This window comes from Gigantopelta aegis, chromosome 10 (genome assembly GCF_016097555.1).
Source record: "Gigantopelta aegis isolate Gae_Host chromosome 10, Gae_host_genome, whole genome shotgun sequence".
Classification (NCBI taxonomy): Eukaryota; Metazoa; Mollusca; class Gastropoda; order Neomphalida; family Peltospiridae; genus Gigantopelta; species Gigantopelta aegis.
The window spans coordinates 26,590,210-26,878,567 of record NC_054708.1 but is presented as its reverse complement, the minus strand read 5'-3'; the positions used below and the strand labels follow the sequence as shown (position 1 = coordinate 26,878,567).

The 288,358-nt window shown below is 37.7% G+C and overlaps 11 protein-coding genes across 22 annotated transcripts in view; 4 read left to right on the top strand and 7 right to left on the bottom strand.

The window, feature by feature from the left end:
• Window positions 1-4,846: 4,846 nt before the first annotated feature.
• On the top strand, window positions 4,847-15,553 carry LOC121384758. The gene is made up of 2 exons (XM_041515302.1): window positions 4,847-4,968; window positions 12,524-15,553. Exon 2 carries the CDS (start codon window positions 12,540-12,542, stop codon window positions 13,587-13,589), a length of 1,050 nt encoding a protein of 349 aa, XP_041371236.1. The 5' UTR covers window positions 4,847-4,968; window positions 12,524-12,539; the 3' UTR covers window positions 13,590-15,553.
• Window positions 15,554-19,559: 4,006 nt separating this feature from the next.
• LOC121383565 (neuronal acetylcholine receptor subunit beta-4-like) lies at window positions 19,560-25,179 on the bottom strand. The gene is made up of 6 exons (XM_041513653.1): window positions 25,141-25,179; window positions 23,892-24,001; window positions 22,953-23,148; window positions 22,055-22,379; window positions 20,760-20,948; window positions 19,560-20,152 (listed from the first exon to the last, which is right to left on the bottom strand). Exons 1-6 carry the CDS (start codon window positions 25,177-25,179, stop codon window positions 19,560-19,562), a joined length of 1,452 nt encoding a protein of 483 aa, XP_041369587.1.
• A 17,494-nt stretch (window positions 25,180-42,673) lies between these two features.
• Window positions 42,674-76,241, top strand: LOC121384063 (MFS-type efflux pump MSMEG_3705-like). 9 transcript variants are annotated; one of them, XM_041514281.1, is made up of 10 exons: window positions 42,674-42,765; window positions 56,974-57,086; window positions 59,285-59,507; window positions 60,041-60,307; window positions 61,624-61,786; window positions 63,019-63,256; window positions 64,395-64,591; window positions 66,566-66,650; window positions 74,084-74,269; window positions 74,684-76,241. In XM_041514281.1, the coding sequence occupies exons 2-10, from the start codon at window positions 57,077-57,079 to the stop codon at window positions 74,830-74,832; spliced, it is 1,518 nt and encodes a 505-aa protein (XP_041370215.1). In that variant the 5' UTR covers window positions 42,674-42,765; window positions 56,974-57,076; the 3' UTR covers window positions 74,833-76,241. The 9 variants fall into 9 exon arrangements, with proteins under 9 accessions (XP_041370215.1, XP_041370210.1, XP_041370212.1 ...); XM_041514276.1 differs by lacking the exon at window positions 42,674-42,765 and adding an exon at window positions 48,155-48,181; XM_041514278.1 differs by lacking the exon at window positions 42,674-42,765 and adding an exon at window positions 48,202-48,455.
• Window positions 76,242-93,460: 17,219 nt separating this feature from the next.
• LOC121383940 (phosphatidylserine lipase ABHD16A-like) lies at window positions 93,461-121,275 on the bottom strand. Its single transcript, XM_041514047.1, has 20 exons — window positions 121,202-121,275; window positions 120,701-120,757; window positions 118,062-118,128; window positions 116,224-116,310; window positions 115,845-115,930; window positions 113,926-113,999; window positions 112,909-112,992; window positions 110,685-110,758; window positions 108,462-108,502; window positions 106,583-106,684; window positions 105,333-105,446; window positions 103,157-103,321; window positions 101,907-101,970; window positions 101,547-101,610; window positions 99,981-100,037; window positions 99,481-99,555; window positions 98,631-98,704; window positions 98,405-98,503; window positions 97,868-97,914; window positions 93,461-94,893 (listed from the first exon to the last, which is right to left on the bottom strand). Exons 1-20 carry the CDS (start codon window positions 121,268-121,270, stop codon window positions 94,792-94,794), a joined length of 1,602 nt encoding a protein of 533 aa, XP_041369981.1. The 5' UTR covers window positions 121,271-121,275; the 3' UTR covers window positions 93,461-94,791.
• Window positions 121,276-132,421: 11,146 nt separating this feature from the next.
• On the bottom strand, window positions 132,422-158,759 carry LOC121384680 (tetraspanin-18-like). Of its 3 annotated transcripts, none has more exons than XM_041515167.1 (7): window positions 158,546-158,759; window positions 145,785-146,018; window positions 144,572-144,646; window positions 143,409-143,519; window positions 140,496-140,726; window positions 134,711-134,794; window positions 132,422-132,894 (listed from the first exon to the last, which is right to left on the bottom strand). In XM_041515167.1, exons 1-7 carry the CDS (start codon window positions 158,597-158,599, stop codon window positions 132,829-132,831), a joined length of 855 nt encoding a protein of 284 aa, XP_041371101.1. In that variant the 5' UTR covers window positions 158,600-158,759; the 3' UTR covers window positions 132,422-132,828. The 3 variants fall into 3 exon arrangements, with proteins under 3 accessions (XP_041371101.1, XP_041371103.1, XP_041371102.1); XM_041515169.1 differs by having other exon boundaries at window positions 145,785-145,936; XM_041515168.1 differs by lacking the exons at window positions 132,422-132,894; window positions 134,711-134,794 and adding an exon at window positions 136,309-136,514 and having other exon boundaries at window positions 158,546-158,756.
• A 4,823-nt stretch (window positions 158,760-163,582) lies between these two features.
• Window positions 163,583-186,898, bottom strand: LOC121384260 (tetraspanin-18-like). The gene is made up of 7 exons (XM_041514574.1): window positions 186,745-186,898; window positions 179,702-179,932; window positions 178,376-178,450; window positions 173,188-173,298; window positions 172,178-172,399; window positions 171,256-171,339; window positions 163,583-164,859 (listed from the first exon to the last, which is right to left on the bottom strand). The coding sequence occupies exons 1-7, from the start codon at window positions 186,796-186,798 to the stop codon at window positions 164,806-164,808; spliced, it is 831 nt and encodes a 276-aa protein (XP_041370508.1). The 5' UTR covers window positions 186,799-186,898; the 3' UTR covers window positions 163,583-164,805.
• Window positions 186,899-190,226: 3,328 nt separating this feature from the next.
• LOC121383564 (tetraspanin-18-like) lies at window positions 190,227-201,903 on the bottom strand. The gene is made up of 7 exons (XM_041513652.1): window positions 201,856-201,903; window positions 197,742-197,972; window positions 195,180-195,254; window positions 193,758-193,868; window positions 193,378-193,599; window positions 191,774-191,857; window positions 190,227-190,942 (listed from the first exon to the last, which is right to left on the bottom strand). The coding sequence occupies exons 1-7, from the start codon at window positions 201,901-201,903 to the stop codon at window positions 190,880-190,882; spliced, it is 834 nt and encodes a 277-aa protein (XP_041369586.1). The 3' UTR covers window positions 190,227-190,879.
• Window positions 201,904-206,284: 4,381 nt separating this feature from the next.
• Window positions 206,285-220,313, bottom strand: LOC121383944 (queuine tRNA-ribosyltransferase catalytic subunit 1-like). The gene is made up of 9 exons (XM_041514052.1): window positions 220,074-220,313; window positions 218,139-218,207; window positions 215,148-215,286; window positions 214,041-214,119; window positions 212,703-212,818; window positions 212,124-212,262; window positions 211,130-211,205; window positions 209,269-209,463; window positions 206,285-206,491 (listed from the first exon to the last, which is right to left on the bottom strand). Exons 1-9 carry the CDS (start codon window positions 220,296-220,298, stop codon window positions 206,315-206,317), a joined length of 1,215 nt encoding a protein of 404 aa, XP_041369986.1. The 5' UTR covers window positions 220,299-220,313; the 3' UTR covers window positions 206,285-206,314.
• A 217-nt stretch (window positions 220,314-220,530) lies between these two features.
• Window positions 220,531-235,237, top strand: LOC121383945 (dolichyldiphosphatase 1-like). Its single transcript, XM_041514053.1, has 8 exons — window positions 220,531-220,731; window positions 222,563-222,663; window positions 225,150-225,234; window positions 226,898-226,991; window positions 229,228-229,320; window positions 229,935-230,063; window positions 232,370-232,459; window positions 233,878-235,237. Exons 1-8 carry the CDS (start codon window positions 220,638-220,640, stop codon window positions 233,915-233,917), a joined length of 726 nt encoding a protein of 241 aa, XP_041369987.1. The 5' UTR covers window positions 220,531-220,637; the 3' UTR covers window positions 233,918-235,237.
• A 14,016-nt stretch (window positions 235,238-249,253) lies between these two features.
• Window positions 249,254-277,552, bottom strand: LOC121384058 (carnitine O-acetyltransferase-like). The gene is made up of 14 exons (XM_041514257.1): window positions 277,122-277,552; window positions 275,579-275,764; window positions 274,313-274,393; window positions 273,083-273,201; window positions 271,572-271,625; window positions 271,037-271,205; window positions 262,042-262,213; window positions 258,925-259,103; window positions 258,412-258,512; window positions 256,934-257,053; window positions 255,553-255,675; window positions 254,394-254,592; window positions 253,030-253,167; window positions 249,254-250,442 (listed from the first exon to the last, which is right to left on the bottom strand). Exons 1-14 carry the CDS (start codon window positions 277,152-277,154, stop codon window positions 250,227-250,229), a joined length of 1,890 nt encoding a protein of 629 aa, XP_041370191.1. The 5' UTR covers window positions 277,155-277,552; the 3' UTR covers window positions 249,254-250,226.
• Window positions 277,553-277,714: 162 nt separating this feature from the next.
• The window catches only part of LOC121384148 (serine/threonine-protein phosphatase 2A activator-like), a 30,228-nt gene continuing 19,584 nt past the window's right edge, over window positions 277,715-288,358 (top strand). The window contains exons 1-3 of one of the 2 annotated variants that reach the window (XM_041514400.1): window positions 277,715-277,870; window positions 284,772-284,902; window positions 287,863-287,949. In XM_041514400.1, coding sequence (XP_041370334.1) covers window positions 277,852-277,870; window positions 284,772-284,902; window positions 287,863-287,949 — 237 coding nt within the window. In that variant the 5' untranslated portion in view covers window positions 277,715-277,851. Of the gene's footprint in view, window positions 277,871-278,056; window positions 278,133-284,771; window positions 284,903-287,862; window positions 287,950-288,358 lie in introns of those variants that run through there. The other variant, XM_041514399.1, reaches the window with a different exon arrangement.

The following is a 288,358-nucleotide window of genomic DNA, read 5'->3' as shown; positions in this document are numbered from 1 at the left end:
TACTCAAGAGGAATCACCGTACTCAGGTTAATGCTTGGATATGTAGCAGTCTTCAAAATAGGGTCTCCACGAGTACTCGAGTACACGGGCACGGGTCGAGTCTAGCAAAGACTCGAGTCCATTCACAGGACTCGAGTACCCGTACAAGTGAGACAATGTAGAGCAACTAGTTCAGCAGTAACTAATCAACATACAAGTTACACGATAATTATATGACTATTTGCTAGTTTCTTTTTTAATCTGGCCGTCCGTTCGTCCGTCACAATACTGAACGTATCAACGGGTTTCTAAATGCAATACAATGGCATGATTTGGCATTCATGTTCAGTGCTGAAATTAAGCTATATAATGCTATTTTACGTTATATTACTTTGTCTCATTATCATCTTGTGTAAGTGTCGGGTACTCGGGTCCGGGTCGAGTTTGACCCTCGAGTATTCGAGTCCAATATACTGGACTCGTGGAGGCCCTACTTCAAAACTATTTTAATTAAATACATTAAATACAAGGCCGTAGGAAGTGGTAAGGCCGGACAAACTTCGGCTTAACCAATCCTTAGCCTGCTTTTTAGTTTAGATGAAAAACAATTAGCATGGTGTCGTTAATCCTGCTTGAAATAAAATACAGCTAAGCATAGTCATCGAAACACAAAGTTCTGCTTCAAAATATCCAAAAATGCAAAATATGGGTGAGGGGCAGTGTCTCATATCGTCAATGCATCGTGCTGTTAAAATAGGCCATACAAATAATGTTTGGCTTGCTACAGGCCTGAAATACATTTCCACTGGCGTAGGAAGCGGAGCTTGGGTGGGGGCATGCAGCAGCGATGGTTTTTATAAATGTATTTATATTTATATATGTGTGTCCCCCACCCCCAATTTGGTACCTTCCTACGCCCGTGATTTCTTAAAATAACATAAATTACTGCGATGAATGTTGCGTTTGTTTTGGGTTGGGTTTTTTTTTTGGGGGGGGGGGGGGGGGGGGGGGGGGGGGGTGAGGGAGGTTTCTAGGTGGGTTTTTTTTCATTTTGTTTGTTTGTTTGGTCATTTGTTTGTTTTGTTTAATTAACCAGCTTAAGTTGAGAAAATGTATAATTTGGTTTTTCTTATTATTTATTGGAACATTTTCAAATTTTGAAAATGACTACTTCGATAAAAGGAGAGCACAATTATTAATAAATGTTGGTATGGGCAGGAGGTGTGGTTTCCATTCCCGTCCTCAGAACGTTTTCCAACTAAGCCTTTCATCATTGAAAAACGATGTACCTAATGTGCGTTCGTTGCTGTTGTGAATTAGCGATAATATCATTAATAACCCCCTCCACCTCCACCCCCCTAGCGAGAAAACAACATTAGGCTATATGCGAAAGAGATCGAATTCATTCAAATATGTTCAGAACATTATGCATTTCCGGTGATCAATGAAACAAAAGTAAAGAACATGTAAAAGCTTTTGTAACAATTCATTTCATTGGTCACGTATGCAATTAATAATCGAATTATTTCAAATGATTCCACGAACACAAGTCATTATTTCCAGCAGTATTCATTATGAAAAGCATTGTGTTTGTGCGACTCATAAACTTCAACTCGAGCACTTAATGGCTGTTGATATAATATTTAAAGTAGATTTGTGATTATTTATTGCAAATGAAGTGACAAAAGACAACCTTGAATCAATATACGACCCTGACCTTTTAACGTTTTTATATCCGCAGAGATAATGTCGAATAATAATCAAAAACAAAGACGAGGAAATTAAATGAGCGCCGAAGGCGCGAGTTATTCTGGAGGTCCGGGGCCACAATACAAGTTATTTGCCCGTTACCGTAACTCTGGCCGTTAATCTCGATCCGTTTCTCGTACAACTTTTACTTCAGTCGAGACGAAAGTTAAAAAACACCCAAAAACAACAACACCCCCCCCCCCTCAACGGGCCAAATTATTGGGGGGGGAACGGAAATTCTATGTACATTAAAGTGTTGTATTCGATAAAAATTCGTGTTCGTTAGATCATTTTATCGTACAACCGTAGTCCTTAAGAAAAAACCGCTACATTTCAGGACAACCCTTTCTTTTTATATGCACTTTCCCACAAGAAAACAGCACATTTCGTCCATGGTGGCTACTACCGTGACGTTAAATCTGCCTGTCTGGATGAAAAAAAAAGGGTGGAAAAATGAAATGCCCCAACGGGATTCGACCCTTCGAGCAAACCCAGACGTCTGTTTTCATGGGGAAAGATTTGACGGTTATAAAATAGAGCGCGTTTTAAACATTCAATGATTTTTTTTTCCTTCAAACAGTGCAACACAACTAGGCAACTGTAGTGGTATGGACATTATTGGGGTGGGGGTGGGGGTGGGGGCATATAAAAGAGCCCTTGGTCCGGGGCCACAATACAAAGGGTTCCTCTTATGCCCGTTACTGTAACTCTGGATATCCAATAGCGATCCGTTGTTCTCGCTACAACTAGTGGTGTTCAGTCGAGACGTAAAAAGTTATAAAAAACCCCAAAACAACAAACCCCCCTTTGTGTAGTTAACAAAAAAAAGCAGTAACAAATTCCCAGGATTGGCCGGGCAATGTGTAGTTTCATGTAATTAAACAGTGTATTCGATAAATAATTCGTGTTCGTTAGATCATTTTACGAGTACAACTCGTAGGCTGTGATTCTTAAGGGGCGTAGCCGCTACATTTTTCTTTATTAACAACAAGGGATCTTTCGAATATGCACTTTCCCACAGATTTTGGTTTTGCACATACCGCGAAATCTTTCATATACATATCGTGAGGTATGGTTGGGAGTTTTGAAAAAAAGAAAAAAAGAATGAATCCCCCAACGGGATTCGGGGGTCGACCTAAGGGGGGGGGGGGGGGGTGTTATCCAGTAAATAAACACACTTTTCATGTACAGCTTTATGCAGAGTACACTAAAGGTTAAAACCAGAAAACAATACCCCTAAAAATGGAACTGCTATTTACAAGTAAAAGTAGCTGCAACTCTGATTGGTGGGGCGGGCTATTTCTCGTTCCAGCCAGTGCACCACGACTGGTATATCAAAGACCGTGGTATGTACTACCCTGTCTGTGGGATGGTGCATATAAAAGATCCCTTGCTGCTAATCGAAAAGAGTAGCCCATGAAGTAGCGACAGCGGGTTTCCTCTCTCAATATCTGTGTGGTCCTTAACCATATGTCTGACACCATATAACCGTAAATAAAATGTGTTGAGTGCATCGTTGAATAAAACATTTCCTTCCTTCCTCCTTGAACTAAACTCAAAGTGATGGAGAGCGAGAGTGATAGCTCCCCTTCAGCGGCGAGGTCAGTGGTATGGTATTTGACCCACGCTCCTTATTTCTCCATTTTCCTACATGTAAATTAAAGGGACATACCATAGTTTTTAAACACTAACGCATATTTGTTTTTACTATTATAACCGTTTTTGATAACTTAAATCATACTTTACTTAGATTTTATTGTTTAGATTATCAATTTCCCTACATTCGAAGTGTTTTTGGTCATCCTGGTGTTTAAAATATCACAAAATACATTTCTCATATTTTTAATAACGCACGTGCGTCTGAGAAGTAATAATTATGGAATCGAGTTTCAGTCTATTTCTAGAGGGTATTTCACCATTTCAAAGTCACAGACTCATGTTTCACTCAGTTGTAACTTTATACAAATGTGTTACAGGTTTGTAGATTAACTAAACTTAGTGTGCATTTTCACGGGTTAAAACTAGGGTATGTCCCTTCATTGTAAGGTGCCACACTCATTTTATTGGCGTACCGCCTGGGTGTGATGATACGGTGCTTATTTCAGTTTTATTAGTAAATGTTAACATCATCGGCAGTGGAGATTGATTTAGTCTAATGGAATCTCTCAACAGACAACCAAGAACATTCATCTGTTTGGTGAAACTCTAGCACAGTGATTATTTTTTCATCGTTTTAGATAAAGTGGTATACTTGACATCTGTGGTGGCAGTGCTGATGACGGGTGCCACCGGTGGGGCAGGATATGTTCACCTTTCGATAACACCTGGTATCATCACTGTTCTGACAGTGATTCATGAGTGCATGTGAACACATCGGTACCTAATCTAATATGCTCTGCCCGGTGCTAGTTTTGATTTAGTAAACTAGTGTGGGAATGGCAGTCCTCTGAGACTATGTAAAAGGGATGAAATCTCCACTAAAGGATCTCCTTGGGAGTGGCTGTCCTCCTACTAACGAGGCACTGTATAGAGATTCATGGAATTAAGATATTAAAATACTGTTTTGCCAAACGCCCATTTGACTCTGCATTGTGCGGAGATACGACCCTGATCATGTATTACGGTTTTGTCGTTCAGTTATATGTAATTTTGTTTTGTTTAACAACACCACTAGAGCACATTGATTTATTAATCATCTAATTCATCGGTTATTGGATGAGAGGAAATCCGCTAATTTTCGATTTGTAGCAAGAAATATTTTATATGCACCATCCCACAGACAGGATAGCACATACAACAGTCTTTGATATACCAGTCGTGGTGCACTGGCTGGAACGAGAAATAGCTCAATGGGCCCACCGGCGGGGATCGATCCCATACCGACCGCGCATCAGCCGAGCACTTTACCTATGGGTTACGCCCCGCCCCTTGTCGTTCAGATTCTCAGCAAGAAACCCAAAATTTCAACCAAACGTATCATGCAATATAAGTGGAACATGAACCTTTAATCAAATACAAATCTATAATCCATAATCGCTTATGTTGAGCACTTGTTACCAATATGAGAAACTCGTCGATTCGAGAGACACACGTTCTGATGTGACTGTAAATAGACGGGGGTGGAAGGACAGAGCCAATCACGCAACCATCGACTGTCTATAAATGACCTCTTGTTGTCATTCCGACTTCGTGACAGATCATAGCATAGCCGGTTTTACATTCTGTGAGTAGACCGATAAGGTAGGTTACTTTTATAAGACTTAATTAATGGCTAAGCTTATGATATACCCGATACTTTACTCAATTTATTTCTTTATTCATTCATTTATTTCTTTATTCATCTTCAATGTCTATCGGTATGATCGATAACCTTTATAAGAATTAAAGTAAAGTTTGTTTTATTTAACGACGCCACTAGAACACATTCATTTTTTGTCTTATCATCGGCTATTGGACGTCAAACATATGGTCATTCTGACACTGTTTTTTTTAGAGGAAACCCGCTGTCGCCACATATGCTACTCTTTTACGACAGGCAGCAAGGGATCTTTTATTTGCGCTTCCCACAGGCAGGATAGCACAAACCATAGCCTTTGTTGAACTAGTTATGGGTCACTAGTCGGTGCAAGTGGTTTACCCATTGAGCTTTGCGGAGCACTCACCCAGGGTTTAGAGTCGGTATCTGGATTAAAAATCCAATGCCTCGACTGGGATCCGAACCCAGTACCTACCAGCGTGTAGACCGATGGCCTAACCACAACGCCACCGAGGCCGGTTATATAATGACTAAGCTTATGATATACTCGATACTTTACCCTATTTATTTATTTATTTACCCATTCATTCATTCATTCATTCATTCATTCATTCATTTCTTTATTCATTCATTCATCCATTCATTTCTTTATTGATGACTCACTAATAATCACTAATCACTCACTACTAGAATCAAAAGTAAATTAAATATTTTAGCGATTAGTTTGAAAGGAAAGCACAATATTATCTTTTCTCTCGGAAAATACCGATCACAGACTACCAGAATCAAAAGTAAATTAGGTATTGAACGAGCCGATCAGTTTGTTTTTTAAAAAATAAAATAAAACAACATTTGCGAAACAAATCAAATACATGTGGGTTTATTATCTTTTCCAAATAGTGTCATATGAATTTTAAAAATATATCAACATTATAAATCCTTATTGCATCTCGATTCGCGTACACCAAACATATACACTCATTTGCTACTGTAGTTGTGTTAAAATTATTATTAATTTAGATCTTTTTTAAGGCAGAAAAGATACTTATGCAAAGTTCATTAAAATTATTTCTGTATGAATCCACTGTTGTAGAAGTATCCAAAATGAACCCCAATGATAATTCTCTGAGACCAGTATATGTATAATGTATAATGTATATGTATATGTATATATATGTGTATATGTATGTGTATATGTATGTGTATGTGTATATGTATGTGTATGTGTATATGTATATGTATATGTATATGTATAATGTATAATGTATATGTATAATGTATATGTATAATGTATAATGTATATGTATATGTGTATGTGTATGTGTATGTGTATGTGTATGTGTAATGTGTAATGTATATGTATAATGTATAATGTATAATGTGTATGTGTATGTGTATGTGTATGTATAATGTATAATGTGTATGTGTATGTGTATGTGTATGTGTAATGTGTAATGTGTAATGTGTATGTATATGTGTAATGTGTAATGTGTAATGTGTAATGTGTATGTGTATGTGTATGTATAATGTGTAATGTGTATTGTGTAATGTGTATGTGTATGTATATGTAAATGTATAATGTATAATGTGTATGTGTATGTGTATGTGTATGTGTATGTATATGTATATGTATATGTATATGTAAATGTGTAATGTGTAATGTGTATGTATATGTATATGTATATGTATATGTATATGTATATGTATATGTATATGTATATGTGTAATGTGTAATGTGTATGTGTATGTGTATGTGTATGTGTATGTGTATGTATATGTGTAATGTGTAATGTGTAATGTGTATGTGTATGTGTATGTGTATGTATATGTATATGAACGTTTGTATTGTCCAGTCCTGTCTGCGGATAAAATTCATATAAAATATATTTTGATGGTGTTCAGAAGTCCAAGTCTATAAAGTGGGTGCGGGTTTCTACCATAAAACTGTAGACCATCAGTCATATTTGGTCATTCTTCAACTACATGCCGACTTTAATGTATAAATTTGGGATTATTTCAAATTGAACAAAACGAATAATATTGTCACTGAATAATAACAACAGGTATTTAACAAGATAGAACATTAGCGGCGAACCATGGTTAGAATTATGTAAGTGAATTAACAAAGAATGCTCGTTGCAGAGTGTAACGCACGTCGTATTTAGTGTTGCTGTTCGGTTACATTAGCCTTGGAAATATCAATGATATCAATGAAATCATTCGTTAAAATTTCTACCCCCAGAGTATACTATCGTTGTCTTATGATTGTACTGAGTACTTGATTAAGCGAATGTCTGATAATGTTAGAAATAAGCTTGTGCATTCATGATAAAACATTAAAATGTATATTCTGTTTGCAGTTAGTGAATATCTGTGAAAAACATATCGCCAACACCGTAACAGATTTTTATCGTTGACCTTAAGGACAGTACAATCTACATATGTCTGGGGTTTTTTAATCCCTCTGAATTTCAGCAAACTAAACTGAAGAGTAATGTAGGGCCAAATGAAAAAAAATGTGTCCTCGAGCACTTGCAGAATGATGACATGGTGCAGAAATAATTCATAATTCAAAATCATCATGCCTATATCATAATAGTGCATCTGATAAAAATACTATATATACATAATAAAAGTCCAAATTAATTGGCTGAGCCGGTAACTTTTAAAAGCACTATCATGAGTTTGCTATCATTGTAAAACGTTTCTAATTAATAAAATGTTATAAGAACCAAAATTACATACTAAATACAGATTCTTGTTTAGAATATCAGTGTCTGTATATCCAATAGGTTTGTGGTCGTCCTGCTGTTTGTAAGTAGCCCAAACTAGATTTCGACTCCCTAAAGTTTGAACGTGCGAAAAAAATTGTATATATATATATATATATATATATATATATATATATATATATATATATATATATATTAGGAAATGAAGTTTGAACTGGTATAAACACTAGAACGATCAGGACCACATTTGATATACAGCCACTGATTGTTATGCATAAATATATATTTAATATACAATTATTTTCATTAAAAAGTCTCTGTTAATCGGCAACATGTAAACAATGGCAGCACACGCTCAGGATAGTCCCTTTAAACGTGGACCTTCAATAGCTGTAATAATGGGGAAGGGGAGTAAGGTGGTCCTAATATGGAGGATGTTTTTTCACCCAACCAAACCAAAATATCACAGAGGAGAGGGGATGCGTAAGTATTCCAGGCACGATTCAAGATACATCATTGAGCATGATTAAAATGATCACATCGTCCTTAATGAAAAATAACGACTGTGGAGTATTTGACAAACATTCACAAGTCCATCGAAATTGTCAACTCACAATGATACAACAGATCAGGAGGTCTTTGATGCCCAACAATATAAATGTTTTAACTATATTACCAAGAATTCATATTCATCTTAAACCTAGATCTACTTCAGTAATCAAAACAACAAAACTATTCTTACAAACAAAAATACATTTCGGTGCACGAAAAAGTCAAAAAGTCCCATATCAGGCGCGTGTCCCCTCTCTGCTCCACACGAATTTTCTTTTTTTCCAATATATTTTCCATGAAAGCACGTCTCGACACCCCCCCTCCCCCCCCCCCCCCAAAAAAAAAAAACACCTAAAAAAAAAAAAAAACAAAAAAAACAAACCTTACTTGGTTTAGTACAGATCCCACTGCACGCGCGCTTGAATATGAAGTATTATAAGTGTATTTTCATTATAACAAACAAGGTGTTTGGAACAAAGGAACGAAGAGTTAAGTGAAATAGTGTAATAAATTTCAGATCGCCGCATTATAAGCGGAAGAGCAATAAACGAACCTGTGTCAAAGGAGGAAGTGCAAATTTACTGAATGCACCATGAACGTTAGTTACGGTATCGAAACGAAAAGTATCGACTGTGTAGAAGAATTTTTTTTAAATTTACGACGCACTCAAAACAGTTTTATTCTTTCTTTCTTTTAAATTATGTTCGTGCTTATATGCAATTAAGGTTCAAGCACGCTGTCTTGGGCACACACCTCAGCTATCTGGACTGTCTGTCCAGGACAGCGGTTTTAGTTGTTAGTTGTTGTTGTTGTTGTTGTTGTTTTGGGTTTTTTTAAAATTATTTATTGTCCCAGGAAAAACAATTTGGCAATGTCAGGGATGGGGCCCTGAAACATTACCTTACACACATGTATAGACATAACTGCACAAAATAAAAAAAAGAGAAAAAATGATACCAAAGCAACAACACACCCACACAAACTAACTCTCTCATGTACACAGATACACACACACGCACACACACACACACACACACACACACACACACACACACACACACACACACACACATACAGAAGATTGATATAGAAAAAGAACAACAGTTGTTAGTTGTTAGTGTGTGAACCGGCCTCGGTGGCGTCGTGGTTAGGTCATCGGTCTACAGGCTGATAGGTACTGGGTTCGGATCCCAGTCGAGGCATGGGATTTTTAATCCAGATACCGACTCCAAACCCTGAGTGAGTGCTCCGCAGGGCTCAATGGGTAGGTGTAAACCACTTGCACTGACCAGTGATCCATAACTGGTTTAACAAAGGCCATGGTTTGTGCTATTCTGCCTGTGAGAAGCGCAAATAAAAGATCCCCTGCTGCTAATCGGAAAGAGTAGCTCATGAAGTGGCGACAGCGGGTTTCCTCTCAAAATCTGAAAGAAAGACATGTTTTATTTAACGACGCACTCAGCACATTTTATTTACGGTTATATGGTGGCAGATATATGATTAAGGACCACAGATATTGAGAGAGGAAACCCGCTGTCGCCACTTCATGGCGGTTATATGGCGACGGACGTATAAGTACCGCACAGATTATTTGATAATAAGAGAGTAAACCCATTGTCGCCACTCCATGGGCTAATCTTTTCCATTTGCAAGGGATCGTTCATATGACATATTCCCCATCGCACAGACAGAATAGTACATACCACGGCCTTTATTACACCAGCTGTTCAACACTGGCTGGAACGAGAAACAGCCCACAATCAACAAGTGGGCCCACCGACGGAGATGGATTGTAAATCGACCGAGCATCAGGCGACTGTTATACCACTGGCCTGCATCTCGCCCCTGACTATGGAGAAAACATATCAAAGTCAGCGCTACGGGTTAGGTCACGGCCAAAAAAAAAAAAAAAAAAAAAAAAAAAAAAAAGATCTGCCGTGCGAAAAATAGTCTCCACGGCATTTTCCACAGCAGTTTTCCTGTCAATGTGTAAGAGAGTAGTTTACTTTGTCCATATTCCACAAAATAAATAATTAACTAACAAAAGTGACATGAAAAATTGGAAATTTCCATGACAAAATAAATGACTCGGAAAATTTAAAACACTGCAGCAATTTCCACGGCATCGCTGATTGCCGTAATCAATTGTTAAGATGGTTAGGTATAAACGGATCTGGCCCCGTGCTTATATAACTTTTAGAGTCCAGACTCAATCTCAAATGACGTCACAGACATGCCATTAATATTTTTTTGTATGACGTTGTCATGACATTACTGTCTCAGACTCTATTAGTCTCGAGTCTAGACTCTAAAAGTTTTACAAGCTCCAGGTCAGGACTCGCTGGGTCGACTACTTGCCAATCAGAGTCGCTTGTGAAATATGAATCTACCTTAAAGACTGATTTCCTTTAAAAAATCTATAGCAAGTCGGCGCCCGATTCAGACTAATGACGATCGATGCAGACTAAAGAACATATTTAATAGAACGATCACAGACAGCTGAGCTAGGGCCTCCACGAGTTCAAAATATTGGACTCGAGTACTCAAGGGTCAAACTCGACCCGGACCCGAGTACGCGACTTAATTTAGAAACCGGTGGATTACGTTCAGTATTGTGACGGACGGACGGCCAGTTTAAAAAGAGAAACTAGTTCATGATCATATAATTATTGTGTAACTTGTATCACTGGTTAGTTACTGCTGAAATTAATGCTCTACATTGTCTTACTTGTACGGGTACTCGAGTCCTGTGAGCGGACTCAAGTCTTGCTAGACTCGACCCGTGCCGAGTACTCGAATACATGTTAAAATGCGTGTCGATTCGTTTGTAACCCTACATAGCTGTTTGTCGGTACCGGTAATGGTAATAATAATATGAACAAACGTAATCCAGATTCGGACACTTTTGTTTAATTTGGGCAAAACTCGGCCTGCCCCCCCCCCCCCCCCCCCCCCCCCCCCCAAAAAAAAAAAAAAAAAAAAGAGAGCCCGTACGCCTATGTTCACCTATAAACCTACGCCTATGAGCTCGTGTTCGCATAACAATGTTTTTTTGATCTGCGTCAAACTGCGTGGTCGACGACGTGTTACAGACTGTTCGGAAAACAAGCTTTATATTAGCCAGTGAATGGTAAAAAAACACCTAAACCTATTGTTGTTAAAATGAGTTTGGGGATTAGTTTTCACGTTCACACATTGTATTTTTTAAAGGTCTTGGCACTATGTTTAGATTTGCATCTTGATGTCAATATTTCCTTGTTTTATATAAGAAATGTTGTTAGTAGTGTAGTCCGAGTACTCCGACTATAAGAGACCTAGACCGACATTTGTAAGGGCTCAATATCTGTCCAAATGTCCGTCTAGCCCATAACAATCAGAGTACTCGTGCTATTAGTAGTGCTGCAACCATAACTCGGTATACTCAATAACAACCGCGGTACTGGTGTGCATATCGCGATTTTTAACACGTTATTGTTCACGTTATTTTATCAGTAATGGGCCAATTATGTCTTTGAATAATCCACAAAACTTTTTAAGGAATTTAAAAAAATAGGCCCATATTCGTAAATAAGACCCCTTTCAGATTTAGGGGCAAGACGTAGCCCAGTGGTAAAGCGCTCGCTTGATGCGCGGTCAGTTTGGGATCGATCCCCGTCAGTGGGCCCATTGGGCTATTTCTCGCTCCAGCCAGTGCACAACGAGTGGTACATCAAAGACCGTGGTATGTGCTATCCTATCTATGGGATGGTGCATATAAAAGATCCCTTGCTGCTAATCGAAAAGAGTAGCCCATGAAGTGGCGACAGCGGGTTTCCTCCTTCAATATCTGTGTGGTCCGTAACCATATGTCTGACGCCATATAACCGTAAATAAAATGTGTTGAGTGCGTCGTTAAATAAAACATTTCCTTCTTTTCTTTCAAATTTATCTTTGAAAGTAATCAAATTAGGAGTCCAATATCGGACAATGTAGTGATTCAAAAACATCTTTGTCAGTTTTTCAGTTTACCTTTGAAGGTATGCAAGCTGGCATCGGACCAATATGGGAGGGACACTATAGTGATTTAAAATCATCTTTGTCAGTTTTTCAATTTACCTTTGTTCGCTGGCATCGGACCAATATGGGAGGGACACTGTGATTTAAAATCATCTTTGTCAGTTTTTCAGTTTACATTTGAAGGTATGCAAGCTGGCGTCGGACCAATATGGGAGGGACACTATGGTGATTTAAAATCATCTTTGTTCATATTTTTCAGATTTGTCTTTGAAGGTATGCAAGCGCTTACACTTGTAGGGTGCAGCTTGCTATCAGTGATATGCGCTGTACTCGGAAAGAGGGGCGTGGTCACAACACCAACTACTGTTATGACGTCCACGGCCTGTGGTAAGGACGATGACGTACTCCAGACGTGCTTTGTCTGTGAACAGCTTCCGTTTGGCCTGGGTCTGCCGCCAGACGACTGTTGCACGGACGTCACTGCCTTTGAAATTTGTAAAAACTGCATCGCCGATCCTACGAAATGTCTCACTGACTACCTGGCTCTCGTTAATGGCGATGATCCGTTTGAAAACGATGACCTGAACGAATCTCTGGATACGGTTAAAAAACGATTTGGAAGGCTATTCCTGGGTCCGAAACCAGTGTCGCGACCCACCGTGTACGAAATACCAGTAACGGAGAAACGGTCCGTCGTTTTGGACCTGCCATATGGCGCAAATGGAAACATTTACAAACGCTGGGGAACTCTTAACATGGGTAGCAGATACGGATCCAGTAATCTAGGAACATTATGGAAGCACTACAACTCGCCTCATATCCGCAAGCGAAACGCTGTGCTAGGTGGCCACTACGAGCAAAACGTGTATGACACACATGCATCAACATATCCAGATAATTCATTGGACAAAAGATACGGCACGTTGAATCTTGGAAAGCGATACGGTACTTTAAATCTTGGAAAACGATACGGCACGTTAAATCTTGGAAAACGATACGGCACGTTAAATCTTGGAAAGCGATACGGCACGTTACATCTTGGAAAGCGAGATGGCACTTCAGATCTTAGAAAGAGGTATGGTACCCTCCATCTTGGTAAAAGAGACAGTCTCCCGAACGAAGAGAAGCGGTATGGAATGTTGTACCTAGGAAAGAAATGGGGTACCCTTGGATTGAAGAAGAAATGGGGTACGCTAGGGTTGAAGAAGAAATGGGGTACACTGGGCTTGGGAAATACCCATCACTACGTTCCTACCAAGAGAGATACAGCATCGTCAGGATCGCTCGACCATGTAGATAAGCGATATGGACGACTCTTTCTCTAGTCGTGAGACAACTTTCTTTGTCCGTGAGATGATCTATTTCTGTGGCTGTGAGATAACTTTGTTCAAAAAGAAGACCTTTTTTTTTAGACGTGAAACAACTTTCTCTAGCCGTGGATTAAATTTTATTTGTCGATCCACAATTCCATAAGTTGACTTCATCTAGCGTGAGATGACCTTCTCTAGTTGTGAGGTGACAATTGTTCTACTCTATAAATTTAGTATGAAAAACAAATATATATATATATATATAGCTGTGAAAATACTTTATTGTGAAACATATCTTGCTCTAGCTAAAAGACAGCACGGTTTACTTTAGAGCATTTGGTGGTGGTTTCTTCTCGTTACAAGCTAAACTAAATTGCTTTTACATGGTGATTTCAAAATCACTCATGTTGGTGTTTTTTTGTTGTTTTTTCTGCAAGTAACGAAAAGTCGTTTAAACTGTGTGTTGATGTCAACCATGAATGAAACGGGTTTTAACTAAGGACTTTTCCAAAAATGATCGCAATGGGGTCAGAGGAGGGTGTTTGTTGGAGGAAATTGTTTGTAAACCCATCACCCACAAAATAAATTTGTGTGTTGATTGTAACCATGACTGAAACGGGTTTTAACTAAGGGCTTTTCCAAAATTGACCACAATGGGGTCGGGGGAGGGTGTTTGTTCGAGGAAATCTTTTGTAAACTCAACACCCACAAAATAAGTTTGTGTGTTGATTGTAACCATGACAGAAACGGGTTTTAACTAAGGACTCTTCCAGAGTTGATCACAATAAGCGGAAGGGGGTTCGGGGCTGGAGGCAATTTGTTTGTAAATCCAACACCCACAAAACATAATTTTATTTTTAAACATGTATGCACCGAGAAAACAAACTGCATACGCCCCGCCAGGTATAAAATAATAATTATACCCCTCACCTCCGTCATGGAACAGCCCTAAATGTATTTGTATATTTATCTGGATTTATTTTTTCAAAGGTTAATTAACTTAACTTGGATATTGGATACAGATAAATTATTATTATTTATGTTCAAGTAGACGTTAAAGTGTTTCGAGTTTTAACCAAGTTGCTGCGATGTAGTTTTATTGATCAACGAGAACCTATGTCTTGACTTTATTTATAATCATTCAAAGACTAGAAAGTTAAAAGTTTGTTTTGTTTAACGACACTACTAGAGCACATTAATGTATTAATAATCGGCTATTGGATGTTAGACATTTGGTAATTTTGACACAATCTTAGAGGAAACCGGCTACATTTTTCCATTAGTAGACAGGATAGCACATACCACGGCCCTTAATATATCAGTCGTGTCAGACTACAATTTAACTACTCCAGATTTAATTTAAAAGCGGGACTTTCACATCGCCATCATATATATAACTGTTTACTAATTCAAGCATATCGTCAACTATTTTAAGTACATGGTACGATAAATCGAAAAATAACCCGTTTCCAATGCTGCGATATGGATAAAAAGAGGTGTTTTTTTATATGTGAACTAGATTGGATATAAAAACCAAAGATAAAAAGTTAATGGATGCATCAGATCACATGAAGAAGAACTTTTAAATACGCGTACTTAAATATTAAAAATATTCTTTAAACTGCAACTATAAGTATGTACACGCTCACACGTACCTGATGATTCTGTTCTTAAAAAATGCGTTGTGGTTTGATTTGCGTTATACTCAGTCACTGGCTGTTTGCGGACATTAGACTTGTAATATGTTATACATAATACTGTGTATCAAAACAATCGTTTTAGTAAAAATCGTTTGTTAATAGAAAATGAGTGTGATGCGATGTTGTTCATTATAACACGGGTTTCTTTAAATGGAGTTGTCATTAATATTGTGGTTACACTGGTTGTATTAAATCTGTTTTGTCGGGTAGTCTGCAACCTAAAATGTTATTGGTGTCGTATCTCGATATTTACACAGATTAAAATACGAGTGACTTCGACGCTTTTGTTTTGTGATTAATATTGTGAATTTCCAGGCCTATTTCTAACCTGAAGGGGCATTCACACACACACACACACACACACACACACACACACACACACACACACACACACGCACGCACACACACACACACACTTTCTAAAAGGGTGGTGTGCGTGTGTGTGTGTGTGAGGTGGGGGGGGGTCCTGCGTTTTCGTGATGGAGTCGTCCCTGGTGGCAGAGAGCGAGTTTAACTGTCCGCATGTCCGTCTAACTCTCAATCGGCACACTATTCGGGATAATCACATACACATGTATATATTTATTGCAGGCCAGTAGCCAGGATTTTGAGAGGGGGGTCGTTTTGGCTTATGGTGAGGCACGAAGTGCCTCACACGAAGGCGCAAAACGCCCGAGTTGCTTAGGGGGATCCGGGGGCATATTGTAAAAAAAAGTCACCGGTAAGGGGGGGGGGGGGGGGGCATTGGCTACGGGCCTTGGCCCGTTCCACGAAGCGATCTTAGCCCTAAGATTACCTTAAGCGCATAGCTACCCTATGCACTTAAGTTGATCTTAGGGCTAAGATCGCTTCGTGGAACGGGGCCAAGTATTGCAGTCTTTGAACTTAATATTATAATATACAAGTCGTGGAGTACTTGTTAATAGACAGCTGTATTTGTTACCATTTGTTTGTTTATGGTATGTGTATGTGTGTGTTTTTAACCAATTGAAAAATAATGTGATTCGATAAAATACTGATGGAAAGAAATAATGGACCACACCAACACTAACAGGAATGTGAGAGTGCAAACAAAGGCTCATCCATATAAGTGTCAGGAGAAGATAACTGTGTTACTGACATTCAATTCTACATTATATCTTTGTACTTTATACAGACGATAATAGTGACTGACATTTATTTTAAAATGTCAAATATTCTCTCTTTTTTTCCTGAGTATATATCTATCGTCCCTGACACATTTTGTGCAGACAATATTTAACACACTAATGCAAGGGAGATAACTAATAATTACAAAGCTTTTAATTTAACACTCTTCTGTAATTTGAGTTTCCTCCCACTCGTATAGCCAGCCTAAGACACAAATTAGTTCACTACGAACTGTAATTTGGTTTTTCTTTAGAATTCTGCAAAATAACGGATCCGCAGCTTAATGCGAATAGAAGACCGGTAAAATTCGCTAAGAATATGTTGGGTTTTTTCTTTCTCTTTGTATCTAAAAATGTGTTCATGTTAAAACAGCCGTGCACACAGACAGTATAATTAATCCGATCTTAGCTAGACGGCTATTTCTGTAACAAAACGAATTAACATTCTTTATAAAATCTAAAGTACTGTATGGTACATTCTTCTGAGACTGCTAAAGGTCATTCATATTTAATGATTATACACTGAAACCAGAGGCGGTTCTAGGTGGGACCCAGGGACCCGCCCCCCCCACCCCTAAATTTTGCGACAATAATAATTTTATTGTATATTAATGTTCATTTTTAACGATCCCCTCCAAACCTCCCCCGAAGTTCGATTGGCATTCCCTCATGTCACTGGGGCCCCCATAAATGGATTTTCTGGATCCGCCACTGGAAACAAAATGAAAATGTAGAAAATGTTCCAACAGAACAAAAAAATATATATTACGCTCAGGCACATTGGAATATGAGGAACACTTACACTCAAATAAACATTAATTTATTGTTAATTAATTCTATATCAGTTAAATTGTGTCATACAACAATTTATTTAGCAGAATTGTTTTTTGACAGCTGTACACATTGACATATAATATTGTGTATTTTAATACATAAGTATTGCATGTGCTTAAGCAGAATGATTCAACAAAATGAATAAATAAATGAACATAGAAACATAGAAACAGATACTAAAAATAATCTATTATAGAAAAATTGGTCATGACTATTTAATTTATAAATATAAATATAAATGACACGTGATTCTGAAAACGTCACGCATCTTTACATTAGATAAATACCCAATCCCCTCCTTCGTAACATTTTGTAATGCATTTCACACACACACACACACACACACACACACACACACACACACACACACACACACACACACACACACACACACCGCCCCCGCCCCCAAGCGTTATATAATTCAAATTGTTGAAAGACTCTTCGAATATCCTAGCAAATCTTTCTACCTTATAAAAATCAGCATAATTATGTTACTATGTTACTATTAATGGACGGTACTAACAAATCTCCAAGTCTTGTAAAAATGTATGTGGTCTTGTAAAATAACCAATGTGATTTTACTGAACAACACTAACATATGTTATAAACATATTATTAAACTACATAATTTTGCAATTGTTGCACATTACTAACAAATGTTGTTATCTTATAAAAAAAACATCTACGTGGTGTTGCTATTTTTGAACGGCAATTGAATAATTCTGCTACCCGATGAACACCAAAGTCATGTTGCCAAGTAACGAATATTGATGCTAGTGATATTTACAAATCCACGTCATGCTGTAATATGTGGGGGTTTTTCGTGGTATTACCACTATTGGACGGTACCAAGAAATCTTGTAATGCACGGGATGCTGCTATTGCTTGACTAATTAATCTTGCCATCTTGAAAACCCATCTACGCCATGTTCCTGTTATTGAATGGTACTGACCTTTCTTGCTAACTTGTAAAATTCCACGTTATATAATTAGACTACATATGAATCTTCATACCTTGAAAACATCTACATTGATGTTACCAGACAACGAATCTCGCTACGTTATAAAATATACGTGATGTTACTATTGCTAGACGAAGCTTGATACCTTGGAAAAATATACATGATGTTACTATTGCTAGACGACGAATCTTGATACCTTGGAAAAATATACGTGATGTTACTATTGCTAGACAACGGATCTCAATATTTGTAAACATCTATGACATTACTATTGCTAGACGACGAATCTTGCTACCCCAAAACAATATGTGATATTTATATTGCAAGACAACAAATCTTGATATCTTGTAAGCATTACGTGACGTTACTTTTACTAAAAAAATAAATCTTGATACCTTATGAAAATATACGTGATGTTACTATTACGAAACAACAGAAATCGCTACTTTGTACAATTATACGTGATGTTACTACTGCTAGACAGCAAATCTCAATACCTTGTAAATATATATGTGATGTTACTTTTCCCAGAAAATAAATATTGATACTCTGTAAAAAACAATACACATGATGTTCCTATAACTAGAAAACACATCTTAATACCGTGTGAATATATATGTGATGTTACTTTTTCTAGAAAATAAATATTGATACCCTGTAAAAAAAATACACGTGATGTTCCTATAACCAGAAAACACATCTTAATACCGTGTGAATATATATATGTGATGTTACTTTTCCTAGAAAATAAATATTGATACCTTGTAAAAAATACAAGTGATGTTACTACTGCAAAACAAAATTTTTTTATACCTTGAAGATATAAAATATGTGATGCTATTTTTGTCAGACAGCAAATTAGGTACCTTGGGAAAATCTAAGTGATGTTGCTATTGCTAGACAACGAATATGGCTACCTTGTAAAACTATACGTTATGTTATTATTGGTAGACAACGAATATCGCTACCCCATAAAAATGTGATGTTACTTTAGCAATAATTGCTAGGCGACATATTTCAATACCTTAAACAAAATCTACGTGATGTTACTATTGCTAGACAACGAATCTCAATACCTTGTAAAAATGTACGTGCTGTTACCATTGTTAGACAACGAATATTGATACCGTGTACAAGTATACGTGATGTTACTATTGCTATCCAATGAATTTCACAGCCTTATGAAAATCTACGTAATGTTGCTATTGGTCGACGGTACTAATAATGCTACCTAATGATGCACGCGATTTTGCTACTGTTGAACGGTACTGGCACATCTTGCTACCGTGTGAAAATGCACGTATTTTTGGACAGTCCTTACAAATCTTGCTACAATGTCCGTTATTGTTGCACAGTAGGTTCTGGTCGTGACGAGTGTTCCCAAATGATGACCCCCACTACTAGTATCGCAGCCAGCAGAAAAAACGTGGCCACAAACATGAGCACCAAGTTAACTAGACTGGCCATCTCAGACGCAGAACGCTTTCTGGTAGAGTTTGCGACATGTTCATTCTTGTTTGCAGCAGTAGCAGCAGCAGCAGATAGAGGCGTGGTATTTTTATTCAAAACATTTGTCGTCAGGTCTGAATTGGTTTCATTCAAGACCATATTAGATTCCGACCTGGATTCAAAAATGACATTGCCGGATTCATTTCCGCTTCCGTGTTCAATCAACTTGCCCAGAACACTAAGCGAATGTCGATGGTCACGTGTGATGTTCACCTGCCAATCGGGTTTCTTCGTCAAAGGCTGGCAGTTGTTCCACACGGTGGAGACAGGTTCGCCGCCAGGGCCGCTGTTGGTGTCGTCTGCCTGGTGTGGAGATGTGCGGTCAGGAAACATGCGTTTACCCCAGCGGTAGTAGAAGAAGAGAACAGTAGCATTGCCCAGCACAGTCATCAGACTGATAGCCAGAAGAGTAGTCACGTACACAACTGCAAGATAAAAGCACCCTTAAACTGTCAAGTTTACAAAACAGAAGAATAATAATCAGGCCTATATGAACAATATCTGGATGGGGCACAATCTGACTATCCAGAGACAGGGCTTGGGATAGACATGCTCGAAACCTTAGTGGTATATGACCATGTTAAAATTATCCGCTCCGCTGTATGAAAAATGTCTGGATGAGGCACAATCTCTAATGGATGGGGCACAATCTGTAAGGAGGTGGGTACGTGCCCGATGTTTCGTCCTCGAGTTGGGGGCAACAATTTGACCACTTCCCATATGTTCCTATCGCATTCATATTTAAGTTTGAAAGTAATGAGAAAACATTCGCCAAAACACACCCTGTGTTTCCGAAAAGTCACTGTTTCCGGATTTAGTGAATTTCGTGCAGTCATGAAAAATGAAAAACAGCATAATTTGAATTTGTTAAAAATGCTCGTGCATGATTGTTGCATAAATACCGGTGTGGGACAAAGCAAGGAAGCAGTATCAAAAAGAACATCAGAGAGATGCCGAGACTTACCCAAGCAGAACGCAACAGAGCTATCGGTATGGCCGATATGGGGCCTCTCAACGGCAGATTGCAAGAACCTTCAACTGCAGTCAAGCCGCCATCAGCAACTTGTTGAGCCGTTATCAGCAGACAGGCCAGGCACAAGACCGTGCAAGACCGGGAAGACCAAGGGTCACAACGCCAGCTGAAGACCGCTACATCCGGACAATCCACCTGCGGAACCGATTCGATTGCAGCATAACAATACACGACCTCATACAGCCAGACTTGTTCAGAATTATCTCAACAACGTTAACGTCAACGTATTGCCTTGGCCATCATGTTCTCCAGACATGAATTCCATAGAGCATCTCTGGGATCATCTTGATCTACAGTTCAGACAACGCGTACCTCCCCCAGCAAATCGACAGCAGCTTGAACAGGTTTTACTGCTGACGTCATCCGGCGACTGACGACATCCACGAGGAGACGTGTTTTGACGTGTATTGATGCAAGGGGTGGTCACACATGCTACTGAGGACATGTCTTGTCCCATGATTTGACTTTAGAAGCACCCTTTGAAGGGACTGATTGTGTAATTTTTAATTTTGACCCCATGTCTCTTTCGCTCGGCCTTATAGCAAATGCACTATCGATATGGCAATGCTTTTTTTTTGTAAAGACATTGAAAAATTATTCCTTTCAGTAAAACCGGCCTCGGTGGCGTCGTGGTAGGCCATCGGTCTACAGGCTGGTAGGTACTGGGTTCGGATCCCAGTCGAGGCATGGGATTTTTAATCCAGATACCGACTCCAAACCCTGAGTGAGTGCTCCGCAAGGCTCAATGGGTAGGTGTAAACCACTTGCACCGACCAGTGATCCATAACTGGTTCAACAAAGGCCATGGTTTGTGCTATCCTGCCTGTGGGAAGCGCAAATAAAAGATCCCTTGCTGCTAATCGGAAGAGTAGCCCATGTAGTGGCGACAGCGGGTTTCCTCTCAAAATCTGTGTGGTCCTTAACCATATGTCTGACGCCATATAACCGTAAATGAAATGTGTTGAGTGCGTCGTTAAATACAACATTTTTTTCTTTTTTTCTTTCCTTTCAGTAAAATAATCATCATATAGAACACAACTGTCTTGGTTTTTCTTTATGGACCTACTGAACAAGGTGATAAGTTTCTTTTGCCTGTTAGTGTATATAGATGCCATGGGGAAATATTGCTAAAAGGATCCGCTAGGTTCATATTCGACCCCTTTCCCCGCCTCCAGGTATAGACAAGACTACTCCCCTGCTACTAGAAGAATATTTTTAATAAATACACATACACATGGGACTCCTTTTTATAAAAAATTAATGACGCCACAAGAATCGTATCTTAACATCTCACCCAACAAGGAAATGTTCTCGGAGGTTTTTGGCATCAGCTCGTCGACCACGCCCATATACACAGTGAACGACAGTAACGTCGTCATTGAGATGGTCATGCGTTCGCCAGACTCCATGGGAACGAGGTAGCTGACGATGCAGAGAAGCGAGAGCAGGACCACTGGCAGGACCAGAGCGAATACGTAGAAGAGGACGCGTCGTTTCAAAACGAGGCTGAATTTCAAGATGTCTACCGACCACTCCTTGAAGTGAACAATGGATGAACCTTTGATGTCGAACTCGCCGTTTTTAATACACCAGTCTAGACTTGGTATTTTCTGGGGTGTCTAAAAAGAGAAAGAGAAATAATTAAGTAATGACTATAAATAATGATGATATAATAAAATAATAAATAATATTTGGAATAATTGTCTAGAGGGATTGAGAAAAATTCAGTGTTAAACTTAGGAACTGTTTTTAGATGATTTTCAATATGGATTCAACACGGCCTATGGTACGTCAATCCACAACCATATTGATTTGGAAAATAAATAAGCAATGCATTCTACCCACGATATTAGTTGTAATCTATATAAAAATGCGTGGAGATTCGTTTGCAACCCTATAATAGCTGTTTGGCAATAATGGCAATATGAATAAACGTTGTAATCTAGATTCTGGCACTTTTGTTGTTTAATTTGGGCAAAAATCGTCCTGTCCCCTTACAAAAATGGGAACCCGTACGTCTATGCACAAAGCGACCTTAGCGCTGAGATTACCCGAAGCGCCTAACGACCTTATGCACTTAAGATGATCTTAACTAAGATCGCTTCGTCGAACGGGGCCCTGATCGACTAAAATTACCAAATGTATTGGTACAGATAAGATGTGTGATAAAGGGAATAGCAGCTGTATACAACCGTTAGTGCTAGCTGCTTCCGGTCCAGTTCCCAGCTAAGAAGTTCTATCTGGCACATCTGTGTACCAAACGGGAAGTACGTGATATCCACCGGACACCGGGTTTCAAGGATAAAGTCCGGGTCCCAAAAAATTCGGCCGTCTGCCATGATCTTCACGAGGAATTCCGTGGAGCCAAATTTCCGTCTGCCATCCACACTGGAATATACATAACAGTAACATCACATCCTCCTATAAATGTTTGTTTTTTGTGTGTTTTTTGGGGGGGGGTTGTAAATAATTTCGGTTTGGTTTGACGTAAGAAAAAAAGTAAAAGTGTTTTGGAAATAAAAAACTCCCAATATCGACAATAGGTTGTGGCAATTAAAAAAATATTCGGTTTAGAAATAAATAAAACTAATACAAACCACAGTAGTTTGGTTTTATGCACTGGTATAGTCTTGCTATAATGAGATAACTGATTTGTATTTTCTTGTCGGTCCCTTTGTAGTGAAATTAATAAATAGAGTTATCTCGTATGAAGACTACACCAGTCCATAAACTAAAATGGCGTCCATAACGCCGAAAGCGTAATTTTCTTACTATGACATTGGTATATATTAGTTTTATTTATTTATGAAGCAAATATTTTTTAAATTGCACATAAAAATTGAATTTTTTTTTTTATAATTTCCAAAACACGTTTACTTTTCTTCTTACGTTAAATCAAACCGAAATTATTTACAATTTGGGTTTTTTTTTAGGATGAAACGGTGTTGTAATTACAGTAGAGGTTACAAAAGTTATCCTTTCATCCAATGGAAATACATTTATTTTTTATTGTACAAAAAAAAAAAGGACTTTCGAGGGCAAAATGAAATTAAAAAACAAAAATGTCATCGTACAATACATACTATAAGATTATAAAGATAGACGGGCAAGATAAGATGACTAACGCTTACATATTATAGGGCAGGAGATCGGGTTTCCAGATAAACGTCTCTGGAACGGTCAGCATATCAACCCCACCGTAATCCTCGGGCTCCCACGTCAGGAACTCGTCCGTCCATCTCTACCAAATACAAAAACTAATAACTAAGGAGATCTAAAAACAAAATCTAATATATGAACATTTAGACACACTTGAAAGAGAGAGAGAGAGAGAGAGAGAGAGAGAGAGAGAGAGAGAGAGAGAGAGAGAGAGAGAGAGAGAGAGAGAGAGAGAGAGAGAGAATGAGAGTGAATGAGAGATGAGACAGAGAATGAGAGAGAGTGAATGGGAGAGAGAATGAGAAAGAATGAGAGAGAGAGAGAGAGAGAGAGAGAGAGAGAGAGAGAGAGAGAGAGAGAGAGAGAGAGAGAGAGAGAGAGAGAGAGAGAGAGTGAGAGAATGAGAGATGAGACAGAATGAGAGTGAATGAGAGATGAGACAGAGAATGAGAGAGTGAATGGGAGAGAGAATGAGAAAGAATGAGAGAGAGAGAGAGAGAGAGAGAGAGAGAGAGAGAGAGAGAGAGAGAGAGAGAGAGAGAGAGAGAGAGAGAGAGTGAGTGAATGAGAGATGAGACAGAATGAGAGAAAGAATGAGAGAATGAGATAATGAGAGAGAGAGAGAGAGAGAGAGAGAGAGAGAGAGAGAGAGAGAGAGAGAGAGAGAGAATGAGAGAGAGAATTAAAATAAAACTGCTTCCATTACACAAGTTACTTCTACCGATAAAGGCAGCAAGGGATTTATTTACTGATTTATTGCACATTTCCAAAGGCAAGATAGTAGATATCACGGCCTTTTGTCCATGGGCCAGACAAGAATTTGGTACCACCAGAGGGACTAAGGCTCATAGGTTTTTGTCGATAGGTCTATGCATGTAGATAATAACATGAGGTGATAGCCTTCCGTATCGAGTAGCTTTCTGTCACTTTCACCCTGAAAACTGAATAGTGTGTGGGAAAAACTCCGAAGCAAATTTTGGGGGTAGGGGAAACTTAATTTGGAATAACGTTCCTTAAAATCACCCTATCATAGTAATTCACCACTCAAAATGTTTGTTTTGAAGTCCTCTAGCGATTACATATCATAATATGCAAATGAACCCCAAAAGTAGGTCATCAGAGGTCAAAAGGTCACCGATTTGGGTCGAGCTCAAAATTTCAGCTTTGCCTCGTCATCTATTGGGACATTTGCCAAAATCAGGCCTAGAAATGGCTGCAAACTGTGTCAGAAGGAATTTCCAACCATGTAAAGGCATCCATGTTCAGCCATCTAGAAAAATACTGAAACGGAAACAAACGAGTAAAGGTCAGTTTTTATGTACCAGTCGGCGGGTATTGGTTGGAATGGAAAAAAGTACCGAGAACATTGAAGGACCTATATTTCAGGCGAGCGCTCTACCACCGAATTACGTCCCGATGTGACTTCTCAAGACATTAACAGCTGTATATAAGCTACGACGGTTTCCTGTACGCGCATTCAAATTTTTTCAACGATGAAGACGGACGTTAGTCCTTGTTCTCTCGACCTCCCCCCCCCCCCCACCTGGGGGAACTGATGAAAACATATGGAATGTTATTGGAGTATCGAGTCTCGTACACCGGGTCACGGGCAACCGTGACCTTGGTGTACGGAGACCGGATCCAGAAGAAGGGAAGATGGAGGAAGAGAAGACGTGCGCCAGCGGCGGCGCAGGGGGAGTCAAAACCGGCGGCTAAACCGCCGGCAGCGACTCCGTCTGCTGGACCGCCGAACGCCGCTCAACTGAAGAGGAAGACGAAGATGGAAGTGGTCTCGGCCCCAGTCATCAACGTCCCCTCAACAGGACCCGAGGAAACTGACGTGCCGGACTCGCTCTGCAGTTCATCGTACGTCAGACCCGCTCCGCCTGCATTTACTTCTGGGTTTCCGGACCTATCGCCGATTAAACCGGTGACATCCGCTGAGACCCAGGCCCGGAAGACGGCTGTTGTTAAGAGGAAGGCTACCACTCCCCCGAGTGCCACCCCAGCCAAGCCAAGTCGCCCTACTAAACCACCGAAGCCAGAGAAACCAACAGAGGGACCATGGTCACTTAAGGCCGGCAAACTCCACCCGCGGTTCCAACAGCTGATGAAAACCAACATAGAGGACGTGCGCCAACTCATTAGTGAGCCGAAGCACAACGCTTACCATCCGCTACCTACCGAGCCCGATGAAGGGGAATTTGCTGTCCATCGAGTCCAGGTTGATGTGGATATCAACGCAGTTTGCGTCACCGTTCGCCGGAAGGGAAGATATAATCAAGCGCTGCTACTTAAGGAGATGGACAACCCGTCACTACATCGTGTCCTCAAAATCCTAGCGGGGAGTGATTACAGTTACATCACAAAGATGGTAGCAGCCTCTCCCTACCGGCATGATCTTCCGCATCTGGACGCCACCGACTTCATCGGCTCGCCGTAGCCCTCAACCTCCTAACAACCTTTACCTCCGTGAGTACCAACCTCTTTTATTGGGCTAGTTAGACTTTAAACATTTCGAAAGCAGTTCAAAATTCTTTTGTTTATTTTTTTTTATAAGTAGTCTAACGCATTTTACTTTGGCGCCCGTTCAATTGCTCAAAATCACCTTAAAAACCTTTTGGCTGAGCAGTCTTAACTACTTTGGGTTAAATTTTAGAGTCCGGACATGTTTTGGATGCAGTTACTCTTTGTAGACTTAGGTAAAATACAGGCTTCACCGAGGAATCGAAATTCAGCCAATCAGAGCACGGCTCCCACTCGGTGTACTTCAAGTTTGCGAAGTGTCTGCTATTTGGTCCGCGCTCGTGTTGACCTTACTAAATGGCTTTTTTCCAAATTCCGCCCACCTCAAACTTACCCCCCCCCCCCTCCTGCTCCGGAGTTAGTCACTGGCGAAGTCAGAGGCTAAATCCGTGGTGGGCGTGCCTGAACCTTCGTGGATAGGGGCACGTAAAATGAGTTGCCCGTTGCTCGTACGGTTTCATTTGAGTGGTTACGGTCGTGGTGAGGATTTACTTCCTGTTGCTCTGACCGATAACACGGTAAGTCGCTTCATGTGTATTTTATGACTTATTTCTGGTATTAATCATATTCTTTCAATAATCATAATCTTTATATATATGTTAATATATAGTCCTACCGTTAAGCCGTACAGAGTTATGTGGCATTATGTTTCCCCCACCCTTAAATATCGGAAATTCCGACATATCACGAAAACCATGCCATTATATATTTTATATCGGAACCAGTTAACTAAATTTGTTCTTTTCCTCTTATGTACACCTAGAAGCATAAAAAAACTGTTAAAAAGATTCGATAAACCACATTTTATAGAAATAAGAGAAAGATTTGACGAAAAAATGGCCCAGATTTTAGGGTTCGATGAAAAAAATTATGACCTTTTGACCTCTGCTGACCTTATTAAACGATTTCATTTTTTGAACGTTGTATGAATGGATAGCAGAGACCTATAGCATTAAAGGGACATACCCTAGTTTTTAAACACTACAGCATATCTTTTTTCACTATTAAGAGCCGTTTATGATCACTGAAATCAAACATTACTTATATTTTATTCTTTAGATTATCCATTTCCGTATCTACGATTGAAATCGAAGTGTTTCTGGTCATCCTATTGTTTCTAATGTCACAAAATGCATTTATCATATTTTTAGAAACGCACGTGCGTCAGAGAAGTAGCGGTTATTGATTCGAGTTCTAGTCTATTTTTTAAGGAAGATATTTTTCGGTTTCATCGTCACAGTCTCTTCTTTCACTTTGTTGTAACTTTATCCAACTGTGTTACAGGTTTGTAGATTAACTAAACTTAGTGTCTATTTTTACGAGTTGAAACTAGGGCCTGTGCCTTTAATACGAGTGGTCAAATGGTACTATATCGTGTATACTGACTGCACTACATACTGCACTACATACATTTTAGTTATCCATACCCATGATTCTTACAGGGTACAAATATATTGAACAGGGTGTTTTTTTTAACCCACGACCCCCGATCCCCAGCATCCGCACCTGGATCATTCTGCCAAAATTAATATAAGATATATGGAAGATTAGACGGGTCATATTATGTTGTTTTATGAAGTTAAGGAGAAGTATTAAAGTTTGAATAATCTCGGTTGTAAAACTTCTAATGGATGCAGGCAGTTAAAAAATAAAAGGCATTGTATCTCACGTGGTTTTGTGCCACTACACCCACCCAGTATGTAATAAATGATAACTGGTTTCTATTTACTATTTGTACCACTGAATGAATATAACCGACATTTATATTTGACAAAAACGAACATACTATGTAAGTTATACATATTCATACCTTCAGTTATTAAACGTGTAAAATAAGACATTATTTAATGCAATCCCCTAACTAGCGGGGGGAGGGTGAGGGAGCAGTTGCCCCCCCCCCCCCCCCCCCCCGAGAAAAATCCGGAAAAAATTATAGAAACTTAAAGAAAAAAAATTTCTTAACCGTTTAAGGAGTTTTAGACTATTAACTACTCAGTTGCCCCCCTCCCCAAACAAAAACTCCTAGCTACGGCCCTGTAATGGCGCACCACCATAACACCGTCTCAAAGAGCCGGTCATTAACTATTAAAATGATCGAAAATATATTCATTTGCCATTTTTATTATATACTAAGTTTTCGCTAACATCCGATCGAAAACATCACGCCAGGATAATAGTATGATCTAAAAGTCAGTACAAAATGAATAAGAAAAGAAGGAAGAACTATTTTATCTAAATATGCACTCGACACATTTTCATTTACGGTTACATAAGGTTAAGGACCGCAAAGATAATTAAAGATAAGTTTCCGATGAGGAAATCTGCTGCCGCTTATATGATTAGCAGTATCCTGGGTTATGGATACTGTAGTGTCATACATTGTATTTATTTCATTAGACGCAGAGACTGTACTATGTGTATATAAGTAATGCTATACCTCGATTTTTAATTACCGTATCTGTATTTTAAAGAATAACTCACTGTGTTTAGCCATCCGCTTGATTTCAGTATTTGTGTCTTCATATCCTAAATAAATAATAAATAAAATAAAATGCTTTAACATGCATGAACAAATATATCTACATAATTATATTTAAAAGGCAATATTTTTTTTTTTAAATATGGTAAAAATACAAAGTTTGTAGGTAAAAAAGAAATTAGGAATCTTAACAATTTTGCGATATAAGAAGTAGAAATAGTCTTATATAGTCTTTGTATGGTTGCGATAGAAAAAAAAGAATATAAAAGGGCCCGCGGACTATTTAAATGATGGAAATTTGATGGCCCAACGGCCTGAACCTGTATTTGGATATATACTCCCTGATAAAACTTTGAATTTCACATGTTCAAACACGGAATTTTCAGCCTTTTGAGAACAATAACGGGAAGATGTGTGTGTGTGTGTGTGTGTGTGTGTGTGTGTGTGGGGTGGTGTGGGGGCGTGGTGTGGTGTGGTGTGGTGTGGTGTGCGTGTGTGTACGTGTGCGTGCGTGTATGCGCGTGTGTATGTGTGTGTGGTGTGTGTGTGTATGTGTGTGTGTGTGTGTGTGTGCGTGCGTGTGTGTGTGTGTGTGTGTGTGTGTGTGTGTGTGTGTGCATGGCCACCGCGCCTTCTATTCCGCGGCCCTACCAAATATAGTGTTACTATTCCATTTCGTTGCAACAGAAATAGAAATAAGCAATCTTTATATATAGCTGCGATAGAAGAAGAAGTAGAAATAATAATATATTGAAAAATCTTCATGTGGGATTACCAGTTGGTGGATGAGGATAAAAGACATGCTAATTTCCATGATGGTCGCTTCACTCTGGTTCATTTTCGGACGGACGTGTATGCTGTAGTTCGTGAACAGATCCTTATGAAGACGTCCAACATCGTCTGCAGAATAGGCCGCTGAAATAAATTCATATTTTGAGCCTGGGTTTTTTCTGTTTCTTGTTCTAGTAAGGGGGCAGGACGTAGCCCAGTGGTAAAGCGCTCGCTTGATGCGCTGTCGGTCTAGAATCGACTCCCGTCGGTGGGCCCATTGGGCTATTTCTTGTTCCAGCCAGTGCACCACGACTGGTTTATCAAAGGCCGTGGCATGTGCTATCCCGTCTGTGGCATGGTGCATATAAAATATATTTTGATACTAATGGGAAAAAAAAATGTAGCGGGTGTCCTCTTTGAGACTATGTCAAATTACCAAATGTTTGACATCCAATAGTCGATGATTAATAAATAAATTTGCTCTAGTGGTGTCGTTAAACAAAACAAACAAACAGACTTGTTCTATTATGTATTTCCGTAAGGATTCCTTTCAAAGGCACTCATACTAGTCATTACGCCGTGCAAAATATGTTAAGGCTCCTATAGACCGGATGCGGTGCGTGCGTGTGGTCCGACTATTTGCGTCTGCTGTGTCTGCTGCTTCCGGTGTGGCCATATACACCATATACTATTATTTCATTGCGGCTGGCTGCATGCGTTTTGTAGGGGCGGGACGTAACCTGGCCTCAGATTACAGTTATCTTCCCATTTGGTTGTCGAAAATCCGGAAATTTGTCCGCGCAAGTAGTCTACTGTTTGACTGTGATTATTTCATGGCAGACAGCAATGAAGTGGCAACTATTTGACTGAAGTAACAGGGGAGAGCATGTAGTTTATAAACATGTGTAACTTGTTGACATTAAAGACTTGTTTGTGGTAATTTCGGCCCATGCACCAGTAGTGCTTTTTGTGTAAAATGGGAGTTCTCCGGCCTGGTTTAGAGGGTGTGTTTGTTTAAATCAATATGCTGGGAGAAAGAGCTGGACAACAGGGTTGTCCTTTTCAGGGTATGTGTCCCCCAGGCAGGCAAAGGTACATACAAAAATCCACCGGCCTGCTGATATTAAAAATGTTATAGCCACAAAGGCAATACAGAAACATATAGCGAAATTAATTGTGGTCTGAGGCCACCTAGTGGTAAAGCGCTCGCTTGATGCGCGGTCGGTCTAGGATCGATCCCTATCGGTGGGCCCATTGGGCTATTTCTCTTTCCAGCCAGTGCACCACGACTGGTATATCAAAGGCCGTGGTATGTGCTATCCTGTCTGTGGGATGGTGCATATAAAAGATCCCTTGCTACTAATGGAACGATGTAGTGGGGTTCCTCTGTATGACTGTCAAAATGACCATATGTTTGACATGTAATAGCCGATGATTAATAAATAAATGTGCTCTAGTGGTGTCGTTAAAACAAAAAGAAACTTTAAGCATGCGTTTTGCAGGCGCACGCATCGCAAGCGTCCAGTCTAGACGCTCTCGTTGAAACTAATGTATTTCGATTTGTTTAATCGGACGCACGCACGCATCCAGTCTATACGAGGGTTAGATTTTATTGTCAACACATTGCTTACAATCCCTTTGTGTTGTAGTAGCACCAAATGTATTTTATGCCAAATAGAAAAAGTACACAAGTGAATGACTTTAATGAAAAATAAAACTTTAACTGTATGTTTAACGACACAACTAGAGCACACTGACTGTTAATTATCGGCTATTGAATGTGAAACATTTGGTAAGTTTAGCACGTAATCTTGATAAGAAACCCGCTACATTTTTTCCCCATTAGCAGCAACATGGTCAAGGGATCTGTTACCAGCACTTTTTCACAGACAGGACAGCACAAACCACGGTATTTGATATGCCAGTCTTGTTGCACTAATTAAAACGAGAAAAAAGCCCAATATGTTCATAGATAATAAGAAGTTGTACTGATATCACCACCATCATCACCATTGTCCTTTGTACAACGTTTTCAGTTACAGAAATGAATGAAAATGTCTATATCACTCGATGTATTCAAGTACGTCCATCGTGGGCACACAGACTATTTTTGTTCCCACCATCTGTGCAAGAAAGAAATAAAGAACTGTTTTATTTAACGACGCACTCAATGCCACCAAACACCAATGGGCCCACCAACGGGGATCGATCCTACACCGACCGCGCATCGAGCGAGCGCTGTACCACTGGGCTACGTCCCGCCCGCACATCTGTGCAAGACAGAAATTGTTGGGTGAGAAGTCAGCAAGCTCATAAATGTCATGAGATTAGTATTGCTGAAACCAAACTAAAAATCTAAGATCCGGATTGTCTATTCTTTGAAAAAGATTTGAGGCACAGTAACTGATTGGTTCAGTAAAAGTAAAAGGTAGTTAGAATTCAAAACTTTAAAAGCATTTTCACGTTTTGCATCAAATAAGTATCCTAGTTATTGATTTTTCAAAGAACAAACCAGTTTTTATATATATAACCATTGTGTGTGTGTATATATATATATATATATATATATATATATATATATATATATATATATATATATATATTGTCACGGGGATCCTATAATACCCGTAACTGAATGAAACACGATTGTCCAAATATCTCTCCTAACTGTATATCTATTAGATCTCTCTGTAACAGGCAGTTATACCCTCTGGCTCGTCTAGGTATGATCAGAGATTAGATCTTATATAAGTATATATTATTATAGCACGTTTAGTTCACTAGAAAACACAACAAAAACACAATACACTTTGGAATCTGTATTAACCTACGCTGACAAATGTACTGCCGCAGTAGTTAATTAACAACAACAAATAACAACAACCCAGAACTGATCACTTAATTAGTTAATCTCTAGGTGTCTAGTTTACACAATATGCTAACTTCACCGTGACACCACACCCACACGTGTGATAATTGAGAAACGCTTCCAGGAGAACTTAATTAATAAAGGAATTACAACTCTATTCCTAACTGGTTAATTTTTAATTAACCCTTACTACTCGTTCAGTAACCTTGTAATACATACTTAATACCGGTACCTATCACAATAAAGACAATAACCTACAGTTTACCTAGGTCCTCTAGGATGACTGGTTAAGCTTTTTATATATATAGAACAGTGAGCCTACAGTATTACTGCATCAGATGACCGGCAGCAACGTCTAAATAATATTGGTATAATACAGTATTAAAATATTTAAAGTCACATCAATCACATCAAGGTTATACACAGAGCAGAAAATATATAATTACCAAGTCCAAACGGACAGCGATCCCTGGAAGCCTTCCTATGTTTCTCCCCGATATCTCTAAAACCCTAGCTATTTATCATAAAACCGAATATCGCCTGGGGTACATCGCGGCCCTCCCCCTATCAAGTGATATTTTCACAGCGACCATGGCGGGAATTTTCTCTTAGATGGCCATACTCAATGACGCCTAGTCGCCAAAATCACGGATGTAAAAACCGCACCCGCGGAGGTATTACGTAACTACTGGCCAACTGGGCTTAAGTGCATATTGGAAATGCACACGGCCTTCTAAAACAATTAATATCGCCACAGGCGAAAACAAAATTAAGAGCATGTGCCGTCACACACCCCCCCACCTCAAAAAGGATATTTCCTCTACTCTAGGAATAGGGAAATATACTACATTAAAATAAAACGTGGGTTAACCGACGCATCGGGGCATTTATAACACATGTAATAATAAGGTGACTACCAGTAATCACACTGAGTCTTTGGTATACAAATAAAATATATATAAAAACAAAACAGAAATCAAGAATGTCTTTGCCAATAAATGGAACCCTCTTTATTTCTTTTACGAACTATGTATATATGTTAAAGCACTGCTTTTTTAACCAATATACTACACTATAAGGGACAACCCCCTTCAAATTAGATAGATAAGCTAGAATAACTCCCCATCTGACCTTGTATTTCATTATAATCCAAGGCTGGGGGGGGGGGGGGGGGGGGGGGGGGGGGGTGGCTCTGAAAAGACGTTGGTTGCATTATACTCGATAGGATGCTAGGACAATAGGAACAACCTAAACACCATAATAGGGAATACATACAAAACAACATGCTCTGCAACAGTACACAGGGTGCATTGCCTAATCATAACAATGCACCCGCACCCAGTTAATGGCCCAGCACGTACTCTAATAAGGAGCTGAACAAAAGAATATCAACTTCGAGTACAAAAATTGCACTGCACCCATGGAATGGCTGAACAAAAGAATATCAGCCTACCCTACCCAAACCCCAAAAAGCTGCTGGTGTGTACTTGGTGATTTGGAGATGGAGGAATAACAACGGCTGCAAGACCGACACAACGATCTGGACCCCCTGAAACGGCCGCCTACCTACCGGTGTTACCACATTGCACGAGTCTCCCCTGGGTTGTCATGCCACGACCAGAAGCAGTCAGGCCCTTTCTCAGGGCCCGATGGGCAACCTAGGGAGACACCACAGCAACACCTAGGTCTAATTAACGAGCCACTCTCGATATACTAAAGTCAAAACTTATACTAGCTCTACTACCCTTTACAGTTTAGACTGACCATTCAAAATTCGCGTCAAAATTCCTTCAAATCAAAACTGCGCACCTTTTCTCTTTGGCATATTAACTGCTCCATTCAAAATTCCATAGCACCACCACCCACCCCCGCCTGCTACCGATCCCGGTCGGACTGCTGGTGCTCCCTTGCACCTGCCAGTGCAGGCGGTCCCCCCCCCCCCCCCCCCCCAACTTTCTGTCTTGGACGAAAGAGCTTGCTCCGCAAGCACTTGCGCCCACGACAGGCGTGCGCTACAATAGCTTGCTCTGAATGTGCACGTTAAACCCTATGACATGACATGACAAGAATGTCAACACATTATCATAACGTTCAACTTCGGGACAGGGCATCATCGATTACATTAGAAGTGCCCTCGATATGTTCAATGGTAATTGGGAATTCCTGCAGAAGAAGACTCCACCTCAAAACTCTCTGGTTGGTGGCTTTCATTCTGTGAATGAAAGTAAGCGGATTATGATCAGTAAAGACCACCACTTGATGCACTGCCGATTTCACGTAGATCTGAAAATGCTTCAGAGCTTGTACCATGGCCAAGGCTTCCTTCTCTATAGTGGAATAGTTCACCTGGTGTTTGTCAAACTTTTTGGAGAAGAAACTTACAGGATGGTCCAGTCCATTTTCGTCTTCCTGGAACAGCACAGCTCCAGCTCCCACGTCACTGGCACCCACAGCCAGCTTGAAAGGCATTCGGTAGTCTGGTGCTGCCATCACGGGAGACGAGGAGAGCATCTGCTTGAGACGGTTGAATGACTTCTCGTATTCATCTGACCACTGGAACTTCGTTTCCTTCTTTTTCAGTGTCGCACGTTTTCCGGGTTTTCTCCGATAGGCATGCTGTCGAATCGGTGTAGCGTTGGGTTCCCAGCGCACATCCTGGCTTAAGGTATTGGTAACCGTTGGAAGGTCCTGACAAATGGAAACATTGTCTTGTTTCAACGTAGTCAACTTTGCTCGCTGGGGGCTTTAATCTGCTAGAATCTGGCTGTTGGTTAATTTGATCTCTGCAGTCTTGACATCATCACAGGAAATTGAGTGACTCTCAATTTGGACCGGTAACTCTGGAACTATCGGCAGTCTGTCAAAATAACCTTTTAGCAAATTGATGTGACAATACCTACTTTTCCTAACCCTATCAGGAGTGTTTATCACATACCCTGTCTCATTAACCCGTTTGCGCACAACATAGGGCCCGAAATACCTGTTCTGCCCAGAACCCCGTTTAATTGGAAGGTACAGCAGCACCTTATCCCCTGGTTTAAATTCCCGACTCCTAGTCCTCCTATCAAACACTGATTTTATTTTGCTCTGAGCATGGCTCAGTTGCTTCCTAGCCTTCCTATCTCTAACTCTCTTATTCATTAATACTCCCTTGTCCATATCATAACCTGACATCTGATCCTCCATCTCACCCTCTGTTAACAATGTAGTGCGAGCTGCCAACAAACTTGGATCAGCCCCCTGCTCTAGGATTAACTCTTGTCTATTACAAGGTAAGTCCCCTCTATCAAACACAACTGGTTCAATTCCCCTATGCGGGAGATCAACAGGTTCCACCACATTTGGTTCGTCAGTTGACTTGTCTACCATTTTACTCATAACCTCACCCACTCCGATTTCATGGCTCACACACGTATCAGACAAATCACAAATATCCTCTGGTTCTCGTGTTACCCTTCTGGCCATAGCCCTAGTCTTTACACACGCAGGATATCTAATCTCATCAACCTCACTCTCTTCTATTGGTAAAGTGCTGTCTTTAATTAACAATTGGTCACATTTCGGCTGACAACACTGACTACAAATAACTTTGGGTCTCGTGCTACCCTTCTGGCCATAGCCCTAGTCTTTACCCGCAGGATATCAATCTCATCAACCTCCTCTTCTATTGTTAAAGTGCTGTCTTTAATTAACAATTGGTCAATTTCGGCTGACAACACTGACTACACCCACCCTCCTATGTAACGACAGGCAAGTCCTTCACAACACCCATAACGACTGGTCCCGTCACAAACTTCGAACACAAGAAAACTTTATGTAACCGGACAACCATTTTTTCTCCAGTAACCGAGGTTAAAGCCAAACTACGTCCTGTATCTGAATTCTCATTACCAGCTAAACACTTGCGTTATCAGCGACTGACTACAGCCGGTATCTCGATAGATTGATATTGCTTTAGGACTCTATTCTTGTTTCACATCACAAACCATACCAGTGGACACATATGGGTTTACCTTCTCTGCCATGGGACTAACCATTAACTCTCTCGCTAACGGAGCTGACCTCACTAACCCGACCACTTGCGAATTATCGCGTTTCCTTTTAAAACAGTCCCCGACAAGATGGTTATCCGTTTTACAGTAACTGCAATGTGGACGAAAAGTTCGTGCATTGGCTGATAATGCAGGCTTATCCTTACTTTGCCCACCAGGTGCATTCCTTGCCTGACTAGCTAACCAACTAGATGACTCTCCCCGATAGTTACTTTCCCGGGAAAAACCTGGCTGAAATTTCTTCTTATCACCCTGTTGTATAGAGCTACCCTGTACTGCCTGAGCTTTGTGTATTAACACGTAGTCATCTGCCACTATGCCTGCCTCCTCTATCTTTTTGACATCACGATCTTCTAAATGAATACGTAAGCTAACTGGTAATCCATTTTTAATGTCCTGTAAGATCAACAACTCCCGTAACTCGGTATATGACTCTACCTGATGAGACACCACCCATTTATCAAACATCCCTGCCTTCTTAGCCACAAACTCACTATAACACTGACCCTGCGTTTTTCTCAACTCGCTATACCGTAAACGATAATCCTCAGGTCGTAATTCATAAGCCCTCAACACTGCAGCCTTAACTAGGTCGTACTGACTTGCTCGCTCATCACTCATTGAATTATAAGCTACACTAGCCTTCCCCTTAAACTTAGACACGGCTAACAATGTCCACTTAGACTGCGGCCAATTTAGCTGCTTAGCGGCCCGTTCAAAAAGTTGGAAGAACATATCTACCTCCTGGTCATCAAATACAGGCACTGATCTATAAGCCTCCGACATGTTAAACCCATTTCCGGCCTCCCGTCTAACTTCTTCAGTGTTCAACTTTAACTCATGTTCCACTTTTAATTTTTCTAACTGAAATTCTCTATCCCTCTCTTCTCTCTCTCTCTCTCTCTCTCTCTCTCTCTCTCTCTCTCTCTCTCTCTCTCTCTCTCTCTCTCTCTCTCTCCATCTCTCTATCTTCCCTATCTCTATCTTCTCTATCTCTATCTCTATCTTCTTTTTCTCTGTCCCTCTCTTCTCTTTCTCTCTCTCTCTCTATCCCTCTCTTCTCTTTCTCTATCTCTGTCTCTATCTAATGCACGTTCTTCTCTTTCGTACTCAAGCTTTTTAAAAGCTAACTGTTGTTCCATACTCAAGTCACTTATCTCTATCTCTGGAACAATCTCACTTTCTTCCATAACAGGCCTATCACCAAAAACTTCCTGGATAATAATTGTCTTTATATCACCTAAGGTTTTAGCTGATGTTAAATCAATTTCTCGCTCACCCGCGATTTCAACTAACTCGGCCTTACGTGCTCGCTTAATCTCCACTACACTGAGCGTAGGCCTATCCAGCAAATTCTTATCCATGTTTAGATATGACGCACTTATTATTAATTAAATTTCTAGTGAACAACGTTGCTACTTATAGTTATTTGTAAAAATAATTTATAAAGCCCCCATTTACAAACAATACTTTTTTTAAATATGCGTGTCCCGTTTCAGATCCGGGACGAGCGCCCCAATTTTCACTCCTGTCACGGGGATCCTATAATACCCGTAACTGAATGAAAGACGATTGTCCAAATATCTCTCCTAACTGTATATCTATTTGATCTCTCTGTAACAGGCAGTTATACCCGCTGGCTCGTCTAGGTATGATCAGAGATAAGATCTTATATAAGTATATATTATTATAGCACGTTTAGTTCACTAGAAAACACAACAAAAACACAATACACTTTGGAATCTGTATTAACCTACGCTGACAAATGTACTGCCGCAGTAGTTAATTAACAACAACAAATAATAACAACCCAGAACTGATCACTTAATTAGTTAATCTCTAGGTGTCTAGTTTACACAATATGCTAACTTCACCGTGACACCACACCCACACGTGTGATAATTGAGAAACGCTTCCAGGAGAACTTAATTAATAAAGGAATTACAACTCTATTCCTAACTGGTTAATTTTTAATTAACCCTTACTACTCGTTCAGTAACCTTGTAATACAGACTTAATACCGGTACCTATCACAATAAAGACAATAACCTACAGTTTACCTAGGTCCTGTAGGATGACTGGTTAAGCTTTTTATATATATAGAACAGTGAGCCTAGAGTATTACTGCGTCAGATGACCGGAAGCACCGTCTAAATAATATTGGTATAATACAGTATTAAAATATTTAAAGTCACATCAATCACATTAAGGTTATACACAGAGCAGAAAATATATAATTACCAAGTCCAAACGGACAGCGATCCCTGGAAGCCTTCCTATGTTTCTCCCCGATATCTCTAAAACCCTAGCTATTTATCATAAAACTGAATATCGCCTGGGGGTACATCGCGGCCCTCCCCCTATCAAGTGATATTTCCACAGCGACCATGGCGGAAATTTTCTCTTAGATGGCCAGACTCATTGACGCCTAGTCGCCAAAATCACGGTTGTAAAAACCGCACTCGCGGAGGTATTACGTAACTACTGGCCAACTGGGCTTAAGTGGATATTGGAACTGCACACGGCCCTCTAAAACAATTAATATCGCCACAGGCGAAAACAAAATTAAGAGCATGTTCCTTCACATATATATATATATATATATATATATATATATATATATATATATATATATATATATATATATATATATATATATACACATGTATACACACACACACACACACACACACACACACACACACACACACACACACACACACACATACAAATACTACTTTCTTACCGCAAGATGAAAGAAAGAAGATAAAATACACCCACAAAATTCGGAAGAGGCCAAGTTGTCTCATGGCGACAGTTAAAATATCCTGTGGAGCTAAGAGATGAAATAATATAAATTGTCGCTTTAAACAACCATTTCTATTTAATATTTATCGTATTTACATTAATAGGTTCTGACAATATTGAGAGAGAAAACACGTCAAATGGACGGGTTAGCAAGAAGATAGGATCTAGAGCACGCACAGTGCTATAACAAGTCTATTATAGGCGGTCTAGACCTAATATCGAATAATGCACGTGATTATATATAAAGAAATGCGTCGTATCGAATTAATCTGAAAAATTGGAATTGTGATCGTGCGTAAATATATTTCTGTGGTGAATTATTCTACTGCTAGCTATGCAGCAAAATACTGGTTTATTCCGATAGTTGAATGTTGTGGGAAAATAGCCATGACGTCAAACAACTCATGGACCACGAGTTAGCCAGATGATTACGACGATATTCACCAACCTCCAAATTTGGCTCTGTTTGAATTAGGGATGGAATCAATGTAGCTCTCAATGCTATACTAGGGATATTTGCATGACACGGCTTGCTGCTGTTGTATATAAAGAATAATACATGAGTGGCCGTTAGATACCATTTATCCCACAACTGGTTGTTTTAAAATGTATCTAACGACCGAAAGCGAGTTTGATACGTTATTTAAACAACGAGTTGTGGCAGAAATGTTATCTAACGGACACGAATGTATTATTCTATTTCTTACATATCCTCAAAAAACAGGTTTTAAGCAAATTTTAACATCTTTATCGATTAAAAGATATTTACAATCCTTTGCACTTGTAACTGCCTTACGCGTCACAGACACATGATTGACAGGTTAACTGTACGTCACAGTATAATCGATTTCCACCGTGCTGTTTTTTTATTGGACGTATGACATTGGTGACCTGGATATCACCTAGGAGCAGCCAGTCGTGTCTTCAAATTGTTAACACACGTACGTGTGTAAACAACTATGTGTTATAAAAAGTAACACATAGTGTGTTCTCGACAACGGATGTGTAAGAAATGACAATACAGGGTACGCACATGACTCGCTCCATCGAGTGATACTAACTAAACACACCCATAAACTCTAACCAGGACCCGAACATCCGTGCTTTAAACCATGTCTCGAGCAAGAAAACATATTTACCAAAGACCACGTGCTTAACCTGTAGTTGGATTTAAGAACAATAATCGTTAACCCACAATCATCATCATGTTGTTATCATCATCATCATCATCATGTTGTTATCATCATCATCATGTTGTTATCATCATCATCATCATGTCCTTCCATTAAGTTTGGTTATTTGGAAGGAAGAAAATGATTTATTTAACGACGCACTTCACACATTTTATTTACGGTTATATGACATCGGACATATGGTTAAGGACCACACAGATATTGAGAGAGGAAACTCGCTGTCGCCACTTCATGGCCTACTCGTTTTGATTAGCAGCAAGGGATCTTTTATATGCACCATCCCACAGACAGGATAGTACATACCACGGCCTTTGTTACATCAGTTGTGGAGCACTGGCTGGAATGAGAAATAGCCCAATGGGTATGACGGATGAAACCCGCTAACGCCACATAGGCTATTTTTACCGGCAAAGCAGCAAGGGGTCTTTTATTAGCACGTTCCAATTCGCAGGATAGTACATACCACGGTCTTTGATGTACAAGTAGTGAGACACCAATTGGAACTAGTAAAACCTCGAGTTTAGTAAGGACACTCGACCATGTGACCTATAACACCTCAAGCGAGTGTTCTGCTACTGAGCTACGCCTGTTTAACGACGCCACTAGAGACCGTTGATTAATTACTTTTTTTTATATACATTTCCTACAGAGAGGACAGTACATACCAGGGCCCTTGATATACCAGTTGTGGGGTACTGGTTGAGACTGACAATGGATCCACCGAGGCCGTTCGGTCCTCCAACCCAAGCACCTCGGGCGAGCGCTCTGCCGACTGAGCAAAACCCTACCCTACATCGCGCTCCTGATCTATAATTTGAATTATGTCGAAGCAACAGGTTGCGTTTATTACTAGTTAACCCTTTAAAGGGACATTCCTGAGTTTGCTGCAATGTTTAAGATGTTATCGACTAACAGAAACTTTTTAACGATTGTAATTAAATATTAAATGTATTTTTCTGCATAAAATATTAATGGCTGTCTATTAAACATGTTTCTGATCGTTCTAATATTTGTACTGGGATAAATTTCGTTTTATTTCCGAAAACATATTTTTTTCGTACGTACGAAATTATTTGAAGACGAAATCCAGTTTGGGCTTCTTACAAATATTAAGACGACCAAAAATACATTAAATATACAGACACTGATATACTAAACAAGAAAATATATTTAATATGTAAGTTTACTCGAAGAAATATTTTATTAGTCGAAAACATCTTACAATGCAGCAAACTCGGGAATGTCCCTTTAAACCATTTTTTTGAGCAAAGAAATTAATTTGCAAAGACCACGTGGTTGAGCTGTAATTTGATGTAAGAATATCAAAGTTTATATCATCCTTATCACACTGACGTAACCAGGGGCGGCGGAGGGGGAGGGTGTGTGCACGGTGGCCCCCCCAATAAAACACCTTTCCCCGACCACATTTTATGTTTGCCTATCCCTCCAAAACACTATTCATAGACACGCATAGTGTTGGTGCTCTTCCCAAAATGTAAAATCCTGGCTACGCCAGTATCACATCATCGTTATCACATTGTTTTGTTGTCTCCACCATCATCATCACCACCAAAATCATCATAATTATCATCATCATCAGTATCATCATCATCATCATCATCATCATCATCAAAAAGCGCGACGTAGCCCAGTGGTAAAAAGCGTTCGCCCGATGCGCGGTTGGTCTAGAATGGTGGACCCACTGGGCTATTTCTCGTTCTAGTCCGTGCACCACAACCAATATATCAAAGGCCGTGGTATGTGCTATCCTGTCAGTGGGATGGTGCATATAACAAGATCCCTTGCTACTAATGCACAAATGTAGAGAGTTTTCTCTCTAAGACTATATCAAAATTACCAAATGTTTGACACACAATAGCCGATGATTAATAAATCAATGTGCTCTAGTGGTGTCGTTAAAAAACAAAACAACTAACAATGGCATCGTCAGGCGGACAAGGGTTAATCGATACCGGTAACTGATATACACTGTACTATATACGTTTGATCGACATACAGTAGACACTGCCGTGGAATGTTTTGTGAAAATGTGCGATGATTTAGAGAATGGCACCCCCAGAAGATTGAAAAGGAAAGGAATGTTTACTTAAAGACAGCCCAGCACATTTCGACCAGTAACAATTAAAGGTGAGTAGATCCTTAATTCAAGCCAACAGATTCGAAAAGGGAAGGAAAATGTTTGTTTTGTTTAACGACACCACTAGAGTACATTGATGTATTAATCATCAGCTATTGGATGTCAAACATTTGGTAATTTTGAAATATAGTCTTAGAGAGGAAACCCGCTACATTTTTCCATTAGTAACAAGGGATCTTTTATATGCACCATTCCACAGGCAGGATAGCACATACCACGGCCTTTGATTTACCAGTCGTGATGCACTGGAATGGAAGGAATTATTAGTTAGACACTTCAGCTCACTTTTATTACGGTGTTTAACATATGGTAATTGGGACACCTTGTCTACACGTAGCCCAGTGGTAAGGCACTCGCTCTATACGCGGTCGGTGTGGGATCGAAAAACAAACGCACTGAATAGTATTTGACAAAATAGACCGTGTCAATACTCGCGCGAACTACAGATCTGACAGCAGACGACATCGGAAAACAACCTCTATATTTTGACAGCAGCGCCAGACTCGCTTGACCAAAATCCAACTTAAATGAGGTCAGGTCAGGTCATAGGTTTTAACGTGCATATTCAGAACAAACTGTTGTAGCACACGCCTGTCATGGGCGCAGGTGTCGATTTTAGCCGGCTCCTCCGTCCAGGACAGGAAAAGGTTTGGGGTGGGTGGCAGAGGGGGTCGCTTAGCTTAAACTTATTTTGGGCCTTTTAAGTAGATGGGGTCACACAAATACGTCCCTGTCTCTTGTTTACATAGTGACAGGTCCGTAGCCCCAGCCCCCCCAAAGCAATTCGGACGATTCGCGCCCTCGTGTGAAGCACTTCATGCCTCACTATAAGCCTAAACGACCCCCCCCCCCCCCCCCCACTCAAAAATCCCGGCTACGGGCTTGAGTGAGAGGAGAGAAACTCGCTTCCGCCATATGTTAGCTAGTCCCTTGCCGTTTAGCAGCAAGGAATATTATTTAAAAACTACCAGAATTAATTTAAAGTAAATGTCAGAATATAGATCTACAATATTATGGCATACATCAGCACATTATGCATCCACACGATAAAACAGATAAAACACGATCCGTGAGAATTCGAGTTATTGCACGGCACTGCTCTGTTTGCATTACGAAGCCCATCGATCCAGTCAGTTATGATAAAAACTGTACCTAGCTGTAGCTTTTAGTTAAAGTTGCAATCTCGTCATACTCATAGCTGTAGCTTTAAGTTAAAGCTGTAATCGCGTCATACTCATAACTGTAGTTTTAAGTTAAAGCTGCAATCTCGCCATACTCATAGTTGTAGCTTTAAGTTAAAGTTGCAATCGCGTCATAGCTGTAGCTTTAAGTTAAAGCGGCAATCTCGTCTAAAACAAAATACAAACACAACTACAGTTTTAAAAAACCTGTGTGTTTTCATTGTCAACGTATACATGCTCAAATAATGCTTTCATATGATAAAAAAAAACCGTTTGCTCTGCTTAACAACACCACTAGAGCACATTGATTTATTAATCATCGGCTATTAGATGTCAAACATTTGGTAATTTTGACATAGTCTTAGAGAGGAAACCCGCTACATTTTTCCATTAGTGGCAAGGGATCTTTTATATGCATCATCCCACAAACAGGATACTACATACCACGACCTTTGATATACCAGCCGTGGTGCACTGGCATCATTTTATAAAAGACATGTATTTTTCAATGATATCATAATCTAATTTATTCATGATATACCAGTCGTGGTATACTGTCTGGAACGAGAAATAGCCTAATGTGTCCATTGATGGGAATCGATCCCTGACCGACCGCGCATTAAGCGAGCGTTTCACCACTGAGTTACGTCACACATCCTCTCCCTGGTAGGGGGGTGGGGGTGGGGTGTTGTTTAACTGACTTGCAAAGAACATATTTCCTAGGGGCGTGACTTAGCCCAGTGGTAAAGCGCTCGTTTGGTGCGCAGTTGGTGTGGGCTATTTCTTGTTCCAGCCAGTGCACCACGACTGGTATATCAAAGGTCGTAGTATGTGCTATCTTGTCTGTGGGATGGTGCATATAAATGATCACTTTGCTACTAATGGAAAAAAGGTAGTAGGTTTCCTCTATAAGACTATATGTCAAAATTAACAAATGTTTGATATCCAGTAGCCGATGATCAATAAATATATTTGATGTAGTGGTGTCATTAAACAAAATATTTGTTTTCCCTCCCAGTAGTATACCAGAAATCTAATTCACATTTCATTTCAATATATTTTCGAGCTTATATCCAATTGAGGTTCAAGTACGCTGTCCTGGACAAATACCTCAGCTATCTGTACTGTCTGTCCAGGACGGTGGGTTAGTTGTTCGTGGTTATCTAATTCACAGAGCTCCCTTAAGCTCTCTTAAACAAAATCGCAGCATCATTGCAAGTCTTTCATGCACTGCACTGCGAGATCACAAAGCTGCGAGAATTTAGTTAAGATGGGACCCAGCTGCCAAAAATCCAAATAGGGGATATAAGCTGAGAGTTCGTTTTGTATAGGAACTTGGGTAGCAAACGCGTGTAAGAGAGGTGGTGCAAACGCTGTCCGCTGGGCGAACTTTATAAGTCCAGTAGACATAGGTAACTATATTTTACTGCTCTGTAGTAACTGAAAGGTATTTTGTTGTGGCATTCAAGTATTATGATTATGTTTATTCTTGTTTTGCTTAGTGGGGGAAGGACAGCTGGTAATCTAAGTCAGACCGACTAAAGTAAACTGTAAGCGTCGCTTACCCAAACAATATATAGAGAGAGGTTTATAATTCTCTCTATAGGTGGTAATCCTAGTATCATGACCTGGTAAATTATAGGCCCTCTGAATATTGGATGTAGGGAAGACTGAAGATAATAATTAATTATCTCAATAGGTAGTAATCCTAGTATCATGACCTGGTAAATGGTAGGTCCTCTGAATATTAGGTGTAGGGAAGACTGAAGATAATAATTAATTATATCTATAGGTGGTAATCCTAGTATCATGATCTGGTAAATTATAGGTCCTCTGAATACTGGATGTAGGGAAGACTGAAGATAATAATTAATTATATCTATAGGTGGTAATCCTAGTATCATGATCTGGTAAATTATAGGTCCTCTGAATACTGGATGTAGGGAAGACTGAAGATAATAATTAATTATATCTATAGGTGGTAATCCTAGTATCATGATCTGGTAAATTATAGGTCCTCTGAATACTGGATGTAGGGAAGACTGAAGATAATAATTAATTATCTCTATAGGTAGTAATCCTAGTACCATGACCTGGTAAATTGTAGGTCCTCTGAATATTAGATGTAGGGAAGACTGAAGATAATAATTAATTATCTCTATATGTGGTAATCCTAGTATCATGACCTGGTAAATTATAGGTCCTCTGAATACTGGATGTAGGGAAGACTGAAGATAATAATTAATTATATCTATAGGTGGTAATCCTAGTATCATGACATGGTAAATGGTAGGTCCTCTGAATATTGGATGTAGAGAAGACTGAGTATAATGATTCATTATTCTACGGTTGGGTGATGTTTCAACTGTGAGGGGTAGCTATATCCCAAATTGTCAAGTGATTAAGTTTACGTGTGGTGCTCAGCCTAGAGGTGGTATGACACTGGTTTTAACAAGCCATTAAGTGCTGTAACACTTACCTAGTATTATATAATACATATTTGAAACTAAACTGGTGTTGTTGTCTTTCTAGTGAATTTAACGTTGGTTAATAGTAAATATAAATATATATACGATCCTGTTCCCTGAATACCCCTAGAGCCAGCCACTCGGGTAGAAACCTACCCGATACAGGGAGATCTATTTGTATAGGTTGGGATATTTGGAGAAATACTATTACACCCACTGCGTGTTTCTGATTCTGTTACCGGGGAACTAAGTGGTGGGAGCAGTTGCCGGTAACGGCGTTAGAACCTCCGTGACAGTGACCATTCACTCTTCTGCCCAGTCAGAGATAGTATTCATGGCATCCTGTATCCTGATGTTTGCGGTGTTGATTTGTTCAGAGGATGTCCATATTGCCAGATCATCTGCATGGATGGCTTTTGATATGTATACTGAGAGGTGGTCTACAGTGTCATCTATGAAGATGATAAAGAGTGTTGGCGAGATGACCCCTCCCTGCGGGACTCCCTCTCTGAGTTTCACTAGATTGCGTGTGTGTCTTTCTAGTTTTACTCTGGCCGTTCTCTGAAATAGGTAGCTTTTTATCCAGCCATACATTCTTCCACAAATCTTTTTTTTGAGAAGCTTTAAAAGCAGGCCATCCTTTCATACCTCGTCAAAAGCCTTGGTAAGGTCAACAAATACAGCTAGAGTTTTCTTCTTTCCCTGGTATCCATTTTCGATCTCTTGGGTCAGGTAAGCTATTTGGTCCTCTGTGCTACGATTTTTTCTAAAACCGTATTGTGTCTGGTTGATAAGCTCATTTGTTTCAAAATGGAACTGAAGTCGCTTATTTACCATCCTTTCCATAGTCTTTCCAAGGCAGCTAAGGAGGCTAATGGGTCTGTAGCTGGTTTTAGAGTGCCTGTTTTTCCCCCTTCTTTAGAGTAGTACATACCACGGCCTTTGATATACCAGTCGTGGTGCATTGGCTGGAATGAGAAATAGCCCAGTGGGCCCACCGACAGGGATCGATCCCACACCGACCGCTGCATCGAGCGAGCACTGTAGCACTGAACTACGTCCCGCCCCCTTCTGTGCCAGAATGATATAGCGATGTTTGAAATCTGCATACAATTAGCAACAACCGTGGTATGTACTATTCTTTCTGTGGGATGGTGCATATAAAAGATCCCTTATTACTAATGAAAAAAAGCAAACATGTAGCGGTTTTCCTCTCTAAGACTATGTAAAAATTACCAAATGTTTGACATCCAATAGCCGATGCTTAATAAAATTAATAAATGTGCTCCAGTGGTCATTAAACAAAATAAATTTTAACTTTGTTAATTCTATCTCTCAAAAATATCGATGATTAATAAATCAATGTGCTCTAGTGGTGTCGTTAACAAAAGGCAAGCACACACGTTCACCTGCACACGCTACTGTATAAACACCGTTATCTGGATCTGGAGAGGGGGTTCGATAATGAACCTTGCGGACCTTTAATTTGTCCCTGGATACAATTATGAATAGCCTGCACTGTAAAAAGAAAAAGAAAGAATGGATTAACATCAGCTTAAATTTGATGTACTGACCCCCCCCCCCCCTCCCCAAAGCCTTCGACCCTGGTTAAAATAGTATGGTATTATGGATTTGAGGTCGAAATCTTCGCACTTTATGCTAGGGCGACTCAGGAAGTGGAAGTGGGCGGAATGAATGCTTTTGTTGTTTTGGTTGGAAACTATATAAAAGTTGGATTGAGGTGAAAATTACCACCAGTGCGTAGTTAGTGAACGAACTTGTTATCTGATCAGTTTTGGTGTGAAATGTTAACATGGGGTAGGGTGGAGGTGAGGTCGTAGTCGTCACAAAGCTATGGTCTGAACTAGTGGCGGAATGGTGGAAGAGGGTGGGGGTAAAAATGCGAAAAAGTGACCTCTTTCTAGCTGTTATCTCGTCACAGTGTTGAGTCAATGTCACGTAGTATGTGTAAATCTGGAACTGGCCCTGGCCTGTGGCTCTAATTATTTTACACCGCCGTCCCCCACCCCGGTAATTTAGGCTTGGTACGGTCCTGTATTAGTTACAACAGTTATTTTGTAGTGTATCTCCAGCATCTGCTTCAAAATTATTAAATTACCGTACTGTTAGATTCCATGTGTAATTTTACCACTCATTCACGATGCAGGCTACGCTTAGCTTAGCCCGAGTACTCTGACTGTAAGAGCTAGACGGACATTTGGACATTAAATACGCTCTCAAATGTCCGTCTAGTTCTCTTACAGTCAGAGTACTCGGGCTACGCTTAGCTGACCACGATTAGTAAAGCTATATTAGTATTACTGGAACGAACTACACACGCATGACACATTGTCACGAGTTCAGTTTTGCTTTGTCATAAGGAATCATTTCTTGCTTCGACAGTTCTTGCATTGATCAACAGGTTGTTTTCTCAGCATGCACATTGATTTTATCTGAAGCCTAGAGTGAACAGTTTATAAAGTTGTTTTAAAATTGTTTTACCATTTAAAATTAGTGTTTACTAACATAGATGCACTTGACAACTTGGTAGGCATTGGTATGTACTTTGTTGATAATTATTATAATTTTCAGTCCTGCATATATAATTAATTATAATATAGTTGTTGCTGACATTTATTATTATTATTTTTTTTTCCATTTAATTTCAACATATTTTCCTGCTTATATCTAATTAAGGTTCAAGCACACAGTCCTGGGCACACAGCTATCTGGGCTGTCTGTTCAGGACAGTGGGTTAGTTGTTAGTGGTTAGTGAGAGAGAAGAGGTGTAGTGATCTTAACCCTACCCACTGAGTCATTTAACTGTGCTGTGGGTGGGAGCCGGTACTGGGACACCACCAGGCTGGGGTTTTTTGGGTTTTTTGTTTGTTTTTTTAGTTATGTCCTCCTAGAAAGCATATGTGAAATAGAGGGGAGATGATGATGTTTACACATTTTTAAAGGTTTTTATAGGATAAAAATATTGTGGGCCTCAAGTTTGCACTGGGGGCACAGCTCTCACCCCTCCTGGTTCCTATGCACCTGAAAGTTAATAATGCTAAGAAGGCAGAGATTTACTGGGTAGGTACCATATTGTTTTTGTCAAATAATTAATTAAATAATTTTGACTTAAATATTTAAAGTAGTATCAAATTCAACAGTGCCATCAAAGTATATTATATATTAATGTTATCCCCACCCACCCTAGATACGATAACGTAGCGCTGATATGATCAAGGTCTCGAGAGACGTAGACGGAAGTTTCCGTTACAATACCGTATCTACACCCACCCTACCCTTAAAAATGTAGAACTGCACCTTATACGGTATTTGAGTGGGATTGATAAACAAGACTCCACGTGGGCCATTTTAGAATTACATGCCCTAATGCAAAATATGGGCATCTCAATACCAGCCCCCTCCCACCTGCCTGTAATGTTTTTGTTATGCTATGGCCAATCATCCCTGTCTACAATTAGGCAAGGCTCTTGTCACACCCCCTCCTATTGCTAGTAAATTTTATGGCTACTGTTTATTTTTTTTATAAATCCGAGAACTGCACAACCCCCAGCTCCCCCACTTCACAAAATACAAAGACAAACTTTGTTACAAAAGGAGGTTCGTTCTCACTCTCTGCCCCCCCCCCCCCCCCTCCACTCACCCCTCTGGTAATGTGCAAGGGTGGCACAGTGTAAAAAATAGTGGTACGACTCAAGGTTGGCAGACTCTTTTATTTCAAATTCTCCTGTGAAGGACATTTTCACAGATACAACAAATATAATCATTAAAAAAAAGAAGTGATATGGATATGCCATACCTCTTTAAAATGTGGTATGGCCATGACTTACCTTTTTGAAAAGTGCATCTGCGCCACCCATTTTTGGTGCTAACAACCCTTATATCTTGTCAAATAAAAATCTACAGTAGTTCTGCAATGTCATGTATATGTAGTTTATCTCTACGTCAACATCGTTCATCAGTCTCTTATCATTATTGTGTACAGAATGTCAGTTGTTTTTGTGTTTGCTGAAGTATAATCTCTGTTGGTAAACAGAACGTTTCATATCTAAAGTTGTATATCTCCCATGACTCGAAGCTAAGGCTAAAAACAAAATATAGTCACCTCTAGTCAGATAAAAGTTCTAGGGAAGGACTTTCCTTTGGTACTGTCACTAACCCTAAGCCTAACCTTAGTTCATCAAAATAAACGTCTCTGGCACAATATTTATTATTGTGATGTTTATTGCTGAGCCGTAACGGAGGTCCAATAAATGTCAAAATGTAAAAAAACGGACCATTGATGTTTACCTTGGTGAACTAACTCTAACCCTAACTCTATTTATTATAAGTATTTATATAATGTTCTTTATATGTGACAGTGCCAAAGGAAAGTCCTGCCATGGGTATATACAATGTATAATGTTTTTTTTATATTTTCCTCATCTGCCTTTTCACATTTTCCATATATAGCTAAGGGGCTCTATATTATTTCAACGTTTAACTGCAACTGTTTTAAAAACAATCCCTGTAACTCACTCAGAGTTCAACAGAACCTCTTTTTAGAGAGATGGTATGTCATATTATTATTATTTAAGGCTTGATATAGAAAGTAACATATATAGCCTGCTGTTATTTTTTTAAAATAGCAGGCTAAAAAATATATATCCTGCGAAGAAAATATATGGCCTATTGAAAATAAGACAGCATATGATATGGGGAGGCGTTGGGATGTATTGTGTGAACAGTTAAAACCTCTGAGATGTATTTTAGAGCATGATGAAATTAATATAGAACAGAATCATGAATAAAATAGAAGATGAGATCATTGAAAAATACATGTCTTTTTTAAAATGATGCCATTGCATAAGCTATATATTAATATTAATATATTAATATAAAAGATCCCTTGCTACTAATGGAAAAATGTAGCAGGTTTCCTTTCAAAAACTGTCAGAATTACCAAATGTTTGACATTCAATAGCTGATGATTAAAAAAAAGAAATCAATGTGCTCTAGTGGTGTCGTTAAACAAAACAAACTTTTTAAAATGACCTGCAGTTGTTTTGATAGTTTTAGTAGGTGAATTTCTGTTTCATCTACCAGGTATAAAAAACAGACGGCTTTTCACTTTTCGCTATTTCGAGCCCTGCCAACTCACATGAGGCTAGATAGAATTTTGATTTTGTCTGTTATTCCATAGTCCATAGGCATAGCTGCATTGTGTTTACCAAGATAAGTAACTAGGTTAGTAAGTCCGATTAAAGGCCAATCTTATGTTGTCCAGTATGTAAAATCGCCTAGTCATTTCAGGCAGCTAGTCCGTCAATTCGGGTGCAAGGGTTTTATTTAAAGTCATGTCTAGGTGAGTTTTACTGGATGTCAGGTTATCATTTTAACAGAATTGCAGACTTTTATTTTAATCAAATTGTAGATTTGATTTTAATATAATAATTGTAATTTTACTATAAATATGTATGTAATTAGACATATATCTGTATGTTTAAGATTATCAAATTAATTAATAAAATTGTAGTTTTACTATGGTATGTATGTACACATATTCATATATATACATGTACCGGTATATGTTTTAGATAATAATTTTTATGAAATTGTAAATTAGAATTTTTATACAATCTGAATCTAAGTTTATATGTAGATATAATTTGAATAGAAATGTTAGCATTTAAAAAAATATATCAAAAATTGAAGATTATTATTTTAATAAAATATTGTTGGGTCAGGGTTAGGGTTACTAAACTCATACCCTTACTACTACTTCTTAGTATTTTAATAAAATATTGTTGGGTCAGGGTTAGGGTTACTAAACTCATTCCCTTACTACTACTTCTTAGTATTTTAATAAAATATTGTTGGGTCAGGGTTAGGGTTACTAAACTCATTCCCTTACTACTACTTCTTAGTATTTTAATAAAATATTGTTGGGTCAGGGTTAGGGTTACTAAACTCATTCCCTTACTACTACTTCTTAGTATTTTAATAAAATATTGTTGGGTCAGGGTTAGGGTTACTAAACTCATTCCCTTACTACTACTTCTTAGTATTTTTAATAAAATATTGTTGGGTCAGGGTTAGGGTTACTAAACTCATACCCTTACTACTACTTCTTAGTATTTTAATAAAATATTGTTGGGTCAGGGTTAGGGTTACTAAACTCATTCCCTTACTACTACTTCTTAGTATTTTAATAAAATATTGTTGGGTCAGGGTTAGGGTTACTAAACTCATTCCCTTACTACTACTTCTTAGTATTTCTGTTTCTGATGAGTATTTTATAGTGTTTATTTTACTGATAACATGTGCATTATTCAATTACCAGCTTAATAAAATTGTTACTTCACTACACATGATAATATGAAGTTCATGTATGTTTTATTATTTCATATCATGATACCATTTTCAGGGATGAAAATTAGCCACCTTTCAGCAGAATTCTCCCTTTTTGGCGTGCAAAAAGAAAAGAAAAGAATAATAAAGGAGAATGTCCTCAGCTGAAAAATATTTCAGCCTTTTATGACATGGGCAGCTTTTGTCTCTGCATTTTAGTAAATAGTTGCTACATGTATATTTCAAATTACCATTTTAATAAAAATTATAGGTTTACCACAATTCATATTTATGACCTTGTGGTTTTACTATGAAAAACTAAACTAAAAAGTTAAAACCCATTTTTTTTTAAATTCTGACATGCCCAAACTTTAAGACATCAGTGATGAAGTTTGTTTGTTTTTTGTTTATCGATGCCACTAGAGTACATTGATTTTTATCTTATCATTGGCTATTGGACGTCAAACATATGGTCATTCTGACACTGTTTTAAGAGGAAACCCGCTGTCGCCATATAGGCTACTCTTTTATGACAGGCAGCAAGGGATCTTTTATTTGCACTTTCCACAGGCAGGATAGCACAAACCATGGCCTTTGTTGAACCAGTTATGGATCACTGATCAGTGCAAGTGGTTTACACCTACCCACTGAGCCTTGCGGAGCACTCACTCAGAGTTTGGAGTCGGTATCTGGATTAAAAATCCCATGCCTCGACTGGGATCCGAACCCAGTACCTACCAGCCTGTAGACCGATGGCCTAACCACGATGGCATCGAGGCTGGTCAGTGATGATGTAACGGGGCTTAAACTAGGGCTTGAAATAGGCTACAGGACGTTTTTCAACAGACAATAATCTCATATCTGCTATTTAACTCATGATTCTACAGTAAAACCTCTCAAAACCGGACCCTCTGTAAACCAGAATTCCCTCAAAATCAGACATTTTTCCTGGTCCCTTTTTAAATATCTGTGCACAAGAGAACCTCTCTAAACTGGATACATTAAAAAACCCGGACGTTGTGCTTGGTCCCGAGGGTGTCCGATTTAGAGGGGTTTCACTGTATTTTATTTTAATTCTATAACTCTCTAAAATACACCTCGAATGTCCTGATTTTAATTCTATAACTCTCTAAAATACATCTCGAATGTCATGATTTTAATTCTATAACTCTCTAAAATACACCTCGAATGTCCTGATTTTAATTCTATAACTCTCTAAAATACACCTTGAATGTCCTGATTTTAATTCTATAACTCTCTAAAATACACCTCGAATGTCCTGATTTTAATTCTATAACTCTCTAAAATACATCTCGAATGTCCTGATTTTCACATGCTATCCCAAACCCTCCCATTACCATGTCCTGTTTTATTTCCAACAGGCCATATTTTTTCTTAGTAGGACATATTTCTTTTGGCCTGCTGTTAACAACAACAACAACAACAACAACAAGGCCTTATTTTAATTTATATTTAATTTTTCATTTCAACTTATTTTTGTACTTATATCCAGTTACGGTTCAAGCATGCTCTTCTAGGCACATATCTCAGTTATCTGGGCTGTCTGTCCAGTTGTTAGTGAGAGAGAAGAAGGAGTAGTGGTCTTACACCTACCCATTGAGTCGTTAAAACTAGCTCTGGGTGGGAGCCTGTACCGGGCTGTGAACCGTGTACCTACCAGGCTTCTGTCTGATAGCTTAACCACGACACCACCGAGGCCGGTTACTATTTCAACAAGTTCTACTGTAGGTGAAGCAATGATTATAATATCATACTAGCACCTGTAGCCAGCAATGGATGCTACACTATATACATGTATATAGATATGGACAGACAAAATACAGACTGGCACATTAATATTGATGGTCATTGTTATTTTCTGTGACAAAGAATGTTGCTAGCTCATGGTCTTTTAAATTAATTACTCCTTGAATATATCACATGTTTAAAGGGACTGTACATCCTGAGTTTGCAGCCATTGTTAAGATGTTTATGATTAACAGTCATTTTAGCAACTAAAATTATATACATTGTATTAAATACATTTTCTTGTTTAGAATACTTGTATATGTCCAGTGTATTTGCAGTCTTGTGCTAATGTTTGTAGAAGTCATTTTTCATTTTGCTTCATGATATACTCTTCAAAAGAAGAAACGCAAAACCACATTGTCGTAACATTTGGAGAATTGATTTAATTATTGAATGGTGAGTCCGATAATTACCAAATGTTGCAGGATTGTTCACAATTCACTCTAGTCCATTGTGAGTAAGTGATAGGACACACCACCAAGGTCAAGGTCATCTGGAGTCAATACCGGGTGTGGCCTCCGCATGTGTTGACAACTGCCTGGCACCGCCTGCCCATTGAAGCAACCAGAGTACGGATGACGTCCCGGGGGATGGTGGCCCACTCGGCCTGCAAGGCTGCTGCCAGCTCGGGCAGGGTCTGGGGCTGTGGTTGTCGCTGTCGGAGACGTCGGTCCAACTCGTCCCATAGATGCTCAATTGGGTTCAAATCCAGTGATATCGATGGCCAAGGAAGGACATTAATGTTGTTGTTCTGTAGGAAAGCCGTTGTGAGACGTGCTGTGTGAGGCCTGGCGTTGTCATGTTGGAACACTGCGTTGGCGTTGGCCATAACTGGAACGATGTGTTGCCCGGAGGATCTGGTCAATGTAGCCCTGTGCATTCAGGTTGCCCTGCACGTGGACCAGGTCAGTTCTGCCAGTGTGTGAGATGGCTGCCCACACCATGACACTACCCCCGCCGAATCTGTCCACTTCCTGCACGCAGTTTGCCGCATAACGTTCACCACGACGCCTATACACGCGACATCTTCCGTCATGACGTCGGAGCAGAAATCGGGACTCGTCACTGAACCACACCTGTCTCCATCACAGTTGAGGCCATTGTCGATGAATCTGGCACCACTGCAGTCGGAGTCGACGGTGTTGTGGTGTTAAGATGACACCTCGAACTGGATGTCTGGCACGAATTCCTACCTCACGTAGGCGGTTCCGTACGGTCTGGTCGGATATCCTGCGCAAACCTGGTATTGCTGCGGCTGTGGAGGTGGCAGTAGTCAATCGTTCCCAAAGGTGGCGTACCCGGATGTAGCGGTCCTGTCCGGGGGTAGTGACCCGTGGTCGACCGGATCTAGGGAGGTTACGTGTTGATCCATGTTGCTGGTAACGGTCCCACAGATGGTGCTTGGGGACACATGGAATGCCCTGGCAACGGCCGTTCTGGATTCGCCTGCGTCTAGTCGGCCGATGGCATTGTTTCTCTGCGGTTCACTGAGACGTGGCATGTCCTGGATTGTCAACTGTCGGCCAGATACAGAGGCCAGGCAAGCGAACACCCTGCACTTTTATACTGTCGGTGTTCATGTTGCATGTGCAGACAACGCACGTGCAGTGGTGACATGGTTTGCACGTTGCTGCGTTTTTGCGAATATTCACATTTTGGAACTTTATTGTACAGTAGCTGCGTTTTATCGAATGTAACCGTGGGAATGTGTTTGGGACATGCAATGACCTTATATTCACAAAGCATGAACCGGTAGGAAACATAAAATCGGAGTTATAACCCAATTGTACCCTTTTGCGTTTCTTTTTTTGAAGAGTATATATACAGGTATATATACCTGTACATGTACAATGTATATAAATTTATTTTCGTATGTACCAAATTATTCAGGGGAGGATTATGCTTTAGGTAAGGGGGGTTTCTGAAACAATATGTAAATGTTTATAATTTGAAACAGTCATGTTTCCAGTAACATTGGGGGTTAGGGGTAGGTAGGCAGGCTTTTTTTTCAATTGTTGTGCATGAATGAGGGGACGAGAGGGTACACACATGTGGACATCAGTTTAGATCTACATGATTGGGTGGGGTTTTTTTTATGTCGGGAGGGTGTTTTCGTGCAACTGGGAAACCCCCCCCCCCCCCCATAATCCGCCCCTGTTATTGGAAGGTAAAATCTGGTTTGGGCTGCTACAAACATCAGGATGACAACAAACACGGTGTTTATACATACAGTGTTTTTTTTAAACAAGAAAATATTTTTTATTTGTAGATTTAATCATCAAAAAGGCTCTGAATGTAATGCCCATGTTGCCATGATAGTCAACTCTGAATAGTTCCTACAGTTACATTCGCAAGACTAAATTAATTTTTAAAAATGTAATGTTTTGAACAGAAACGCCCCAGTTGTTTTGGTTGAGGTGAAGAATTTCGAGAAGGAAAATGCTGACATTGACAAGACAAATAAACCACCAGAAGTAGCAACAGACGACACAAAGATGGCTGACGGTAAATTCTGTTCAACTACTTTTATACATAGATTAATGTAGTTCAACAATGCTAGGTTGAAGGCAAGTTATAGGCCTGTTAACATGTTATTAGTCTCCTAACACTCGTTAGACACCCAATAGCCGATATGTATTTTTGTGCTGGGGTGTCGTTAAACAACCATCAACCTAACACTCCATCTGGTGGGGACTATAGGTTTCATGCAGTGCAGTTAATACAGTACAGTGTGGCCCATTGTGATCTGAACAGTGCATGCTAGTTTCTACTGGTCCAACTGGTTTCCTATCTGTCCGTCTGTCCATCTGTCTCACATACAAATTTTGAGACTTTTTTTGCAATGCCTCAAGATACTGAACTGACATTTTGTGTATAGCATTATCATGTACTACTACAGATCAAGGTTGAATTTCATGGTGAATTATACCTTTTTGACAGAGTTATGACCCTTGAACTTAGGAAATACAAAAATTAGTTTTCCCCAAGTTGTTTTTGCAATGCCTCAAGATTGAGAGATGGAATTTTGTATATATGAAGAGTTCAGGTGCAAAACGCGATATATCCATTTTTAATTTTCAGTAAAAATGGGGTTTTTAATTGGCGTATATCACATTTTGATAAACAAAAACGGGATTTACCCACTACAATTTCATACGGATCAATCACGTTTTGCAGCAAAACAGCGGGCCTACGATTAGCCCTTACTGACATACAATAATGGCTTTAACTAAAAACTAGATACAAAATGGTTTATATCGCGTTTTGCGCCTGAACTCTTCATATATAGCTTTATCATGTATAGTTACAGAGTTGTAGTCGTTGGCGACATACATGTTTATTACTTTAACTGTACTCTCAGAATGTTAGTTGTTTTTTGTTTTGTTTTGTATTTATAATTAAAAATAACTTATAATGATGTGATTTTAAAACATGTCTTCATGATTTGCTGCCTGTGTTGTGGTAAGATAGATTTTCTTTACCATGGATGGTAAAAATTTGCATTGAAACCATGGATATTTTTCTTTTGCATTATTATTAACCCAATGACAGAGAGTTGTGTACATTTAGTTTTTAATAACCTAATGAATATACTTGACAAAAAGTGTATTTGTTTTATTTTTCAGTATTAAAACTTTAATTTGATATTCCACTTCCTTGGTTATCTCCCTTGGGAAATTTGTAGATGAACTGTTTTGACCACACCAGAGACATGTTAAGGAGGACGAGAGACTGATATTGCATATTGCAGGCCACAAACTTAAGAATTTGTCTGCCACAGCAATTTGTAAAAGAATTGCAGTTGGTGAAATGGCCCACCGACGGCAATTTTGATCCTGCTTATGGCAGTTTTTAAAAAAAGTGACATTTGCAGCAAATAAACATGACTGAAAGGTTATTTTGCTGTATGTAAACATATTTCAAATATGCAAATGTTAAATATTGACAGATAATGTACACCAGGTGTATACATTTTTCAGTTGTCAGTGATGCTCTCTACCTACGGCAATTTATATCTCAACATCAGTGCTGTCATTAAGTTCAAGCCCCCGCAATTTGATAGGAGTCAATGGTACCAGTCAAATTATACATGAGTTCTCAACATCCTAAAACTGGCCACAGGATACTTAAAAGGACATTCCTGAATTTGCTGCAATTTTTAAGTTTTTATCGACTAACAGAGACTTTAACGATTGTAATTGAATATCAAATATATTTTTCTGCATAAAATATTAGTGGCTGTATATTAAACGTGTTTCTGATTGTTCTAATATTATTTACAAAATCCAGTTTAGGCTTCTTACAAATATTAAGATGACCAGAAACACAATGAATATACAGACACTGATATTCCAAACAAGAAAATATTTTTAATATGTAAGTTAAATCGTAGAAATATTTTATTAGTTGGAAACATCTTATAATGTGACAAACTCGGGAATGTCCCTTTAACTATAAGCATGTGTATTATCATATATGTATAATACAGTGAAACCTGCCAAAAGCGGATCACGCTGGGGACCTAATATTTATCAGATTTAGACAGGATCTTTTGTTTAAAGGGTCGCATTTTAGCATTTTGAAAATTCAGGACCATGAAACTTGGCCGGTTTTGACAGGATTTCCTGTTTTATTCAGGGTCCGGTGTAGACAGGTTTCACTGTACTAACTTAAAAGTGATTATCTCCCCTGTTAATTTTCAGAAGGCCGTGGTTTCATGCGGGACCTGAAGCCGTACAACATGTACGTGCTGTTTCTGCTGTTGATCACCTACCTGCTGAACCAGCTCGACCGCTACATGCTGGCCATCACGTCCAAGTCCATGGCTCAGGACGTCCATTTCGGCGACCAGGCATGCATGGTCAACACATCCTTCACGGCACCCGAAACCAAAGACATCAAGTGCAATGGGACAACTGTGGCACGGTGACTGATCCAATATATCGAGTTTTTTTCCCCTCCCATTCAGCCCTCTACATTATCTTTTCATCTAGGAGCCAGATGGCACCTATTGGTATTTTTTTTATATAGATAGTATGAAATATTTCAGTCGCCAAATGAAAAAAAATGGCTGCGTATACGACCAAATCGGTCACAATGTACTTGTAGAGGCCTGCTCCAATTGGTGCTTTCCCTAGCTTGTTTTAGCATGGTGTGGCACCATACCTCAATAGTCTAGCACCATCTTGCCTGAATCAGTGCCATGCTGCCCTGAGATTAAACAAGCCTTTTTCAATAATCAATTCTAAAATTTACCTTATAAAACACTTAGAAATGTATTATTAATTTATAAAATATGCCTGTTATATAATAAAAGACACATTGCTGCTAATGGAAAATGAAGCAGTTTTCCTCTTAGACTATAATATGTCATAATTATCAAATGTTTGACATTAGTAGTTGATGATTAACAAATCAATGTGCTCTAGTGGTGTAATTTTGTTTATCTTGTGTTACAGCTGTGATGCTATCAGCAATGTGAACGGCAGCCATGTTTGTAAGTTTGACTACAACGGCCAGGGTTGGGACTACCAAATCCTGGCGGGGCCCGTCTTCATCCTCATCTACACCTTCATGGGCATCCTCATCGGCTTCGCGGCCGACATCTACAACCGCAAGGTCTTGCTCGCCATCTGTCTCATTTTCTGGTCGGCCATGACACTTCTCACAGGATTTGTCACCCACTACTGGCAGCTAGTCATACTCCGATTTGGACTGGGTATGGGGTGAGTGCAGTAGTCGGTTTTATAATCATACATGTAGTTAGTTCATCAAGATTAACCTCTATTCCATGCACTCGAGGTTAATCTTGATGAACTAACATGTAGTATATTTGAGAGTCACTTAATCAGGACTTCTAGATTATGCTAGCCCCACTCCCATGGCTAGTGATATTCAATGTTGGGCTAGTAAATAACTACTATTGCCATGCCCGACGGCTAATGAATTTGTTAGGGTCAAATATTGCAGTTAAGTCCATTTTGTAAATACGCTCCAGCCAGTGCACCATGACTGGTACATCAAAGGCCGTGGTATGTGCTATCCTGTCTATGGGATGGTGCATATAAAAGATCCCTTGCTGCCAATCGAAAAGAGTAGCCCATGAAGTGGCGACAGCAGGTTTCCTCCTTCAATATCTGTGTGGTACTTAACCATATGTCTGACACCATATAACCATAAATAAAATGTGTTGAGTGCGTCATTAAATAAAACCTTTTGTAAATATGAATATCCTGACCCCAATGTTAATGTTTTTATGCTCTATCTCCCTCTTTAGGTGACATATCTGATTATTACTATTATTTAGTAAAATTGTATTAACTTAAAGTAAAGTTGATCTAGTGAATTTTTAATCGTGGCTAATACATTTTTTAAAATCACTGATCCCATAGCAAGTAGATTTTATAAAAATTCTAGAAGCCTTGCTTAATATAGATATCCCTGTTTGGCTTTTTCTCATTCCAGCTAGTACACCACAACTGATATATCAAAGGCCATGGTACGTGTTATCCTGCCTATGGGATGGTGCATATTAAAGATCTCTTGCTACTTCAACGTTGTATGATATCATATGATTGCCGCACTACAACATTTTCAGAGCGTTAATCAAACGAGTTCTGTGATATAAACAGAAATCGATTATGAGTAATAAATGGGTATATTAAACTCACTGCCATTTCGTATCATGTTTATGTCACTCGTGAAATAATTTTCATTGTCACTCGCTAACGCTTGTGACAGTTGAAAGTTATTTCACTCGGGACATAAACATGATACCAAATGGAAGCTCGTTTAATATCCTATAGTTATATACACATGTATTGTCAGACTAGCTCTGGGTGTGTAGAACATTTCAGCAAATTTATTCATTAAACTCTAAAAATTGCAGAAAACCCACCATCATTTTCAAGAAAATATCAATCATTACATGAAATTCTTTTGCCAAATTCAAATAAAATTCGCCAGTTGTGTTTAAAATTCGCAGTTGGTGAATGTGGCGAGTGCCAGAGCTAGTCCTGATTGTAATTGTTAATGTTTCCAGGGAAGCTGGTTGCACCCCGTTTGCAGCATCGATAATCACTGATTACTTTTCGGCGTCGCTGCGAGGGGCAGCTATGGGAGTCTACAACTGGGGGATCTACTTCGGCTACAGCATGTCGTACGCAGTCGGAAACTTCATCACGCTGGCTAACATCAATGACCAGGTGTGTTCACTTACAAATTACAATGACAACTGGTCGAGGATACGATTTTTCAGATTTTTATTCAATTTTAGCCTGTTTTGTTTTTCTTTGTTAAAACAGTTTTCACAGTTTTGATTGAATTTTATCTTTAAAAAAATGCTTAAAAATTAACTTGATTTGAGTATGGTAGAGAGGTTTTTTTAGATTTTTGTCGATCCTTTCAGTGTTTGTTTTTAAATTGGTGTTGCATTGCTGTAGGGTTGGTAAAGGAAAGAATTTGAAATGTTCTCGTTTACATACATATATCTGTAAATAGCTTATTTCATGGTACTTTGTGTTCATATGAAGATCATTTTATATTACTGCAGTCACACATCATATTCAGACAGCATAGACATGAATGCATATATAGCAGTCATTTCATATAAATTGCTTTACATAATCCAGTGTCTGCAGGTTCGTAGGAAAGATATCTGGAATGGAGAGGCACAAATATCTGGTGAAGGGCCACAGTCTCTAGTGGCGGGGTGAGGTAGGGGTGGCACAAGTCACATTTTAATTTTTATTTGTATAGAGCAAGACAAAACACATTATTTTGCCCTCAAGGGGAAGGGATGGTGTGGTATAGGAGGCTCCACTGTTTCTTATTAGCCTGGGACCTAATTCACTAAACTCTCGCAACTTTGCGATATCGCAGTGTAATGCAAGAAGACTTCAAAGAGGATGCTTTGTTGTTTAGCAGAGCCTAAGAGAGCTTTGTGAATTAGGCCCCTGGTCAGCTCTGTCATTTCAGTTTACATTTAATAGGGCCATAACAAAGTTGAAAGGTGTATGGTTTCTCTGGGATTAGAGCAGTATGGAGGAAAGGTGTTTTGGAAATAACTAAAATGTTTAACTAAATTAGTCCAGTTTCATGTATATGTGCAAGCATGGTGGTTGTGCAGTTTTACGTGCACATGTGTAATTAATTGAGTATAGTGTGTAAATGTCTCTTGTTTGTGTAGGGATGGCGATGGGCATTCTTCATATCCGGTATTCCGGGTCTGGTGGTTGTACAGTGTTAACTGACTGTCTCTTGTTTGTGTAGGGATGGCGATGGGCATTCTTCATATCCGGGATCCCCGGTCTGGTGGTTGTACAGTGTTAACTGATTGTCTCTTGTTTGTGTAGAGATGGCAATGGGCATTCTTCATATCTGGGATCCTGGGTCTGGTGGTTGTACAGTGTTAACTGATTGTCTCTTGTTTGTGTAGGGATGGCGATGGGCATTCTTCATATCTGGTATCCCGGGTTTGGTGGTTGGCATTGTGATCCTCCTCACGATGAAGGAACCGGAGCGGACCCGGTATCGTCCGGTCGTGCAGGCCAGTCAGACGGACGAAGAGGAGTCAAAGAGGAATGACACGTGTAACCGACTGAAGATGGCACTGAAAGCTTTTCTCAGACCGTCTCTCATCATACTGTGCATTGCTGGCTCATTCAGAAATTCAGGTGATCATATATACCATCTCTGCTAAGTAATTATCTTATTATCAAAGGGGGGGGGGGAACGTAGCCCAGTGGTAAAGTGTTCGCTTGATGCACGGTCGATCTAGGATCGATCCCCGTTGGTGGACCCATTGGGCTATTTCTCGTTACAGCCAGTGCTCCACAACTGGTGTAACAAAGACCGTGGTATGTACTATCCTGTCTGTGGGATGTTGCATATAAAAGATCCCTTGCTGCTAATCGAAAAGAGTAACCCATGAAGTGGCAACAGCGGGTTTCCGCTCTCAATATCTTTGTGGTCCTTGACCATATGTCACCAGCCTCGGTGGCATCGTGGTTAGGCCATCGGTCTACAGGCTGGTAGGTACTGAGTTTGGATCCCAGTCAAGGCATGGGATTTTTAATCCAGATACTGACTCTAAACCCTGAGTGAGTGCTCCGCAAGGCTCAGTGGGTAGGTGTAAACCACTTACACCGACCAGTGATCCATAACTGGTTCAACAAAGGCCATGTTTTGTGCTATCCTGCCTGTGGGAAGCGCAAATAAAAGATCCCTTGCTGCTAATTGGAAAGAGTAACCTATGTAGTGGCGACAGCAGGTTTCCTCTCAAAATCTGTGTGGTCCTTAACCATATGTCTGACGCCATATAACCGTAAATAAAATGTGTTGAGTGCTTCGTTAAATAAAACATTTCTTTCTTTTAACCATATGTCTGACACCATATAACTGTAAATAAAATGTCTTGAGTGCATCGTTAAATAAAAACATTTCCTTCTATTATTAGAGAAGGGGTAGGATGTAGCGAAGTGGTAAATCGCTTACTTACCCCTAGGAGATATCCCACTCCATTTTGTGGTGGGGGAAATGTTCAGGGAAGGGTGGCATATTTCCTAGGATATTTACCCACCTGGGGGGGGGAGATTTTCAAGGGGGTAAATTTCCTGTTACACCGGGTTGCTATAAACCAGGGGCCTAATTCACAAAGGTCTCTTAGACTCTGTTAGACAACAAAGCATCTTCTTTGCAAGTCGTTTAGCATTGCACTGCGAGATCGCAAAGTTGTGAGAGTTTAATGAATTAGGCCCCATTCGTGAATAACGGAACTGAATTTTTGTAATAACAAATTGCACTGTTTTTCAGCTGGTTATGTGTGGGCGTACAACACACAGTTGTACTTCAACGCCATCAACCAGACGAAGGAGCAGGTGGGCATGTACATGTCGTGGATTCCTCTCGTCGGTGGCAGCATCGGCGTCGTGCTGGGTGGTTTCATCTCTGATGTAGTCGTCTACAAGCGAGGCCTGCACTTCAGGGTCATCATTCTAGTGGCCAGTCAGGTTGGTGGTGACGAGTGGAATTCACTGTGTGATATCGGAATTTATCCTATAACTTATCCATAATATTAATCCATGTAATAAACCCATTTGATATTTACCATTATTTTGTGCTACTCGCGATGACATCATATTACCGGTGAACTTTGATTAACTAAATATTGAATTAAAATGCTATTTTAGAAGTGTTATAGGATAAACAGAATTCGCTGCTCTTGTTTTTTAATATGTAAAATATCAACCTCTAGTTAATCGGTATTTTTCTCAGCAGAGCCTCAACAAATACTGATTGTAAACTGATGGCGAGTGTGTTCTGTATTGTGATTGATTAATTACTTTCTTTTTCCGGGATGAAATGAAAATAACACTCTGAAAGCTAATGACGTCATTAGAAAGTTACATCATTAGCAATTGTAACAGGCCAAGTTGATGGTTCAAGGGTCTACAGTTCTGTTCTGTAGAAGAACGATTCAGTTTACAGTGGACATAAACACATGTTTTTTCAGATTTGCGGGTGTTATTGTCTATTTGACGCCTGCAAATGTTTAATTTTTAACCTCAGGCTAACTCCTTCGGTCAAAAATCACATTTGTGGAATCAAATATACAGTAACACCCGCAATTTAAAAACTCCATATGGTTATCTGCTAATTAATATAGACATGATATTTTACATATTAAAAAAAAATCATGATGAATCCTCTATAAAACTAGCTCTTTGACATTATATTTAATAATTTAATAATATTATTTAATATGCTCTATAATTAATAATAAAATAATCATATATTGTGGTCAGATTAAACGAAAATGTATGTTTGAGATAATTTTGGACAAGGGGTGGTGTCATCTGCAGATACATGTACTTTTAGGAGCATCTGGGAAATTTTAAATCAGGTTTTTGTACAATTAAAAACTGAGGTGGCTGAAAGTTGAAGAATCATTTAAATACTACTGTGATTCTACCTATAATCATTAAAGAAAGATTTCAAAAGGCATTCTAGGATATTTTATATTATTTTGTTTTAAATAAGATCTATTGCCTAAACCAGACTACATGTATATTAAAGAGACAAACCCTAGTTTTTAAACTCTATGGCATATTGTTCACTATTAGAGCTGTTTTTGATCATTGAAATCAGACGTTGCTTAGGGGTCATTCACAATTGTCAACATTAACATAAGTGTACAAACCGTACCCTGGGGGGAAGGGGGTTAACAGCCGCTGTACGCTTTTTAGAAATACAAATACATGTCGATTTATAACTTTCCGAGAAATCTATTTTCCCCCTAATTGTCGTTATTATAAACAGCACCTATTCAGCACCCATTTTAAACACCGATACCTCACAGCAAAAGAAAGGAAGACCCAAGAAAATCACTTGAACATGGCTTCTAGATTATGATAGGCCCACTCCAGTGGCTAGTGACATTCTAATATAACTGCCAATAAAAGATGGACCAAAAAATTCAACATTTTATTTTGTACACTTATGGGGGGTCGGGGGGGGGGGGGGGGGGTCATGAAAAAGTGTACTCTATGTACACTTATGATAATGTTGATAATTGTGAATGGCCCCTTACATTTTATTGTTTAGGTTATTAATATCCATACATCCAGAGTGTTTTTGATCATCCTAGTATTTCTAATATCACAAAGTGCATTTTTCTTATTTAAAAAAATACAAGTACCTCTGATTAAGTCACTGTTATGGAGACAAGCTGTGGTCTATTTTTAGAAGATATTTTTCCATTTCAACGTCACAGACTCTTGTATCACTTTATTGTAGCTGTATCCAAATGTGTTACAGGTTTGTGGATTAACCACACTTGTTTGGTTCATGGGGTTGAAACTAGGGTCTGCGAATTTAAGCTGCTGCCCAAAATAATGACACAGAGAATGGTGATGTGATGTCTACAGCCTTTTTAACAACCATGATTGTCAAATAAAATATAGCTACATTCCTTTCATCTTCAGATACTGGCCGCTCCCTTTGCAGCTGGAACTTTGTTTCTGGATCCACCGTATGCATTTCTGAGTCAGATTCCAACCTACATAATCGGTAAGATTTAGAGTTAAAACTTAAAAGTTTGTTTTGTTTGACGACACCACTAGAGCACATTGATTAATTAATCATTTGCTATTGGATGTCAAACATCTTGGTCATTTTGACTCATAGTCTTAAGAGGAAACCTGCTACATTTTTCCAATAGTAGTGAAGGATTTCTTATATGCACTTTTTCGCAGACAGTACAGCACATGTACCAGACTTTGATTTACCATTGTTAAAGTACTCATCTGATGCACAGTCGGTGTGGGATCGACCCCCGTCAGTGGCCAATTGAGCTGTTTCTCGTTCCAGTCAGTGCATGTCAAAATTACCAAATGTTTGACATCCAATAGCCAATGATTACTAAATAATGTGCTCTAGAAGTGTCGATAAACAAAAGAAACTTTAATTTTCTTTAACATTACAAACCAAATATCAAATGTGTTACAACTACTAGCCACTGATTAAACTGATGTAATGGGGTGTAATTAAAAAGAACATTCCTTTACTTTGAAAGTTGTCAGTTGGTATTATATTAAACATATATAAGTATAGTTCTATGTATTATCTTAACGGTTACCTGTATACTGAACTAGTAAGATGATTTTTAAATACATATCAGGGGTGATACGGGCTGTCATTACATTTACCATTAGTCTTATTACTGGTGAGTTTTTATTTATACATGTTTTTAGTTGGTATTAAAATAACCATCAGTATAATCTTGTGTATTATCCATGGTTATCTGTGAATAATATTGATCCGATTAATTTTTATTTCAGAGGAGATGTGGGTTGGCATTGCGTTAACGAATAACAATGTCCTGTGTTATCCAGTCATTACCTTGTAGGGGGAGATGTGGGTTGGCATTGCGTTAACCAATAACAATGTCCTGTGTTATCCAGTTATTACATTGTAGGGGGAGATGTGGGTTGGCATTGCGTTAACCAATAACAATGTCCTGTGTTATCCAGTCATTACATTGTAGGGGGAGATGTGGGTTGGCATTGCGTTAACCAATAACAATGTCCTGTGTTATCCAGTCATTACATTGTAGGGGGAGATGTAGGTTGGCATTGCGTTAACCAATAACAATGTCCTGTGTTATCCAGTTATTACATTGTAGGGGGAGATGTGGGTTGGCATTGCGTTAACCAATAACAATGTCCTGTGTTATCCAGTCATTACATTGTAGGGGGAGATGTGGGTTGGCATTGCGTTAACCAATAACAATGTCCTGTGTTATCCAGTCATTACCTTGTAGGGGGAGATGTGGGTTGGCATTGCGTTAACCAATAACAATGTCCTGTGTTATCCAGTCATTACATTGTAGGGGGAGATGTGGGTTGGCATTGCGTTAACCAATAACAATGTCCTGTGTTATCCAGTCATTACATTGTAGGGGGAGATGTGGGTTGGCATTGCGTTAACCAATAACAATGTCCTGTGTTATCCAGTCATTACATTGTAGGGGGAGATGTGGGTTGGCATTGCGTTAACCAATAACAATGTCCTGTGTTATCCAGTCATTACATTGTAGGGGGAGATGTGGGTTGGCATTGCGTTAACCAATAACAATGTCCTGTGTTATCCAGTCATTACATTGTAGGGGGAGATGTGGGTTGGCATTGCGTTAACCAATAACAATGTCCTGTGTTATCCAGTCATTACATTGTAGGGGGAGATGTGGGTTGGCATTGCGTTAACCAATAACAATGTCCTGTGTTATCCAGTCATTACATTGTAGGGGGAGATGTGGGTTGGCATTGCGTTAACCAATAACAATGTCCTGTGTTATCCAGTCATTACATTGTAGGGGGAGATGTGGGTTGGCATTGCGTTAACCAATAACAATGTCCTGTGTTATCCAGTCATTACATTGTAGGGGGAGATGTGGGTTGGCATTGCGTTAACCAATAACAATGTCCTGTGTTATCCAGTCATTACATTGTAGGGGGAGATGTGGGTTGGCATTGCGTTAACCAATAACAATGTCCTGTGTTATCCAGTCATTACATTGTAGGGGGAGATGTGGGTTGGCATTGCGTTAACCAATAACAATGTCCTGTGTTATCCAGTCATTACCTTGTAGGGGGAGATGTGGGTTGGCATTGCGTTAACCAATAACAATGTCCTGTGTTATCCAGTCATTACATTGTAGGGGGAGATGTGGGTTGGCATTGCGTTAACCAATAACAATGTCCTGTGTTATCCAGTCATTACCATTGCGTTAACCAATAACAATGTCCTGTGTTATCCAGTCATTACATTGTAGGGGGAGATGTGGGTTGGCATTGCGTTAACCAATAACAATGTCCTGTGTTATCCAGTCATTACATTGTAGGGGGAGATGTGGGTTGGCATTGCGTTAACCAATAACAATGTCCTGTGTTATCCAGTCATTACATTGTAGGGGGAGATGTGGGTTGGCATTGCGTTAACCAATAACAATGTCCTGTGTTATCCAGTCATTACATTGTAGGGGGAGATGTGGGTTGGCATTGCGTTAACCAATAACAATGTCCTGTGTTATCCAGTCATTACATTGTAGGGGGAGATGTGGGTTGGCATTGCGTTAACCAATAACAATGTCCTGTGTTATCCAGTCATTACATTGTAGGGGGAGATGTGGGTTGGCATTGCGTTAACCAATAACAATGTCCTGTGTTATCCAGTCATTACATTGTAGGGGGAGATGTGGGTTGGCATTGCGTTAACCAATAACAATGTCCTGTGTTATCCAGTCATTACATTGTAGGGGGAGATGTGGGTTGGCATTGCGTTAACCAATAACAATGTCCTGTGTTATCCAGTCATTACATTGTAGGGGGAGATGTGGGTTGGCATTGCGTTAACCAATAACAATGTCCTGTGTTATCCAGTTATTACATTGTAGGGGGAGATGTGGGTTGGCATTGCGTTAACCAATAACAATGTCCTGTGTTATCCAGTCATTACATTGTAGGGGGAGATGTGGGTTGGCATTGCGTTAACCAATAACAATGTCCTGTGTTATCCAGTCATTACCTTGTAGGGGGAGATGTGGGTTGGCATTGCGTTAACCAATAACAATGTCCTGTGTTATCCAGTCATTACATTGTAGGGGGAGATGTGGGTTGGCATTGCGTTAACCAATAACAATGTCCTGTGTTATCCAGTCATTACATTGTAGGGGGAGATGTGGGTTGGCATTGCGTTAACCAATAACAATGTCCTGTGTTATCCAGTCATTACAGTGTAGGGGGAGATGTGGGTTGGCATTGCGTTAACCAATAACAATGTCCTGTGTTATCCAGTGATTACAGTGTAGGGGGAGATGTGGGTTGGCATTGCGTTAACCAATAACAATGTCCTGTGTTATCCAGTCATTACCTTGTAGGGGGAGATGTGGGTTGGCATTGCGTTAACCAATAACAATGTCCTGTGTTATCCAGTCATTACCTTGTAGGGGGAGATGTGGGTTGGCATTGCGTTAACCAATAACAATGTCCTGTGTTATCCAGTCATTACCTTGTAGGGGGAGATGTGGGTTGGCATTGCGTTAACCAATAACAATGTCCTGTGTTATCCAGTCATTACCTTGTAGGGGGAGATGTGGGTTGGCATTGCGTTAACCAATAACAATGTCCTGTGTTATCCAGTCATTACCTTGTAGGGGGAGATGGGGGAGATGTGGGTTGGCATTGCGTTAACCAATAACAATGTCCTGTGTTATCCAGTCATTACCTTGTAGGGGGAGATGTGGGTTGGCATTGCGTTAACCAATAACAATGTCCTGTGTTATCCAGTCATTACCTTGTAGGGGGAGATGTGGGTTGGCATTGCGTTAACCAATAACAATGTCCTGTGTTATCCAGTCATTACCTTGTAGGGGGAGATGTGGGTTGGCATTGCGTTAACCAATAACAATGTCCTGTGTTATCCAGTCATTACCTTGTAGGGGGAGATGTGGGTTGGCATTGCGTTAACCAATAACAATGTCCTGTGTTATCCAGTCATTACCTTGTAGGGGGAGATGTGGGTTGGCATTGCGTTAACCAATAACAATGTCCTGTGTTATCCAGTCATTACCTTGTAGGGGGAGATGTGGGTTGGCATTGCGTTAACCAATAACAATGTCCTGTGTTATCCAGTCATTACCTTGTAGGGGGAGATGTGGGTTGGCATTGCGTTAACCAATAACAATGTCCTGTGTTATCCAGTCATTACCTTGTAGGGGGAGATGTGGGTTGGCATTGCGTTAACCAATAACAATGTCCTGTGTTATCCAGTCATTACATTGTAGGGGGAGATGTGGGTTGGCATTGCGTTAACCAATAACAATGTCCTGTGTTATCCAGTCATTACATTGTAGGGGGAGATGTGGGTTGGCATTGCGTTAACCAATAACAATGTCCTGTGTTATCCAGTCATTACATTGTAGGGGGAGATGTGGGTTGGCATTGCGTTAACCAATAACAATGTCCTGTGTTATCCAGTCATTACATTGTAGGGGGAGATGTGGGTTGGCATTGCGTTAACCAATAACAATGTCCTGTGTTATCCAGTCATTACATTGTAGGGGGAGATGTGGGTTGGCATTGCGTTAACCAATAACAATGTCCTGTGTTATCCAGTCATTACATTGTAGGGGGAGATGTGGGTTGGCATTGCGTTAACCAATAACAATGTCCTGTGTTATCCAGTCATTACATTGTAGGGGGAGATGTGGGTTGGCATTGCGTTAACCAATAACAATGTCCTGTGTTATCCAGTCATTACCTTGTAGGGGGAGATGTGGGTTGGCATTGCGTTAACCAATAACAATGTCCTGTGTTATCCAGTCATTACCTTGTAGGGGGAGATGTGGGTTGGCATTGCGTTAACCAATAACAATGTCCTGTGTTATCCAGTCATTACCTTGTAGGGGGAGATGTGGGTTGGCATTGCGTTAACCAATAACAATGTCCTGTGTTATCCAGTCATTACCTTGTAGGGGGAGATGTGGGTTGGCATTGCGTTAACCAATAACAATGTCCTGTGTTATCCAGTCATTACCTTGTAGGGGGAGATGTGGGTTGGCATTGCGTTAACCAATAACAATGTCCTGTGTTATCCAGTCATTACCTTGTAGGGGGAGATGTGGGTTGGCATTGCGTTAACCAATAACAATGTCCTGTGTTATCCAGTGATTACCTTGTAGGGGGAGATGTGGGTTGGCATTGCGTTAACCAATAACAATGTCCTGTGTTATCCAGTGATTACCTTGTAGGGGGAGATGTGGGTTGGCATTGCGTTAACCAATAACAATGTCCTGTGTTATCCAGTGATTACCTTGTAGGGGGAGATGTGGGTTGGCATTGCGTTAACCAATAACAATGTCCTGTATTATCCATTTGTTACCTTGTAGGGGGAGATGTGGGTTGGCATTGCGTTAACCAATAACCATGTCCTGTATTATCCTGTTATTACCTTGTAGGGGGATATGTGGTTTGGAGTCAAGTTAACCATTAGTATAGTCCTGTGTTTTATCCATGGTTAAAGGCATATTGTCACAGACCACTGACCTATTACATGGCCTAACAAAGTATTACTTAAAAATATATATATATTGGATCTGTCCCTAAATGTACTTTTATCAACCATCTACGTAACCACCATACTCCACTTATATTTTGTAAAAATAATTGAATTATGGCAATGGTCCCTAATTCAAAAACTAACATTGCTGAGGGAGTTGACATGGATTTCACTCCATCATGGTGTAGTTAAAGTGATGCAATAGCTAGATTTGGTCTGTAAAAATTAATGTAATTTATATTTATTATTCATTTTTAGAGAAATAAGGTCCTTAAATCCATGACAGTATGCCTTTAAGTGTAAGTGATACTGAGAAGGGGAGTTTTATTTCAGGGGAGATGCGAGTTGGGGTTATATTAATCATTAGCATTCTTCTGTGTATTATCCATGGTTACGTGTAAATGGTAGTGATAAGCAAGTTTTTTATTTCAGGGGAGATGTAGGTTGGCATCACATTAACCATTAGTATAGTCCTGGGGTGGGGTTTTTCACAATGCATCAGAATATTGTGCTGAAATTTTATGTATAGCTTTATCATGTACTGTTACAGATCAAGTTTGACTTTCAAAATGACTTACCCATTTTTGACAGTTATGGTCCTTGACCTTAGGCGATACCAAAACTTTGTTTTCCAGACAAGCCTGGGATGTTACTAGTAACATGATTTTTTTTTCAACTATTAGTACCATCGATGTCCCAAACTGCGTTCACCTAACGACAAAAACACGAATACGATATTTACGGAAATACTATTCTACATTTTTCAGCTACAATACGTGAAACAAAATAAATTGCAATCAAGAAACGTAAAAAATCAACAATGTGGACGTAAAACAAATCCATTCTAATAAATAAAAGTGAAACACCCTCCGTTAAACAGGAAAGGATGCGAAGTTTCTAACTGCGTTCAGGCGCATGCATTTGCAAAAAGTATCGTACTGCGCATGTGCGGTTAGTCATTTTCCATTTTTAAGGCAACTACATGAAAAAATATATGTTACTTAATTATGCACAGTTGCCGAACACTTAATTTATTAATTTTTTAAAAGGAAAAATTCAATTTATCAAGTGTTGTGGTTCCGGTCCGCGTTTTATCAACACACATCGCTCACACTTGATGTCAATACTGATAGGCATTACGTTCATACCTGCGAATAGTTTGTAAAATATATTTTTTTTAATGAATTGATTCTAAATTAACACAATTTATATACTCAAAATTATTTACAACTGTTATGAATGGATTATGAATACTATTCACTACAATAGAGACACAAAAATGTAGCATACCTTTTGCAGATCGAATATAATAATTGAAAACAAATTCTAATAACAGGGGTCTTAAAAATTATTTGGCCTTGTTGATCTGGCACGTGTGAGGTCATGTGACATGCACCGAATGTTAATTCATCTTTCTCCATTTTAAGTCAATTTCTACGAGTCATGTGGACCCGATATCGGTAATTTTAAGGAATAAACAAAAACGACTTAATAAAATTAATGGTTTTAGGGGTTTGTAAAGTTTTGTATTTAGATACTTACTTTTCTCAACTTTATTGTTTATAAAAATGTTCCTGAACTGTGAAGAAAAACCTCATAAATGAACGACATGCCGACGACAACAAATCGGATGTCGATTGCGCGAACCGTGCATGAGAAAACAAAGTGAACGGAATTTAAAGCATAACACAGTTAGGGACGTTGACGATATATATGTACATGTAGTTCTGTGGTTACCTGTAAGTGATACTGATAAGGCAAGTTTTTGTTTTAGGGGAGATGTGGGTTGGTTTCACATTAACTATTATTAGTTTAGTCCGGTTATTATTCATGGTTACCTGTAAAAGATACATATAAATGATACTGATATGTTTTTTTTATTTCAGGGGAGATGTGGGTTGGTGTCACGTTAACTGTGCTGGTTGAGCTCGTCCCGTCCAATATCCGCACCTCCGCGGTCGCTGTCTACCTGTTTATCATCAGCAACGTTGGTGGAGCCATGCCGTTGCTTGTGCCACCCATCCAACAGGCTCTGGAGAACAATGGATATAACAAAACAGATGCCTTGAGAGGTCAGAGTTCACAACTTTTAAAAAATCTTTTTGTTTAGGAGCCAGTGTTTTTGTTAAAATGAAATTAATTATTAATTAATGTTTTGTATCAGAAATGTTATTTAAAGGAAAGGAAAAGAAAAGAGTTTGTCTCGACATTTTAAAATTATACTGAGCACCAACTAAAAGAAATATGAAACACGAAATATGTTCGTAGTAGCTCCAAATGCATTTTCTGCTGAACAGAAAAGGTATATACCATGTCAGCTACACTCAATATGTACTTTGATATTTTAAAATTAAACCCAGCACCAAAAGAAATATGAAATATATTTATATTAGCTCCAAATGTATTTTCTGCTGAACAGAAAAGGTACCTGTCCATGTATGTACCCAGGGAACTACGGTCAATATGTACTTGGTGTTTGTTTTCAGGTGCCTTGTACGTCCTGTATCCTGGACTCTACGTGCTGGGATCAGTGTTATTCTTGCTCACCATGTTCGTGCTCAAGCGAGACCAGAAGAAAGTGCTGGCATACACTGACATTAGTTCGGAAACCGGCAATGAAAATAAGGTTGATTAGTGATATTTGGCTGTCTACAGCATCTTGTAGGGGACAGTAATGTTTTGGTAGGACAAAGTAGATTATAAAATCTATCATTCTCTCTTTGATATATATTCTGGGAAAGCAGGGGTGAATCCAGGAAATATATGGAGGGGGAGTGGGGGACTAACAGGAAACAGGCACATGAACCAACTTGTCAAAAGGACATCCCATTGAAACAAAAAATTAAAAGAAGAAAAAAAGGAGATCTTGAATATTTTTAGGATTGGTCTCCCCCTCGTTGGATCTGTTTCTGGAAAGAATGAAGGGATGTGCTGAAATTTCCATGAGCGAATGTAAACATTTCAGTGCCATTTTTGTGTTCGATGGAAGACTTCACTGGTACTTTTGTCTTCCATGGAATATTTCCATGGGATTTTTATAGACTTCTCCATGAACAAAATTGAGGGGAGTGATCAATTGTTCTCCTAATTTAGATTATTGGAAGCCATTTAAGATATTGTCAGTACTAGAGTCCAATATGTTGGGACTCGTGGATTTTTGTTCTGTATGAATGTCGCATAGACTAGCAGTGCCCAAAGATGTGACACCAGAATGTAGCCATTTTTCAGATATATAAAAGATTTCTTTGAAAATTATTAAAATGTGCTCAATTTAAGGAATATTTTATTAGCCAAAGACTAATTGTTGTGGCCACTTTGTATAAAAATTAGCAGGGTGAGCTCTGCATTTTCAAAGATCACATTTTACTGGCATTTATATCTTCCTTGGAAATTGTACTTTTTTACAATGGTAGATTGTTTTAAAAAACTCTGCTGGTGTATTTTCCTTCCATGGAACCTTTCAGCAGCATTATATATGGTTTTCCATGGAATATATTAGTAGTATTTTTGAGTTGCATGGACGACGTCACTGATAGTTTTGTTCTATTTCATGGTACATTGTATTGTATTCAGACTGTGATACAAAATAAGGAAAAGTTAAATTTTTATTTCGATATGTTTAGTACTGAAAAATATTATACATGTACTTGAGATAATTTTGTGTGTACCTATAGAGGATAATAAACAAGTTACCAGTTATTATCAAATTTATGTCCCGAGTGAAATAATTTGCAGTTGTCACGAGCTAAAGCGTAGCTCGTACAATTGAAAATTATTTCACTCGAGACATAAATTTGATAATAACTGGTACCGAGTTTGTTATTCTATTTATTATCTGAGAAATTTTGTCTCTAAAAGCTTTTATTTTCAACACACATGCACGTACATGTATAGAAACTATATAAACTACTTTACATACTGTTCTGAGTATTGCTATAACTTTGTTATTTAATCACGTTCATAGATAATTTTCAAAAACAAAAGTTCTCTTTATTCTGGTACAAAAATCTATAATGAATTGCATTAAAATGACATTTTGTTATAAATTTAACACCAAAAACAGACAGCCGTAAATGCAAACTCTTTAAACTACATGACGTCATTGTGTGTTTGCCAAATCGTGATGACATCATATTTAGTACCGACAAGGTCATAATTGGTTTACAAGTGTCAAATCATCCAATAGTATTGTTCGTTGGACCAATGCATGTGAGAAATTATGATTTTTATTTTCCGCGTTATGAGTGGCTGCTGGGATAATAAATATATTTATGATTTATTAGATATTGTAAAAGAACAGCAGTCATGATGACGGTATGCATTTATTCTGTTTCTCTTCTTCTTTTTTCTCTATTTATAAATCTTTTTTTTTTCAAAGCAAAAAACTCATCCATTTTTATGTGTCTTTTTGTGAATTATACTATTTAACTTTTAAAAGCTCATTACAGACCCTTTTACTTTTAGAAAATATTATAAACCATTCCATTTCTATTCATTTTGTATGAATCATTCTCTTTAAAAAAAAAAAATTATGACTGGTTTGGTTTATCAGTGCTTTCTTTCAACCAATTCCATTGTTTTAACTGATCCAGAATTCTCTCTTATTCTTGTGAGTGTATTTACATGTACTTTTCATAGTATTTATATAATCTCATGACCTACAGGTGGTATGTTATTTTAATTTGAAATTGCTTGCATTGTACATACCGTAGGTACAATGCAAGCAATTTCAATTTAAAATATTGACTTTTCTTCTTATCTCAGGATGGCGTATGTCCTATTTTCTTAAAGGCGCACACCCTAGTTTGAATCCATGAAAATGGACACTAAGTTTTGGTTAATCTACAAACCTGTAACATGTGTGGATAAAGATATAATAGCATAAGACAAGAATCTGTGACGTTGAAACTGGGGAAATGCCCTTAACTGGTACTTCTTAGATGAACATGCATTTTTAAAGGAGTCAGAAATGTATTTCATGGTAGTAGAAACACCAGGATGACCAAAAACACTACTGATTTATGAAAATAGATAAACTAAACAATAAAATGTAAATAATGTTTGACATCAGTTATTAAAATTGGATCTGTTGGTGAAAAATATGCTGTAGTGTTTAAACACTAAGATCTGTCACTTTAACCTAATCATATATCTAAAGCACACTTTCCATTTACATAATTCTGTCTGTGTTTTATCGTGTGCGTTTCCTTGGGTGGAAATGTGCTTTTCCATATCTGTGTTTTCGCAAGCGGATTACTATACAAAATTTTATGTTGTCGGAGTGCACGTAAAACTGTACATCAATCAACTTTGTTTTTCAGCACACTGAATACCTACACGCGGTATAGCGATATGGAAAAGGTCCTATATCATATCCATAAACTTGTGCGTGAAATTGCATAAATGGAAAGTGGGCCTAATTATGTTTACCTATATTTTCATTGTGTTAAATTTTTAACTTTATATTTACATGTGAAAATATGGTGAAATTGTGAAATTTTCTGTTTATAATAGTGGCACCAAGATGCACATTTTGTAATGTTTGTATTAACAGTTGTTTTTAGATCAAATGTAGACCGTCGAAAACAGATATTCTGCCACAGAAGATATAAGTTGAATATAGTACCATGACACAGAGATAAAAATAAACAATGCACTGGCGTAGGAAGTGGGGGACAGGGAGACGAGTTCCCCCACTTTGTAGCAGCAGTTATGGTTTTTATATATTTACATGTGTGTGTGCGCGCTCCCCACTTTTGGCACCTTCCTACACCCATCCAATGTGTCTACTAACCCAATATACTCGCTAACACAAAATATGGATCTGTTAGGTTATGACACACATATTTATAATTTCCTTTAGTTTATTATTACATCCCTTCACACACACAAATATTTATCTATATCACTATTCTTGTTGTACTGATAACTTGTATGTATGGTTATATTTATATTTGAATAAAACAATAGATCATATGCATGTGGTGGTGTTTTTGACTAGGATATTATCTCTATTTTTTTTACCGGCTTCGGTGTCGTCGTGGTTAGCCATCAGTCTACAGGCTGGTAGGTACTGGGTTCGGATCCCAGTCGAGGCATGGGATTTTTAATCCAGATACCGACTCCAAACCCTGAGTGAGTGCTCCGCAAGGCTCAATGGGTAGGTGTAAACCGTAAATAAAATGTGTTGAGTGCGTCGTTAAATAAAACATTTCTTTCTTTCTATTTTTTTTCTTATTTTTTTTTTAAAGACAAAAGCTCATTTCCTTACTTATTTTCTAGATTTTTCCATTAGTAGCAAGTGGTCTTTTATATGCATTTTCTCCACAGACAGGATAGGACAAACCACGGCCTCTGATATACCAATTGTGGAGCACTGGCTGGAACGAGAAATAGACCTAGATCGACATGTGCATGAGGCGAGTGCTTTACCACTGGGCTATGTCCCTCTCCCCCCCCTCTCCCCCCCCCCCACTGTTTTCCAAGAGTTACTAAAGTCCTTTTTTTAATGGAAGAAGAAAAATGCAGCCAATCATTACTATTTTGTTCTTTATCATTTGATGTTCCATCTAGTAGTTATTACCAAACAAAACATAAAACATAAAAACAAATAAAAATCCATTCATATGGGTCAAATTATGTCATATTGACAGGGACAATGAATCTAGCCTTGTGCTTATTTCTACTTATTTTCATGCTTAGATGTATATTCAATTGAGGTTCAGGCACGCTATATTGCACACAAACCTCAACTATATGGGTTGTCTGTCCAGGATAGTGGTTAGTGAGAGAGAGGTCGGTATAGTGGTCTTACACCTACCCACCAAGTCATTAAACTCTCTCTGTGCGGGAGCCGGTACTAGGATGCAAACCAAGTACCTACCAGCCTTAAGTCCGATGGCCACTATACTCAAGTTAAGTTTTTGTTTAATGACACCACTAGAGCACACTGATTTATTAATCATAGACTATTGGAAGAAGGAAATGTTTGTTAACGATGCACTCAACATATTTTATTTATGGTTATAGAGCACACACATATTGAGAGAGGAAACCCGCTGTCGCCACTTCATTGGCTACTCTTTTCAATTAGCAGCTAGGGATCTTTTATTTGCACCATCCCACAGACAGGATAACACATACCATGGCCTTTGATATGCCAGTCATGGTGTACTGGCTGGAACGAGAAATGGCCCAATGGGCCCACTGATGGGGATCGATCCCAGACCGACCGTGCATCAAGCGAGCGCTGTACCACTGAGCTACGTCCCACCCTCGACTATTGGATGTCAAAGTCTTAGAGAGGAAACCTGCTAATGTGTACGATTCCATTAGAGGAGTCTAGACTCTTAGGTTTAAAAGCATGGGACCAGCTTGGTGACAGGTTGATGGTTGCTATGGCTTCCAGCCAATCGGACGAGTTTATTATGACTCGCTATATACCCCAATGGGCCTGTATGCACGAGTGGATAAAACTAAAACGCAGATGGCGGCTAAACGTGGATTGCTATTCACATTTAAATTTACTCTTTTGGTATGCATAAACGTAAATAACATATTTCTCACCCTGAAAAAGCTGTCAGTTGTTGTACAACTGATAATATCATTTCTGCTGTTGAGTTCTACAATGTATCAAACCATGGCAAATGACCATCAACACCAACCCTTACCGAAATGACTTATATTTTTCACTTATAAGTGAAGTATAAGTCGTTAATACTTTTCAAGTATAAGTGACTTATAAGTAAACGATTAGGATTTTGTATGCAAATGAGGTATCACTTATACAAAGTATATGTGACCTATAAGTGAAGTGTTAACCATATATATAAGTGAAGTGTAAGTCATTCGCTTATATTTAACAGAAGTGTTAGATATATATAAGTGACTTATAAGTGAAGTACCAGGTATAAGTGAAGTATAAGTGATTCACTGATATTTAACACAAACTGCTGTATAAGTAAAGTATAGGTGAAGTATAAGTGATTCACTGATATTTACAAACATTGCTGTATAGTGAAGTATAAGTGATTCACTGATATTTAAAAAAAAATGCTGTATAAGTGAAATATAAGTGAAGTATAAGTGATTCACTGATATTTTACAAAAAAACCCACTATAAGTGAAGTATAAGTCATTCACTGATATTTAACAGAAACTGTTGTATAAGTAAAGTATAGGTGAAGTATAAGTGATTCACTGATATTTTACAAACATTGCTGTATAAGTGAAGTATAAGTGAAGTATAAGTGATTCACTGATATTTACAAACATTGCTGTATAAGTGAAGTATAAGCGATTCACTGATATTTACAAACATTGCTGTATAAGTGAAGTATAAGTGAAATATAAGTGAATATCAACGGCTGTGGTATGTTCTGTCCTGTCTGAGGTAAGATCATATAAAAGATGACTTGCTGCTTTTGAAACATGTAGAGAGCTTCCTCTGAATACTATGGGTCAAAATTAATTATCAATTTAATTTTTTACATCCAGTAGCCAGTGATGAACTAATCAGTGCTCTGGTGACATCATTAAACAAATGAAATTAGGCAGCAATCTGTCCCTGGAGGCCAAATTTCAATAATCTTAGGTAATTTCTGTATTAATGCGACTGACCCTATCTCCACCCACAGAAATGGACACCAATTTTGGTCAAGCTACCAACTGGTAACAAATGTTTTGTCAAGAAAAAGAAAAAGAAAAGAAAAAAGAAGAGTGAAACAACAGGTTCAAAATCCATGAATACCATGGGAATTCTCATGACCCATTTAATTCAAATAATTGTTTTAAAAAGTTATTGTTCTTATGTCACCAGTACAGTATGACAGCACTTCCACACCCTATCTGTAAACTGTCAGCAAGACATAAAAATTGAAGCACAATAGTCTTTAACAAAGTAGTGTTTCATTCTTCCCGAAGTGACCCACTAATACATGTATATCTGAACAGTATATGCAAAGAAATATTTTATAAATAATATAAATGAATATTTATTTTTAAATGTTAGATTGGATTCTCTCACATCCCTTTTTTCAGTTATGTCTTGTTCAGTGCCATCTTGATATATGTCATCCAACATTCAGATGGGATTCTGCAAAAGAAAAACATATTTCATATAGTCTGAATAGATCTGCTATGTAATTAGCAATTGTTTAATGTAAACATTTAGTTCTTTCTATTAGTTTTTAAAGACTAAGTTAGAGAATCACAGCCTACCAAGTTTCAGATGTGGGGAATCAAAACTTCAGGAAAAAACTAATTTTCAGTTAAATTTTCAATTTTACTTCTAAAAATAATAGTTTAAAAAAATATTCAATCAAATCTCTAGAATAAACGTTAATTTTTGTATTAAAACAGACTTTGAAATATTCAATGTTGAACTTTAATTTTAATTAAGAAGAAACCAGAAAATAAAATACATACATGAATATACATATATTTTTAAACTCTTAAGTTCTGGAAAGTACTAGAAAGAATCATGCAAATAAGTAATAACTGTTTATAAATTTCTCTGATTCAACTGATTATGTTTCCATAAGTTTCATGTATTTGTATGTACATGGTGAGGATATTAAAGCTGAATCGATGATCAACTTTAATAAAACATCAGTCAGACTGATTTGTTCAGTACATGAACCATTACAACATGTATGCATCTGGTGATATATTATAACTGGTGAATAAATGAAAACATCCATTTTAATTTTGCATTTTGTAAAAAATATGATGACCCTAGGTTTTTCTTTTGGTGTTCTTTGTAGCATCTTTATTTTTCTGAACAATAGGTATTCTGACTTTAGAACAGTTTAATGTAAATGATATTAACATGCAATGATTGGGCTTATAAAAATTAATATGTGTATTAAGCAAACATAAAAGCTAACAAATATGTTTCATGTTACTGTTTAAAATGTCAGTCATTACAACTGCCCCCATTTCCCTTGGGCTTTTAATTAGAACTGTGTGAAGTAAATTAATTACTCCCAGTCTGCTAGAATTAGAGATACACATCCTTTTGATAAGACAGGTACAAAGTGATCAGGTGACAACTCCCATTATGATTCTCCTATAGACATTTTATTGCCCCAATTAGTGGAGCTCTGTAATCCCTTTGTAAGGTGATATCTAAAGACTTCCAGTGTTTGTGAATTGCAGAAGTTGATGAACATTACATAAATTATTTTAGTTCATTTAATCAAAATACATATATATATATATGATACTTTTCAAGTTGGTTTTATCACATAAACTGTTTTAATGTACAATGGCACAGATGTTCCTCCATTGCTCCTATAGTCACAATGATTAAAATTATATTTATTAAAAATTATAACTTATTAATACTTCCAAGCTATTAATTGATCATATGGATTTAAAAACTTTAAAATTTGCCTTGACATAAAAAAATCAAAAAAAATCATGTTTGTTGGTAACAGAGGGAAACCACAAGTATATTTTAATTAATTACTACTAATTACTTATAATATTTAAATGTAAACAACAACACCAAACCTTTATGTGACAAAATAACTATAATCAGCACTATAGTTTGAACTATAGTTGTATTCACTAAATGAAATGTCTATGCACATGCATTAACATAAATGAAGAGAATTTATCAGACAAAGGAATGCCGCCATTTTGTCTATTTGAAAATCCAACAATGATTGTAATGCATGGTTTTTAAATGAAAAACATGAAGTGTTAAAATTAAAAAATAGGTGCTACATGTAGTCATATACTTACCAAATTAGTTTTCCTGTATGATAGACTTGTTCCACGGACATGAGGTATAGTCTTAACAAAACACATGTGCACAAAGAAAATGTCCAGGTGCCGCCATTTTGTGTTTTTTCTGTAGTTTCCTCCTACTGACTGGAGACCCACACAGTGGTATCTGAATTAAGTCCTTTTGAAGTTGCACCATGGCAAGGCTATTAATCTCAGGATTTTGCACCTCTCATAATAATCCCTTGTTCTATCTGAATTCCTGATGTCATTGTTGTTGTCTTTGTTTTTCTTTCTTTTTTTAAAGTTAATTAACTTTTTTTTATATGTAAATACAAATTACTATTAATAGATAAAATAAATCCATACTGTAATAAACATTGAAATGGAGCTCACCTCCACACACACACCCCCACACCCCACCCCCTCTACACCCCTCTGCCCTACAGCTATAATTTTACAGATATTTATTGTGAAAGGTGGGTCTATTTAAGTGAGGAGGTAGCATGGGATAATTATAATCATATAGCATCATGTGTATTAATATTAATATTAATAATTTTTAAAATGATTATTGGAAATACTATCAAATTCTGTTACATGTATGTTTGGTTGTTTAGCCACTGTTCCCAATGAATTTGATAAATCCTGTGAGAAGTTATGAATTTTTAAAAAATAACCATGAAAATGTTTTGGACTTAGTTTTTTCCCCGTTCATTTGGAACACATCATTTCCTTTGCAAAAGGACTATCTCCAAACTAATAGTTTACTTATATTTCACTTATAGAAACAAACAAAAAATGTCTTAATTCCAGTTCACTTATACCACTGATAAACCACTTATAGGTGAACTATATGTGGAGTATCAGTGATGTATCAGTTAACCATTCTTTTCACTTATACTTATACACACTGATACTTCACTTATACCAATATATGGGTAACTTATAGGCCACTTATAAGTGGCGTATAAGTGAAGTATATTCCACTTATAAGTTTGTATAAGTTATTTCCGTAAGGGAATACAAATATTTTGAAATTATCAGTAGAAAACCGTGTAAACATTACATTCATGAAATGTACAATGATTGACAATTGAAAAAAAAAGTGTGTTTTGTTTAATGACACCACAAGAGCACATTAATTTATCAAAATCATTGGCTACTGGATGTCAAACATTTGGTAATTTTGACAGTCTTAAAGAGGAAACCTGCTACATTTTTTTCCATTAATAGCAAGGGATCTTTTATATGCACCATCACAAAGACAAGATAACACATACCACTGTCTTTAATATAACGTTCATGGTGCACTAGCTGGAAGGAGAAATAGTCCAGGGTTGACAGATGTTAAAAGAATACATTTTTAAAAAGTTAGATATATTGAAGAATGTGTACAACTGTTTTCAAGAGAATGTTACCAGCCCTGCATCAAACATCACGAGGAATGAACTCACATTAGTAGCAGTGTTGATGAAATCGGCTGGATGAAAAAACATATTGGTCGGAACACTACATGTACCTCCAAATCTCTGTCTTATCCCATCACAACAAGTTCCAACAATCTAATGTCTTACAAACAACATAAACACACATTCTGTAAAATGTTAATTTATATTATGATCAAATTAAGTATCCACAGAGCACAAACATGAAAAATAATAAAAGTTTTTAAGTGAAATAAACACACACACATTTGTAATCATTAAACAGTTGGGTTCAGCCAAACCCAGCACCAATTCCACTCGCACCACTGTTGTGAAAACTACACAAACCAAATGTGATCATAACCATTAACTATTTAATAGACAAGTTTTACAAAAACATATTGGAACTATTTACAGGCAACACTGCATGTACTATATATACACTTTATCCTATGACAGTTAAATAGTCTTTTTACAAGATAAACCATTTCTGGAAGCTCATACAAAAATGTATTTACAAAGAAACAAATATGGTAATTAACATTCTAAAACTAAATATCATATTTGGCTTTAAAACGAGCAGTATTTATCCTATGAAATGTGATTATATTACTACGTCAATCACCAATATTCAAATGTCTTTAGAACACCACATCACCATTTGTTGTGTCGTTACTTTTTGTAGCAGCTTAATATACTCTGGCTTAGGAAATAGTTCCTTATTAAAATGATTGTATAAAATTCTGAAATGCCTTTTAAAATGTTTCTTCAGTGATAATTACAAGTAGGTTGATCGCTATTGTATTTAAATAACCCATTGGTGGGAAGTTACTTGCTATTTTTAGGACCAGCTGATAACAACTGTGCAAGATGTATACTGCCACCCGTATAACAGCACAGTAAGGCAGTGCTCTGGCATATGGGTAGTTAACAGAATTTGGTGGTCAACCTATTTAGATGTTTTGCATGGTAGTTGTCAAGGGAGAGTACTACCTAAAACTAGCAGTCACCTGGTTTTCTCCATAGTGTTGTATTTTTCACAGAATATATTGTGACACAGAAATTGTATTGAACTGCATGGAGTAATTAATGGGGTGATGTGCAACCTTAAAGTCTTATGTATCTAATTTTAAATGGATCCAGGGTTGACACAGTAGTAAATACTTCAATATTACCAAAAGTTATTTCACAGACTATATTCTGACACAAATTGTATATAATTGTATGGTGTAATTAATGGTGGTGTGCCACCTTCTCCAATTTAGAATGGATCCAAACAGAGTTGACACTGTAAGTACTACAATATTACAAATAATTGTTACTTATACTAGATGTGACTGTAACATATATACTCAACAACGAAAGTTTAGCAAATATCTATTATGACGTCTAAATTTGCCATTGTTGAATAAACTTAAAAGAAAACCAGGTCCTCCTGTTGTGTTCAGGCAAAGGTTGATGAGTTTATGTTAAACATTTCAGATGTGAATACTAATTAATAAAAATAGGTTAATTCATAAATGTTATGCCATTTCTTTTAACATTTACTAAACTTTTGTTGTTGAGTATATTTGTCAAAATGTTTTTATTGTTGTCAGAACCCATGTTCTCTCATATTACAAACTAAACATGAATTAAAGCAATATACATGCACACACGGTTCATATTCGGTTATAGTCTGTTTTTAAATAATCACAACATCGAAGCGTTCATTAGTGGCTAAATAAACACACCCAGACTGGGATAATAAATCAAACTCGTTACTATGAATTACCAAGTTTAAGTCCTAAGTTTTCTTTGTCATGATCTAAAGCTTCTGACAAAGAAAATTTATTTTATTATCTTGGCACTTAAATTTGTTAATGCATAGCGGTTTGTTTAAATTCCTCTATATAATTCATCACACATCCACAGGTTTTCTGCTGGATAATTTGAGGGTATGTCATAAAGATAAAACAGTCTACAAGTGCCTTATCTTTGTGAATCTGGGTTTGAAAGATTTTGGAATCTGACCCTGAATTCATACACTTTGACACAATTTAAACAGCAGTTCCTTTACTATCTAAATCTAATACAAATTTTACAATGTCACACAGGCTATATATCCATTAATTGCCAAGATTTTAGGTTACATCATTTCACCCTCAGTAGTCTCTTGTAAAGACCCTGATCCAAATATTTCAAAGAACTGAGACATGAATTTTCCTGCCAGCACAGTACGTTGATGGTTAGTAAGAGAGAAGTCAGTGTCTTGGCCGTAAACATACACAATGAGTAGTTAAACACACTCCTCTAGGTGGGAGCTGGTATCAGATGGTGAACCCAGTACCTACCAGCCTCAAGTCTGATCACTACACTACACCACTGAGGCCAGAAATATCAACTGTTGCTCTCGCATGTTAATTATTAACAACAATTCAAATCTGCTTAGCAATGGTCAATAAAGCAATATAGCTACCATATATGGGGAATTTTTCATGCCAGTACCGGCTCCAACCCAGAATGAGTGCACCGCTAGGCCACATACACTGAGTTTCACCCACTTCACGGGTGCGATTATGGGTGTGTCTTCCGAGTGTATGACTCCACATGGGGGACGTTTACCGGGCATGCACTGCAGGTTCCGTGTACCCTGGGCTCGGGTAATACCGAGATAAGTCAACTGACAGCAAGCGTGGAGCACGGACCTGTCAAGTAGTCCAATACCGAAATGGAAATGCTGCGGCTTTACCATTCATCTCATCATTATCCATGTTTGTAATTTCCCAAAAAAAATTATTAAATTTTTTTTTAAAAATATCGCTACTGTAATCTCTGATCAGTGTAAGTATAGAACAGTAACCTTTGTTTACAAAGATGTGACAATTGCAACAAGCAGAAAAACAAGGTAAAATAAAATACTATCAATATTACATAGTAATAACACAAAAACCATCTCAAACCGAAATTATTTCATTCATATAAGTCTTTTATTTTTAGATCCCACGTTGAAAATAAATATCTTTATATATAGAGAATATTAACAGAGTTCCGAAATGGGACCATTCATATTACAAGTGTGTTTTCAACTGTACATCACAAGTAAAAGCAAGTGATGTATGACCAAAAACACAGAAGTAATATCAATGGTTTCTTTCGGGAACGCGTATACCGGTAATATTCAGTTTAATACATCACATATCAATAAACAAAAAATTGAACAGATTTACTTCCAAATTTAATAAATAAGACATGGGAATGCACAGACCTTTGATGACACTGCTTACTGAAATGACATCATTTAGCTTATGACATCATTTAGCTTATGACATCATGTGGTGGTCACCTGATTTGGATATTTATCAATGAAACTTCACATTCCTACACTAGGCACAGTGGAGCAGGGGACTTGTGAAAAGGTTTCAAAGCACTGAAAATACGAGTTTCATACTTTCAATGTGAAAACTAAACTGTATTGCATTTTACACATACATGTATCAAGAATTTGAAACCTAAAGAGAAAATAGTTTGTGTGGATGGTAAAGTGGTTTGATTAATGTTCATTATTTAACCTAAGTTACTGTATTGAAAAATTTAGTTTTCAGTAGTAGTAGTACTATCAGGTGGGGGGGGGGGGGTTGGGGGGGGGGGGGGGGGGGGGGGGGGGGGGGGGGAATTGGTGAACTGTAAAAGAGGAAATCTAGAGGGATCCCGGAAATTCTTGAAATCCTAGATTAAAATCTGTGCCATCTGACACATTTTGGAGGAAAGGACGATTAAAATGCGAGGAAACGCAATGTTCCATTAGAGGAAAACAACTGATCCGAGGAGAATTCCCACCCCTGTGCTATAGATTTTTGAGTGTATTATTTTTGACATTTTTGTCTGTTTTGTTTTCTTAATTTCAATAATTTGTAATTGCCATTGGGCTCTAAAAGCTGTAGCAAATGCATACCACAAATTCCTCTTTTTCAATAAACACAAGTTTTTATCTGTAACTCAAATTACAAATATAAAACAAACTGATATTACAGTTCTCATGATTTTGATATGAACAATAACGGTTACACAACACAAAGATTATTATGTTCAGACTCTGAAGCCACACATAAAACTGTTAGTGGAAATGTCACGCGCCACGCCCGACGTCGAGTATCACAATGTACACGCTGGTTCATTCACTGGGATCCATCCATTGTCAGATTCCAAGGTTTCTTAAAGAACTGCGGAGGAAGCGGGGTGCAGTGTGTGGAATCAAAGTCTTCCATGTAGCGCGAGGCCTGTAAGAAAAATACCAAAAAACACCACCGTAAATCATAAATTTAATGTAAGGAAGTTATTAAAGTTAAAAAGTTTGTTTTGTTTAATGACACCACTAGAGCACATTGATATATTAAAGGGACATTCCTGAGTTTGTTGCAGTGTTTTAAGATGTTATCGACTAATAAAATATTTCTACGATTAAACTTACATATTAAATATATTTTCTTGTTTAGACTATTAGTGGCTGTATATTAAACATGTTTCTAAATGTTCTAATATTTATACTAGTTTAATTTTCATTTTATTTCCTAAAATATATTTTTTCGTACGTACGAAATTATTTGAAGACAAAATCCAGTTTGGGCATCTTACAAATATTAAGATGACCAGAAACACATTGAATATACAGACATTGATATTCTAAACAAGAAAATATATTTAATATGTAAGTTTAATTGTAGAAATATTTTATTAGTCGGAAACATCTTACAATGCAGCAAACTCAGGAATGTCCCTTTAATCACTGGCTACTGGAATGTCTTGAAAACATTTGGTAATTTTGACAGTCTTAGAGGAAACCTGCTACATTTTTCCATTAGTAGCAAGGGATCTTTTACATGCACCATCCCACAGACAGAACAGCACATACCACGGCATTTGATATACCAATTGTGGTAGTGCACTGGTTGGATCAAGAAATATCCCAATAGACCCACTGACAGGTATTGATCCAAGATCAACCATGTATCAGACAAGCGTTTTAACACTGGCCACACAAGTTATTAATGCAAAACAAATGTGACCAATGTATCAGTATGATAATTACTTGATGCATTGTATGTAAACGCCATTGAAAACACATAATCCAATTATCAGTTATGATTGTTACTGCATGTGTGAGGTTGCTACAGTTGCTACAGAACACACAACCCAATTTTCAGTTGTTATCGTTACTGCTTGTGTGAGGTTGCTATAGAACACACAACCCAATTTTCAGTTGTTATCTTTACTGCTTGTGTGAGGTTGCTACAGAACACACAACCCAATTTTCAGTTGTTATCGTTACTGCTTGTGTGAGGTTGCTATAGAACACACAACCCAATTTTCAGTTGTTATCTTTACTGCTTGTGTGAGGTTGCTACAGAACACACAACCCAATTTTCAGTTATCGTTACTGCATGTGTGAGGTTGCTATAGAACACAGACCCAATTTTCAGTTGCTGTCTTTACTGCATGTGCGAGATTGCTATAAAACACACAACCCAATTTTCAGTTGTTGTCGTTACTGCATGTGTGAGATTGCTATAAAACACCCGACCCAATTTCAGTTGTTATCGTTACTGCATGTGTGAGATTACTATAAAACACACAACCCAATTTTCAGTTGTTATCGTTATTGCATGTGTGAGATTGCTATAAAACACACAACCCAATTTTCAGTTATGATTGTTACTGCATGTGTGAGGTTGCTATAAAACACACAACCCAATTTTCAGTTGTTATCGTTACTGCATGTGTGAGGTTGCTACAAAACACACAACCCTAAACCTTGTATACAATATGTTGGTAATATATTGCCTACCAGAATATATCCAGTTAAATAAAGTCAGTTGAATGTTTAATTTTTTCTTCTCATATCCTGTTTGCAACTACTAATCTAACTGGTGTGTTTTCAGTGGAGTTTGGTTCTATTTTAAACACTATACAACCACAAAGAATTAAAAATAAAACAAAAACACAACCGACATCTAAAGTTAAAAGTTTGTTTTGTTTAATGACACCTCTAGAGCACATTGATGTTTTAAATTATCGGCTATTGGATGTCAAACATTTGATAATTTTAACATATAGTCTCAGAGAGAAAACCTGCTACATTTTTCCATTGTAGCAAGGGATCTTTTATATGCACCATCACAAACACAAGATAACACATACCACTGTCTTTAATATAACGTTCATGGTGCACTAGCTGGAACAAGAAATAGTCCAGGGTTGACAGATGCTAAAAGAATAAATTTTGTAAAAGTCTGAAATATTGAAGATGTGTGAAACCATTTCAAAGAGAATGTTACCAGTCCTGCATCAAAAATCACGAGGAATGGAACTCACATTAGTAGCAGTGTAGATGAAATCGGCTAGATGAAAGAAGATATTGGTCGGAACACTACCTCCAAGTCCCTGTCTTATCCCATCACAACAAGTTCCAACAATCTACTGTCTTACAAACAACATAAACACACATTCTGTAAAAAGTTAATTTATATTATGATTAAATTAAGTATCCACAGAGCACAAACATGAAAAATAATAAAAGTTTTTAAGTGAAATAAACACACACACATTTATAATCATTAAACAGTTGGGTTCAGCCAAACCCAGCACCAATTCCACTCGCACCACTGTTGTGAAAACTACACAAACCAAATGTGATCATAACCATTAACTATTTAATAGACAAGTTTTACAAAAACATATTGGAACTATTTACAGGCAACACTGCATGTACTATATACACTTTATCCTATGACAGTTAAATAGTCTTTTTACAAGATAAACCATCTCTGGAAGCTCATACAAAAATGTATTTACAAAGAAACAAATATGGTAATTAACATTCTAAAACTAAATATCATATTTGGCTTTAAAACGAGCAGTATTTATCCTATGAAATGTGATTATATTACTACGTCAATCACCAATATTCAAATGTCGTTTAGAACACCACATCACCATTTGTTGTGTCGTTACTTTTTGTAGCAGCTTAATATACTCTGGCTTAGGAAATAGTTCCTTATTAAAATGATTGTATAAAATTCTGAAATGCCTTTTAAAATGTTTCTTCAGTGATAATTACAAGTAGGTTGATCGCTATTGTATTTAAATAACCCATTGGTGGGAAGTTACTTGCTATTTTTAGGACCAGCTGATAACAACTGTGCAAGATGTATACTGCCACCCGTATAACAGCACAGTAAGGCAGTGCTCTGGCATATGGGTAGTTAACAGAATTTGGTGGTCAACCTATTTAGATGTTTTGCATGGTAGTTGTCAAGGGAGAGTACTACCTAAAACTAGCAGTCACCTGGTTTTCTCCATAGTGTTGTATTTTTCACAGAATATATTGTGACACAGAAATTGTATTGAACTGCATGGAGTAATTAATGGGGTGATGTGCAACCTTAAAGTGTTATGTATCTAATTTTAAATGGATCCAGGGTTGACACAGTAGTAAATACTTCAATATTACCAAACGTTATTTCACAGACTATATTCAGACACAAAATGTATTTAATTGTATGGTGTAATTAATGGTGGTGTGCCACCTTCTCCAATTTAGAATGGATCCAAACAGAGTTGACACTGTAAGTACTACAATATTACAAATAATTGTTACTTATACTAGATGTGACTGTAACATATATACTCAACAACGAAAGTTTAGCAAATATCTATTATGACGTCTAAATTTGCCATTGTTGAATAAACTTAAAAGAAAACCAGGTCCTCCTGTTGTGTTCAGGCAAAGGTTGATGAGTTTATGTTAAACATTTCAGATGTGAATACTAATTAATAAAAATAGGTTAATTCATAAATGTTATGCCATTTCTTTTAACATTTACTAAACTTTTGTTGTTGAGTATATTTGTCAAAATGTTTTTATTGTTGTCAGAACCCATGTTCTCTCATATTACAAACTAAACATGAATTAAAGCAATATACATGCACACACGGTTCATATTCGGTTATAGTCTGTTTTTAAATAATCACAACATCGAAGCGTGCATTAGTGGCTAAATAAACACACCCAGACTGGGATAATAAATCAAACTCGTTACTATGAATTATCAAGTTTAAGTCCTAAGTTTTCTTTGTCATGATCTAAAGCTTCTGACAAAGAAAATTTATTTTATCTTGGCACTTAAATTTGTTAATGCATAGCGGTTTGTTTAAATTCCTCTATATAATTCATCACACATCCACAGGTTTTCTGCTGGATAATTTGAGGGTATGTCATAAAGATAAAACAGTCTACAAGTGCCTTATCTTTGTGAATCTGGGTTTGAAATGTTTTGGAATCTGACCCTGAATTCATACACTTTGACACAATTTAAACAGCAGTTCCTTTACTATCTAAATCTAATACAAATTTTACAATGTCACACAGGCTATATATCCATTAATTGCCAAGATTTTAGGTTACATCATTTCAACCTCAGTAGTCTCTTGTAAAGACCCTGATCCAAATATTTCAAAGAACTGAGACAAGAATTTTCCTGCCAGCACAGTACGTTGATGGTTAGTAAGAGAGAAGTCAGTGTCTTGGCCGTAAACATACACAATGAGTAGTTAAACACACTCCTCTAGGTGGGAGCTGGTATCAGATGGTGAACCCAGTACCTACCAGCCTCAAGTCTGATCACTACACCACTACACCACTGAGGCCAGAAATATCAACTGTTGCTCTCGCATGTTAATTATTAACAACAATTCAAATCTGCTTAGCAATTCTCAATAAAGCAATATGGCTACCATATATGGGAATTTTTCATGCCAGTACCGGCTCCAACCCAGAATGAGTGCACCGCTAGGCCACATACACTGAGTTTCACCCACTTCACGGGTGCGATTATGGGTGTGTCTTCCGAGTGTATGACTCCACATGGGGGACGTTTACCTGGCATGCACTGCAGGTTCCGTGTACCCTGGGCTCGGGTGATACCGAGATAAGTCAACTGACATCAAGTGTGGAGCACGGACCTGTCAAGTAGTCCAATACCGAAATGGAAATGCTGCGGCTTTACCATTCATCTCATCATTATCCATGTTTGTAATTTCCGCAAAACAATAAAAAAAAAAAAAAAATTAAATATCGCTACTGTAATCTCTGATCAGTGTAAGTATAGAACAGTAACCTTTGTTTACAAAGATTTGACAATTACAACAAGCAAAAAACAAGGTAAAATAAAATACTATCAATATTACATAGTAATAACACAAAAACCATCTCAAACCGAAATTATTTCATTCATATAAGTCTTTTATTTTGAGATCCCACGTTGAAAATAAATATCTTTATATATAGAGAATATTAACAGAGTTCCGATATGGGACCATTCATATTACAAGTGTGTTTTCAACTGTACATCACAAGTAAAAGCGAGTGATGTATGACCAAAAACACAGAAGTAATATCAATGGTTTCTTTCAGGAATGCGTATACCGGTAATATTCAGTTTAATACATCACATATCAATAAACAAAAATTGAACAGATTTACTTCCAAATTTAATAAATAAGACATGGGAATGCACAGACCTTTGATGACACTGTTTACTGAAATGACATCATTTAGCTTATGACATCATTTAGCTTATGACATCATGTGGTGGTCACCTGATTTGGATATTTATCAATGAAACTTTACATTCCTACACTAGGCACAGTGGAGCAGTGGACTTGTGAAAAGGTTTCAAAGCACTGAAAATACGAGTTTCATACTTTCAATGTGAAAACTAAACTATTTCATTTTACACATACATGTATAAAGAATTTGAAACCTGAAGAGAAAATAGTTGTGTGGATGGTAAAGTGGTTTGATTAATGTTCATTATTTAACCTAAGTTATTGTATTGAAAAATTTAGTTTTCAGTAGTAGTAGTACTATCAGGTGGGGGGGTTGGGTGGGTGGGAATTGGTGAACTGTAAAAGAGGAAATCTAGAGGGATCCCGGAAATTCTTGAAATCCTAGATTAAAATCTGTGCCATCTGACACATTTTGGAGGAAAGGACGATTAAAATGCGAGGAAACACAATGTTCCATTAGAGGAAAACAACTGATCTGAGGAGAATTCCCAGTCCTGTGCTATAGATTTTTGAGTATATTATTTTTGACATTTTTGTCTGTTTTGTTTTCTTAATTTCAATAATTTGTAATTGCCATTGGGCTCTAAAAGCTGTAGCAAATGCATACCACAAATTCTTCTTTTTCAATAAACACAAGTTTTTATCTGTAACTCAAATTACAAATATAAAACAAACTGATATTACAGTTCTCATGATTTTGATATGAACAATAACGGTTACACAACACAAAGATTATTATGTTCAGACTCTGAAGCCACACATAAAACTGTTAGTGGAAATGTCACGCGCCACGCCCGACGTCGAGTATCACAATGTACATGCTGGTTCATTCACTGGGATCCATCCATTGTCAGATTCCAAGGTTTCTTAAAGAACTGCGGAGGAAGCGGGGTGCAGTGTGTGGAATCAAAGTCTTCCATGTAGCGCGAGGCCTGTAAGAAAAATACAAAAAAACACCACCGTAAATCATAAATTTAATGTAAGGAAGTTAGTAAAGTTAAAAAGTTTGTTTTGTTTAATGACACCACTAGAGCACATTGATATATTAAAGGGACATTCCTGAGTTTGTTGCAGTGTTTTAAGATGTTATCGACTAATAAAATATTTCTACAATTAAACTTACATATTAAATATATTTTCTTGTTTAGAATATTAGTGGCTGTATATTAAACATGTTTCTAAATGTTCTAATATTTATACTAGTTTAATTTTCATTTTATTTCCTAAAATATATTTTTTCGTACGTACGAAATTATTTGAAGACAAAATCCAGTTTGGGCATCTTACAAATATTAAGATGACCAGAAACACATTGAATATACAGACATTGATATTCTAAACAAGAAAATATATTTGATATGTAAGTTTAATCGTAGAAATATTTTATTAGTCGGAAACATCTTACAATGCAGAAAACTCAGGAATGTGCCTTTAATCACTGGCTATTGGAATGTCTTGAAAACATTTGGTAATTTTGACATAGTCTTAGAGGAAACCTGCTACATTTTTCCATTAGTAGCAAGGGATCTTTTACATGCACCATCCCACAGACAGAACAGCACATACCACGGCATTTGATATACCAATTGTGGTAGTGCACTGGTTGGATCAAGAAATATCCCAATAGACCCACTGACAGGTATTGATCCAAGATCAACCATGTATCAGACAAGCGTTTTAACACTGGCTACACAAGTTATTAATGCAAAAAAATGTGACCAATGTATCAGTATGATAATTACTTGATGCATTGTATGTAAACGCCATTGAAAACACATAATCCAATTATCAGTTATGATTGTTACTGCTTGTGTGAGGTTGCTACAGTTGCTACAGAACACACAACCCAATTTTCAGTTGTTATCGTTACTGCTTGTGTGAGGTTGGTATAGAACACACAATCCAATTTTCAGTTGTTATCTTTACTGCTTGTGTGAGGTTGCTATAGAACACAGAACCCAATTTTCAGTTGTTATCGTTACTGCATGTGTGAGGTTGCTATAGAACACACAACCCAATTTTCAGTTGTTGTCTTTACTGCACGTGCGAGATTGCTATAAAACACACAACCCAATTTTCAGTTTTGTTATCGTTATTGCATGTGTGAGATTGCTATAAAACACACAACCCAATTTCAGTTGTTATCTTTACTGCATGTGTGAGATTACTATAAAACACACAACCCAATTTTCAGTTGTTATTGTTATTGCATGTGTGAGATTGCTATAAAACACACAACCCAATTTTCAGTTGTTATCGTTATTACATGTGTGAGATTGCTATAAAACACACAACCCAATTTTCAGTTATGATTGTTACTGCATGTGTGAGGTTGCTATAAAACACACAACCCAATTTTCAGTTGTTATCGTTATTACATGTGTGAGATTGCTATAAAACACACAACCCAATTTTCAGTTATGATTGTTACTGCATGTGTGAGGTTGCTATAAAACACACAACCCAATTTTCAGATGTTCTCTTTACTGCATGTGTGAGATTGCTATAAAACACACAACCCAATTTTCAGTTGTTATCGTTACTGCATGTGTGAGGTTGCTATAAAACACACAACCCAATTTTCAGTTGTTATCGTTACTGCATGTGTGAGATTGCTATAAAACACACAACCCAATTTCAGTTGTTATCGTTATTGCATGTGTGAGGTTGCTATAAAACACACAACCCAATTTTCAGTTATGATTGTTACTGCATGTGTGAGGTTGCTATAAAACACATAACCCAATTTTCAGTTGTTATCGTTATTACATGTGTGAGATTGGTATAAAACACACAACCCAATTTTCAGTTATGATTGTTACTGCATGTGTGAGGTTGCTATAAAACACACAACCCTAAACCGTGTATACAATTTGTTGGTAATTTATTGCGTACCAGAATACATCCAGTTACATAGTCAGTTGAATGTTTTATTTTTTTCTTCTCATATCCTGTTTGCAACTACTAATCTAACTGGTGTGTTTTCAGTGGAGTTTGGTTCTGTTTTAAACACTATACAAGCACAAAGAATTAAAAATAAAACAAAAACACAACCGACATCTAAAGTTAAAAGTTTGTTTTGTTTAATGATACCTCTAGAGCACACTGATGTTTTAAATTATCTGCTATTGGATGTCAAACATTTGATAATTTTAACATATAGTCTCAGAGAGAAAACCTGCTACATTTTTCCATTGTAGTAAGGGATCTTTTATATGCACCATCCCACAGACAGGATAGCACATACCATGACCTTTGATATACCAGTCATTGTGCATTGGCTGGAATGGCAAAGAGCCAAATAGGTCCACTGACGGGGACTGATCCCAGAACTCTTGCACTTATGGTGCGAGTGTTGTCACTGGGCTACATTTCGATTCCTGGTTGAAGTGTGGTGCAGTGTATTAGTAATAATCCCTCGACTTGTTTTTAATAGTCGACTATTGGATGTCAAACATTTGATAATTTTAACATATAGTCTCTAAAGAAAGAAAGAAAGAAATGTTTTATTTAACGATGCACTCAACACATTTTATTTACGGTTATATGGCGTCAGACATATGGTTAAGGACTACACAAATTTTGAGAGGAAGCCCGCTGTCGCCACTACATGGGCTACTCTTTCCGATTAGCAGCAAGGGATCTTTTATTTGCGCTTCCCACAGTCAGGATAGCACAAACCATGGCCTTTGTTGAACCAGTTATGGATCACTGGTCGGTGCAAGTGGTTTACACCTACCCATTGAGCCTTGCGGAGCACTCAGTCAGTGTTTGGAGTCGGTATCTGGATCCGAACCCAGTACCTACCAGCCTGTAGATCGATGGCCTAACCACGACGCCACCGAGGCCGGTAGTCTCTAAAGAGAAAACCTGCTTACATGAACATTTTACCAACAAACAACTCACCAAATACAAAATCATTTTGTTCTTTTCAACCTGACTCCAGTCATCTCCTGAAATAATAATCATGATGATAATCAGAATAACAACAACAACAACAAAAACAACAAAAATTGTCACAATCAAACCAAGCATTCTGAGAGTTCTGCTAAAGAATTACGTGTCCCCTACCAGGCCCCACACATTTTCAGGTCTTCTAAGTTCAAGGGCCATTAACTCTGTCAAAAATGGGTAAATCACAATGATAAGTATATGTGGGACAGACCGACAGACCGACAGACCAACACAAAAACAGTAATGAACCCTATAGTCTCCTCTGGTTGGATTAGATGGGGACTAACAATGATAAATGATAAATTATAATACCACTAATGATGATGATGAAAAAGATAATAAAAAACAGATACTAATAATGATGATGATAACAACAATAACAAGAATAACAAATAGCAAACATGATTTTATAAACATTTATGACAAATAAACTGATCAAAAGTGCGAAACAAACGGGTCAACCATGACGTTAGGTACAACACATCTTACCTATTAACATTGGAAACCTCGGCGAATCTTGTTCACTATATGACTTCAAAGCTGCTAAGCAGAAATCAGCATCCACATTGTACTGGTCAAGTAGTTTTCCTGAAAACAAGAATCATGCACAATTAAATGTCTTACCTTTGATTAAACTGATTCCACGAATAAAGAAATAATTTACACAACAATGATCACTGGGTATATAACGAAAAACGTCTGACTATCAACTTACTTTGTTGTGGAGGTTCTCGTTCCAGCCACTGCTCCAAAACTGACATTGTTGATGAATCCGCAATGTGAGGATATCTAAAAAAAAAATAAACAATTATAATTTACGATTTTTGCAATATTTATGCTGCCCTATGTACCCATTTTTCCTGAGTATTTCTTTATGACATTTTCCCACAGTATTTTGATTTTTTCTGTTTCATGATTAAAATAAGGCTAATTCAGGGTCCAACATGGAACAAATCTTGTTTTAGCCGATTTTCAGGTATGTTGAGCGACTCTTTAAAAAGTATCAATTTAAGGAAGGAAATGGTTTATTTAACGACGCACTCAACACATTTTATTTACGGTTGTACGGCGTCAGACATATGGTTAAGGACCACACAGATGTTGAGAGAGGAAACCCACTGTCGCCACTTCATGGGCTACTCTTTTCGATTAGCAGCAAAGGATCTTTTACATGCACCATCCCACAGACAGGGTAGTACATATCACGGCCTTTGATATACCAGTCGTGGTGCACTGGCTGGAACGAGAAATAACCCAATGGGCCCACCGACGGGGATCGATCCCAGACTGACTATGTGCTTTACCATTGGCTACATCCTGCCCCACCACTTTGTATAAAAACAAGCATTCTGGGTCCAACACATTTTCATATCTCTGTCAAAATGGGTAAATCACCAGGAAAGTCAAACCTGATCTGTAACAATACATGATAAAGCTATATATAAAATCGTGCGGGACAAATGGTTCGGACAGACAAACAGAAGAACGGAGACAAAACCTACAGTCACCTCCGGTTGGACTGGTAGAGGACTAATTAGAATTTCTCCATCAGTAATTAATCTTACCTGTGTTGAAGAACTTTCTTCAAAAGGAAATTCCCTCTGTTGCTATGCACCGCAGGAGGAACACCTGGTGCAGATCTAAAATATTAAACAAAAAGGTAATATACTATGCTATGAAAATGACACTGAATAAATACACTGCATTGTCTTAAAAAGTAGGAGTTTACTGTGAGTTTCTAAGGTGGGATAAAATTAAGAATTCCTTAAAAAAGAAAATCTAAAAAAATCTAGGGACTTCTATTTCTGTATAATGCCACTGTGAAATTTAAAACAAAATCCAGACTATCATGTTTCATATAAATGCTTTAATATATTCATTATTAAGAATGCATTGCTATCTGTTAAATGCAAAATTCATAATATAATAAATAAAACAGTTACCTGTGAAAAGAAAAATGTATAAGGTAATAAATACAAAGAACACAGCCAACTATACAAAAAACATTCTCAAAACACCTCTTTATATAAACCGGACACCAAGCTGTTAAAAACTAAATTCTTACTCTGTGGTAATAATTTCATCCTTGGATCGTCGTATCAACAACAAAGGACCATCATACCTGCAGGGTAAAACAGTTTCTTGATGAATTTGAAATATTTTAAACAAAATATAATTAGTGTCATTTAAATACAGTGTAACCTATGAATTCTGATTAAAATAACAAATATGTTGCACAATTATTTTCAAAAGGGCAACAAATTTTTCAAAAGTTTCATTTCAAAAGGGCAACAATTTTTTTTTTAAATTCATTCACATGGTTTGCAGTCAGAGCAACAGCCTTTTCTTAACTGTTATAAAACTCCATAAAGGCCACACCGGCCTCGGTGGCGTCATGGTTAGGCCATCAGTCTACAGGCTGGTAGGTATTGGGTTTGGATCCCAGTCGAGGCATGGGATTTTTAATCCAGATCCTGACTCCAAACCCCGAGTGACTGCTCCGCAAGGCTCAGTGGGTAGGTGTAAAACCACCTGCACCGACCAGTGATCCATAACTGGTTCAACAAAGGCCATGGTGTGTGCTACCTGCCTGTGGGAAGTGCAAATAAAAGATCCCTTGCTGCTAATCGGAAAGAGTAGCCCATGTAGTGGCGACAGCGGGTTTCCGTAACCATATGTCTGATGCCATATAACCGTAAATAAAATGTGTTGAGTGTGTCGTTAAATAAAACATTTCTTTCTTTCCATAAAGGCCACATACAAAAAACAAATTGGGTGTAACCAGATTTTCTATCATACTGTCATTGATCCAGGATAGTGATAGTTCGGTTATATGAAATGAATACAGCAGGTGACTAAAGTTAACACGTTGAATACAAGATGCAATGACTTTACTTTCTGCCATTTGATGCATTCCAAGTGGCGGTGGAAGTATCACAACAACAACTTCTTTGTTCAATATTCGGTGGAAATTCTTAGCTGATATTTGGGTGAATATCTCAGCTTCACAAAAATTATTTTGAGGAATTAACAGCCAAATGTGACAGCTAAACACAGTAGATAATAAATACATCTGTTTTACTAATAACAAAAACTGTAAAATATTGGTATGTGAATCATATTTCCTTTTCAACACAAACTCTTGTCGGTAAGACACAGTGATTCTGAACAGCAATAAGGATACGAAGGGTAAAATTATGTACACCTAAAATCTTGGAAATAAATGGATATATTTTTTTAATTTTTAGATAGATTATAGTCTTATATAAATACATAAACTCCAACGTCTAATTTTAAAAGATTTCAAACCCATAACGTCCTAGTAGCGGCACTTATGAACTTTCATTACGTACCCTCAAATAATTTTCTGGCAAAAAGACTGGGAATAAATACTGTATGTCACTAATGCATGAAAGTAAGCCTGATTTATCGGTACTGTTAATATTGCATTGGTTTTGTCAACAACTGCCATAAAATGTGTGGGAAAACAAAATAATAAAAAAACACATATAAAAAGGAGAAAATATGCGAGCAAAAGTTAGTAACTTGTGCTTGTTTCTGGTCGTCTATAGATTTTTCAGATGGTAACAAAAACCTATCTATATATTACTCTATAATACATGACACTCACCTGGTTACATGTTCTGCTATATTTAAATTCAGGTATGTTCTCAATGTCAAGACTACAATACCTTCTGAAATTAAATAAATAAATAAATAAATAAATAAACTTACCAAGAGCAGAAATATTTCTGATTTATGATACACACACATAAATGATTTATTAATCTATCCACCATGTCAAATAGACTGTCATTAATTAATTTATTGATTTAATCTTATGCATCTTGTTATTACATTTTTATTTTATTACAACTGTAAGATTGTTAACATGCTCCCCTTTTCAAAATGTTTAGTAGGGCAAATACCTTGGCTGTATGCATTGATCGTAAAAAATAACATGTAATTCTAGTCAAAATAATGGACTTACTCAATGCATTAGGCATCTTTGAAATAGCAAGTGGAATGATATCATCAAATGTAGCATCTAATATCTGCAATATAAAAAAAATATAAATCCACTGTATAAGGTTTTTCTCTTAAATATAGTAAAATACTGACTTAAACAAAACCCTGTATGAAATCAATAGAAAATGCAAAAAAACACTAAATTTTAGTTCAACAGATGTATTTATATTTTAAAAAAAACCTCCCCAACATATTCAAATCTTTGAAAGATAAAATGTTCATCTTGAAATAACATTAAAGTTACATGATACTGTCATGTGAAATGTATGTATAGTACCTACCAAACTATATATTATATATATATAATTCCAATTTCTAAAAATCCCTTTATTATAAACCCTTGGATTGGTCAAATTCGTATCACGTGATGATAAAAACTGGCAATTTTAGGATGAAGAGTGAAACTCTCTCTCTCCATTTGTTTTTGTTTGTAAATCTCAATTTATTATTTTGTCATATTCGCCGTATATGAAACATTTGTAATTGTCAACATTTAAGGACAGGCCTTACTATAAGCATATGCTTGTTGGCCAATCCCAAATCCACAAATGAGGCAGTAATAAATATTGTTTAAACCAAGAACATAAAACTTGCACTTTATTACACACCTATTCAAACTTACTATAGTAATAAAGACATTTTGAAACCGTGTGATAAATTTATTTTGTATCACACATATGTGCAATATGGGCTGGAACTTTTAAAAGGGGAATTCCCTTTTTCTTTTTACTGCATTTAGCGCCCTTTATTTACTGATGTCAGATATCATTTACATATGACGTCACGTCGTATTTGAAACATTACACAAGGCTACTGCAGAGTATGATTCTTAGCGTTAAGTAAATCCATGAAAGGAGTTTTGATCATAGATTTAACGAAGTGTTGTTATGACGTTAAATTAAAAAACATTTTGGTAAAATATAAAAGAAGGTATGTAATAAATACAGAACTTCACATACGGTAGGTTGTTTATGCTTCCTTTTTATTGCACTCGTTTATTTTGAGAAAGAACACACGACCACTATGCAGTCTCATAGTATATATTCTTGCACAAAATAAACTTGTGCAATAAATAGGATGCAAAAACAACGTACATGAAGTTCTGTATATAGATTGCATACTGGATAGGTTAACTAGTAACTTGTTTCCTTGAAATTTAACTCATTAAAAAAAACCCCAATGAAATGTGTACAAGAAAATACTTTTACTGACCATGTACTTTATGTCAGGGTAGTTCATGGCAGCCCACGAGGCAGTGTAGCCTCCTATAGACCATGCAAACAGGACAATGTTCTCTGGCTGGAATCCCAGTCTGTTTATGGCGTACTGCATCACTGCATCGACCGCATTCTGTTCCTGGTCGGGGAAGGCCTCGCCCTACAAAGATACATTAAACTGAATGATCAAACAGAACTCACAAAAACAACAATAATTCAGAATTATATTTCTCGCTGACTACACCATAGCAGCTACATGTATAAACCAAATTTCATTGACCTACGACTTAAGATTTGTGAGAAACTGATTTAAATGAATATGCGAAACTTTAATGTTGAAATAAAGGAATATTTATTTAATGACACCTGTCAACATATGGTTATGGTTATTTGGTGCCTAACATATGGTTATTTCAACTCTTGTTCAAGATAGGAAATCTAATGCCGTTACAAAGGCTACATGTATTTTTCAGTGTTCTCGCTGCTTGAAAATTAAAGGAGGGCGGCCGGTCGGCACCACACCCTTCAAAAAATAACCAATAAACGAAGAGCAAAAAAAAAAAGGTGGTGGGGGGGGGGGGGGGGGGGGGGGGGGGGGAGTAGTTTGGTTATCATATTGTTGTGTGTTGGTAGACTTTGAGAAAAGACATACTCCTTATTTTGCCTACTCCTTATTTTGCCAAAAAGTGCAAAGGAGTTTATAAAAAAAAAACTCGTCTTTTAATTGAACCGAAGATGATATCGTTCTTACATTCACGGGCAGTTCCGGTTTTGCTGGACCGATCAAAGTTTTAATATTATTATTTTTAATAAAGATTTCAAGATATACGAAAAACAATAAAGATGTTTGTAAAGTGATCTCCTAATGTCAGATACATTTTTGTTATTTCCATCTTCATTGAATGAATCGATCGCTGTGATAAAATATCGCCAGCTGATAAAAAGTAGTTTAGTTTTTGTAAAGGCGGTGTATATATTATTTGGCACTCAAGATAAATGATTTTAATGATAAACACTACCACTTCCGTTGTTTTTATAAGCGTTCATATCCCCTCAAAATGAAAAGTTTACAATATTTTATAAAGAACTGCTGAATAAACAGAATAACAGAAAGTAAAAATCATCAGTTTCAACCAATTATATCTGCACCTGAGGACAAAATATCAAACGATAGTTAGTGGAAACAAAAGACAGAATGACCGTTCTGATCACGTGACAAATTTGGCGCCAAATAAGAGGGGTTTTTTCAATCGGAGATTGCCGAATCCGTAAAAATATAAAATGTTTTCATTGCTTACAAAAAATATAACTTTCATTGTGTCTATCAAACATACAAATGGATACAGATATTGGACAAAATAGAGGCTGTTAAAAATACTGTTAAATTACGTTACGGTAACTGTCGTAAATGTTTCGTCAATTGCTTTTTTGTACACAACGCGGCTTGTTTCCTTTGATGTCCAGTGTGCAGACTGATTGTTGTTTTTTGTGTGGAAAAAAGTGCATTTGGAAATAGCGGAGATAGGTGCTGGAAAATAAAGAGGGTGCTCAAAAATAAAGGAGGGCGGGGAACGTGAAAGGAGGGCGGCAAAATGGAATAGCGGGCTGGGGCGCCCCGCTTAAATGGAGCAGCGAGAACACTGTTTTTACTGTAAAAAAAAACCCCAGCAAGGGATCTTTTATGTACAGTTTTTCACCAGCAGAACAGTAGATGCCAGTTTTTAATGTACTAGTTGTGGTGTACTGGCTAGGAATGCCCGAATCCACTGAGGGCAATTGATCTTACAAAATCCACTGCACCTCATTCAAACACTATCACTGAGATGCATCCCTCACGAAAACCCCCAGAATGTGATACATAACAGATATATGCAAATCAAAGTGACCGACAATAAGTGAGGGTATACAGCACACATTCCATACATGTAGATCCACAACAATTAGAAATAGTATAAATTAAACAAAAGTTTAAATATATGTCAAAGAAAAAGAATACTAAAAATAAAAATTGATTCATTAATTAATAATATGGTTATAAACACAGGACAAGGAACAAGATTTTAAACATTCCCAGCCTACACATACAGAACCAAAACAAAATTGGTTTTTCTTTCTTATTTTTTCTTTTTGTTTTTGAATTCTGCAAATACCATGCTGAGTAATTTACTTACCGAGCTTCCCCCAAAACCTGGATGATTCCATCCCAACACAGAATAGCCAAGATCCATTGGCGTGCTACAGCAACCGATCTCATAGAAACCAGCATTTCCTTCACAACATATCACCTGAAAGAGATATAAAACTCATTTACCATCGCAAAACACACATACAGAAAAAACATAATAGAAAAAGGTCCTTTTTAAGAAAATGTTATTTAGTAATCAATGTCCAACCTACTCAGCTTCCCTGTTCTAGGCGACTTCTAAAAAATGCAGTAAATTTTATCAACTCAAAAAACAAGATGGAGTACCCCGTAAGTAATTCAAGTATAGAAATATAAATATATATATATATATATATAAATAATAATAATAATTCACAAATCAGAACTGTTCACACTGTATTGTATTAAATGTTCTGCATTTTTCTATAATGAATTGGTGAAATTGTTCAAAATTAAACATTGTACTGCCTTTTTCTATAATGAATCTATCAAAATGTTCAATATATGATTTATTTATTTTGTTTGTCAACTATTTCTAGACTCTTAGCTATAAATTCCGATGTTCTTTTCTGGAGCTAAGCAAGGTAAACATTGTTTGCACCGGATACAGCAAGGAATAAACTTCCGAATAAATATTTACCATAATTAACATATTTGCTGAATAACAGTCAACTATCTAATGGTACCATTTTCTGACCGCAATAGATTAGGTAACAAAGTAAAAAAGTAAAATTTCTTTTATTTAACGACACCACTAGAGCACATTGATTTTTTATCTTATCATCGGCAATTGGACGTCAAACATATGTTCATTCTGACACCGTTTTTTAGAGGAAACCTGCTGTCGCCACATAGGCTACTCTTTTACGACAGGCAGCAAGGCATCTTTTATTTGTGCTTCCCACAGGCAGGATAGCACAGACCATGCCTTGACTGGGATCCGAACCCAGTACCTATCAGCTTGTAAACCTATGGCCTAACCACGACCGGTCATATATATGGATGGAAAACAATAAGGGATCACACAGTCACAGCAAATAGTGACTGCAACCAAAACTCTCAATTCTTTGTGTCAGAAGTTGACTGTTACTGTTTGACACCAATGACATTCAATCCCATATTACAATTCTGGATGAAACACAGAAAATACTATGCTTGTAGTGAATTAAACTTGGTCTAAAGTGCCATATGTTTTTTTCCTTTTTTTCTTTTTTTTTCCCATCAGTATAGCAACTAAATTTCAAAAGCATATCTTACAAGAGTGCTCCCATTGTCATCAATCTTTCCTCTTCTATCCAGAAACATTGTGTCAATGGCATTATTGTCCTCTGTCACAACTTTGGAACGTAAACCATCTTTCTGAAGAAAAAAAAGAAAAGAAAATCACATCCAGTATGTTGACTAACAAGTCAAAGACTGTACATCACTATTATCTATGATAAGATTGAAACTCAGTTGTTTACACTGCTCAAACTACAATATAAAACAGAATTTAAAAAAAAAAAAAGTCTCACCTACCATAAATGTTTTCGGCGCACAGTAATGAACATTCATCTAATGAACATGCAACAATAAACCAAGTTTCATCGACCTAGGACTTACAGTTTGTGAAAAGCTGATCTAAATGTGAAACTTTTAATGCAAAAGTTGACATTGTCGCCGTCGGAAAAGTAACTACCTATATGTTACCTTTTTACTTTGTAAAGGCGAATAAAAAATAAAATCTTAATGCAGCAATGTTTTGATTTTTGCTACCCTGTTCAGATTTCGGGTATTGCAGTTGGTTAGAGGGTTAATTAGCTAGGTTAATCATTACTAAAACTCGATTCATGTCTTCCAAACTGTTCTTAGATCGAAGCATGATTTTTGGACACAGCACACCAGTCAAATAGAAAAATACTGACTCATCATTTACAGACACAGAACATAGTTTCAACCTGTAAAAATTGAAACTAAGTTTAGTTAATCTACAAACCTGTAACTCAGTTGGATAAAGTTACAACAGAGTGAACCAAGAGTCTATGACGTTGAAACAATGAAATACCTTAAAAATAGACTCGAATTCGACTCTATAAACGTTAATTCTCAGACACGTGTGCATTTTTAACAATATGAAAATACATTTTATGATATTAAAAACACCAGGATGACAAGAAACTTTTCGAATGTACAGAAATGAATAATCTAAACAATAAAATCTAAGAAATATATGATTTCAGTGATCATAAACGGCTCCAATAGAGAAAAGCATGCCTTAGTGTTTAAACACTAGGGTCTGTCATTTTAAAGGGAAGCTATCACTCTCCAGTCAGTCAAAAAAAGTAGTTTTTAGCTCCCCTAAAAATGTGAATTTGTATTGTATCAATACGGCAATATCTTTAATGGATAGCCATACTTTAAGTTAGGGGAGCAGTTTAATCACTTCCTTTAGTTGTTTTCATGGTGAGATCTAAAAACAAGTTTAGTTACATTTGGAATATCGGCACAGGAATACAGGACCATAGTAGAATGTGTTAGGATTAGTGACTCCCCAGTTACCCACATAAGGTCATGTAACAGAAAAAATAGGTTAACTATGTTTACCTAGTTAAACGACATGTGAACAGACTTCCAATTACCTAAGATTTACCTGTGTTAGTAGATTTGAAACAAGCTAATACTAATTCATGTCCAGGTTAATCAATCAATCATTTTGAAATTCAGGGCTCAAATTTAACAATTATGAAAAGTTTTTCCCGTAGGTAATATGGCAACAACAAACCAGTAACTATTGCAACAAATAACAAAAAATTAAAAATTAAATATTCTTTCAATTGACAGCAATAGTTTATATATTTATGGCCCATATAGCAGAAGAGGAATTTTTATAATACTCTAGACTGGGTGATACTATTTGAATGTTTAATACCTAAAGGCTGCCAGTTAAACATATTCTGACATATCATTACTGTAAAGTGGATTAATATTGCGATGTTCATTTTGTGAAAACGCACACCCTAGCGCATGCTCGCAACATGTAAATTTTGTGAAAAACTGTTGGTATCTGCTATGCTTATCTACAGTGGAAATAAGGTGAGGTTGGGCACAAAAGATGCGAAACGTTTATGCACACATTATTCTTTTCTTTAATACTAACCTCTTCAACCAGTTTAGCTCGAGCTTGACCCAGAGAATCACCTGAAAAACCCAAAAAAACACAATATCAAACTGTACTCGATGGTGAACATCACCAACATTTACTGGCATATCCTTCTACACGCATCGCCAAACAAACAGCAAATAAACAAAACAGAACCTATGACAAAAGGTAATTTAAAAAAAAACCCAAACAAAATGCATGCATTTTATTGTTGTTTATTTTTAAAATGCTATAAACAAGGTAATCAAATCATTGAGGGGAAGGTGGGCAACCTCACAAATAATGTATGGATGATGAGATGAATGGTTAAGCCATAGTATTTTCCCTGTTTAAAATGGGACCACTTGACAGAACCATGCTCCATACTTGTCAGCTGAGCTATCTCCGTATCACTCAAATAATGTACCAGTACACAGAATCTTCAGTGCATGCCAAATAATAATCCTACATTGGGGTCAGAAACTCGGAGACAGTCCAATAGTTCTCGTTTGAAGTAACAGTTGAGCATATATACATTTTCATTGCCAAATTAGCGCACCACAAATTGGTTTTCAAAGTTGCGACAACATTTAGTATTTAGCTAATAAACTTTTATTAAAATATGCCATTTTAAAAACAACTTTAATGAAAATACCATCCATATTTGAAAACTTGCTAAAACTAAAACATTTCCAGATTACGGACTGATATGGCCTCACACCTACCCATGAGCCTAGTGTGTATTCATTCTACAGGCATTAAATTCGTAACATGATGTAATACAGATATATCCATGTTATAATCTTATGTTGACAATACATACAGTGTAATCTGGTATTCGCAGAAGCACACAATCATGCTAAATTTGTAGCCTGCTCTGGGGTTGGAAGGAAGAAGGAAATGTTTTATTTAACAACGCACTCAACACATTTTATTTACGGTTATATGGCGTTGGACATATGGTTAAGGACCACACAGATATAGAGAGAGGAAACCCTCTGTCGCTACTTCATGGGCTACTCTTTTCGATTAGCAGCACTGGATCTTTTATATGCACCATCCCACAGACAGGATAACAGATACCACAGCCTTTGATATACCAGTTGTAGTGCACTGACTGGAGTGAGAAATAGCCCAATGGGGCCCACCGACGAGGATTGATCCCAGACCGACTGCTTATCAAGCGAATGCCTTACCACTGGGCTACATCCCGCCCACTCTGGGGTTGGATTCTATACTATAAAGAAAAAAACTATCCACTGCACCAGGTGGGACGTGAACCCAGTACCTACCAACCTAGAATCTGGTTTTTAAAAAATCCACTGTTACTAATTTGGTATCCTACATGTAGATTGTAGATTATGCCCCAGTGTGGAACAATTTTTCCAGGGTTCGTCAAATCCTTTAGACCGTGGTACAAGATAGTGAATATTTAGTGTGGGCCAGTGGAAATTATCAACTCTTATCACTATAACACAAAAGGCAATACCCAAGCTAGCGACTTTCGCAAACATTTGTCGAACACTGCAATTTTCTCAAGTCACTATTGAAACATTACATATTCGGCTTTTGAAATTCAAATAATCATGCAACAGCAATTTAGTACTGATAATAACAAAGTAAATACCTGATAATGATTAGTGGTGTAACAATACATCAAACTATCGATATATTTCAATACTCAGTGCTTCAATAGCAATGCATCAATAGTTAATTCAACTATCGATAACTATCGCAATTGTTGGCTCAACTATCGATAGTTTCGATAGTATGCATAGTGAAATATGGTCTATGACCAACGCATGATTTCACTACTTAGTGACATTATTACAAATAACTAAGTACAAACACAGACAACATACAAACATGTACATAAGCACGCACTCATACAAACAAATATATACATACAAGTACATACATACATACATATTTTAAGACTGAGGTTAATAGTTTTGCAAAATATCTATTCATATTACCGTTATCAAGCAACTTAACAATTCACAATACTATTGCAACAGTACTATCACTATTACAATACTATCACAATAGTATTTTAACTATCGCAATACTATTGCAATAGTAAAACTGACCGCAATAGTCATCCCTGATAATGATACAAATAATGTTGCTAATCACTTTTGCAACAGTTTTTTGCAGAAGCACCGCTGATTGCCACGCACATTTTGAGGGGTAAATAGTCTAATTCAAAACCTATGAAAATCTCATGTTGGTCAAACTCACCAACAATAGCATTCATAAGTGACGTCCCTCCTGGATATACCATCCGCCGGCCAATCGTGTGTGCAAAAATGTAACTGGAAAGAGAAAAACTATTATTTTAATATCATCATGAATTTGATCCAAAATTTAAAGGTAAATTCAAGTTTATTGTATCCCAACCCCAGCAATTGCGTACGGCAATCGACAATGTCGTGGAGATTGCTGAGAGTTGTTAATTGTCTGCGGCACGTTTTTGCTGTGGACTAAATTCAATTTGTTTTTATGGCATATTTTTTTTTGGCCATGGACATTTTTTTAATTGCAGGGGTTGCAACCAATATACATTTCAAGTGAGATGTATTTGGTCTACATTTTAAAATATACATTTCAAGTGAGATGTATTTGGTCTACGTTTTAAAATATACATTTCAAGTGAGATGTATTTGGTCTACGTTTTAAAATATACATTTCAAGTGAGATGTATTTGGTCTACGTTTTAAAATATACATTTCAAGTGAGATGTATTTGGTCTACGTTTTAAAATATACATTTCAAGTGAGATGTATTTGGTCTACGTTTTAAAATATACATTTTAAGTGAGATGTATTTGGTCTACGTTTTAAAATATACATTTCAAGTGAGATGTATTTGGTCTACGTTTTAAAATATACATTTCAAGTGAGATGTATTTGGTCTACGTTTTAAAATATACATTTTAAGTGAGATGTATTTGGTCTACGTTTTAAAATATACATTTCAAGTGAGATGTATTTGGTCTACGTTTTAAAATATACATTTCAAGTGAGATGTATTTGGTCTACGTTTTAAAATATACATTTTAAGTGAGATGTATTTGGTCTACGTTTTAAAAAGACAGGACAGCAAGTAAGATTTTGAAATCATAGACTGATAAGTATTATATTTGTGGAGAAATATATAATTCTTCTTGGGACACTCACACTGATGTTTTCCATAGGTCCAAATAGTGCAGTAATGACATAAATATTTTAGCATCAAAGCAGCTTAGTCCTATTTTCCACAACTACAGAGACTGATGTTAAAATAACAACTAGTAGTCTACACATGTCAAAACAATGGTTTGAAGGTAATGAATGCTGTGTTGCTAACCATTTATTTTAAAAGTTGGCCTCGATAACACAGACCCTGTTTTCGACCAGAGTATGGATAAACCAAGACACCAACATGTCAAATAAATGTTACGTGGCTGAGGAATGATCAGTAGAATTGATTGAGGAATTCTGGGTGTAATATTCAAAAACAGGGACGAAACTGGGTTACCAAAACAAATTGTAGGAAATAGTAATATTGGTGATCAGGTACTGAGATTAGCCCTAGGGTCAGGGTCTGAAATGGCGATCCCCATTCAAAATGTATGCAAGATATCAGCTTACACCACATCATAAATTTTGGACTGAAAATACAGAAATTTCTGACAAAAAGAGAAAAACCCTAAAACACTGTACACATGAAAAAAAATCAATCGGAATTATGGATAAATTCAAAAATCGTTCATCTCTGCAGAAAGGGCGGGATTTAGCCCTGTGGTAAAGCACTCATCTGGCATGCACTCGGGTCTAGGATCTATCCACATCGGTGGGCTGACTGCTATTTCTCATTCCAGCCCGAGTACCATGACTGGTATATCAAAGGCCATGGTACATGTATGTGCTATCCTGTCTGTGGGATGGTGCGTATAAAAGATCCCATGCTACTAATGGAAAAATGTAGGTTTCCTCTCTAAGATTATATGTAAAAATTACCAAATGTTTGACATCCAATAACCAAGGATTAACAATGTAGTGGTGTTGTTAAAAAACACACCCAAAAAACCTTTAAACTCTGCAGAAATGTTTTATGTAGTAAATACAATTTATTTTTCAATACGCATTAGGCACGGTGGAGCGGGGGGGGGGGGGGGGAGGGGAGGGGAGGGGGCTGGCTCTAGCCACCCAAATAATTCTGAATCAAAAATATTATTGGTAGTAAATCTTAAGGCAAACATGAATTTTACTTGCAGAATGTAGGAAATTGCATTTCAGGACATCTAGTTTTCAAAAGTTTATTGGGGAGCATGCCCCAAAGCACCCTAGAAACATTGCTTTGCACTCTCTATTTCAGTCAGCCCCCCCCCCCCCCCCCCCCCCCCCCCCCCAATGTCTACTTGCTTCCACCGTGCCTGCGTAATTATGCTACTAGTCTTGGGATATTAATAAACAAAATGTACCTGATAATACTGCATGGCAGGGTCTTCAAAGATGTCTCGTACTTTGATGACCTGGAAACCTGTTGCTTCACTTTCTTTGAATCTCTGTATTTAAACAAATGCGTGAAGTAGGTACATTAAATGATTTACTTTCAAAATCATATATCTCATGAGAAGCATGAATGATACGTACAGACTACTAATAGAATAGTTTATTATGAAAGGAAAATGTGTCCAAAAAAAAAAAGACCCCCCAAAAAAGACATACATAACATTTAAAACCCACTCTAGGCATGAGTCACAATTATCAATTTCAGAGCGAATCAGAAGAGACAGAATTGTTTTCAAAACATTTATACTGTCAGCAAAACCGCATTTTTAGCAGGATTCCATGATTCGATCCATGAATTCCAGATTTTGGGTAAAAGATCATTTTACAATTCCAGGATGATTCTTTAAAAACAAACATTTATGGTAGTACTAAACCAAATAACTTCTGGTCGGGTCAAAGTTCGAGGTGCACCCAACTTTTGATAGAGAAGTGAACACCACAAGTTCTGTGATGGGTGAAAAATGTGAGTGTGTTGGTTGTAAAAAATTAGTTTCATCTTGGTAAAAAATATATGCAATTTTATTTTATCTAGTACCACTGTGTCAAGTAGCCTTGTGCTTAAAACATGTATGGGGTACCTGTAAAAAAAAAATACTCGAATTTTGTGCAGAACTAGGGTAGTCATAGACACTACCTGTTATCTCAGAAATTAATAGCTTGACCCCCTATTTTTTCTGATTCACTTTAAGTGTGAGGGGTGGTAGTATTAATATCTGTGGTGTTTATGTCAATAGATACGCTGCAGGTAGGAGTTTTAGCCACATATGTTACTACTGTCGTCTATGGGATTTGATTTGGTAGTATACACCCTTATTCAAAGTATGAAAAGCAAAATAAGATTTTACACACAAACATTCTGATTCAACTCATAACTTGTTGCGCAAGATGGGTTTTCAGTTAAATATAACTATTCAAGCTTCAATTACCCAGTGTTTAAATCTGCCATTCGGAAATCTGCAGGCCACGCCCAAAATTCAAAGTCATACTTCATCAAAGCTCTCTGAAAAGGGAGGAAAAGGGAGGAAAAGTAAGCACCTAGCGAAACTTGTAAAAAATAGTTGAAGTAGAGCACAATATTTCACGCAAACCGTAGTTCTGTTCATAGGTCTCTTATAATACAGGTACATTTGTAACTTTACAAAACTTTACATTTCAGCGCACCGCCAATCGGTTACACTGTCAACTGTTAAACTTTCTAAACGTCACTTTCACTTTAACCAGTACCGGTACTCAAAAGAAATTCTTCATAGCGACTGGCAATAAAATAATTTTGTGCTGTTACGTTAAATTACAGTATCAGCTAGAAATGTCCTTGAACTGTTCGTTCAGTGTATGTGCTTGTTCGTTCGGTATATGTGCATAATTGATTATGTTAAACAAATTTATCCTGAAGTCACTATACACATTCTTAAGATATGATGATCAGATTAAAAAATGTATTTTCGGTAACTTACTAAAAATATAGGTCACGTATCATAAGCTGAACTCGACTTGAGTATATTCAATAAATGTCAGACTAGATTTCAATAAACATACTCTTTATTACTTTAAATTATTCGTTTCAGAACTTTGTATACAAATAATGTTTAGTGTGATGATAAAGATATAAAACTTGTATATATTTATTTATAAATTAAACAGTGTTCGAGATTAACGGTATCCCGATATCCCGGGGATACCAGAATTTAATTTTGGATATCAGACTTCAAGAACCCAGTATCCCCCCGGGATACCATATAATGTTGTGTTTTTTAATCCTGAGTGTTTATTTTTTGTTGAAACAATGAAAGTCGAAGTTAAGTAACACTATTTTTGAGCTCGTACACTGCAACAATATCTCCCCCAACTCATACCCAGTCTAATGCTACACTGGAGCAATAGCGGTGTAGCAACAGACTGGGAACCGCCAAGTGGCTATTGTTTTTGTTGGGATGTTTCCTTCCAATCTAAGTGTTAATTAGGCCTAATAATTCCAAAGTCGATAAAAACACTAAAAAGGCAAGTAGCCATTATAAAATGTTTCAACCAATACAGCCTTTTTTTATTTATTAAAATTACAATTGGCTTGCTTGCTATATTTGAATGTTAGGTAACCATGTCCAAAAGTGGGATACTAAATTCTCAGGTGGGATATCAGATTTTGAAATGTTAGAATCCAACTGGGATACTGGCCAAAATATTTTTAATCTCGAACACTGTTAAACTTTACAAACATTTTTTTGAATGTCACAGAATTTAGCTAGCGTCTTACAAAGAATGATGTAATGTGTTTTGTATAACGTCATACTGCATTTAAGCCTTGCTAAGCTGATAATACGCGATTTGTGTACAAAAACTGGAATAAATAATGATTTTTCAACTATTCCTGTTGGATTGCAGGATAAATAAAGTAACCGGTTACAGCTTTATGATATCGTGAGACTTTAAGATGGCAACACACACAAATTACATGCATGTGACATCATTAAATTTCACTTCATTTAATTTCAACTTATTTTTGTGCTTATATCCAACTAAGGTTCAAGCATGTTGTCCTAGGCACACACCTTAAGTATCTGTCCAGGACAGTGGGTTAGATGTTAGTAGTTAGTGAGAGAGAAGGGAGGGTGTAGTGGTCTTAAACATACCCACCGAGTCGTTGAAAACTCATTCTGGGAGGGAGCCGGTACTGGGCTGCGAACCATGTACATGTACCTACCAACATTATGCCTTATGTCCGACAGCTTAGCCACGACACAACTGAGGCCGGTCATTACAGATTTAAGTCTAGTTTTATACACATGAGCCCAGTTTCATTGTCACAGACAAAGGCATGACATATATTAAAAGCAGATTTTACGAATACCTTGTTGGGAAAAGTGTATGCTTTCTGTGCATCAGTCAGGACTGATATGAAACTAATGTAATCCTGGTTCGTGAATCTTCCAATACCTGAAACAACAATGAGTTAGAAAAACTAGAAAGGTATAAAGAAGACGGGAAGCCCCATTAAAAAAACACCCATTAGAAGTTTTATTCACAAATGACATCAAGTGGACGTACAAATACTTTAAATAAAGGTACATAAATATCTCTGAGACAGCAAACGTTGAAGTAGACCACTCCTACGACACAGACAGCCCCATTAACTGGATTAAATAAGAAAGAGAAAATGGTATTAGGACATCTAAAATGGACATCAACTTGATGTCCAAATGTTTTCAAGAAAGTTACATCATAATTACCTCTGGCACAGAAAGCACCGAAGTAGACCACTCCAACAGCGATGATAAACTTGAGAATGCTGATCAGGCCTTCTGTACTGAAATAACCTAGAGAACGACAACCATATGATGAACAGCTGTACTCATTTGATAAACATAAACATATCAAACAAGAATTCCACGAAATTATCTCATTCCAGCCAGTGCTCCATAACTGGTGTAACAAAGGTTGTGGTATGTGTTATCCTGTCTGTGGGATGGTGCATATATAAAAGATCCCTTGCTGCTTATCGAAAAGAGTAGCCCATGAAGTGGCAACAGCGGGTTTCCTCTCTCAATATCTGTGTGGTCCGTAACCATATGTCTGACGCCATGTAACCGTAAAATAAAATGTGCTGAGTGTGTCGTTAAATAAAACATTTCCTTCCAACCTTCCACGGAATTAAAGGTTTTAACTACTGTAAACTAGTGATGTTCCAATGATCGACTATAATAATAAAAAAATTGATTGGTTTGGTCTCAAACGATGTGATATCGGTTATAAAAATATATAATCGATTATGTGGGAAAATGTTAACTGAAATTGTGCCTCCAGTTTAGATGATGGAATTCATGTAAATATGTTGGGGTTGGAGTTTGTTTTTGTGTGTACATATAGAAAGATTATATTAAGTAGTTATTAAATGAACAATGTGCGATTTTGATGGTCTATTCCAGTGAACTCTACAATAGGCGCATGGTCCTTACAATTCAGATCCTGTTTATGTTCATATAATTCTAACCGATTGCATAATCGAAAGTTGATCGGTTGGTGCAAACTGATTATAACCGATGATCGATGATCAAATTCCAACAGAAGGAAGGAAACATTTTTTAACAACGCACTCAACACATTTTATTTAGGGGTTATATGGCATCAGACATATGGTTGAGGACCACACAGATATTGAGAGAGGAAAACAACTGTTGTCAACACACAGACAGGATAGTACATACCAGGGCCTTTGTTACACCAGTTATGGAGCACTGCCTGGAACGAGAAATAGCCCAATGGGGTGGAGAACGAAGTACCATTTTCAACTTTCTTGAAATCTGGTAATGTCCTGGTAACCTGAACGACTAATTCAGATGCCTGTACACCACTGAAGACAACTGTTATCTTTTCAGCTTCTTTTGGTGACCACCTCCTTGTCCCACGCCTCGTCTCTTTTGCCATGGCAGATGATATTTTTTGTAAACATACGATACATATACATGCAACACACCTGTAATTTTTTCACCAGCTTGCTAAAATGTAGGCTCAGTCCGAACAGAACTGTGGTTTGAAAAGTGTTAATTGAGAAAGTCATGTGTTTCTGCCAGAATTTTTTTCTTGGATATGGTGCTATGGACTTGCATACAACCAGTCAACAGGGGGGTATGGGGTGGGGGGGGCCTACTCCAGAAAGAAAATGGGTTACGTTTAGGGTTAGGTTTAAGAAAATGATACAGTATTAATAAGAGTAATTAATTTTGTCAAAAAGTTAATTTAAAAAAAGAAGAAGAAATATGAAGAAAAAAAATTGGGTATGGTGCCATATCCATTTTACCCCTTGCAGAAACCCTGATTTAAGTGAATGAATGAATGTTTAACGATACCCCAGCACGAAAAATACATCGGCTATTGGGTGTCAAACTATGGTAAAATGAAACAACAGTGTGATGAGCATCATCAATATAAAAATTCAACAGTTAAATAAAAACACACTGTAAAGGACTATGTAAAAATGCAAATATCACAGATCTATATATAATTAAAATTTTGAATAAAATTCAGTATCACGTAAAAATTGTCTGATTTAAGTGAGAAAGTAACTTACCCCTTCTGTATAGAATGGTGAGCAACACCGGTGAGGTCCAATAGGAGACTGACCAACAGAAATTGATCTGAAAAGAAACAGGAGAGAAATGTGTTAAAGGGAAATACCCTTGTTTTTAAACACTAGGGCATATTTTTTACTATTATAGCCATTTTTGATAATTAAATCATACTTTACTTAGATTTTATTGTTTAGATTATCAATTTCCCTACATTCGAAGTGTTTTTGGTAATTCTGGTGTTTTTAATATCACAAAATGCATTTCTCTCACGTGTGTCTGAGAAGTAACAGTTATGGAAACAAGTTTTAGTCTATTTATAGAGGGTATTTTACCATTTCAAAGTCACAGACTCATGTTTTACTCAATTGTAACTGTATCCAGATGTGTTACAGGTTTGTAGATGAACTAAACTTAGTGTTAATGTTCACGGGTTGAAACTAGGGTCTATCCCTTTAAAGGAAGGGACAATCAAGGCATTTGACCTGGTATGCATATTCAACGATATATAGTGCACATTATTGCTTAATATCAACAAGTATAATCGTATAGTTAATTAATAAAACGGTTAAATGTGACGACTATTATATATAACGGGCGCAGCCATTTTGTACCATCTCAGTGAGTACGCCCTCTGGCGAGCTGGTGGTTACGTAATACTTAACGCGTAACGTCAGGAATGAGCCTTAGAACTACCTGGTTTTTGCGGGATGATAAATAGTCATACATTGCAATGTTCTGTAATAATACACATCCCAGTAAGCCAGCAATAAGTATATCCAGCACTATATATATTATTTTTCAATACAAAATAAAATACCATTGTCAAAGTGGCTACACAACAAGTTCAAATAATTAACATTAACCTACACACTGAAATGCTACCATGAGTGTTTTCTTAGTTAATTGGTTTATGCTGTTAGTTGCTTCTTCTACCTGTGATTCCTGACTGGCAGGTGTGTATTTGATTGGAACCAGACGAGCCAATTAATTGACACTGTCTAGACACAAAAATACATACCGGTATTGTGGAATATTACCTGTTGCCCCTAAAATGGTAATGGACATGGTTTATTACTGTAAATAGTTCTGTAAAACTATTGATTAAGTAGACTTTTCCATCTAAAACCACAGAACTGACCAATTACGTAGTCCCAAAGAAAAGAAAATTATCACTTGGGTATCGTGGGTTGTCTTTTTTGCTCCAACATAGCATATCAATAGGCCTAATAGTGTACATTTTTCCTTTGGATTATTTAATAGAGGAAAATACTATAACCCCATTTTGTTCCGTTAATGCAACTTGAAATATATTTAGTTAAATAGTTTATTATATTATTACGTCATTTACGCTGTTTTACAAGTCAGGTTGATCAAAGAGAAGCGCTGTGTCGAAAATTACTGCTTTTGTTTACACTGTACATACAGTTTTGGTTTTTTATTAACTCTAAAATTACGCGTTTTTCATTTGCTGAAGTGTCAGTATGTGTTGATGGTCCGGGTATGCATCTTTCCAACACATAAGGCTCGTTTGAGTTGACCCTACCTTTAATGACATAAAACAGAAATTTTGTGTACATGTATAGAAAGAGAGATAGGAAGGAAGGTTAATGTTTTATTTAATGACGCACTCAACACATTTTTATTTATGGTTATATGGTGTCGGACATATGGTTAAAGGGACAGACTCTAGTTTCAGCCCGTGAAAATTAACACTAAGTTTAGTTAATCTACAAACCTGTAACACATTTGGATAAAGATACAATTGAGTGAAACATGAGTCTATGACTTTGAAACGATGAAATACCCTAAAAAAAAGAAGACTAAAACTCGACTCCATAACTGTTACTTCTCAGATGCACGTGCTGGGTTTTTTTTTAAATATATGACAAATGCATTTTGTGATATTAAAAACACCAGGATGACAAAAACACTTTGAATGTACGGAAATGAATAATCTAAACAATAAAATCTAAGTAAAGTATGATTTCAGTTATCAAAAACGTCTCTAATAGTCAAAAATATGCCTCAATGTTTAAAAACTAGGGTATGTCCCTTTAATGACCACACATATATTGAGAGAGGAAACCTGCTGTTGTCACTTCATGGGCTACCCTTTTCGATTATCAGCAAGGGATCTTTTATATGCACCATCCAACATACAGGATAGCACATATCATGGCCTTTGATATACCAGTTGTGGTGCACTGGCTGGAATGAGAAATAGCCCAATGGGCCCACCATTGGAGATTGAATGACACTAGTATGGGCAGTGGCACAGTGGAAGGTGCCAAAAAGTGTGTATGTGTGTTGGGGGGGGCACTTTTATATTTACACTTTTAACTATTATAAAGCAAATTATCTGAAAATGGGGGGGGGGTACATGCCCCCCACCCCACTTCCTACACCAGTGATGAGTTTGAATGTCAACCACATGGCTAGCTTTCTGACACTACCCGGTATATGGACGAGGGTTTGGATTACTCAGATACTGTCCATACTTTCTGTTACTACTCGTGTTCTCCCTTTATTTTATTCATCAGTATATATATATATACCCTGTAGGTAGAGGTGTATGTTTGTTGTGCTGTTGGCATTTGGGAAGTCTTTTCACATCAGGAAATGAAAGTAATATACATACCACTTTGATAAATCTGTCACCACCTGCTTCTAATATATTAAACCTGTAGGCTGCACCCTAAAAATACAAATGTACATAATTGTATAGGAGTAATACTGAATCGTGGTGTAAAGACAGCTACAGAAGCGTCGTCAAAACAAGTTCATGACGTTCCGTTTGTTTTGCAATCCTATTTTTAAATACTTATTTTTAAGAAAAACGTTCGCTGGTTTGGAAAGAAAAAATTACAACACTCATTATTAAAAACATTATGATTAATTGAGTTGCAGAATTTTTGGGTGTTTTTAAAAAGAAAACTCACACAAAAACACCTGCCAGAACCGTCCTTGAGGAATTCACCATACCCGGCATTTGATCCGAAACCGAAACATCCCAGATTCACTCGCTTACACATTAAATGCATCACTATTTTAATATGAAGACAACGAAATTCATTTTCTCTTTTTAATCATAAAGGGAATATATCGGATACAGAGAAAGGTTTATTTTTGCACCACGTACCTCGATTCCTTCATGCTGGTGAATCCGAATCAAACGAGGACCCTGCGCACATTTCATTAGCAACGCCATCTTTATTGTCACATTTCCAAATGTAATTAAAACGAAACGAAATTTCTGTATCTCCCAAGTTCAAAGGCCATAACTCTGTGAGAAATTGCATAAATCGTCATGAAAGTCAATCTAGATCTGAAATAGTATATGATAAAGCTATACACAAACTTTCAGCTCAATATCTCAAAGCACTGTGAAAAAAAATTAAATTAAAAAATCGGGAAAACTGTAAGTGGGACAGACAGACAGGACAGAAATAAAATCTATAGTCCCCTCCGGTTGGACCGGTAGAGGACTAACAAACATTCTGAGAGTACTGCTAAGGCAGCACATGTTCCCTACCGGGTCCAACGAATTTTCTTATCTCCTAAGTTCAATGGCCATAACTCTATTAACAAGAGTACCGGCGAGGTACATGATACGCCCATCAAGAGTTTGATGGAAAACCATATCTATATTAACGAATATGTTACGGGTATGATTCGATTCTAATTATGTGAAATTTTTGCAATGGGATGGATGAACATTTAGTTTTGGACTAACCACCATCCCAAGTTGTTCCTACATGTGGTTTGATGGTCTTGCATGCATCTGTATGCACGATATGGTCCGCACAAGGATTTACTGTTATGTGCAGTAGACCTTGAAAAGTAGGTCACAGTGACCTAGTAATAGTACGCGACACACCGCCATCCCAAGTTGTTCTCTATGTGTGAAGTTTGATGGTCCTGTATACATATATGTATGCAAGATATGGTTCGGATAAGAAAACGTTAACAGATGGACGTACGGACAGACGGACGAATGACAGACGGGCGTATAACGCCATACCATAATACGCAGGCCCGTGGACAGCATTTCGAGTGGGAGGGTTCGACTAGGTATTTGCCGGGGCCTTATGAATATGAAGTTGATTAAACAAACTTTGTATGGGGTTCCAGGGGCATGCCTCCCCGGACATTTTAAAATCTCTGAAAGCCTAAAACGCGTTTTCCTGGCATCTGGAACTTAAAAATTGATATTTGAAAAAAAACCTATTTTCGACTATTTTGTACTGTAGGCCTATTTTTGTTGTTATTTTTTTCATTGTTTTTTCAAGAAAATGAAATTCTAGCAAACAACAGGAATTAAAGGTATTGACCAGAGGTATATGTTGAAAGGTACGTGTACCTCAGAACTATGGTCAATTCCTTTAACATGGGCGTCATTTGGTGGGGGACAGGGGGGACATGTCCCCCCCCCCCACTTTTAGCAGTGGGGGGACAGAATATCTGATGTCCCCCCCACTTTACTCTAAATGACCTTCATTTTTCAAAATTTTCGGGGGGGGGGGGACATGCCCCCAGACCCCCCTAGAGTCGCTTCACGCCTAGGGCGCTCGCGATTAGTCGCACGAAATATTGTTAGAACCCAATTGTCCCCCCCCCCCCCCCACACTTTTTCCTTGCAAATGACGCCCATGTCCTTTAATAATGAACATATTTATGAAAAACGAAACACTTTACGTTCAGAACAATTGTATCATCACCAATCACCGCCAGCACACGCAGCCTCTGTTAAGACTACAGGCCTAGTCCTCAAACGTTTTCAGCAAAAGGTATTGCATCCCATTGCACGTTTGTCACTGATGCATCATATCATCAAAATGGTATCTACATGCTGGACATAAAACATTTTGAAATACTTGGAAATTACATTCAAGAAAGTATGTAACATTTTCTAATTGCCATTAATCCTATGGGACATTTGCAAATTCAAGAGCACCAAAACCAACCCTCACCCGCTACCGACCCTGGTCGAGCAACTTGTGCTCCATTGTACATGCCAGCGCGAGCGAGCCCTCTGCCACCCACCCCAAACCTTTTCCTGTCCTGGTCGGAGGAGCCGGCGAATGTCGACAACTGCGCCGGGCCCATGACAGGCGTGTGCTACAACAATTTGTTCTCAATGTGCACGTTAAAACCTATGACCTGACCTGACCTGACATAAGAGGATTACTTTTTGTTGTTGACTTTTTATTTCTAACTGTGGTTGATAAATCAATGCAAGGTGAACTACTTTCATTGTCATATAATTATCGAATGCTACGAAGTCATCAGTATAGCAGAAAGTACAATTAAACATTGTTGCTACATGTGGGTTCCTTATTTTGTTGTCGTTGCTAGATTAGTTAGAAATTCTGAGTAATGTACACTGCATCTTTGGTAAGGGGATTGCTAAATGATGAAGACAAGCGAACACTGTTTTATGGGAATGTAACAAAAATTACAGTGAAGTATTTGTGCAATATTTAAAACCCCCCCAGAAAAAGTGGACCTTCGGACGACCCCCCCCCCCCCCCCCAATACGGGCATGGATGGGCGTATAAAAATGGGATATCACCATAAAATTCTGTAAAAGTTTATCAATTCTGAATATTTTTTTTTTACCTCCTAAGTTCAAGGACCATAACTATGTCAAAAATGGGTAGCGCCTACATTGCCATGAAAGTCAAACTTGATCTGTAACAGTACTTTATTGAGCTAAAGCCAAAATGTCAGCTCGAGGCATTTGTTAAAAAAAAAAAAAAAAAAAACCCACCCGGAAAACTATACATGTGGGACAGACGGACGGACAGATAAACGGGCAGACACACAGAAGAACGGAGGTGAAACCTGCCCCAAGTTCAGCCAGTAAATGTTTCGCTAACAATCGCGAACTATTTGATTGGTTCCTGAAGTTGTAATTCGGTTTACTGTTTAGCGTAAAAATCACTCTAGCTAACGTTAGCGGCAAGCAGTTGACTGAACTGGTTGGACCGGTAAGGGATTAATAAAATACGAAAGAGAACGTTGTTGTTCGCATCCCGATACCGGCTCCCACTCAGAGCGAGTTAAAAGTTAAAGTTGTTAAACGCCGTGGTATCTGATATCCTGTCTGTTGGATGTTGCATATAAAAGATCCATTGCCACTAATCGAAAAATGTAGCGGGTTTTCTCTCTAAGATTACTATTATAGTATATATCAATTACCAAATGTTTGACATCCAATAGCAGATGATTAATAAATCAATGTGCTCTATATAGCGCTGTCGTTAAACAAAACAAACTTCAACTATTAAAACTGGTATCAATATTCAGGTGGTCCTAATACCGAATTACATTAATAATGACAATCTTTTGATTGTTTGATACATCGACAGAAACGGTGGTGGGCAGCTATATTTTACTTTGATTTTTAACTGGGTGGGAAGACTGGGCATAGCCTAAGGGCACAGCGCTCGTCTGATGTGTGGTCGGTCTAATATTAATCCTCGTCGGTGGGCCCACTGGGCTATTTGTTGTTCCAGCAAGTGCTCCACAACTGGTGTAACAAATTATAAGACCGTGGTATGTACTATCCTGTCTGTGGAAATAAAACAAAATTTTATTTCCCTCAGAACACCATCATAGCTCGAATCGCCTCCAGCACTACCTCTTATTGATATTAAATCTTGATATGGTGGGGTAAGGCTAGAGGAAACTCTATGTAATGCTTTGGCAATCGTCAACAACCAAATGGTTGCAAGCTACTGTATCTAAAATACAATTTTTTTCCTAAATCTAATGTCACAGAGCTTTAGTTTGATTATTTTGTGGTGTTTCGGTTCCGCCCCATTTTTGTGAAATAAAATAGAATTTCAATGATTTTTAGTTGGCTCTAGGCACCTTTATCCTTTATAACTTTTGTATGTAGTTCCCATACAAAATGTTAGACTTCTATTTATATTTTTTGATGGGATAATGAGACTTGAAACATAGGATATCGTTCCTATGGGCATGTGATGAAATAAACAGCCACACTGTAGAAATTAAAATATGTAGGGTTCAAATTCAGATTTGCATATTCACGTTATAAAAATTTCTAACCCCAAATTCTTTAAAAATATATTGTATTGATGAAATACCCAATTTATAGAGTATGTAGATCGTAAATAGAACACTGTGATTATTGCTAATATTGACTTACGTTTCGAATTACATTGTTTCAGCTAAAATCTCTATTTATTGTCATAAAATATTGGTCCTAGCCACATATCAGTACATATTAAATAACTTAAAGTGACATAGACCCTAGTTTTTAAACACTAAGGTATAGATAGAGATATAATAGATATTTATTAGAGCCGGTTATGATAATTGAAATCATACATTACTTAGATTTAATTGTTTAGATTACTTATTTCTGTACATCCGAAATGTTTCTGGTCATACTGGTGTTTTTAATATCACAAAATGTATTTTCATATTTTTAAAAACGCACGTGCGTCTGAGAAGTAACGGTCATGGAGTCGAGTTCTAATCTATTTCTCCATTTCAACGTCACAGACTCTTGTTTCACTCGGTTGTAACTTTATTCAAATGTTTTTAGAAAGAAAGAAAGAAATGTTTTATTTAACGACGCACTCAACACATTTTATTTACGGTTATATGGCGTCAGACATATGGTTAAGGACCACACAGATTTTGAGAGGAAACCCGCTGTCGCCACTACATGGGCTACTCTTCCGATTAGCAGCAAGAGATCTTTTATTTGCGCTTCCCACAGGCAGGATAGCACAAACCATGGCCTTTGTTGAACCAGTTATGGATCACTGGTCGGTGCAAGTGGTTTACACCTACCCATTGAGCCTTGCGGAGCACTCACTCAGGATTTGGAGTCGGTATCTGGATTACAAATCCCATGCCTCGACTGGGATCCGAACACAGTACCTACTAGCCTGTAGACCGATGGCCTACCACGACGCCACCGAGGCCGGTCTCAAATGATTTTAGAAGTTTGTAGATTAACCAAACTCAGTATCCATTTTCACGGGTTGAAATTAGGTTCTGCGACTTTAAGTATTACACATACTCGTCTGAAGATAGTTCATTGTTACTCTCTGGAAGATCGCTAAAATGTTCACCATCTAATATTAAATATATCAGTTAGAACTGATTAGCTGTCACAGGTGAAAGCGGTTCTTCTTGATGCAATGTATCTTCTTTCGAAAAAAGGCGGGACGTAGCCCATCAGTAAAGCGTCCGCCTGATGCACGGTCGGTCTAGGATCGATCTTCGTTGGTGGTCCCATTGGGCTATTTCTCATTCTAGCCAGTTCACCACAGCTGGTTTATCAAAGGCCATGGTATGTACTATCCAGTCTGTGGGATGGTGCATATAAAAGATCCCTTGCTACTAATGTAACAAATGTAGCAGGTTTCCTCTGTAAGACTGTCAAAATTACCAAATGTTTGACATCCAATAGTCGATGATTAGTAAAGCAATGAGCTCTAGTGGTGTCGTTAAACAAAAACAAACTTTAACTTCTTTCAAAATTGAAGCTTGCTTCTTAATATTTAAAGTCTAGGCACTTGTTAGGTTTCCACCGACATTCAATTTGTCGTTAGTCATAATGTCTTTGCAGGAGTAGTACCTATCTAATTAAAATTAGCTCCACTATTACATGTGGATCCAACACCAGCTAGTTGGAGCTCATGTCCACCAATCAAAACCTTACGAAACATGTCGTATACCCTCAGGATAATTCGGAATGTTTTCAAATTATTTTGAAATCACTGGCAGGATTCTGCAAGTAAGGTTTTGATTGGTGGACATGAGCTCCAACTGGCTGGTGTTAGATCCACATGTAATAGTGGAGCTAATTTTAATTAGATTGGAGTAGTACGTACTGTGCACAATTCATATTCAATGATCCTGTTTAATGAGGTAGAGAACTATTTTTTCCAAGCGGTAGCAGGTTTTGTCTCAAAATAATGGTATGTTAGATACCAAATAGTCGTAGTTTAAATTTCCTGAGATTTAAATAAACAAATATTCCTTTCATTTCCTTTTTATTATATGGAGTAATGTATATAAGTTTTGATTTTATTGACCCTTGGTTGTCTTACAGCCGCCTCCACTTAGCATGTATCACTTCATGCGACAAACAATTATTTCAGAATTCCAACTTTGAATCCAACACCATTGCACGCATCATCATCACTATTGTTATACATCTGATGGAACCATTATGATTATATGTACTTGTTGTGTTGTCAAATGTATGCTAGTTTGTATGATGCATATATCAGGGCCGTAGTTAGCGGGGGCCAAGGGGTGGGGTGGGGTGGCGTTTAAGGAGTTTAGATTAATAACTACTCAGTTGCCCCCCCCCCCCCCCCAAAACAAAAATTCCTAGCTACGGCCCTGTATACGAAATAAATATGAATTTGTTTCATCGCATGCTGTATAGTTACCAAGCGATGGTGCAAACGGGAATCTATCGCACGACTGCCAAGCGAAGGATGGCCATAAGGACGCAAATCTGTTACTTTTATTCTTTCATGCGACTATACTTATGATGGTATTTTGGCGATTCCTGAAAGATCCAACTCATTAATACTTAAAGTCCAACGACTTGAAAAGTTGCCACCAACTTTCGGTTTGTTGTTACAGCCATAAATAACCAACTTTCGGTTGGTTGTTACAGCCATAAATAACCAACTTTCGGTTTGTTGTTACAGTCATAAATACATTGCAGCACAGCTCTGGTCCATTGATCATCTTTATTGGGGTAGTCAACTAAGTCTAGGACTATTTTTCGTATATCCTTGTATATATGTGTATATATATACACACACACACACACACACACACACACACACACACACACACACACATTATTAAATGCCAGATGCATGTTTGTTCACGTGCATAGGTGTACGGGCTCCCCATTTTGTAGGGGGGGGGGGGGGTGTGCCCGAATCTGGATAACATTTATTCATATTAGCATTACTACCAAACAACTAAATATGGTTGCAAACGAATCACTACGCATTTTTAAATGGATTATACCTAATTTTGAGGGTAGAATGATGGAAATTCATGGTTAAAAGGTCTTTTTCTGGGGACCATGACTCGACCCCTTTTAAACTTTGGTTGCCAGAGTCTAAACCCACTCCTGATAAAATTCCTAAGCAGCAACAGTGTGTGCATGCATTTTATACCATACACTGTTTACACTTTAACACAAGTGGTTCAAAAGGTTTTGTGCAATACTGTTTATCAAAAAGGGTTATACTTTTAAATTCAATCTCCTTAAAAAAAAATTAATGTTTTTTTTAATGTTTTTTTGACAAGATCAAATATTGCAATCTGAAAGATATGAATATGAATCAAGTATATCAAATCAATAACATTTTGTATTATTTTTGGCAAACAATGAAAAAACTTTGTTAAATAAATATTATGATTGTCTACAATACAGTTTGTCTGAAATATATACAGTAGTTTTCAAAATCTAACACCACAGACCTATCAGAGCAGTGGCCTGGGAAGGTGCTAAAAAGTGTGTGTGTGTGGGGGGGGGGGGGGGGGGGGGATTGGCACACTTTTATATTTATACACTTTTACACTATTATAAAGCAAAATATCTTAAAAGTGGGGGGCACATGCCCCCACCCCCGCTTCCTACTCCAATGCAGAGTTTCTGCCAGAGGGTAAAACGGGTATGGTGCCATACCCAAAAGGTTTGCAGATTTTTCTTTTTAAAATTAACCTTTTGACAAAATTAATTACTCTTTATCATTACTGTATGATTTTCTTAACCCTAACCCTAACTTTAACCCATTTTCTTTCTGGGAGAGGCCCCCATACCCCCTATTGATTGTGGTTGCATTCAATTCCATAGTGCCATACCCAAAAATTTCTTTCTAGCAGAAACACTGCCTATATTTTGATAATTTTTATTTTAAACCTACAAGTTGGAGACTGGTACAAATGCGACAAGGAACCCAACACCACTATTTAAAACATGGAGTCGACCAGCTTTGGTGCCATCTTGGCTTTAAACACTGTGCTACATATTTGTATGACTACAGATAAAATTAGCACAACAATTTGTGACCTCACAAAATGGGAGTTTATTCCAACATACAAAATTAATTTAGTCCAACATTTTTTTAACATATAAATCGATAAATAAATGAAAAATGATATAATGTATTTTAATAACATGACAAACACTAAAAGAGGAAGAAAAATTAAAGAAGATTTAACATTCCTAGTAGCTGTACATAATGATTTAACCGAACACCAAGTCAGTTTATTTAGTATGTCCTGATAAAAACTAAATGGGCCAAATTTACGAATCTACAAAGTCTGTAAGTACATATACTTACATGTGTACAAAACAAAAACAGGCTTTGTAAAAATTTGGCCTAATATTTTATTCTGTTCCTGTTAGTAAGCTGTCATATGTCATATGCATTTCAGGGCGACAATAACTGCAAATGCAACAAGCTGCTGTCAGATTAATACCAGCAATGTGACTGGGGGCAAAATCAATATTCACATACACACAGAATTAATGCTAACTTTGGCCAGGTTGATTTTGAGATGTGTTAATTTAAAGATATGCTTCATTTAGTCTTCGTTTAGTGTGGGATAGGCAGTGACTGTGGAGGGGTTGGCCAATTAACGTAATTAGAATAAACAGTGAAACCCCTCTATACTGGACACTGATCAGGCCAAGTAAAATGTTCAGTTTTAAGGGGAGTATCTGGTTTAAAGAGGTTCTCTTCTGTACTGATATTTAAAATAAAAAAGGGACTGAGAACTACTTCCAATTCTGAGGGAATTCCAGATTATAGATGGTCTGTTTGTGAGAGGTTTCAGTTACCTGTTTACTCATGATATGATACGAAATAGGAGTACTTTATATTACATGCTTGCTAAACAACCACCCAAATATATACACACACACACACACACACACAAATACATACACACACACACACATATATATATATATTTTTAAAAATATTTGCGAAACTTTTAAAATGTTGGCAAATGTTAACGACCCCTTAGTGAAAATTGGCAGCAAGTGCCTTTTTTAACCCATCTGAAAGAAACTGTGCTTTCTTAGAAATCACATATATATGCAACCTTTTGGCCATTTCTACATCACTGTCAATATGTACTAAACATGTCATAGATCAGTCACTTGAACTTCACACCCACTATGTATGTTTTAAAATGTTATGTACAATTTATCATTGACTTGAACTTCAAACCCATAATGTGTTTTAAATATGTTGGATTGTCATTCATTTGAACTTCACACCCACCTGGGATCAAGTATGTTTAAGATGTTCTATGTGCAGTTTATCAATCACCTGAATATGTTTATAATATGTCAGATTAAGATTTTCACTTCAGCTGCACAATGTGTTTGATATATATCACAGTTTGTCATGCATGTTAATTAACTTCACACCCACCATTTATGTTTAAATTATGTCACGTGCAGGCTATCATCCACTAAAAACTTCACGACCACCATTTACATTGTTAATATTCCAGAGTTTATCATTCACTTGATCTTCAAACCCACCCACCATGTGTTTAAAACATGTCATGGTTTAATATTCATTTGAACTCATACCCACCATGTATGTTTAAAATATGTCAGTTTTTCATTATATGAACTTCATACCCATATTGTAAACTGACTGCGAGTGTGTTCTGTATTGTGATTGGTTAATTACATTCTTTTTCCGGGATCAAATAGACAATAACACCAGGAAAGCAAACGACGTCGTTAAAAAATGACATCAATAGCAATTGGAACAGGCTAAGTTGACGGTTTAAGGGTCTACAGTTAGATTGTAGCCAGGTATTTTTTTTAAAGAAATACCAAATATACAGTTAGTTCCGTAGAAAAACGATTCAGTTTACAATGGACATAATCATATGGAGTTTTTAGATTTAAGGGTGTTATTGTCTATTTGATGCCCGCAAATGTTTCATTTTTGACCTCAGCTAACACCTTTGGTCAAAAATGACATTTGCAGGATCAAATAGACAATAACACCCACAAATCTAAAAACTCCATACGGTTATCTTCTAATTGGGCAACAGCCCCAGTATTCCACCACTTAAAAAACAAAGAATCATAACATGTTCTTTTTAATGGCATTTGCTAATTTTTTTTTTTCTTTGTACATACTTACTGGCAATGTTATTCATGAAATATGCCCACATTTTGTTTCTGCAGTATACGCTGACTAGAGTAGGTTTGAGTGCCACAATGAACAGTACCGTATGCAGTATTCCACAAGATGACCCAGTATTCGACCACTTTCTAATTAACTAATAAAACTAAACTTTGAAGTTTATTTTATAGTAAATGCAACATACATCAAACAAGTAAATACAAAAACTGTTGATTTTAACAACTGTAACACATATTCATGCATTTACACACACACACACACACACACGCATGCTTATATATACATTCACACATACTTTCTGATGAACAGTCTCTTTGGTCCTATCTTAATTTACAAATAATGATATTAAAAGTCCTGGCAAACACCACCAAAAGAAATAAAAGTAGTACATGTGTAGTTCTTGGGGGTTTATTTTGGGAATATATCCTCAAGCTTTTCTATTGATTGAATACTGGGGCAACCCTCTAACAGATGTCATTATTGTACCACATGGTCACATGATCGAAATTATAATGACTGAGGTCACATTGCATTGCCAGCTCTGTTTGATGACAAATAAAAACATTAAAGACATTTTCAAGGATTTCCAATGGATTAAAGTATTACAATGTTCATGGAATGTTGGGTAGTGTAATAGCATGCTATAAAAATGGCCGATGTTCATATTATCACTATAGCCAGTGAAAATATACATATGTTTGTTCACATACTGCTCAGTTTAAACCAGTATGGAAATTAAATAAATACACTTGCTGAAAGTGGGTACTGGTTGAATACTGGGGCCACTGCCCTATGCAAACTTCGCACTAGCAAATATGAATGGTCATCCACATCAGTGTTGCATCCACCATTTAGCAATCCGTGGCATGAAACAACCTCCATTAGATCCAAGTTTGTAATAAAATTTAAATTTTAGTTTTTGCAACTCCAACCTATGTGTACCTGGTCACGGATTTAAGGACCTTATTTCTCTAAAAATGGATAATAAATATAAATTACATTAATTGTTGAAAACTCAAATCGTGCTATCGCATCACCTTAACTGAACCATGATGGAGTGAAATCCATGTCATCCCTCTCGACAATTTTAGTTTTTGAATTATGAACCATTGCGATAATTCAATTATTTTTACAAAATGTCATTAATAAATGGAGTATGGTGGTTATGAAGATGATTGAATAAAGTACATTTAGGGACAAATCAAATTATTTTTGTTGAGGTAATACTTTGTTAGACCATTAAATAGGTCAGTGGTCTGTGACAATATGCCTTTAAAAATGCACTTTGCAAACCTTTGCAGATGGATTACAATACGTTAAAAGAATTGACAGGACTAGAAGTCAAAGACATTAAAAGCCAAGTACAATATCATTGTGAAACTGGTTGAAAAAGTGTTTTAATAAATAAATAAATATGTTACTGTCTGTTAATAACTAGGCGGCCGTGGGAAAATTGTGTCTAAAAAGTAAAAAGCCAAACATCAATTAAACAATGATTAGTTAGGCCTAAATACTGAGTGCATGTTATATGTTGGGGTTGCCAAACTGGAAAATTTAAACTTTACATGAAACCTACAAGTTTCCTCTTTCTCACCATGATAATGAAAGCAGCCACAAATGCAATAATCTAAAAAAGGAAACAAAAAACATTTAGCTGTAATTGGCTATTAGTGGATCATTAAACTAAGGTGTTTAGTCAAGAGCTGTACCCACTTCTTCCATATTTATCTTATAAAACATCAGGTACTTAATTTTGTATAAAATTCCGGAGGGTTTTGGCTAGAAATGCATACACATGCATGCCAATGCATGGTACATACATATTTACCTATAGGGAGTGGATTGGAGTACATGTATGATCCCCAAGAATATGAAATACATATAAAATATTACATTCACAGTTCTATGAACCGAGTGCACTTCCCACTATCTGACTGAATGTAATATTAATTAACCAGTGGAGCTAATTTTAATTTAGATTGTGTGTGTATGTAGGAGTGGGGTCTAGACTGTGACCACCCAGCACCCACCTACACATGTATCTGCAGAACTTTTTAATATGTTTGAAAAATCTTTTTTTTCTTAAGTTTGCCGTCTTAGAAGAGATTTCACCTCCGATTTCATGGAAATGATCGTTTCCGGTACCGTGTTGGTAACTAAAATCACGGAACTGAAATTTTATTTCCCATGATTATTATATCAAGTACGACTATTCAACGAAAATAATACATGTATATATATATATATATATATAATTGTTTTTTGAAAACGGTTTCCGACGATCACAAAGCACGGAACCAAAAAAGTGTTTCCCATGAAATTTGAAATCCTATGACCTGTGGTCCTGTTAATACATTGTACGGTCACCATGTATTTCTATTAAAAACTTTGTTCCTGGTCTGAAATAGTAAATTTTCACATCCAGCAATTAATGTGGAATTGTATTTCTGAGATTGTATAATCACCTACAATTTGGTCTGGTACTTCACAACCCAACATTTTGAAATTGCTTAAATAGTTATGTCCATGATCAATTGAGGTTTTCTGAATTAGGGACTGCTTTTCATTAATGATTTTTTTTTGTGTGCGAGTCTTTAACATATTGAAAGGACACTTCGACGATGTCAAACTTTGTGTAATAATCTGCTTGTTAAAACTTGGGATATAGAAATGCCTTAACATACATCATGACAATTCAATAAGACGTGTTTTTTTAAAGGTAGAAATCCAGTACACGTATCATGAAAATTCTGACGTCCACCAAATGGCCACGTCAAGACCCTGTGTTAATTAATCTTCTATAGCTGTTCTGACAACCAAAAACACACTGCATGTGCAAACATGTATAGAGATGAGTAAATAATAAAGTGTAAATTTCAGTGTGCATGCGTGTGTGTATGTGTGTGTGTGTCTGTATGTGTGTCTGTGTCTGTATGTGTGTGTGTGCATGTGTTTGTATGCATGTGTCTGTGTACGTGTGTGGTGTGGGGTATGTGTGTGTGCATGCGTGTGCATGTGTGTGTGTGTATTTTGGCACCATCTCCCATCCACAAAGATAGGACAATTTTTACAACTGTCCTTTATGATAAGAAAAGTTAAAAGTTAAAGTTTGTTTTGTTTAACGACACCACTGGAGCACATTGATTAATTAATCATCGACTATTGGATGTCAAACATTTGGTAATTCTGACTCGCAGTCATCAGAGGAAACCTGCTACATTTGTTCTAATGCAGCAACAGATCTTTTATATGCACTTTCCCACAGACAAGAAAACACATACCACGGCCTTTGTCCAGTTGTGGTGCACTGGCTGGAACGAGAAAAAAAACCCCAAGCAGCTGAATGGATCCACTGAGTGGTTCGATCCTGCGATGTAAGCACCTCAAGCGAGCACTCATTTATGATATGAATTACTATGACGATTTCAATATGTGACACTAACCACACACAACATATTTACAACAGCAAATCCGATAAACACTTTGAAGAACTTGCCAAACAGTACGCTTAGTTTCTTAAAGCAGCCCTGAAATGAAAATAAAGACTATGACTGTACCACACGTGCTTATGTTAATCATCACAAGTAGAGCTGGGCAGTATTGAAATTTCAAGTTCGGTATCGGTATCGGAATGGTATTTGGTATTGACATAGTACTGATAACTATACCCATATCAAGCAGTATTTTATGTAGACCTACCTCTAAATGAATGCCCAAGTTAGAGCCTTATCCTTGTTTATATCCAACCCATTTTTTTGTTTAGGATAGGTAGGTATTCTAACAGGTACCGACACCATATAACTGTAAATAAAATGTGTTGAGTGCATCGTTAAATAAAATATTTCCTTCCTTCTAACAGGTAATGCCAACCCGCTCTTCTTATCAGCGATTTTGTGGGTAATGTAGTGTCGTCAGATGTATTTTAGTGTTTTACTTAATGGCGGGAATACTTATTTGTCAATACCAAAATGTTCGGTATTTTAAGATTTGCTCGGTGTGATAAATCGGTACTGACACGATACCGATACCGAACAGTATATACTGAATACTGCCCAGCTCTAATCACAAGAATGCGATTATATGGCGTCGTACATATGGTAAAGGACCACACAGATACTGAGGGAGGAAACTCGCTGTCGCCACTTCATGGGTTACTCTAAAGTTTTGATTAGCAGCAAGGGATCTTTTATATGCACTATCCTATAGACAGGATAGCACATACCACAGCCTTTGATGTACCAGTCGTGGTGCACTGGCTGGAGAGAGAAATAGCCCACTGATGGGGATTGATCCTAAACCGACTGTGCATCAAGCGAGCGCTTTTTCAATGGGCTACATCTCACCCCCGTAACGGGAGCAGGTCAACTCGCCCCAAAACCAACTCCCCCAAGTTGGTCAACTCATATCTTTACCACTTTAAAATAGTGTTTTCCCTAGCTTGTTTTAGCATGGTGCAGCACCATGCCTCAATAGTCTAGCACCATCTTGCCTCAATCAGTGCCATGCTGCCCTGAGATTAAACAAGCCTTTTTCAGTAATTAATTCTAAAGTTGCCTTTATAAAACACCCAAAAAGGTACTATTAATTAATAAAATATGCCTTTTATATCTTTTGCCATTCATTTATTAAAACAAGCACATAAATTACATTAATGTTTATTTTAATTAATTTGTTTTGTATTTTTAATGAAAAACAAGGGTCACCGAAAATGGTGAAAATGCCCCAAAAGTGTTTGGTCTACCATGCCTTGCCTAATTTCTAGGGAAATCACTAAAACATTAATATACCAACATTTTAAGCTAATGTGCATTAAATATTGTTGAATATGTACACAAGTCGGAGTCCAAAAGCCTTGTCTGATCATTCCTTAAAGGAAATAAGGGACAAACTCACAAACGTCGTTAAATTAGGCTTGACAATTCATTGTAATAGATTAGTATTTATCCGATATTAAGATCTCCCCAATATAAAACCATTTAATAAGCGGTGGTAATAGCGGAGTTTCACTGCAGTAATATTAATAAATAAAATGACACCAAAGTTGTAGACGCCGAGTTTTAATTTTGTCACAATTATTTACAGACAGTAAAGTTTGGGGCGAGTTGTCCAAACACTCGGGCGAGTTGGCTTTAGGGCGAGTTGGCCAGCATTCCTATTTAACACTTGCATGTGCACAGACAATGATAGCTGTTGTTGACATCATTGGCAGTGACGATTGGGTGTTTGGTATAGTAGACTTGGTATATTCTGTAAGAGACGAAAACGTTCCAACACAATGTAACTTTGGAAAACCTCAGGCTCGTAAACATAATCTTTTTGCGAAACAGCGTAATGGAATGTGACGAGTTGTTCCGTTTGTAACTAAATGGAAAGTAAAGATGGACATAGCTGAGGTGTTCCGAATGAACCTTCGAATACATTTACGTGGCCGAGGTTTTCCGAATACATAATCAAAACCGGCTGAGGGATTCCGAATGGTTTTAGACTGTTTGATATACTGGGGAAGTGGTCACTATTATGTCCTATATGGGTTTGGTTGCACGGTTATTAAAAGGAAACCAGTTGAAAATAATAAATAAAAAATAACTTTCCGATCTCTTACAAACATTAGTTATTTGCATTTTGATACATAATACAATATGTGATAAAATTTGGACTTGCCCGACACTATTTTGACTCAACATGGGCGATCGGGCGACCGTAAAGTGGACACCCTGCATACTGTCACAGACCACTGACCTATTTAATAATCCAACAAAGTATAACTTGAAAATATATACATTTGATTTGTACTTTTTTTATTTGATCATCTACATAACTACGACATCCAATTTATTATTGATATTTTGTAAAAAGATAATTTAATTATCGCAACAGACCATAAATTACCAACAAAAAAAATAACGATGATTTTTAGCACAGATGTGTGATATGTAATATAGTTTTAAGTCATGTGATGAGCATTCCCCAAATAATCACAGTGTCAAAATGGTTTACCAAATTCCTGTACTGAGAAACTATATATCTGGCCTTGATGAGATGGAGATTCCAAGATTCAAAAATAAAAATTGCTGAGAGGTTTGACATCGATTTCCATCCATCACGGTTTAATTAAATTTTGGATGATACTATATAGTGAGGTTATATATAAGGTTATAATATAAGTATCACAAATGAATGTAATTTTTATTTATAATGCAATATTTAGAGAAATAAGGTTATGTAAATCAGTGATAATACCCTTTATATTTTTTAAATAGTTGACCCAAACAAAAACATGTATGTCCTGCTAAGAAAAGGACAGTACATGATGGGGTGCTGGTGGCAGTGGTGGTGGTGGGGGGGGGGGGGGGGGGGGGGGATGCAGTGAGAAATCAGAACCTTTGAGAAGTAATTCTCAGCATTACAGAATTAAAATATAACTTTAAAAAAAAATGACCTACTATTCTTGGTAGGTTTTACTAGCTGAATGTCTACTTCAAACTGCTAGGTCTAATAAATGGATGGCTTTTTAAATGTTTTGCATAAACAATTTGGCCAACATTACTGGGTAAAATAAATACTACAGAGATAAAAATGAAAGTGGCCATGACTGGATGCATTTACGGTACCATACTTTGAGAATAAAAATTAGATGTTTAATAACACTCCCACACCCCACACCCCCAATGTTATGTAATGTATCCCAGGAAACCTCTCAAAGGGGTCTTAATCCATACCAGTGAAAGAAAAAAAAGAAATGTTTTATTTAACGACGCACTCAACACATTTTATTTACGGTTATATGGCGTCAGACATATGGTTAAGGACCACACAGATTTTGAGAGGAAACCCGATGTCGCCACTACATGAGCTACTCTTTCCGTTTAGCAGCAAGGGATCTTTTAGCAGCAAGGGATCTATTTGCGCTTCCTACAGGCAGGATAGCATAAACCATGGCCTTTGTTGAACCAGTTATGGATCACTGGTCGGTGCAAGTGAATTACACCTACCCATTGAGCCTTGCGGAGCACTCACTCAGGGTTTGGAGTCGGTATCTGGATTAAAAATCCCATGCCTCGACTGGGATCCGAACCCAGTACCTACCAGCCTGTAGACCGATGGCCTAACCACGACGCCACCCTAGGCCGGTCCATACCAGTGACATCACACTATATAGTTCTAGGTGTAGATTATTTTTCAAGAATCGACACCTGTGAAACTGCATTTCATTTCATTTATACTTAGTTTCAATTGAGATTCAAGCATGCTGTCTTGGGCACACACCTCGGCTATATGGGCTGTTTGTCCAGGACAGAGGGTCAGGCTGTCCAGCACACCCGTATGAAAAAGTAGGACAAAAGTAGGAATGGAAATACAGAAAAAGTAGGACAAAAGTAGGGAAATAGAAGGGAAAAGTAGAACAAAAGTAGGACTGAAATGGTACGTAGCAACATTATTCATGTTCATATTGGGTAAATGAATGTGTTAAATCCAAAAGGTGGTATTATTGAGAAAAGGTTTGCTCAGTTTGTTACTGTATTTTTGTTATTCAACATACCCCGTAATATGAATCTTATCTAACGGCCATGTTATACAGTTATTTTAAATTGTTGTTAATTGATATATTAACATAAGAAAAATTGTTAGCTACTGAGTTAGCTCATCAAATAAACATGTAATTCAAGCCTTATAAACCTGATACTAGTGGTAGTACCATATTCTGGTGGAACACAGAGAAACTTGTTGAAAACTAAATCAGAAGTCAAAGATTACACGTTCAGCATGTTTAATGTCAGCCAGCCACTGCTGAGGATTTTCTGACCAAATTGTTCAGGTTAGGTCCAAAAGGAAGGAAATGTTTTAGTTAACACTCAACACATTTTTATTTACGGTTATATGGCGTCAGACATATGGTTAAGGATCACACAGATATTGAGAGAGGAAACCTGCTGTCGCCACTTTACAAGCTACTCTTTTCGATTAGTTGCAAGGGATCTTTTATATGCACTATCCTACAGACAGTGTAGTACATACCACGTCCTTTGATATGCCAGTCGTGGGGCACTGGCTGGAATGAGAAATAGCCCAATGGGCCCACTGATGGGAATCGATCCCAGACTGACTGAGCATCGAGTGAGCGCTTTACCACTGGGCTACATCCCACCCTCAGGTCCGAAAGGACCCTATCCTTTTGTAAATATTCTTTGCCATTTTAACCATTTCTTAAATGAAAGTTAATTTATCAATGAATAATGGATTAAGTTGGAGAATGCACATGGAAGTGTACATTAATGAAAAATAATTACCTCTTCATACATTAATTCTTGACTACATAATGTAAGAAGGCTGTACCTAACCTTAAATAACTTGTGCGGAGAAGTGGCAGATGTTAAACAGAGAATAACTACTTAATGATATAGGATTTTGGCTTTATCCTGCGAAGGTAAAAACCAGGTATTCAGTGAGGCTTTCCGAGCGGAATTCCACATTCAGCCTGAACAGGATAAAGCTGATGATATCCTATGTCATTAATTGGTATTTCTCTTTATTCTGTAATTCACCAAACAATGAAAGAAAAAACCAAAAACACTTCAGTTTTTTTATTACCCGTGGATGTGAGGTCATGTGTACATGACACAAGCCATAACCTGCTAATAAAAATTTAATGTTTAAAAAATTGTTGTAGCCAGGCTTTAAATTGCTGTCAGTGTGCCACTTTGCCAATAACAATTTCTTAAGGTGGAGACCTGTCTAGAGATTTCCGAAGCTACCGTAGCGCTACAAAATCGTAAAACCATCATAGTCTATGACGTCAATACAGCACACACCATAGTGACATCATAGCTTACGTTCTGACGCCATATTATTGTTAATAAAATGTGTTGAGTGTGTTGTTAAATAAAACATTTCCTTCCTTCATAGCTTACAATGGGTTTTTTTTTTTACTAAGCACTAAGATAGCTTCAAAAATACGTGCCCTGGTATACGTTCACGACTTTGCTTTAATTGGTCATCATAATCAACCATTAGAAATAGTGCTTGCAGGATAATTTTTTTTTTTTAAAGATAATCGAGGTACAGTAATTCTGCAGCTAGTCAAGAAGGATATTTTAAAAATTTTAAATGTACATTAAAAAAACAAACATTTGGGAGGAAGATGGACTACCCCTCTTGCAACCCCCTCCTAGAATTTGGCCGTGTGTCATTGTTGAACATCCCTGCAAAACGTAAATACCTAATACATACCTCTCGGCTGCTTTTCAATTTTGACACGGGGCAATCTGAACGGACCAGATGATCTGCAAACGCCTGTGGTGTGATTAGTGCTGTAATGTCCGGTGCACTGGACTTCATCCTGCAGCAGGTGACGGGAAGGTTTGCAGTGGTTTTCCTACTGGTCTTTGGGTCTACCCAGCTCCTGTCCCATCCATTGTGATGTTTGAAGTCCTTTTGTCCATGGACCCCACAACAACCAATCTAGAACCAAAAAAATGGTGAGAAAAGAAGTACTGACCCAAGTTGAAGAGGTATGTTCCTTTATGTTTTGTTTAAAGGGACATTCCCTAGTTTTTAAACACTAAGACATATTTTTCACTATTAGAGACGTTTATGATCACTGAAATCAAACTTTACTTATATATTTTATTGTTTAGCTTATCCATTTCCGTACAAACCGAAGTTTTTCTTGTCATCCTTGTGTTTCTAATGCCACAAAATGCTCCTTTTTTTTTTTTTTTTTTAAATGCACGTGCGTCTGAGAAGTAACAGTTATGGAGTCGAGTTTTAGTCTACTTTTAACGGTATTTCACCGTTTCAACTTCATAGACTCTTGTTTCACTCTCTTGTAACGTTATCCAAAAGTGTTACAGGTTTGTAACTTAACCAAACTTAGTGTCCATTTGTAATGTGTTAAAACTAGGGCCTGCGCCTTTAATTAAAATAGCTTTACAAACAACATGTACCATACCAACAGAAACACATTGGATTTGCCAACATTGATAATTAAAATAGCTTTTCAAACAACATGCACCATACCAACAGAAACACATTGGATTTGCCAACATTGATAATTAAAATAGCTTTACAAAAAACATGCACCATACCAACAGAAACACATTGGATTTGCCAACATTGATAATTAAAATAGCTTTAGAAACAACATGCACCATACCAACAGAAACACATTGGATTTGCCAACATTGATAATTACAATAGCTTTTGAAACAACATGCACCATACCAACAGAAACACATTGGATTTGCCAACATTGATAATTAAAATAGCTTTAGAAACAACATGCACCATACCAACAGAAACACATTGGATTTGCCAACATTGATAATTAAAATAGCTTTAGAAACAACATGCACCATACCAACAGAAACACATTGGATTTGCCAACATTGATAATTAAAATAGCTTTTGAAAACAACATGCACCATACCAACAGAAACACATTGGATTTGCCAACATTGATAATTAAAATAGCTTTAGAAACAACATGCACCATACCAATAGAAACACATTGGATTTGCCAACATTGATAATTAAAATAGCTTTTGAAACAACATGCACCATACCAACAGAAACACATTGGATTTGCCAACATTGATAATTAAAATAGCTTTTGAAACAACATGCACCATACCAACAGAAACACATTGGATTTGCCAACATTGATACTACCAACAGAAACACATTGGATTTGCCAACATTGATAATTAAAATAGCTTTACAAACAACATGCACCATACCAACAGAAACACATTGGATTTGCCAACATTGATAATTAAAATGTAAAGTTGCAAGCTATGATTAATCTAATGGTAAAAAAAGAACCAAATGAGAAACAAATAGGTTTTATAGTATTATCTATTTTACTCCATCTAACAATTGCAGTCCGTGTCTTTCATAAAGATACATTAATAAAAGTGCATGTCAGAGGTAGAAATATTTCCAGTGGCTCAGGGGACTAGTATAGTATCCATAAAAAATCTATAATTCCTCTTTCCCATCACTGGTTGAAACCATATGACTGACAGATGTGTAGCATTTGTAATAGAATGGGTGGGACGTAGCCCAGTTCCAGCCAGTGCACAATGACTGGTATATCAAAGGCAGTGGTATGTGGTATCCTGTCTGTGTGATGGTGCATATAAAACATCCTTTGCTGCTAGTGGGAAAAATAATGTAGTGGGTTTCCTCTCTAAGACTATATGTCAAAATTACCAGATGTTTTACATCCAGTAGCCGATGATTAATAAATCAATACGCTCTAGTGGTGTTGTTAAAACAAAAAAAAGAAGACTTTTTTGTAACAGAAGTGTAATGGTCACACAGGGCTCGAAATAACAACCTTTGAAACTTTAAGTGAAAAGATGTCCATTTTTTAAACCAAGCAGATAAAATAGAAGGAAGGAAGGAAATGTTTTATTTCACAAAACACCCAACACATTTTATTTATGGTTATATGGCATCAGACATATGGTTAAGGACCACACAGATATTGAGAGAGGAAACCGGCTGTCGTCACTTCATGGGCTACTCTTTTTGATTAACAGCAAGGGATCTTTTATATACACCATCCCACAGACAGGATAATACATACCACAGCCTTTGTTACCCCAGTTGTGGAGCACTGGCTGGAACGAGAAATAGCCCAATAGGTCCACCGACGGGGATCGATCCTAGACCGACCGCGCATCAAGCGGACGCTGTACCACTGGGCTACGTCCCACCCCATGAAATAGAAATTCACCTATTAAAATTACTAAAAAATTGCCAGTCATTTTTCATTTAGCTCGTGATTCGATTATATTTTACTTTTATAATGCTCCAAAACACATCTAAATGGTTCTAATTTTCAACACACCGTTCTAAACCCTCCACTCATCTACTTATCTTCGGCAGACCATTTTTCCCCCTAGCAGATCATATTTCTTTTGTCCCGCTATTAAAAAAACAAAACAACAGCAAGCCATATTTTACTTCCTATTTTGAGCCATGGAATAATATAACTGGCCTGGGCCTCGTTCCACGAAGCTATCCTAGTGCTACGATCACCTTTAGTGAATTAAGGTGATCTTACTGTTTGGATTGCCCACACCCGCCGGACTAGTTATGACCCTGAACTATTATGATTATCTGCAAACTAAATACCCATGCTTGAGTTGAATCCCAGACTTTCGATGCTGTTTCTTGCCTGTCATATGGCCCGATGTATACACTTTTCAGAGTCGCAGTCCAGAATTTCTCCGCATTTTTCTCAAACTAATGGTGAAACAACATAAAAAGCTTAATGAGAAAATTGCAACTGCATGTCACATTTATACAGAAATTATAACATCTCAGCAGAACACGGACTGGGAAATCTTTATTGACAGTCTACTGTGGACTGTAAATTGTGCAGTTAACCTCAGAGCTATATACTACTCACAATCAAGTCAGGGAATTATTCAGGATATTTTGCCAGGTCATATACACATGTATGTCTCATGGGACTGGAAAAATGAATGCAAGTAAATCATACTTGGGATGTGTTTTCAGACCACTGAATGATGCAGTACACCACTGTTAAATTAATTTATTATCTAACAGACATGATTAAACATATATACTTGTATACGCGGCACATGTATTGAGAATGTCTGGGTTTGTGAAACATTTTCAGTGCCACTTTCTTTAGGGAAGGGGCCTATGCTGAGACCCACAGAACATCCGGATAAATCCCTGCAAGTACATGTATCTTAGATCTGTGTGCCAGAATTCATTTAGCTCAGAGGTCGAGTACTTGACAGGTGTGTTGGGTTACAGGATCAACCTCCCTTGATGTACCCTATCTCCTCCCCATCACATTCCATCCCATCCAGTGGTCCACAAGAAGTACATTGGACATCAAATACATGTCCTGCCCCTTCGGTAGGAGTAGCCTACATGTGGCAGTAGTGCATTTTCTATTGGCCAACTAGATCAAGTATAATTTTCATATCTCCTACATTCAAGGGCCATAACTCTGTGAAAGTTAAACGTGATCTGTAATGGTACATGGTAAAACTATACACACAATTTCAGCTCAGTATCTTGAGGTATTATGAAAAAAGTCCAGAAAACACATTTTCAATCTCCTAAGTTAAAGGGCCACAACTGTGTTAAAAAGGTAAACAACCATGAAAATCACACTTGATCTGTAACAGTACATGAAAAAACTATTCACAAACTTTCAGCTTAATATCTTGAGGCATAGCAAAAACAAATGTCTGTAAAACTAAATGTGGGACAGATTGATGGACAGACAGAAGGATGGAGGAAACTGAAGAACAAACCATTGTATTGTATACTGCTACCAAGGCAATGGCAACAACCTGCAGAATCACAGCTATTGACAACACTGAAATATACTGGAAGAAAAAAACAAAAATAAAAGCAAATAAAAAACAATGTAATGTGCCATCACAGGCACTTGACACAGATTAGTATACATAAATAAAATTGTGTATATTAGTAAATTTCATATATTTCCACAATTCAATATATTTTTACAATATTTTGCTTAAAATATTTTCATACATGTCAATCTTATAACCATTTAACATGTATGTATTTATAAACAAAATTACTATCCCTACCGTATAAAAACATATTTTTGGCACAGTACGGATCACATGTTTTTATTATATTTACATACATGTTAACTGGCTATAAGATTGACATGTATGAAGCGAGTTTAAGAAAAATATTGGGAAATACGTGTACATGTATGTACCGGTATGTCAAATTGTGGAAATATATAAAATTTACCAATATTTATGTTCAATATACTTCTAACCTATTGTGTAATCGAAAGTTGATCGGATAATGCAAACCGATTATAATCGGTGATTGATGATGAAATTCCAACGGATTCCCAACACTAATTTGTAAACACAACCGAATGTTAAATCTTATTTCAATTTTTTAAATTTGATAAACATTTCAAAAATATCTCTGTAGGCCCCTATTAGTTTTTGAAAACTGCCCCAGAGAATCATAGCACCTAAGTTTCAGAACTATAATCCGGTCACAACTCTAGGAGAAGAAAGACTTTTACATTTTAAATTTAAATTTTAAAACAATTTAATAAAAATTCAAATAATTTTTTTCAAAAATATGTCTTTATTGATTTGTGGAGAGTGCCCCAGAGGATCATTGTACCAAGTTTCAGAACAATTAAATCAAAACTGTAGGAGAAGATAGACCTCAAAGGAAATTTTGATGGTCGGACAAATTAGTATTAAATAAGCTCAGCTGACGAACATCAGAGAGAGATAAAAAAATTGAAGAAGAAAGAACAAACGTTAGGGTTATCCCTGTTTCATAGGTATAGGGTCGGGTTCCTAAAAACATATTTTTGTTTAGGGCTTAAATAATACTTTGGAAAAGTCTCCACTATATGCTTGCTATATGGGCAAGAGTCTAAGACTTTATTAAAGCTTTGAGTCTAGACTCTAAATTTTTATAAGCACAGTGCCCAATATTGATCAGACGTGTGCATCTTACCGTGAAGAAACACGCTGTGACTCTGGTGGTAAATGCAGCTGCAATGCCGATAATGGATACAAAATACAGGCACAGTCCGTAAGCTAGCATGATGATGATACTGATTTCTAGAAAAGAGGGCTGTTCCAGGACGTCAACGTCTTCGATATCTTCTGAAATACGGAACATGTTGACGACACGATCTTTGTCTATCAGAAACCATGTTCCAAAACCAATAAATGCCGAACCACAAATCTACAAAATATACTGAAATAATGTAGTGGTGGATCCAGATAATCCATTTAGGGGGGACCCATTGACATTAGGAATGCCAAGGGAACTTTGGGGGAGGTTTGGAGGGGGATGAAAATTAATATATAATAAAATTATAATTGTTGCAAAATTTAGGGGGGGGGGGTCTGCTCCCCCCCCCCCCCCCCACCTAGATTCGTCTCTGTAATGTCTGTATGTTACTTCTAGCAAGTGGCTTCCATGCCCCTGAGAATTGAAAATTTGCCCATAAATTCATGTAACCCATTTTCATTTTGTGTAACCCGTTATGTCCACATAGATGATGACCTTAATTCAATGCACAAATGAAAAGCTGGTTATGCAAAATTAATTTGCATGATACGACGCGTAAACAGAATTATTGTTCTCGCAATTTTCAGAGAATTAGCACCCCTCCATTCCAAAGACCCATTTAATTTTAAAGCAATGCACATTTATTTGTAGGTTTTTTTCACAATCACACAGGACCATACCTTGCCTAAAATACTTAAAGGTGGGATGAGGGGAGGGGGCGCCGTAAAAAAACAGAAGAACCAGGGCATACTAATACAGGATCTTCTGTAGCTAAAACAGAAGACACTTTTAAACTCGCAAGGACAATTTTCTTACTTTCTGCTGGGTGAACAACTGCATCTTGCCTTTCGGCCTCTGCTAGATACAACCGTGGCGCACAGTTCAAGTGACGTGAAGCATTCATGTGTCATCATTATATCAGTGTTCGAAATAAGCACTTGTCCATTTGTCCTGACAAGTGAAAATCTGCTTGGACAAGCAAAATGTACCTAAATGGTTGACCAGTAGACAAGTAATAATTTTCAATGCAGTTTAATTTGGAGCAATCAAAAATACGCTCCTTGTACTTGAATAAACCAAAATATTTATTTGGACAAGTGAAAATATTGCTGGACGAGTAAATTTCTTGACAAGTAGATTTCTCATTGTACTTGTCCGGTGGACAAATGACAAATTCTGCTTATTTCTATCGTCTAAATAAATATATGATGCTTCTTAAATATCAGAGCTGATACCTTAAATTTAAGTCTGTGTTCCATCCCTGGCGACATTTGTAACAACAGGTTGGTGACCAATATAACTACCACAAGAAGAAACCCTCTATACTGAGACACTCAAGTCAAAGCTCCTCGGGTTGTTGGTCCAAACCAAAGATTATTGGTTGTAGTAGATGTCAGTGTTTCTGCCAGAATTTTTTTTTGGGGGGATGGCGCTATGGAATTGAATGCAACCAGTCAACAGAGGGTATCATGTGAGGCTTCCCCCAGAAAGAAAAAGTTTAGGGTTAAGGTTAGGGTTAAGGTTAAGAAAATCAAACAGTAATGATAAAGTCATTAGTTTTGTCAAAAAGTTAACTTAAAAAAATAAAATCTGCAAACATTTTTGGGTATGGCAGAAACTCTGGATGTTTGCATCAAAAGGATACTGATGAACTTTATAATGAATGAAGTTAAAATTCATATAAAAAAACATATTATTAATTTTAAACCCATACCAAATCAAATAACATTTGTTGAACAAAAATTCAATGTAAATAAAAGTTTCTATACAAATTACCATCAAATTGCATATTTTAAATAGATATTCTTTTTGGATACAGGTATGAAGGCAACCAATGGAACAGCCAAATTATAAAGTATATATGTGTAATTCTACATTTAGTCTCCATGTACTGCATTATTGATTACTTCAGCAACAATGCAAGTAAAGCTGCATACATTGGCTGTTCTAGCATTTTGTCTTCACACCTGTAATTAAAATTGATATTTCATCTATACAATTTGATGGTAATTTGTTAAGAAACTTTTTTTTATTTATATACCTTTTTTTTCTTCAAAAATAAATAAATATTTGAGTTTGTGTGGGTTTGAAACTGAATAATATGTTGTTATACAAATTATATCTTTATTCATAATAGTTACATGTACATTGCAATGGATTGGTTCCTTTATAAAACAAATGGACAATAGTGGCTAAGGAAAGGTCATTGTAGTGGTACTACATCTCGATCTATGATTAACTCACTTTAAAAGTGTATTACATGCATGTACCGGCCTTGGTGGCATCGTGGTTAGGCCATCGGTCTACAGGCTGGTAGGTACTGGGTTCGGATCCCAGTTGAGGCATGGGATTTTTAATCCAGATACTGACTCCAAACCCTGAGTAAATGCTCTGCAAGGCTCAAAAGGTAGGTGTAAACCACTTGCACCAACCAGTGATCCATAACTGGTTCAAAGGCCATGGTTTGTGCTATCCTGCCTGTGGGAAGTGCAAATAAAAGATCCCTTGCTGCCTGTCATAAATTAGTAACCTATGTGGCAACAGCAGATTTCCTCTAAAAAACAGTGTCAGAATGACCATATGTTTGATGTCCAATAGCCGATGATAAGATAAAAAAATCAATGTGCTCTAGCGGTGTTGTTAAATAAAACAAACTTGACTTTACTTTTACATGCATGTTACCGTAGGTGCTTGCTGTCTTTGCCTCTAACAAAACACATGAAGCACTTGGGGGTTTTCTGTGTCTCAGTGACCACTGATAACCAATGATTAATAAATCAATGTGCTCTAGTGGGGTGGTGGGGGGGAGAGGGTGGGGGCACACACACTGTTAAAAACGAAACACATAGGTGATAGGGAAAGAAGAAACGTGTTTGATTTTACAAAATATAGGTTTTTTTGGTACAATGTTGCTGAATGACCATGTTTGTTAATGTTCCTGGAATGGGACAGCATGCCCAAATGCACCCTAAAACAAATTTAACGCAGGTTGTGGCACGCTGTGTGACAATTGCAGGAAATCGGCGTAAAAGTCTGATTTTGGCGAATGCACGTGAAACTCGGGGGAAAAGATTGAGGTAGTGATGCTCGCAATGCTCGCAATGAAGCCTCATTTCATTTCGACGTAGACGAGTTACACGATGCCAAGACTAATCCTGCCGAATCAAAACATTGCAATAGGCCACCTCCAGTTAGGTGAATCGCAGTCAGCAGTCACACGCCACATGAACGTCCATCAGAGCACCATTTCACGTTTCTGGGACAGGTACCAGCAGTTTCAATCAGCTGAAGATCGGCCCAGAAGTGGAAGACCTTGCATAACAACTGCAGCACAAGATCGGTACATCACAGTTCTGCACTTGCGTCACCGAACTGCCACAGCAATGAACACTGCTGGACGCATACCTGGTTTGAGAAGGGTGTCTGCACAAACCATGCGGAATTGACTTCGAGAAGCTGGTTTACGGGCTAGGAGACCGTATGTTGGTCCCGTCCTGCGACGTCAACATCGAAATTTATGTGTTCGCTGGTGCACGAATGTGCAGGGGTGGAACTTGGGAAACTGGCGGTGAGTATGGTTCAGTCACAAGTCACATTTCCTTCTTCAGTGACGTGATGGACGACAACGTGTTTACAGATGCCGCAATGAACATTTTGCCAACAATTACGTCGCCAAAGTTGACAGATTCGGTGGAGAGAGTGTCATGGTGTGGGGAGCCATCTCATACACCGGCAGAAGTGAACTTGTATTCGTACAAGGCAAACTGACAGCTGTATGCTACCTAGCCCGAGTACTCTGACTGTAAGAGAGCTAGACGGACATTTGGACATAAACACGCTGTAATGAGAGCGTGTTTATGTCCAAATGTCCGTCTAGCTCTCTTACAGTCAGGGTACTCGGGCTATATGCTACCGGGATGAAATTCTTCGCCGTCACATGCTTCCCATTTTGGATTGACAGAGACCTCTTTCAGCACTGCAGCGCTCAAAGTTCTCGACCAACTGGTCGCATATGCGACTGGATTTTTCACAAGTGCGACCAAAAATTCATGGGCGTACATAGGATTTTGAAAAGGGGGGTTCCAAAATAGATTGCAGAGATATTGGGCATATATTTCTACGTTGAGTAAATATAATAATGTCAGATATATTAAATTATAAAAAAGCGATTTCGGGGGGGGGGGGGGGGGGGGGGGGGGGGTCGGTCGAACCCATCGGGGACACCCCCCCCCCCCCCCCCCATGTGCGCCTATGAAATTACTACCAAGTCGCACGAGTGCGACCAAACAAAATAACTAGTTTTGCTGGTTGGAAAGTGGCCACTGCATTGACGCATACTATGAAATTCGTAGTCTTAAGTTATAGCCAAATGACCCAACGTTTTGTTAATATGCACGTGATCCACAACAGAATCTTAGAGCACAGCTGAATTTCTAGTCCAATGGGAGCTTCATATTTGGTCACGTGAAGTACATTTATATCCCGATAAAGTACTTCAGACATTCACTTTATAAGCGGTATTGGTGCACGTGCAGTCAAGATTTTGGCTCTGGTCTAAGACAGAGGACGAGTAACAATACTTTGTCGGCGTATAAATATAGTGTCGCACGAGAAAACGCTCGGCTAACGCCTCGCTCTTGTCTCGTGCGACACTACCTTTATACGCCGATAAAGTGTTGTTACTCGTCCTCTAACTATTACATAATGTTTGGTCTGGTGACGTCATCAATTCTGAGAAAAATACCACCCTTTGGCCTACTGCGCTAAGGCTGAAAAGAAACGGCTTTCGCTGAACATATTTTTTCAGCAGTAAGTTTAAAATTTGAGATGTACCTTAAATAGGCTATCAACTCGGTTTGAACAAAATTATAATTATCTATACCCAATCTAATTAAAATTAACTCCACTATTACATGTGGATCTAACACCAGCTAGTTGGAGCTCATGCCCACCAATCAAAACCTTACTTGCAGAATCCTGCCAGTGATTTAAAAATAATTTGAAAACATTCCGAATTATCCTGAGGGTATACGACATGTTTCGTGTGAATTACGAATGCCTTAAAACATGTTTTATTTTATAAAATAAATAATTTGTAATGTAAAACTGAAGACTGATTTTGATTTTTTTTTTTTTATAAATAAATAAATAATTTTTAATGTAAAATTGAAGACTGGTAACCCACCCCGTACGTATTGGTATGGTTCGCTGTACTGCGGCCACTGAAATAGACTCGCCCGATATTTTTATAATTTGTATGCTCCCAAATAACGTTATAAAAAGCGAAGTGTGATTGGTCAATATTTAAATTATTATTTACAGACGAAATGTTACCTGGGCATTGGGGACTACGCAGTGTTGTTAGTTTTAAATCACTGGCAGGATTCTGCAAGGTTTTGATTGGTGGACATGAGCTCCAACTGGCTGGTGTTAGATCCACATGTAATAGTGGAGCAAATTTTAATTAGATTGATCTATACCGATTTAATCGGTTTTATTAGGATTCTCGTCTGATAATAACTGGAAACGAAATAACGCCAAACGACTACAAAATCACGGTAACGCGGTTCAAGACGTTTTTTACAAATAGGCCGTATTTTTTTTACGTGGCTCCATTTGCAAGTCGACTTTTAAACACGTTCACGATTTTAAAGACCTTTAGTTTAAAAGCAAGTGTAACACAATGCACGTGGCATTGTTACATTTACTTTAATTTTAACGCAAAACCTGAATTGTAATGTCTACATACGATCTGATTATCACGTCAATGTCTGGAAAGTTCTGACCCAGATACGTGTACTTTTCATCGATTGGCGACTGATGATTGGCCAATATTTATAATTCGGCATCATGTGACCGTCGTAGAAGGTGAAGGAGAGAACTGTTACAGTTACCGTCATTCTGATGATCGCGGAAGCTTTGTTGTTAATAAACTTGTATTTACTCTATTGTTTCAATTGTGATGTTTTATATCATTAATATCAAAGAATAAATTAGCTATTAAGAAGTACTGGTAGAACTATAATCATTACATTATTCTATAGCTTACAATTAACTACTATAGTATTCATTGATAATCTGGGGAGTCGGAGTTGGGAGCCTGTGGGGGTGGTGGGGACATGTTTTGGTCCCTCCATAATTTGTTTACAAATAGGTTGTTTTTTCATCTTTATTACGGATTATAATATGTTTAATTTTTACTAAAAATTGCTCTCTTTACCAGTTTCAAAAATCTCTCACTCGGAAACACTCCTCCCTCGGTGGCGTAGGAAGATGCCAAAAAGTGTGTGTGTGTGGGGGGGGGGGGGGGGGGGGGCACACTTATATTTACACACTTTACACCATTATAAAGCAAACAAAGCAAAATATCTGAAAAGTGAGGGGCACATGCTCCCCCCCCCCCCCCCCCTCCGCTTCCTACGCCAGTGCCCCAGTCTGCATTTTGTACATGATGACCACCATCCCCCTTCCAGGAACGTAAAAATTATGTACTTTATGGATGCCCCTATGAATATTCATCAGTACTCCAAACTTATTCCCCAGTGCTCCTAAAATATGTAACTGTGCGCCTAAAATTAGAATGTTAGGAGCACAGTGCTCCTAAAACATTTTTCAAACTTTGAGCCCTGAGCAGGACAATTCCAGGCCGCATACGGCATGTGTAACAATGGATTTCCTACAGAATGAGAACATTAATGTGCTGCCATGGCCATCAAGATTGCCAAATCTCAATCCCATTGAACATCTATGGGACAAACTGGACAGATGTGTATGCCAGCGTGACCCGGAACCTCAGACGATTCCGCAACTGTCACATGCACTGCAGGAAGAATGGGCTAGGATTCCATGTGCCCGGATTCAGAGACTCATTCAGTCTATGCCAAGGAGATATCGCGCAGTGATTGCTGCTGCTGGTGGCCACACACGGTACTGATTTCAGCACCCTCGTGCGACACTGTTTGGTGCCGTCAGTCCATAGCAAGAACATTGTCACATACTCATGTCAAATTTTACTGTGATACAATCATAAACAATAAATAAATTCGCCTATGCATTTCTTTTTTGACAGAGTATATATATATATATTGAACAAAAAAAGAAACTTCCGATTTGTACATATAGTATTTGTTGTGTTAAAGAATTCATTGTGTAATGAAATTATATAGGTAGTATTAGCCTTGAGCTGTATTATCAGGATTCATGAATTTTATCGATTATTTTTGCAGTTAATCGTCGACAACATGAAATTCAATTTGCACGTGCATGCATGGTTCGACATGTCCTGTGTAGTATTCGGTCAATTTGTTTTACTTGTCTTACTGACATTGTTGTCAATGAACGAAAACGCTTCAAAATTTGTAAAAAAAACAAACCTTTTTTACATTGTAGCATTTTTAGTATGCCAAGAATACCCAATAATTTACGCGAACGGGCGATTGGCATGCTTGATGCTGGCATGTCGACAGAAGACGTTGCAAGGCATGTTGGGAGTTCTAGTCGAGCGATACGAAATCTTCGCGTAAGATTTCGAACGACAGGAAGCACCAACGACTTGCCACGTCGTGGACGTCCGCGTGTTACAACGCGTTGTCAAGACCGCTATATCATGAACACGCATTTGCGCAATCGATTCCAAACTGCCACTGCTACTGCTGCTAACACACTTGGGCTTCATAATAACCGAATCAGTGGGCAAACTGTTCGTAATCGTCTGCAGGAGAACGGTTTACATGCACGTCGTCCTTACGTCGGATGCGTTTTAACGCAACGTCATCGTCTAAATCGTCTTAATTGGACACATGTACACACTCGTTGGATACGGCGACGCTGGAATACCGTTCTTTTTTCGGATGAATCCAGATTTTCTTTACAACGTGGTGATGGCAGGGTACGCGTCTACCGTAGGAGAAATGAACGCTATGCTGACTGTTGTGTTCTTGAACGAGATAGTTTCGGGGGTGGGGGTTCTGTCATGGTCTGGGCAGCCATTGCCCATGGTTATCATTCACCACTAGTCGTCATTGATGGCAATTTAAATGCTCAACGTTACCGCGATGACATTCTCGCTCATCACGTCATTCCTCTGTTCCATAACAACGCCAACATCTCGATTTTTCAGCATGATAATGCCACCTCTCATACAGCTAGAGACACTGTAAATTTTCTTAGGACAAATAACATTGAGTTCATCGATGACTGGCCCGCTAAAAGTCCTGATCTCAACCCCATCGAGCATGTCTGGGATAGTCTGGATAGACGATTGAGGCGTCGTCCCAACCCACCCGCTAACGTCAACGAACTTCGTCAAGCACTCATTCAGGAATGGAACAATATTCCACAGGCACTTTAGTCAATTCTATGCGCCTGCGATGCACTGCAGTGGTCAATTCAAGAGGTGGTCATACCCGTTATTAAGTGGGGTTTTTTGTTTTTGAACCCCTACCACACTTGGTCAAAATTTCTCCCAGTTTCTGTTAACCTATAGCCATGATTTTTGCACCAAACGATGCATCATGGAACACTCTTTAAACGCATATATAACAATTATTCCCCCGGTTTGTTTTTATCAAGTTATGTTCAAGCAAAATTAGCGGAAGTTTCTTATTTTGTTCAGTATATATATATATACTACTCAAAAGAATTTAAGGGTCAAAAATTTATAACCAAATAAGTTTCAGAGTGTATTACATTGATGATGTAAACTACATCAAAAATTTAATTTATTGTTCCATATTTACAAAAAACCACAAATAAACGTCACTGTATACAAGAAAGTCACATGACATGCTGTCAAAGTTGAAGGTTGTCAAACATGGATTTTACACATTAGAACATTCGTTTAATAGTGTGTGAATCCACCCCTGGCGCGAATACACTCGACACATCGTTGCCTCATGCTGTTGATCAGACGTCTGAAGAACTCTTGGGGAATGGCCTGCCACTCTGCCATAAGAAGTTGACCCAGATCATGAAGGTTGGCCGGAGGGGCATTGTTATCCCGAACTCTCCTGCCTAATTCGTCCCAGGCGTGCTCTTTTGGGGCCAAGTCAGGCGAATATGATGGCCAATCCATCCTGGCGATACCTTGTTGTCTGAGAAAGTCCGTTACCACCCTGGCGCGGTTGGGTCTGGCATTGTCATCCTGCAGAACTGCCCCGCCGCCAATCTGCTGAAGGCCTGGGAGAACCAACGGCCGGATAATCTCATTCAGATAGCGGATTCTATTCAGATTGCCATCCACCACATAGAGGGGGGTCCTGTGGTGGATAGAGATGCCGCCCCACACCATGACGCTGCCACCACCGAACCGGTGACGTTGTCTAACGTTAACGTCAGCGAAGCGCTCCCCAGGACGTCTGTTGACACGAACCCGACCGTCGTTGAACTGGAGACTAAACCTGGACTCATCAGTGAACATCACTCGACCCCACTGAACACGTTGCCACCGCAGATGAAGCGTGCACCAGTGATGTCTGGCCGTTCTGTGACGTGGTAGGATTGGTGGTCCAACAGCCTGGCGACGGCAGCGTAGATTATTGGCTCTCAGACGATTGCGTATGGTTTGATCAGACACTCGAGTTCCAGTCGCAGTCCGCAGATTGTCACGTAATCGGCGTGCAGTGGTTGTGCGTTGACGTAGAGCCATATTGGTGATGTAGCGGTCCTCTCTATTTGTAGTGCTTCGGGGTCGATTTCGAACAGAATTCGTTGCTTGGTACCATTGCCACAGTCGGCCAACGACACTCTGACTGACACCAAGTCTCAGAACAACATTTCTTTGCGTATTGGCATCCTGAAGCCAAGCAATAGCCCTTCCTCGATCTTCGATAGTCAGTTGACGTCGTACCATACCATTGTCGAATTTAGAGTGTGCACCGTACACGAACGCAAGCTCCAATTATACGGAAATTCAGCATTGGGAACATGGAACAAACATGCAAAGCGTGCAAATGAAGCGCTTTGTGAAAAAGCAAGTTATGGGCACTTAGCAGACCTTTCGCTTTCGCCCTAATTTACGTGCAAATGTAAGCATGTTTTCGCCATTAGAACTAGTCGACAGTGTCAATGACAGTGGATTTTAATTCATTTATGGGTTGCTTAGACCCACTTTCGTCAAAATGGAACAATACCATGCGTGACATTATGGTCTAGCTAATATAATTGACATTCAGAAAATAATGTCGAAAATATCGTCTGACCCTTAAATTCTTTTGAGTAGTATATATATATATATATCTATATATATAAACCATCGCTGCTGCTACTGTGTCAAAAAAAGTGTGTGTTTGTGTGTGTGTGGGGGGGGGGGGGGGGTAGATGTGAATCCTACGCCAGTGTAAAGTCATGAACTTTCTGCAAATTACATAAATTCTAAGTACAAATACACTAAAGTTTGTCTTAGTAAAGAAAATAAAAAGTAAACTTTAGTTGCAGCAAAAGATACATACATTAATCTTTGCCAATACTTCAATAACCGATGTAGCCGTCATCAGACATAAGGCTGGTAGGTACAGGGTTCGCAGCAGCATGTGCATTTCTTGAACAGCTTACTGAGGGGACGGGAGACCAGTGCAATTTCCTGGGGACTAGTAACTTTTCCAGGCTACTATATGGGTACCGGCTCCCACCCAAAGTGATTTTTAACAATTCAATGGGTAGGCGTAAGACCACTACACCCTCTTCTCTCTCACTAACCACTAACAATTAACCCACTGAGATGTGTGCCCAGGACAGCGTGCTTGAACTTTAATTGGATATAAGCACGAAAATAAAAAGTTGAAAAGAAATAAGCCAACAAAGATTTATTTTATGACACAGCAATTAATACCTGAAAAATACGTTTTTAGTTGCTTTAAGCAATTTGCTAAATGTTTATGAGTGGGCACAAGCGTAGGAAGGTGCCAAAAAGTGTGTGTGTGTGTGTGTGTGTGTGTGTGTGTATATATATATATATAAACAACATCGCTGCTGCTAAAAAGTGGGAGGGGGCACATGCCACCACGCCCACCTCCACCCACCCCGCTTCCTACGTCAGTGGTGGGTCAAGTTCAATTTTGCTTTTTCTGCTCATTTTTTGTGTTACTTCCAAGCTAACTTGCGATGAGGACAGACATCTCGCCATGTACTCTCGAGTTAACACAACCCCCCCCCCCCCCCACACACACACACACGCACCTGGGGGGACTCTTACTGAGTTACAGGAAGCTACTTGAGTATCGCGTGACATACACCGGGTCACGGGCTTCCGTAACTGGTGTACGGCGACGCGATCGTACAGAAGAAGAGGAGATGGAGGAAGAGGAAAAGCGCGCCAGGAACGGCACGGGGGGGGGGGGACCAACAGCCAGCGGCGGTCGCTTCTGCGACGCCGCCCCCAGCCCAGCCTGAGTCGATGAAACCAGCTACGCCAGAACCGTCGACCACCGAGAGGGACAGACTCAACACCGCGGTGTGTGAGACTCCCCGTAAAGGCCCTCCATCGCCGACCACTACGTGGCCTAGACAAAACTGGCCGGTATCCCCGGTACTGCCAGTCGTCAAGCGACCAGCCCGATCAGCTGCCGTTGGAAAGAGGAAGGCCGTCGCTCAGCCGAGCGACCAAAACCAGGCCCGGCCTCCTCCAACACCTGCACCGCCCCCCTCCGACTCGGAAGCCGTCTGGAAAGTTCAGATCGGGAAAATCAGGTCCGGCTTCCTGAAGTTCGTGCAGGGGGACACCTCGGATCTGGCATCACTGATGGGCGGACTAGTGAAACCAGAGTTAAAACAACTGCCTAATGGAAGCGTTTACGAGCTACACACCATCAAATCTACAGCCGGCAAGACGGGGTTGGTACTAACTCAGCGCCGAGAAGGAGTCTCCCGACAAGCGGTCCTGGTTAAAGAGATGGATAGCCACACCATCCACAGGGTCGTCAAGGCCCTTTTCGGCAACGACTACCGGAGTGTCATAACCATCCTCGCCGACCAGAGATGGAAGCACTTCATCCCCGCCTTTGCCGGTTCTCCGCTCATCGGTTCGCCGTAGGCCAACCTTCACACCCTAACGGCCTTAACGAGGCCACTCACGTGGACATATAGATCGGACTTTAAACATTTAGACCTTCGTTCAAAATTTTATGTCGAAATTACTCTCTTTTTTTTCTAAATATTATTAAATAGTCCGATCCTCTCTTCTTTCTCTTATTTATTTTTGGACTGTCCTAAAATGCTCCAAATTATATAAATATTCGGCCGAGCAGTCAATTATTTTTATTTTTGGCTTGTAATTTTTATTTTTTATTTAAAAATTTATTCTATTAACTTTTTACTAATTGCTATTTTCAAAATGCTGCCCATTTTCAACACACTACCCCCCCCCCCCCCCCCCCCCACACATCCCGAGTCAGGCCACCGATCTTATCGGAGGTCGGACTCGTGATGGGCGTGTTCGAAACCTTAGTGGTATATGGGCACGTTTAACTAGTTATCATCATGTTGTTGTTGTTTTTTTTCGAACATTTCTGTGAATGTAAGTGACATTTGTTTACTTTCACCATGCAAAAGTCAGAAATCTTCAAATATACATACTGTTGCGCACAAATGACACAACGACCCAAACAGGTCCCCCACCGAAACAGGTCAACGGATGGTACAACAAACGGTTAGATCCACAATATTAACACTTTTGCAAACTTGTAGACAAATATTTTACTTACCAAGAATAATATACTAATTATTGTTAACACACACGATGATGCCGAGGTACACATTTTGTCAGATATTTAATTGAAGACCCAACAACCCGGTTTTGTTTTCAAATCCATAACTTTAGCACTACACTTTACGACACAACAGGCTACGTCACGCTATATGACGTCGTTCCTCTACGTACCGGTACTACTACTGTCCGAACCAAAATGTTAACAACTACAAAAAATTACTCTCCTACCTTTAATTACCGTTACATTTCTCCCAAATTTTGTCCACACACAAGTTGTGAAAAAACCATTACAGTGACACAGATTCCACATATGAGACTGTAACGATGTCGCCAGTATCGACTTCGCTGAGATAGCATGGGGCAAAATACATGCAGTTTTCTGCCGTCTGCCATTTTGCTTTTTTATGGAATACTCTTCAAGAGGGATGAAAGCCTCCAAAGTATGTGACATAATTAATATAAAATCAATGATATTTAGTGGTATATTTAAACAAACAAAAAATAATTAAAAAAATTAATATGACGTCATCACGTTTGCTTTTATATCATAACATGTTATGACGTTGCTAGATTAAGTCATATCCTTTCACCCCTCTGGGAGAATATTCCATAAAAAGTCAAAATGGCAGCCGGCACAAAATTACATGCTTTTTGCCCTATGCGATCTCGGCGAAATCGATATTGGTGACATGGTTATCATCTAGTATGTGGAATCTGTGGCATTGCAATGGTTTTTCCTAGATTTCTGTCAGGACAAAATGTGAGTAAAATCTAACGAAAAATAAAGGTAGAAGAGCAATTTTTGGTAGTTGTTAACATTTTGGTTCGGACAGTAATTACATTTTTAAACATATTATTTGAATATGTTGGTGTTAGTTACTTTATGCACTTTCAGCTTTTTACTAACCAGCAGATATATATCTGCAGGGCCGTAGCTAGCGGGGTGGGGTGGGGTGGCATGGGGGGGGGGGGAGACATATTTTATGGCTATACCATCACAGGTTTTTTTTTTCGTCTTGAAACTAATTTTATATAAAATTTTATATGGCAATTAGTTTCCGGCATACTTCGTAATTCACCCGAATCATTTCGTATACCCTCGGCATAATCCCGAATGTTTTCAAATGCTTTTCAAATCACTGGCATGATTTTGCAAGTAAGGTTTTGGTTGGTCGAATGAAAGGTCAACTGGACATGAGCTCCAACGGGCTGCTGTTAGATCCACATGTAATGGTGGTGCTAATTTTAATTAGATTGACAGCCCCCCACCCCCACAAAGTCTTCTCCAACGGGTATTCTTATCGCTTCCATCCAATGAACGTAAAGGTCCACGCTCATGGCACATTATTAATACATAGTATATAAAACAAATATATAAACATTACAGTATTAAAAATAAAAAACAAAAATACCATCCCAGTTATTAATAAAGAACCCACTGCTCAATCGATTTGACCCGCATCAGACCTGTGACGTAGCATCCGGCGTTCTGTTAGTAGGTCAACATGCCGACAGCAGAGAATGATTTTTCGAAAAACAGCGGATTCTTAACGGACGCTAGTTTGGACATTTTGGTCTTATCACATTTGTCCATCTACTCGAATGGTATCTCGATGGCGAGGAAGTGGTATATAAGCACGTTAACCTAGTTACCTACCTACCTGTGAGAAGGAGGACACAAGTTCAGTCTCGACTTTTGAAAGTGGGATATTAATATTTTACTAATAAAAATGTGTTCAGATCAGAACGCATTTAATACAACAAGCAGAATAAATAACATTATTTTATTGATTAATATCACATAAAATAGGGATCAGAATTTATTGTTTTAGACAGATCGGTATCATGCCATGCAGGTATGAACACATACAGATAATAATACGATTTATCTTGCTACCTACACCCGTTACTACAGGTGTTGGTAATTGTTTATTAAGCTTTTAAAGAGACGCGGTTATTTCATAACACTTTATGTTGTGTCCTAATTACTGGGGAAAAGCCGTCATTGTTTAAAAGATGACCACTGGCAGACAGTAGAGGTATGATCGCATACTGGTGTAGACAGGGGCAAGATCGCGCGCCTGTGTAGACAAAGCTAATTACTACATAGAAGGCGCGCGCGCACAAAAAGTTTGTATTTAATTATGAAATAAAGTCCACATTTTTATCGTTCTAGGCTTGGTAGACAGGATTTTATATTGGGGGGGGGGGGGGGGGGAGGATCAACCCACACTATGTACACATGTATATACATGTATGTATGATTTTATAAAATTTAATAGCTTTAAAAAGTTTGATGGGGTGGGGGTCCCCCTCCCTACGCCACTGCAGGGACGACGCATAGCCGTAACACTTTTCAAAGAGGCACTTTTGTGTGTTATATCTGTTGTATCTGTGAAAATGTCCTCAATTGTATTTGAAAGAAGAGTCTGGCAACTTCGAGCCGTACCACTATATTTTACACTGCCGCCCCTGCTCTGGTACCCTCCCCGCCTCCCCCCCCCCCCACCACCCTCACCCTTTTGAGCTCTAGTTTAGCTCATGCTCGTTGTGGTTTCTTGTTTGCTGGATCATGCGCAATCGTAGAACATGTGCCGGTGGGGATACAGGCTTGGAACAGATATGTTAAAAAAAATAGGTGTCATATTTATCGACCACCTTAAATAATTGTCGTAATCCGGGGGGGGGGAGACGTCCAGCTTGATGCACAGTCGGTTTGGGATTGATCCCCGTCAGTGGGCCCATTGGGCTATTTCTCGCTCCAGCCAGTGCATCACGACTGGTACATCAAAGGCCGTGGTATGTGCTATCCGGTCTATGGGATGGTGCATATAAAAGATCCCTTGCTGCCAATCGAAAAGAGTAGCCCATGAAGTGATGACAGCGGGTTTCCTCCTTCAATATCTGTGTGGTCCCTAACCATATGTCTGACGCCATATAACCGTAAATAAAATGTGTTGTGTGCGTCGTTAAATAAAACATTTCCTTCCTTCTTTCTTAATCCCCAGGGATAAAGTGGTCACCGCAGATCCTATCCCATCGTAATGGTCCTTTCCATTACGCATGGGTTCTCTTTAAGAACCACTTCCATGAAACCTTGTGATTGTCGGTTTGTTTAATTTGTGGTGGATATTTTAGAAACAAATATGACAGTCCAGGCGCATGGGCAAGAATTTTAGTAGTGGGGGAGGTGTTTAGATTATGGCAAGCGAAATTTATAGCGGGGGGGGGGGGGGGGGGGGGATTCATGCTCTCCCGGAAAATATATTTTTAAAAAGAGAAAATTTGCTTGAGCAGGGAGGGGGTTTCGACCCCCCCCCCACCACCACCACCACCCTGCACACGCGCCTTTAATAACACATCCCACCATCCAACACGAATTATTATTAAAAAAAATTCAGTTGGATTATAGCCAAATATATCATTATGAAACAGCACGCAGTCAGGATGTCTATAACCACGCACACTAAGTCACGTTCACCTATTCACATAACTAATATATGCGACAGGACACTGTCAAATAATTGTTTATGCTTCGAACACACATAACAGTCATTATTTTAATTCGTAAGTTATATTGAGGAATGTTTTTCTTTTTCTTTTCTTTTTAGCTCAATATTGATGAGATTGATAATTATCAGTGTCGTCTCTGTCTGAAGAAAATTGTATAGCGTCATCAAGTGGACTTATAGATCAAGTTTGACTTTCGTGAGGACTGGCCCTTTTTTGAAAGAGTTATGGCTCTTGAAACTCAGGAGAGATGAAAATATGTTTTTATATGATTTAAGTTACCGGTAAAGCCGCTGATTAGTTTCCGAGGTACGTACCACTTCTGTTCCGTATAAAATGTATTCTGAACTACTACCAACACCAGGACGCCAAGAAACTCAATGGATTTTTCAAAACTGATAATTTAAAGCAAAACGTAACGTAAAGTTAGGAAAAAAAGTTGTAATAGCAAAACACGTGTTATACTGCATAAAAACTAGGCAGAATAGCTCAAAAATGTTTTAATTCCCATTCCACAGCTTACGTAACTGTTTGGGACAGTTTATAAAACCTGACTCTTATGATCCACACTGGTTCAAGTCAAACGTATTTAGGGCTGTTCCAGAACTGATCATATAAAGGTCAAAATTTCTTTTGTACTATACTACAGACCACCCACAAAATAAAATGTTATATAAACCATGTAGGCCAATGCCAGCCCAAAGTTCAGCCAGCGAACGTTTTGCTAACGTGGCATTTTGTTGAACGTGAAGCGCATAAACCAGTCTAGCAGAAGTTTTTTTTTTTGCTCGGATAAACGCAGTCCTGAGCTCGAACTTAATTAAACATTTGTTACCTACATCAATTTTTTTATTTTATTTTTTTTTTTTTTTTTGAAACTGTTGGCAAATTACTCACCTAAGGCAATTTTGAGCAAATTTAAACCCAATAACTTTTGGGAAGAAGTAAACAAAAAAACCGGGAAATAATGTATCCCTTCAACAACCGACAAGAATGTTTATCTTCCGGGGTAAAAAAAACCAAAAAACTAAAAAAAAAAAACAACTAATTGGTCATCAGTAATTAGAGGCCCTCATTTACTGCAATGCCTATAACATCATCTCTCATGGGTCAATTCAATATTTTTTATTCACTTCAACGTGTCACAATTATATACATATACTTATATACTTCGATAACTCGATCTTGAAGGGGACGAGGAAATAGTTCGAGTTTCAGGGAGTTCGAGTTTTCGAAATTAATATATAAGAGTTCAAATTTGAAACTGCATTGCAACTGGTTGCAGCATTGCAGCTGGTTTATTTCGCTTAATATTGTAAGAAGCGGGCGCTTCGCTGCCTACCTCTGAACTCTAAAAACTATGCATCCCCAGTTGAAAGGCGAATTAATATATCAGTCACCTCACCCTACGCCACCCCATCTCATCCCACCACACACCAGCTGTTGGCATCTTCGATGCCTGTCGTACATTCATTTTGCGTATATTGTAAAAGTAAATAAATAAAACAAAGGATCACCCAGATGAATTTCAAATATATGCTTGGGCATATAGACTATGTATTTATTGACAGAAAAAAAAACCCCACCGAAAAAGGAAGGCATTTACATACACATATAAATAACAAAAAGTAACGTTGACATATTTTACAGATGTCAAAACATGGTGGAACGTACCTAACAAATAAAACAATGAATGCCGAATAACACTATAAATACATTTGTTTTACACAAAATTATTTACGCTTCGCACCTCTACTTTCTTTCTCCAATCTGGCCACCCACACTCCATTTCTGGGCCCTACGCAAGATTCTTGGATGACAAGAAAGCAGAACTTTTTTAAACCGATTTGGCAAACCCCACACTACCGGGTCCTTCCCCAGATTTCTCGATCTGTGATGTATCAATTTTTAACATAACTAAATGACTGGTAATTGATAAACATTAACTGACACATAAATAGAAAAGCTAAAGTTTGACACGATTCACACCTTCGAGAGCAAAAACAAACGGCGCTAACAATTATTACAAATGCTCGTTGAAGTTAACCAGACTGTGTCTGTAATTAAGTATTACGTAGCGAGGCTCTCCACCACGGACGAACACCGACTACCAAACAGAGGATCATTTCGTTCCGCTTAGTCGGCGATCTATTATTCTGTAATTATAACCCTAATCTTCGACAGCCAAGACACCCGAGACAGCCGCGCTTCGCTTGTTTGAAATGACTGACAATACATTCGTCTTTAAAATACTATCGGCAACGACAGTTTGATTAATCCACACGCGAGTTTTAGAGGTGCATACTCTATTAAATCTTTATGGCGGGACCAAAGAATTAGGTCAAGAGATCGAGTTTATCGAGTTTTCGAAGGTCGTTATTACTATTTTGTATAGCAACTCGACCGGGACCGTCGCTTCAAATCAAGAGATCGAAGTTTTCGTGAGATCGAAGTTTGATACACACACACACACAAATACACACACACACACACACACGCACACACACGCACACACACACTTCGAACACTCCATAAAACGTAACAGTCATATCCATCATCATTCTCAACATTTTAACAATCAAAATCAACATGTCATAAAACGTTATAATCATTCTTCGTGCACTTCAAAATCTGGCAGCATCCGTGCACTTCAAAATCTGGCAACATCTGTGCACTTCAAAATGTAGGAACATCCGTCTTCCTTCCAGTTTGACGTAATTTGATACTGGGGCATGTGACATTGACTCAAACTTCTTCGTTTTGTTTGGCGAGGCAGCAAGCAGATATGATTCCTATTATCTGGAAATAAATACAGAACTTTTGTTTTCGTTTAACAACACCGCTAGAGCATACTGACTATTTAATCATCAGCTGTAGGAATGTCAGACATTTGATAATTCCGATACGTAGTCTTTAAAGAAAGCCTGCTACATTATAAATATTAATTGACCTTTCAAATGGACCTGACAATGTATAATCTTCAGAGTGCAGTACCCCGAGGCATTGTGATAAGGAATTTGGCCTCAACTTGTATTTAAAGATGCCCTGATTTTTGTATAACCACAATGTAGCATAAAATAACCCAAAAGTTAAAAGTAGTAGACCCGTCACTTGAACCTCAAGATATGCAAATGAGCTAGGGCACGTGACCGCTTCTGATTGGTTTGACGGGGGCGAAGCCTAATGACGTCACGGTGTGGCTCTAAGTTAATGGCTTTGGCAGATGTCAGCTGACCTCGGTGACCTGGGTTAAAGGCTATAGCAGCGGGCTGATCTTTAAGCGTGGGGACGCTACTTTAATGGGGGGTAGCCCATGAAGTGGCGACAGCGGGTTTTCTTTCTCAATATCTGTGTGGTCCTTAACCATATGTCCGACGCCATATAACCATAACTTAAATGTTTTGAGTGCATCGTAAAATAAAACATTTCCTTCCTTCTCACTATCCTGGACAAACCTTAATGGACTACTGGATTATTGTTGTATTAGAGCGGAGAATCTCACTACCAACTACGCATAGCTCCAGATAGCTATCAATCTAGTGACCACTATACCAACTGTCCTAGACAGCTCTAGATAACTGAAGTAAGTGTGTGTGTGTGTGTGTGTGTGTGTGCGCGCGCTCGCGCCCAGGATAGTGTGATTGAACCTTAATTGGATAGAGGTACGGAAAATAAATATAACTCAACACATTATTTACAGTGTTCCAAGTTTTGACACTTTATTTATATTGTTAGTGTTAACGAATTCGCTACTTGCCACAGAGGCTATCAGAGAATATATGAAAGAATATTATCGACGTTAATGAGAAACACACGTGTCGTTTTAACGTGCAACGAAAGATTAAAGTGTTCTTCTGCCTGGCTGAATAAAGAAATATAATAACCTGAGTCGAAACAGATGTCTTTGAAGCAGACGAAGAAGAAGAAAGATGGCAGTAGGTGAATAAAGGAATGTGTGACACCCCAGCCCATTGCTTTAAAAGCGTCAATTATTAAAATAAAAGAAAGGAATGCGTAGATGCACTCAATCATATTTGTTATAGAGAAGAACGAAATGTGTGTTAAGGGAAGAAAATAATGTGTGTGACACCTCAGCCCATTACTTTAAAAACAGACATTATTAGGTATACAAATAAAAGAAAGGAATGTGTAGATGCACTTAATCAGCGACCAATGGGAGAAAAAAGGAATGTTGGTTAAAATAAAGAAAGGAATGTGTATGACACCCCAGCCAATTTTTTTGAAGGAATGTTTAACGAGTGACTGAAAGAAAGGAATGTGTATGACACCCCAGCCCATTGCTTTGAAGAAAGGAATGTTTTAACACGTGACTGCAACTCAACGCTTCAAACTAATTTAAGATCAAGGGAAATAACTGCATTTTAAACACGAGTACTTCCCGTTCAATATAAATTTACCAAATGGGTAAATACAAGGGCGAGTCGTAGGGCAGTGGTCAGTCTAGGATCGATCCCCGTCGGTGCCCCCAACAGGATATATCCAACAAATGCACCACGACTGGTATATTAAATGTGCTATTCTGTCCTGTGCACACATCCCTTGCTACTATAAAGTAGCGGGGTAGCGGTAGAAATATCAACTCTTTGACAACCAATAACCAATGACAAATCTAGTAGTGTCATGGAGTAAACAAAAACCCCAAAACGCAATAGTTTGGTTTTCATTTATTTTTTTATTGCAATCACTAGTCCACTGACACATATATAATGGACACACATTGGGTTACACCGAGAGGCCTTAAGGGCGACATGTAAATATTATTATTAGTTTTCATTGCTCTTCATAATTTTCGTCAGTACTGGAATCATCATCGGTATCGTCATCGTCTACTTCGACCAAATATTCGCTGATCCAAGAACAATATTGATTTAATTTAGAATGAATCTGTGGTCTCACATCTCTGTTGGAATTCAACGACTGTAGAATTTTCCTCGTGGTGGGGCCTTTGTCAAAGTAATGCATATATGTTAGAAAGCAAAATTACATGTCTTTAAATAACTTCTATTGCAATGTCTTCATGTTTCTGGGACATGGTATTTCCTTCGTAGTATATCCTCTTGCTTTTGAAATAATTACGATTGATGTCAAATTCACGCTCGATCATCAGACGAACGTACACCTTTGTTTCTCTCCTCGCACATTTTAAATCGCAGATGTTGCTGCAACTTGCTCCCGTCTTTAAAGACCAAACCACACATCTCGCAAGACTTGATTTTTTTTCTTCAGATAGGGTTCTACCTCATCATCTTCTTCGTCGTCACTTTAGTAGGCGGGTATGCCTGGTAGTTTTCTCTTGAATGTGTCCCTTTGCATGATTTGTACGTAGAGCTCTTTCTTCGATGGTGGTTGCCGTTACGTTTGTAATTTTATAACATTTGGACGGTCCCGTCTCTAAACCATTAGGTCAAAGGCGCCAAATATCGGGCGTGGTCGGTTTCAAGTCCACCAAGAGATGTCCGTAGGTCCTGTGGGCAGCTTCTTCAAACTGTTGCATCAAATGACGAGTATTTCCAGGATACATCTGCTGTGCCAACGTAAGAACTTGCTGCTTGTCGATGGGGTTGCTGAACAGTACCAGATAATGGCAGTTTCTTCTCTGTGTCTGGCCTTTGCTGTGATACAAGTTCTGGTGAATGGCAATCATCGTGAGGTTTCTGTGATGACTTCCTTCTGTGATACGAGGGTCTTTTCCAGTTGTAGACATCAGGTCGTCAAACACAATGAGATTTCTGATTCTGGGATCCAAATAACGATCCTTTTCCAAATTCTCAGGTATGCCTTGAACAAATTTCACCCGAACGGTTGCCCCAGTGATGTTGTAGAGAGGTTGCCATCGTTTTTAGAGCAACATGATGCGTTGAGGCGTTGGGAAGGTTTTATCATCCCTTACCAGTTTGTATACCAAGAATGTCTTTCCACACAAAGTGGGTCCCGACACGATCATGGTGAATGGATGTAACAATCTTAGGGGCTGCTGCTGCTGGGTAGGTTTATTTTCAGATTCCAAGAGTCCATGTTTATTTCGTACATGCCGAGTTAGGTCGTGGGTCCAAACATTTTTTTTTTTTTTTGCAAATGTGACACTGATTCATGATCTTGTCTGTTTAAATACTCAACGTGAAATGATGTTGTCTGGCCCTTGCGAGTCTTTTTAGAAATACTTCTGCCATTTCGGGGCTTTCCAACCCGTACCACTTTGTTGTTGTTGTTGTTTCCGTTTTAGATCGGCCTTGGTTTGCTCTACCACCTATTGTCTTGGGGAGACCATGACCACATTGTGTGCCGGGGGCTTGTTGTGTTCCTCTTTTTGTTTTTTCCACGTGGAATCATAGAGTTCTAGACATCGATCCACGCTGTGCATGAACTGACCTTTTTCCCACTGCGTTGAACTGTAAAATGAGGCTGAAATTTGCCTTGTGCTTACAGCTTGTAAAAACGGGTCCACTTGTCCACGTGGATGTACGACTTGTACTGGTCTGACATATTACTTCTCTGAAGGTTCTACCTCAAATGACGATGTTATGTCATGTCATGTCATGTCATAGGGTTTTACGTGCACATTCAGAACAAGCTGTTGTAGCGCACGCCTGTCCATGACAGGAAAGGTGGGGGGAGGGGAGAGGAGGTACCGCCTGCACTGGCAGGTGCAAGGGAGCACCAGCAGCCCGATCAAATCGGTAGCAGGCGGGTGGGGGTGGTGGTGGTGCTATAGAATTTGAATGGAGCAGTTAAAAGCCAAAGAGAAAAGGGTGCTCAATTTTGATTGAGGGAATTTGGCGCAATTTTGAACGGTCGGTCGAAAGGTAATTGGCCGAGCTAATATAGGTTTTGATATTAGTGAATCGAGAGTAGCTCGTTAATTTTAGACCTTTACGATGCTACCCATTACCTTTTTATTTATACTCTCTACAATTTCGCGCATGCGCACAAAGATATAGTTTGAATTTGTGTAATACATTAATCACATTAATAACAAACAAAACGTGTTATTCACATGTTTATTTTACAAAACGAAAAGTAGCACACCCAAGCAATACGTGTTTCATGTCTGAAAACATTGTTAATGTAGGGATATCTCGGGGATAGCCTGTAATGTTCCATCATGGGATCGTCCGCCTTCTTCCATCCGTAGACGCGTAGTCCACAACAGTAACAGGCGACAGCATCGTGATCTCCCGTGTAGAAGAAACCGGCCTTGGCAAGTTCCCTCATTCTATAGCTCATCTGGATGGGCCATCGACCAAATGTGTAGAGTCGTCTGTAGAATCCTCTCATTTCGGGATGATGGCAGAACAAGTTATGTCTCGAAAGGCTATCCCATTCGTCATCGGCGTCATAGGTATCATCGTAGGCAGCGTCCGTTTTATATTCTCGAGCAGCATTCACCTGATCCATAGGTTCTTCATCCACGATTTGGCGGGGTCCACAGGTATCCACAGGTTCTTCATCCATGATTTCACTGGGTTCACGAGCAGCATATGTTTGATTTGTGTCATTTGTGTACTCATTTTGTTTGGTAGTCACTATTTGGTATTTTATTGTGTGTCTTTTGGGACATTTGCTCACCAAAACATCGTCACTGCTACAGCTGCTACAACTGCTACTGTTGCTGTCCATTCTCAAATATCCCGAAGCCATTTAGAGCGTACGTCTTCTCTCTAGAATGGTCGACTGACGAATGACGTACAGTTCTAAAATCTAAGGTTTTTATACACAATGTCTGGGGGTTTTCCCCCTGATGTCACAACTCCGAACATGTCTGGACATGTTCGAAACGAGTCTAATTTTCAGGATTACATTCCAAACATATCATGGCTCCTATCAGATTCTGATGATCCTCTCGTAAGTGGCACGGTATGACATCTCTCAGCTCTGGCACGAAGTCATACATACCAACAAAACATTTCTGGTGGTTTTCCCATTGTTCGCCATTCAGTCTAACACCTCGACGTGAAGGTTCAGTTCTTGCCCGCAATACCACCACTGACGAATGCCCACTCCCTTATAACTTTTCTCGATGTAGACGTTACTGCCGAGATGTTGTGATGTGTCACGTTTGAATGTCGTTGGTTCCAACCACTGCTTCATCGTCAGAGGGACGCCTTTCTTTGTAGAAAACAGTTTACCACGATCTTCGTCAAACTGACGAATGTGAATAGCACTGTCCCCATTCCACGTTTTCGCCACCACGAATATGTTACCACCAAGATCTAACATCTAGTTTCATTGCCTTCTGTAGTGTTTCTTGAATATCCTGATGCCATTTTATATATAATATATATATAGTAAGTAACAACGTTCTAACACTGGGGTTTTTATACCTCTCAAATGGCATACACACGCTATTTCGAGTTCAGCATGCGAACATGTCTGAACACGTTTATAGAACTGGCTGAAACCAGTCTATTCTTATCCACAGTCACCCGACAGATGAAATATCAATTATTTTACACTGACAGTGTTATTTTACACCCACTTAGAGGTTAGGTTCCCACGCTCATACCAACCTCTTTTCTCGTAAACCCAATACCCCTTTTCCTGACCCCTACAGCTGTCATCGAGGTCAGCTGAGTGCTGTCAGTCATTAATCCCCGTTAAAGTAGCGTCCCCACGCTTAAACCTGACAAACCCAATCACCCAGGTCACCGAGGTCAGAAGACAGCTGCCAAAGTCATTAACCCATGATAAAGTAGCGTCGCCACGCTTAAACAAGACAGCTGTCAAACCCAATCACCCAGGTCACCGACGTCTGATGACAAAGTCAGTAACTTAGAGCCACGCCGTGACGTCATTAGGCCACGCCCCCCGTTTCATATACCTATAGTCCGTCCCATTTTTTTTTTTTTTTTTTTTTTAAATTTCAGTTTGGTTTAACGTAACAAGAAAAGTAAAAGTTTATTGGAAACAATAATTTGTTTACTATTTTTGTATACAATTTAGCAAACAATCGGTTCAGAAATCAATAACTAGTAGTAAATTTCATAGTATACAAGGTAGGTAGGTAGGTAACTAGTTTAACGTGCTCATATACCACTAAGGTTTCGAACACGCATAGTATACTAAAAACCCCATTCCCTGTGGGACGGACTATAGATTCCTACATAGCAGATGTGCACTAAACATACTTCTGCTCACCATAACCGTAAACGTTTATATGTTTTATCGTGCACCTACCTCAAAGACAACAACAGCTGCACCAATTCCAATAATCACGCCCAAATACTTGGAGAATGATGTTTTCAGTGCATCAAAGCAACCCTGAAATTTAAACCAGTGAATATTTAATGAAATTTCAATACTTATTGTGTGAAAATTAACCAGATAAATGTATGTATGGATGGATGTATGGATGGATGGATGCATGTATGTAAGAATGATTGGATAAATAATACATGTCTAATTTCCATGGGGGTGTAATACTTGGATATAACATTTAAAAGAGGGTGATAGCTGGTGTAGTAAAACAAATGTCAAACCCCATGAAAGTCAAACTTGATCTGTTAGTCTAGGCAGACAGAGACAAAATCTATATTCCCCTCGGGTTGAACCAGCAGTGGACTTACAAAATAATGATAAGAAGTCAAGCGAGGCACAATGCATTTACTACATATTTAGCAGATACATGTGTATATGGTGTTTTTGTCACTTGGCCTCAGATTACAGTTATCTTCCCATTCCCGATGCGGAAATTTGTCCGCGCAAGTAGTCTGCTGTTTGACTGATTATTTCATGGCAAACAGCTATGAAGTGGCAACTATTTGACTTAAGTTGACAGGGAAGAGCATGCAGTTTGTAAACATGTGAAACTTGTTGACATTGAAGACTTGTTTGTGGTAATTCCGGCCCATGCAAAAGTAGTGCTTTCTGTTTTAAATGGGTGTACTCCGGCCTGGTTTCGAGGGTGTGTTTGTTTAAACCAATATCCTGGGAGAAAGAGCTGGACAACAGGGGTTGCCCGTTTCAGGGTATGTGTTCCCCGGGCAGGCAAAGGTATATACAAAAATCCACGGGCCTGCTGATATTAATAAAAATGATATAGCCACTAAGGCTATATAGAAACATATAGCGAAATTAATTGTGGTCTGTGGCCACTTACAACTGTCTGACTGCTTCCCTTCGTTACGGGGCATGCCGGGTCTACGAGTGCATCAAAAAACGTGGTTGGCTGCAGTGGGAATGAGGCGGTGGAGGTGGAGAGACAGCACGTGGCCGGGATAGTTGCCGTGCCCAGTGCGCTGGTGCTCGGGTTCACCCATGTCGTGTTCCACGTACTTAATGTGGAGAAATCGTCGGGTCCCGTGACGCCACAGCAAGATAGCTAGGAGAGAAAACACAATGGAAATAAGGTTTAGTGGCAGAAACATCTTCGGTAATAGCTTTTTTATTTATCTGTGTCTGATTGACTAAAATACACGCGTACCTACACCCACCTACATACACACACCAAATACATTTCATTCTTTGTAAGACGCTAGCTACATTCTGCAACATTCAAAAAGTTTTCCTAAACTCTAATTCATAAATAAATACATTGTATACACGTTTTATATTGTTATCGCAAAATTAAAAGCTATTTGCATTTACTGTACTTAAACACATGATTTAAAGAGTATGTTTATTGAAAATCTAGTCTGAAATACTCGAGTCGAGACGGAATTATGTCACGTGACCTATATTTCTGTAAAATGTAAGTAAACTACTCACTATATAAGTTTCTTAAATTTCAATTTAAAATATTACAATAAAACTATACTGCATAAAACTTTAAGTTGTACCTTTTAAAATTACATTAAAATTAACAATTGGCGTTGCATTACGTTACCTACACATTAACTGGATAGCATTATGTCTCATCTTTATTTTCATTGGTTAAATCTCCCATGGCAATATCACTTTTGATCGGACCTTATCGGACCGTCTCGGAGCAATATCACTATTTCCGGACGGACATGTGACTGTTTTTTTTGTGTGTGTTTTTTCACCAATAAGAATACAGATATATTTTCATTATGTACGGAATCCTTCTAAATTCACAGCCTGATATATCATATTTCATATCATATCACATCACAGCGCATATCATATCACATCATATCGCATCTTTACCTTTACGTGTGCTGTATCCCAGGCCAGCGATTCTGCAATGGAGGTGTCATATGGTCCCACATACTTTTCCGACAGCGATGCATTTAAAAACGTCAGTGCATAACTCTGAAACTAATAGCAAAACATTGTTCGGAGTCAAACTGTCAGATTATATTTAGTCTTATTGAAATCACATCTTCCTTTTACTACCATTCAATCGAAACATTTTATATTACAGTATCAGGATACGATATATGTACGGTGGCGTGGGACGGGGTGTAACATAGCGGTACAGTGCTTCCTGATACACGGTCGGTGAAACAAAGACTGGGTTTTGTATTATTCTGTCAGGTCAGGTCATAGGGTTTAACGTGCACATTCAGAGCAAACTGTTGTAGCGCACGCCTGTCATGGGCACAGGTGCTGATTCCTCTGTCCAGGACAGGAAAGGTTGGGGTTGGTGGGAGAGGGAACCGCCTGCACTGGCAGGTGCAAGGGAGCACCTACAGTCCGACCGGAATCGGTAGCGGGCGGGGGTGGGTTTTTGGTGCTATAATATATATTATTTGGAATTTGGAATGTCCCGTAGGATTAAGTCAAGGAGAAAAGAGTAAAGAAATTTTGGCACCTTTTAGAACGGTCCGTCAAAATGGAAAGGGAGCTACGCATATTTTGAACTTAGTATGCCGAGAGTAGCTCGTTATTATTCTGTCTGTGGGATGCTGCATATGTAGAACCCCAGGGTCAATGCTCGTGATCGTATTCTCTCGAGGTCTGGCCGTAGCTGATGGCGTTGTGAGCATGAGTTACAACTTCTGCTGCTGACCGATATACACAACGAGAATTATTTGATTATAAAAATATTTATTACATTACTATTAGTTACTCTGACAGGTTTGTTCAGCTTCGTGCTCATCCTGTGTCTACCTCGGTTATCCGTGGGTGAGTCCTGTACCTTATCTTGTGTCCCTGTTCCTTTGGGAGTGAGCTTCCCCGGTGTGGCGAGCTTCCGTCGTCTGGTGTGAGCTTCCGTCGTCGGGTCTCGGAGCCGTTTTATATTGAATCGCCAAAGTCGGAGTGTCATCTATCTTCGTATCACTTCATTACATCTGTCTACCTGTCCTGTCCTGATGACACGTATTGACACTTATTTTGACAGCGTGTCTTGTCCTGGTGACACTTATTTTGACAGCGTGTCTTGTCCTGGTGACACTTATTTGACAGCCTGTCTTGTCTTGGTGACACTTATTTGACAGCTTCTCTTGTCCCGGTGACACTTATTTGACAGCGTGTCTTGTCCTGGTGACACTTCTTTGACAGCCTGTCTTGTCTTGGTGACACTTATTTGACAGCCTGTCTTGTCCTGGTGACACTTATTTGACAGCCTGTCTTGTCCTATTGCCACTTATTTGACAGCTTCTCTTGTCCTGTTTACACTTATTTGACAACCTGTCTTATCCTGGTGACACTTATTTGACAACCTGTCTTGTCCTGGTGACACGTATGTGACAACCTGTCTTGTCCTGGTGACACTTATTTGACAACCTGTCTTGTCTTGTTGACACTTATTTGACAGTATGTCTTGTCCTGGTGACACTTATTTGACAGCCTGTCTTGTCCTGGTGACACTTATTTGACAGCATGTCTTGTCCTGGGGACACTTATTTAACAGCTTGTCTTGTCTTGTTGACACTTATTTGACAACCTGTCTTGTCCTATTGCTACTTATTTGACAGCTTGTCTTGTCCTGTTTACACTTATTTGACAACCTGTCTTATCCTGGTGACACTTATTTGACAACCTGTCTTATCCTGGTGACACTTATTTGACAGCGTGTCTTGTCCTGGTGACACTTATTTGACAGCCTGTCTTGTCGTGGTGACACTTATTTGACAGCCTGTCTTGGTGACACTTATTCTGACAGCCTGTCTTGTCCTGGTGACACTTATTTGACAGCCTGTCTTGTCCTGGTGACACTTATTTGACAACCTGTCTTGTCCTGTTGACACTTATTTGACAGCATGTCTTGTCCTGGGGACACTTATTTAACAGCTTGTCTTGTCTTGTTGACACTTATTTGACAACCTGTCTTGTCCTATTGACACTTATTTGACAACCTGTCTTGTCCTGATGACACTTATTTGACAGCTTGTCTTGTCCTGTTCACTTATTTGACAGCATGTCTTGTCCTGTTCACACTTATTTGACAACCTCTTGTCCTGGTGACACGTATTTGACAACCTGTCTTGTCCTGTTGACACTTATTTGACAGCTTGTCTTGTCCTGTTGACACGTATTTGACAGCCTGTCTTGTCCTGATGACACTTATTTGACAGCCTGTCTTGTCCTGCTGACACTTATTTGACAACCTGTCTTGTCCTGGTGACACGTATTTGACAGCTTGTCTTGTCTTGTTGACACTTATTTGACAACCTGTCTTGTCCTGGTGACACGTATTTGACAGCTTGTCTTGTCCTGTTCACACGTATTTGACAGCATGTCTTGTCCTGTTAACACTTATTTGACAGCTTGTCTTGTCCTGTTGACACGAATTTGACAGCCTGTCTTGTCCTGGTGACACTTATTTGACAGCCTGTCTTGTCCTGCTGACACTTATTTGACAGCCTGTCTTGTCCTGGTGACACTTATTTGACAGCGTGTCTTGTCATGGTGACACTTATTTGACAGCCTGTCTTGGTGACACTTATTCTGACAGCCTGTCTTGTCCTGGTGACACTTATTTGACAACCTGTCTTGTCCTGCTGACACTTATTTGACAGCCTGTCTTGTCCTGGTGACACTTATTTGACAGCGTGTCTTGTCCTGGTGACACTTATTTGACAACCTGTCTTGTCCTGCTGACACTTATTTGACAGCCTGTCTTGTCCTGGTGACACTTATTTGACAACCTGTCTTGTCCTGCTGACACTTATTAGACAGCCTGTCTTGTCTTGGTGACACTTATTCTGACAGCCTGTCTTGTCCTGGTGACACTTATTTGACAACCTGTCTTGTCCTGCTGACACTTATTTGACAGCCTGTCTTGTCCTGGTGACACTTATTTGACAGCGTGTCTTGTCCTGGTGACACTTATTTGACAGCCTGTCTTGTCCTGGTGACACTTATTTGACAGCCTGTCTTGGTGACACTTATTCTGACAGTCTGTCTTGTCCTGGTGACACTTATTTGACAGCCTGTCTTGTCCTGGTGACACTTATTTGACAACCTGTCTTGTCCTGGTGACACTTATTTGACAGCTTGTCTTGTCCTGTTGACACGTATTTGACAGCCTGTCTTGTCCTGGTGACACTTATTTGACAACCTGTCTTGTCCTGGTGACACTTATTTGACAGCTTGTCTTGTCCTGTTGACACGTATTTGACAGCCTGTCTTGTCCTGCTGACACGTATTTGACAACCTGTCTTGTCCTGTTGACACTTATTTGACAGCTTGTCTTGTCCTGTTGACACGTATTTGGCAGCCTGTCTTGTCCTGCTGACACTTATTTTACAGCCTGTCTTGTCCTGCTGACACTTATTTGACAGCCTGTCTTGTCCTGCTGACACTTATTTGACAACCTGTCTTATCCTGTTGACACTTATTTGACAGCATGTCTTGTCCTGGTGACACGTATTTGACAACCTGTCTTGTCCTGTTGACACTTATTTGACAGCTTGTCTTGTCCTGTTGACACGTATTTGACAGCCTGTCTTGTCCTGCTGACACTTATTTTACAGCCTGTCTTGTCCTGCTGACACTTATTTGACAGCCTGTCTTGTCCTGCTAACACTTATTTGACAGCTTGTCTTGTCCTGTTGACACTTATTTGACAACCTGTCTTATCCTGGTGACACTTATTTGACAACCTGTCTTGTCCTATTGACACTTATTTGACAGCTTGTCTTGTCCTGTTGACACTTATTTGACAACCTGTCTTGTCCTGGTGACACGTATTTGACAGCCTGTCTTGTCCTGTTGACACTTATTTGACAACCTGTCTTGTCCTGGTGACACGTATTTGACAGCCTGTCTTGTCCTATTGACACTTATTTGACAACCTGTCTTGTCCTGGTAACACGTATTTGACAGCTTGGCTTGTCCTGTTGACACTTATTTGACAACCTGTCTTGTCCTGGTGACACGTATTTGACAGCTTGTCTTGTCCTGTTGACACGTATTTGACAACCTGTCTTGTCCTGTTGACACTTATTTGACAGCATGTCTTGTCCTGGTGACACTTATCAGCGATAGAAATAAGCAGAATTTTTCATGTCCACCGGACAAGTACATTGAAAAATCTACTTGTCCAGCATGCGTCATTTGCACAAGTCCAATTTTTCATTTGCGCATTAAATTTAGGATATGGTCATGACGAGTTATGCAAAAAGGAAAGGGGCCACCTGAATTTTTTTTTTTTTTGCGTAAGTCACAAATGGATAATGCCAATTTTTAATTCCCAGAGGCCTATACAACGTGCGAATCTAGCGGTCATATGATTATTTTTTCATGCGATAATTTCATCACATGGTGTTTTGTCACCAAGAAATGTTGCGATAAGGAATCTGTTGCACAATCGCTTAGTGAAGGGTGGACTATGAAAGATAAATCAGTTGAGTAAATACAATTCTGTTCGCCATGGAGCAGACGACATTTTCCCACAACTATAGTTTGTTTTGTTTAACGACACCACTAGAGCACATTTATTTATTAATCATCGGCTATTGGATGTCAAACATTTGATCATTTTGATATATAGCCTTAGAGAGAAAACCGGCTACTTTTTTCCATTTGTAGCAAGGGATAGCACATACCACAGCCTTTGGTAGACCAGTCGTGGTGCACTGACTGAAACGAGGAATAGCCCAATGGGCCAACGACAGGGATCGATCCTAGACCGACTGCGTATCAAGCGAGCACTTTACCACGAGGCTACGCCCCGCTCCTTCCACAATTACGTCTATCTATTAATAAGAATTTCTATTGTATTTATATACTGACCATTGTTTTTACAAATTGAAAATAGAATTATTATTATTATTTTTTATTATTTTTTTATTATTATTTTTTGTTGTTATTTCCAAAACATTTTACCTTTTATTTTTACGTCAAGCAAAACTGAACGTATTGACAAAACAAACACACACTCACACACAAAATAAAAAACAACAACATTTTTGGTGGAACGAGGTTGGTAGAGGATATAACATACCTGGGTATTGTATTTCACTGCCACAGCAACAGCAGCTATCTGCACGCCAAGTATGATGATTACCAGAACAACATACTGAAACAAAAATCAAAGATTGTTTACTGTGGTTATTAATTGTTAACAATATATGGTAATATATGATAATTACCAGAAGTATATCGGTTCCCTTTTGACGAAAACGGACAATAAGTGATGGTGTGGGGTTTGTTTGTGTGTGTGTGTGTGTGTGTGTGTGTGTGTGTGTGTGTGTGTGTGTGTGTGTTTCGTTTTAAACAAAATTATTATTATTCTTTAAAATTATCAATATCAGGTCGACCAGACTTATAAAAATTGTTAACATGGAGGAAGATGAGTTAACATTCGGCACGTGTCACATGACCTCATGCATGCCACATCAGCAAGGCCAAATCATTACTCTCTCTCTCCCTCTCTCTCTCTCCCTCTCTCTCTCTCTCTCTCTCTCTCTCTCTCTCTCTCTCTCTCTCTCTCACACACACACACACACACACAGAGAGAGAGACGACACCACCATCACCAGCAACAATAAGATTAAATGTTACAATCATTAATACATAAGGGATAAAAACAAAAAAGGGGGACAAGCCAAAAAAGCATAAAATACTGAGCTCTGTCGTTCACTCGATAAGCTGCTGATGACAGAATTTCACATCCCATGAAAGCTGACTCAGACTTTCATTCATCTTTCTGATATATCACCCTCTGCCTATCATTCACATTATCTTAATATTAAAAACACACTTTCTAATTTCTCCCATGATTTCAATTTGTTTCATCTTTTATCTTCTGAGCTGTCCATGCCATCACCTACAGGTGGTCTTGTGTACTTCACTGAACCAAGCAGCTGGCATCTTCATCCTTTGCCACTTATAAAGCTGGTATGACCCATTGCACTGTGATAGTAGGAGAGTGTAGTAGGTGGCTATAAAGTGCCTCTTAACAGTGGCATAAGTAACCACTGGACACAGTCGATGTGGTCAGACTAAGCCCACAGCTAATTCCGATGAGAAAAAGCAGATATGTGGCATGGACAAGCACCTGTCATGGTTGGAGACACAAGGATTAGAATGTAGAGATGGAAAGTAAAAGAAGTTAAATGATAAGAGGAGTTGCGAGATGGATGACATAAGATGGAATTCAAAGGAGGTAAAGGAAAGGCGCAGTGGCATAAAATAAATAAATAAATAAATAAATTTATTAAATAACTAAAATTAGAAATCTTTTTAATACAAAATATAAAATAATAATTAAGATTCCCTCCCATACACACGTAATCAATTCTGGATCAACTTTTGGTTACTTCCTTACCAAATAAAGACAACACTTTATCAATTTAAAGGCTCCACAACATCCCAACAAGGACACGACAAACATTCCTGCTCCACCAACTATGAGAAGCCAGGAAACAGATCCTATAAGCGAGGTCAGATTCATGCCACTCAGATCGGATACGTTATTCAAAATGGGAGTCAGGTAAATGAGGTGGGTATCGTCCACCATGGCCCAGATGCCAATACCAAGACATAGTCCACCAGCTATCTGTAAAATAAACAACAAAATATGTATGTGATAGACTGATGGATGGTTTGAGTGAGCATGGCGTGGGTTAAATTGGCGATAAAACAGTATAGTGATTATGTGAGACTGAGTTCAAAAATGTGTTTATATATTACATGATTATATATTTGTCATAGTTCAACGTTTACAACTATACTGAAATGCAATTTATATAAATACTAGTAGTTGTGCATGTACGATCCAATTAATTTGTTTATCTGTCACCTCCTATTTATACAATAACTTCGTCTTCAGTTAATTAGGGGCTACCGATCAGTGTCAGACTAAAATGATAGCAATCAAGAACACGTTGGATTTTAATTGTTGCCACCAGCTTAACAGCTAAGGACTATAAACTATGGTAATTACGTGTCCACAGAACAGAACAGAACAGAACTTTATTACACTCAGGCCGTTATGCAACGGCGTAAGAGGAACATACATATTCTGATTTTGACAAGATGGTTAACAGAGAGGATACATTGCTTGGTACATATATGAATACAAATACAAATACATGACATTACATTACATTATAAAGATATGTGTATTAATAATATAAATACATGATATTACATTATAGAGATATGTGTATTAACCATATAGATGCATTCTGCGATGTAACAAAGTAGAGGTATATTTTAAAATTATAATTATTCAGAAAAGTTCAGTTACAACTGTGTACTTTATAATTATTGGTATTACAATATATAGATATAAATAAAATAAATAAATAATAATAATAATAATAAAAATAAAAGTTTCATAAAATAACAATAAGACATAAAATAATGTAATATGATTTAAAATATATCAAGTGTAGTTCTATGTTGACCTATAGTTTCATTAACTGGTTAATGTATGGTAATTGTGGTTGTTGTTGGGTATTGTTGTTATGGGCGTTTAAATACTTGAAAAATTATATTCATGAATTTGGCTAATTTTTTTAGTGTGCTTATTCTTTTACTGCTCATAAGTTCTCTAAATTTATATATATTTGGTCGTATATAATAATATGGACGTAAACATTCTTTCCGGGTATTATTGAAAAAACTACATACAAATAAATAATGAAATTCGTCTCCTATGTCGTTTTCATCACAAATAGTACAAAGTCTATCTTCTAATAGAACTGTATTCCAACGTCCAGTCTCAACAGGTAAATAATGGTTAGAAGTCCTAAATTTTATCATAACAGTCCATAATTTTTCAGGAATAATATTAAGATAATTTTCAAAATTTAGTTGGTCTTTGAAATATTCGTAGGTTTTACCTCTCGATGATTCTGAAATATTATTTTTCCATGTTTGTAAATACTGGTCGTTTTGTCGTATGCTAATTTGTTGTGATAGCCATTTTACCGATAGAAAGGTTTGTGATAGCCATATATTACTCATTCCTAGATAATCTAAAATATTTTTAACAGCAGTAATCCAGTTATAGTTAGTTCCATTGCTAATATGGTCTCTCATCATTGATTTGTATAATAATAGAGATAGTTTAGATTGTTTCCCCGAGATAACTCGTGCCCAATAACAAATTAATCGTTTGTGGATAGACAACTCGACTGGCATTCTACCAAGTTCACCATATAACATGCAAATTGGGGTAGCTTTTTTCACAGGGAGAATATGTCTAATAAAATTGATTTGAACAGAGTTATAGATGTCGTTGTTTTCGAATCCCCATATTTCACATCCATATAATAATATTGGCAGAACCATCGAGTCAAACATTTTGAGTTTACATTCTATTGATAGATGACGATCTTTTGCTTTTGCCAGAACGAAATACATAGCCTTTGTTGCCTGTTGTTTAAGTCTAATCTTAGTATTTTAGAATTTATTTAGTTTAGTAAAAATGGCACCTAAATATTTGTATTCTTCGACATTTTCGAGAGTAGTTTTTCCAATCTTAAAAGTATATTTATAATCTTTAGAATTTCCATTAAAAATTAAGACTTTTGTTTTTGTAGTATTTATTTTAAGTTTCCATATATTACAATATTGATCGAATATATTTAACGTGTGTTGTAAATTGACCGCACTTGTTGCTAGTAAAGCAGTATCGTCAGCGTACAATAAGCAAATAAGATGTATTCCAATGTCTAGTGTGTTATTTTTATTATCTGCGATGGAAGAAACACCTTCGCAACCGTGGTTAAGTAAATAGTTTTCTAGATCACAAATACATAGTTTGACACCCAATAGCCGATGTATTTTTCGTGCTGGGGTGTCGTTAAACATTCATTCATTCGTTTCTATAAATAAATATATCTTATACATAATCGTTTTTATATCGGGAGACCTGTGTCATTCACACGAGCAGAGTCCTATAGTATCTGTATAATTACCACATCCGTAACAATGTTTCATACTGGAAAGGAAAAATAAAAACCTACAAGCCAACATGTGACTTCTGTTATTAAAACAATACAAGGGAAAACCTACAGTGTTAATATCAAAGAATATACAAAACATATTTCCATGATTACATGCCGTGGCTGTTTGACTGCAACACATTGGTTCCTTTATGATGCAAACGGACGATAGTGACTAAGGAAAGGTCAGTGTTGTGGTACTACATCTCCATCTACTCACTTATGCATACCGATGGATGATCGGACAACGACGACCATACAGTGCCAGCAAGATGTTTACCAGTCATCGAGTAAAAAGCTTTGGCGCTTTATTTCGCTCAACGGCATATTCGCTGAAGAGCAGAATTGAAACAACCTCAAACGACCTACTTGCCCAGTTGTAATGTACAAATGTGTCCGTCAAATCTGTATGTGTAAATTGCTGGCACAAGCTACTGTATATTATGTAGGCTAATCAGTTTTGTATGTGATGTTTAAATATGTTCTATGAATTTACTGATCTGAAATAAAAATCTATTATTATTATTATTATTAATATTATTATTATTATTATTATTACATTTATAAGTTGTATAATTTGAAAACTTTGCATTTGTGTTTATACTATAGTAATATAATAATGATTAGTTCTGTTGAATGATGACCAAAATAGATTTGAAAGAGTAGCGCAAACAAATGAAAAGGAATATTTGTTTAATAACACTTCAGAGCATTATAATGACTATAAGAGAGGAAACCTGATGCTGCCAGAGCCGGTTTAAGGATCCGCGGGGCCTGTAGAACAAATAACTCTTCCCAGGATATATATTTTTTGCACACCCCCACCTCGAGGAGAGGGGAAAAAACGACCTGGGGAAAATAAATGTACACATCACCACGGGGCCCCCTGAAGCGCGGGGACTGTAGCTCTGGTTGCTGTCATATGCTACTCTAACTGAACTGCATTAATGTGAATGATTAAAGAAGCTTTTATAAACTCTTTCCAACAGATACATAGGCCTATCATTCGTCATTCGGGGAACCTACTAGAAATTGGGTTAGGAAAAACACATTTAACGAGTGGGGGTTTATCTTGGCAGACATCACAACATGGATGACATCCCATCCCTTAAAGGGAGGTCACTGATGTTTTAATCAAATTCACGCACAGCTTTCTCACAGCAACATTACTAGGAAATTTATCGGCTAATGTATTGCTACAGCCGCCAACAACACGCCATTTAACCATAATAAACACACAAGAAGCAATGAACAATGGCGCTGACTATCGAAAGGAGTTCCCTTCGTGACGTCACGGATCAAATCTTACGGAAATTACGAAACGAATTCAGCTGGTTCTGTTTTGCAGGGGAATATTTTTAAATGGAATATAATATACCGGTATATAATGTTGTTGTTTTTTTTGTTTTTTTGTTTTTTTAAATTTTCTAATCATATTAAATAATATGTTGAATGATATAGCTCAATATATCATATATCTGGAACAGCACTTTAACATGTCAGTACTGTAGCCTAATATTATCTTTACTAGGGGATCTAGCTCAGTCATGGTCGACCATTCAAGACTGGACTTTATTTATTACATTGCACTCAGTGGAGACATTCTCTGATTGGTTTTGTTTTCTTGTACCAACCAATGCCCGATGACTGGTATATCAAAAGTTGTGGTATGTACATGCTGCCCTGTTTGTAAGAAAGTGCAAATAAAAGATCCTAACGACACTACTACATTTAGGTGGTGCATATGCATACTCAAAGACGTCATCAAACTAGCTGACATACTCGTTTCGCTTGGACTAGATCTGCTAGGTATGTTTGGGTTTGGGTTTGTTTTTGTTTTTTTCCACCTAGGAAACACCACTAATAGTTTTGGAACACAACTGGGATCCCGCCGAGACATTATTAGTCCACAACATGCTTAGTATGCTTTCACTGACGATACTAGAATTGAACAAACACACACAGCTTTCAGCAAGTCTGGTAAAATCTGTTGTAGGCCTGCCAAGCAATTATACTTTTATTCTATGCAATTGCTTTTTGCACTGACATTGAACAATGCCAAATGCAGTGCATGATCGGAATATCTTGCTCTAGCTATTAGTGCGCTGTGTACAATCACAAAATTTTAAGCAACAGATAGTCTGAACAATGTAATAACATTCATTCTAAGATACATTATAGGTATATATGACTACGGAAGAACAGAGGGTAGTGTAAACAGAGCCAGAAAAGTTATGTTCACACTAAAAGTCAGATGAATAGAAAATAATTCAGCAACACAGGATGCACTAGTCCGACGTCTTGTTCTTAGTGTGGGGTACTAAGCAGACCTTGGCATGGTTCGACAGGACTGTTGAGTGGAAGGTGTGGACAACATTGACAAGCTGCATAGGACACTGCAGATGCATATAAGCACAATAACAGAAAACTCTTCAAGTCTGGTGGGTGTGATCAAGAATGGGCAATGGGCCTGATACCCACATTAACACAAGGTTTGCTAAATAAAATGTAATATAGGAATTATTAAAGGAATAATCGTAGTTTCATGTGTCATACTGAACTAATTTTAAATTACATTTTTTCTTTGTAACAGATTACTCAATCCCATATATAATCTGCATACATGTATTTATGTTTAACTCGATAATATCAAATTTGTAATGTGCTGGCACTCATCGTAAACTGTAACTTCCCTAAAAATCCATGGTAAAAATAAAAATAAAACAGAAAAATCAGCTTTAAGTATTCATCAAAAGCGCAGCCAATTCTTCGCCTTCAAAGCTTTATTGGTAGAAAAATTTGTGCAAAAATATGTACACAAAAACCGAAGTGATCTGTTGGTCAACCTCTATACATTTTGTAATAAAATTAATACTTTTTACTAGTAAATAAATTATTTTATTGTATTGTTTTATGTAGTTGAAGGTATAATCTTCACATTTCAAAACAAAAATTAATTAATAAAAACATTTGGTGGAAAGCCGCCATTAACAACTTTGATAAAGCCTCGTTAAGAATTTATATATATTTGTACAGTTATGACCCTTAAATGACCTCTAGAGGTCATCTGAGGTAAATGTTATAATTATGTCTTTAATTATAGAGGTGCATTCATGGAAATAGTTCAACATAAAATTACAATAAAATATTGTTTTAATTTTAGTGTTATTTTTACCATGTTTTTATATAAGGAAATTCCCATGGCCGCCATTGTCAACACAAGTCATTTTGAGAATGCCTCCAATCTTAAAATTACTCTCTATGACGTGTAGTATGCGAGTGCCAAATTTCATGTTTTTTTGTGTTTTTTAAATGCACGATTCATTCACATATCCTCTGGACTAGCCTATCTAAACTGATTCATTTTTTATTTGCACACAGAAATAGGTTTTGTTGTTGTTGTTTTGGGGTTTTTCCAAAACATACCGGCCTCGTTGGCGTCGTGGCAGGCCATCGGTCTACAGGCTGGTAGGTACTGGGTTCGGATCCCAGTCGAGGCATGGGATTTTTAATCCAGATACCGACTCCAAACCCTGAGTGAGTGCTCCGCAAGGCTCAATGGGTAGGTGTAAACCACTTGCACCGACCAGTGATCCATAACTGGTTCAACAAAGGCCATGGTTTGTGCTATCCTGCCTGTGGGAAGCGCAAATAAAAGATCCCTTGCTGCCTGTCGTAAAAAGAGTAGCCTATGTGGCGACAGCGGGTTTCCTCTAAAAACAGTGTCAGAATGACCATATGTTTGACGTCCAATAGCCGATGATAAGATAAAAAATTAATGTGCTCTAGCGGCGTCGTTAAATAAAACAAACTTTACTCTTTTTTTTTTCCAAAACACTTTTACTATTGTTCTTATGTTAGACCAAACTGAAATTATTTACAGAAACATATTTGTTTAGAATGATGGGACGGACTTTAAATGTGTTGTCAAATATTTTATTCCTTTCAAATAAGTGGTAAAGTAAATAAATGTGGCTAAATCAGTAGAATGTAATACATGGTGCCAGATTTAGCCTTTTAGGATTTAATTTGGCATTTGGCTAAGATCGACGACAGTCACTTTTCGATACCCAGCCCGTGTTTTGCAAATAGTCTAACACATTTTTAAAAATATATTTTTGTGTGCAATAATCCATCCCATCATTCCATTAAAATGTTTTTTTGTAAATATTTTCAGTTTGGTTTGACGTAACAAGAAAAGTGAAAGTGTTTTGGAAATAACAAAGAAATACAATTTGTGTGTGCAGTTTACAAATCAATCGGCTCGGAAATAAATTAACTTGTAATTTATTACATAGTATGAAAAAATGCGATCCCTGTGCCTGTGGGACGGACATTATTTATATAAAAAAAGAAACAATCCACGATCCAAGTTAACTCATTTTGCAGACTTGTAAATACATATTTTACTTACCAAGAATAATGCATTACTTATTACTAACACACATGATGACGCTGAAGCACACATTTTGTCAAGATTTAATTTAAGAACCAATAAACGGTTTTTCTTATAAATCCATAATTTTACCACTATACTTAACGACACGACAAACGTCCCGCAATGACGTCGTTCCTCTACGTACCGGTACTACTAATTTATGGATGTTCTTTTTTATTATTATTAACACAGGAGTAGGAAGGTGCTATAAAGTGGTGGGGGGGGGGGGGGGGGGGGGGGGGGGGGGGGGGGGGCTCCCCCTCCCCGCTTCCTACGCCAATGATTAAAATGTTTTATTATAAGTATAATAATAATAATAATAATAATAATAATAATATTATTATTATTATTATTATTATTATTATTATTATTATTATTATTATTATTATTAGAATATATTGGTGCTTGTTAGTTTATGCACTTTCAGCTGGTTACGTATTATCAGCTATTTACTCACTAGCAACTATAAATGTTAGGACCGTAAGGGTACGGACACTTGAAAGTTTCGAGCCCTACTAGGAGCTCAGTCGACATTTCGTGTTCGTGAATGCGTTACCAAATTCTGATTGGCTAACGACTACTGCGTTAGATTCCGGGTGAAGAAATAAAGTCAATTCCGTCTCTTTTTTTGCAGGTAATTTAGTTAATTTGAATTTTCGCCAATGCATAAATAGTTAATTAGTTCATCTGAAGTTTTGCCAATGCATAAATAGAACTTATAGCAATCAGAGTAACCTTTGATGTACACTGGGTGTGTTAGAATGTTACTTTAAGGAAGGAAGGAAATGGTTTATTTAACGACGCACTCAACACATTTAATTTACGGTTAGATGGCGTCGGACATATGGTTAAGGACCACATATATTCATAATATTGAGGGAAGAAACCCGCTGTCGCCACTTCATGGGCTACTCTTTTCGATTGGCATCAAGGGATCATTTATATGCACCATCCCACAGGCAAGATAGTACATACCACGGCCTTTCTTACACCAACTGTGGAGCACTGACTGGAACGAGAAATAGCCCAATGGGGACACCGACAGGGATCGATCCCAGACCGACTGCGCATCAAGCGAACGCTTTACCACTGTTCTACGTCCGGCCCCTGACTGTTACTTTAAGGTTATATATATATATATATATATATAATAGTTGTAAAAATTTATCAATATATTACATATCAATAACATTTTATTCTTGAAGTAAAATTTTCTATTTATCTGTTAGGTTCTATATTTATCGTTAACACAATCTGGATTTCTGATGACTTCACTTCTGATTAGATAAACGCAATTATAATTCCTATTCCTAAGCCTGGTAAGGATCCAACAAATCCTTAAAGTTATCGCTTTGACAAGTTTCATTTGTAAAACCATGGAAAGAATGATCAACCATAGACTTGTCTGGTATCTAACTTACTAGCCCGAGTACTCTGACTGTCAGAGAGCTAGACGGACATTTGGACGGTTATTAACCCTTACAGTCATAAACCAAGCTATGTAATTTTTTCCGCAATTGCTGCCCACCGAACGGTAGTCAAAGATTCCCGCTCTAATACCACAACAATCCTATGTTAGACGTCAAATACCTTGACATCGATTATTTTCGAGTTCCTTGATTTAAAAAAAATCCACTTATTAATTACTGATACACACACCACAGAAAGAAACCTGACAGCATCCACATTCTGCTAAGTTTTGGCCAATTCTGAGGCACGGTCGATCTTGCTAGATTTAGGGCCTAAAACGTTTTGTAGAGATGCTTTCATCCATAACCATCATTTGGTATCGGTCTTTTTTTTACCCGAAGAAAGCTTATGATACCACGTGCAAGTATGGGATTTTGAAAGACCTCCATGTCATGGGCCTAAGTGGTCGTATGCCTGACTTTATATCTAACTGTTTTAGGCCTTCAGTATTTTAAAAGTTATTGACAAGACTGAATGGAGAAGAGATCGAAAGGTTATGCTCCGCCTATATATATAGATCTTTAGTGAGATCAAAACTTGACTGTGGATGCCTTGTGTACGGGTCAGCACGCAAGTCTTATTTGTAGATGCAAGATCCTATACACAGCCAGAAGAGCTTGTACCTTGATACACAAACGTAGTTTGAGTGCTAGAAGTGCCAAGCTTTTTCTGCATAATGCTTCGAAGATTAATTCAATGTCAAGCATCCTGCACATAATGCGGTGTTTGATAACAAATATATGAAGTTATTTGATGCAAAGTTAAATGCCATTCAAACATTTCGTTTTCACACCAAGCAGTTTTTATCAGTTTTTAATCGATTTAAACGATATTTTGGAAATGCCTTCATATTTTGTTTTGCCACATTGGTGTATTAAACCACCGAAAATTGTATTCGCACGGATGCAGTTATTTTAAAACAACATTTTATGGAAATCCAAGAGAGGTACCGTGAATACATCCCTGTTTACACAGACGGATCAAATGATTGGAATTCTGTGGCTTCTGCTAGTTTTTCTATCAGATACAATAATTTCCATGAGATTGCCCGATTCAGCATCAGTCTTTACTGCTGAAATTTGGTCATTCATTAAAGCCCTGAAACAGATTAAGAATTCACACACATTCAGATATATTATTTGTACACTCACTTTCGTGTCTCCAAACTTTAAAGCACATGACATTAGAGCATTTCTTAATTGGGATTGTGAATAAGTTAGAACAGTATTCTGTGATATAAGTAAGGCATTCGACAGGGTATGGCTTCAAGGTCTAATTTATAAATTAAGGTCAGTTGGTATAGCAAATACTTTAATGGACTGGTTTAAACACTATTTAACAGACTGCAAACTACATGTAGTTTTACATGGTTACTTCTCATTGGATAAACTTATCGCTGCGGGCGTACCCCAAGACTTTCTCTGTTATTTTTAATATACATTAATGATATTCTCCATGAGATAATTTTAATATACGATTATTTGCCAATAATACTTCACGGTACATTATGGTAGTAAATCCTAAAGAATGTAGTAAGATTATGAACTCAGACTTAGAATGTATAAATGACTGGGCAGTGTGAACACACAGATTATTTCAGAGCAAGTCTTTCACAATAGCTTTTTATTAAATAAATTGTCATTACCATCACATTTTGAGTCTTGAGTTTAAAATAACATTTATGTTTCGTAATGTATACACTCAATATTATGATAATAATGTTTCTATAAATACACATTGTGATGTCCTGAGCTTGCAAGATAACACATGTCAAGTTAGTGAAATTTTAATAAATACATATACTAGTATTCCAATTTTACCTGCCTCAATTTTGCAAAAAGCTTTTACAACATGACGCATAATGTTCATAACAGCATCTATGATCAAAAGCCTAGCAGAGAAACAAGTCCCTGTTCTGACACCCCCCCCCCCCATCCCCTCTCCAGCAGCTTACAGCCTTTTGCTAATACACAGCCCCCACCCCCTGTACAAAAACATCTTCTTACTGCTTCCAATTCAATGAACTTCATTTTGGGCGAATATTTTAGAAACCTAAATGCGATAGTCCCACTTTTGCAATGGGATGGTGATGTTTTTAATAATAATAACCCACCCAACGATCCAACTTGGCAACATTTAACACATGAAAACATTTTAGTATCTCCCTACTCCAATCAAATTATTTTTCAATACATTTTCAGTGGAAGTATGATTTGATCCCCTTAAAAACGTCGCTTGCCAGTCTGGACACCCACCCCCACATCCACCCTTGCAAACGCATCTGCTTCCCTCAATGCGATCAATTCTAAAACATTCTATTTACTGTGTAGGAAGCCGAAACGACAATGCCACGATATGTGGTCTCAGCCAACACTTCACAATGTTATTTCGCAGTCATTTCAGTACATCATAAACTCTGATCGGTCAATTCGATGTTTTCATCCAGTTCAACATGTCACAATTATATATATCTTCAGGCGCTCCAACACTTAACAGTCATAGCTATCGCCATATTCATAATTTTAAAAGTCACAATCACAACATGACATAACATAACACGTCATAATTATTCTTCGTGCACTTCAAAATATGGCAACGTCTGTCTTCCTTTCAGTTTGATGTAATTTGATACTGATACAGGTCACATTGACTCAATCTCATTCTTTTTCTTGGCGATGCAGCAAGCAGAAACGATGCCCAATACCTGGAAATAAATACAGAACTTTTGGTTTTGTTTAACAACACCACCAGATCACATTTGATTAATTATTCATCAGCTATATATAGGGATGTCAAAAATCTGATCATTCTACAGGCCTCGGTGGTGTCATGGTTAAGCCATCGGACATAAGGCTGGTAGGTACTGGGTTCGCAGCCCGGTACAGGCTCCCATCCAGAGCGAGTTTTAATGACTCAGTGGGTAGGTGTAAGACCACTACACCCTTTTCTCTTACTAACAATTAACCACAAATCCACTGTCCTGGACAGACAGCTGAGATAGCTGAGGTGTATGCTCAGGACACTGTGATTGAACCTTAATTGGATATAAGCACGAAAATAAGTTAAAAGAAGAAGATGAACAATCTGCCACACATTCTTCAAAGCAAGCCTGCTACATTATAAATATTAATTTACCTTTCAAATGGAAGTGCATAACCAGTACCTTGTGGGGGTATCAAAAGGAAGTTGGCATCAATTTATGTTTGAAGATACCTTGATTTCTGTATAAACATTCTATGTAGCATAAAATAACCCAAAAGTTAGACAAACCAAACACATGTACACAGTACCCACCTCGAATATTAAAACATGATCTCAAAAATAACTAAAGAAAAATGCCCAATACCCCCCCCCCCCCCCCCCCCCTCCCACCCACCACCAAAATGTTTAATTCTCCAAGTCATAAAAGTGTGACAACTGCTTTAGATCGCTCCTCCCATACACCTAGATTCCTAGCAGATGTGCACTGTACATACTTGTGCTCACCGGTACTGGTCATATATAAAAAAAAATATTTAGTTTATATTGCACCTACCTCACAGACAACAACAGCTGCACCAATTCCAATAATCACGTAGAAATACTTGGAGAATAATGTTTTCAGCGCATTATAGCAACCCTGAAATTTAAACCGGTGAATATTTAATGAAATTTCAATACTTATTGTGTGAACATTAATTTTATAAAATAAATAAATGAATTTAGGAATGAATGAATGCATAAATAAATATATTAAATAAAGATCGAGACAACTGCTAAAGCAATACCAAGCCCAACACATTTTCATGGAAATGTAATTTATGAATATAAAATGTTTGAGAGGATGACAGCTAGTGTAATATATATATATATATATTTATAACTCTTAAAAAAGGTCAAAACCCTACTCTACATGAAAAATATATATTAAAAACTTCAGCTCAATATCTTGACGCATTGCAAAGAAAATTCTGGAATGGAAGTCTGAAAAAACATATACAGAACGATTATGTCCAAGGGCATAACTGTAAATCCCCATAGAAGTCAAACTTAATCTGTTACTACGTGATAAGCTATACATAAAATTTCAGCACAGTATCTTCAGGCATTGGGGGAGGGGGGGGGGGGGCAAAGTCTGGAAAACCATCTGCGGGACGGTTGTAATATCTTGTAAGTTCAAGGCCATATCTGTCAAAATTGGGCATATCCCCATGAAACTTCAACTCATTATCTTGAGACACTGCGAGAGAAAAAATATCATGAAACCGTATGTGGGACAGACAGACAGACGGACAGATGGAGACAAAACCTAAAGTCCCCTTTTGAGACGTTGTGAAACAAAAGTCCACAAAACTATACGTGAGACATAGCCAGACAAAGCCATAGACCCTTCGGACGGAATCAACAGGGAACTCGCAAAATAATGATGATCAGTTGCCAAGTAAGGCACGGAATATAATGTATTTCCTACTCGACTCACCACTAAAAAATTTCGTAATAGATTTGAGATTAACCCTATGATTAAATTATACCACTAATCCTTTTTGCTACGTTGAGTAGCTTAATAAACAGATTACAATACTAGTTGTCGTCAAGCTTTGGGGTGACAAAGAAGACTTAATCCACAACCACTCCAAGGCAGCAACACCACCATACATTTTTGCATGCATTTCAATACAATGTGTATGTCAAATATATTCTGTGAACAATACAACAACATTATGAGGGCTAAATGACTGCTATTTTAAGGAAGTACACTCCCTTGATAACTACCATGCAAAACAAATCAGGTTGATTACGAAAATTTTGATTTATCTACCATTATGAGTATAACCAGTCATATAATCGAAAGTTAGTCGCCTGGAGCAAACCGGTTATAACCAATGATCGATGATAAATTCCCAACCCTAACTGTTTAAAGGTTTCAATATTAAGGTGATCTGCAGCATATTACAGATTTTTTTTTTATAGGAATCTGCTTTTATAGCCAGTTATGATGTTTTAGCAGGTCAGGTCAGGTCATAGGTGTTAACGTGTACAGTCAGAGCAAGCTGTAGTAGCGTACGCCTGTCATGGGCGCAGGTGTCGACTTTAATATCAACCCCCCCCCCCCCCCGGACTGGATTGTTTTAGCAGATATATGGTGTTTTTGTCACTTACAACTGTCTGACTGCTTCCCTTCGTTACGGGACATGCCGGGTCTACGACGGCATTAAAAAACGTGGTTGGCTGCAGTGGGAAGGAGGCGCTGGAGGTGGAGAGGCAGCACGTGGCCGGGATGGTTGCGGTGCCCAGTGCGTTGGTGTTCGGGTTCACCCACGTCGTGTTCCACGTACTGAATGTGGAGAAATCGTTGGGCCCGTCAACGCCACAGCAAGACAGCTAGGAGAAAAAACATTATAGAAATAAGCTTTAGTGGCAGAAACATCTCCGGAAGTATCATATATTAGGTAATATGGTATGGTATCATGATATATGTTATTATATATGATGTATAATATAATATATTTGATATATCGTATATTAGATCATATCTTTACCTTTATGTGGGCGATATCCCAGGCCAGCGATACTGCATTGGAGGTGTCATATGGTCCCACATACTTTCCTGACAGCGATGCTGTCAGATATGTCTGTGCATAACTCTGAAACTAATAACAAAACATTCTTGATAGAAAGAGAGCATAGAGTATTTCAGCATGGATCTGTTGGGTTTTAAATACACTCGAATTTTACTGTAATCATAGTTTCATTTTACTCCCATGTATGGCCCCTTTCGTGTGCGACGTGCGATGATTTAGGAATTCCATATCGGAATCCAGAGGTCACATTTTTCAAGCCATCGCATTTTTTTTTCAGACGATGATATCATTGCATGGTGTATTGCCACCAAGTAATGGTGATGTAAGGAATATATTGCACAATCGCCATAATTCCGTTCGCCATGGAGCAGACAACATTTTCCACAACTAATATCTATAAGTATGTATTTCCATTTATTTATACACATGTATACCGACCAATGTTTTTACAAATTGCATATAATAATAGAACATTTTTGTTATTTCTGGAACACTTTACCTTTTCTTTTTACTTCAAGCCAAACTGAACTTGTTAACAAACGAATACAAGTGAGGTACATGATATGACCGCCAAAAGTAGGCCACGGTGACCTAGTTATAGTACGCAACACACCACCATCCCAAGTTGTACTTGCATGCAAGGTTTGACGATCCTATATCAATTGATAATGAAGATATGTCCCAGGCAAGGATTTCCTTTAATGTACAATGCGTGGAAAGTGGGATGCGGTGACCTAGCTGTGATACGCGACACACCATCATCCCAAGATATACTTGCATGCAAGGTTTGATGATCATATATGAATTCATAAGAAAGATAAGGTCCAGACAAGGATTCCTTTATGCGTGAAAAGTGGGATGTGGTGACCTACTTATGATACGCGACACACCGTCATCTCAAGTTGTACTCGCATGCAAGGTTTGATGATTCTATATGAATTTATAAGGAAGACATGGCTCGGACAAGGATTTCCTTTAATGTGCAGTGATGTATGAAAAATAGGTAACAGTGACCTAATTATCGCACGCGACACACCACATCCCATGTTGTACTTTCATGAAAGGTTTGATGATCCTATATAAATTCATAACAAAGATAAGGCCCAGACAAGGATTTTATTTAATGTACAGTAATGCATAAAATGGGATGCGGTGACCTAGTTATGGTACGCGACATACCAGCATCCCAAATTGTACTTGCATGCAATATGTTTGATGATCCTATGAATTGATAAGAAGAAGAATATATGCTCCGAAAAGTTTACAGATTAACGTACGGTCTACACCATACCATAATACGGGTCGACCTGTCAAAGGCGGGAGTATAAAAACACTTTCACTGGTGGCTGGTAGAGGGCGTAAGTAATACAAATAACATACCTGGGTACTGTATACCACTGCCAAAGCAACAGCAGCTATCTGCACGCCAAGTATGATGAATACCAGAAGAACATACTGAAACGAAAATCAAGGATGTAATAATATATGGTATCGTACTATATGATAAATACCAGGGGCCAGTTGTTGAAACGCTAGATGGCTTAACCAGTGGTTAACAGACATTTTCAATATCAAGGACCAAAACATTGCAAATAATAACTGAAAACATAATGTTGAAAGCTGCTTTAGAACAAGCAAAGGTAATCTAATCTAAAGTTTATTTTGTAATTCTGCACACACAAAAAATAAAAGAAAACTATTAAGCTAATCCATGGTTAAAGTTAACTAAGTTTGAACAACTGGGCTCAGAAGTTTATCTGTTCCATGTTCATGCAAAAGGACTAAGTTAAAAAAAAAGTATTCCTCATAATTACCAATATCGGGACCACTAGACTTAAATGGAGTAAAATGAATTAACATTCTATGCGTGTCACATGACTTGCATGCCACATCAACTAGGTCATAAATTAAATATGTTTTAGTTTTATTTTGTTTTTGAGGGTGGGATTTTTATTGTATGTTCCACTGCAGAATGTTTTACTCATTCTTTTTTCTCCTACTGAAGTAAAAAGTATACACCATCCATGCAAGTCACTGTCTACTTTGTTTTAATTAAGAATACGTTTATTAGAAAATTTATGTTCTATAAACTATTTACTGGTTCGAACATGTTGCGCCTCTGTATTGATATCAAGTGCTGTCACTGAGCATAGAAAACAGGTGCAATGAGTTTAGATTTAAAAAAAAAAAAATCAAACTCTTTGTCAAGACTATTGTAACAATTTCAGAAACATATTTTCATGTAATGACAAAAAAATCTGAAACATAGAAACGCGCATGTGTGAATCCTTCGAGTGATTTAAAACTAACAACACTGCGTAGTCCCCAGTGTCCAGGTAACATTTCGTCTGTAAATAATAATTTAAATATTGACCAGGTCAGGTCAGGTCATAGGGTTTTACGTGCACATTCAGAACAAGCTGTTGTAGCGCACGACAGGAAAGGTGGGGGGAGGGGGAAGGCGGGACCGCCTGCACTGGCAGGTGCAAGGGAGCACCAGCAGCCCGATCGAATCGGTAGCAGGCGGGTGGGGGTGGTGGTGGTGCTATGGAATTTTGAATGGAGCCGTTAATGCCAAAGAGAAAAGTGGTGCGCAGTTTTGACTGAGGAATTTTGGCGCAATTTTGAACGGTCAGTCGAAAGGTAAATGGCTGAGCTAGCATAGGTTTTGATATTAGTGAATCAATATTGACCAATCACACTTCGCCTTTTATAACGTTATTTGGGAGCATACAAATTCTAAAAATATCGGGCGAGTCTATTTTAGTGGCCGCAGTACAGCGAACCATACCAATACGTACAGGGTGGGTTATCAGTCTTCAGTTTTACATTACAAATTATTTATTTTATAAAATAAAACATGTTTTAAGGCATTCGTAATTCACACGAAACATGTATACCCTCAGGATAATTCGGAATGTTTTCAAATTATTTTTAAATCACTGGCAGGATTCTGCAAGTAAGGTTTTGATTGGTGGACATGAGCTCCAACTGGCTGGTGTTAGACCCACGTGTAATAGTGGAGCTAATTTTAATTAGATTGGTCTGACCCACAGCGTTATTTAAATGACACCGCAGGCAGCAGAGAGGATAGTAGGTGGTTACACGTGCCTCTTAACAATGCCATAAGTAACCACTGAACACCCCGAAGTGGTTTTGTCACCGGGCACGGTCGCACCCCGCTTTCGTAGGTAACAGTAAAGTTTGTTTTATTTAACGACGCCACTAGAGCACATTGATTTTGTATCATATCATCGGCTATTGGACGTCAAATATATGGTCATTCTGACACTGGTTTTTTAGAGGAAACCCGCTGTCGCCACATAGGCTACTCTTTTATGACAGGCAGCAAGGGATCTTTTATTTGCGCTTCCCACAGGCAGGACAGCACAAACCATGGTCTTTGTTGAACCAGTTATGGATCACTGGTCGGTGCAAGTGGTTTACACCTACCCACTGAGCCTTGCAGAGCACTCACTCAGGGTTTGGAGTCGGTATCTGGATTTAAAATCCCATTCCTCGACTGGGATCCGAACCCAGTACCTACCAGCCTGTAGACCGATGGCCTAACAACGACGCCACCGAGGCCGGTCTTGTAGGTAACAGAGACCAGCGAATGTACGAAGTCGTGCAACCGTGAGGCAGAGTGGCACTGCCCGACGCCGTTCGAGCCCACAGTTAACACTGATGACAAAAAGCAGATGTGTAGCATGGACAAGCACCTGTCGCGATTGGAGAGACAAGGACTAGGATGTGGAGATGGAAAGCAAAAGAAGTTGAAAGATAGCTGCCAGATGGAAGAAATAAGATAGAATTGAAAGGAGACAAAGAAAAGGGGGCTGTAAAATAAATAAATACATTAAAAAAAGAAAAGAAAACAAAAGTATAAAATAATAATTGAGATCCGCTCAAGTCTGCATCAACCTTTGGTTACCTCCTTACCAAATAAAGACAACATTTGATCTCCTTGATGGCTCCACAAAATCCCAAGAAGGCCACGACAAAGATTCCGGCTCCACCAGCTATGAGAACCCAGGCAGCAGATTCTATAAGGGAGGGCAGATTCAAGGCGCTCAGATTGGTGACGTCATTCGAAATGCGAGTCAGGTAAATGAGGTAGGTATTATCCACCTTGACCCAGATGCCAACACCAAGACATATTCCACCAAATATCTGTAAAATAAACAACAAAATATGAATGTGATAGACTGGTGAATAGTTTGGGGACGGAGTGGCATATAATATGGGTGGTAAAATGATTATTATGAAAGTATATTGCATGCGTGACGTGAGTATGAAAGAATATACTAAAAATATTACGTGCGTGGCTGTTAGATTCCAATTACCGTACAACGATTTGTTTAAAAGTATATCCAACGATTGAAAGCGAGTTGGATACGTTTTAAAATAATTAGTACAATAAGTAGCCAAGAGCGTTCTTTTTCAAAATCTGTTTAATGAACCACGGTCATCGTTGAGAGCGGTGCCGGATTTATAAGGGGGAAATTGCCCCGGGCCTCCCTGCCAGAGGGGCCTTCCAGGCTAAGGACTTCCTTTATAAAAAAATTAATAATTATAAAATTAGTTCATTTTTTATTTGTCATGTAATTTAATTTCTATGTTGAGGGCCCCGAACCTGAAGTGCCTCGTCCCCCCCCCCCCCCCCCCCAACCCTGGTTGAGAGGATATGAGAAAATCAAGATGGCGTCCAAAATTACTGTTATTTCATTAGCTATAATTCCAATGACATGAAACCTAAGATGATTAGTTTGGTTTCTATAGAGATAGGTTTTGGGGATTAAGTAATCTATTTAAATCATTTACTAGACTGGTTACGATTACATTATGGACAGTCCAAGATCGCCGCCAATACTGTCATCAGTTTATGTTTTTAACGGGTTTTGGGAATTAAAGAATCTATTAAACCATATAGGCCTACTAGGTTTGTGTGGGATTACGCAACAGGAATCCACGATGGTTGTTAATACTGAACCCGATCTAATTAAAAGTAGCTTCACTATTACATGTGGATCTAACAGCAGCCCGTTGGAGCTCGTGCCCAGTTGACCTTTCAGCAAACCCAGTAGAGCTAATTTTAATCCAATTGTAGTGAACCGAAATTATGTTTTGAATTCATCTTACATCACATTAAATCTAGAATATTACTTTTAATGTTTACTTATAAATATATATTTTCCATTTAAGCCATTTATTAGAATTGACAAGAACTACATCATAGGAATGTCAAGGACCCCGGCCTCCACCCCAACACTGCCGTCAATTTGTTTTGAATATAATTTGCTTGACTGTAAACCAAGGATTATCCTTTTTGTTTCTAATCATAGAAATTAATTATCTAAAATGCTGGGAAGGTTTATAACACGAAAGTCAGTATGGTGTTCAATGTAGCCACTATTAAACCGAAAACATTAGGGTTTTAAAAAAAATGTATTCATACATTACATAATGTAGGCTAACAATTGATAACGCAAGTATATGCAGACTGAGTTAATTCATTGGTATATATTGAGATTTTTGCATAGGCATACAGTCTTCTATTTTGGAAGTGGGAAGGCTGATTTTTTCCCGAATTCAATGAAACTGCCCGAATCTAGATAACAACATGTAATTCATTTTAAATTAAGTATCAAACTGATATATACGGTTCTACACGGATTACAACTGTTGTGAGTAGAATAATGAAAAACGTTTGGTTTGTTTAAAGACACCAAAAAGCACATTGGTTTATTAATCATCGGCTATTGGATGTCAAACATTTGGTAATTTTGACATATTGTCTTAGAGAGGAAACCCGCTACGTTTCCTTAGTAGCATGGGATTTTTTATATGCACCATCCCACATACAGGATAGCACATACCGCGGCCTTTCATATACCAGTCATGGTGCACTGCCTGGAAAGAGAAATAGCCCAATGGGCCCCACCGACGGGGATCGATTCCAGACCGATCGCGCAACAAGCTAGAGCTTTACTACTGGGCTACGCCCTGCCCCAGAATAATGAAAATACATGGTGGAAAGTGTTCAGGTCAGACCGGCCTCGGTGGCGTCGTAGTTAGGCCATCGGTCTACAGGCTGATAGGTACTGGGTTCGGATCCCAGTCGAGGCATGGGATTTTTAATCCAGATACCGACTCCAAACCCCGAGTAAGTGGCATTCCGCAACAGGTGGAATATGGGTAGGTGTAAACCACTTGCACCGACCAGTGATCCATAACTGGTTCAACAAAGGCCATGGTTTGTGCTATCCTACCTGTGGGAAGCGCAAATAAAAGATCCCTTGCTGCTGATCGGAAAGAGTAGCTCATGTAGTGGCGACAGCGGGTTTCCTCTAAAAAATCTGTGTGGTCCTTAACCATGTCTGACGTCATATAACCGTGAATGGAATGTATTGGGTGCGTCGTTAAATAAAACATTTCTTTCTTTCTTTCTTTTTTCAGGTCAGCTAATTTTACCTGAACTTGTTTACCTCCCCCCCCCCCCCCCAACCTCATCCCCCCGGTCTCAGACGCTTGTGGATTTTTAACGAGATGGCTTCTGCTTCTGCATACGTGGCTGTCATGAATCACAAAACATTAAATGTTTATACTGCATTGCTATAGTTTGATCACCAAATATGTTTAATGTCTGGTTATTTGGTTTAAATTTCTACTCGTGAATTTTCTTTATTTAGTTAAAGCCAATTAGAATTATATGAACCTGAGAAGGATTTGAATTATAAGCACACCTCATGCATCTATTGTCATTGATCAATGTGCTCTAGTGGTGTCGTTAAACAAAACAAACCTTTTAAGAATTGTCGTGTTCATTGGGATATACTCTATAAATAACATTTTTTACCTTTAATAACCATTTAATTAGTTTCTTCTTTATGCACATATGGAAACAAACCACAAACACAACATATTTACTTCAGTGTGTGTGTGTGTGTGTGGGGGGGGGAGGTGTACATTTGCAGTTAACATTTTCCCATACAATAAATTATGGATTTTTATAATCGATCATGACATAGGTAGAACCAAACCGATCAATTTTCGATTATAATCGATAATTGAAACATCACTAGTGTCTATGGTATTAATCTTATTTCTTGTGAACATATTTACTACTATATAGTACCAAATGTTTTTATTATTTATAGCAACATCTGTGCTATTTTCCAGGTATCTGCCTGTTTGCGCGGTTCCGGGTTGTAGCATACTAGTATGTTAAAGGTTACACCGCCTGGGTTGAGTATTTTAACTGGCGGCACAAGCTAAATGTTGCACTAGCCCAAATAAAATCACATAGGCGACAATGTTAACGTACATATATTTGGTTAAAAACACAATATATCAACCAAACTATGACCCATAAATATCAGTACTACAACCTCTCCCTCAAAGTATTAACTGAAGAAAGTGGAACCTTTCATGGCTCGTGTTCGATATAACCGGACGTTTTTACACAAAATTATAGTTTTACAGGTACCCCATACATGTTTGAAGCACAAAGCTACTTGAAACAGTGATACCAGATGAAATAAAATTGCATGCATTTATTGCCCAGATGGAACTAAATGCTTTGACAACAAACACTGTCACATTGATCACCAGTGGCAGGACTAGTGGTATTAATAGCTCTATCATAACTTTCCGTTTGTTCCTCTAAACAAAATAAACACACATCCTGTTTTTAAAAACATTATCTTACATTAACAGGTTTTAAATATTAAACATTATACGGATAAATACATTTATAATGACCGTAAAATTTTGTTTGGCCGTTGGAAAAAATAATAAATTTGTTCGTACGAAATTATTTGAGACACAAATCAATATTGAGATAGTAAAAAACATTACGATGTCCAGAAACGCATTGGTAATAGTTTGTTTTGTTTAACGACACTACTAGAGTACATTGATTTATTAATCATCGGCTGTTGCATGTCAAACATATGGTAATTTTGACAGTCACAGAGAGGAAACCCGCTACATTAATTCATTGGTAGCAAGGGATCTTTTATATGCACCATCCCAGAGACGGGATAGCACATACCACGGCATTTGGTGTACCAATCGTGGCATTGGTAATAGAGATATCCATATTCTAGAAGCAAGAAAAAAGTAAATAAATTGTAATTTAAATACGTAAAATATTGTATTTGTCGAAAACCTTTTTAACTGGCTACAAATTCAGTTCAACTGTTGTCAACACACCCGTAGAAGCCATATAATGTAAGAAACGAAATATATTGAAATAGTTTTGTATGGTCCTGTTCATTGTAACTAATGTATTTAAAGGACAGTTTATGGTTTATTTTGACATATTATTATATGATATTTTGGTTACCTAGTTTTGTCATAGTGGTAAATTCGGGTTGCCCATAACAGCGTACATAAATCATCCGATTTAACAACAACAACAAAAAAAAAAATAATAATAATAATAATAACAAATAGAAAAAAAAGCTTTCTATATGCCAGTTGTATTAGAATTTCATTTAAAATATTTCAACAAACAAATTGTGCATATTAACATATATGAAATGTTTTTGTTTGTTATTACATAATAATAAAATTATAGTTTACTTACTAAGAAAAAGGCACTAAAGGTTATTAGAAAACATTTGGCGAGTCCCTTTCCACACATGTTGTCCACCGGTAACAATTCCACGTCTGGGCAATGGGCAACTCCTTTTACGTGCCCCTATCCACTAAGGTTCAGGCACGCCCGCCCCGGATTCAGCATCTGGCTTAGCCAGTGACCGACTCCGGGGCGGGAGGGGGGGGGGGAGTGGGAGGTGTGGGAGAAAAATGCAGGGGATAATTTTTAATAGTGTGGAATGACCACTTAAAAAAAATCAAAAGAATAAAACAATTTGGGGTCTACCATTACCTTATATTTTATATTATATATTAAATATAGTAGCACCATATAAGAAAAACCTATATCATTCTATTATTTTACTATATAATTAGTAGGTGCAAAATAAATAAATTTTCGATCGGGCAGTTCAAAAGAAATATATTATATAATTATATAATTAATTATTACAATTATATAAAATTTATTTATTTATTTAAAATTAGCCCTGGAGGATAAAGGATTCGCAAAGGGGGGAACATCACGCCACTGGCCAATCCGGCGCCCCAACAAGCGGGAGGCCCATTCCGGTCAGTCCGGATTTCCACGGGGGGGGGGGGGGGGGGGGGCGTTCCGGGGGGGGGGGAGGCCTCCTAACAGGCATCCCTATCGGTCCAAACCGCCAACGCCCTATCGCACTCAAATAAGCACCCTACCACGGAGGGGGTGCGTCACCTAAACGGATGACAAATGTCATTGTTATATAATCCTCGGTGTCACCCAAGAAACCACTCATTCGTTAAGTGGGTGGCACCGAGTACCGGTCAGGTTTTTTTATTTGTATATATACAATATTGACCGATCAAATTAATACCGTTTAAAACCTGTTTGATTAAAAAAGAAGGAGGTACATATAAATTAAAATAATACTAAGTTAAAATGCTAAAAGGAAGGTTTAACAACTAATTAATGCATTTATTATAACAATTAATTAAAAATATACTCGATATACCATAAATAATTAAAAACTAAAACGCATTCACACCCAGCCGTATATTCCGCCTGTGGCAGGCGGCACAGACACTGCCAGATGTGTGCGCCGCCAAGCCACGGCGAAATTTTAAAAAAAAATTATAGTTTACTTACTAAGAAAAAGGCACTAAAGGTTATTAGAAAACATTTTGCGAGTCCCTTTCCACACATGTTGTCCACCGGTAACAATTCCACGTCTGCGTTTAGATTCGACACAATTGATTTCTTATTAAGCCGGCTTTGTTTCCCAGGTAAACATGGTGTTACTTAATAAACCGGTTTAGAATGCATGGATGAATTGCCCCTAACGAATCGCTAATGTTCTGTTGATCACGGTAAGCTGCGTGTTTTCAATAGTGGAATATTACGTAATGTGAACAAATAAATAAATAAGTAATAATGAGATACAATGTGTGATCATATCTTGACTAATTTGACGTACGTACTAATCAGAGGCGCGGCGGAAACGTTTTGACATGGGGCAATAGTGTTGGCAGCTTAATTTAACATATATTGTTTTGTTTTTAAATCGCCCGTTTGACATTCGGCTATATTTAGCTGTAGCATGCAAATTTGTGTCAAATCTCCGATGATGTAACCGATAATTGTTTGAGCACAAATATAGCTCACCACAATGTTAATAGAATGGCGATTTCACAATGTACTTTAATACTGCTTTAAACAATATTTTATTCCTCTATCTTTCTTTTTTCCCTTAACTTTAGCAACGTGCCTATATATATATATATATATATATATATATATATATATATATATATATATATATATATATATATATATATATATATATATATATATATATATAACTTCAGGCATATATCCCTCGATCAAATGGAGCGGTTTGGGATCGGCCTCTCCCTACATATAACATGTACATATATTTAGTAAATCAGAGGCGGATCTATGGTGAAAGGCCCCTCCCCCCTCCTAAATTTTGCGACAGTTATAATTTTAATTTTTTTACGATCCCCCTCCAAACCTCCCCCAGTTCCCTTGGCATTCCGCCTTATGTCACTGCCCCCCCCCAATGAATTTTCTGGATCCGCCACGATGACGGAAACGAAATAATAAAATGATTTCCACTATGGCTACCAAAAAGGATGGACAGAAAAATAAAAAGGTAAATATGAAGATAACAATGAAGAAGAAAGAGGAGAAAACAGTTTAGACGATGAACGGTCAATTATTCTCAAAACGCTTGCTATACTAAAAGGCAAACGTTATTGTGACACACAAAAAACAAGAAGATAAGTGACGATTAGTTTTTACTGCCGTGTATGAAACGTTATAATATGGAAGGGGAAATGTCAGAAGGTATGGAAACGAGCAATAATCCATGAAAAGGGCGCACCTGCTATATGCAAATGAACCACATCACTAGAGGGGGTCCAGAGCGAGGTTCACACAGTCAGTAGCGAGTGTGTCCACCTTGAGCATTGATACAGGCCTGGTACCGTCGTCTCATTGAGGCCACTAAATGCTGGAGAAAGTTACTGGGAATGCCCTTTTCGCAGATGCGTGGTTAGGATCCATGTCTTGGCGAGGAGTTGTCATGGGTGGTCGGCCGCTACAGGGACGGTCCCTGACCTGGTTGTTTTGTTGATATCGTTGCCATAAGAGCCATATTGTGTTTCTGTGTTGAATTAACGTGCGACGTCACGTTGCGAGGTCCCAGATTCAGGCATCACTATGACTCGCCATCTGTCATTTTCACTAAGGCGTGGCATGTCGAAATTGCATCAAACAATTCACTAATGGTGTTTTTCCGACTTCTGGATTTCTGAAGGCTGCACAGAGTAGCGCGAAATAGATGCCAAATGCATATATGAATGAATGACCGGTACAACGGCTAGTTGCAGACGTAAACTTACGATGTTTGTGAAATAGGCCCCTGGTTTTTTATTTGTATTTTAAATCTGTTTAATGATTAATTTCTAATATCTGGCAGTGTATTGTTCCATATTTGATAGTAAACATGACTTGCTTTTGCATATAAGTTTGTATGATATGGAAGGTCATGTCCATCAATATAATATAATCAATAATATAAGCAAACCCATAGGTGTACGGGCACCCATGTTTGTAGTGTGGGGTGGGTGCAGACTGCTTCTCCCGCCTCCCATCTTGTACGCTCATAAGCAATCCAAACGGTGAATATGTAGAAACTACAAGGAAACAACCTGCAAAATGGTTGTCATATCAAGTCTACTAAAATCAGCCGAGAAATTTACATAAAGGCAAATAATCTTGCTGAAACAGAATTCACACTGGTTTTGCAGGCTGTTGAAACGAGAAGCATATTAGTGATCAATCAGTCGCAATGGCATACACCCCTCCCTCCCGTAACATTTTGTAATGCACGATACCTCTCCCTTTAAGGTGCACTGTCAGTTCGCAACTGCTTTATTTCACCATTTTTACCTGTATTTGTGATAAATAACTGCAGATTATTGAAATTAATAGATCCCACAATTAATTATGACTGCATGTCATCTCAGCTGTACTTATTATAATGAGCTCTGTCCGGTACTAGTTTTGATTTAGTCAACTTGTCTGGGAGTGGCAATCCTCTTTGTGGCAATGCAAGAGGGATGAAGTCTCCAGTGAAGAATCTCCTTTGCAGTGGCTGGGGGGGGGGGGGGGGGGCTTTCATAAATGGATTTTCTGGATCTGCCACTGATTTGCAAATCCAAGATGATGACCACGAAACAACAAAAAATGGAGTACAATATTATTTGACCCCTTCATGGTGTGATGTTGTGTGGTGCAGTCAAATTAATTACATTGTGGATGTGAAGGTGCACGGCACACCACTATTAATTTGATATATCATTACAGCACTGACACGAAAAGGTTAATACATTTATTAATTAGTTAGTTAACCATTTAACACATCTGTTCGCTGTTCTCGTATATGAACATTAACACTGGCAAGGGCATCCAGTGCCCATTCAGGGTAGTCTCCCTTTGGGAAGAGCGCTGAGAAAAAGTTCTTTATGAATTTAGGAAACCTGTCATCAATGATGCTTTCCTGCACTTGCTTCATCAAATTCAACTGAAACAGAACAAAGATCTGTCTGAGAGAATAATAGAATACTTTAAATCACGAGTAATTTTGTAACAATTACAAAAATTGTAAACATTAGGTTGAAGGAAGGAAATATTTTATTTAACGATGCACTCAACACATTTTATTTACGATTATATGGCATCGGACATATGGTTAAGGACCACACAGATATTGATGGAGGAAACCTGCTGTCGCCACTATATAGGCTACTCTTTTCGATTAGCAGCAAGGGATCTTTTATATGCACCATCCCACAGACATGATAACACATACCACAACCTTTGATATACCAGTCGTGGTGCACTGGCTGGAGTGAGAAATAGCCTAATGGGCCCACTGATGGGGATTGATCCTAGACCGACCGTGCATCAAATGCTTTACCACTCGGCTATGTCCCACCCCTGTAAACATTAGACATTAATGGAAATTTATGTTTGTGGAGTAAAATTTAGAATTTTAAACATAACATGTAGGAAATTTAAATGTAGCAGTTTCACAGCAGCTTAAGAATTTTTTTTAGATCAGGATAATTCATAGATCTGAATAATGATTTTTAGGCCAGGATGATGTTAGTTTAAAGAAATAATTCTTAGGTCAATATAATAATTCTTGGGCTTGAATAATAATATTCAAACAAGGATAGTAATTCTTAAATCAAGATAATATTTCTTAGACTAAAAGAAAGATTCTTAGACTAGGAAAATAACTGTTAAATCAGAATAATTATTTTACATTTAGATTTTGAGGCCAACCTATTGATTCGTATACCATAAAGAATGGTTTTGATTAAAACATTTACAGGCTGTGCCAACCTATAACACTATTATTAAAGATTAACTTTATAAATCAGAATAATTATTTTACATTAAGATTTTGATGCCAACCTATTGATTCGTATACCATAAAGAATGGTTTTGATTAAAACATTTACAGGCTGTGCCAACCTATAACACTATTATTAAAGATTAACTTTATAAATCAGAATAATTATTTTACATTAAGATTTTGAGGCCAACCTATTGATTCGTATACCATAAAGAATGGTTTTGATTAAAACATTTACAGGCTGTGCCAACCTATAACACTCTATTATTAAAAATTAACTTTATAATAAAACTATTAACTATGAGCTACGAGGCCCGGTGCTTATAAAACTTTTAGAGTCTAGACTCGAGACTTTAATAGTCTGAGACCGTAACGCCATGGCAACGCCATACAAACTGCATGCGTGTGACGTCACTCGAGTTTTATAAACATGGGCCCTGGTTTAAATATATTTTACTGTATACTTACAAGCTTTATGCCATGAAATAATTTGAGGGAACAAAATGAAAATAAAACCGATCATAATTACCCTTATTAGGTGGGTTATGGGTTAGGAATCTTTTGAAAATGGACACTGAATTTCATGTATTTGGGGGCGGGACTTATCCCAGTGGTAAAGTGCTCGCTTGATGCGCTATCGCTTTGGGATCGATCCCCGTCGGTGGGCCCATTGGGCTATTACTCATTCCAGCCAATGCACCACGACTGGTATATCAAAGGCCATGGTATGTGCTACCCTGTCTGTGGGATGGTGCATATAAAAGATCCCTTGCTATTAACTGAAAAATGTAGTGGATTTCCTCTAAGACTATATGTCAAAATTACCAAATGTTTGACATCCAATAGACAATGATTAATAAATCAATGTGCTCTAGTGGTGTTGTTAAACAAAACAAACTTTTTTTCATGTACTTTCACAAATTTCTCTTACTTTAATCTTTTAAAAAATCTCTATTAATTTCCAAGATTTTAGGGTATGTAATTTTACCCTTCGTACACTCTGGCAGGAACCCTGACTTAGTATTCCCAATAATTAGTAAAAAGTGTTATTCCTACATTTGGTTTCATGAAGTACTGCAAAGGGTCTTAAAAAAATACCTGCACTTAAACGTTCCAAATTTTATTAGAAAACAAAAATGAATGATTATTTATACATGATGTTATCCTTGATCATTTTCAGTATGTACGCTACACAACTACTGGAGGGGAAAGGCTGTCATTTATTTGATTTCAACTTATTTTCGTGCTTATATCCAATTAAGGTTCAAGCACACTGTCCTGGGCACACACCTCAGCTATCTGTCCAGGACAGTGGGTTAGTTGTTAGTTGTTAGTGGTTAGTGAGAGAGAAGAGGGTGTAGTGGCTTTACACCTACTCATTGAGCCCATAAGAACTTACTCTGGGTTGGAGCCGGCACTGGACTGCAAACCCTGTATCTACCAGCATGTAGTCCAGTGGCTTAACTACTGTGCCACCGAGGCCGGTGAAAAGCTCTCAAATTATGTCACTATTCAAGGGAGTTAACTCATGGTAATTTGTTTGTTTCCTTTTAGCCAGAAAACCCCAACCAAAAAACTATTTCAATGCAGGATTTTCACAAACCTTTCTAAAATTAAAATAGCCTTTATTGGAAATAATGTGGAAAAACTTTTTGTTTGTTTGACTTTACCTATACTTTATTACAAAGTTAACCTTTAATACAAGATATTAGCCTACTAACCTGGTATGCTATGTTGTGTACTGTCACCCTACTAACCTGGTATGCCATGTTGTGTATCGTCACCCTACTAACCTGGTATGCCATGTTGTGTATCGTCACCCTACTAACCTGGTATGCCATGTTGTGTATCGTCACCCTACTAACCTGGTATGCCATGTTGTGTATCGTCACCCTACTAACCTGGTATGCCATGCTGTGTATCGTCACCCTACTAACCTGGTATGCTATATTGTGTATCGTCACTAAATGGCAGGCGACAGGTTCTACTGTTACAATCGTGTGCAGGTATGCCCTCGTGTAATGTTTACACGTAGAACAACTACACGATTCATCTATTGGCTTGAAATCCTTGGCGAACTGACCACTCTTCAAATTCAATGCACCAGTTGGTGTGAGGGCAGATCCGAATCTCTGAAAACATTATAATCTCAAATTTAAAATAATAAACAAATTGAACCAAAAAAAACCCCTTGAACTATGTGAAGAAAATAATGCAAAGAAATATTTGTTCAATGACTTTCTGGGTTTGAAGATAATGAAAATAACTATATACAGTCAAACCTGTCCTAGCGGCCACCTGTACTCAACAGTCACCTGCCTTAAGCGGCCAATTTTCCCCCTCCCAAACAATTTATAATGTAAATGCACCTGTAATAAGCGGTCACCTGTCTAACACGGCCAGCGGCCACCTAAACTGGATCTCAAATCGCTAAAATACTTGTATTAAGCGGCCACAGTAAAGTTTTACTATTATATAAAAGGGATATTTTAATAACAGCGATAAGGTGCAGCAAATACTGTCTTCACACCTTCAGGAATACTAGTACCATTCAGTCCCGACATCTCTACTGTTTCTGTAATGCATCTAAGGAAGGGAACTATATTAACGTGCCCACATCCTTTTAGTTTAGGCACGCCCACCATGGACTTGGGTTCTGACTTCACCAGCCATCGATTCCATGCATCTAATTGCCTCTGGGTAGGCTACGCTTGACATTTGTAGATTCACTTACTATGACAATACACCACATGAAGTAGGAATTAATAATTAAATGGAAAAAGAAAACAAACTTGTAGAGAACGGTTAATTTAATACATTCCATTTGCAGTATTTCTGAAGGAGATGACATGTCAAAAGTTGATTTATAGTCAACTGTGAAGCACACATCCGTTGATTAGCAGTACAGACGGTAAAACCAGAAACCACAACAAATGTTTTAAAGACTATTTATGTGGCAACCTGTACTCAGTGGCCACCTGTCTTAAGCGGCCACTTTTATCTACTCCCTTGTGTGACCACTTAAGATAGATTTGACTGTATAACAATAACTAGTGATGTATGGTATTGCTGGTATACTGATATGTTATGTGATTTGAAATATGAATAATACATACTGTATTACACCCTGCCGGTACAGTAACAAGAAAGAAAGGTGTTTGATTTAATGACACACATAACCCATTGAAATTATGGTCATATTGCATCACACATATGGTTAAGAATCAGAGGTAATTAGAGTGGAAACCCACTGGCTGGAGCAAGAAATAGCCTAATGGGCCAACTAATGGGGATGGATCCAAAACTGAGTGCTTAATTACCACTGGCCTATGCACACCCCACCTGTACAGATACAGAGAACTAACTCACTGTTATGCTATGGTGAACTACGGCGACCATTTCAAGTCCCATGATTGAGGATTTTGCTCAACCATAGTTACCCGTAACCAAAACTGACACCAAGAATATAAAGATGGTCACATGGGATCTGGTTCACCTTGGACCTTGCACCTTTTCCCAGTGGATGATATATGTACATCATGAAAGCCTATATTTGTGTCCAGCACATACAAATTACAATGGATTGAATATTCAACTGTTATCTGTTTTTAACGGTTAATGCAGACACAGGTGCAGGGGGTGGGGTGGGGGTGTCAGAACTACTCCTGCTGAAGTAAATTTTCTTTTTTTCCCAAAAGAGTATAACCCAACCCCCCCATCTTTAAACTGCACTAGCTACAATCTGGACCCTTCCCTGTATAAATCCCTGCACACCCACCTGCATTGTTCTGTACTTACAGCAGTTCTTGTTGGGAAGACACAGTCAAACATATCACAACCAAGAGCCACACACACTACCAAATCGACCGCAAACCTGGAAGATATGAGTAAATATTTTGAAAATTAAATTACGGATCATCAAAACAGATGTGTTAGGTGGTGGTACAAAATAGTTATAACTTCAGTGTACCAGCTGTTCAGCAGTCCTACATGATTTTTTAAACTCCCATTCCAAACTTTTCCCATGACTGCTGTATCAATACTAGTATACTGATGTTTAGTTGTTTGAAATGTATCTTGCTTGAGGACTCAAAATTATATGCAGATATTGTGGTGTTAGAACAAAATTAAAGATTTTGTTTTGTCAAAATGATACCACTAAAGCAATAGGATATCAAAGATTTGATAATTCTGATATATAGTCTTAGAGAGGAAACCTGCTAAATTTTTCCATTAATAGCAAGAGATCCTTTATATGCACCATCCCACAGACAGGATAGCACATACCATTCGTGGTGCACTGGCTGGAATGAGAAATAACCCAATGGGCCCACCGACGGAGATTGATTCCAGACCGACCGCACATCAGACGAGTGCTTTACCACTGAGCTGTGTTAGAACAATCCAAAGATTGCTTAATGACAAACACATCGACTATTAGGTGCTGCTAAATTTGATGGGTCAAATTTACAAAGCCTGTTTATGTCTTAAACGCATGTAACTACATATATTTACAATGACTAAACAGATGTGTTTAAGAAAAACAGGCTTCATAAATTCGGCCCAACATGTTTAGAGAATGAGAGAAAACACCTTCATCTAACATATGGACTACTACCAAATAGCATTTTACAGGTACCTTCCAAGACAGGACAACACATACCATGCGGCATTTAATATACAAGACATGGAGCATTGATTTGAGTGTGTATGACACTAGAATTAGGAAAAGTAAGCCCTCTTCCAGTAACATCATATACTGGAAGAAAGGTGAACAAACAAACCAACTCACCCAACTCCCATAAGGTATCGAGGTTTGCCTTTTGGCAGATGATCCGTTGATAGCGTAACCATTTTCCAAAACTCTGACTTCTCCTCACCCCCACTGAGACCGCCAATAGCAAAGCCCAGAACATCACGCTTTGTCAACTCTGTTTAAATACACCAATAAAACAAAGCCATCATGATATTCAAAATTCATTAACTAAACAGAAGAGTTTGCACAGATTTATATATCTTCTACGACTACAAAAATATTAATAACAAAACTAAAAACTACACTTTTTTTTTACAATTTTGTAAATTATTTTTATCTTAAATCATTTATTGTTGATAGAAACAGTATCCCTATACCAGACAAAAATTCTCTGGAATTCCCTTTTTTTCTCTACCATAAACTTCTGACAGTTACATTCATAGATGGTACGGTAATCTCAATGCATGTTTAAATAAATAATAAAAATAAAAATAAAAATAATAAAACATATTTTAATTTAATTAATTAAAAAAATAATATAGCCCAATAGCATTAGGCGAACACTTTACCACCGTCCTACAGGTCCCTTAAATTGTCTCTTGAGTAAATATTTACCTAGAACACATTTCTTGCAGAGCTCGGGATCCAGCCCACCCTGCACGATTGGAAAGATAACCTGATCATGTGGTCGTTGATGTGCCTTAAGACACCGATCCAGCCAGCGAATCGTTCTACAAATACACAGCGTAAGTAAGTATTAATCGAATATGTTGTAACATAAATGGTAAATAACTGTGGTTAAAGACCGGTCTCGGTGGTGTAGTGGTTATACCATCAGAATTCAGGTTGGTAGGTACTGTGTTCGTATCCCAGTTGAGGCAATGGGGAATTTTTCATGCCAGTACCGGCTCCAACCCAGAGTGAGTGAACCGCTAGGCTCAATAGGTAGGTGCAAGACCACATACACAGAGTTTCACCCACTTCAGGGTGCAATTATGGATGTGTCTCCCGAGTGTATGACCCCACATGGGGGATGATTACCCGGCATGCAGTGCAGGTTCCGTGAATCCCGGGCTCGGGTCATACCGAGATAGCTCAACTGGCAAGTAGTCCTATACCGAAATGGAAATACTGCGGCTTCACCAGCCATCTCATCATCATCCATGTTTGTAATGTCCAAAATACAAAAAACATTCTTTGTCTCTGTGTTTGTGGCATTTAAAAAAAAACAATAAATAAAAATAAAATAACAATAATAATAACTGTGGTTAAATGGATGTTCAATCATTATTGTCTCACGGAACCATGGTCAAACCTGGGCATTTTGAACACAGTTTTTCCCCTCTCTTTTGAAAATATTTTTAATATACAAGCATTCACAATAGATCATGCATGTTAATTTTTTCCCACATCCCCTCATTCGACTTCTGTTCAAATGCTCAAAGTGTGGAATACTTACAAACTGTTTCATGGCACAATATAATTAAAATGGTGACCAGACATGCTATATAATGTTATATAAAGTCACCTGACAATATCTCTTGATAGAAAAACACACATTTATTAAAACTGTAATATGTTTGTACTTTTCAACAGCCAATATTTTTGTCATCATTTGTCAAATTCAATATACAATGGAGAACAGCTCCCCCAAAATGTTAATTCTGAGGTTTGTTCAGGAGGGCGAGTGATCGTGGACACTTGCTAGACTGGTTTTTGTGCCTAATGTTGGATGAATGTGACGTGAAAAAAGATGATGGTACCAGTCAAAATGTTCTTGAGTGCTCGGCTTCTTGAACAGACCTCAAAATTAACATTCAGTATGTTTAATGGGACTTTAGTTAGCAGCATTTTGTCTGTCTGTACAACATGAATGTGGCTACGTATTTTCAATCCAGATTTGCCACACTATCTTTATCCCAGCCTGAACTGTGCTAATCTGTGTGTGGCTACCTGTACATGGCTTCTTCCACACGTGGTCCCGTCGTTGTACTGGACACAACGTCATCAAGCTGCATGATGATGTCAGCACCTATAAGACATACACTCACGTATCACATAAATTATGATATAATATACAATTACATCAAATAAATTATGATAATAATGACATATACATGTATGTAAATAGTATTATGGATAAATGGAGAATATTTGCAAGGTATGGAAGTGGAAAAATATATATGTATTTTTATACCATACATGTAGTTAATATTCAATTGGCCATATAAATAGAGAGTTCAAGAAAGAAAGAAAGAAATGTTTTATTTAACGATGCACTCAACACATTTTATTTACGGTTATATGGCGTCAGACATATGGTTAGGGACCACACAGATATTGAGAGAGGAAACCTGCTGTCGCCACTTCATGGGCTACTCTTTTCGATTAGCAGCAAGGGATCTTTTATATGCACCATCCCATAGACAGGAGAGCATATACCACGGCCTTTGATGTACCAGTCATGGTGCACTGGCTGGAGCGAGAAATAGTGCAATGGGCCCACTGACGGGGATCGATCCCAAACCAATCGCACATCAAGCGAGCGCTGTACCACGCCTCACCCCAAATAGAGAGTTCAATCCAAAAGAGATTAAAATTAAAAGGAAAACAAATGCATGGTACATATAAAAGTAGGGCAAGCAGATTTTTAACTATGGCTAATGAATTTTGAAAATCACTGATCTTGTAGCTAGTGAATGTTTACAAAATTCTAGAAGCCCCAAATTATCATGTTAGACACCAAATAGCCGTACTTTGAAATGTGCAGTGTACATGTCTGAAAACCCCCACAATAAACAAAATGTTCATGGCAAGAAACGCCCACAGCAAAAAAAAAAGGGTTGTGGAGACTTAAAAACTATACAGCAATTTCCATCTCATTGCCGATTGCTGTGGACAACTGCAGGGGTTGTGCGTGTGTGTATAATATATATATACATATACATATACATATACATATACATATACATATACATCTATCTATCTATCTATATATCTATATGTATATCTATATATCTATATGTATACGTATATGTATATCTATATATACATATATACCCAGTGAGTTCTGTATATGAATGGAATGTTCCGGCGTCATAAACATCTCTGATCCGTCATGTGGTGACTGGAACTTCACTCCTTCTTCCGTGATTTCTGCTAACTTCAGCAACGACACCATCTGGAACCCTCCGCTGTCCTGACGAAACAGAAACATACAAAAACAATTAATCAGTCTTCACCGTGAGAAAAATCAAGGCGAGCTGAAGATCACTCCCGGAAATGGTGCTAGGTGAGCAACCATGTGAAGTTTCAGTTAAATGTATTTAAAGTTTTATTTCAAGGCAATATATTTGCCACTCTCGTAAAAGTTTCCAGGTGAGTGTGGAGGGAAACAGGAGTGATTACTCTCCTTGACTGGTGAAAACTGATGACCAAGCATTATGAGAGTACTGCTAAAGCAATACATGTCCCCTACCGGGCCCAACAGTTTTTTGTACCTCCTAAATCACCACGAAATTTCAACTTGATCTGTAAAGCTATATACAAATGATAAAACTACATACAAAATTTCATCTTGATATCTCTAGGCATTGCAAAAATCCAGAGAACAAATTTTCAAATCTCCTAAGTAAAAGGGCCACAACTCCGTCAAAAATGGGTAAATCGTCATGAAATTCAAACTCGATCTGTAACAGTACATGATGAAGCTCAATATCTCAATATCTCAAAGCCTTCTGAAAAAAACATCCGGAAAACATGTGGGACAGACGGATGGACAGACAGACGGACGGACGGAGATGAAACCTATAGTCCCCCCCAGTTAGACTGGTAGGGGACTAATAAAATGAAACGTTTTTATATACAGACAAAATAGCCACTTATTTATAATAAATTAATATGGACTGATGTCGACTGTACCATTCATTGCCATTATTGACCTAAAAAATTAGTATATCAAGAAATAATAATAATAAGAAAATAATATTTGCTACCAAACATGTGTTTAACATCAGTTCAAGTATCAAATACCAAAAGGAGGCAGACAACATGTTGCATGTTAATACATAATTATAAATTATAATAAACGATTATATACATGTATATAACATTTTGGCCATATTAAAATTTGGGTTTTGCTTTTATTTTTTAGTGTCATTAAGTACAAATTTTATACATGTACAGCAACCGCTACAATTGCCTGTGGCAACTGGCAATGCTATGGAGATTCCTGCAGAGTTTTTCATTCTCTACAGCAATTTTGTTTTGCTGTGGACTATATTGGATTTTTTTTTCAATATGTAAATTACCAATCGAAAGTTCAGCCAGCAAATGTTTCGCTAACGTTTGCGAACTATTTGATTGGTTCCCGACGTGGCCATTTGGTTTACTGTGAAGTGCTTAAAACAGTCTAGCAGATGTTTTTCTGCTCTGTCTGGCTGAACTCGATCCAGCATTAAGTGAGTTCCAACTAGATCAATGCACTCTGTTGACTGTTCATAGCATGTGCATTGCATGGACCACTGGTTTGCAGGGGGGTGACAGCTTACACATTGTTGAACTGTGGCTATGGTGCATTACAGTTTTTATTGTTAATAAAATGTTCAACATACACTCCTACAAGTCTGATGATGAGATATTTGTAGATCTATATTTACATGTATAAATAGAGATCGTTCTGATAGTTTAAATAAAACTTTCTCCGTCATATATATTGACAAAATATGCTACCCTTTTTGGTGCCAAGTGGCCTAATAAAAAAAACCCCAACAAATCAACAGATTACTTGGGTGCGAAAGGGGGTCATTCAGTCTTGTTGACAGATTTCGGAAATTATACCGTTATTAAGGAACATTATTTTAATATATTCTGACACTTTGATGTAATATAATTAAAAGATATAGACTGAACTGGCACATCACTGTGGACTGACTACGCTGTATATAATAAATTGTCATCCCTTAGCTTACCACGGGTGTTATTCGTGTGTTAACTGTTGCATCACTTTCAGAATACCGCCACTGGTATAAATGAATCACATTGGCAAAACAATTGCCGTGGAAACTACATTTTCTTAATTACAGGAATTGTACGGTACATACTGAAGTTAGGGCTAGTAGATTTTTAAATATGATTGGTGAATTTTATTGCATTATACGGAAGTGCCATAAAAATTTATGGAACAAATTTAGGAATAATATTTTTAAATCCCATGAGCGAAAGCCTTATTACCTTCCTTGAAACACTATGTCAAATCGAAAAACAATTCAAGATGAATTTGTTAAATTAAAAGAAATTCTTGTTTCTTTCCACATTTTAACTCAAAAGTGTGGTTTGTTTTGCTAATAAACATTTAAAAACTTTTATTATTTTTTGTATGTGTCTTCTTCTTCTTTTCGTTCGCTTGTTGACTACACGTCGAGGCCAGCAGTGACTATGAACAATACGGTTCTCTCTAGATCACTTCTTGTGCCATCTGCCTAGTGAGTCATCACAGGGCAAGCATTGATCACGTCATTATTGTCCAGAAATGTAGTCATAATAGCTGTTGATGCATGGTATTGTAGACTATTAGAGTGTGCTGTGCAACCCAATACCTCTGACTTCAGCACTTGAGGTTTCTGTTGGGGTTACCTCACCCTTAGTCCATATCAGTCTAGCCTCTACCCATTGACCAGTCCAGCTTGGGTGTCCCTAACAGAAGCCAAAGCTCCTGCTGGCATAGCTCTATGGGTCACTGATACATACTAGCCCCCTCACCACGTCAAGGAATGGACTATGAAGGGGTTGTATGTGTCTATAAGTGAAGGATTCTATTCTATTCCACAAAACTATTTATGATGTAATTTTGTTGTGTCAAAATGTTGGAGTAGTTGGAACATGTTTCCTGCACAATCAAAAGCCTGTGAATACAGGAGTTTAATTAATATTTCTTTTGTTGAAATCCTCATAATTCTTTCATCAATCCATGTGACCAGTACTAATATAGAATTGACATGGCCACTGGCATCTAAATATAACGACTGACGTAATAATATACAGCAAACTCACGGTAAGCAAAGCTCTGTCCCAGTTCATAAACTTGTGGAGGCCACCTGCTTTGGACAATAGTTCTGGACCCTGCAGTTAAAACAAACATATTTGAGTAAATATACAGGTACTTTTAAATATGAATATGAATTATTTAGTTTGATAAAAATGTATTACTATAAGCGGCCTAGTGTGTATCGTTTTATACAGTTATTAACCACCAGTAACAATAAGGAACTGAATAACCTAGGCAAATATTTAGTGCAAGTGAATACAATTAGAGATCGGTTAATGCAGGATGATAGTTAATATAATAAATGTAACTTATTTCACTTCATTTGTCCATGATTATATATAAACCACACCCACCATTGTTTTGACGTGTGTATTTTGAATAACTACGTTGTATTATTTGTTATGTATTCAGCTGATGAGTTGTAAAACTCAAAGCAAATAAAGAACTTGAACTTCATAATCAACCCTATATGTAAAACATACATGTAATGAATGACATACAAATCACTGCTAAAATCGGGTGTTGGCAAATGCCCAGGGCTTCTAGATTATGGTAGCCCTACTCCCATGGCTAGTGATATTCAATGTTGGGCTAGTAAATAACTACTATTGCCATGCCCGATAGCTAGTAAATAGTGTTTTTTTTTTTTTATCAAATGTTGCAGTTAAGTCTACTTTGTAAATATGAATACCCTTCCCCTACCTAAACGTTAGTGTTTTTAAGCTCTATCGCCCTCTTTAGGTGACATATCTGATTATTACCATCACTTAGTAAACTTGTATTAGTTTAAAGTAAAGTAGGACTTGATACTTTTCATTCTTTAAATCACTGATTCCATGGCTAGTGGATTTTATATAAATTCTAGAAGCCCTGGAATGCTCAAGGTTTATTTTAATGAACTACAACAGCTATGTGTGTGTATATGTATACATTCAAATTTGTTGAAATAATACAGTATTTTTTTTCTCATAAACTTTGATCTATTTCAATGGTTTTCGTAGAATTGAATTAAGTTATACTTTGATTTTTTACAAGTTGAACAATTATAAAAGGAGCTGCTAATATTGAAAAACTATACTGAGGCAAATAGATAGTGAGAGAACGAATGAGAAAAGTTAAAAGTTTGTTTTGTTTAACACCACCACTAGAGCAAATCAATTTATTAATCATCAGTTATTGGATGTCAAACATTTGGTTATTTTGATAGTCTCGGGAGGAAAAAAGAAGAAGTAAAGTTTGTTTTATTTAACGACGCCGCTAGAGCACATTGATTTTTTATCTTATCATCGGCTATTGGACGTCAAACATATGGTCATTCTGACAGTTTTTAGAGGAAACCCGCTGTCGCCACATAGGCTACTCTTTTTACGACAGGCAGCAAGGGATCTTTTATTTGCACTTCCCACAGGCAGGATAGCACAAACCATGGCCTTTGTTGAACCAGTTATGGATCACTGGTCGGTGCAAGTGGTTTACACCTACCCACTGAGCCTTGCGGAGCACTCACTCAGGGTTTGGAGTCGGTATCTCGATTAAAAATCCCATGCCTCGACTGGGATCCGAATCCAGTACCTACCAGCCTGTAGACCGATGGCCTGCCACGACGCCACCGAGGCCGGTCCGTCTCGGGAGGAAACCCACTACATTTTTCCATTAGTAGCAAGGGATCTTTTATATGGACCATCACTAACAGGACAGCACATACCATGACCTTTGATATATCAGTTATCAGTTGTAGTGCACTAGCTGGAACAAGAAATAACCCAGAGAGAGAGAGAGAGAGAGAGAGAGAGAGAGAGAGAGAGAGAGAGAGAGAGAGAGAGAGAGAGAGAGAGAGAGAGAGAGAGAGAGAGAGACAGACTCTGAGACTGTTATGTTTGAGGATTTCCACCTGTTCAGTAGGGCAAACTTAAAATATTAAAGTTAACGGAAGGACCCACTGGTCTGTGTCCTAAGTGGTAGGTATTTCCCAGTATAATTTTGCAATCAAGATCTCTCAGCTGTTCGGGAACCAGTCCTTTCAGAGTTCCTTGTGTCCCCACGGGCATGAAAACGGGAGTGTCAACAACTGCATGGGGAAGGTGCATTTTACACACTCTTGCTTTTGTTGTAGAACACTCGGCAATGATTTTTAAAGATAGCGCCTGCGAACCTTTACCCGCCATGCTTGGTATCAACTATGGAAATCCCCTGAACGCGGAAGTAATAAATGGGATTCCCCTTGACGCACGCGCAGTTGGACCTCAATAAGTTCATGCGAATGTTTAATAAATGCATTATAAATTATGGCTTATTTTGTGGAATACAACGACTCTGATATAATATAAATGTATCATGAATACAGTGTAAAATGAATATACATAAAATAAAGGCATTTATATCTAGATACATTTTTAACAGATGGTGCTTTAGTTTGCGGGGGAGGCGATGACCCCTGACCCGGGTATCCTAATTGCGGCTAAGCGCATGCTCAGTACAAAAGTCCAAAGTTGTCTGTTTTGTTGATGATGGCCGGTGATGATGTGGTTCCGCCTGGTCATGACGATGTAGTAAAGCAGTGGGTAGCAGTTTCTCTCACGCACGTTGAGTATCCTAAGGGTAAGATAAGGATTTGTGCAAATGTTTGATGTCTAGCGTTCAGGTTAATGCCCATTCGTTTATTGTTCTGTAAATCCCGCCTCATAATTTGACAACACTTCACTGAATCCAGAGAGACTGTTCAGATGATTGTAAGTCTATTTCAGTATTTGATGATACAGGCCTAACTTTAAAGATTATTCTCATCTCTTTAACATTTAGCACCAGGAATTGTTAGCACTGTTTGTAACAGTATACAATCCACCCCTCAGGTTCAGAGTTAAATCAATTTGAAATAAATTATTGTGACAGTGAATCATGCATCATTGCATGACAAAATTATCAAAACCGGTCAAGTGTTTTAATTAAGCTATCAAACGATTCAAAGATTTAAAGAGGTTGTTTGAGAGAAAAATAGGGAGATATATTTACTGGGCGTGGTATATATTGTAAAATTTAGTTTTAGTGTTGGTTTGTTGGTGCTGAAAATCAATGCCTGCCACTTTGAATGGCCACAGTCATTAATTTACTGTCACACCAGTGTTGGTTAATGATAGACAGACTGTTGAGCCAAAATCAGTAACCAGCCATCTTTGAGACAATGTAGGCTGCAAATGATGGTTCATCACTGGCTGAAATATATGATTGTCTGATTTAGAAAAAGAAAGAAGTGTTTTATTTATAATTTAACGACGCACTCAACACATTTTATTTACGGTTACCGTTATGTGGCGTCAGACATATGGTTAACGACCACATATATTGAGAGAGGAAACCCACTGTCGTCTCTTCACGGGCTGCTCTTTTTCTATTAGCAGCAAGTTATCTTTTATATGCACCATCCCACAGACAGGGTAGTACATACCACAGCCTTTGATATACCAGTCGTGGTACAGTGGCTGGAACGAGAAATAGCCCAGTGGGCCCACTGATGGCAATCGATCTCACACATCGAGTGAGCACCGTACCACTGGGCTACATCCCGCCCCTTGTCTGATTTTTAAAGAATTAAATATAAAATTAGCTATCGGTCACAAGCAGAGTACCAGTACCTACTTAATTAGGCCTCTGAGTGATTGTTTTGTTCGTGCGTTGCTCGTGCAAATCTAATGTGCGTAACCTATTATTTGTTTGCGTCAGATTTGGAGCACCATTTATTTGGATATAACGAGTTATGCAACAAGGAAATGGGTTACCTGGATTTATATCTGCGTAACCGATAAATTGGTCACACAGATTTTCAATTCTCAGAGGCCTGCTTAAAAGGAAAAGTTCTTTTTTGAGATAATGAGAATGGTAGGCAGAGAAAGATGAATGAATGTGTGAGCCAGCTTTGATGGGATTTGAACCACTGTTGTCAGCTTGTTAGGGAAGATTTATCTGTCTTAAAATACCAGTATCAATCATAATATTTTTCCTCAGTTGCTTGAACATTGTTATCTAGTCCACTACAGAATTAATATAAATTTTGCAAACAGTTATCTGCATTGAATAGTTGCAATGAAAATAATTAATTTATGCATATAAATGTAACCAATGAGGTTGGGCGTGAGCAGTGCAGAATTTATAGGCTCGTATTTTGTCACTGGTTTACAGTAATTGTTGTTGGATAGAGGAAACACTGAGCATTGTTTTGCATATATTGAATTATATAAAGCATGTATCTAATCACAATCCTTAAAGACATAGGCCTGCAATACGTTGTATGATTTATAATGGAGCTACATACATTATTTACAGACATGTCTTAGCCTAAAAACATATATATTTAAAACAGAAGTCTCATTCACTTTTTTTTGTTAAAAAGAAAATTAATCTGCATAAATTATAAGTTTATGTTTTGATTTTTCAGGTGACCTAATTGGACAAGGCCTAGCATGGTTCAGTCTGCTGCCATTTTGTATTATTGTCGCATTTATTACCTTGATCATCTTCAGACGAGATCTACACACAGTAAGTGATGTTCATTATGTACAGTATCATGGGGTATTGTTCAGTTGCCTTTAGTTGGATGGCCTGCAGAGTTAACCCTCTTAATGAGCTGAAAATTGTTATTTTTCCACCTCAGGCTACAGGCTGGTAGGTACAGGGTTTGCAGCCCGGTACCAGCTCCAACGCAGAGCAAGTTCTAAAAGACTCAGTGGGTAGGTGTAAGGCCACTACATCCTCTTCTCTCTCACTAACCTCTAACAACTAACCCACTGTACTGGACAGACATCCCAAATAGCTGAGGTGTGTGCCCAGGACAGCGTGCTTGAACCTTGATTGGATATAAGCACTACAATAAGTTGAAATGAAAAAAAAGAGTTATTTTTCCATTATGACTAGTGCTCCAAAAATGGATCAAACACATGTACACATGTACTGTGAAACCCCTCTAGATTACACTCCCAAGGAACCCTTGATGCTTTTCTGAAAGAGTAGTCTGTGTGGCAGCAGGTGCATATAGTTTCCTCTCTCAACCTAGATTATGGTAGCCCCACTCCCATGGCTAGTTATATTCAATGTTAGGCTAGTACTTAACTACGATTGCCATGCCCAACAGCTAGAGAGAAAAAAGTTGTCAAATGCTATATTTAAGTATATTTTGTAAATATGAATATCCTGCCCCCACCCCCACCCCCCGATTGTAGTGTTTTGAAGCTCCATCTCACTCTTTAGGTGACATTATTACTACCAGTAAAATTGTATTAACTTAAGGTAAAGTCTAGGCTAGTGAATTTTTAATCATGGCTAGTATAAATTAAAAATAATTGATCCCATGGCTAGTGGATTTCATAAAAATTCTAGAAACCCTGCATTTAGACTCCAAACAGCCATCTTTTAATTTTTAGAATCAGCTGAGGTGTAATTAAACAAATAGTCGTTTCCTTTCCGTTGTTAATTGTATTCGAGGCCCTGTTAGATTCAGAGCCTTGAACTCACCGATAGCATGATTTAGGTCATTGTTAGACAGACTGTAGCAGTGTTCCATTGTCTAGAATAACTGTGGAAATAATTCACGAAAAGATAAAGATTATGACCTGTGCATATATCTGATATTGGATGTAGCTTAGTGATAGAGTACTTACTCACCTGCTGTACAATTAGTCTCAAGCCAGTTTTGTCCTGCCCCAACCTGTAACCATGTATTGGATACCACCAAGGGGCGGGGTGGGGATAGGGAACCTAGCCCAGTAGTAAAGCACTTGCCTAATGCACAGTCAGTCTAGGATCGATGCCCATCGGTGGGCTCATTTGGCTATTTCTCGTTCCAGCCAATGCACCACTACTGGTATATCAAAGGCAATGGTATGTGCTATCTTGTCTGTGGGATGGTACATATAAAATATCCCTTGCTGTCATATGTAGTGAGTTTTCTCTCTAAGACTATAGACCGGCCTCGGTGGTGTCGTGCCAGGTCATCGGTCTACAGGCTGGTAGGTAACTGGGTTTGGATCCCAGTCGAGGCATGGGATTTTTAATCCAGATACCGACTCCAAACCCTGAGTGAGTGCTCCGCAAGGCTCAATGGGTAGGTGTAAACCACTTGCACCGACCAGTGATCCATAACTGGTTCAACAAAGGCCATGGTTTGTGCTATCCTGCCTGTGGGAAGCGCAAATAAAAGATCCCTTGCTGCCTGTCGTAAAAAGAGTAGCCTATGTGGCGACAGCGGGTTTCCTCTAAAAACAGTGTCAGAATGACCATATGTTTGACGTCCAATAGCCGATGGTAAGATAAAAAATCAATGTGCTCCAGCGGCGTCGTTAAATAAAACAAACTTTACTTTTACTCTAAGACTATATGTCAAAATTACCAAATGTTTGACATCCAATAGCCTATTATTGACAAATTATTGTGCTCTGGTGATGTTGTTAAATAAAACAATTCTTTAACTTTTTGCATACTCGGTACCAACATAGGTATCAGAAGATACCATCAAGGTTTGAGGGTGGGTAGTTTTTTTGGGGTGCTGGTGGTGGACAGTAATATATTAATTTGTCATTGTATTTATTTCATTGGTTTTATTGGTTTTATTTCCAAAATTTGACTTGATGCCCATGGGTTTGACTTGTTTTACAACAAACAAAGGAATTTACAATTTCATTTAAAAAATATATCCTATTAAGCTAAGTAGAATTTAAGAGTAATACTTTACATATACTTGGTGTTTGTCAAGTGATATGTATTGTTTTTGAAATATATATATTTATATAATAATATTAAAAAAGGAATTATCTACATTCAGATTGGGAACTTTTCAGTCTCAAATTGGCATAGCCTTTGGGGAATGGTGAGGAATGTTGTCGATTATCAGTCTAGAAACAAAGGTGATAAAACCCTGGCATTATCTTCAGAGTTGACCAAATTCAAAATTATCAAAGGTGTCTTTAAACATATATTGCTTTGCTTGTGGATATGATATGCTGAAGGAGTTGATGATTCTGTTGTTTCAGATGTGTTTTTTAACCGGTCTGCTTCTGGATGAAGCCGTTAACTGGGTGCTAAAGCATGTGATCAGAGAGCAGAGGCCAATTACAGGTAAGCAGTTATGAATGCCAATCCAATCCAATATATTTTAACATGCTCATATACCACTAGAGTTTCGAGCATGTCTGTTCCATGTCCAGTCTCTGGATAGCCAGTGGTCTGACCTGGGACATAGAGTCATGAATGCACAGACTTTGTATCATGTAGTAAACATGCAGATCAGTGTGATATAACAGTCTCAATGACTAAGTGATTAACCGATCAGGTTTAAAGCTGAGAGGTACTGAGTTCATTTTCCAGAAATGGCTCTTAAATCAAAATTAGTGCACATCTAAGTGAAGAAGTGTAATTACAAATTAAGACCAATATACCGATTTCTATCTACATTAACTGTGGACCCAGGGCTCGAACTAGCACCCTGCGAAAAGCAGTCCATTTTTTAGACCTAGCATGTGTTATAAAAAGTTTTTAAAAATGCAGGTCATTTTTTAGAAGACAGGTTTACATACGATTAACTCATCTGCTATTTAGCTCAAGATTGTGTTATATTTTTCATTCCATAATGCTCTAAAATACATCTCAGAGGTCCTAATTTTCCACACTATCCCAAACCACATACTGTCATATTTCCAGCAGGCCATATGTTGTTTTTAGCAGGCCATATTTCTGTTGGCCTGCTATTTTGAAAACATAACCGCAGGCTGTATTTTACTTCCTAATGGGTGGGAGGTGTGTGATGAGATGGCATGTGCTCACCTGAGGTTCAGACAGTTAGTTAGTTAATCTCCTTCGTGTGTGTGGTTACACATAAGGCTGAGGTTCAGACAGTTAGTTAGTTAATCTCCTTCGTGTGTGTGGTTACACATAAGGCTGAGGTTCAGACAGTTAGTTAGTTAATCTCCTTTGTGTGGGTGGTCACACATAAGGCTGAGGTTCAGACAGTTAGTTAATCTCCTTCGTGTGTGTGGTTACACATAAGGCTGAGGTTCAGACAGTTAGTTAGTTAATCTCCTTTGTGTGGGTGGTCACACATAAGGCTGAGGTTCAGACAGTTAGTTAATCTCCTTCGTGTGTGTGGTTACACATAAGGCTGAGGTTCAGACAGTTAGTTAGTTAATCTCCTTCGTGTGCGGTTACACATAAGGCTGAGGTTCAGACAGTTAGTTAGTTAATCTCCTTCGTGTGTGTGTTTACACATAAGGCTGAGGTTCAGACAGTTAGTTAGTTAATCTCCTTCGTGTGTGTGGTTACACATAAGGCTGAGGTTCAGACAGTTAGTTAATCTCCTTCGTGTGTGTGGTTACACATAAGTTCGAGGTTCAGACAGTAGGTCATACTAGACATGATTGCCTTTAGTTGGCCCTGTCATTTTTATTCTGTCCTAACCAGTCGTCGTCGTTTCTCCCTCCCCCCAATGGTTTATCAAAAGTTGTGGTATATGCTGTCCAGACATGAGGTTCTGGCGGTAGGTCATAGACATGATTGCCTTTTGTTGGCCCAGTGATTGCATGACTAACACCATTTTAGGAGAGTGATCTTTAGCTCACCTTGTTTTTGCTCATGGTGAAGACTGAAAATGTCTTGTTCTTTGATGAATTTTTTTTTTTCAATAACCGTGTGTGTATGTTTTAATACCCTGTAGAATATTTCTGAATATTTGTGCATGTTTTCTTGCACAGTGTACTAACATATTTAATTTTTTGTTGTGTTTCAGAGAGAGTTTTATATACAGAATACGGAATGCCATCAAGTCATGCACAGTTTATGTGGTTCTTTTCCATTTATCTAACATTTTTCCTTTTTATAAGGTAAGTTGCACCATTTATTATATTAATGAGATAATGTTATTTAAATATTTTTGAGATATATTGGATATATTGTTTTGTTTGTTTAATTAGCTAATTCTTTGTGACTAATATAGTGGCTAAGGTAGGTGTAAGCCATTTGGGAGGGGATACTGTCCCCCACTCATGAAAATGTACAGGTTTTTTTTGTCATATTCTATATAAATATAGATTAAAATGTGGCTTGAGCCACCCCATTAGAGACTAACCCCCCTACTTGAGGTTGTGCCCCCACTCCAAATATTATTCCGATGGGCTAGAGGTGTTATTCTTTATGGGGTGGGACTTAGCCCAGTGGTAAATCATTTGCTTGGTGCGCGGTCGGTCCAGGATCGATCCCTGTCGGTGGACCCATTGGACTATTTCTTGTTTCAGCCAGTGTTCCACAACTGGTGTAACAAAGGCCGTGGTATGTACTATCCTTTTTGTGGGATGGTGCATATAAAAGATCCCTTGCTGCTAGGCGACAGCGGGTTTCCTCTCTCAATATCTGTGTGGTCCTTAACCATATGTCTGACACCATATTTAACCGTAAATAAAATGTGTTGAGTGCGTTGTTAAATAAAACATTTAATTTTTTATTTTTTTTATTCTTTATGTTCAGTTATATAAAGTACATTTATGTAACTGGTGAGTCATATATCCAAACACACAATGTCATGTACAATGGTTATATACTGCATTTTCATTAAAGCCGCACACCCTAGTTCCATCCAGCGAAAATAAATTATAATTTGGTTAATCTACAAACCTGTAACACACTTAGATCACGTTTTTATGAAATGGAGTGAAAAAGCAGGTTTTATATCGATAAATACCATGGGAATCCCCATGTCCCAATTGCTTTAAATAATTTTGAAAGTTAGTATTCTGATGTCACCGGTAGAAGCACAACAATGCCTACGTCACGACAAATTTCACAGACTTGGGGTGCGTTCGTTTCACCTCTCCTGGACATGTTCCAACTGTTCTGTCCTGGTTGTATCCCCTCTCCAGATATCGTAAGACTTAGCAAAATTATTGGTTTTAAGGGTTTGTAACGTTTTGTATTGAGACACTTACTTGTCTGAACTTTATTGTTACTGAAAATGTTCACGAACTGTGAAGAAAAATCTCACAAATTAACAACAACAAATCGGATGTTGATTGTGCGAACCGTGCACGAGAAAACAAACCGAACCAAAACGATAACGGTCACGTGATATACCAACGTCTGTGACATTAAAAATAGATTGGACCTCGCTTGCTTAACGGTTTTTTCTCGACAACACGTTTTGGCAAAAAATGCATTTCGTGGTTTTACAAACATCAGGATTACCAAAAAGCACTTCAGGTGAATGGAAATGTGTATTCTAAATAATAAAATGTAAGTAAAGTGCAATTTTATATGTGAAAAATGGGGTTTAATAGCGAAAAACAACGCCGTAATGGTTAACAAATAAACGTAACTAGGGTGTGTCCCTTTAACATTTAAAATGCATTTTTTTTTTTAAACCTGATTTTGCAGTGAGGTAGTACAGTGAAACCTCTCAAAACCGGACCCTTTGTAAACCGAAATTCCCTCAAAACTGGACCCTCTGTAAACCGGACCTTCTGTAAACCGGAATTTCCTCAAAACCGGACTCTTTTCAGCATCCCTTTTTAAATATATGTGCAGAAGAGAACCTCTAAACCGGATACCTCTTAAAACCGGACGTTTTACTTGGTCCAGAGGGTGTCCGGTTTAGAGGAGTTCCACTGTATTTTTAATTTGACAACTCGTGTTCTGTGCATCAGGTGACCAAAACTCAGTATTTAAATTTTTGGAATACACAAATAAAGTTCTGGTGATTCTGAAAATTACAGCTTTTAATTCTAGAATGTAATGCTTCACCACATAACTGATTGGCAATTGTCATAAGTTTAAAGTTTTATAACCAATATATGAACAGAATAATGGTTTGCATGAAATATGTAAGTAATGTAGGGTTGAATTTAAGATACCTGTTTTTCTCGTACTATCATGAAACTACATACATTTACACTTGTTTTTAAGAAAAACAGGCTTCGTAACTTTGGATCTTAATGTTTTTATTGTAGTATTAATAAGTGTAATTTCTTGTGAAATTAGTTGTTCCATATTAAATCTCTTATAGTTATATAATATGAAAATACAAATGGCATGCTTAGTTTAATGAAAAATATTCTCTTTGTATTTCAGAGTTTATACAAATTATACATGGGTAGATGATTTGTGGAAGTATGCAGTCAGTTTAGGAAGTTTTATCATTTCAATTATTGTATGTTATAGCAGGTGAGCATGTCAAAACAAGTTTTGTCTCTCCTTTACAAAGTAAGAGGGCAAAGTATTTACTTTTACAATGGTGGTGTCGGTGTCAACTTTTGCATTAAAGTTTTACGTTTTGAGTGGAGATCAGTTTCTCAAAACAATATGTCCTAGGTCAACAAAAACTTAATTTATTGTTGCATTGTTGTTTCTGGTAGGACAGCCATATAATTCTGCAGAATTTGTGGTTTAATTATCAACGAGAAATCATTACTTATATCTGATACGGGGTTCCATTAATGTTGTACTTCTTGAAAAAATATTAATAAACTTGCACGAAGTAAAAATAGGTAAATGTATACAGTTGAAATTGAACAGTGCACAATTTGTGGTGCTATATTCTAGTATTTACTTTTCACTAGAAGACACTTCAATTTAAGCAATATATATATATTATTATTTTTAAAGAGTTTATTCCATGAAAACTAATTGCCACATTGCTTTACGTGGCTTGAGTATAATTGTTAATACAGATGTAAGCAATAACAGGTTCTATACTTTCAACTCAAGCTTATTGTATAGCATGTTTAAGACTGACTCTATAGTTTGTTAATTTGCTTGTTGTGTCCGTCTGATTTCAGAATATACCTAGGCTACCACACCATTAGTCAGGTATTTTGGGGAGCTGCATCAGGGTTTGTTCTAGGGGTGTGCTGGTTCGGTGTAGTACAGCTTTTGCTTACTCCACTCTTCCCTCATATAGCTTCATGGTGAGTATAAAGACTTTACATTCATCTTGTTCTTGTTCTTAATAAATAAATTAAAATTAGATATTTATTATTGTTTATTGTGGGTCATGCTAAATTCTCTACATATCTGTGTACCAGGGACAGATCACGAATTCTTCTAAGAAATATTTCTTTAATAACACCACGAGAGCACATTGATCATTAATTAATCATCGGATATTGGATGTCAAACGTGTGGTAATTTTGACGTATAGTCTTAGAGAGGAAACCTGCTACATTTTTCCATTAGTAGCAAGGGATCTTTTATATGCACCATTCCACAGACAGGGTAGTACATACCACAGCCTTTGCTATACCAGTCATGGTGCACTGGCTGAATGAGAAATAGCTTAGCCTAATGGGGCCCACCGACGGGGATCGACCCCAGACAGACTGCACATCAAGTGAGCACATGACCACTGGGGGGGATGGGACGTAGTCCAGTGGTAAAGCGTTCGCTTGATGCATGGTCGGTCTGGGATCGATCCCCGTCGGTGGGCTCACTGGCTATTTCTCGCTCCAGCCAGTGCACCATGACTGATGTATCAACGGCCGTAGTATGTGTTATTCTGTCTGTGGGATGGTGCATATAAAAAATCCCTTGCTGCTAATCTTAAATAGCCCATGAAGTGGCGACAGTGGGTTTCCTCTCTCAATATCTGTGTGGTCCTTAACCATATGTCCGACGCCATATAACCGTAAATAAAATGTGTTGAGTGCGTCGTTAAATAAAACAATTCCTTCCTTGACCACTGGGCTACATCTTGCTCCCCCCCCCCCCCCCCCCCCCCCTTCTAAGACGTGCAGCTCATAACAAGGGCACCTGACATGACGTCCCTTATTTTCTCACTAAAATGGGTGTAGGTATTGGGAGCTACATGTATTTAAATTCCTAAAAAATCTTTTTTATGGGAAAGGAATCACTGCTCACCTAACTATTATAAATAATATTGTGTATACGGCTTTGCTTAAGTCTTACTTCAGAGCATTGTCTTATTTTTACTTTTCATTTTGTTTCAAATTTGATATATAATATACATGTACATATTTGTTTTTTACCCTAAAAACACTTGATCATATCAAATTTGAAAATATTTTGCCTTTGTTTACTATCTTCTTGTTGTATTTTGCTAACTTGATCAGACATTTGTTATATGTTGGGATTTCATTTATGCATTTGCATCCCTTGATGAGGGGCTGTACATATCCCTCTGAATTTGGATAAATATGTTTTTGGGAGTACCAGATTAGTTTGTTGATGATTATGCACTGTTGTAAGAAAAGCAGATTTATCTCACAAATACTGTATACATTGGCAAGATTTTATGATAAGATAAATCTCTATATTTTTGGTCACTGACCAAAAATATAGGTCAAATGACAAGCCCGACTCGACTTGAGTATTTCAGACTAGATTTAAAAAAAACATACTCTTTAAATTATTTGTTTAAGTACAGTAAATACAAATAACTTAGTTTTGTGATAACAGTACAAAACTTGTATATTTATTTATCAATTAGAGTTTATGTATGCTTTTTAAATGTTGCAGAATGTACAAAGAATGATGTCATGTATCTTGTATGACATATGGCAAAAGCATTGCTAGATTGACGATTCTTGATTTGTATGCACAAAAATGGAATAAAAAAACTATTCTTGTAGGATTGCAGGGTAAAAGAAATAACTGGTTACTGTCTTAACATATTGGCTTTATCCTGCTCAAATCAAATGGCGAATGCAGCTCGGCAGAGCCCCACTGCATTTGCCATTCTAACCTTCGCAAGCTAAAGCCGATATCTTAAGACAATAACCAGTTATTTCCAATATACAGGTACCTTTAAAGGGGTGGGATCCAGCTCAGTTGGTAGAGTGTTTACCTGAGGTGCTTCAGTCGTAGGATCAAAACACCTTGGTGGACCCATTTACTGATTGGGTTTCCCCATCCTAACCAATACCCCATGACTGGTATATCAAAGGCTGTGGTATGTACTGTCCAGCGTGTGGGAAAGTGGATATGAAAGATCTCTGAAGTCTATGTCTCACAATTACAAAATGTTTGACATCCAATAACTGATGATTAATAAATCGATGTGCTCTAGTGGTGGTGTTAAACAAAAACAGACTTTTTGTATCTTTAAACTATACAATCTGTATGATTTGTTAATTGGCTAATGATGTGTTGTAAAAGTTAACAAGCCTGTAAAGAGTGGGTTTTTAATAAACTATTACAATTATTTGTAGGTTGTAAAAAATTGTGTATGAAGCAAGCACTTCCATTTCTTTTTCAGTCATTTAGGAGAATTTTTTATGGTGCGTGATTCAACTTTGATACCTCATGTGCTGTGGTTTGAGTATACTTCATCGAGAACAGAAGCAAGGTAAATGAAAATCCTTGCTTTAGAAAACATTGTTATAAGATAGGGCATAGACAGCTTTAAAATTAATTGATAATAAATGCCAACCATAGTCGTTAAAAACAGGCATTCCTCGAAATTCATGACAGCGATCAGTAGTTTAATGGCAAAAGGCTGTTGCAGTATTGATTTGCATTGGCATTTTTATCATTATTGGATATTTACTTTGTTATTATTTCTTCAAAATTGCTGTTGCTAGATGATCAAATGTTCTGTACATGAATATCTTTTTAACTCAGTAGTAGAGGACCTGTTTGATGTGCAATGAGTCATAGGATCTGTTGATTTTAGAGGGTTTTTTCTTGTCGCAACCAGTGCCATGATATGCACTGTCCAGTCTATGGGAAAATGTATTTAAAAGTTGCCTTGCTGCTTTTCAGTATTTAGGCTATATAGTGGCAGCAGGTTACCTTCCTCCCTCTCACATGAGAGTAATCAAATGTTGACATGGTCAAATTTAATGGCAGCCATGTGGCAACACCACAACTGGTCAAAGGCCGTGGTGTGTGCTTTCCTGTCTGTGGAAAAGTGCATATAAAAGATCCCTTGCTGCATTAAGAAAATGTAGCGGGTTTCCTCTACTGACTACGAGTCAGAATAACCAAATGTTTGACATCCAATAGCCAATGATTAATATATCAGTGTGCTCTAGTGGTGTTGTTAAACAAAACAAACTTCACCATGTGGCAAATTGGTGCAGCGTCCAAGTCATATATGGTCCAATGGACTGAAAATTAAATAGAATCTTACGGTTCCTTATTTTGCATGTTAGTAATTGGTCATCATACACCAATGCGACTCCTGACAGTTGTTTTATTACAAAACCCATGAAATGGGTGCTTTTGTGCTATATTAATACACTTTGTCTTGTCCTGTCATTTGGCTGTAATGCCATTAAAAAGTTGCCATCGGTTGACGCCAAATGGCCTTTCCCTCTTATTTGCCAAATTTGAGGCCTGAACTGTCAATTAAATTTTTATATCAGGGCTTCTAGAATTTTATAAAAATCCACTAGCCATGATTAAAAATTCACTAGCCCTACTTTAAATAAATACGTTTTTACTAATACATGTAGTAATAATCAGATATGTCATATAAAGAGAGAGATAGAGCTTAAAAACCCTTAGATTGGGGGTGGGAAGAGCGGGCAGGTTATTCATATTTACAAAATGCAGCATTTGACAAGGTGGTTTTTTCCACTAGCCGTCAGACTAGTTATAGTATTTATTTACTAGCCCAACACTGAATATCACCAGCCATGGGAGTGGGACTATCATAATCTAGAAGCCCTGTATATCCTTTCTGTTGTGCTTTAGTCTCTGATACAGTTTTTTTTTTTCTCTCCAGTTTTTTAAATAGTTTTTATGTTTTCTCTGTTGCAGGAGCAGACAGAGGAAAATGACAGCTAGGAAATCACAGTAGATGTGTTTAGTCATGGTTACTTGGCAGCATTCAACAATGTTGATCATTCAGCTGATTTTACTACTACCAGTATGTCATCATGGACGGAAATAGTTCGGACTGGTCGAAATGTAGGGTGTTTATGAAGTTTGTGAAGCACTTTTCATGTGTAATAACTTTGTATGTACACCTGATATGCTTTATGGAAGTGCTAAGTGACTAATTAATTCAGAATTTGAGGTTGTTAATTTAATTGTAGCTGGTGTTTGGTCATGGGAATTATATTTTTTAATGGATTTTGCTAAATATGGAATGCTGGATTACATGTAGATATGCTCGGTTTTGGGTTTTTTCTTCAGGATAATGTTACGGGAATGTAATTTGATTAACATGACTTTCTTTTACAGGAATACCACAGGCCAAATTCAGAAAATGTTGAAACTTTTCATTTACAGGGATTCAGGTATTTAGTATCTTTATTTCATGCAAAAACATTTGTGAATACGCAGTATGAATAATGATAAAGATGAAAGAAAATTATTTTTATATTTTTTAAACTGCCTGTTGTTATAAGAATTGTTTTTTCATTGTGAGTTTGTGAGCCAAGTTTTATTTTACACAATTTACAACTGAGAAACTGTTATTATAATTACATGTACAAACAGTATAAATAACATACAGGTATACATGCAGTGGCATAGCGTGGGAGGGGCCACCGGGGCAGTTGCCCTGGGCGCAAAATTCTGGACTGGTGAAAGGGACTCTGGGAGTGCTAACGGTCCACTGGTTAGGGGGCACTGGCAACCCACGCTACGCCACTGTATACATAAATCACTTTCTATTGTCCTTACCATGACCTATCTTCCATATTGTTTGTAATTTTTTGCAAGAAATAGATTCCAAATATTTGTAACCATTCACCTTCTAACCATATTCAATATGATGTTACGATGGTTTTTTTGTTGCAAATTTTGCTCCAGTCGTGTAATTAATAAAAAGAGGAGTCAGGTGATGGCAGCAGATTTTTTCTGTAGTCTGAAAGTTGCAGTTGCAGTGTGACCACATGTTTGACCCTTTAATAACTGCTGAATTAACCAATGGCCTGGGTGGTCGTTAAACATCCCTTTTTTTTTAATCTGCCATTTATAAACTGTGTATCATGTGTACATACAAAAGGTAATCGGGCTTGATGAACACCCTGTATATATTCCTTCTTATAAACTGATATGTGCAATCATGGTGACTGTCAACGGGGGACAATATTTCGAAATCTGAGGTAACCGGAAGTCAGTTCACATGGTTTTTACCTAGGTAACCAATTGTTCGGTTACGTGAATTATATTTGCGTGACCCATGGGTTATCTGATCGGTTACCTCAAAATTACGTTGAAATTATATTTTAAATGCATAGTTTTTAGCTGAAACATAAAGTTAAAACAAATACAAAAGAAAACATTTTACCAAAAAAAAGAAAGAAATGTCTTTAATGCTTGCTAAAGTTAACAATATTATAAAAGAACTGAATATTAGCGCCAGTACTGAAACAAAATACAGGGGCGTAGCCAGAAATTATCTTAGAATTACGTATGTCAAAGGCGTGCCCGAGCGAGGGGATTCAGGGGGCCTCCCCCTGTGATAATTTTGAAACTCAGGACGCCTGTAGATGCATTTTAGAAACTCTTTTTTCGAGTCAATTTTAAGAGGTCTATTCTATAGAACAATTGCAGACAGCCTCGACCTATTCCCGGATTTTGTTTTTGAATTACGCACATGCGTACTGTGCGTAATGGGCGATACGCCTTTGAAATAGATAAATACTCATTTGTAGGGATTCCTTTTTGCGATTTGCAGTGGCTATGCTACTTTCACTTCATCGATGGTAATTATAGCCAATCCAATAGTATGTCTACATATATTCCTTTAGAGATAAAATAGCAGCAGAAAATTTAGCCATCCCAAGCGGTCCGAGCACATTTCTTTAAAACTGTTTTAAAACTGTAGACTGGTCGCAAGTTACAACTGTTGTAATATAACGTTGTTTACTGGTTTGCTGCGCATCAAGTATCTAAAAATCAGTCTAAAACATTTGTCGGAATACCAGTAGTATGTCTGCATGAATAAACTTCCTGTAATTGTGAAGTTTGCAAGTTTTAATTTCTGAACGTTTACAGGTCATGACGTAACCGATTTGCGGTTCACGTAAATTTAATTTTGCGTAACCGACACGCGAACAGAACGGCGTTTCGCGTGAAGTATTGTGCCCTGTGTCAATATGAACCTATTTTAGCTTAGAATGTGGCTTTCTAAGCCGTCGTTTTATAGAATGTGGACAAGAAAGTAACAAAGAGTATTAATAACTTTAGTTTATATACCAAAAGGTATTGGAAGAGGAAAGACTGTTAGCAGTAGATTGGTTCGTAAGTAAACACTATTATAGTTCAAGAAAGGTACTACAAGTATAATACCATACTAGTAAGTATATTTATTAGTCCCCTACCGGTCCAACTGGAGGGGACTATAGGTTTCATCTCTGTCCTGTCTGTCTGTGTGTCCATCTGTCCCATGTATAGTTTTCCTGATGTTTTTTGGGGTTTTTTTTCACAATGCCTTGAGATATTGAGCTGAAATTTTGTATATAGCTCTATCATGTACTGTTACAGATCAAGTTTGACATTCATGGTGATTTACCCAATTTTGACAGAGTTATGGCCCTTGATCTTAGGAGATATGATGATTTGTTTTCCTGACTTTTTTGCAATGCCTCAAGGTATTGAGCTGAACTTTTATGCATAGTTTTATCATGTTTTATTACAGACCAAGTTTGAGTTTACCCATTTTTCACAGTTATGGCCCTTGAACTTAGGAGATACAAAAATGTGTTAGGTCCAGATGGGGACATGTATTGCTTTATAGTAATCTCAGAATGCTTGTTAATAATTAATACACTTCAGATTATCTTGGTTTGTACCAATAAATTTCCGTGTTTTTAGGTTACATAATTTTACCATCTGGCAGAAACCCTGCTCATGACAAATGAAAATTACTTCAGTCTGGTCATGAACTTGATATGAAATGGAACCGTGTGCAATATCCTATAGGTACATGTAGTTGGTTACATAGAGCTATGTGTTTCAGGGGAAAGGGTGCACAAGAGTAGAAAAAATGTGTGCATTTTTATTAAACATTATTAATACAGTTTTAGTACTTAATGTATAAAGTGTCTTATCCCAACATGTTTCCCATACAACAGACATAATAATGATAACATTTTTTATTTAAACTATACATTTGCAGTTGGATTCCTAATAATGGGGGCTGATTTCAGTATTAATTACTATTTTGTTTATGCCCCCACTCCCCTATCTCGGTCCTTAAAGGGACATGCCCTAGTTTCAACCCGTGAAAATTAACACTAAGTTTAGTTAATCTACAAACCTGTAACACATTTGGATAAAGTTACAATTGAGTGAAACATGAGTCTGTGACTTTGAAATGGTGAAATACCCTAAAAAACTTGACTAAAACTTGACTCCATAACTGTTACTTCTCAGACGCACGTGCATTTTTAAAAATATGAGAAATGCATTTTGGGATATTAAAAACACCAGGATGACCAAAACCAATGAATGTATGGAAATGGATAATCTAAACAATAAAATCTAAGTAAAGTATGATTTCAGTTATCAAAAATGGCTCTAATAGACAAAAATATGCCTTTGTGTTTAAAAACTAGGTTATGTCCCTTTAATATTGTCGTATGGATCTAATCAAAGCAGTTTACCTGTGAAGTGTACTGTATCTCTGAAATACACCTGCCTGGTATAAATATTTCCTTTTAAAGTCTAACAGTAAAAGAAGCATTATAGTTAAACATAAGACTTTATTATATACAATGTATTTTTTTTTTCAAAGGATTTAATTCAAACTAAAATGCCATTACATTTTTTTGTTAGTTACCATTGTTGAAAAATAACACAACTTAGCTTCTTTTGATAAAACTTAACATGGTTTTTCATTATTGGTAATTCCTGTATCATTTCTTTGAAACTGATATTTCTATCGAGATTTTAATCATCTTAGAGGAAACTTAACAGGTATAGAACCGACTTTAGTTAGCAATAGTAAGTAGATGTCTGAAGGACAGAAAAAAGAATTATGTAATAAAATTTGTAACAGTAACCATGGTTACGATATAGGTGGGTTGTGATCATTATTGTGGTGATGGGTGCATGGACTGACATTGGATATTGGTCTCGGGGTTTGCGGGTGTGGTAGGGAATTAATGTACCCACAATTTTGCTGTTCTTTACAGTCTGACTTGAGTTTGCAGCTGTTGTAATATATGTTGGGCCAGTATTGCTTTTTGAAGATGAAAATTGAATACTAAATACATTTTTTTTTAATTTAGAATATCAGTGTCTTTAAATACTAAGTATGTGTTTCTGGTAGTCTTGATGTTTGAAGTACCTAAAATTGGATTTCACTTCCAACTACAGTGAAACAATTCAAAACCAGACCCTCTGTAAACTGGAATTCCCTGAAAAACCAGATGTTTTTCATGGTCCCTTTTTAAACATTAACATAGAATGTAACCTCTCTAAACCAGATACCTCTTAAAACTGGACTTTCTTCTTGGTTTAGAAGGGTTATCATTAGTATGTACAAAAACATATCATGTATGGTATTAGGAAATAAAATGCAGTTTGACCTGCCACAGTACAAACACTAGGATGACCAGAAAAATATGAAACATACAGACACTGATGTTATAAATAACAAAATTGCTGAATATCTAATTTGTGTTGTTAAAAAAGCTAATTTAGTTAGAAACACATTACAATGACGGCAAACTCCAAGACGACCTGTGTAAGCTTGTTGCTGCTGTAAATTGATGGATTTGTGTGTAAACTGTTATGTTGGTGATAAATGATGCTGAATGCAGCATTGTGATAAATACAATCTCTTGGATTCATCTTTATAGTGTGTGGTGCATTCCATGCTTTTCGTGTGAACTGTGGTGTTGGTAGTATAAAACATGTATGCATTTAGGCTTGTTAAAAAACAATATATGGCAACTGACAAGTTTCATCCACTGTACTTTTACTGTAATTTCTGTAAATTTCGTGCCAACTAGATTTCGCAGGTTACATACATTTCATTGCTTAGGAAGGTGTTTTACATAGATACTTTACTTTGAATAAGCAACTCCCTCCCCCACCCAAGACAGTGTTCAAAAACCTTTTGTGTGCATGCAACCCCTGCAATTGCCCAATTGTGGGGGGTTGTAATTCTCTGTGGAACTTTTTTTGTTGTGAACTGTATTCAGTATTTTTTCCATCCATGGCATGTTTTCTGCCGTGGACATTTTCTTCATTGCAGGGGTTGTGTATAAAGTTATGTGTTCATTATTCCTGGGTTTTTTTTATGGTCATTTGAATATGCTGGAAAATGTGGCTATTCAGCAAATATTTTTAACCATATTCGTAACGCAAATCAAATACATGTACCATCAAATCATGCATCAAAATTGTTCAGCAAAAATTGTGTACTCCCAACTCCTATGTGAAATAACACCCATATACCTATGTAGTTATTATTCTTAGAGTCCTAACTTGGACGGTTTATAAATTTGTATGAAGCTTATTACAGGTTTTGGTAAAATATTCTAACCATTTTCATAACACAAATCGGATACATGTACCATCAAATCATGCATCAAAATTGTTCATCAAAAAACTGTTTACTATTTGAAATAACACCGATATACCCAATACAGGGAAACCTCTCAAAACCAGACACTCAGTAAACCAGAATTGTTTTTCGCAGCCCCTTTTTAAATATCTGTACAGCACAGAACTTCTCTAAACTGGATACCTCTAAAAACTGGACGTTTTCTTGGTCCTGAGGGTGTCCGGTTTAGTGGGGTTTCACTGTATGTAAATATTATTCTTATAGTCATAATTTGGATAGTTTGTAAATTTGTATGAAGTTTATTACATGTTTTGGTAAAATATACAGTTGATATCTGTTGATAGTGGACTTCTCTATTACCACAAACACTGGATCTCATTCAGTTGGTAGAGCAACTTGCTTGGGAGGCTTAGGTCGTAGGATCAAATCATCTCGGAGGACCCCTTCTCTGATTGTGTTTTTCCATCCCAGTCAGTGCCCCCAGGGCTCGAAACTCGCTAAAAAATATGGTGGCCCAAAAATAATGGATGTTGGCAAATTATGGTAAGCAAACCACGAGCAAAATTTTAATGTGGAATAAATAGATGCAATACAAATATTAATAGTGGCTCATATGTTAGATCGCACAAATAATAATATTATTTGTGCGACCAATGCCATTATTTTTTAATATTCAAGTCACCTAAACAGGACATTGGTTGCATTTGGCGACCTGGCCACAGGCTGTTTCGAGCCCTGGCCCCACAACTATTGTATCAAAAGCCATGGTATTTTCCTGTCCTATCTGGAAAAGTGTATGTAAATGGGGGAAATGTAAGGGGTGTCGAAAATTACTAAAAGTTTGACATCCAGTAGCCATCTAAGAAACTTTTCGTACATCGAGTAAAGGTTACAATTGGTTAATATGAGAGTGATGAACACCAAACCCATTTGGCTCCAATGTATTTTCATTTCAAATTATTTTCATGTATATATCCAATTAAGGTTCAAGCATGCTGTCCTGGGCACACACCTCAGCTATCTGGGCTGTCTGTCCAGAACAGTGGGTTAGTGGTTAGTGAGAGAGAAGAGGGTGTAGCGGTCTTACACCCACCGAGTTGTTAAAACACTCTCTGAGTGGGAGCCAGTACCGGGCTTCGAACTCAGTAACTACCAGTCTTAAGTCCAATGGATTAACCACTACACCACTGAGGTCGGTGGCTCCAATGCAGATTATTTGTTATTTCATGAGGAAGTAACTCTTTGACAAGATGCTATGGATTGTAGGATCCATTGCCCTGGTAGATTTAGTTTTCCCCATCTCACAATGAGACTAGTGCCGTATGATGTGTACATCAAAGGCCATGTGCTGTCCTGTCTGGGGAAAAACTTACGTTAAAGTTTGTTTTGTTTAACAACACCTCTAGAGCACATCGGCTACTGGATATCAAATATTTGGTAATTCTTACATGTCATCAGAGGTAACCCGCTACTTTTTTCCACTAGCAGCAAGGGATCTTTTATATGCACTTTCCCACAGACTGGAAAGCACATACCGGTACCACGGCCTTTGACCAGTTCTGTTGCACTGGTTGGGACAAGAAAAAGCCCTGTCAGGTGAATGGATCCACCGAGGTGGTTCGATCATGCGACGCAAGCACCTGAAGCGAGCACTCAAACGATTGAGGTAAATTCCACCTCTGTCTGTGGGAAAGTGCATATAAAAGATCACTTGCAGTTTTTTTTCGTTAGGAATAGCCTATGTGGTGACAGTAGATTTTCTCTATCATATCAAATCAAATCAAATCAATGATATGTTAAAACATCAAATCATAATTTAAAATGTGCCAAGATGTCATTAAACAAACATTCCTTTCCATTTTTCTGTTTTTGTGTGTTTGATTTTTTGTTTATTTAAAAAAAAAAATTAATATGTCGGCAAAACCATACTCAACACTGTAGTTTTGATGTTGCCTAGTTCTAGAATGTTTCAATGGTTTAGTATTGCTGGGTTTTTTTTAAAATGTCACCAAAAATCCTGTTAATATATATTTTTTAAATATATAGATATACAGGTGGTTTTAGAAAGATAGAATAGCATACCGGTGTCCACTGCATACTACATATTCATGTACGTGTATTTTGTACAAGGCATTTTAAAATTGTATTTTAAATCCTTTGATCTCATGTGTGGTAGGGCAAAACATTCATGCTGAGAGCAGTTGTTTGTACATGTAAAATGACATGCTTACATTATAATTTATTGTTGTCATGGTTACAAAAGTAGCAAAAATTATGTGTATGGCAAAAATGGACAAGTAATAGTTGTTTACAAAAATATTTAATATTCAAAATATATTTTCTTCAAATTTGTGTAACCTTTTCAAAATCCTTTTATTTTATGTTATGTTTAAAATGAAAGTTGATTCTATAAATACATGTTTTGTTTGTCATATGATATCTGTTTTAGATTTGCAAGGACTTTAAAAAAAAAAAAATCAGATCTTAAACATCTCAATATCTCAATTTATTCCTGTGACACATCTGAATTAGTGATTTGAATATTTGAGAGATGTTTTTATGGCAATATATTCATAGCATAAGCAATATGTTTTTTGTTATGTTATAGTAAACCTACAAACGAAAGAAAAATATGGCAACAACAGCCCAGTATCTTTGTTTAGCCAGTGACTGTTTTTGTTTTAATACTGATAATTGTGTTTGCAACACTTGGTGTAAAGAATAAGACCGGAAACACTCTGATGCCACGTGGCTACTCCTATGGTCAATTGTCAGTCAGTTAGGGTGGGAGGTGGAGGGGGGGGGGTCGTTGTCTTGGACTAACAGCCCAGAAAGCTGAGGTGTATGTATGCCCAGGATGGCGTGCTTCAACCGTAATTGGATAGAAGCACGAAAATAAATATAAATGAATAAATGGAAAATGGGTGAAAATATTTATATATTGTACATGATATGGTGCTCATTATTTTTGTAAATATGAGTTTGTTTGAGAAAAGTAGATGGGTATATTTACAGAATGCATTAAGAGGCATCATTGTAAGTATTAAAAGTAGACACCAATGGATTCTGCAGTGGTTCTGAAAACATTACTACTAAGGTGCAGAAAATAAATACAAAATGGATCATATCTGCACCTACTAGGTGGTTATAGTTTTGAAATCTTTTGAAATTGGACACTGCATAAAATATTAAACAGGAGTTACAGCTCTTACTATAATTTTTCTAAAAATTATTAAAATTGTATCCATTAATTTCCAAAATTTTAGGGTACATGTACATAGTTTTACCTTTCTTACCCTCTGGCAGAAACCCTGAATTATGTGCCCACACTGTGATACTATAGTCCGTCCCATCCTCCTACAATTTTTTGTTTTTGTTTTTGTGTAAATAATTTTAGTTAGGTTTGATTTAAGAAAAAAATTAAAAGTGTTCAGGAATGAACAAAAAAGCACTATTTTTGGTGACCAATTTAGAAAAACAATCGGCTCAGAAATAAATAACCTCCATAGCATGTAAAAAAAGGTGTTTCCCGTTGGACGGACTATAGTTATGCAGACTTATCCAACCAGCAAATGTTATTCCATCAGCTGTGCGGACAGTATTTTACAGATTACATGACAATTTACAGATTATTTTATTTTATTGTTTTGAGAAGCATTCCTTTAGCATAGCCACCTACTTTTATTTGGCAGCTTCTATACTTTGAAAATATAATGATTATCAGTCACTGGCAGGAATGGAGAAATTCCAATTACATGTAGGCATTTCCATCACACCTATAGGTGAAAACGGTCGTAAGCTGGAAGTCGATGAAAAACAGCTGTTGTTTTTATTGATATGTAACGGAGCCTAGAAATGTTTTATGAGAAAGAATCAAATTGCTCTTCAGATAGGCGTGGTTTGATTTGTACGTATTGCTAATACCGGTATTTATCTTGTTCATCTTCTTATTTTTACTTTTAATTAAGACTTACGTCTACTGTAACTGGGTATTAAAATTGTTACGGTTTTTTTCAAAGAAATATGTTACCATTGGTATTGACTTTTATTTTAGAATTAATAATTTTAGAATTAATATTGTATTACTATTAGGTATGTTAAATTTTATGATTAATGTTAAATTTTATTATTAATATGTAATTTTATAATTACTGTTCTATAAAGTCTTTGGAATTTTACTATTATGTATTTTTTAAATATTTCATTACATCTTTGAGAGATTTTGTGATTAATATGTAATTTTATAATTAGTATTCATAAGGTCTTTGTGAAATAATAGTCTGGCTTTGCATAGGAGTAACATGATAACATTTTTGGGAATAACAAAAATATACATGTACTATCTATCGCATATGTTTTTTTCTGTGAATTTAACTAAAATGTTTCAAGATTTTTTTAAATGTGGGAAACCCCCCTTTAAAAAAACACAAAAACAAACATTTCACAATTTTGTGGACTATTTGTTCAAAACTATTTTAGAGGGGTTTTTTCTTATAGAAAAAAGTTATTTAAATTTCAAAATATATTACAATAATTATTTCTAAAACTTGTCCTTTATTTTCATTGAGCCAACTAAAGTCATCCAGAAGCCATAACAAGACTATCCTATAGATCTTTGAATCCTGAAATGTTGACTGCTAAAGTTTGAAATGTTGTACTTTTGTAACTAGACATTAACAGTTGTCTTCCCTTTACCCCTGTCATTGAGTTTATCAAACCCTGTGCCATTTAACATACATATACAACCTGAGCTATACCTAATCACCCAGTGGAGACTGCTGAATTTTACTAACATAATTAATAGTGCTACATGTTTATCCGTATGCACTGCACTTGAGTATGACTTTACCAATGTGCCCAAGTAAACAAACAACAGATCTGGGATCTAATTCACAAAGCTCTCTTAAAGGGACATTCCTGAGTTTGCTGCAATTTTTAAGATGTTATCGACTAACAGAGACATTTTAATTACTGTAATTACATATCAAATATATTTTTCTGCATACAATATTGGTGGGTGTATATTAAACGTGTTTCTGATCGTTCTAGTATTTGTACTAGGTTAAATTTCATTTTATTTCCTAAAAAAACATTTGTTTTTGTATGTACAAAATTATTTGAAGACAAAATCCAGTTTGGGCTTCTTACAAATATTAAGATGACCAGAGACACATTGAAGATACAGACACTAATATTCTAAACAAGAAAATATATTTAATGCGTATTTTTAGACGTTAAAAGATTGTATTAGTCAGAAACATCTTAAAAGGGACAGTCCTGAGTACACAACCATTGTAAAATGTTTCTGACCAATAGAGCCTTTTCGATGACGTAATATACAAATTAAATACATTTTCTTATTTAAAATACCAGTGTGTGTATTTACAGGGTGTTTGTTGTTGTCCTAATGCTGGTAGTTGCCCAAACCAGATTTTACCTTCCAATAATTTCATACGTACAAAAAAATATATATCATGAATTAAAGTAAAATCGGAGTGCTACAAACATTAGTATATGACCGCAAACAGATTGGATATACAGACACTGGTATTCTAAACAAGAAAATGTATTTAGTATGAAATAGTAGTCGCCAACAAGGCTGTGTTATCGCAAACATCTTACAATGGCTGCAAACTTAGGACAGTCCCTTTAAGCTACATCACACATCATCACTGCAAGATGACAAAGTTGATTGAGTTTGCTGAATTAGGCCTCTGCTGTATTCAGAACCTCTATGAAAGATCACTATTACTATTATGTCAGGGCTAACTGAGTGAACACAACGTTTCGCCAAATTATCTATTAAACTTCAAAAATGGCACAAAACCAGTTATTTTCTAATAAAATGTAGTAAAAATTATTTTGCCGACTTAAATTACAATTCACTGATTGTTTTTAAAATTATCAAATGGTGAATTTGGTGACTGCCAGAGCTAGACCTGTATGTGGTGCTATAAACACCAGCCTTGGTGCAGTCTACTGGCCACGGTTGATACTTGGTTTTTATACCAGTACCGTCTCAAGACTTCAGTGATATTAACAGCTCATTGGGTGTAATGCCACTTACACTCAACTTCTGTCGCACCATGAACCCGTCCTGGACAGACAGCCTTGATAGGTGACATGGTAAACTCCAAGGATCCTACATGGTTGTTGTTCCCCCTTTATTTTCACAAATATATACTGAAATGCATAAGAAACGCAACAATCTTTTTAAGGATTGTCTGTTATTTCTTTTACGTTCATTGGGGTATGAACGACAAAAAATAATGCGCAAACTGTATGAATCGGCGAAGCTGTTCTCACATATTTTTGCGGATTATTTTTTTGTTTTGTTCATACCCAGATTAACGTAAAAGAAATAACAGACAATACTTATAATTAAATTTTTACGTTCATCAAGAATTGAACAAACTCCTGTTGCTACATCTGGACCAATGGGATGACGTTATGTTGTAATGAATGTAATGCAAATTTAATTATTCAGGGGTATAAAAGAGTTAATAATCAGTTTTGTTTCTTGGATAATATTACTACAACTGGTATAGGGTTTTTTTCAGTTTGTTATGTTCTTTTGACCATGGTCCATATGGTAGATGCATGTCATCATCTATTCCGTTAAAGCATGGATTGCCCATAGAAGATATATATGGCCGATTGTTAAGATAGAAATTACTGGACCAAGTAGATTTTTATCATGGTACATATGGTGGTTGCAATCACTACCTATTCCATTACGGCATGAATTGCTCATAGTAATCATGGCTGATTAGTAAGGTAGCAATTGTTTGTGTTTTTAAATTACTGATGATTGGTCAAGAAAAAGTAATGTGTTAAATTTGCACATTATCTGTTAGCATTGTGATGTGTTTTACCCTAAGTTTATATCTGATTAACTCGATGCATGGAAGAACTTGTGTTGTGATACCAGCAGAGGTCATACCGGATACCAATTTTTTTCTGAATCTTCAGTTCAGTGACCCCTATTTAACAATCAAGCCCATCCTTATGAAATGTGCAAACATCTGTTGATGAACAAAATGAAATTGTGTAAACAAGAAATTGATGTTGATCATTGACCAGTTATTTTTATTACTGTATCTTAAATAAATTGTAAAAATAAAATCAGAAAATATTTGTTGCATTTCTTTAGCATTTTGGTATATATACCAATGTTAGTGCATTAGCATAAGTCTGTACAGTCTGAAGAAAGGTACATGATGTAGGGAGAATTTATTACTGACACAGTGTATAGGAATGCAAGACAAATCTTTGGAATGCCCCTCTCTCCTCTCTCTTCCCCCCCCCCCCCCCCCCCCCCCCCCCCCCTCCATTTTACCAAACTGTTCACAAACCCTCCCAATTCCTCAACATTCTATCAGGCTAACCGATATAATAGCACTTAACATTGGAGAAATATTGCCGGTTAACCAAAAATTTTATGACCAACTTGAATACATGTATATTGTACTATTTTGATGACATTGTATTTGTTTACAAGTAAGACATGTTTAACAGTGCTTTTACATAATGTTTTAATGTACGTCTCTTTTAATAAATACATTGAAGTTACCCAAGTGGATGAGAATATACAACTTATTCTCCATTTTTAGTGTTTGTGTTTTGTTTGTAATCGAAGAACAAGATATATGGGGCTGAATTTACAAAGCCTGTTTTTGTCTTAGATATTTTTACGCTTAGGTATATTGGTTCCCATTTTTGTGGGGGGATGCTGATTTTTAACCAGTTAGGTTTGCAAATGACTCTTAATTATTATGAGTACAATGATGAAAATACATGGTAAAAAGGTCTCAGGCTAGCTAATTTTGCCTGAACATCTCCATCGGTTTTGCATAAATTCAAAGATTTGCATCAGGACTTGGTGGGTGAACGTTCACCTTCCCCCTACCACAACTCCCCAATCTGGCACACTTATGTTGGGGTTTTTCAATGCTTGTTTAAGCAAATCGGGCTTTGTAACTTTGTTCGACAGTTTGGTACAAGTAGACCCACTCACTTGTTCATATGATGCAATGCTGATCTTTTATGGAGGGGTGGGATTTAGTCAAGTGATAAAGAGTTCAACTGATGTGCAGTCAGTCTGGGATCGATCCCTGTTGGAGACCCATTAGGGTATCTCTCATTCCAGCCAGTGCACCACGACTAGTATATCAAAAGCAGTGGAATGTGCTATCCAAAAGGACACCTTTGTAAGTGAAAAGATAAAATATAGGTGTGTACAACGTTAAGTTTTCATGTTTAGCCCCCATCTCTCACAAGCTACACCGACCCCATATAACCGTAAATAAAATGTGTTGAGTGCATCGTTAAATAAAACCATTTCCTTCTCACAAGCTACAATTTTTAGACTAGTGATACTTTGTTTATAGTTCATCTCGGTGCATGTTAATTGTTAAATTTAATATTAATTGTAATGGTTATATCACAAATTATTATAATTATACATTTAATTATCCAAAATTTCTTTCTAAACTCAAATATTTCTGGAGTCTGAAAACAGTTTTTTGACAAGAAAGAAAAAGAAATGTTTTATTTAACGACACACTCAACACATTTTATTTACGGTTATATGGCGTCAGACATATGGTTAAGGACCACACAGATTTTGAGAGGAAACCCGTTGTCGCCACTACATGGGCTACTTTTTCCAATTAGCAGCAAGGTATCTTTTATTTGCCCTTCCCACATGCAGGATAGCACAAACCATGGCCTTTGTTGAACCAATTATGGATCACTGGTCGGTGCAAGTGGTTTACACCTACCCATTGAGCCTTGCGGTGCACTCACTCAGGGTTTGGAGTCTGTATCCGGATTAAAAATCCCATGCCTCGATTGGGATTTGAACCCAGTACCTACCAGCCTGTGACAAGGTATAAATGCCTGTAATTCATTTTAAATAAAAAGGCTTCAGCTATAAAGAAGGAAGGAAATGTTTTATTTAATGACGCACTCAACACATTTTATTTACAGTTAGATGGCGTCAGACACATGGTTAAGGACCACACATATATCGAGAGAGGGAACCCACTGTCACCACAAGAAATAGCCCAATGGGTCTATAAAGAAAAAAGAAAAACATGTAATATGAAAAATATTTTATTAACATGCAGACATGTCCGTTTACTGTCTGTTATGTACAATGTTTGAGAAAGATCTAAATCCAGTAAAGAATTGAACACTACACTGACTACAACTCCGGGTAAATAGGGTGTTTTTATATTAAGAATATATAATATTTTCAAAACATTATCTCTCTACTTTCATCCATAAAGTAAATGCAGCCAGTTTGTTCTATTCCTTAATGATATCATTACAATCGTCCTTCCCCCCCATCCCCACGAATAAAGGGTAAATGTAAATATAAAACATTAACTTTGGCCAATCTATATAAAATGATCATGAAAAGAGAGAAGTGTTTTCACAAAAGCATTATGGCATTTATTTATAAGTGAAGAGTTGGGTTGGGTTGGGGGTTGGTTTTTGGGTTTTTTTTTGCATAAAGTAATTATTGACCAACCTCAACAAACCCTGGGAGGAATCCAAAAGTGCACTGCCTGTTAGTACTACTGGTGAGGTGCTTATCTGCTTGGGGGGGGGGGGGGGGGGGGGGGGGGGGGGTGGGGGGGGGGGGGGGGGGGGGGGGGGGGGGGGGGGGGGGGGGTCCCCAAAACAACCCATAAAATTCATCAATGGAATTTCTGCCTGAAAATTCCCCAAAATTTCAAGAAACCGAGCAGCTAACCACACTAACACCCCGGGCCCCTCTCCATCTTACATGTCTATGCAAAACAAATCCAGTAGAAAGGATGAAACAGGAAAGAACATTGCAAAATAGAGCACAGGCGTAGGAAGGTGCCAAAAGTAAGGGGGGCACATGTGCCCCCACCACCACTTTCCTAAGCCAGTGTAGAGCATTTTAATACTGAAAGTTAGGAATATGGCTGCAGACAAAATCTACAGTAGCCAAATTAAAGTACCAAATATAATTCATTTAATGTCCGAATTAACAACTTATTGTCACTAAAGTTGTTGTGTCATAAGTCTAATGGTTCACAAATTTCTGAATGAAGAGTACAGAACAAATATAAACATATTCATTGCAAAAAAAAGGTATTCAAACATATATTTTGTTAAATTTGATTATAAGAGCAGATTGCAAGTATTTTTCCGTTTATGCAAGTATGAGTCGAAAGAAAAGTATGTACACCTTTAGCGCTACACTACACCGAGTCATACAGTCTTGCACAGTGGATCAGCTGATCGGAGGTCATGACCTCTCTAAAGGTGTAACTCCCAATGTGGTTTATGGAAAATATCTCATGCTATCTCTTCCACCATGATGTAATAAAAGAAAAAAGTGCATACAAAACAGTCAAAATTAGTAAACCAACAAAACAGAGGTAGATCTACACACAACTTGCATAGCTAATAAATACTGACATACATTTGCCAAATTAAGTTTAATTTTCATTTTGTGGTAAGGCGAACAACAGCTTATAAACCCTGGTCATGGGTTTCCCAGTGTTTGACAAATGTTGAGAAAGTCACTAGCTCTCACGGAAGGTTTGGCTAGTGCCCTTTGTATTACAGTAACACAGGATTTCTCGAACACCGGTTTCTACAGCTTGGCTTGAGGAGTGCTGGCCAGCAAGTCTCGCAAGTCATCGAATGATTTCATCAGAGCGACCCCAAGTTTGTTGCTGTCAGTGTCGGGGCAGCTGGTGTAAGTCGACACGCCAAAGTGGATTTTCGTTTCCTGAGGGTTGTAGCAGAGGCCATAGCCATCGGGAACAACAGGACCAAAAACCATCACACCCTCGTGATGAGTCGCCACCTGGAGGAGAAACAAATATCATGTAACCGTAGACAAAAAAAAAATGGGACAGTGTTTAAAAATCTTAGGTTCGTTCCTGTGAGGAAAAAGTGCATACAAAAGATCATGTGCTGCTCATTGGTTAGTAGTTTATTTATTTACGTATTTATTTTTATTATATATTTTAAATATTTATTCAATAAATGAAGTGGATTGGCAAACAGGCGGTAGGTCTACATAAAAGAGTAGTCTATGTGGTATCTGATTTCTTTCACTCACTCTCTAGACCAAGTGTAGCAAAAAATACCATACATGTTAGACATCTAATAGTTTAAGAAATATTCTGAGAGTAAAACAACACATGTCCCCTACCAGGCCCAACCAAGTTTTGTATCTCCTAAGTTCAAGAGCCATAACTCTATATAAAAAATGGGTAAATTGCCAAAAAAGTCAAACCTGATCTGTAACAGTACATGCTAAACCTATACACAAAATGTCAGATAAATATCTTAAGGCATTCCAAAAATAAGTCCAGAAAACTAGTTTCCATGTCTCCTAAGTTCAAAGGCCATAACTCTGTCAACAAGAGTACCGGTGAGGTATATGATACGCCCATCAGGAGTTTGATTGAAAACCATATCAATATTAATGAATATGTTACGGGTATGATTCAAGTCGAATTATGTGAACATTTTGCAATGGGATGGATGAACAGTTTGTTTTGGACCAGCCACCATCCCAAGTTGTTCCTACATGTGGTTTGATGGTCCTGTATGCAAGATATGATCTGGACAAGGATTTAGTGTTATATGCAGAAGACTGTGAAAAGTAGGTCACAGTGACCTAGTAATAGTATGCGACACACCACCATCCCAAGTTGTTCTTACATGTGAGGTCTGATGGTCCTGTATGCAAGATATGATCTGGACAAGGATTTACTGTTATGTGCAGTAAACGGTGAAAAGTAGGTCACAGTGAGCTAGTAATAGTACATGACACACCACCATCCCAAGTTGTTCTTACAAGTGAGGTGTGATGGTCCTGTATACATCTGTGTGCAAGATATGGTCCAGACAAGGATTTACTGTTATGTGCAGTAGACTGTGAAAAGTAGGTCATAGTGACCTAGTAACAGAATGTGACACACCACCATCCCAAGTTATTCCTACATGTGAGGTTTGATGGTCCTGTATGTATCTGTATGTAAGATATGGTCTGGACAAGGATTTACTGTTATGTACAGTAGACTGTGAAAAGTAGGTCATAGTGACCTAGTAACAGAATGTGACACACCATCATCCCAAGTTGTTCCTACATGTGAGGTCTGATGGTCCTGTATGCAAGATATGATCTGGACAAGGATTTACTGTTATGTACAGTAGACTGTGAAAAGTAGGTCATAGTGACCTAGTAACAGAATGTGACACACCATCATCCCAAGTTGTTCTTACATGTGAGGTCTGATGGTCCTGTATGCAAGATATGATCTGGACAAGGATTTACTGTTATGTGCAGTAAACGGTGAAAAGTAGGTCACAGTGAGCTAGTAATAGTACATGACACACCACCATCCCAAGTTGTTCTTACAAGTGAGGTGTGATGGTCCTGTATACATCTGTGTGCAAGATATGGTCCAGACAAGGATTTACTGTTATGTACAGTAGACTGTGAAAAGTAGGTCATAGTGACCTAGTAACAGAATGTGACACACCATCATCCCAAGTTGTTCCTACATGTGAGGTGTGATGGTCCTGAATGCATCTGTATGCAAGATATGGTCCGGACAAGAAAAGGTTAACAGACAGACGGATACGGACGGATAACGCCATACCATAATACAACCCATCATAGATGGGCATATAAAAATGGATAAATCATCATGCAAGTCAAACTTGATTTGTACATGATAAAGCTATACACAAAATGTCAACTCCATATCTTAAAACATTGTGTGAAAAAAGATCCGAAAAACTATATGTGGGTCAGATAGACAGATAGACAGACAGGACAGTAACAAAACATAAGTATGAGATCCTGAACTACTTTACTTGTAAGAGTAGCTAAAGATAGTTTATGTGACAAAAGTCTTTTCCTCTGTCAAACTCACAGATATGTGCCTCAACCGTGATTGGATATGAGCATGATAACAAAAGAAGTAAATAAGTATATTGATATGGAAAGAATTAAGAGAACACATCAAACTGTAGACCAAATGTAATTCATTACTAGCATAGTAATGTCGGTATTTCATACCAAGTTGTAATGTGGGACTGAATATCTGTAGTGTTGAATGTGCTGCCTATATGTTCCCAGTCAACTTCTGACAATATGAATTGATTTTTGATGCAGTCATTATTTCTTGTGTGATCCTTTATTTCTTTCCATCAGTATATCATCATGCACTACTAAAGATTCATCACTTTCGATGGGGTGTGCAGGTGCGACTACAAAAATGAAAAAACAATATTCCCAAACAAATCATTCACACTGGACGTATCCAACCCAGCTCTTATTGGAAATAGTGCATTTTAATTTATGTCGTTGCACCACATGTTCCATGACTAATCCAATGTAAATGAGCCCTAACAGATAAATCGGCAAACTATACCTGACTCGTGGATAGCTTGAAATGAAATGCTTGTGAATAACTTGGATCTTTGTGCAGTTCAGGTACATCCAGGTTCGCCTCTAGTGCCGACAACTTGAGTCCCAGTAGATGTCGATCAATGCCCCGACCATTGATAGTCTAAAATGCATAGACGATAATCAACAATAATATCTCAAAACTGAAAATAAAAATTAACCATAGAAAAACCAGTAATAAAGATTAATTCAGAAGCAGTGAGCTATTTTTCATTGTAGCCAGTGCACCACGACTGGTATATCAAAGGCTGTATGTGCTATCCTGTCTGGTTTAAACTATATTTATTCCCAATTATAATGCTGGTTGGGGATTGGCCAACAGGCAAAATGGCTATCCTGTTTGTGGGATAGTGCATATAAAAGATCGATTGCTACTAATGGAAAAATGTAGTGGGTTTCTTCTCTAAGACTATATGTCAAAATTACCAAACGTCTGATATCCAATAGCTAATGATTAATAAATAAATGTGCTCTAGTAGTGTCGTTAAAAACAAAACAAACTTTAACTATATATTTTGTGCATGAATAGTCTGAAATAAACAGAACACACAAGAAAACACAGTTGAACTGTATGAATTGTAATTGCAAAATCTGGTTTACAGAATTAAAGAAGAAACCTGTTGCTGCCACATAGGCATTTGTTACCCACCTCCCCACCATTTAATTTCATTTCAACTTATTTCCATGCTTATATCCAATTAAGGTTCAAGCATGCTGTCCTGGGCACACACCTCAGCTCTCTGGACTGTCTGTCCAGGACAGTGGGTTAGTGGTTAGCACTTTCACTTTGTTTCTAAAGTTAATATTAAAGATTGTTTTGTTTAACGATTCCACTAGAGCACAATGACTATTTAATCATCGGCTAGAAAGAAGAGGGTGTAGTGACCTTACACCTACCACTGAGCCCTTAAGAACTCGCTCTGGGTTGGAGCCGGTACTGGGCTGCGAACCCTGTACCTACCAGCCTGTAGTCCGATGGCTTAACCACCGTGCCACTGAGGCCTCCCCAACAATCACCACTGAATTATACCTGGCACAAAATTTTTATAAAGAACGGATTTATCACCAAGGTCCCATGTCTCATAGGATTGGAAAAATTAGCTTGAGTAAATCATACTTGGGATTTTTCTTTAGGCCACTGAATAATGCATTACATCAGTGTTAAATTAATCATTTAAAGTACTAGAACAAACATCTTATATTGGGAATTTTCAGTATAGAAATTGGGAATTTTCAGAGCCATTTTAATTTTGGGAAGGATCCTATGTTTGGACCCACAGAATGCCTGAATAAATCCCTGTAGAGTTAGTGATCATTTATCAAACTCACCTCATCTGTGTATTTTCTGTGTGCAAGGACTGCCTGTCGGAAGAGGTCAGCTTTAACACTGTTGGTTAAACTAGAGTCATCCATGGCGCGCGTGAAGTTCAGCGAATCGATCGAACATGATCTGATCGTGTCGGTTCTTCCAAGTTGAAATCTTCGCAAAGATGCAGACTCATACGTAGCACACGTTTTCCCATATAACCTGAAATATAACAAGTATTCAGTTTGTCAAGCTGAAATCTTTGTAAATAATACATTTTGCTTTATACTCTAAAATATAACAAGTATTCGGTTCATCAAGCTGAAATCTTTGTAAATCGCAATTATTTTTTTTTATAATCTGAAATATAGCAAGTATTCAGTTCATCAAACTGAAATCTTTGTAAATAATACATTTTGCTTTATACTCTAAAATATAACAAGTATTTGGTTCAACAAGCTGAAATCTTTGTAAATAGCAAAAAACAAAATTATAATCTGAAATATAACAAGTATTCAGTTCATCAAGCTGAAATCTTTGTAAACAGCATATTTTGCTTTATAATTGAAATATAACAAATATTCAGTTCATCAAGCTGAAATCTTTGTAAATCGCAATTATTTTTTTATAATCTGAAATATAGCAAGTATTCAGTTCATCAAGCTGAAATGTTTGTAAATAGCACATTTTGTTTTATACTCTGAAATATAACAAGTATTCAGTTTGTCAAGATGAAATCTTTGTAAATAGCATATTTAAAAAAATATAATCTGAAATATAACAAGTATTCAGTTTATCAAGCTGAAATCTTTGTAAATAGTACATTTTGCTTTATAATCTGAGATATGACAAGTATTCAGTTCATCAAGCTGAAATCTTTGTAAATAGCACATTTTGTTTTATACTCTGAAATATCACAAATATTCAGTTCATCAAGCTGAAATTTTAGTAATTAACACATTTTGCTTTATACTCTGAAATATAACAATTATTCAGTTCATCAAGCTGAAATCTTTGTAAATAGCACATTTTGCTTTATAATCTGAAATATAAGAAGTATTCAGTTAAAAAAGCTCAAATCTTCAAAAGGATGTAGATTCGTACTCAGCAAGTTTCTTCCTATACATCTGTTTATCGATTTGTTAACCACCTTATGTAGTCGACCACCAGTAAGACAAGTACCTAAAGTATGCCAGCTGCAGTGCTGTCTGTATGTAGGCATCGGGACTCAGCTTCTGCGTCTTGGGGAAGTTCTTGCCGTATCCACTGTACGTGAACACTCTGACACTAACACTGTGTATGAATCTGTAAAAGAGCAATTAGAAAAACAGCATGATGGAATGAAAGTTGTTGGTGGGCCCATTGGGTTATTTTTAGTTCTAGCCAGAGCACCACAACTGCCATGGTATGTGCTATCCTGTCTATGGGATGGTGCATATAAAAGATCCCTTGCTATAATGAAAAAATGTAGCGGGTTTTCTCCCAAATGTTTGACATCCAATAGCCGATGATTAATTAATCAATGTGCTCTAGTGGTGTCGTTAAACAAAACAAACTTTAACTTTTGTTTTACACTTTACTACACCCAACTTGAAAGGAGTGACAATATTCATGATCTTTTATGAGATAGACAATATAATTTTATGTATTAAAAAAAATTAAAGCTTCAGTTCTAGGGCTAACTCAGGCACTTGCCAAATTCTCCAATAGTAAATTTTAAAAACAATTTGAAAATTTTATTTTCATTTGGCAAAATAATAATGCATGAAATAATTGATATTTTGTTTTGAAAGTAAATTTGTTTGTGCAAATTCTGAACTTTAATAAATAATTTGGCAACATTTTCTGTCACCCAATCAGTCTAAGCCCCAAGTTCAAACTTATAGTACAATACACGTAGTATGTACAATTAGACAATTTCAATCTCAATTTTCTCATTCTTAAAGAGACTGTGAAGAATTTTCTCCCATTGTTAAGATGTTTCTGACTAACATTTCCTTTTTAATGATAAAAATTACATATGTTTTCTTTTATTTATTACATATTATTTACTTTATTTTATATATTTATTATTTTTTAAAAAGAGTATCAGTGTATATTCAATGTGTTTTTGATCATGCTGATGCTTGTTGTAGCTGAATGCCATTTATTTCCTACTATAAATGTTTTTGCTTGTACAGAATAACTGACATGTAAAGTTCAGTTTTATGGGTTAATACAAACATAAGGACAACCAGAAAAACATTGAATACACAAACACTATTTTACAACACTGTTACTTGAAAACAAGTTACAATGACAGCAAACTTATAACAATCTCTTTACTAAATGTATAGTCATTTTAACTGTTTTTATTTTAAAATAAGGAAATTAAACCACATACATGTAATTCAAACCCTCCCTAGAATTATTTCCTTAGTTACATGGCTGATAAAATACTGAAATAAATAAATGATTATATTAATAAGAAAACTTGCCAATTTTCTCTCATATATCTTTTTTTTAAATTGTGTATCATACTGAAATTTTTGACTTGTGACATCTGTCAGTAATGAGAACTAACTTTTCTGTGGCTTCCTTAGCCTTCTCAATATCGTCTAGGATGTCGTTGTTTAATGTGAAGTCGAGTTTTCTCGCATCAGACATACCCCCAGCAGGTGAGCTGGGCCCAGTGTTCTTCTCACTACATAAAATAAAAAATTGTATGCAAAAAATAAATGAACGAACGAATTAACAAATAATGTTTAATGACACCCCAGCATAAAAAATACACACTGGCTATTGGGTGTTGAATAAAGGTAAGAATATGCATATCAATAATAAATTTAAATATAAAAACTAAAAGTCAAATTAAAACACAGTGTAAAGAGCTGTACAAAAAAAAAAAAAAAAAAAATTTCAAATAAAATTCAACATTTTGTAAGAATTTGAAATAAATTCAGGATTCAGTCAAAAACGATTCCATCATATTTTTTCTACCAAATGTATTAATTTCCTTGATGGCTTAAGATGACTGCACTCCACCAAAAATTTAATGTGCACAAATAAAGAAACCAATATCAGCTCCCTTAAAGAGTAGGTTCACACCGTGACATAGTGATTATCTCATACATGGAAATCACTGTCGCATGACTTATAGATAGAGAATACTGCATTCCTCTCATTTTTATCATCAAGTGTGCTAAAAATGGTAATTGTAGCTATGGCTGATTGTAATGACTTATTAAAATTATGGTTAATGTTATGATTAAAACACATAAACTCCATAATCATTCCACAAAGTAACTGTAGAGTAGTCTTAAGTACTCCTCTAATGATTAAAATCTTCTGTGTTAAGAAGTGAAATAATTTACTTTAGTTAACGAGAATTAGGAATGAATTGTCAAACATATGTTAAAGTTATGGTAATGATGGTACTGTATATTGCCGTGTATTAGCCGACTTTTGAGGTCTAGATGTACTATATCATTTTGTAAGCTCTTATTTGATTGGATCACACAATTTTGTGTAAACAACAGCTATGGATCACAGAATCGTTTGTTTCTGTGTGGAGGGGAAAACAGGGATTAAACATGCCTTAATGAGTTTATTATTTGTTGTTCAGTGAATAATTAAATCACTTATGTGCAGTGATATGTTGTTACAGCTTGATTTGTTTATTTTCTTGTTATGATTTATCAGTGCTAAATTATTTTTGCATGGCATGGAAGACGTTAGCATTGCGATGACGATTACCGTGTCTGTAATAATTAAAGAGGAAGAAAATATAATGAAAAAGAAAAGCACAAGTCTATTTGTTTATAGTATTATTGAAATCAATACAATGTAGGGCCTACAACTGGACAAAAGATGACTTCGGCTTATAGACGAGGCCAGTGATTTTGTACTTGATATTTATGGTCAAACTAAGAGGTCGGCTTATACAAGGAGTCGGCTAATACATGACAAAGTACATTATATATTTATGCTGATAGTTACCGTAAATCATTTATGTGGCTCTGGAACATTTATAATCAAAAGTAAAAGGAGTCTGATACATACCAGTAAGTAAGGATGTGGTCCATCATTGCGGCAATGGGAGGCCCCTCAGCTGTCGTGTGTTCATAGTTTAGACCACTCGTACCCTCTGACCCGATCATAAACTAAACATACAGACGAATAAAAACATTTTTTTTTTAAAAGGTGTACATTTGATGCCCCCACAGTCCTTTCAGATGTACATCCACTAATAACTGTTGATAAGCTCATAGTATACTGTAGTAACATCTGAAATCATTATTTCGCATAATAACTAATTAGAAAACGTTGACAATATTCAATTATAAAACTCACAGTCAATTTTATTACTTCCCACAATGCAGGTTTATTTTTAGAAGTTTAAAGTTAATCTTTATTAATGAAATTAAACAAAAACAAAATAAACCCTGCTTAAAATGGTCACTTTTGGCTGCAGATAATATAATTCTTTCTGCTGGTTAGTATAATGTTATTTAAATAATTTGTATCTAAACCTGTTTTATTTCAAATTTTGTAACACAAGTTATGATTTGTTACCTGCAGAGTCTTATCAAACCACCGATTGGCTGAATTCAACTGACTACCACCACCATGCAACATCTGTTCAGCTGCAAAGATTCTGGCTTCTTCTTGAGATAGATCTGGCCTCGACTTGTCCAAACACAGCACAAAAATACTTCTCTGTATATCCTCCATTAATTTCTTGTTGTGTTTATCTACAAGTTATATACACGGACAGTTAGATTTTTACTAATGTCATACATATTTAATTATGTATCCAAATTATGTGCACCAAAATGGCTATTGGTTTACTTTAAACAAAAATTCATTCACATGTACATTTGTATTGAGATGAACATTCATGCATATAGCTTGTATATCAAGTTTTATTGATTGTATAGTTTGTAAGAAATGTTATCTCAGTGCAGAACAACAAAGAGATAAATGCTATTAAGTATTTTAATTACAAATGTAATACATAGAGGATATTTCATGTTTTTTGTTCAATATGATTTATATCTTATCAAGTGAAGTTTACAATCATATGTCATGAGTCACACTTGCATCGACGAGTGTGATATGATTGCAAACTTCATGAGATGAGATATAAATCATATTTGACCAAAAACATGAAATTTTCTATTTATTATATAACTTTTGGCAATTTACCTTTATTTTTAAAATGCCAGCAGCAAAATAGTTCTGGCTTTCTTACAGTGAAGATAACACTTTCTACAGTGACAATAACACATTTTAGAGTGAAATTTTCACTCTGAAATGTGTTATTGTCAATGAGTGACTGATAACACTTTTATTTCACTAATATTTTAAGATATTTCACTAAATGTTATATAATAAAACCATTTATTACATACCTATTCAATCTTACTATAGTGATAAAGACATTTTGAAACCGTGTAATAAATTTATTCTGTATCGCACATATGTGCAATCTAGACCGGAACTTTTAAATGGGGAATTCCCTTTTTCTTTTTACAGCAGTTAGTGCCTTCTATTGTATTTGAAACATTACACAAGGCTGCCGCATTGTATGATTCTTAATGTTAAATGAATCCATGAAAGGAGTTTTGATCATAGATGTTGTTATGACGTTAAATTAAAAACCGCTTTTGTAAAACATAAAAGAAGGTATGTAATAAATACAGAACTTTACATACGTTGTTTTCGTTTATTTTGCACAAGAACATACCACTTGACCGCTACGCGGTCTCATGGTATATATTCTTGTGCAAAATAAACTCGTGCAATAAATAGGAAGCGAAAACAATGTATGTGAAGTTCTGTATTTATATTGAGATGAACATATACTGGTGCAAGCACGTTTTATTGTTCTAAGATTCATAGTTTGTGAGTACATGTATATCTTACTTTTGGCAAAAAAGAACTCGGTCAACACATAAGAGATTTGGAATAACACAGCTGAAATTGATCTAATACCATTAAAGAACTCGGTCAACACATAAGAGATTTGAAATAACACAGCTGAAATTGATCTAATACCATTAAAGAACTCGGTCAACACATAAGAGATTTGGAATAACACAGCTGAAATTGATCTAATACCATTAAAGAACTCGGTCAACACATAAGAGATTTGGAATAACACAGCTGAAATTGATCTAATACCATTAAAGAACTCGGTCAACACATAAGAGATTTGGAATAACACAGCTTAAATTGATCTAATACCATTAAAGAACTCGGTCAACACATAAGAGATTTGGAATAACACAGCTGAAATTGATCTAATACCATTAAAGAACTCGGTCAACACATAAGAGATTTGGAATAACACAGCTAAAATTGATCTAATACATAAAGAACTCGGTCAACACATAAGAGATTTGGAATAACACAGCTGAAATTGATCTAATACCATTAAAGAACTCGGTCAACACATAAGAGATTTGGAATAACACAGCTGAAATTGATCTAATACCATTAAAGAACTCGGTCAACACATAAGAGATTTGGAATAACACAGCTGAAATTGATCTAATACCATTAAAGAACTCGGTCAACACATAAGAGATTTGGAATAACACAGCTGAAATTGATCTAATACCATTAAAGAACTCTGTCAACACATAAGAGATTTGGAATAACACAGCTGAAATTGATCTAATACCATTAAAGAACTCGGTCAACACATAAGAGATTTGAAATAACACAGCTAAAATTGATCTAATACCATTAAAGAACTCGGTCAACACATAAGAGATTTGGAATAACACAGCTAAAATTGATCTAATACCATTAAAGAACTCGGTCAACACATAAGAGATTTGGAATAACACAGCTAAAATTGATCTAATACCATTAAAGAACTCTGTCAACACATAAGAGATTTGGAATAACACAGCTGAAATTGATCTAATACCATTAAAGAACTCGGTCAACACATAAGAGATTTGAAATAACACAGCTAAAATTGATCTAATACCATTAAAGAACTCGGTCAACACATAAGAGATTTGGAATAACACAGCTAAAATTGATCTAATACCATTAAAGAACTCGGTCAACACATAAGAGATTTGGAATAACACAGCTAAAATTGATCTAATACCATTAAAGAACTCGGTCAACACATAAGAGATTTGGAATAACACAGCTGAAATTGATCTAATACCATTAAAGAACTCGGTCAACACATAAGAGATTTGGAATAACACAGCTGAAATTGATCTAATACCATTAAAGGGACAGTCCTGAGTTTGTTTCCATTGTTTTCAACCAATAGAGCCTTTTTGTTGATTAAACTGGATTTTACCTTCCGACAATTTTGTACGTACGAAAAAATATACATCATATATATCATAAAGAATATAAACACTGACTGTTACAAACACTGACTGTTACAAACACACGACCACAAACACACTGGATATACTAAATTGGTATTTAAAGAAGAAAATGTATTTATTATTTAATTTTAGTCGTCAAAACAACCGTTAGTCAGAAACATCTTACAATGGCTGCAAATTCAGGACAGTCCCTTTAACATACGGTAAAACACAACAATTAGTCTTATTCACAAATAAAACAATAACCTAGAAATTTTGTATTATTTGCTTTTGCAACTTTGAATTAGACCAACCATAATAGATTACATGGACAGACTAAATGTACCTTGAATAATTTTGTTGTATGTTTTGGCCCAGCTCGGTCGATCCCACATTGTGAGTATGCCAAGAGCCGGTGCCACCTGTTGTGACTGGTTCACAATGTTCTTCAGCTGGTTACGGAGCTGATCTTCATTTAACAGTTTTCCATCACTGCTGTGGACGTCTAGTGAAAAGAACTGGAAAAAACCCAGTCACATGTAAGTGGAAATGGCACCTTTAACAATTGTACAGAAAACAAAGGCCGTGGTATGTGCTATCCTGTCTGTGGGATGGCACATATAAAAGATCTCTTGCTGCTATTCGAAAAAAGTAGCCCATGAAGTGACGACAGCGGGTTTCCTCTCTCAATATCTGTGTCATCCTTAACCATATGTCCGACGCCATATAACCATAAATAAAATGTGTTGAGTGTGTCGTAAAATAAAACATTTCCTTCCTAAGGATAGTACTCTGGTTGAAGCATCCCAACAGCCAATGGAATGGCCTAAAATTCTTCTACTGCACACTCCTTCCTGTTCCGGTCATGTGACTTTAACTTCATCACACAGAGAACTGCAAGCGGGGAGGCCTGCGAGAGTACAAACCCTTGATGACAGGTAATGTATCTATAAAAGAGAAAACACCTCAAGTTTTCTCCATTTCTTTTCAACATCACCTGTCCTCAAACTAGTGCAGCATTCAACAGATGGTGGTGGGTTCCGTACTCCGAAGATGCACACGTCTTCTCCTCGTGGACCAGCAGGAAGCTGACACAGTGGAAGAATAGGCCAGCTGTGGTTGGCCCATCTCTTGTGGGATGCACGAAACAGACTATAGCCGTGATGTTAGTAGTAACAGCGGTGATGGTGGCATTCATCAGAGGAGTGGTGGAACGATCCCACCGTTATGTATAGAACCGCTATCTCGTCATACAACAAAAGGGTTCTGACAGGGTGGGTAAGCGTAGCCACTGGGAATGCAAGTGTTAGGTAACCTCCCAATCAATTCTTGGGTTAGTAACAACATCAACAATCTAATGGGTGAATCCGTCAGAACATTGAACTAAACATCCCCCTGTTTTTTCTTTCTTGTAAACAATGATCTGCTAGCTCAATTAGGTGAAAACAGGTCACCAGTGTGCAGTGCATTTTGACTAATGTTATCCTGACAAAAGTCCTGTCACCAACCAGTGCCTTAACTTCAGAATGGTGCAACAAACAATTGTCAAGTCCTCACCTGTCAATTCTGTGGACATATCGGGGTGCAGTCCAGGAATCCCACAGATATTAGCGGCAATGAGGGTGACCAGTGTTAACCATAGCATGTGCTGCGACCACAGGACCCAGATGATGGAATCCATCAACATCTTCGGTAGATACATCTTGCAGATAGTAGATGGAGAAGTAACTTCCCAACACACCCTGTTAAAATACTGTTAATAGGTGTATTGCAGTGCAGCGACATCATGGTGGCAAGTGCATGTAGTTCATGCGGGTTAGATGCTGACGGTGGAAGCAATCCCTCAGCTTGGTAAGAGCACAGAATTGTAGACTGAATCCAGGTAAACACTGTGTTCTTAGTGATGTGGTTCTGGTTGCATGAAAGGAACAGTCACTTTCAATGCTTGTGGAAAGGCTTTGTTCTCTTGATGTAGTGCTTGAGGGCTCGTACAGGATATAAAGACAAGTCCTGTACATCATGCGGACCCAGTGTGATGGATGTATCGTCTCTGTGGAACCGCACCATGTCCACGTCCAGTGCATGGATGTCTGACATTCTGGCCACCATAGCAACGCCAAGCAGGAACACTATCTTCCTTGTCAAAACATCTAAGGACGCCTCCACTATGGGCTCGTAAGGTGCTTTGGACACGGCCCTCAGAACAGATTCAGGTCCCATTTTGGTAGACGAAAATGTTGAACCTGGTCTTCATGCTTTAAACCCTTTATCATAGTGTACATCTCAAAAACTGCTGCCAATTTGGAATCAGTTGGCTGAGTCACGAACTGTTGCAATGACCGAGACTTAGCCAGCTATGGTAGAACCCTTGAGTTTCAAAGTGGACCGGAGATACAGCAAAAACTCTGCTAACTTCTCCACACGAACAGTCTGAGGTCTCAGCTTCTGTCGTATGCACCATCGGTGAAAGCAAAGCCAACAGACATATGCAGCAGCAGTGGATGTCTGATGTGCCTTCAGTATCACCGTCATGGTCTTGGAAGAGAACCCTGTCTTCTTCAAACCCTCAGAGATAAAGTCCACGCGTGTAGCTGGAACAAGCGTGGATGATGCAGTCTCGATGTCGGATGAAGCAAGAGACGATCCCAATCGGTTAGTGCTACAATGTAGTAGTCCAGAGGATATGTGGAGCAAAATGACCAGATTATGCACTTTTTGATAAAAGCATGAAACTTGGCACACACATCATAGACATCATAGAGAACATTTTAAAGATTGGAGGCATTCTCAATATGCCCTGTGGTGGCTATGGTGGCCATTTTCCAAGATGGCCACTGTGGATATTTCTTAATATTATGACGTACAAATTAGCCCAGAATACTATTTTGAGCCATTTTAAGATTACATATGCCCTCAAAATGTATTCTTTAGGCTACAAGAAGGATATCAAAACTAATATTTGGTGGCCACTGTGATATTTAGGGGTAATTGTAGCTTCAAAACCATAAAAAGTCGACCTGCAAAATAACATTTAATCGATTACCTTTAAAGTGAGTAATGTATAAAACAATATTTATCTTAGAAAACAATTTATCTATTATTAGGTTACCCTAACAGATGTAGACAGATGTGTGTAGATTTAATGTACCCATTGTGTATAAGTTTATTAATGCCAAAAGGCATAACTGCCATCGCACATGTCGGTACTTTTTCATAGTTCATTGAGTATGGATATATGTGTGTCTGTAGAAATATCATTGCTTGTTATGTTTTTTGGTCACCATGTGCATCAGGAAAGTTAATATAGGGCTAACCATACAACGCCCCACTTGGACCAGTGATGTCATAATCCAAAATGGTTGTCTTCAATTACATTTTGTATACATTATTCTTATGTACATTATTTTAATTTTTAATACCTAATTAGGCCATTGAATAACTCAGTTTAAGGTGATTAAAAAGGTTGATCCCTCGGATTTTGGGTCCAGCTAAGATTTTGTGATCACATTCAAGACCTCCCAAGTAATCCGTCATTATCCTGAATTTATCACTTGAAACTGCAAGGATGTATGACATGAATGCGAAATCATGTGCCCTTTATGAGAGCTGATAAAATATAATATAATATATATATATATATATATATATATATACACACACACACACATTGTACACTAAGCCTAACATCAAGAATTAATAAATTATGATCTAATTGTGCCAGTCAGAAATCTGGAAGTTTAAAAAAAAAGACTTGCTCTGTATACTAATCACCCCAAAATTGGTTATGTATTCATAATTTTAATTCTTCATCATTAAAAATTAATATTTGTAAATAATTAATATTTTTAAAAAAATCAATGCCTTCAGATTTAAGTGAGATCAGAAAATGACTCTTTCGAAATACTGATGAATTTAATTGATTGGTTTTGACTGCCTCACATTTTGAGGTCGACTTTTTTATTTTCCCATTAGAGCATTATTTTTACTTTTAAATGTGACATTTTTAACACTATTTGGGTAACAGCAGTATAACAGATTAGTGAAATACAATGGTTACTGCAGATAATAGTTGTGTGCAGCATAGGTGATATTTTTTTTTGACTAAGGAAGGTAATGTTTTTATTTCAGGACGCAATCAACACATTTTATTTATGGTTATATGGCGTCAGACATATGGTTAAAGACCACACAGATTGAGAGAGAAAACCTGTTGTCGCCACTTCATGGGCTACTCTATTCGATTAGCAGCAAGGGATCTTTTATATGCACCATCCCACAGACAGGGTAGTACATACCACGGCCTTTGATATACCAGTCGGCCTTTGATATACCAGTCGTGGTGCACTGGGTTGAGTGAGAAATAGCCCAATGGGCCCACCAACGGGGATCGATCCCAGACCGACCACGCATTGAGCGGGCACTTTACCACTGTGCTATGTCCCGCCCCTTTTTTCTGACTACTTAAGAGGTAATAGATGACAGGAAGAACAGAGGATAGTGTAACAAGAGCCAGAAATGTTATGTCCACATGAAAAGGCATTAGGAATAGACACTATTCTATTAACACAGAATGGACTCAGGGCTAACTCTGCCACTTGCCAAATTCGCCAATTGCAAATTTTAAGAACAGTTGGCAAATTTTATTTTAATCTGGCGAAAACAAATTGTATGATAATTTATTTTTTTGTTGGAAAATAGCTATAGGTGTTGCATTTTTTAGATAATTTGGCAAAACTTTCTAATAGCCCAGAGCAAGCCCTGGGACTAATCCAAAAACATGTTCTTCGTGTGGGATGCCAATCATACCTTGGCATCGTACGAAAGGACTGCTGAGTGGTAAGTGATATGGATAACATTAGCACAGCTGCAGAGGACGCTGCAGATGCATACAAGCACAGTAACACAAAAAAATTTAGTGTGGTGAGTGATTAATGGGAAATTTATGCAAGATTCGCTTTACCTAATATTCACATTAACACAGACTTTTGATAAAAGAAAAGTAATATATGAACCATTAATGGTGTATAATAGTAGTTGTAAGTATGATATTGCACTCATTTTAATGGTGTATAATGGTGTATAATAGTACATGTAGTATCATATTGCATTAATTTGAAATTAAATTTTTATTTGTAGCAAGATTCCCTTTGCCTAATATTCACATTAACACAGACTTTGATAAAAGAAAAGTAATATATGAACCATTAATGGTGTATAATAGTAGTTGTAAGTATGATATTGCATTCATTTTAAATTGCATTTTTATCTGTGGCAGTTAACTACAAATTAATCGATCCCATATATAATTTATGAATAATTACATGTAACTCCAGAATATCAAAACTGTTATGTCCTAGTACTGAGCATACTTTATAGTTTTTCCATGGCATGATAAAAATAAAGAGAAAACATAAAAATCTACTTCAAGAAGTCACCAAAACAGCAGCCAATTCTTCACCTTCAAAGAATTATTTGTAGACAGAGTCAGTCAGAGCATGACACTATCTACGGCACTACTGTACCCAATAACACATTACGTGATCTTTTGGTCTAATAAAGTTAATACTTTTTATTAGTAAATTAATTATTTTATTATACTGTTTTATGGATTTGTATTTAAGGTATAAAATATATGCACATTTCAAAACAAAAAATTAATTTTAAAAAACACATTTGGTGGGAAACAACCATTAACAATTTTAATAGAGCTTCATTAAGAATTGATAAATTGTTACAGTTATGACCTTGAAATGATCTCTAAAGGTCATCTAAGGTCAATTTCCTATTTAGTTTTTAAGTCTAGATGTTTATTCATGGAAACAGTTAAACATAGAATGACAATAAAATATTATTTGGGGTTATTTTTCCCATGCCTTTATGTGGGGAAATTGTCATGGTGGCCATTTTGGAAAATGGCCGCCATTGCCAACACAGATGGTATTGAGAATGCCTCCAGTCTTAAAACTAATATCCATGATGTGTAGTATGTGTGTACCAAGTTCCATGCTTTTATCAAAAAGTGCACAATTCATTCACATATCCTCTGGACTATAGGAGGATCTGGATCCGCGAGACATATGAGGTCGGGAAACCAGACTCTGCCTGGTCACAATGGAGTGATGAGTGGTCGACAATAAAACTCTTGAAACTGCTGGATCACTCTGGGAAGCAGCACTGATGGAGGGAAAGCATAACCATCCCAACTGATGGCCAATGCATCCAGATCAAGAGCTTCCGGATCTGGAACCAGTAAAACATACACCTGAAGCTGACAATTGAAGCGTGTCACGAACAGGTCAAGATTTGGTGTCCAAAGCCTTTGGCACACCCATGGGTTAAGCATCCACTCTGACTTGTGGAGAGGACGGTCAGGACAATATATCTGCCAGGACGTTCGAAACTGCTGGAATGTGACAGGCTCGTAGCTGCAGTGGAATGGTGTTTACCAACTTGAACAGACTGCTGGAATGTGTTCCGCCCTGCCGATTGATGCACTCTGTGGCTGACACGTTGTCTGTGGCTACCTTGATAGTCGCATAGAACTGAAGTAAGAAGTTGTCATGAACAGCTAACTTCGTCTTTTTCTGGCACTTTGTGAAACAGTCGTTCAGCAATGCAGGAACCGGGACATTGGAGCAGTGATCCTGGTAAACAGCCAAGAGCCACCTAAGGCAGAGCAGGCCACAATGCTATATTCCCGATATACACTGATGATAAACAATGCAAATACCATACGGCTGGAGTCCAAGACGGTCCCAACACCCGATGCTAAGCAAGCAGCAAAAAGACTATCTTCCCTGCATCGTACATGAATGCTGGTGGTGGGTTGACAATCTACAATAGACTGTAGTAACAACTGAGCTGTGTGACATCAACTGGATGATAGTCACTGGCCGCCAAGTACCGATCCATTGAAATTTCCAGGAGACAGCTGTCTGCATAATAAATCTCAACGAACCTAGCAGAAGTGGTGATTGATTTGCAGACTTCCGGCACCAACCGATGTAATGATCAACCCACCAGATATCTTGGTAAATTCACCAACCAACAGATGAACAGTTGGAACGGTCCAAAGTACACTTCATGGGATCCCAAACCAGTGCCAACAGTTGACCGGTCCAATGTACTGTCTTCAACCCTAAACCGTAATGCTTGCAACTTCGAACCAATGACAGCAAGCGAAAACCTATGACGAATTCCAGAATGTGTACTGTTTCATCAGGATCCATCAGCTACCCATAAAGCTTGATCTAGACTGTAGATCTAGTGTCTCTACGTCGAATGACTTGTGAAAGCTGTGGTCGGCTCTTCTCTTGAGATGAGTGTGATGATCGTCTTGATGTAGTTGCAGGATTCCCATGGGCATGGGTTCATATTACCTGCAGGCCCGGTTGCAGCAAGCGCCATGACGGAAGCCATACATGGTTGCTGGTCTGCAGAAGTAACCGTAGCTGCTCGAAGTTCATGGACTGGTGACCGCGGCGGCATTCATTGCCGTAAAGGTCTCTTGAAGCATACTCAGTAGTATCTTCAATATCTTGGATATGGAATCAATGATGGAAGGTTGCATGGCAGGAGCTGGAGCCATCAGACTTGGCCTGCTTAGCCCGCTGGGCTAGGACTTGGAGATACACATTGAACTCTGTCAGTTCCAAGACAGGGAATGAACACATCTCCTATCTATGTCGCACAGCAATCGACAGCCCAGACAAGAGTTCATGGGGGTCGACACGGTCATGAATTTCTTGCATTTGAGTCAAGACAGCACAACTTGAGAAGTACTAACATCTGACATTGTTAACTAATCTGTAATGATAAAGAAAACAACATGAGTCTGTACAATTCCGGCAAACAAAGAGCCACCATTTTAAAAAAGGGCGACTGAAGATTGTTGACCAGCAAGCACGACAATTAATAAATTTGGAAATACTTTAAAGAAAGTGATTAAAACCAAAATAAATGTACAACAATAATGTAACAACATGTAGAAATGTATTCCCAAATAAACCAAGTGAAAACAACAGATGGACTCAGATTAAGACAGAGCGAAAGGACAGACGTCTGAACCACAAGAACGAAGGAAAAAGAAGGAAGTTACAGTCACTTGACCGTAACAGGAAGGGAAAGTAGGAAGGAAATGTTTTATTTAACAATGCACTCAACACATTTTATTTATGGTTATATGGCGTCAGACATATGGTTAAGGAACACACAGATATTGAGAGAGAAAACCTGCTGTCGCCACTTCATGGGCTACTCCTTTTCATTACCAGCAAGGAATTTGTTATATGCACCGTCCCACAGACAGGATAACACATACCACGGCCTTTGATATACCAGTCGTGGTGCACTGGCTGGAACGAGAAATAGCCCAATGGGCCCACCGACGGGGATTGATCCCAAACCGACTGTGCATCAAGCCAACGCTTTACCACTGGGCTACAACCTGCTGGAACAGGAAGGGGTGCACAGAAGAATTTTAGGCCATCCTATTGACTGCTGGGATCTTCGAACCAGACTGCTAACCTTAGGTATGAGTTTGAGCACTAGTTTGAGGACAGGTGATGCTGAAGAGAAATGTTTTTTGTTTACCATTTTCAACTACATACCAGTTACCAGTCTTATGGCATGTAGCCAGATTTCCCAAATATGTGCTCCCTACTGGGTGCATAAAGCACCTAAATTACATATCCTGAGAACAATGTTTTGTGACCTTCAAGCTTAATTGTAAATTTCTGTATCAAAATAATAAATTTTGTAAACCCAGTTTAAAATGATTTTAAAATTTTAAGTTTGCTAGAAACAATAGTGTACTCAAATGAATACACTGCATATAGACTGCCTCAAATGTTTGTAACCGTTTGGGGGGTGTGGCAATGAGAACTGATTTATGATACAACCCCTGCAATTAAGAAAATGTCCACGGCAAAAAAAAACTAAAATGCCATTTTAAAAAACCCTTAATATATTTCAAGGCAAAAATGTGCCGCGGAGTATTAAAAACTCCCCAGCAATCTCCATGGCAGTGCCAATTGCCGCGGAGTATTAAAAACTCCCCGGCAATCTCCATGGCAGTGCCAATTGCCGCGGAGTATTAAAAACTCCCCAGCAATCTCCATGGCAGTGCCAATTGCCGCGGAGTATAAAAAACTCCCCAGCAATCTCCATGGCAGTGCCAATTGCCGCGGAGTATTAAAAACTCCCCGGCAATCTCCATGGCAGTGCCAATTGCCGTGGACAGTTGTAAGGGTTGTGATATAGTCTTAGATATGATAAAAATAATTAGAGGGTAGCTACACCCACACCTATAAGAGCCATAAAACCTTTAAAATAAAACCCACCTGGTTATTGTGTATGACTATAATATGACGTGGTGGGTTCTCTGATGTGGGAGGAAAACACACATGGGAATCGATCTTCTCGCCTGGAATTCGGCAGCCATTAAGAATTTGGTAATACTGCATCATACACAGGGGTTTTCCACCAAGTTGCTCCACTGGCAGATCCCCACTGAAAAACAACTTTGTTGTACTCGTAATACACACTTTTACAGCTCCTCTGAGGCTCTGTATCAAAAACAACACTGACATCTCATAATTGCCTTAAAAATACAGATTAATTTAATATACTCACCTTTAACAGACTTTGAAACAATATACAGCAAAAACAAGAATATTAACAGGAATATTAACAAGAATATTAGTCAAGAATGAATTAATATTTAATGAAACTCCAGCACAAAAATTACCTTGGTAATTGGGTGTACAATAAAAGTACATAAAAAATATTAGATAACATATGTCAAAGTCTCAAATATTTCACATTTACAAAATAACCTGCTATTACATTGATGTTTTTAGATAAACATGTATTTACCTATCAATCATTTTTTTATAGTCAAGTGCACCAGACACAATCTTAGCTGCATACCTGAAAAATACAAACACATCATTTCACTACACTGGCGCATCGTTTGGTATCGATGTTCAGCGCTGGAGTTAAGATATATAATGTTATTTTACTTTATTCCTTAGTCTCATAATTATCTTGTGGAAGTGTTGGGTACTCTGGTCCGGGTTGTGTTTGACTCTCGAGTGCTCGAGTCCAATATTTTGGACTCGTAGAGACCCTAGAGGTATCAGTGGTGGGTGAAATGTAAATAATTATTAATATGTATAACAAAAGATGCACACTATTGGGAGGGCGCAGGGAAGTGGTATGCCTCTCCTCACCTTCCAGAACATTTCACTGTTGTAGATGATTCAATTCTGGTTACTTTATCAAATATATAATCATTCTAAAAATGAAGTTAGATGACAGTAAAGTCAGTAGGGGAATAGGGTCTCCACGAGTACTCGGGCACTGGTCGAGTCTAGTAAGACTCGAGTCCGTTGAGAAGACTCGAGTACCCGTACAAGGTGGAATATAATAATCACCTATAATACAATGGACAATGTAGGACAATAATTTCAGTAGTAGATAATCAACGATATATGTTACACAATAATTATATGATAATGCACTAGTTCCTATTTTCAAACTGGCCGTCCATCCTTCACAACACTGAACATATCAACCGGTTTCTAAATGCAATACAATGGCATGATTAGGCATCCATGTTCAGCGATGGAATTAAGATGCATAATGCTATTTTACTATATTCCTTAGTCTGATCATCATCTGGTATAAGTGCCGGGTACTCTGGTCCGGGTCAAGTTTGACCCTCGAGTCCTATATTTTGGACTCCCTATAGGAGAACTGGGAATAACTGAATTTGGCCCCACTTCCCATTAAGTTGGTTATGCATAATGCTGCACACGGACATGGACTGAAATACTTCATTTTGTGTTTAACTCTTTTGATGTTACGAACCACTTTCAAGCAGACTATGTCAACATAATGTATAGTAGAGGGAAGAAGGAAGGAAGGAAATGTTTTATTTAACGACACACTGAACACATTTTATTTACAGATATATGGAATCAGACATATGGTTAAGGACCACACAGATATTGAGAGAGGAAATCTTCTGTCACCACTGTATGGACTACTCTTTTCGATTAGTAGCAAGGGATCTTTTATATGCACCATCCCACAGACAGGATAGTATATACCACGGCCTTTGTTACACCAGCTGTGGAGCACTGGCTGGAACGAGAAATAGCCCAATGGATCCGACAACGAGGATCAATCCTAGACCTCGCATCAAGCAAACGCTTTACCACTGGGCTATGTCCAGCCCCCAGTAGAGGGAAGAAACCTAGCAGTGAATAGTTAACTCAACACCTCAACCTTGAAACTCCTGTACTGAACAGATAAGACAGAAAAACCGAGCCCAGAAGAGCACACTTAATACAGCTTTAGGTTAGCTATACTAACATACTCACGTGATCATGCTGTCAGTGCCCGAATAATTTTGTCTGGGAAAGATCACGCCAGGATTCGAGTTAATAGGTACGGGCGATCTAACCTCCAAGTAAGCCAGGTTTTTCCACCAATCAGAAAGCTGGTAAGATAAGCCATAAAAATAAGTGACATTAATTCAGAAACTATGGCAACGACAAGATATGACAAAAATATTGCTTTTTGAGATGGAACTCCTTTTATACTATGGTACTTTTGATCAGCAAATGAATGGGTGTACTGTTAAATGTTACTTAAATTATTCTATTTCCAGTTGATGGATTTGAGTTTTTAAAATGACTTTAGCTGACACACAACAATTTAATGTCTTGTTAAAGTTGTTAATCAATGGGAGAGGAAATGCACTTAGGTTAGAGATAGAAAGAAAGAAATGTTTTATTTAATGACGCACTCAACACATTTTATTTACGGTTATATGGCGTCAGACATATGGTTAAGGACCACACATATTTTGAGAGGAAACGCGCTGTCGCCACTACATGGGCTACTCTTTCCGATTAGCAGCAAGGGATATTTTATTTGCGCCTCCCACAGGCAGGATAGCACAAACCATGGCCTTTATTGAACCAGTTATGGATCACTGGTCGGTGCAAGTGGTTTACACCTACCCATTGAGCCTTGCGGAGCACTCTCAGGGTTTGGAGTCGGTATCTGGATTAAAAATCCCATGCCTCGACTGGGATCCGAACCCAGTACCTACTAGCCTGTAGACCGATGGCCTAACTACGACACCACCGAGGCTGGTAGGTTAGAGATAGGTTAATGTATACAAAGAAAACAAATCTACCCACTTAACATTCAAGTTCATAAAATGGGAGAGATGAACTAAGGTCTAAGATCAGGTTAACTAATATATATATATATATATATATATATATATATATATATATATATATATATATATATATATATATATATATATATATATATATATATATATAGTAGTTGAATCCCGTTGGCTTGAACCCGTTGGTGCTCAAGAAAGTGTTCCAACCCATCGGTCAACAACGAGAAAGTGTAACTTGGGACTTAATTTTTAGTTTGAGCTTTATGGTATATTCGACCCTTCCGAGTTCGACCCAACAGGATTTTACTATATATATATATATATATATATATATATATATATATATATAAAAATTTCAGTCCACAAGATTTGTGCAGGTAGTGGAAATGCACTGAAGACAATCTACCCAGTTGATATTCTTCTGAGCTCGCTGCTCCAACAGCTGTTGTAGTTTAGGTCCAGGATCCCGCCTAAATTCTTCAACTATCTGAAATTAAATATATGTATTAAAAAAAAATTGTTTTGTTTAACGACACCACTAGAGCATATTGATTTATTAATCATAGCCTATTGGATGTTAAACATTTGATAATTTAAACATATATATATATATATATATATATATATATATATATAGTCTTAGAGAGGAAACCTGCAACATTTGTCCATTAGTAGAAAGGGATCTTTTATATGCACCACCCCACAGACAGGATAAAACATACCACTGACTTTGATATACCAGCGTGGTGCACTGGATGGAGCAAAAAATAGCACAATGGGCCCACTGACAGGGATTGATCCCAGACCGACCGCACATCAAGCGAGCGCTTTACCACTTGGCTACATCCCACCCCTGAAACATATGTAAACCACTGACTAGATGAAACAATATAGGCTATTATAGGCCTATTTTATCAGGCTTGATGAAACAATATAGCCTATTATAGGCCTATTTTATCAGATGAAACAATATAGCCTATTATAGGCCTATTTTATCAGATGAAACAATATAGGCTATTATAGCCCTATTTTATCAGATGAAACAATATAGGCTATTATAGGCCTATTTTATCAGATGAAACAATATAGCCTATTATAGGCCTATTTTATCAGATGAAACAATATAGCCTATTATAGGCCTATTTTATCAGACTTGATGAAACAATATAGCCTATTATAGGCCTATTTTATCAGACTTGATGAAACAATATAGCCTATTATAGGCCTATTTTATCAGACTTGATGAAACAATATAGCCTATTATAGGCCTATTTTATCAGACTTGATGAAACAATATAGCCTATTATAGGCCTATTTTATCAGACTTGATGAAACAATATAGCCTATTATAGGCCTATTTTATCAGACTTGATGAAACAATATAGCCTATTATAGGCCTATTTTATCAGACTTGATGAAACAATATAGCCTATTATAGGCCTATTTTATCAGACTTGATGAAACAATATAGCCTATTATAGGCCTATTTTATCAGCGTTTAACAAATGTTTGAGGAAATAACTAGCCCTCACAGAAGCTTTGGCTAGTGCACTATGTATTACAGTAATAAAATTTATAATTTGCACTAGCCCAGACCAAACATTCACTAGCCAGGACTAGTAAATTTGTCAAAATCTGATTTTAAAAAATATCATGGTACCAGTGGCCTTACTTTTTGAGTTTTCTTAAATTCTTCAGCTGTACACAGTGGCGTGATACATCGTAGATATTTCTGTAGTGTTACATCAAGCTGAGGAACAGGGAGTCTCGGGAGAGAATCCTGGATGGAAAACATTCGCCCTGATGGTCTTCTCATCTTTGACGACATTCCAACAAGGACTTTTCCAGCTCTGGGGCTCTGAAGAAGAGAAACAAAAACCCAGGGAGTATTTGGATTTCAAATTAAAAAAACCAACATCTATATGCGAGCTAGATGTATGGGATGCAGTTCAAAGATTTTGTTTTGTTTAATGACACCACTGGATCATACTGATTTATTAAACATCAGCTATTAGATGTCAAACATATAGTCTTAAGAGAGGAAACCCACAAAATGTGTCCATTAGTAGCAAGGGATCTGTTATAGGCAACATCTCACAGACAGGATAGCACATACCACGACCTATGATATACCAGTCATGGATGACAGTAAAAATTATGTCCCCGGGGAGCGTCATATCTAATGACGTCATTTTATATGGACAAGTTGTCTTATTGAGGGTTATTGTTTATGGACCAAAAATAACTCTAAATAAAGTATGTACTTTTAGTGTTATTATTAGCAAGTATGATTCATCTGGATATGAATAAAAAAAAAATCATCCGCAAACTTATGTGAGAATGGCTTAACCCAATACTTACCCAATACCACTACTATTATATCATCACGCAAGAACCCAGATATTAGTTACACGTGTTGTATGCGGCGAATTGTATACACTGCAGAATTTATTAAATAATTTATTAAAAAATATCTTTAAAAAATATTTTTAGACTTGCCCGCTCATGTTTTTTATTTTTCTCACACCTGTTGTAATTGTTTGGAGTTTTTTGTGGGTTTTTTAAAATGTTTTCTGATCACAGTAATGTGATAAAAATTGTCCATTTCATCAAGATTAGAATTAGGCAAGAGCTCCACCTGTTCCCCCCATCATTTATAATAGTTTATTAATGTTTCCTTTTTTCTTTTTTTTTCGTTTTGTAGCATGATGATATTAGTTAGGGTTAGGGTTAGGGTTAGGGATATATATACCCCATCAAAAAATACCTCTTTAGATCGATAACTAATGGGGGGAACGGGCGGTACACTTTCCTAGAATTATAATTTATTTTTATACTTACCTCTTTTTTTATTTTATAAAAATTATTCGTATTATAGATAATAGAAGGGTGAATGAATAACAAACAACACATGTAACTAATATCCAGGTTTAAGGGTTCTTGCATGATGATATAAGTTAGTAGTGGTATTGGGTAAGTATTGGGTAAGTATTAGGTAGTATTGGGTAAATCGTCGCACCCCCCATCCTACGCCCCTGCTATCCCCCTTCCAATGGATACTGGGTTTTTTATAAATAAAATAAATAATTAAAAGGCAATCCAAAAACGTGTGCATAAAGGTATTACAACTAAAATTATATAGTCTTGACTTTAATACTAATATTACTGTCAGAAATAAGCTATTGACAATTGACAATTGTGAAAATACTACTTACCAGTGTATTTTTTATCAGCAAACTCATAGTCATACTGTGTAAAATTTCAAAATGCCAAAAGTATGCTGTCAGGACAAAGTCCAAAGTTCAAGGTTCAAACCCGACACGCATGGGTGCATTGATCTCTAAACAAAACTGACCGATTTGGTCAGTCAAGTAACTTACTTCTTGTGACTGCACTCCGAGTCTACATTAATAGTACTCACACCGCATTCGATACTGTATTCGCGAACGACCGAGAACACGTTCTCGCCACACCACCGCTCTTCGAACCGTTTTTAAAGCCCACACTACCCCGATTTCTATCATTGTCATATTATTTTGTTTGTTCATATATTAATAGACCACAATACGTGGCACAACCCATTTAAATACTGTTCACGAAGTCCGATTTGATTTTGATTTTGTGTGACGAGAACGGATTCTCAGCAGTTTCGAATACACGCACAGAGTTATGTTACGAGTAACAAATAAACTGGATAGTCAATGGTCTAATACAGTTTATAACCTATATATTTTCCTGTACACAAATAACTACTGCAGTTTAAGTAAAAAGATTTCCATAAAACATGTGGATTTTAAATTCTTGTATGTGATACAGATACATCATCGACAGAAATATATATTTTGAAATACTGTTTCGTACACAAGACTTCGCAAAATTGCTGGTGCTCAGCTTAAAAGGGATGCGGTAACTAGACAATAAACCGGAACGAAGAACGCTGTTGTAATGGCCGAAAAAGTCACCGGTTTGTCAAATTTCAACTTAGCTTTTAAATAAATATCCCAGCTACGACAACAATAATAAAAAAAAATCAGGCCTTTCCAAAGGTCAAATTTAATAGAAGAATATATATTTATTAAAAAAGTTGATTACTAAGCAGGTGCTGTTTCTACATAGGTGTGGGAAGGGGTTGGGGGATGGGTTGGGGGCACTGCCTCCCAATATCATGAATATGAATCCGGAGGGGCCAAGATATTCGTCAACCATCGAACATAAGGCTCGTAGAGGTAGGACTTTCCTTTGGCACTGTTACTATAAACAACATTATAAATACTTATAATAAATGGAAAAATATCCGCCCGGTCCCCCCCCTCCCTAACCCTAACCCTAACCTTAACCCCAACCCTAACCCTAACCCTAACCCCTAACCCTAACCCCTAAACCCTAACCCCTAACTAAAAATAATAATGGAGGGGACCGGGCGGATATTATACCTAATAAATAGAGTTATGGTTAGGGTTAGCCCAAGTACTCTGACTGTAAGAGAGCTAGACGGACATTTGGACATAAACACGCTCTCATTACAGTCAGAGACCAACCTATGTCTTTTTTTGGCAATTCCTGACTACCAAACGGTAGGCAACGAGTCCCGCTCTAATACCACAACAATCCTATGTTTGACGTCAAATACCTTTACATCAATCATTTTCGAGTTAAGTGATACAAAAAAATCCACATATTAATCACTAATACACTTACTACAAAAAGAAACCCGACAGCACCCACATTCAGCTACGCTTCGTGACACTCCGTCGCAACAATTGCAAAGCTCGGCGATCTATTTCGAGACGTAGACCACGTGATCGCGCACTGGGCGATTCCGCCTTGTGCAGCAGTTACAGGGGCCGTCTCATATCAAGCGAAGTTACAACATGGAAGAGTTGGCTAATGCCGTTTTGGATGAATTTGGATTTCATTACGTCATTAAACCAAAACAATTACACATTATTGATTCCATTTTGAATTTGAAGGATATATTTGGGGTGTTATCGACAGGATACGGCAAAAGTATGTGCTACGTACTGCCTCCTCTTATGAGACGACCCCTGTAACTGCTGCACAAGGCGGAATCGCCCAGTCTCGAAATAGATCGCCGAGCTTTGTAATTGTTGCGACGGAGTGTCACGAAGCGTAGCTGAATGTGGGTGCTGTCGGGTTTCTTTCTGTAGTATGTGTATTAATGATTAATATGTGGATTTTTTGGTATCACTTAACTCGAAAATGATTGATGTAAAGGTATTTGACGTCAAACATAGGATTGTTGTGGTATTAGAGCGGGACTCGTTGCCTACCGTTTGGTAGTCAGGAATTGCCAAAAAAAGACATAGGTTGGTCTCTGACTGTAATGAGAGCGTGTTTATGTCCAAATGTCCGTCTAGCTCTCTTACAGTCAGAGTACTCGGGCTAGGTTAGGGTTAGTGACGGTGCCAAAGGAAAGTCTTTCCCAGGTAGATAGTGGGTTCGCAGCCAGGTACCGGCTCCCACCCAGAGCAAGTTTTAACGACTCTGTGGGTAGGTGTAAGATCATTACACCGACCTCTTGCTAACCACTAAAGAGTAAGGTCAACGACAGTCATTCTTCGCACCCTTGTTTTGACTTTGTAAACAATAAATATAAACATATCTTTCCATAATTTCATTTGAAATCCATATTTCGTAAAGGTACAAGATTTTCTTCAAACACTTTAGTAATGTTTAGACAAAAAATATTCAATAGCAATTTTGCACTGGAATTTTTCCAGTGTTCTGAAAACGGAAACATGTACATGTTTATGGTTATTGAAAGGAGATGTAAAGTGACATCATTGGAATACTGACTTCATTCAAATTAAAAATTACTTATATTATTACAATGCTTCGCCACATTAAAAAATAAAAACTGGTCTATGAACCTTGACCCCTGTCAAAATTCTATAACCAGCAAACGACGCTGTTTACTGGTCAGTATGTTTTTATTTTGTATAATTCTGCACAAAATATTAAGTTTAAGTTTTAAAAGAATAAAGAAATAAAAAGTACCGTTTGACAAATTTTTATATCATATCAAAATATTACTATAGAATATGTTTTATTTATTGTGTACAAAGCCAAAACAAGGGTCCAAAAAGTGACTCTTGTCGACCTTAGTTCAAGTCACTTCTAGTTTTCCTCATATGGATCTTGTAAGGGAGGACTAGAGGGGACTGTGTGTAATACTTTGGCAATCATCAATGACCAAATGGTAACCAGCTGCTGTATCTAAAATACAATTTTGTTTCCTAAATCTGATGCCACAGAGCTTTAGTTTGATTATTCTCGAGTCCAGTCATAACTTTAAACTTACTTGTTGTTAACCATTATCGATGCTACATGAAGAAACCCAACGACTCTATGCAAAACGAACCTGCCCTGTACTTTCTTGTGGTGAAATAGGGCAGTGTGTGCCCACGTGACATGTTGGTACTGGTTCACAACATGTAATGTAAGTTTAATGTTTAACACTAAGGCATTTTAGCAGCAGTTCCATAAGCATGTGCATGCTGCATATGGTCAAAACAATTTAAAAAATGCATTTTAAAACATAATGTATCGAACAGCTTCAATGCTAGTGCAATGCACACATTAAGTGAATATCTTTCTGTGTTCATATCGGACTACTTCAACACAGAAATACTTCATTTTATGGCAGACAAAATGACTGCTAATATTATGTTTGTGACTGTCAAAGCTAAATTTGTACTGAATAACATTCATGAGCGGCCACTTATTTCGAGACTTGCTTGTGGGGGTGGGGGTGGGGGGGAAAGACCCCTGTAAGTCTTCCCCTGAAAATGTGGAATGTCAATTACTTCATTCCTAGATCATGAATACTTCTTTGATCCAGCTTTTATGGACCTTATCATTTAAGGAGTCCAAGGAGAATAATTTTAGTTCCCCTTAGCATTAAGGTTGGGTAAATAATGAACTTTTTTTGGTTAAGAATGTTCGCATAGCATTTTTAATGGCCATTTTGGGTGCTGATTACAAATCAATTGGAATTTTAAAATTCCGATGACATTTGACCCCCAGAACCGTAATTTATTCAAAATGGCGGCCCAAAATGGGCGTTTTGGCCGTTTTCTCACCTATTGAGATTAATGTAGTATGTAATATATCATTGTAGATGTTTTTCAGGTCAAGGAATTTGAAAATCACACTTTTAGTGCGATCAGAGGCTCAGTGACAAGAGTATGTAACATTTCACTAAAACAGTCTTTAACATTTCGCTAATTAAAACCTGAAAATGTTCCATTCTCAGCTGTACATCACAGAATCACACTAGTGCTTCCAACAAAAGTTCATTAATGTTATGATGCACACTTTCACTGGGTTTAATAGCATTCTTTATTGAGTTCTGTAGCTCAGTCACACTGAATTTCTGAGTTCGGAATCTACCAGTAGCATCCTTCACACGCCTTTGCTGACGTATGTCTGGGGCTATGGTCAACCGCAAATATGCAACTTCGGCTAAAAGTTCTTTCTGCGATAGATTATCCAACAAATCGAGACTCTGGGGTCAAAGGCCCTTTGTGCAACTTACAAGTTCCTATAATATTCAAGAGCCTAGTATTTTTCTTTTGTTTCAAATCTTCCTTTTTTCTTAGGACAAGTCCTTTTGATACCCTCACTGTCGAAAGGAAATCTTTCTCCAACTTTCTCACAGCAAGAGTCTGTTCCGAATTACGAGCCCATTTCAACTGTTCCCTTTTTTCTTCACGTGTCATCTCCATGAATGTTGAATCGACTAAAAGACTGTTCGTGGTAATTATATTCTTTCTGGACATCGACATGACTGATTCCGTTCCACCACTGACCTTTAGCCGATTATCAAGCCGTGCAAATTCTGTTTCACAACCTAGATTTGTGACAGGAGCTAGTTCCATTTTCATCAAATTGGGTAGGGGCAAATCTTCCATCCCTGCTGTCATCGGTACTCCTGGTATTTCTGAAAAGAATTTCATTTCCGAGAGCTGGTGACGCAAAGAATCGAGGACTTCATCGATCACAGCTGCTAACAAGCGGTCTTTCCCATTCCCAGTTCTCGAATTGTCACGGATTGCTTCTCTGTCGGGCAATTTTTTGGCAAAGAAGTCTTTCACCCCTTCCCAGTTTCTCTGTGCATTGAAGCCCTGTTTGTCTTTCTCATCAATGCCCAATAGTTTCATCAATGGGAATATGATAGTTTCTCCGGCTAGTTCATAATATGAACCAATCGCTTTGAATATACGTGGATACAGCAAGAACAAGTTTATTTGAATGAATGTCCACCACAGCATCAAAGAATTCCAGGATGGATGTTCTTATTTGGAGAAACTGTTTAGCAATCTCAGCTATTCTTCCAAACCTATTTGCAGTGAACCCTTTGAATCCACAATGTTCGATATCGTTCTGTTCCATCCACTCCATGTATTGGGAATATAGTGATACAGAGTGAGCAGCATGGCTTGGACTCAGAAGTTTTGCTATTGCTATTTCGCCTAAGGTATGGATGCTACATCCGGGAGAGCAAAATGCCCTTTCTCCAGCAGATAGTTTAAGAAGGTTCTGCACTCCAATCTTCTGCTCTACATTTTGGAAAACCTTATCACATCCATGATCAATTGCTAGCACCAAATGTGCTGAGCATTTTAGGATTTTCTCTGAAGCTACACCCAAATTATCAAGCAGAATTTTACAATCAGCAGCCCTGTCTGTAATCCAGAAATCTATTGCCGATTCGATTTCATCTAAGGTTGAGTCGGCGAGCAGAGCCAAACACTTCAGTTTAAAATCGTACGCCTTGGCCCCATCCTGACCTGAATGACTAACATTCTCTGTATAGCCAGTTGTCAAAAATGTTCGCTCTCCTTGACCCATGACAGTGATGTGATCAGCTTTCACGTCATAAAGTTTGTGACCACCAGCCTTAGTCGTATCATCCAAACCTACAGTAACAACCTTCTCCTCTTTATTTAGCAAATGTTCTGCTACAAGTTTCAAGTTAAGGTAACTTGCATCTTCTAAATACATCCCTATACACCTACGGCTAGGGAATACATTGCTCAAGTCTCTGCAGCTTCTCCGCCGTCTTTTCTTCAAAGGCTGCGAGTCAACAATATCTCCTTCATCATCACTACTCTCCTCACTGTTGTCAAACGCTTCTGTTTCTGATGGCAATCGCCAGTTTTGATCAAATACCATATTGGCAGTCCGTATCATGATGCCTGCTACATCATTTTGACTTACTTTGAATTCGGAGAGACACTGAACAATACATATCATTAATTTCTCATTGATAGTTTTACGGGTGGTTCTGATATTCACTCTTGGGAAGACTAGATGTTGGTCTTCATGCATGTCGTCATCTTTACTCGAACCCCTAGTGGATCGCCTTGATGGTGTTGGAGTATCGAACTGGAGTTTACCAGTAGTCAGGAGGGGAATTTCATATGTTGAATCAGTTACTGTTGACTTTGGGGCAGGTTCCTCCATTCATCTTCGTCAATATGCATTGCTATTGTCACACTTCCCATTCTCTCTTTCTCAACTTCCTTTTCTTTTTTCTCCGCTGAAGACCTCCTTGTCTCTGCTCATTATCTCTTCTTCCACCAGGATCCAGGTACAGTATTGGTACAGATTGCTACATAATCCCCGTGACAATTATCTATGTAAAAGTTCTCATCCTCCTGCGTCATTCTCACACCATATTGATCTTCCATATTTTTCTGCTGCTCTTTTGCTTTTGATCTAATGTCATAGGCCCACATTGTCATAGAGTCATTAAAGGATTTTGCCGTATGGCACCACAAATCAGTTTTCGGTTTACTATTTCTCTCATATTTAGCCATTGTTAGGAAAGTATCATAGTCTGATTTTATTTGTTTTGCCACAGTACGTGCACTTTTTGGATATACATTCTTAGATATCCAATCATCGCAGACTTCTAGGGCTACCACATTGCTTGCTTCATTTCTACTAATTTGATGTTGACCCCTCTCTACAGTCCTACATAGATACATCATCCGTCCTAGTAAGAATATTCCAGGGGGAAGCTTTGACTTCAGTTCATATTCGGGCACTTCTTTGTATATTTCACCAAACAGTTGTTTCTGAGAACTGCTCCTCGTTTTGGAAACACTTAACACTAGTTCATCAGTCATATTTCTTAACTATGAGATACTAGAACTACAACATTTCAATCATGTTTAGCAAACAGATGGTAAGTTTAGCCGAACATCTAGATCTGGAATGAAAAAACCCGAGAAAAACGGTCATGATCAGAATGAATATTTTGGGTAAAATATTTTTTTTGACCTAATGTTTTACCCCAAATCACTAAAATCGGATTTCTAACCCCTCCAGTCCAGTTCAAAGTGTAATTTTCGTATTCCTTGACCTGAAATATATATATAATGATATGTAACATGCCATATTAGTCTTATTAAGTAGGGAAAATTGCAAAACACAGCCATTTTTGGCGGCCATTTTAAATAAATTAAGTTTCTGGGGGTCAAATGTCATCAAAGGTAAAAAATTCCAACAGATTCTGATTCAGCATCGAAAATGGCCATAGAAAATGCTATGCACAAAACTTCGATCAGATTTACCCAACCCTATTAGCATGTGAATTTATATGGTATCAGTATAGTAACATCTTATTCTTAAACGACTCTTCATAATGTAAGTTAGAGATGTAATAAATCAATCCTCTCTGTTTCCCAGGGCAAGGTCTGTTTCTGTCCAGATTTTTGCTTGCATTATAAATAGGCATTGCTCAGTGACATATCTAAACATAATTAGCACACTTGATTGTGTCAAAGGAGAGTCCTTCCTATACTTTGAAAACTAATAACAGTTTTGTTTTGCAGAGAGTTTACCTGCAAGCCAGAATGAGTCTGCACAGCTGGAAGGTTGTGTGGATTTGGACTCGCATGTGTTCAAGACTCCCCAAAAAGAAATCAGTGGACCACAAGATATACCAAAATGGGAAAAGTCGCAGGTACTACCTGGTTTAATGATGTTCCAATATTCAGCGGTGTAATGATCGGTTATAAAATGCATAGTCAATTCAAAAGGGTTACTGAATTTGTTGAATTCTGGTTTGGCGATCACATTTCATAATAAATTCACCTTAGGACTGGTCTAAATAACAGTTAAGTGTGGTGTTAAAAGAGATCCAGTGTCGAGAGATTAAGTTCTGTCCTGGTTTTTAGAAAGGGACTCTGTAAAACATCCGGTTTTGAGGGAATCCTGGTTAACAGAGGGTCTGGTCTTGAGAGGTTTCATTGTGTACAGTCAAACCTGTATATAACGGCCACCCAAGGGACATGACAAAAGTGGCCATTATAGATGGGTGACCCTTATATACAGGTTCAAAATTAGAACCCATATATTAAAACATATCACAACTGTCGCATTTTAAAACTATTCCCACACTAGCTTGTTTATGTCATCATTGCCTGTTGCTTTCTTCTGCCTTGTTCTTTCAGCTGAAACATTGTCAAAATCAGCTTTCCTTTTTAAAACAGAATTAATCTGAGAATGTCCTACACCAAAATGATCGGCGATCTTTCGTGCACTTAAATTGCCTTTCTCAGATTTGTTAATAACGTCAATTCTCTGTTCTAACATTAAAGCAGTATGATTTTTCGGTTAATACATTTCGCAAACATTGACATTGCCTTGCAGAAGCTGAGAAGATATTTTGTTTAATTGAAGGTTATTACCCATGTGGCATGTATAACTCATTTGTTTGTTTCCTGTCACCGCTAATCCTTCAGTGGAGTATGACTGTTAATTACAGCTGAATAAGATCATGAGTCATTAAATAATCCTAACACGGGGCATCTTTAATGACTGCCGCCTTCAGCATTTCATGTTTATTTACCAATCATGTCTGACTAGAAACAATCAGACACTTAACATAGCACCTCATTTGTTTTGTTTCTCGAGACTCAATAGAGTGACCATACATACAGATGACATCATGTACAGCCAATGGGAAGTTGTCTACTGATCAGTGAGGATGCTGAGAACCAATCGAATTACACCACCAGTAACTGCGTGTCACGGAAGTTATTGAGTGTCCGTTTGTTTTTCAGTTACGATCAGAGAATTACAATGGAACTTTACTTTAACGGAAAATAAACCCAAAGCTACAGACATGGCCATATAAACACATTTAATTTATAATTTTTGAGATGATTGAAAAAGTAAAGACATAACCAGGGACAAAAAATAAACCAAAAAAACGTCTTCACGACGATCTTCTTGTGACCGTTACAGCAGGTTCAACCTGTGATGTTGGGTTTAAAATAGTGACCGCTGGCCGTTATGGACAGGTGACCATTAAGTACAGGTGACCATTAGACCAGGTTCGACTGTGTATATATACTCTTCAAAAAAAGAAACGCAAAAGGGTACAAATGGGTTATAACTCGGATTTTATGTTTCCTACCGGTTCATGCTTTGTGAATATAAGGTCATTGCATGTCCCAAACACATTCCCATGGTTACATTCGATAAAACGCAGCTACTGTACAATAAAGTTCCAAAATGTGAATATTCGCAAAAACGCAGCCACGTGCTAACCATGTCACCACTGCACGTGCGTTGTCTGCACGTGCAACATGAACACCGACAGTATAAAAGTGCAGGGTGTTCGCTTGCCTGGCCTCTGTATCTGGCCGACAGTTGACAATCCAGGACATGCCACGTCTCAGTGAACCGCAGAGAAACAATGCCATCGGCCGACTAGACGCAGGCGAATCCAGAACGGCCGTTGCCAGGGCATTCCATGTGTCCCCAAGCACCATCTCCAGACTGTGGGACCGTTACAGCAACATGGATCAACACGTGACCTCCCTAGATCCGGTCGACCACGGGTCACTACCCCCGGGCAGGACCGCTACATCCGGGTACGCCACCTTCGGGAACGATTGACTACTGCCACCTCCACAGCCGCAGCAATACCAGGTTTGCGCAGGATATCCGACCAGACCGTACGGAACCGCCTACGTGAGGTAGGAATTCGTGCCAGACGTCCAGTTCGAGGTGTCATCTTAACACCACAACACCGTCGACTCCGACTGCAGTGGTGCCAGATTCATCGACAATGGCCTCAACTGCGATGGAGACAGGTGTGGTTCAGTGACGAGTCCCGATTTCTGCTCCGACGTCATGATGGAAGATGTCGCGTGTATAGGCGTCGTGGTGAACGTTATGCGGCAAACTGCGTGCAGGAAGTGGACAGATTCGGCGGGGGTAGTGTCATGGTGTGGGCAGCCATCTCACACACTGGCAGAACTGACCTGGTCCACGTGCAGGGCAACCTGAATGCACAGGGCTACATTGACCAGATCCTCCGGCCACACATCGTTCCAGTTATGGCCAACACCAACGCAGTGTTCCAACATGACAACGCCAGGCCTCACACAGCACGTCTCACAACGGCTTTTCTACAGAACAACAACATTAATGTCCTTCCTTGGCCATCGATATCACCGGATTTGAACCCAATTGAGCATATATGGGACGAGTTGGACCGACGCCTCTGACAGCGACAACCACAGCCCCAGACCCTGCCCGAGCTGGCAGCAGCCTTGCAGGCCGAGTGGGCCACCATCCCCCGGGACGTCATCCGTACTCTGGTTGCTTCAATGGGCAGGCAGTTGTCAACACACGCGGAGGCCACACCCGGTATTGACTCCAGATGACCTTGACCTTGGTGGTGTGTCCTATCACTTACTCACAATGGACTAGAGTGAATTGTGAACAATCCTGCAACATTTGGTAATTATCGGACTCACCATTCAATAATTAAATCAATTCTCCAAATGTTACGACAATGTGGTTTTGCGTTTCTTCTTTTGAAGAGTATATATATATTTTTTTTTTTTAACAGTGATTCTTATAATGTGCTCATAGTTGTGAATAAAGTTTTGGTCATTATTATTTCAGGCATATCATGATATTACTGGTTTCATTCTAACAGTAAATGATGCCATCAAAGGCAAGAAAATGACTGAGAACTATCATGTATCTGAGGTGAGATATATAATGTTGAACTGATTTATTGATGCTTTGTGGGTTTGTGATTTGACCAATTGTCTTGTTTCAATAGAGGTTAACAGTAATATAGACCAATAGCAGAGCACAGACACAATTCCACTGTTAATAAACTTTTGTTACCATAGCGACAGGATTTAGTGCATTTGGTAGAGCACTCACCTGAGATGCTTGGATCATAGAGTGGAAACATTGGGAATTTTAACCTATTGAAACAGTGCCCCATTACTGGTATATCACAGGCCATGGTGGGAAGTGGATTTAAAAAAAATCCCTTGCTGCAAACTGAGAAAGCTAGAGGGTTTCCTCTAAAGTTATATTTTGTAATAACTTGTGGTTAGATGTTAAAACAAAAAGTAATTCCTGCTGCATTTGCAGGAGTAGAAAG

Excerpts from the sequence above, each read along its gene's own strand:
- LOC121383945 (XM_041514053.1), top strand. The coding sequence starts at position 220,638 with ATGATGGCCGGTGATGATGTGGTTCCGCCTGGTCATGACGATGTAGTA. Across the intron at positions 222,664-225,149 it reads TCAGACGAGATCTACACACA|ATGTGTTTTTTAACCGGTCT; the intron begins GTAAGTGATGTT and ends CTGTTGTTTCAG. Across the intron at positions 226,992-229,227 it reads ACATTTTTCCTTTTTATAAG|AGTTTATACAAATTATACAT; the intron begins GTAAGTTGCACC and ends TTTGTATTTCAG.
- LOC121384063 (XM_041514273.1), top strand. The coding sequence starts at position 49,480 with ATGCTAAGAAGGCAGAGATTTACTGG. Across the intron at positions 59,508-60,040 it reads AATGGGACAACTGTGGCACG|CTGTGATGCTATCAGCAATG; the intron begins GTGACTGATCCA and ends CTTGTGTTACAG. Across the intron at positions 64,592-66,565 it reads TCATTCTAGTGGCCAGTCAG|ATACTGGCCGCTCCCTTTGC; the intron begins GTTGGTGGTGAC and ends TTTCATCTTCAG.
- LOC121383940 (XM_041514047.1), bottom strand. The coding sequence starts at position 121,270 with ATGGCGTTGCTAATGAAATGTGCGCAGGGTCCTCGTTTGATTCGGATT. Across the intron at positions 115,931-116,223 it reads CGGTGCTTTCTGTGCCAGAG|GTATTGGAAGATTCACGAAC; the intron begins GTAATTATGATG and ends TTGTTGTTTCAG. Across the intron at positions 101,611-101,906 it reads AAAGATGCCTAATGCATTGA|AAGGTATTGTAGTCTTGACA; the intron begins GTAAGTCCATTA and ends ATTTAATTTCAG.
- LOC121383564 (XM_041513652.1), bottom strand. The coding sequence starts at position 201,903 with ATGGATATCTCTATTACCAATGCCACGATTGGTACACCAAATGCCGTG. Across the intron at positions 193,600-193,757 it reads GGGATATCGCCCACATAAAG|CTGTCTTGCTGTGGCGTTGA; the intron begins GTAAAGATATGA and ends TTTTTCTCCTAG. Across the intron at positions 191,858-193,377 it reads AGGGAAGCAGTCAGACAGTT|GGTTGCTATAATGCGCTGAA; the intron begins GTAAGTGACAAA and ends TTTAAATTTCAG.
- LOC121383565 (XM_041513653.1), bottom strand. The coding sequence starts at position 25,179 with ATGGATGCCTTTACATGGTTGGAAATTCCTTCTGACACA. Across the intron at positions 22,380-22,952 it reads GGAAGCAGCTAGCACTAACG|ACACCCCAGAAAATACCAAG; the intron begins GTTGTATACAGC and ends TTCTCTTTTTAG. Across the intron at positions 20,949-22,054 it reads CGAGAACATTTCCTTGTTGG|TCTGGCTGTATGAGGTCGTG; the intron begins GTGAGATGTTAA and ends ATTCTGAACAAG.
- LOC121384680 (XM_041515167.1), bottom strand. The coding sequence starts at position 158,599 with ATGTGTACCTCGGCATCATCGTGTGTGTTAACAATAATTAGTATATTA. Across the intron at positions 146,019-158,545 it reads TAATTAGTATATTATTCTTG|ATTTGTGGTTCGGCATTTAT; the intron begins GTAAGTAAAATA and ends TATATTTTGTAG. Across the intron at positions 143,520-144,571 it reads TAGCAGTATACAATACAATG|TTTGAGAAAAATGCGGAGAA; the intron begins GTTTGTTCTTCA and ends TTTCACCATTAG.
- LOC121384058 (XM_041514257.1), bottom strand. The coding sequence starts at position 277,154 with ATGACTATGAGTTTGCTGATAAAAAATACACTG. Across the intron at positions 274,394-275,578 it reads AATTTAAGAAAACTCAAAAA|ATAGTTGAAGAATTTAGGCG; the intron begins GTAAGGCCACTG and ends ATTTAATTTCAG. Across the intron at positions 257,054-258,411 it reads GACCACATCCTTACTTACTG|TGAGAAGAACACTGGGCCCA; the intron begins GTATGTATCAGA and ends TATTTTATGTAG.
- LOC121383944 (XM_041514052.1), bottom strand. The coding sequence starts at position 220,298 with ATGGCGGGTAAAGGTTCGCAGGCGCTATCTTTAAAAATCATTGCCGAG. Across the intron at positions 218,208-220,073 it reads ACCACTTAGGACACAGACCA|GGTCCAGAACTATTGTCCAA; the intron begins GTGGGTCCTTCC and ends TTTTAACTGCAG. Across the intron at positions 212,819-214,040 it reads GTGGAAGAAGCCATGTACAG|AACGATTCGCTGGCTGGATC; the intron begins GTAGCCACACAC and ends GTGTATTTGTAG.
- LOC121384758 (XM_041515302.1), top strand. The coding sequence starts at position 12,540 with ATGCAAGCGCTTACACTTGTAGGGTGCAGCTTGCTATCAGTGATATGC.
- LOC121384260 (XM_041514574.1), bottom strand. The coding sequence starts at position 186,798 with ATGTGTGCTTCAGCGTCATCATGTGTGTTAGTAATAAGTAATGCATTA. Across the intron at positions 173,299-178,375 it reads CAGTGAAATACAATACCCAG|TTTCAGAGTTATGCACTGAC; the intron begins GTATGTTATATC and ends TTTTGCTATTAG. Across the intron at positions 171,340-172,177 it reads AGGGAAGCAGTCAGACAGTT|GGTTGCTTTGATGCACTGAA; the intron begins GTAAGTGGCCAC and ends TTTAAATTTCAG.